The sequence below is a fragment of the Falco biarmicus genome, chromosome 5, assembly GCF_023638135.1.
Source record: "Falco biarmicus isolate bFalBia1 chromosome 5, bFalBia1.pri, whole genome shotgun sequence".
In the NCBI taxonomy this organism is placed as follows: Eukaryota; Metazoa; Chordata; class Aves; order Falconiformes; family Falconidae; genus Falco; species Falco biarmicus.
The window spans coordinates 51,519,753-51,769,236 of record NC_079292.1 but is presented as its reverse complement, the minus strand read 5'-3'; the positions used below and the strand labels follow the sequence as shown (position 1 = coordinate 51,769,236).

General features: G+C 36.3%; 3 protein-coding genes across 3 annotated transcripts; 2 read left to right on the top strand and 1 right to left on the bottom strand.

Moving 5' to 3' along the window:
- Positions 1–77,405: 77,405 nt before the first annotated feature.
- TSPAN19 (tetraspanin 19) lies at positions 77,406–88,968 on the bottom strand. The gene is given in 10 exon segments (XM_056339846.1): positions 77,406–77,462; positions 78,575–78,709; positions 80,032–80,177; positions 81,212–81,316; positions 83,121–83,199; positions 84,024–84,073; positions 84,076–84,153; positions 85,210–85,283; positions 85,392–85,483; positions 86,527–88,968. Coding segments are annotated over 10 exon segments (870 nt in total). The 5' UTR covers positions 86,581–88,968.
- Positions 88,969–89,778: 810 nt separating this feature from the next.
- Positions 89,779–203,528, top strand: LRRIQ1 (leucine rich repeats and IQ motif containing 1). Its single transcript, XM_056340918.1, has 26 exons — positions 89,779–89,935; positions 91,158–91,269; positions 92,264–92,358; positions 93,528–93,630; positions 94,335–94,564; positions 96,501–96,575; positions 96,746–97,951; positions 98,879–99,031; positions 102,941–103,091; positions 109,012–109,205; positions 110,017–110,144; positions 116,295–116,368; positions 116,665–116,758; positions 120,872–121,048; positions 129,510–129,986; positions 131,824–131,962; positions 134,218–134,337; positions 149,793–149,882; positions 150,595–150,719; positions 151,315–151,410; positions 151,758–151,843; positions 160,010–160,111; positions 181,713–181,845; positions 183,391–183,451; positions 188,313–188,433; positions 203,209–203,528. Exons 1-26 carry the CDS (start codon positions 89,807–89,809, stop codon positions 203,346–203,348), a joined length of 4,611 nt encoding a protein of 1,536 aa, XP_056196893.1. The 5' UTR covers positions 89,779–89,806; the 3' UTR covers positions 203,349–203,528.
- A 13,609-nt stretch (positions 203,529–217,137) lies between these two features.
- On the top strand, positions 217,138–235,732 carry ALX1 (ALX homeobox 1). Its single transcript, XM_056341612.1, has 4 exons — positions 217,138–217,369; positions 219,580–219,884; positions 223,314–223,442; positions 235,412–235,732. The coding sequence occupies exons 1-4, from the start codon at positions 217,138–217,140 to the stop codon at positions 235,730–235,732; spliced, it is 987 nt and encodes a 328-aa protein (XP_056197587.1).
- Positions 235,733–249,484: the final 13,752 nt, after the last annotated feature.

The following is a 249,484-nucleotide window of genomic DNA, read 5'->3' as shown; positions in this document are numbered from 1 at the left end:
AGAGCGCGGAGGCTTCCCGGAAAAGGGGTTGCGTGGAGCGGGGGGTGCGGCCTGAGGAGGGCGGCGGGGCGGCCGCAGCGGGCACACCTGTGTGCGGGAGGCCGGGGGGCGCCGCGGGGCGGGGGATGGCGGCTGAGGGGATGGAGGGTGGAAGGCACCAGGCAGGACCCGTGAGTGGTGGTGGTGCGCAGCTCTTGTAGCCCAAGCGGCTGCTGGGGCTGCCACAACTGCCTGAAGATGATTTTTCACTTTTAACTAACACACACACACACCTGTCATTAATTTTGTCCATTGCCCTGCAACCAGGTTTTCTCTTTGCTTGATTTTTCCTTAAAAAAAAAAAAAGAATCGTTCCTGGCTGGAGAGGAAGGCTTGTAGTGCAGGTGAGAAGGCACACTGTTCCAAGGCCTGCCGGTCAGCAGAGGCACGCTGGCTTTGCTGAGGACAGGCACGATGGAATGGAGAGTGGACTGTTTCACTCTTCGCTCAGTGAATAATTATTGCAAGAGCTTCAATCTCAACACACGCTGAATAAAAATACGTGACTAATTTACACCACATGAACCAAGATCTTTTTCTTCAAAGAGTTATAAAGTCGCTATGACTAGCTGCTTTGTGTTTCCTTCATATTTTACTTAGAAAGCTGTAAGGCAATCTTATTTTTGTATTTCTGCTTCATTATCGAAAGCAATTTGTCATAGTACTATGCATTTCTCATTATTTTTGCTAGTACACGTAAATAACAATTTCCACAATGTATTTCAGTTATATGTAAAAACGGTCCTGTAAACAGTAGATTTTGCACCTATGATTGAATATTTTTTGGTACTCAATAAAATTGAACATACCTTGAGTAAGTTTCTGGTTGTGAACTAAACTTCTTTTATACTAAGTACTAATGAGAGGAAGAATTTACACTTTCTATTGCCAGGTCATGAGTGATAATTTTATTTAGTAAATTAACATGATAATAATGTTATCATATGACTGCATAGTTTATTATCACAGGAAATGGTCATTCGTGGATCCCTTTGAATTCTATGTACAGTTAATGATGAACTTAGGTCTGTAATCATAGTCTCAATTATTTGATGTCTTTAATTTTACCATAGGAAAAGTATTATTCAGCTTTTAATGTTCACCAAACATATCATCAGATATTTACAGCTTATTGCAGTTCCTTGAGAAATATGCAATTCTTCAAATACCATGTAAAATACACATTTGTAGCCATTCAGTAGCAATCTTTTCCTCAGACTTTCCGCAGACTAGCAATCTACATTCAGAATAGATGGACTAGGGTATTTTTGCTGCAGCTCTTGTAAATGGGATATTTTTTACTCCAGTGCTTGTAAACATCTTTGTAATCTTTTTTATTAGGTTTATTGGAACTTAACTATTTTTAAATTTCACGTTGGTTTGGTCTTCAAAGTGCAGATATTTCCAGCCTCAAAACTTCAGTAGCAATTTCACTTCCAGTGTAGAAGGTTTTCCACTTTTGCATCTGGGTGCAAATGACAAAAATATCATACAAAAACAATTTACTAATTTTTGGCCTTTTTTTTTTTAAAACAGAGGAAGCCGCTGGTGGACACAGGGTTTGCAATTTAGCCATTACGAGATGGAGCTAGATCGGAGGGGAGTTTATCATTCTCTAAGCTGAGTTATGGGCTTACACACACAGAGAAAGTCTCATTCCCTGGTCAGATTCTCAGTGTATTGGTGCTTGTGACTCAGGAGGTTTGAGGGCAGAGAAAAACTTGGATTAAGTGGAAACATTGTCCTAAAGCAAGGCTGAGTTGCTGATGTACAAGACCTCTACCTTATCAAAGCTTTAGACAAAAAAAATGCATAAGCAGAGAAAATAAGTGTACGCTGTTTGAAAGAAAATGTTTTAGGTAGCAGTTATGCCAATTTATTTTTTTTTGCTAGTTTTTACTATCTTATCATTTGCATACAATTTTGTTGGAAGTAAACATGTATGAAAAAATCCACCTAAAATATTTTTACACCTCTTCTAACTATTGAATAACTACAATCTTAATTAATAATTTATTGAGTTGTTTAAAAATCTCTTCTGCCCTGAACTATTTGTGTTCCTTAGTTTGATGGTGTGCCATCAGTAACAGGTGAAAGTTAGGAATAACATCGTTGTAACTAGAATGAAATAGACAAGCAAATACCAAAGTAGGAATAAATATGAGTCAGTGACTTTGTTATAAATCATACCTTGGGTTCATAGTCTAGGGCTTGAACTTGCAGGACAGAATTGTTTCGTGTTTTGGGCTTCTCTATAAAATCTCTTGCAGAGTGCTTCAGTAAAAATCAACAGTTTCTTGTTAAATGGGCCTTTTGTGTACAAGTATCATTAATATTCTCAGTGCATATAAATGACACTTTTTCACATGCTGGCTAAATGTGAAATCAGATAATATTGCACCTTACACCTTTTGAATCTTTCACTATTGTTTAATACTCTTTCTTTGTCTCAGTATAAGCTCAGCACTGAATTTTACCTTAAGCCATTGCAATTGAGTGTTGTGGACTGTAAACTGGGTTGCATCAGTAATTATCAACTTACTATTTGACCAGTCTGCTACAGCTGCACCACAATGACCTAAGTCTCTGGAAGACTGCTTTACACCAATACTTTATTTTTACAGATTTTAAACTATGATTTGAAGCACAGTAAGCATGCAGATGCTACACGCAAACCCCCTCAAAATGTCACGTATGTTGTCAACAGCAAGTCCAGAGTTTTGTGCTTACACATCAAGATGGTTGTTCTAAGGATCATGTTTATCCTGAATTTTGATCCTGTGTTAGTTTCAAACTCCATTAGAAGTTGAACAAGAAAATATGCTTGACTTTGTTAATATAACTTGTTAATGCCTATTGTCAATGCCAAGCTCAGATTTAGACAGCATCACTTGATAGGGTGCTGTCAAAATAGAAAATTTTTGGATTTTCTACCTTAGGTTGCCATTTATATTTTTCATTTCAGCATTTAGCTTAGTGCAAATTAACCCCCACCCTAAGTTTTTAGCACTCCTCCACTCACTCTTCAAACCAGCTTATTATTTTGTCTGTCTCCATGTGCACTTAAGGTTTGCAATAATCATCAGACAGAAACTCCGAACTAGTTTTGAAACTCCAGTTCTGGACAAGGGAATAGTTTTTCAGCTTATTAAAATATGTCCAAACAATTGCAATCATATTTCTGATTGCATTAATGGGAACTGCTGCATAGAAGAGAGAGAATAGTCTTGGATTTTTATCTAACTTGCCCTTCAAAAATGAGAAAATTCAAGGCAGGATGACATTACAGTCTCACCCTACAATGCTTCTTACTGTAGAACAACCTGATGACACAAGCAGACTTCCTTGGACAACCAAACGAGCAAAGTAGTTTTATTCCTAAGTGTTCTTACCAAATCTACAAATAAATATTGTAGACTTTGATGTTTTTTCTTTCATGCATGATGATCTACACACAACATGTCAGCATATCTTGGATCAGGTGAGAAGCCACTGTAATTTAAGAAATACCAGGCAATGGTTGTACAGCAAGTGATCTGTTGAGATATTGCCAACTACTGTGAGCAGCTGTAAGCCAAACTAGTTGCTCCTATGTGTTGCCGTTATGATGGAATCCTTAAAGTCTGACTTTGCTTCTTCAGTTTTTTACATTTTTATCTCTAAGCATTTTCTAAACTATTAACAGGTGTAAGAGATTTGCTACTTTTTGCTGGCTTTTTGAAATTACACATCTGTTTCCATGTTGTGAAAAATGTGGATTGTCTGTTACTCTAACATCACATTTTTATTTTTTAAGTTTTTGCAATTGCACACAGAAATTCCTAACAACTGGGTGACATAAGATGAAAGATGAAAAATCAGTTGAAAAATCCTGAGTAAAGCAGTGGCACATTCAACTATAGTGGCAGAACAAGGAGGTATCTAGCATTAGCTACTAAACTTGTATTCTTCTTTGGATGGAAGGTGCACAGGATTTCTGTAACTCTGCAAGGGCAATGCAGGAAGAAGTGGTCACAGCAGCTGTCTGTTGCTTAGAATTACAGTATGTTAATAATCTGTCAGCTGTGGTCTTGTGCGGCCTTGCCACATGAGTATAAGAGAGCAAGACAGTGATTCCTGCCATCATTGCTGTGTGTATCGTGCTGAGAGAAGAATGTCCTAAAAGCTAAATCTTGCCTTCAGGCTTTGTCTCATAAATATATTTATTTAGGCAACCCTGGCAGCTAATTTATCACAGATAAATCACAGATGCTCAGAGCACCACATGGTTCATTACAGGTAAAACATATATTAAGTTAGCATCCAAACCAAGCAGAACAGAAGACTCATATATCGTCATATTTCAGCAGTTAATATCTAGCATAGATGATTACACTACTTGTGAAATGTGGAAATGAAGATATAATTTCGATAATGGAGCCATTCTCTGTATCTGTGACAATTTGGAAATCACCAGAATTAGGTTGATGACAGCAATGTAGAAAGCTAGCAGCCACCCAGCTACATCTTCTTTTCTTGAATATAAAAAAACCCAGATTTAATAACTGCAGGAATTTATGCCTATAGAAATCAAATTTAAAGACACAAAACTTTTAAAAATAATATGGCTGAGTGGGTTGAGAATGAAGCTAAGGCTAAGGAGCTATGAAATCCCCCAGCCAATGTGCAGCAACTAGAAAAATAAAGTAGGCTATGTAAACATTAGCCCCAACTGCAAAACACCGAAAGAGACCCTGGACAAAGCCAAAATGTGAACTCTGACATACTGTATATTGAAGTCTTAACTACACTTTTCAAGAAGGTTCCTTTTTTTGCCATATTTTTCAAACAGCGCCTCATGATCCAGTAATTCTAAATCACATATGACCATTTTCAACTTAATTTTTTTATTTTAAATGTAGCCTGTTTGGTTAAACACTTTAGTGATCTATTCATGGAATTAAAAATATGGTTTGTCTCCAACAGTAGCAGGATTACAGAAAAAAAAAAGTTAACATGTTTTGTGTATGTTGCCTAATTTCACTGATTTTGAATAATGAACATGTTGAGGAACTTTAGCTGAATGGCACAGAGCCATGGACAAGTCACCAGACTTATTGCAGCATCAGGCTGGCTGCTCTTAGTTCTATAGGAGATGGCACCTGGTTAGGATTCTGAAGGAGATTTTTCCTTATCTCTTGGGACATGAATTATCTGTTTGGACATAGTGAGCATGTATTTGCTGACTGCACACCTGGTTTTGTGTTTTGGAGATATTAAGGCAGGCACCATATTCTCCCCAGTCTGCAGCAAATCAGAGTGCATTGCAAGACTTGAGCACATATAGAGATTGAAATATTCCATTCCAGGGACACTATGAGTTGAGGGTTTGGCTAGTTGCATTTTGAAATGTGTATTTAAAAATTAATTTTCACTAAATTGAAGTTTTAGGTATAATTAATGGAATGGTACATTGGTCGTCATTTTTTCAATGAAGTAAATAAGTACCTTATTTTATTCAGAGAAGAAAGAAACATAATTGAAATTATTGTTCAAATATATACCAAGTATTACATAAAGTGTATGTGTAGCCATAAACATATTAATTTTGTTTTAAAGAATAATACAAAATTTACTGCTTGCTAAAGGAATGATTCCATGTGTTACGTTCATCTATATAAGGCATGAGAATCTCAGAAATTATATTCTCCATTTAAATCCAGAAGACCAATATGCTTACCACAAAATCGTATCAATAAAATCATAGCCAGGGGAAATACTTTCTGAGTCCCAAAATTCACTGTGACTAGAAGTAAAAATACTAGCAGCACAAACTGTGCATGGGTTAAAAATTGATTCCTCTCATGATGTGTTGATGACACATTTTCCAGAAAGTTGTTGGGGATGTACTTTTTAAATAAATTAATAATTTTATGATAGAATGCAACATGTAGGGACTATCATTTCAGTAACTGCAATACAGAATACTGTGTAGATAACTGGATGTAATATCCAAATCTCAGACCACCACAGGCTTCTGGGCTGAAAAAATCCAAACACATTTCTTAATCTTAGGACTGCCAAGGGCAAATGTAAGGCTTCACACATGTCTGTAATCCTGCTGCTTGTCGCTGCCCTCAGAAGCTATCATTCTCTACTTCCAGTTTAATAACTGAGTTATTTCATAATAATATGAAATCCATGTTAGATTTTGCCCTTGTTCTACACATGCCGTTTCATAATTAGTTATTGATGAGCAAGGGTGGAAATAACTCCTGCATGGAATTTTCTTCAAAATCAGTGTTATAAAGGACTGGTGTGTTCCATATGCCTCAAGCTGAGTACCTTATGAATCAACCACCACTTGATATTCCAGTCAAAAGACACAAGCAATTAATCTGAAATAATTTCATTTTAATACATTACAATCATAAAGCAAATCTGAGGAAATGTAAGTTTATAGGATATCCATAGAATTAGAATTTAGTTGTTGGCTGTCAGTTAAGGTCAAGGAGTGAGGACCAAGATGTGTGTTTCATTCACAGGAGTAAGAGACTGGAGGAGACAACTTGCATTAGCAAATCCAGTTCTGTGATACAGATTTCACTACTGCATCTTGTTGAAAAGTTTCTCCAGAAGTTTTATCCTGTGATGGTTAGAGACCTTCTTCAAAATCCAGTCACGGCCTATTCATCATCACTTGTTCTTGTGCCAAAAAGTTCTTAAAACTTTTCTGTCTTTGTATTTTATGTATCATCATGTATTTATGGAGAGAAACACTATCCTTTTCTCACTCTGTTTTGACAGTGTATAAAACTGAGGTATTTTAGAGCAATGAAAGATAATATAAAACTATCCTCATGCATATTAATCATGCACATCATGAAGAGATATTAGCTTGAGCCTTAAAAGGAACAGGCATGTGATAGTTTACTACAATATTGTAATAGCGAGGTGTTATCTCTGAGGTAATTTATTGCATGTCTGTGAAAGACTAAGTAGCTCATGCACAATGCAACACTGATGTAGCATATATTGTGTGCAGTTATATACAGAAAAAGGTCCACCTGAACAGTGCCTGTCTCCAACAGTGGTGAGTGGTAACATTTACAGAGGAGCATTAAGAACAATGCATGTATGATTTCCCATATTATATCAAATGCTTAATAAATTTCAGACAAAATTTCCTATAGTTCAGAGAAAATACTAGGCTATCAAAGAAAAATGTGAAGCTGATATACATGAATCCTTAGTAAATCCATACAGAACTTACCGATTTTTATTTCTTTCTTTGACTACCTTTTCTTTGAAATTTGATTGAAAAAACTGTAATATGATTGAAATCAAATGAGTAATCTCACTGTTTATCCTTAAATATATTAATTTCCAGGCATATTTGCAGTCCTTGACTTTAATTTATTAGTTTTTTGTAAAATTGCAAAGAAATTTGTAAGATTGTAAAATTGCTAAGAAAATTTGTAAAAACATCTATTAAAACATATCATGCATAATACTTTTGGTATTCTGGGAAGTAAATAATGTGGCTTTTTCCTCCCTCAACTGTCTCCAGCTGCACAGAAATGGCAGTTCTATTGTTGAAGTTTGCTCCATTTCAATCATTCTCATCATCAAAGCTCCCTTTGCCACCAAGAGTTACACCACCACTTTTGCTGAAGACAAGCAAGTTCACATAATTTTTGTATATTTTACTTAAGGAGATTCTGTACTTCCTCATTGTGTAAGTCTGCAAACTTCCCTAGTAAGTTTCCTAACTTCTTACTATCAGCTCCTCTATCAGTCAACTCTGTTTTTTTCCCTGATGACTTCACTGTTCACAAAAAGAAGTAACCTATTTGTGCTTTGTTAAGTATTTGTAAAAAAAAATCTATCATATGTCCTGCTCAGGAATAGTTGCTCTTGATAGCAGTATTTCCTCTCCAAGCTGTCTATAGTTTCTGTCTCTATGACACAGGCCTCAGTAGTATTTATCTTGTCAGTAACATTATTTTCTCCATGTTAGTGTCCTATTCTGAAGGTTTATAGTTGACTTATGTCATTATTGCAAAACAAACAAAAAAACCCCAACAACGTCCACTACCACCACAAAAAATTATTTTAACTGAGATGGTTTTTATTCATGCTCAATTCTGATTTGATTAAAGCTTTCAGCAGCAGTTTCCAGAACAGTAGACATCATCTTTAACTTTGTCTCTCTTCCGTATCTTACACCAACAGTTCTAAGTCTTCCATTTTACTTTCAGAGGTCTTTGCATTAATGTAAAGATATACGAGTTATTTTCTCTTGAGTTCATCCAATTTCCTAGCCAAATCAGGCAATCTTCTGGTCTTGTATCCCTGACTTCTGCTCTTGTCACTTTCATCACTGTTTGTATTTTCTTTCTCCTAGAATACTATTCTTCATTTTCTGTCTCCTTTACACTCCATTTCTCAATTTTTCTCTTCTTTATTAAATGTAAGTAGACTGATAATCTGAGACTCTCAGATTTAAAAAAGAAAAAAAGGAAGCTGAGGACCATGCTTAGAATTGACTCCTTCTGTTGAGAAGAGTCTTTTCCCTGCAAAAACCTCCCAGAAGTTGGACATATCCCTTAAATCTTCTGTTCAGTCTCATTATCTAGATCTGGATTTCTAAAAAAATGCTGCCAGCAGGCTCCACTTCTGAAGGGTTTATAACCCCAAATACCAATTCAAATAATCAAAGTGAGCCTCTGCTGTCTCAATGAAAAATCCTTAAACTCCATTTGTAGTCAGGTTCCTGCTATGAGAACTGCTGGACTACAGCACTCTTGTGTTCCCTGACTTCCCACTTTTATGATTTTTTCCCATGTCTGCTAATTATTCATGCTTTTCACTGCAAATCAGGAAGTTGTTTGGCCAGACATGAGAGCAGTCAGTGATTTTTCTGTATTTCAATCCTTCTCAGCCCACAGTCGGTATCTTACATCTTTATTGTGCCTGAATGCTTAGTGGGTAGGCCACTTCATTCTTAATTTCTAACCACAAAGACCTGACTCTTGGATGTCATAGTGAATATTAAACTCTCTCCTATCTGTTCTATTCCTGTCTAAGGATCATTATGTCTTGTAGACATTCTTGTTTCCTATGTATCATCCTGTCTTTGCTTTTCATCTGGTTCCTGATCGTCTCTCCACTACCTTCCTCCTATATGTTCCACCCTCTCTTATTTTGGTAGAAATGAGGACACATTGCTGCTACTGATCTGTGAAGCTACTTTGCAATTTCCAGCAAATTCCTGGTCCTTTTAACTTCCTGAACGGTGCTACTTAAAAAAAAAAAATTTTTTTTTTTTTTTTACCCGTTCTGTATTACTATTGACATAATCACTTTTCTGTACATCTTTTGAATAAGCATTTTAACTTTTTTGTCTTTCAGTTTCCCTGTGTTTCACATCATGTTAATCAGACCGGCTGTTGTAAAACCACCACTAATAAAATAGTGACTCACATTATATTAATTAATCAAAGGTTTGGGGGTAAATAATACCAAAACCAGTTTATTTATCCAAAAGTTGGGTTTATTCTTTTTACTTCTATTTCATTATTTTGTTGGCCCACAAGAACAACACTGAAAATAAAATTTTGATTCAGACAACACTTTTTTTTTTCTTCTAAACTACTGGAAAACTTCAAGTAGAGTTAAATACATACATAAAGGACCAGAATTTTGCATTTTATCTGTTTAACTATTTTGTTAGCAAGAAGTTACTCTCTAAAGACTACTAAGTAGTAACACTGATTAATTTAGAAGTGGGTTTCAGTGGAGAAAGCCATAAAGCTACTCAATCACTCATTTTTCCATGAAGAAAAGTACACACACAAGCTAAGGTTGCCTACATGTAGTTTTAAAGGCCTGTTTTATGCTTTACTACTTTATTCCTTTATGGGATAGTTTTTTATTTCTTTAACAAAAAAGTTAACATTATGGCATCACAAGGGAAAACAGAATTGGTAACATATTGGAAAATTATTTTTCATAGTAAATAGATGCACTTGTTTTAACTACTAATATGCGAGTACAAGTTATAACATTGGAAAATTGGTTGCACTTTAAAAGAGTACAAGTTATAACATTGGAAAATAGGTTGTACTTTAAAAAACCTACTGATTTTGTAGTTATTTTTTCAGTTTTGTGAATTACAGTGAATCATATCCAGTATTTTTTTAAAATTATGTATCTTGCATTATGTTCATTATAGTTTGTGATTTTTAAACCAGATTCTAGTTTGCAATGGTGCCTTAAGATCTAGTTTAGACTAGAAAAAATCAGTAATTGTTTCAAACACCAAAGACTAGCTCACTCTTGAAAGTCAGATGCTTTCTTCAGGTCTTTTGGTTTTGTTTTCTTTAGTGTTTGTTTGGGTTTGTTTGGTTTTTTTTGTTATAAGAAATGAATCATATGTAGGTGTATCACCATTACTTCAAAGGTAGGATTTCTCTAACACAGTGACAGCCATCTCAACATTACTGTTACTTAAATTCCTCTGGTGGGATGGGATGAGTTGCTCTGTGGATACATGTTCTGTCCAGCAGCTGAAAAGAAGACAAGCTTAGCTTAATTAAATCCAGATACCTAACTTTGAGGTAGCTGAAGAAATTCCATCCCTCACCCACACACCTCACATAGGTATAGCCTTGAGATCCCAAAGCCTTAGATTAGTCTCATTATGACAGAAATATTTTGACATAAATCTGAGATTCAAACTAACTAGTTGGACACTAACTAAATCCATATTGTGAGAAGTTATGAAGAGCAAGGATTAAAAAAATGTAAGGTTAGAATGACACCATTTACTGCTAGTTTATGTAAAAAAACTGGTTTAAAAATAACAGGCTGTAGAAAAATTGGCTGTGAAGACTATTTTGGATTCTACCTATTATTTTGCATTCTATGACTATATTAATATGAATATTATATAAAGACTGCTATGATTCAATTTGGTCCTAAAACATCCTCAAATTACATTTTTCTGAATACATGTTTACAAATGTTAGAAATCATTAACTAGTATTTGCGTGAAAATACAATAAATACTACTTATACAGAAATCAAACTATGCAGTATTTACACTAGTATTCTTGTAGGAAGATTTCTTTATAGACACTCTAATCTGGTTCCCTTTTACTGCTAGGGAAATGATACATCAAGGAATTTTTATTACTTTGGTGAGACTTTTCTGTGAAATTAGACCTAGACTCTGAAGAGTCATTCTAACAATGCAGTTTAAATGAGAGACTTTCAGCTATACAGGGCTTGTGACTCAAAAGCAAATCTTAAATGCAATTTGCAGAAGTCCTAGTGCAATTTGTAGGTGCTGCTATGCAAGATTAGGTTTTGGAGTTTGGGGAGGTGTTGTTCCATTGGTTCTTTTTCCTAGAGCTGTTAGTTTAGCCTGGACGCTACTGCATACCTGAGAGCAGGATGGGGTGTTACACTATGGAACTGAAATCACTTACTACTGAGTAGACTGTGAGTTTAATTCTCTGCAAATGTGCTTTCCTTTTCATATGGCCTGTCTTACACAGTTCAGGGCTATGACAACAGGGATTGATCCTGTGTTTAGCAAAGTCAATGACAAAATTCCCATTGTATGTAACAATTAGAGTCTCCCTATCCTTGACAGTGTGTAAGTACCTGTGAATAAAAACTTTGCTCTGCTGCAGGTATGAACTAGCAAGAAATAACTACCCAGAGTAAGAGAAGTAGGCAGGAATGTGCACCGCAGAGATGTGTGCCTCCAGGCACACAGTCATGGTACCTGTGAGCGCTGCTGATTTGTGCATCAGGCTTGCTTTAAGCTAAAATCTCTAAGGATGTCAGTACACAGAGCCAACATTTCAAGCTGCAATTACAGGTTGGGAAATTTTGGCAAGCTCGATATCTTTGTTCAGGTGAAGTATGTGATTAAACACACAGAAAGCTTCTTTACAGATACATGTTTTGTTCACAAAAATAGTATGTCCGAAGTAATTAATCTATTGTGAATATGTACAAAGAGACAATTAATGCTGGATTCACATAAAAGCTCCAGTTAGAAAGCTGATTTTCCTGGTCTCTTATCTTTAAAATGCAATGGTCTTACATGGACATGACAAATGGGGACCACAAGACCCTGCAAAATAAGCGTTGTCTACTTTGCAGTGCTGATATCATTGTTTAATCAATGAAAAGGATGGATTTTGTGATAAAAAATTAAAATATATTATTGATTTCCTATCCCAGTAAAAAGCATGCAAATAATATTATTCTCTTTTACCTGTAAAAGTAAACAGATTATACACAATCAAACTTTAGTCTTTAATTATGGGAAATGCTTTTTCAGATCATGGACAGAGACTTACAGCCATGTTTATCCAATGGAAATGATAAATGCTACTAAATTAAACTGAGTATTCTTCCAGCTGTTTTATAGTGAATCATGTATTTCAAAAGCTTTTCATAAATTTGTCAAATGGTGGAAAAAAGTGAATAAAGAACAGAGCTTCTTGCTAAACAAATAAGCTCATTAATATGCCAGAGGGTGAGAGGGTGAGGCTTGCTACATAGTTCTTGATGGCAACTTCAGTGTGGTGTCATTTTGGCAGCTAGATTCATATATGCATAATATATGAGTATAGCACTCACTGGAGGATCAGGACAAATGATAGGTATGGAGAAGCAGTAGCACCCTGGGCTCAGTTCAGCATTTAGTGGAAGAGCCAAGAGCAGGCTATGCTGAAGAAGATGATTTAGTTTAGCAAGTCTAGTTCTTTAAATATACATGCATGCGTATTCAAACTCTCATGTAAGTGTAATGTGTCATGATCAGTTTTTATTCATCAATAGAAATTATGCGCTTATTTGGGACTTTCACTAACTGAGGGAATCTTCCAGTCATTGGAATTTCTCTGATTATTTTCCTTATCTCAAGCTATGTTGACAAGTACTTTAAGCAACAAGATTACAGACATTTTATACATAAAAAAGACAATTGTTGAAGACAAAATGTTAAAGACAAAGCTTTAAAAACCTTATATGATTTCAGCCTCTCTCATTGTTTTAGCTTAATTACTTTATGTACCAGTAGAATATTTATGTCTTTGAGAATTTAGCCTTGTATTTAAAAGAGCAAATTATCTGTTGTATAAATTCACTAGGCCAGCTCCTGAGTTCAAGCAGTTTGAATTTGGCTAAAGTTACATACAGTACATACCTGAGGGCTTGGACTTTTCAGTTAAAAACTAAAAGGGTTAGAGGACGGAAAGGTGGTTTCAGCCATTTTAGCCTTGCTTATTTAGAAATTTTATGAAAAAAACTCAAACCCAGATGTTCTTATTTTCTCTTTACAGTAGTTTAGCAGATTTTATGTTTGGTTTCTGCTTTAGAATTTTCTTTCTCATATCTAAGCTAAAGCTTTAATCTTTTCTATGTCATATCCTTTGATATGAGCAAAAGAAGGATTATAAATCACAGAATTCCTGCAAACAGAATCTGTTAAGTTCCTTGGAAAAACTGTGCAAGTAAATTTGGATGCACCACTGTGAAAGCCAAACTTAAACAGCTTGTATTCTAGGCAGAAAGAAAAAAAAAAAAAGAGATCTTACTACCTCACACCAGTCAAAAGATGATAGCTATTATGTGCAGAATGCCTGATGTGAAAGACTTAGCTATAGTTTTTACACAGATTAGCAGGTAAAGGGAAAAATAAAAGGAAACTTAATATATCTGAATTTGTAATGTGAGACACTGGTAAAAAAAATCTTGAGAGTACATATAAAATAAAGGTTATCATTCCAAAAGTACATTTAAAAATTTAATATCTTTGAAAAATATTAACTGTATGTGTTGAAATTTAATCTTTGAATAAATAAATATTTTTATGAAATCCTTCTGTATAAAATACACCACCTGTGGCTCTAAATGCAAGTTCATTGAAAACAAATGAGTTAGTAATCTAGCATATAGTGTTTTTATTTAGCAAACAGGCTTTTTTTGTTTTATGATGGGTAAAATAAATAGTATGACTGTAAATCTGGGATACTTAAATGGATAGTGATTATATTACTCATCATCTTACCACTTGCTTCTAATTGTTAATTGCAAGTCTGGCAGTGTTAAGATCAATCATCCTAGAAACGATGGGCTAACATGAAAACAGCTTCAAAAGTTAACTCTTGTTGGTTGGCAGGTGTTCTTATCAGATAATACTTATAAAATCATATCTATTTTTTCTGGAGCTGAAATTTTATCTTTATATAAAAATAAATACATAAAATGTTCTTACATATGTACACCTGTATATATATATATTTGCATATATATACATGGATAGCTCTCTGTGTGTGTGCACACCTATAGATAAATCATATATCGCAGACAGGGAGGGAGGGAGAGACAGATGCATATCCATCTGTCAGGTCGACCAACACTGACAACACTGAATCGCTTGTCTGTGAAGACTAGGACTGACAAGGTGCTGTCACTAAGCTCAGTACAGAACGGTGACATCTGATGGTCAGGAGATCAGTCAGGGCTAATACCGTGGTCAATGGGGAGAGTTAGTAGTCCAAGGATGGCACTGAATTTGGAACTCTGTGTCTTCCTCTGACTGAACAGCTTTCTATTCATAACTACAGGGATCCTGGAGAGACTGCGTATCCTAAAAAAGGGCATCAGAATAAAGTAGTGCCTCGCTCATGCTGCATGGCAGAAATGCTATATGCTTTCAGTGTCTGTGTGAGTGCATTCTTGTACAACTTGAGAACAGGTAGAGTGATGGTAAAGCAGAATGAGGAAAATCTTCTTAACTGATATGTTTGTTTCTTTTATTTGCCTGGCTTAATTGAGCAGCTAATGCCAGTTTCTAGGGCATATATTGACAACATTATGTCTGTTGTATATAATCAGGGGAATTATTTCCTGCCAGCTTTCCAGTTATAAGCCATAAATGTTGCCCTCAGGCTCCACAAAACTCAAATTTAAAATGTTGTCATAACTTGCAAATATGCAGAAATTGCTTACTTTCTGCAACTTGTTAGACTAAGTATAAACTGTACCATTTATTGTTTCATTATTAATTAATTTCTTTTCCTGTGAGGTAGAAGAAAGTCCTCCTGAAAGCTCTTGAGGATGAGGATCAGTGCCAAATTAAATCTGAAATAAAACTGTCTGAAACAGACAGCAAAGTTGTACATTCTTCTGGCATGTTTTGGTATATAGATATAATCATTCCCCTTAGGATATAATCCTATTCTCCTGACAATAGGTATTTGCTTTTGGCTACGATTTCTAAAAGCATGCAAGTTACTTCAAAGCATGATTTTTATCAGTTTGAAATGGAGCTGTGCCTCTGAATTATGGAGATACTTTAAAATTGCTTTCCTTTCACCTTAGTAAACTCAGATTCTCTAAGATATGAACACAGATTACTTTTTATCTTTGAACCATTTCTATATATGAGAAATTGTATCTTGTTTTTTGATACTATACATTCCTTGCTTTATTATCTGAAAAAAAATAATTGGCTGATATTTCATTTTAGGATGATGGCATAGCGAGTACTCCCACTCTTATCCCATAGGGGAAAATATACTTTTTGTGACATCTCAGAACAGTGATGACAGTAAAATGAAAATATTACTCAACCACTTGTTTAAAATACTGAATTGTCCAATTAGCTAAAAGTAGATGCATATATTATTTAAAACAAGGACATGTTTCTGACCACGGAAACATATGAAATTGCTTTTATTATGAAGATCAATGTCAATGAAAAATTCAGCATTCAGGGTGTGGGGAGTAGGACACATTTTATATGTCAACTTAAATATACAATATTTTCCTAATACATAATTCAGTCATTTTTTCTTCTCTTATTTGTAAGTCGACCATTGAGTTATGAAATGGAAAAGCTTACTGCCACTACTGTCTATGCTGAAGAAATGGACCATGAGACACTGTCTCAGGGATACAACTTTGTGGGATGGAGCAAGGCAGTCCACAACAGGATGGGCAGACCTTGGAAGCATGGACACTGGACAAAGGATATTGTCTCCTGATGATTCCGCATTTACTCTCCAATGAACCATGCACTATTCAGAGCCTACTCTTAGTCTCTTTTATGAGTGACAATATTGGAGGAGCACCAACAAACTGGGCCTCTTCCTGGTGCTAGGGAAGGTAGTAATCTTCCTCACCTAGGCTCATAACAGTAAGCAGTTTAGGATGGGCAAGTTCACAAGTGCTTTGGTCATAGACTAGATAAGTAAATAATTCCTGTGCTTCTATAAAGTTCACATCTTTGGCATGTCAAAATCATTAACAGGCTGACAGCTATTCAGGATCTTCCTTTCTTTTGCCTTCTTTTCCAAAAATAGTCTGGTACTTCTGCTCTGGATATGGCTATTAAGCCCACTTAAAAGCAAAAGAGGTAAAATGGTATCTAAAAAAAAATATTTATATTAGTCTTTAGTGAAAATCAACTTTCCATTTAACAAACTCTTGAATTCTGCAGTTCTTTTTATTGCTGTAAATCATAAGGCATATACAGATGTGTGCGAATGTTGTAATACATTTAAGTATTGAGTCTAAAAATCAATCACTCATCCCTCATTCAATTTTTCAGACTGCAAATCATTTGGGACAAGGGCACCTATTTGCTTATGGAATGTGGAACACAAAGGACCTTCTGTACTTCTGCTCCCAACTCATCTAAACAAGACACAATGACTTAAAATATAACACAACTTAAATATAACCTAGCTTTAGATTTATGCTCTTACTTTGTAAAAGACGGGAAATACATTTGAATGCTGGGACTTTTTTTCTTATTAAGAGTTCAGAAAATTTGAGTTGTGCTAATACAGAAAAAACACAAAGTTTAAAACCTCGAAAGTTACTGTGAAAAAGAATTTCTGTGCACTCCAGAAAAGAACGGATTCTTGGCTTAGGTGATTTCAAACATACAGCTGTACTTTCTCATGACAAGGACACCTAAGGTCAAAAGATACTCACTAAAACACAGGTTTGAAAATTCTAGCTACTCAGAAATTTTCACAAAGCAATGTTTCTTCAAAAAATATCAATCCACAAGCAGAAAAGTGAAATCCATCTATTTCAAAGTGCACTGTAGAATCAGAAAAGCTTACACTTTATTAGCAATTACAAATTATATTGTATAAGGCCTATTTAAGCCTGCAAACAGAATAAAAAACATTAATCAGAAAGAGTTTGTTGGACAAAAGGTAGTAAAAATTTATATCAGTGTGTGGGCTTTTTTCCCTCCAGAATCCACTGATACTCAAACACATGCAGAGGCAGAGAAAAGCCCCTATGTCATGCCTGTACATGCAAATGATAACAACAATGAGAAGTGGAGATAATTGAATCCATTACAAACAATCACTGTTATAATGGAGGTGGCAAAATAGAAGGCATTTTTAGATATTAATGAGCATGGAGAGAAAGGGTGTCTTCTAAAGAGGGAGGAGAAGAACCATCACCAAAGATAAAAGCAGTAATGTGGACTCAGTACTTACGCACTGAAATTTGTCAGCTAAAACATGTATTTCATTAAAGCTATAATTTATTTAAATACTTCATGTAAAGTCCAGCAATTTGATACTTTGATGGAAAATCTCAGAGTGCATCTAAATTAATATTTCATTTAGCTTTAGAATTTTTTTTTCAGCTGTAATATCTTGTAAGGAATATTGCACTATGTTCAAAGTTCAGGGCAACATCACATGTTGCTCTGCATGTCTTAGCCTGGTTGAAAGAGCTTTTTGTCTTTACATTTTTTTTCCTTCCCATCTAATTAATTGAGTTTAGCCATTTGCTCCTCCTTTCCATAACTGAAGGTTTGTTTGTGTTTGGCTGATGCTGTGCATATTGGTAGTAAGAGTAAACTAATACAGCTCTGTTAGTACCAGCAGAAAACCGGATGGATGCTTACTCCTCCTATCTGATCCTCCTCTCTTTCATTGTCTTTTCTCTGCTTATTACATAATTTGTTTTTCAAAGACTTATCCTGACATTCAACTTCTTTTCTAATTTGGTCTGTGAAATTTAGTAGAAGATTAAATCAAAATGATTACTTACAGCATTTTCTAACTGCAGGATACTAAATTGAGAAACAATGCCCAAAATGTTACTAGAATTAAATTCAGAGGTTTAAGGGGCTTAAAGAGAGGGATAGATCCGAGGTCTAGACAAAACAAACCATGTCATCCTGAAGTTTTGAAACAGTACAGAAATTCTGCTTTTTAGCTTTCCCTAACCAGCTATACAGTTACTACATACACATAGATATGGGGTACTACAAAATTTTCTGTTACAAACAGAACTTTGGAATCAAGAAATGTCTTCTTTAGATACCTACTTCAAACTATTTCAAGCACTGAAAAGCAATCAAAAGTGAATTATGAATACACTATCCTCATTACTGTTGCTGCTACTTAGTAGAATTTCATTAATTTTAAAGGTCTTCAGTGGAGGGAAAAGTACATATTGTGCAAAAATACAGGTAAAACTTATAACCTAACTGCTTACCTTTTACATATACAAAGCATGCATCCTTGGATTGGAAAAGCAGCATGCTTTTCTTCCTCATGACTTTATGCTGATTTGCATATTGCACCATGATTCATGGCAGTGCAGCAGTCTGTGTAAACATAAGCATGCCCGCAGTTACCCACGGCATGATACCTGCTGGCAGTCATACCAAGAACGAGTGGAGAAATTGTTGTGACTCATCTACCTCCAGCACTGAGTCTGATGTTGTGGTCTGTTCCTCTGTTTATACACGGGTTCATACACACACACATGCATGCACCCCTTTTCTTATTCGGGGAAGTTTCCCTACCAAGATGATGAGAGTAAATATGAAAACCAAACATCAATATACAACCTAATGTGTGCCACTTCTAGCCCATTTACAGCATGCCAGTACTCACTCGAGTAGTTTTGCTTAGCAGTAAAGGGAAACAATTGACAAGAAGCCTCAAAGGATAAGTAAGAAGTCACAGGTTTTTTCTTTAGTTTTCCTTGACATATTTTCTTTACAAGTCTCCATTCAACTTTAATTAACTTTTGCTTTGAGCTCCTGAACGTGGAACAGTGGATTTTTTTTCCTCATAATATAAACTTTACCTTGCAGATAAAAAAACAAAGAAGTCACAGAACTATAATCAGCAGATCATAGAATGAAAGGATTATGAGTTTTATACTGGCTGGAAAAAATCTTTGAGTTCATTATCTTTTTATGAGTTTCATGTACATGTGAAATATCAAATTAATAGGGCCTTGTTCCACCCATATTTGGTGTTAGACGAGTCTTAAGTGAGCAAATGTAACTCATGCTCAATTTAAGAGCTCTTCAAAATAGCAAGATGTTGCAAAGTGATTGAGGACTAGGCCCAGCAACCTCCACCAGCTTTAACAGTTTAAATTAATATAAGCCATAGGTTTGGGGGGTTTAACATACACCTGAATAAGATGAATAAAATTCCACATCACATAAAATACCCTTTTGCACTGAAATATATTGTCTTAAAAATCATTTTATATATCTCTGATATGAACACTGTCATTCCCAATCTTTCCTTTCAGTGTAGGAATACAAAGTCTATACTATTGCTTATTATACACCTCTGTGTGACAGATGCAGCAGAAACAAGTGAAGTAATCAGTCAAAGGCAGAAGCAGTTACAGCTCTGAAAGATCAAAGAAAAGATTAAGTAATAAGGGACACAATTTCTCGTATATTAAACAGGAAAATCATTCTCATCTATGCTATATAAATGCTTGTCAAGCATTGTAAAGAAAATTTAGATAATCATTAAACATGTCGTTAAGCATTTCTACAGAGTTTTATGTTGTTAAGTCACAAAAATATTCAGAACTTCTTATTTCATCGTTCCCACAAAGCAAGTGTGAGTTGCCAACAATCACAGAGCAATTCAGTCTAGGTATGAGAGGTTTCATTGTCCAAAGCATAACCTATTCTACATACCTCTGCTGAAAATGTAAATAAGGGAATATTTCACTGTACATGGTCAGAAACTTGAACTGATTTTATAGTTTCTGTATTCCAGGTATTCCAGATGGCTTTGCCATGTAATTTCTAAACACTTAATGTCCCAATAGCATCCTATTACTAAAACAAAGAAACACAAACAGGTACTCAGCATGCCAGAAAATACAAAACCAAACTACTAAATAGTTACTTGAAGGGGTGCAGAGATGTGTAAGTCAACACTGATTTCAGAGAACAGCCTGGCACATTCCAAAGAATCTATTTTTCATTTCTGCAGCTGAGACTTATACCATGTGCCCTAATAACTACAGTAAGAAAACCTGAGGAAAATACTAATTTGAGATCAACTCATTTTTGGAACTGTGCTCTGAAAGGTAAAAATCAGTAAGAGAAAGGAATGAAGGCAACCCAAACTTGTGTTTATAGACAGTATTAACACTTCAATATAATTTTGAGTTCAGGCTAGAAAACCTGCATCTGAGACACCAATTTTGTCAGAAGCAATGACACTAAATAAATTTCATGCCCTTGTAGACTGTTGTTCATGAGCTTAGCTTCGTCCTCTACCATGAAGATTTTTTTTCATTGCAGTGGCTTGCTACAGCTTCGTGTTTAAGAGGAAGGTATTGACGCACTGTCTTAAAATAACTTCTTAATTTAGACCAGGGCTTGTGGAAAAACGTAAGTGGTTGGGGAAAAATGGCAAGTTCACAGGAGCTGAGGAATCCTTTAATACAGCGGTGTTTTATCTGATCAGCTAGATAGAGATTTCAGAATCTTGCTGGCAGGTTAAAGAGCCCTATTTTAATATGCATATATAACTACAGGCTATTTTTTGAACTGTTAAAACTATTTTGTAGTTGAATTCAGCTGACTATTCAGCTATCACTATTTAATATTTTTTTTCCTCTGTGAAGTTCAATAATTATGCTGTTGCTATCGCTAACAGTTAAAGTCATCCTTCTCTTCATTCACTCCTCCCGTCTCCTTCAGCTTCCTCATGTGACTGTCAAAACTTGCTCTGACCTGAACTTTAGAATAAGCTTAGAGTAGCCCACATGTTGAGTCAGGAAAGACTATTGTTTTGGCCAGTACAAGACAATTACACCTTTATTTACTTTTCCTCAGTTTGTGTTTTGTTATTTGAGTATTTTCTTTTTTAAAGAAAATTTAGAATCCACAGTTTTCAGACTTTGTTAAAAGATATTTGCCTTCTAATGACAATCTGTGGACACATTAGACTGAAGGAAAAATAATCCACTCTCCATTGATAGGACTAACCCCCTGGTTAGCACAACTCTTTTTACAAGGTAATTTCCATTCCAAATAACAAAAGCCAGAAACAAGTCTTGCCACATTATGTCAACATGTACATCCCAAGCGAACATCAGGATGTGATAAATCAGTACTTTTTAATGTAGTTTTCTTCATTGTAGTCCATACCCCTTGACTTTCCTCATTACTAAAGCATGTGCGATATGCTGTTTTGCTTGGTAAGGGGACCATGTGCAGTTGGGAAGCCATCAACATACCTCCAAATACCAGTTTTAAAACTGGTGGAGTCTTATTCCATAAAGTAGCAACACAGCCATGTATTTGAAAATTGCCTGATATAAAACAGATTCCTTTTTGGCTCCTTTGTAAGTGCAAATGCTAGAAGAAAATACAGGTATGTAAGAACGGAACCTCATTTCGCTCTGGCTCAAAGCAGTTTATTTAAGTAATCTGTAAGTAATCTTACAGATACCTAATTTTTAAAAGGCTCTAGAAAAATTATCACTTGCTTATTATCGCAAATCAATATTCCAGAATTATGTGTTGATTAGCAATGGGGGGCTGGGGGATATGAGAAAGACTGGAAAGTAAAACAACTGAGCTCATGGTGTTCATATACCTGATCAATAGCAGGATGTAAGACCCTAGACTTGAACAGAAAGAAACTTTCTTTTAAATAGTTCACAATATACTGAGAGGGAGTCTCAGTCACTGTAAGAAGGCACTAGGTTTGAAGAGATCTGGTTTTGCTCTTAGCTCACACACTGTCCTACCACATGGGCTTCATCAAAATATCCATTTTTCACTGACTCCCTTCCCATCATTTGCAAGTTCTGATTGCTTAAATTGAAAGACCTCGGGGAAAAAAACAAAACCAAATAAACAGTTTCTTATTCTTGTATTCACTATATTCCAAACTAAATTTATAGTAGCTAAAATAATGCAGATAATAATAATGTTATATTTAAATTTCTATTGATCATGTGACTGAAGTGTTGTGTATAATGCATTCATACAGAGGAACTGAGCTATGATTGTCTGAGAAAAAAACCTTTTTATAGAGAGCTAGAGCAAAAAGAGACATGTGAGAGGTATAGTGACTCTGAAAGCTTCTGTGTTGAACTTTTCTTTCATGTTTTCCATTTATCAGACATACCAGAACTGCAGGGGTTAGGTTTGTTTTGGGGCTACACTGCCACAGAGGTTTTCCAGGTTGCACAGACATAGGTGGTCTTGGCTTCTCATTAAGAGCAAAAAGAAATAGATGTGCTGCACTTCTTATGCATGAGTATCACCTTCTGACCCTCCAAAGTTAGATTTTAGTTCACAGAAATCCACTAGGAGTTCACTAGCTACATAATCTTCAATTCCTAATTCAGGGTTTCCTGATTTACAGAATGCCCCTCTGTTTTTAACAGTAATTTGCAAATACAATTAACAGCATCACACAGACAGCATGGGGAAGTACTTTTTCAGCCCACTTAGCTCTTCTCCTTCCCATCCACAGGAAAACCATGCCTGGTACCTATGTCAGATAACTATATCAAATTAATTCTGAAATTCTGAAAACACCTTGCTTTCTCACCTTTTATATCTGAGAAAGAAAAGCCATAGACTGAAATTTGCTAAAGCTGTGTTGTAAGAAAAGAGAATGGCTATATTTATTTCATGTGCATAATCTATTTACCCATCCTTACCACTTAGCTCAGTCTATTTTTCCAGCTCCTCCCTCTCTGCCTGGCTCTGTTTTCACCTGAAGAGCTCCTTGGTCAAAAGCACTGATTCTTGCAAATTCCAGGCCCATATCCATATTGGCATCTGAGGAAGGCCAAGCTCTATTTGCCCTTCTTCATTCATAGCCATTGCTTCAAAGGGCAAACGACACAATCCACCCATTTGCTCAGTAACCCTGCTATCCTCTTACTAAAATGCTTTTCAGTTCACAGCTTCCTCTCAAACATGCTGCAGAGGTGGTGTGCATGTAAAGTGGGAATGGAAATTCGGAGACGTGTGGTGATGAAAGGACTGTGGTAAAGCAGCGTGCTCTTCCACAAAACAGCACAATCACAAACCATAGGACATTTTATAAAATGGCAGTGGCTGTTTATCTTGGCTAGAAAGACATAAGGGTTTGGGTTTTTTTCCCTAGCTATACAAAATTAATACTAATCATCAGAAGGTGACATCAAACAGTCAAATTAATAGGACTTTCTACACAGATATGAAGAACAGACACTGTCTTTTAAAATGTATGTTCAAGCAAAGAGAAGATGGGTTATTTTACTAACATTCTCATGCAGGTTCTTGTCCTTTTAAAATATTTTTATTATTACTAATTACTTATGTTCTAAGTAAAGGGGAAAACAATGGTTTCTCTGTTCATTCTTAGACCATTTCACACTGCCAGAGTATACATGAGCAAGCTTGTATTTCTTCAGCCAAGCAAGTACAAGCCAGAGTCCTGACGATATTTAAGGTGCAAGAGTGCAGATTTGACCAGTTCTACACAGTTTTGAAGGTTCTGAGTAAGAAATTTGTCCTACAACATTTGACCTCTCATTATTTATACATTTCACATAGTCCTAGTAACAGATTCATATTCTTCAATATATTTTCCAGTAGACTAATAAAGCTTGATTTAAAGGTGCTTAGATTTCTCCCAGGAGATCTACAAACTTTTTAGATCAAAATTTCATTTGGCTAAAGTGAGAGTGGAAATTCCATTCTGAAACTAGACAGGCATCTTTGAAATAGAGAAAATTGAAATTAGGGAAGAAAAAGCTACAAGGTTTGTACATCCCTCTCCTTGTGCCAGCTGTGTTCTTGAAGGCTGGTCCTTGCTCTCAGTCCCTCAGTGACTTTCTGTGGAATGCAAGCTCTGCTTTGGTCCCTGCAAAGCACTTTCTGGTAAGGCTGATGTCTGTCTGTTCCTTGCTGCTCACTGCAGTCTTTTTAGTCTCTGTGTGAGACTAAGCTGCTCTTGCTGTTGCCTTTTCCTCACGTAGCTCCCACAGTAGACACCACCTTCCTCCAGACAGCCCACCTGTTCAGATCTTGTTAAGTTCAAGTAAACCCTCTCAAACCCAAGACAGAGCAGCAAATACTCTGCCTTAAAGCAGGTCAAGAGTTTCCATCACTTCTTTTGGAGGCAGGTGACAGTGATCTCTGTCCAAACAGGCAGTTTGTGAGCCAGATCCCCAGCTATGTGGCTTCCATGTCAGTGCAGGCTTGCACCTGGCTCACTTGGAGTCAGGCAATGCTCATTCATGTCGGTCTGCAAAAGATCATGGAGATACACTCAAAAATAAACACTAGGCATGTCAGCAGAGAGCTTTCTCAAGTTTCACTTGTATGCATGCGTGCATGTTAGGACAGCCTTTAGTCACTACTGCTAAATTATTACCTGTATTTACCACTTTTTTTTATGATTTTGTTACCACTTAGAAATAAGTCTAGGTCTCATTGTGCCAGACACTGCATGAACATAATTGATGAGAAAGTCTGTGTCCCTAAAAGCTTTTAGTCTGAAGGATAAGACATAAATGCTAAATGAAAAACATAAAATCAACTGGATGAACTTGGGGGAAAACACGTTCAAAAAACCAAATCCACAGTTTAATATATTCTGCATCGCAGTCACATTTTTTTCCATCTGTTTCTGACTTATAACAGCCCAAGAGGTACCGCTTCCCTGATACTGCATTATTTAGTAAAATGTTATGTTAAAAAAAAATAATGTTGCCTCTCTATGGGGCACTAGTGGAATGAGTATGAGTGAATACAGTTCTTTAGAGGTTTTGGTCTTCTAATTACTTCCAAAGGGAGATAAATGCAGTAAGCATCAAAGTGATTGTTCACTGTCCCGTATTGTCAATAAAATTGGTCGTTCTAACAGGCAAGTCAAAGAAACCAAGTACATCTCAGTGCCACACCCTTTCTGTGTGTAATTCCACCAAAGTCAAGAGTTGTGCAGGACTGGATTTAGCCATAAGAGGTTGCAAATGAAAATTTCACTCAGGAAAAAGATGTAAATAAACAAAAGCAAAATATAGAAGAGAGAGGTTTCTTTTTCATTTGACTTTTCAGAGGGAGTAGCTTCCCTAGTGACCATTACCCATGATGGAGCCCGGCTTCCCTGGGAATGGCTGAACACCTGCCTGCCAATCGGAAGCAGTGAATTAATTCCTTGTTTTGCTTTGCTTGCATGTGTGGCTTTTGCTTTACCTATTCAGCTGTCTTTATCTCAACACACGAGTGTTTTCACTTTTAGTCTTCTGATCCTCTCCCCATCCCACTGTGGGGAGAGCGAGCGAGTGGCTGTGTGGGGCTTAGTTGCCGTCTGGGGTTAAAGCACAACATCAAGATAATTTTCTATCTGAGATAAATCTTAGATTTTAGGCTTATATCCTTAGGGTGTAATATAGGGACTTTATTTGCATCTTGTTTAGCTTCATAAGCAATATTTAAAGAGTCATCTGTATTTATCAAACTGATTCTTCATTGATTTTTGCTTCTGCCATGTAGTTTACTGATTTATTTCTTCTACTGAAAATTGTTTGTCAGCTGTTCAATTTGACCAGCTGACTTTTCAAAAACACAATTAGGAAGCAAGCACTTCATTGTGGGTTATGGATGTGAGAACTTCTGGCAGAGGCAGAGTCACACACATCTGGGGCAACTGCTGTTTGCTAGGTAAGCCTGTGTCCATGGCCAGTTGCGCTGTGCCCCAGGTTGCTGCAGCTGAACTTCTCCCCTTGCCTCAGCCGGGCCATGTAAAGGCAGTCTGAGCTCCTCCATCTTACGTTGCAATCCATTACATAATAGTTATAGTGTATTGCACTGTGTTTAGGCACACTAATTTATCTACATCTATGAGGACTAGGTTACTTTGTTGTCCTTTCATAGGTAACAGGAAAAATGTAATTCCCTCTAGTAATTAATTTGAAAGCTAACATAAGCTTTCTGGCTGCATTTTGAAGTGCCTTCACTTTTACTTGTCTTTTTCTCTGATATGATCAATAGTTTTCTATTCGCCAGTCAGGCCATCTCCTACTTGGCTGTTAATTTAAAAATTTCCTGAAATAGACTTTTTCACCTTCTGTTTTCTATTTAACACATTCCAAGCCTGACTTCTCAGGTAATACGAAAGACAGTTTCTTTCTCATCACAAGAAAAAGAAAAAATTCTAGCTAGTTTCAAAATTATTTTCAAAGGATGGAAGTGGGTTGCAGTATTTTGAGTGGCTTGCTTTCTTTTTGTCAGTTGATTTGTGGGGTTTTTTTTGTTTGGTTGGGTTATTGGTTTTGGGTTTGTTTGTTTGTTTTTTTCTCTTCTGGAAGCCCCCAAACTGATTAAGACTCAAGCTGCTTCGACAAATTAATTTTGAAAGATTACTTTGAAGTCTTACATTTCCTTAGTACTCTTTAACCGAGAACATATCGAATAGCATAAGCTACACTGACAGGAGAGATATGAAGAAATAATGCTCTTTGCTTCATCTAGTTTATTTTTGCTTTTCAATATAGGCATACAGAAGACACTAAATTTGTAATATTACATGTAGTTCATAAATAATCAGAGTCTTTGGGACTAAGATTTTGCTTTTGCTACCAGAAAAACTGGACACAAATTATAGGGTAAATAACTATCAGAAAATCTTATACTTATATTATCACAGTATAACTTTATAATTCATAAATACATTCTTTCAATATTCATACTATACTTGATATTTTAAACTACTACTTCCTTTTTCAGTCATACTCAACTGTCACAAGACTATTCTTAGACTCAAAATCTATACAAAATCAAAGATAAAAACTTTGGTTTTTTTGCTAAAGAACAGCTATAACAAGAAATGTTTGTTAGTATTTTATGAGAAAAGACATAATGGATGTAAAAGGAATAGAAGGAAAGGAAAAGTACAAACTATAAAAGGGAGCTAAAGCACTAAGAGAAGAAAATAATGATACAAGAATAAACTTGCCTGTAATTTCTTCTCACTTGGCTTACATTTTTGAGGCAGACAGACTGATTTTATGTTCATTGTTCAAAATACAATGATTTATACATCTCAGATAATGGTCTCAATAGAAAATAACATTATCATGTACCATTTTGCACATTGAATACTTATTTACAATTCAATATAGACCTTAAAGTTTTGAGTGGTTCACTAATCTTAAAAGATCTTAAGTAGAGGTTCACATTTAAGCATACAATTAAATTCCAGTTCCTGCTTTGTTTGACATATGCTACTATTGTGTCTTTATTTTTTAGTAGATTTTGTTGTGTTACTAAATATCTTTTATTTCATTGGTAAAATATGTAAGTACCCATCCATTAGTTTTCCATATGTCCATTTTAATGAGGAATAAAGGAAACTACATTATTAATAGACAATTCATTGAGAAATGGTCAACATTTGCATTTATACTTCTGCTGTATATTTTTGTGCTATATGCTTGTATGGAACTTGTTTACTGTTATAGTTCAGAAGTCATTTATGTCTATAAAATATGTTATACTTTAAAGACCAAAAAAAGGAGAAAAGGAAGTTACACTGTTTACCCAAACTGTAAGTAAAGGGAAGTCTGATGAGTTGTTTTAAATATTTTACATTTCCATTCAAGGCAAAGAAAAGTGGAATTTTTTTTTTATATTAAATTGTTTTATAGAACCTTAATGGACTCTTTATTTCTGCTATCATAATTCTTTTTAAATTATATGGCACTTGCATACAGTAAATAATGTCCCTTTCACTGCAATATATACTAAAGCAAATTACAACAATACCTTATTGTGAAGCAAAGTTAACAGCTGTAACTGGTAGCAATATATTAGCCTTTTGCCATCTTATAGCTGATAAAATATTAATTATTATGTCTGTAACAGAGAATTGAAGTTGCTGAGCTACCACACTTACTAGGCATTATCAACTACTAAATGTTTCATCAAAAATGATGTAGCAAATCAGTGCTATTATATGTGGGTGTTTTGGTTTTTTTTTTAGTCATCACAAATCTACATGTCAATACTGCCCTTGGCTAGGAGCATCCTTGCTTGTCCCAAGGAAGCCAAGAAGTTCCACACTTGGATATGCAACCAACCCACAGCACATTGCCAGTTAACCCTAAACCATGGGTATAGGTGCATTGCAGGGGTCAGTAGGGCAGAGTAATTTAAACTGCTCAGCTGCTTTCGAATTACCACAAAATGCAATCTAACATATTACAGAAAACTGAAATTGATGGTGGTTTACCCCAATACAACAGGCTGTAAACTGCTGTGGTGAGCAGTCCCAGCAGCTGGCTGGAAACCGACAGGAGCAGGGAGAGGCAGGTCAGGCTCGAAGTCTTTGATGCAGGAGATGAAAACCAGAAGCTGGAAGGATGGCTGTGACTGCCAGGCTCCTCTGGGGAGCTATGTTTCCTGGGTTCTTTCACCCTTCACCAGGTACCCACTTTTGGCTGCTGTTGGAGGGCAGGTACTGAAATAAGTGACCTATTGGTCCATATGGCTTTTCTTAAGCTTCTGTTACCTTCTCTTTCAAATATGACTAGCAATAACAATTCAGGAATGTCCAAAGTACTTTGAAAAAATGAGGAGCACAGTGTAATTACCCATACTGAAAGGCCAGGTTTGTTAGCAGCATGAGGCCAACACAACGAAAGAACCTGCAGATTCTCAGGTCTCTCTGCTAGCCTGGGCTGCTTTGCACTCTTATTGTGCGGTATAGAGATACCTTTTTTATTATTTAAAAAAAAAAAAAAAAACACAAACCACTTTTCAACCTAATTATAGTTTGTGTGTATTTATTTTGCTTCTTTTTCTTCATTTGTTTGGTTTTATTATCATTATTTTGGGAGTGTCTTTATGTCGGGTTTTGGGATTGTCCTCCTCTGCTATTGACTTGAAATGCAGCCACAAGGCTTGGGCACTGCAATAATGCATCTATTCCCACTAAGTACTGCAAACATAGAGTTAATGTTAAGCTTGATTCTTATGAACTGAAAAATGTAGGGAGTGTTTCTGTGACCTGAAGACCTTGATGTTTTAATTACAGTCCTTCTAATTATTATTCTCATTCTGACCATAACATGGGTCACATGCCTCCCTGATCAGTCGCTGTTTCTTTAAGATTTGATATTCAGCCTCTGCTAGCTCCACTCTGCTTCTCTGCATGCTGTCATTTCTGCATACTAACTTATGTAGTGCCAGTGATTTTCATACACTGATTAAATGAATTAGTTATTGAGTGGAGACATCATTTTATCCTGTTACAGTTCACTTTACTCAAGCCTGCAACCTGTCCAAGATGAAGAAAGGCTGCTGTGTTCAGTGAACCATGCAGATGGTGCACATGGTGGTCTCTGAAAATATATTCAAGTACAACTGAATCTTTAACCTCCTTTTCAATCATTAAATACCTTTCAGATTAAGGTAGTAAGCTGCTGGGTTTTTTGAATTATTCTTGTGACAGCCTCATTTTCTAAAAGTGACCAGGCTTCTGCAATCCTAGTATTTTAGTAGTTTATTTTAAAGGATTCTGATTATTAAAAAGTGATGAGCAATTATCCTGTAAAATCAGGTCCCTCTGAAAATTTGAATCCATCTGTATTATTTTATTTTAATAGCTTCACATCTTGAGAAGTCATGGGAAAAATCATCATTCCTTGGCAAGCAATGTGCAGTAACCATCCTTTTGCAAAGAGAAGCTTAGGCATGCATAATTTATCTCCTTCCTATCTGTTACATGTGCCTTTTTCCCACATTGAGTCCCACAATAACTGTAGAGATCACTATACTGCAGATAGCTGGATAGATCCTTTTAAGGGCTATAGTTGCTTATTTTATAATAAACAGTTTGACCCTATAGGGGTTTTTTTAGAGATGTACCTGATATTTGATTATTGTAAAATCACTAATTTTGGCACAGCTACCTTTCTTTTCTAGTTCATTTCTCTGATTAATCCTAAAGTATTCAGAAGAAGATATGTCCCTTGACAACCTACATATAATGCATGTGCATATGACTTTGTTCTTAACTTGAACTTCCTAAAAAGAAAATTGTCCATACCTATAGATTTATATTAGTTGGTATTGATATATCGTCCTTCGCAGAAAGCCAGCATTTCAGCCGTACTGAATGGCTAGTACACATATGATTTTGTTTTGCAATACATTACTCATTTTATAAAGAAAACTGAAACTGAGCTATTTTAAAGCCATCTTTTTTTTAAATAAAACAAAACAAAGCAAAACCCTTTTATTGAATTAAAAGTGGTTCCCACTTTTAGAAAAAGCAGCAATGCACAAATTCAAATCTCTATTTACTGTATCTATATTGACATTCTGAACAAATGTTCTAAGCATTCTATTTCTCTCTTCTCAGTTCATAATCTTCCAGTCCTTTAAAAAACAAGTCCCTTCTCTGTAAAATCCAGAATAATCACATGCATATTAAATATGATTTCAAAATGGTTTTTAATTGTGGTCATTCATGATACTAAAATATTGAAGTGAACATTAAGTTTTCTGTATTACATAGAAGACATCATTTGAAATTATACAGAGGAAAGGATTGGAGGCCCAGGTTCATCACAATGCCCCAACTACTTATTACTATAAGCAATGTAGTAATAAGATCTGATAGGAAAGAGATGGCATGTAGTAGTGAATACAGTCTTTGATCTCCCTTTCATTCTCTTCTCGTAGTTATTAGATGAAGGTAAAACATATAAAGCATTTCAGGTATGAACTACTTTGATATAACACATATTTTTTTAAAGAAATGTCAGAAAAAATATTGAAATATTATTTTTGTTCAAGAGCTGTGATGTGTGCACACATGAAATTGAGTAATCCAGCAAATATTTTGTTTCATATTTTTCAATAATTTAGGTTATATTTTAAATTTTCAAAATACTCTATTTTCATGTTTGCATTATAAACGTTCCTAATGATTGCAGCTGAAATCCAAACTCTCTTTAGTTAGGCTCTGTCAATATGTATGCCATAGCAAGAGACAGTCCCAGGCATAAGCAGCATATATTATAACTAGATAAATGACAAACAAATAATTTTTGTCCCATTTTTGCATATAAAAGACTAAGACTTACAGAAAATTTAAGTCTTGCCCAAAATCACATATAATTTTTCCAGCTTTTCTGCTACAGTGTGTGCTGAAAGGACAAAAAAAGCCAAAACACATACATTAAAGTACAAAATTAATTGCATTTTTTTTGGCTGGGTTTTTAGTTTTCAAACATTTGTTGTTTTTATTAGTTTTGTAATTAAAATAATTCTGTATATGGGACTATAAACAGTCCTGGTTCATAACTGTTTGGATTGATATGCAGAAAAATTACACATATATATACAAAGTATATTATGCTTGAATATGTTTTTAACATCTTTAATATTGACATAAATATGTCAATGTGTTGTATTTAATTTCAAATTTGTTTTCAGTTTTCACACAAGCACGTTTCAGGACGTGACTTGTAACTACCCCCTTCCTGTTGTAAAAAACTTGACTCTAACAGAACTTCCACAAGTATTTTCCTCCATTGTAAAGCTAAGCAGATCCTTTTGTGCACCTTCTGCTGAAATAATATATGATCTCAAAATAGAGCTTTTATGCCTGAAAATGGATAATGATGGAGCCTGGTGACAGCTATGGACCCAAAAGGCAAACAACACTGATGGAATGCTTCACATCTGAATTTAGTTGGCTGCAGCACAGACATTTATAGCTGATTTGTTCCTTTGCAACCAAATGAGAGAAACAGTAAATTTTGCAGTCAAGGGACTTGACCTCAGGACAAGGTGAACTGTTTCTGAGATGCCCCAGTTTCTCTCCGTTGATTACAAGGAGGGTATGAATGACTAGATGTGATGTGTCGGATACATCAAGTGAGGTGATTCCTGCTCTTGGTGTCTATTCATGTCACTATTTATCAATCAGAATTATTAAAATACACTATTTTTCAGTCACTGCTCAGTGAGTAATGGTCACTGCATGGGTCACTTAACCACCAATACAAGTGGTGTACATTAGCAGGTGTCTTTAACTCATCCTGATTCCTCAAAGACCACAAGGTCACCTTAGGATTGCTGTGCAACAGCTTTACTACAGCAGTGGCAATAGCCCACCAGGATCAGTGTATTAACTGAAGACTTCAGTCATCTGCCTTAGGCACCATCACTCTATACTAAACTAACATATAAGTGAGGAAAAATTGCATATATCAGTTATATTTCAACTCCAGTTTCCTTAATTTTGCTTCCAACATCCAAACTTCTACTTCCTGCACAAGGTGATTTTAGGGCACCTTCTATCACCAAAAAAGAACTAAGAAATGTTAGAATTTGCATAAGCTTTTTTGTATGGCTGCCATGCCAAAAAGAGGTGAAGACTGACATTCACTGAACGCCATATAAACATAAACTACAAAATAGTTTAAACAATGACATTGAAAATATTGACAAAAAAAACCCCAAAACCACAAAGAAGTACCTGAAGATATGAAATTGGTATCTTCAGGGAGAAAAAATGCTGCAATTTAATCTTTTAAAACTTGTATGACATAGTTCATTTTCAAGGGATGAAATAAACTTAATGATCACTGTGCTGAGGTTGAACAGGCACAAGATTAGGATCTTTTCCTGATTGTTTTAGCTGTCTCAGCATGATCATTTAGACTTTTAACTTCTTTGTCTGTTACAGAAATGACTTCTCTATTTCACACCCTACTCCGGTTCTCACAGACTTTGCCGGTACATAAGTTCATGCAAATGCTTTGCTTGTGGTCTGCATATCACATTTGCTGCATTTCTTCTGAAGCAGAGGTGCTTATGCACCAAGACATTTGTTTCTAATTTAAGAATGCCTTAGCCTGACTAGGACAGATGACATTATAATCCCAGTTTTACCCATAAGATTTTAATTACCTTACACTCTTATATACATATGCCAACTATTGTCAATATTCATATGTAGATGCCATTTTAATTTCATCTTACATAAAATAAAAGTGTGTCTGGGTATTTTGAATGAGAACAGAATAAAATTGTCATCATTCATCCGTGAAATGTTTATTCCTTTGTTATGTCTCCGTGACTCATGCTGAATTGTATATTACCCCTCAATGAGTTCTATGGCAGCCCTTTGGCAACTTGTAGAAAGATGCAATTTAAAGATCCATAAAATGTTTTGAAATATCTGCAGTTCTGATTTTCTTAAAGTTTGTACCAACATGGATGTTGGTTACAAGCTATGAAGTGGAGTGGCCTGGCAAAGAATAGACCAGACTTCACTCTTAGCTCTGTTAATGGGTCTTGTAGTGTTCCCAGGGCTTTGTTCATGCATGTATGTATGCAAGTAGGTACATATAATTTTAAAAACTTCCAGGCTGTTCTGTTTTCCCTCTACATGTTTAAGGCTCACTTGCGTTTTATCTACTTAGCAAGTTGGAATTCACATGCACTTGAGTTTGGTTTGCTTTGGAGAATCCAGAAAATCTAATTAGTTTTTCAAGAGATCCTTTGAACAGAGATTCATGAGACCTCATGCAGATATTTCTTGCAGAAGTTCTTAGAATCACAAAGGAACTTTTCTTGTAGGTGGACCAAGATTTGTAATGAATGCTTGACATACACGAGACTATGCAGTAAACCTGTCATTACAGAGCACACCACTGAGTCACTACAGGGATTTTATTCACTTTTAGTTAAAGTTTGGAAAAGGTATGCTGATGGCTGTTGTTTTAGTGTTTGGGGTTTTGTTTTAATTTTTCATTGCTGGTTTGTAGTCCTTTTCAATATTGCTAGGGGACAGTATTTATATTCTGAAGCAGTCCTGAAAGCAAGTTATTTTCATATCAACAATTCAATATACAGGCATAGCTGGCTGTTTTGCTTCAATATCTATTGTATTTCACTTTGCCATTTTTTCCCTCAGCACCACTTTTTCAAGGGTTTTCAGTTCTTACTCATTTGTCTCTTGGTGCAAGAGTATAATTAAGATAACAGGAATTAGGTTTTTCTAGCACACTCTGGTATGGAAACTAAAAAGTCCAGCCCAGGACAATGTTGTCCTGGCGTGGAGCAATACTGCACAAAGTCCACTTTCCAGAATACTGGGGAACAACAACATGCAGTATGGCAGGCTAGAGGCAGGTTGCAACAGGCAGTTCAGTGATTTCAGAATTTGGTTTAACTTAACCTGAGTTCTTCCTTGCGATCCTGAACTTGTTGAACTGTTTAATTACTGACTCTACAGTGAGATCAGTTGTTCAGTGCCAGCATTTGTCACTGTAGATGCATTTTCTCTGACTTTCTTGCTCTTTCCTTTTAGGAAATACCCTAAATACAGTGTAATATTCATGTGTCACTCATTTTCCATAGCAAATGTCTACTAAGTGACTTTTCCAAAACATTTACACAGATATGTGGTTAATGTGTAGATTAAAGGTACAAAAGATAATTGGGGTTAATTACAATACATTACTGGTGCATGAAGCTACATGTTCAGGAAAATTTGCTTGCCAAAAAATTAAATATTTCTACTGTTATGCATTTCTAAATGAATATAATTTTCAGCATCTTAACATGTCTCCAGCTCTAGACAAGTTGCAGCTATACTTATAACGTAGAAAAATGTAGTACTTTAAAACTAGCTCATCATTATGGCAGAAATTTTATTCCATTGTTTGATTCCTTGAGGTCAAGATGGGAAGAAATTGAGCTTTTTTCATTCCTAAATACTCTGAGTACCTAAAAAAAAAATCTTACAGATAAATTTCTTTTATCACACTTCCTCTTAAAAAAAATTATCTACCCAAATGCTAAAACAATTAAATGCAATCAATAACCTAAACTTCTCATTGTGAACTTAAAAAGTAATCTTCATTTTGTTGAGCTTCCCAACTTATAATATATACATATGCATATATGTATGTATATATATACATATATGTATGTATGTATATATATATGTATGTTTGTATATATATGTGTGTGTGTGTATGTGTGTATATATATATATATATATATATATATAACAATAATGAATATCCAGCTTTCAAGGACAGAAAAATTCTTAATTACACTGACAAGGCATCAGCAATGCCCATTCTGTCACACTCTTTCCTTCTTCCTCTGCTCAGAAACATGATACGAATGGCTTGTATTGTCTTAAGCTATGTTGATGACTCAAGCTGTGGCAGGAAAGAAGTGTGTAGTTATAACTTTTTTTCAGGGACGGCATGTCTTTTACAAAAATCTTAGAATAGGTCTATGAGCAGTCATGATTTAAACAGGTTTTCAGTCTCATAGTTTATTTAATTTGGGAAACTGTTAGAGCAATAGTAGAAAAAGCACGGAGTTTTTTGCTGTAGTGTATGCAGACCTTTGCTGTTACAGTATAGCTGCCATGTCCGTTCCATACATCACTGTATTCTGATGCATTATGCAGGTATAGAATGATAAATTTAAGAACATATGTAGAGTGCTGTCCCAAGGTTGCTTCAGTGAAGCACTATTTACTTCACAGTTTTGGTGGCTGGCCCACTATTGAAGTAGTAGCCTGAGCCACTCATATATACTAGATCAGGAAATATAAACTGTGGAGTTCACTGGAGGCAGAAGTCTTGCTAAGCTGGATGCTGTCTTTTTACCCTAAAGAAACCAATGCTAGTGGTAGGAACCTTTAGCCACTTGGGATCTCATCTGCCAGGAGAAAAGCATGATGGAAGGAATATGGTAACTATATTTACCTTGTAGCTCAAGAGTCAAGAAGTCTAAACCACTTTGTTGGGAAGTGAGAGACCTAGCTTGCAGACCCCATACAACCTAAAAGTGAGTCAAGGTACAGCTTCCACCTGGCAGATAACTCTTTTAATTAGTAGCCCATGAGGTATCTTCAGTATGGATGCTCCAGGGCACTCATCCTGAACTTGATGCAGTGTGCAGCTAGGGAGTCGAGGGTGATGCTCCCCAACTGAGCAACAAGAGCAAGCTTCTCATTCCCAGAGCTTTCAGTCACCATCTGTACAATAAAAAGAAATGGCAAGATGCTTCTGATTATTCTCTCTTGTCATTCCAAGTTGTTCAGTCACTACTGAATGGCTAGCTAACTAACCGGGGAAATAAAAATCTATCACATACTGAAAATCTCCTGAGAAGCAGAATGAATGTCCTGCCGACACTGTGCTCAGCTGCAGCATGGGTACACTGCCAGCAGTACCTCAGCCAGCTAGTTTCAACCCAAGACAAGCCACGCTTGGAGAGGCCTTCCATGGTGTTTTATTTAAGATCATATTGAAATACCTCAGATGATGTTGCAGTCATGTCAAACCTGGCCCATTTAGCACTTTGCAGTAGAAATTATAGAGCTTTATTTTAGAGATGGCTTCCCCAGATTTGGTGGTTCTGTCTATGGCTTTGGTTCAGTTAAGTACACTTAATGTAATTTAGAAGACTCCTATTTTTAAGTATTAATAGTGTAATTTAATGGCAAAGTTGTGTACATCCTTAAATAATATGATGAACTGAACATACATTTACAGGATATGCTGTGAATTATGCTACCAATAATGTTAACAGTATCTCTCTATTTATAGGACATCTGTAATTCAAAAGTGCTTATCACCTCTTTCCATCATTTGGGGTCATAAGACAAACAAAATCTTTGTTCCCTTCTGAGTATTTTGAGCTGAGTATTTATGTCGTACTGGTCCCTCCTCATATTTTTTTCCTTCCTTTTCCCTGCAACACGAGTTAATTGTTCTCAGACAGTATGTCCACAGAAAAATATGATTCCTTAGCAGATTTTTTCAAGTGTTCTCCTGAGGTCATCTTAATAATTCTTCATCTGCAGTGTGGACATTCACATGATGTTCAACATTCCTCTGAGAGACCACGATTTAAGCTCTCTCATTTGTTTCTCTGTGCCCTTTTGAAGTATCTGTCTTGTGCAGTCATACAGGAAGGTTGAACATAAGCGGTATTTTAGTAATCTCAGGAGAATGAATAACATAAAATTCATAGTCTGCAGAACTGCATTTGAAAGATAGAGAACTAAAACTTTTCAATCGGTATCTTACTGTTTAATCTATGGCAACACAACTATTTGTATTTTAAGTAAATGTGGAAACATTTTTTTATATTCATGCTAATCTTCGTAGCTGAACACCATTTTTCTATTTAAGTTCTGCTGATGCACTCATCATTCAGTGGCACAGCTCAGGGAGGGGGACCCAACAGCAGGACACAATTGCGCAGCCTAGGAAAAATCACTGGGGTTATATCCTGATCATAGGAGACGCTTCATACCATGGGAGACAGCCTGCTTCTGCAACTGGTGATTAGTTGCTGTATGAAAAAACATAATGAAGTCGTACCCTAAATAGTAAAATAGAACTCATTTTTTCACCTACTTCACATTGTTTTCACCTCTAATATGCAGACAGTCTTTTTTAATTAAAATTCACACCTTCTAGGATATTTTAAACTGCCTCTTGTAAGAAGAGATTTTCAGCTAGTGAAAATGAAATCCAATTGTATCACAAGATTTCTTCTTAATACCTAGCTAATATAAACTATTTCTGTCAGGTCTCCTTGTACAGCCTGAGAGGCTCAGACATAACCACAAAAATCCCTTTTGGAGACTAATTTATAATCTGGTCTGGTGTGTGCATATGCATCTGTCAAAGGATATTTGTCACCTGATTACAAGTTTTCAAGTACAGACTAAGAGTCAGGTTTTCAGTTCTGCCTTGAAAGATCCAGACATATTTATATGTCAACATTATTTTGCTATATACTTTGTAAATTATGAAGTTAAAAAATACAAGGAAGGCATAAATGTTGTTTTAACATTTGAAGGGAAGGTGATCAAAAATCAAGTGATTACTACTTTGGCAGCAGCAACAGATCTAACTAAACAATCCCACAGCAATTTATGAAACTGAGTTGTCTCAAGGCTTCTCAACAGTGTGGGCAAATTGAATTTCAGTATTTCAGAAATGGAACCAGGATGAGGATGCTTATGCCACGGTAAGGAGAAGTAAAGGAAACATGGAAGGGCAGGAATAGGAATAGGCATGGATATACTGCCCTTGGAAGTATGGGAAAGTTGGACTGGATGACTACAGGGAATCCCCCTTCTCAGCTCCAGCAGGTTTCCTCAGCAATTTCCCATCCCACTTCCTTCTTCCATTGCTGAATGGATCAGTAAAGTAAAAGTAAACAGGTTTGTGCCAATTACAGTAAATGTTGGTTGGGGGTGGGGGGTGGAGGGTGGGGGGTAAGCTCAAATCCCACAGGTTATAATAAGAAAATAAGTTAGGAAATCTACATACCGAAGTATTCCCAGGGAAACAGACTATCTTTTGGTCCTGTCCCACTCCCACTGAACTCAAATAAAATTCCTACTGGCTTCAAGGGAAACAGAACCAGAACCTATTTTATGAGGTGAGTGTGTTGTATTGAATTTTCTTGATTCATTTTCAAATGTAACTTCAAAACTTAGTTCTGCTATTTCAGACTTCAAGGTTCTATAAAGACCTATAAAGTTGATAATAAGGTATTATTGAAAAGATTTGTATACGGAGAACAAGGTAATTTAATGACCATGTAATTTTACTCATATGTTTAGGAGAAAAAAAATGCATTGGTTGTAATTATTAAAAAGACATAGGAAGTATCAGGTTGTTAGTATAGCTGGTGTACAATCAAAGGTTACTCTTTTTTCTCATAGTAACAGGATTAATTAATATCAAACAAAGAATGCCTTCAGAGAACTTTCTAGCCATAGTGCAAGGTTATTTGTATTTTATATGATATGGAGAGACCAGAGTCTCACTGATTTTTACTTTTTTTTCCAGAACCTGGAAAAACCTCAGAAAATCTCCTTCACATACACAGGGCTCTCTGTGAAATAATTTTCTGACAAAAGAGCTGCCTTTGCCTAGCCTTAGCCAAGCTACTGACCTTGGCCTTTCAATGCCAAAGGTTTCATACAACAAAGGAGAACACCAATGCTGAAGCTTATTTTATCTGACAGTTCCCTAACACAAACTGTATCTGAGTAATTATGTTCCAAAATATGAGTGTGGTTTAGTTTTCAGAACTTATTTTGAATTTTTGAAAATTCATGTCTTTTTAAAAGCAAACCGAGGAGCCCTAAGAACTGTGTTTACTGTGAGCAAAGATGAAGATTCTCTGACTCAGAGGAAAGGAAGAGCAGATTATGTACATATATATTCATCTTCTTTTTCTGAAGGCTTTTTTTACCCTCAAGAGAGAGGAATGCAGTGGGTAAGTACATGTGTATCCCTCTTTTTTATGGGGAGGGGAGAGGAGAGTGGAGACAGGAAAGAGATGAGGGAGGGGAGGTAGATGTCTCTTTTTCTCCCCCTTTCTGTTGAAGTAAGCAGTTCTTTTGTCTTCCTTGTCCCTAAAGAAATGTATGCTTTATTATAAAGTGCACAGGCTTACACAAAAATAGCTCATCAGATACCTATAGGTTGCTGCTAGTTTATGCTGAAAGCATCAGTTGATGGAAACACCTGTTTTTCTATCCCAAAACTCAGCTATCAAGTGAGTACACAAGGAGTTTTTTCACTGGGGCCACAGGACTTAAAGCAAACAAGCAAAATCTGATGGAATCTTAGGTTTGCAAAGGACCTAAGTTTAAACTCTCAGTGTTCAAATGAGTTAGAACTCAGGGAAAAAGTGTTCTTTCATGCCCTGGCTATAGGATTTTCTTGAGAATCTCTTTGTCTTTCTTGTTAAAACACTCATAGGCAAGCCTCATTTTTCTTCTATAACTAGAAATAGCAGAAGCAATAATGAATAATAATCTGATCAGGGTCTGCCAGCAAGCCTGGACTGCATGAGCCTTTCATACAGAGATTAGGAGTTATGACTCTTTCCTTTGATCTCTAGTCTTGTCTTTGGCAGTTGAAACATTGCCAAAATGGACCTTCTACACTTCATGTCCACTCTGTGCTCATAAGCTTAGGCTTCTGTGAAACTGTGCTGTAATGAAATCTGTCTCTATCAACAATCATAGGAGATTTTCTTAAGCTGTGAGGCAGGATGCAACATTTTTGAGTTCTGATCCATTTATATAATGACCACAGGTTGAAATTAGAAGTCTCAAGGATTTACCTTTCTCTTGCTTATACAGAATATTAGATTCACCATAAAATGAAACAGAACATAGCAGATACAAATCAAAATTAATACAACAGCAACAAATGAAATGAATGTAGAGAAAACTGGCTCAAAACTTAGTGCTGCTAGAGTTAAAAGCAAAGCATCTAGATATTTTACAATTGAGCTCATTTTGATTAAAATAGTATGAGTGAAAACATATTTTGTGAATCTGTACCTTTGTAGATTATCTTTTTTATTGCAGATGTTTGAAATACGTTTTCTTGGAATGAACAGCTGAACAAAAGAAAAAATCAATTAATTCCAATAGGTTACTATAACCTGAGCAATCAATTGCTATTTTCTGTTATAACTTTTGCTCTATAAATGACCATCTCAAGTATTAAGGTATGCCTTACATACCCATTCTCATCTTTACCAAAGACCACAGTTTTCTCAGCTTTTTTTCTCCTTTTTTTTTTTTTCTTTTACACAATTTTCTACAAGCTTACAAGAACAGAAAGTTGAAAAGAAACAAGTATTTGTACTACTGATAGGGTGGAGTATTAGTTTTAATTTAATTATCACTAATATTTTGCCTGTGTTAAGTCTCCCTGAGTGCTATCAGTCTGGCACTGTTAGTAGTTTATTTTCTTGAACCTGCTTTTGCAAAAAAAAGTACTTTGACACTTTTACTTTACCCTTGTACTGTAAGATGTTTTATATGTTTATTGCTTCAACTCTGAACATAAAAACTCTGATAGCTACAGTGAACTCATTACTCTGGAATAGAGCAAGTGTCCAACAGAGATCTCAAAATTAGGATTTCTTGTAATCTGAGTAGAAAATTCATTAACTGGCTTTTCCTATGGACTTTTATTAAGGAGATAACACATTCATTTGAAAATCTTCATCACTTCCATATGCTTGCCATCTCCAGGCTGCATTACTATAAACCTATATATCTCTGGCTCTAGATGAGAGCAGGGCAGTGTTCCAACTGCAGGGAATGGGACAGCCAGGTCCTCAGTTAGGTGAATCACTACAATCATTTCCCATTCCCTGTTCAAGAAGTTGCATTGCTCAGCTTCCTAAAAAAATCAAGAATGTATAAACACTTTGCCCCCAGCAATGGTATTTCCAGATGTTAAGCACATTTCAGGATTCCAGAATGGAATGAGACCTGGGGGTCTCATTATTTTTTTTTTTTTTTTGGGGGGGGGGGAGGGAGGGAGGGAGTTGTAATGAATAAGAAATTACTTTCTTTCCTCTCCATTTAATAAGCAATAGTTTTAAAGTTATCACTCTTGTCTTGACTATGGGGGACAGGGCTTAAAATTCTGTTCTTTCTGATTCAGATTATAAAGTTACTTCCCCAATTTCTCAGGCTACATAATTTGTTTTGAGAGGGATACCGATCGTAAGATCCTGAAATGTAACAAATACAGGTTCATGTCCTCATTTGAAAACATTAAACCAGCACTTTAACTTGGGACTTCTATTTTGTAATTAAATGCCTCCACTACAAGGCTATGAGCTGTAGGTTATGAGCATTTAATTAGTATTTCTCAGTTGGATCTAGACAGGACCTGGGTACATCAGTAGCTGTACCATCCCCTATGATCCATCAAGACAAGGGGGAAGTACAGTTAACTACAGTAAACACAAAATACTTGCAACTTGGACAAATTCTTCTTCTATAACTGCTCATAAGATGCAGAACTACCACAGCATATTCAAGTAACTAAATTCCTTAAGAAGTCTTTTCTATTATGCTTGAAAGAGTTATACCTTAACATGCGTATTCCAGCTTTTTGCAATCTTGAGGAGCCAAAATCCAGGTTCCTTCAGTAAGCCCAGCTCCTAACATTTGCTGTGCTAACTGGGTTTATCTATGACTATTTACATGCCATTGTGACAGGACCTACAGAAAACCCTACAAGGAGAAAAGAAGTAAATTCCCTAAGCAAAAATCCTAGAAATTTGATTCTGTGAAGGACATTCAACAGTGTCTGAGGGTAAGTCTCAGTTCCTATGGTATTTTAGGTCTTTCACCATACATTTTCCTCTCCCATTAATTTTACTGCTCATTTCCTGCAATTGATATTGGCAATATAAATAAAAAGATGTAGAATGAGGAGTATCTTAGTGAAATAAATACAATTTAGAAAACTGCCATCTCTCCTGCCTTACCTGGAGCCTAAGAAATTTCTTTAACTATTAAACTCACTTGGTTATCAACAGATCATCTTGATAAAGGACATGGAATAACTTCTATAAAATCAAACATGAAAGAACTAAAAAAAGCTGAACTTCTGATAATACAAAGTTCATTGTGGGTGGTTAATTATGGACAGTGGATTTTCTTTCCACATTGTGTTCTTTTTTATTGGAAGTTGAGTGAATTGTAAATACAATAAAGAGAAATAGCTTTCATATGCCCCAGCATGCAGCAGGAATGATTAAAAAGACAGAAATTTAACCCACAGAGTTTCTGTGTTTTGAAGAGAGTAATGATTTTAATCGGTGCTGTTTGTTTGTTTTCCAAATCTGGGGTTATGGCTTAATTCAGAGACTCTGCAACTATTTAACATTTTCCCACATTTGTCTTGAAGTGAAAGAAAGTCCTCTTTCTGCATTTCTTCCCCTTGGATACATATATATGTCCTGTGGAGCTCAGGTAGAGAAAGATTAGATGAGACATTTTAAAAATGTGTGAAATGAGATGACTGTAACAATTCAGTGTGGATGAGTCCTGTAGTCTCCCGGCTATGGGCACACCCATTCTCACCTGTAGTCACATACAGACGCTACCCCATGCTAACATTTCAACCCAGGCATTTTGAAAAGACAGGCGTTAATAATCTAGAGTGTAAAGGGCTATTTTATGATGATTACTAAGTGTGATAAATTGTGATGAGCAGTTCAGCTGATTTGATAAGCACCATTTCTTGAAAAGCAGGATTTTGTGTTCAGAAGATGCTTACATCTCTTGAAATTAGAGTAAATAAAAAATATCCAGTATTCACTCCCCAGAAAAGATTAAATACTTCTAGTTCCTGCATTGTTCTGAAGGTTTGCAGCATTCTGGAATCTATGTTTAGTCTCTTAATTGAAACCCCACAAACCCAGCTACCAGCAGCCCCTAACATCCCCAGTCTGGGGTAGACCCAGTTCTTTCTGCCCTGTGTAAAGAGGACCAGATCTCCTGGGACCCACATACCAGAAGTCACCTGCTGAGAACTCTCTGGGTAGCACTGGATTTGCTGAAAGTTGGTGAACCTGAAGATATTTGAAATAAAACTTTTCAAGTGAGCCAGTACTAATACTAACAAATGAAACATTATTTTTTTAGAAAACCTCTAACCAACTCAAACATCAAAATATGTATTTAGTGATATAATCAGGTTGTTGAGTTTTACTTATGTACTTATGCCTTAAGTGTGGCAAGTAAGAATGCAAATCTGAGAATAGATTTTTTTTGCAATAATACCCATCCTAATTTTCATGGTAGTGACAGAATTTTATTTTAGAACTGGGTCTTGTATTTCTGCCAATGCACAGCATGCTTGACCTGCAATGACCTTGCTATTCCAGTACTAAGCCTCCCCTGAGCAAACTCTGACAGTCATGCAAACTATGGTAATGTGGATGTGTAGCCAGTTAATAGGAAAGTAACATCAAGAAATTAATTTCCACTTGTGACCTGAAGCAATTCTCCAGATAAGATTGCTTAGAGATGTAATCCAGGGTTCCCCAGTTTATAAGACCATGGCCTAATAACTGGTTTTCAGCTGGCTGTAATTTTTAAGTGAAGAGTCCAAAAATATAATTTGCCGATAAAACCAAATCTGAGATACCTTCACAGCATGAATTAATGGGACCAAAGTAGGACAATAAATTTGCATTAGCTGGGTACCCCTTCTTTTAGTGGAAAGTCAGGCATGTGCTTTGATGCAGTTGCTATGCAAGTCTATTGAAGTAACAAAGAAAATACAATTTTATTTTTGAATGGCACTAGTATAGTTCTTGGAAGATCATGTGATCTTAACATCAGCTTAAGCAATTCAAGGAGAGGCTGGAGCTCACCATGTGATGTACAGGGACCAGCTCTCACCCACCGCACCGTTGCCTGTAGCAACAGGGAGGCATGTGATGGCTCTGGTGTGTTACAACCACACAGCAACAACAGTGAGAGCTCGTATTTAGATGAGAGGGGTGGAAGTATTGATTTGGACAGCTGGAGTTTCCCAGTGCATTGCAGTCATAATGCAGATTGATAATTCCGGTGGAAAAGGGGACAGGTATAATGAAAACCCTGTGGGCAGAAAAGCCAATCAGTTTTCTAAGATGAATTTTGAAGAATTATCCATTTAAAAAAAAAAATCAAGCAGGTATGCTTATCTCAGCGTTGAAAACACTAGCTTCGGGGTGTTTTTTTCATCTTTGTCTACTATATCATAATGTAAGAAAAAAGAATGGCCAAGACATTAACAGAGGGTTATCATATATTCAGTAATGAAAATAAAGAATGAAGTAGAATGTATAAAGCTTTAAGAAGAAAAGGTAAGATTTATTCAATTTTCAGAGTCCTTTTACCCCCAGGAACTGAAATAATGATAAAACAAAGCAAGCTGAGAAATTGTGCTCATAGGCTTCAAGTCAATATACCCAGATATTAAATTTGCATTAGCCCACTATGTACCTGCAGCCAGACAGAATGGCATGCTCCTGCCATATCCCAGAAACTCAAAACCATTAATTTTATTTTTCATTCATCTTAATTCCAGTAGATATCTAGAAGCATTATCTGTACAGCAAGTTAAAAGTCTCCAAGTGGAATTGTGTTATATCAGAAAATACTACACAACATATTTTGTCGAGATACGATTTGCACCATAACTACTCAGGGTAGTCCCACAAGCTGGAAATTTTTCCCATGTTGCATATTTCAGTGTTTCAACTTTTTTTTTCTCATAATCAAATTTTTTTAAATTTATTTTTTAAGAATATATTCTGGATAATATATTGACTTCAGTGCTGGTTCAAAATGCTTTTTAGATGTTTGAGTAACTAAAAAGTAATTTTGAAATGTCATTTCATGTAAATCAATTTTTCTTTTTCTAAACAAAAAAATTGTCAAAAAGTCTGCAGAAGTTTAAATCCTTTTCTGCTCATAAACCTGTATTTGCAGCAAAAATTTACTCATTAAGTTACAAAACAGGATAATGTTGTCTTTTTGTCATATCCTTTCTGAAAATGTTTCACAAACATTTTTCACAAAAATACCTAAACCCTACACCTTTGCAGTTGTTATGAGTACATGCTGCAATAATTAGTTATAGGCTGTGTTTGAACAACAACAGCAGCAAAAATGACTCAGATGTCTGGTAAATAAGGAGCTTTAAGTAAAATTCTCCAAAGCATTTGATTGAAGCAGTTTGGGGGTTTGCATTCATCTGAGCCATATTTCTAATAGTAACAGTTTATTTGTTATACTTTAATTATTTAATATTTTCTGAGGAAATGCTTTTTTCAGCAGAAATTTATTTTTGCAAGAATAAAATTACACACAAGTTGTAGAAACCTATGCTGTCAGACCATCACATTGTGCAAGTGTTCAACACCCTAATTCAGTCTGCAACAGGATCTTTCTATTGGATGTAGCAGAGAACATAATGGGACTTAGGCAGATCTGAGATGTCTAAAACAAAAAAATCTCCTCATACTCCCACACAGTGGTGTCTAAACCTGCTAAGATCAGTTGGTTCCTCCCTGTTTGATTTTAAAGTTCTCTAAACTCTTAAAATTTTGTTTCAGTGCATGCCCAGGGCTTCCCCAGCCCCAGGAGGTGCTTATCTCCTGCCTAAGCCTGGTGAAGATCCAGAAACAAGGCATTTCTCTGCCAGGCTCCTCCAGGGTCTGACAAAGGCTGACAGGACCTCACAAAAATGTTGTGGCTGCTTTCTTTCCAGTTGCAGCTGGGGCGGGGAGGTAGTAGCCACAGAGATTCAAGCATTCAACCAGGAAACAGGCAATCTGGACTGAGTTCTCTCCTTCGCCTGAGGGATTCAAACCCACAACACCTACCTCCCAGGAAAGTCATGTAAGAACGAACCTGTAGGTTATTTGAGGGAACAGATGCAAAGCAAGTATTTGAAGGGATGCTCTCTGAATATTTATCTCTGTGGGTTAAAAACAGAAGTCAGATGGATTTAGGGGTTCTTAGTTGGGCATCCGTCTGAGCACAGGGAGTCTGTGTCATGGCTGATGTAAAGTTACAGTCTTTGGAGAAAGGACCCAGAAATCCTCCAGCACTGTTCAAGTCCTGGCCATTAGCCTACAGCACTAAGACCCTCCTGCACTTGCATCATGAATTTCAGTGCCAATAGTGGAGAGGGACAGCAAAACAGGATCTAACCAGGCATAATAATCATTGTTCAGTGAATGTGTGGCCTTGCTACCATATAATGAAGCTTTAGGGCGTTGAACCTCTCTTACTAAGAATTTTGAATCCAAGTGGGGACAACTTCTAACAGAGGTGTAAAAGACAAGCAACTACACCTCTCTTTCTCTCCCTGTCTCCCTGCCTCCACACCTTAAATTTAAAGAAGAGTAAGTCCCACAGCCATTTAAAAGAATGGACAGAAGTGTCTGCCATAGTTTGCATGCACTCATCTGGACCTTTTAAAAATACAGTGTTCTTCTGCAGCCCTTGCTCTTCCTTTGCAACCCACTATTTCAAATGTGCTGTTCCTCAGTGTGCTGTGCAGACTGGCCACTTCCCAGCATCTCCTTTCTGGATCCCATTCTGAAACAGCTAATTCTCCACTTCCTTTTTGTTGGAAGCCTATGTGCTTCATTCAAAACTTAGTTTCTGCCAGGAAAAAATGCCTAAAACATAATTAAACATACACATTTTTATGTATTAAACATTATACTTCTTTAAATGCAGAGATTCAAGAAATGGAAAGAACCTGGCTTAATACTCAAAGCGTGTAAAGTAATTAGAAAAAAACCCAAAATATTATTTTATATCAAAGCTAAACATTTGTGATGTGAAAAGCCTTGTATTACTTTCTAAATTAGATAACTTTCTCATTAGGCTTGCTTTCTTGGTGCCACCATTACTGGAAATCACTTGTAAAAGTAATTTGGATGCCGCACATTCAGCCAGTTACACTCAAAAGGCTGGTTAAAGTGAAAGTGAGATGACAGTTTGAAATGGAATTATTATTGCTTTTTCCCTTCACATCCAGTCAATCACAGTAATATAATGCAGTTTAATTCTGTGAATCTTTGTATATCTTATATCAAGATTACTCTTTTGATTGTTTGCAGATCAGAGATTTCAGAACAGAAAGAGGGAGTCTGAAGGACCGCTTTGATTTAAATACACCATTACCACTTTTGTTAACATTTTCCCTGCTTCATGGTATCACATAATTGGGAAAGTCTTAAAAAGAGAAAAAAGCATATGATTACAATAAGCACCATAGTTATAAAAGTTCTACATAGTTTAGCACTGGGAGCCTGAATTTATTTCATTGCTACAATATCACAATGAACAACAACATGTGCATACACGTATATAGGTATAAGAATGAACATATAGACATATGAACATGTAAGTACCTATTCCATACAGAGAAATATAACAAAAGGATGGTGACAAATGCACTTGCATTTACATGGCAGTTTCCTTTTTTCCTTCATGCACTTCTTGTTTCTGCATCCTTAAATAAATTCTGAACAGTTAGTTTCACATAAACAACATTTTGGTCAACCCCCCAATTTATACTGAATCTAGACTTTTGGCTTACCTTGTGTAAGTGCCATCATGTACCTTTGGATAGTTGTTTCACTGAAAAATAACATAAAATGAATGAACAATAAACAAAGGTATTTGAAGAGTCTACTGCTAGGCAGAATGATGTTGTTAAATCATCTATTGTTTTGGAAAACCTACAGGTGAAATAATTTACAAGGAAAGAACCTGAACATTCCCTGACATGCATTCTGAATTTATTTCTCATAGGTTAGGAACTTTAAACTGTAGGGGGAACCTGGCCAAACAATATAACATAATTGTAATTTTTATTTATATAGGCAAAGTGCAAGCTAGTAGATTTGAAGACTATAATTATAATAGTTGCTGTTTAGGAGCAACCCATGCCAAATGTTCGGAGGGACTTAAGTAGATTTACAGTAAAGTATGGGTTAATAAGAAAATTAAAATACGAGAAAAGAACATGACACCCAGAATCCAGATTTTAGTTTAATGTTTCTACATCTTCTCTAGATACACAACGTTAAGTATCAAAAATCTTGGTTTTGTTCCCAGTTCTACAAATTATTCCCAGATGGGAGTAATGTTAGAAATTGCCAAAATGCAAAAACCCCCATATTATTTTCCTTAACTTGTTCTGTTAAAATCAATGACCTCTTAAATTCTCTAAGGATTCTTGGAGATGCAGCAGAGTTCACAGGCTGAGAAGAGACAGCTAAAGCAGTTTCAAAAACTTGGACTCCAGCAAAGCGTTTGACACTGTTAACCGCAGCCGCCTCCTCCTAGACAAACTGGCAACATACAGACTAGATGTGTGGTCAGAGAGATGCGTAGGAAATTGGCTCACAGGCTGCACTCAGAGGGTGGCAATCAATGGTTTTTACTCAGGTTGGCAGCCTGTCATACATGGGGTCCCCCAGGGATCAGTCCTGGCCCCCATGCTGTTCAACACCTTCATAAATGTTCTGGACAATGGGACTGAAAGCACCCTCACCAAATTTGCTGATGATACTAGCATGGGTGGTGTCTTTATTACTAAAGGAAACAATCCAAAGTGTTCTATAGAGTACTTTTTATGCTGTTTTTATGTCCAGCCACTTCTTTTGATACCATTAGTCCATTACGCCTAAGCAGAAAAGGTGCTACCCACATTTATTCTGCCTAACTTCGTGCTTTTGATGGTATATGCACTCTGCTCAGCAGTGGCGGAGAAAGGGAGGAACAAACAGAGCACCCCTGTTGTATTTTCTCACAAGTACTGTCTGATGGCCTTGTACTAATATTTTATCTGAATTTGAAATTATGAAGCCAGTTTTCTTATGTATTTGTGTATGAAGATTGGATTCTTTGGTGTCTATTTAGGAGTGAGAGTGAGTTTGGGTGAATTTTCTTCTGTGCAAGTTGTTTATTTTCAGAAAACTTGGATTTCTATGAACATAACAGTTTTGAGGCTTCTTTTTACAGTTTTGAGGCTTCTTTTTTCTCTTTCATGGTTAATATCTACAAATGGATTCAAAAGAATGGAATGTGCCTCCACCAGCACTCACACATGAAGTATGACTGTATAGAATTTTTTTTTCTTGACAAAGTTGTAATCCCATTCTCTCACTCTTTGGAGCGACAACAGAACTCCTTTTATTTTAAAAAAATCACTTTCATTGTTAAATAAATATTCTATTATAAAGCAGATTTTTTTTTAAAGTGTAGTTTATCCCTAAATGTTGCCAGAAGTCAAACTCATGTCTTCAGGAAAGTACGTGTGATTAGAAATGTGTACTACATAAGAAGCTAATTTATTTAACTTTATGGATAACCTGAGAGTTCACCTAGTGAGAATCATTTCTCACCATGCAAGAAGTGCAAATTGTATTTGAAATCAATATTTCTGATTAAAATCAGCACTTCTGAGCCTCATTTTGACTAACCCCAGTTTGCTTAAGCAGTAACCTCATTTCAGCTGAGAACATTTTCAGCACATGCACTTTCAGTTCAGTACTCCGCTCCACTCTACTTTTGCAGGATGATTCTCAAACACTTGTCCAAGCCATAGCCACCAGGCTATGGATATGCCTTGAGTATTTTCCCTGCCATTTTTGCAGCTGCTGTGCTGAAATAGTTGGCAGAGTAGTAGCTGAAAATTTCTGCTTTCCTCTCAGTTGGTGTCTCTTACGATTCTTCTGATCACCTGCTGTTCTACTACTGCCTTGTGATCACTGGCCATCTGGACTTCCCAGTGACAGCCCTACTATTTTATCTTGTGACATCATTCTGATGCATTCCTACATTTTTCTAGATGTGTTTTAAGATGCAGCAGCAGCCAGGCAGAGAGCTCAGTGCCATATTTCTCATTCTGTGAATATAAACACATTTCTATCCCAAACCCAGAGAAATACTCTGGGGAAAAAAAAGGGGAGGGGGCAAAAAAAAAATCAGTTTTTAATCAGTTTTTTAATCTGTTTTGATTTTGTTTGTACTACATCCACCTTCAGCTTTTAAATTGTGATCTTTTTGACTTGCAAAATTCACATTTTTACTTTTGAAAATGTTGAAATATTCCTTTGTGAGGTGCTTTGTATACCTCCAGAAAATAAAACAAGTCAATATTTCTTCTTTTTCTGAGTAGAAGTAATCATTTCTCCAAAGTGAAGAAAGTAAAAGAAACCTGGTAAAACATGTTTTTGAAGTTTCCCTGTTTCAGTGTTTGTGTTTTTTTAATCTTTAATATGTTTTGGTTTACCTCGAGAAATGTAGCTGACCTTATGCCATTGCATCTTCATAACGTCCTCTCAGAAATGTTTCTAGCATTATCATTGGGTGACCTGACAGTGCGAAAATTTTCATTGTGATTCTAAAGCAACACTTTCTTTTAATCCAATATACTTGGGATCATCTGGAAAAGGAGAGAAATAATACTGCTAGAAGCTTACTAATGGTTTTAGTTATAGATAACTTTATTTGCTCTCCAAGAGAACCAAGCTTGACTACAAAATGGTTCCTCAATAGGCCAAAAAGGTACTGGCTATCCAGCAGCTGCTTCTACTGCTTTAGTACAGACATGTAATTAAGTGGCTTCATGAAACTCATTTCCAAAAGCCTAATAGTAGTAAGGTACAGCTAACTGCAGTAACTCAGATGATAATTAGTTGGCTTAAACAACAGAACTATGCCAAGCCCCAACGATGTGAACTAGAGATTTATTCATGTAGCTTCCTCTCAAGAGCGACATCACAACATTTGGATTGCCTGGCACCACAAACAATAAATAGTAAGTAAAATTAGTGATGCAGCCAGACAACAGTGCAAAACTGCACCCCAAAAAGCACCTACTCCTTTACAACAGAAGTCATATTTTGTTGGGCCAGTGCTCTAATTGCTCTGATATCATGCAAAGGTGGTCACCTCCCCTGGCAGCTATTTTTCAAATGAATAAGCATAACTGATCAGATTAATAATTTTCTGACAATCTGAAACCAACTGTTCAGGTTCTCCCCCTGAAGAAAGCCAAATACCAGCAGCTGTGTGCTTAAACACGTATCACAGGGATTATTAGCTGGGAGATAGGTCCCTCACCCCTACAGTAGGATACTTTTATTTGCTGTGTAGTTGTCTAGAATTAGACACCTAAAGAACTAGCAAGTATACTTAAAGATTTTTAATACTCAGAGTGATAATTTTTTTTTTGAAAGATATGGAATGTTGGTCTAGATCTCGCCCTTTGCCTTATACTTTGTCCTGGGCAGCATAGCAGACCTGCTGGCACAGAACCAGCTACTGAGATTGTCCTCAGTGGTTGTGACAGAGATGATACCCATTGCTCCCAAGCAGGCACTGGGAAAGGGCTAGGATGAGCTATACCTCTGACAAAACATAGGCCCCTTCTGCTCCTGATGGTCCCCTCAGACCAAGTCCACACTGAAGAATTCAGTAGGCACAGGAGAATCGGATGGAAGGAGTTGAGTGAGCAAAAGTTCACTTAGGAACAATACAATTATAAGAGCAAACCTGGGCATTTATGGTTCAGTTTTGTTGTTCACAAGAATGATTTTAAGATCATTCATTACAAAGAGGAAGGCACTGCATATTACTAATGTTGAACTGTTCTACCGCATTCAACACTACTGATTTCCAGGAGTGTGAATAGTACTATGCAAATGGGATAAATAGAAAGTAGTTCTCATTGTTGCTGGAAAATATATTTAAGTTGTGTATGAAGCTTCTGTTGTTCTTGAGAAGCAGAGGCTCAAAATTTATTTGCCAAATGAAATACATAAAATGCCTTTCATTCTCGCCTGTATCTTTGAGAGAATACTAAGGAGACAGCAAGGGAAAACATAGTCTGTGTTGATTGAGATAGAGCTTTAGAAACGTATCGCAAGGCTAAGAGTATAAATAAACTGTAAAATTATCCGTATTGCTTGAAATGTTGTCACCCTTAAGAAAAAACATCCATTGTAATTTCATTGCCAACTAACTTACACTGAAGTGAGATAACTGATTTTTAGAAAATTAAGAAACATTTGAGCAGCTGTCAGACTGTTCTTAATTCAAGCACCACCTTTGACACAGCCCTTCAACAGTCACAGCTGGATTCCACTGGGGTTTATGGAATACTGGTAGCTATTTATTCTAATATCGGTTCTTTCAGGTCAGTGCCTATTTGGCACTTAACTGTCAGAGGTCAATTCAATATGGAAGAAATACAGGTTTTTCACAGTACTTGGGTTTTCCATAAGTCACATCACTCTGCATCAATAAGAGGTTTGGAGGTTAACTTTATTACCTTGACTGTAGTTCAGGAGATAGAAATAGCTAAAAGTAATTTTTCAGAGATAAAGTAGCTCCATGTTGTCCCATGAAGTCTTGGAGGGATTGATACTGGGAGATTTATTAGAATATATACAAATGGTTGTCAGGAGGACCAAGCATTGGGCTTTTTTCCCCTGAAAGTCACACAAGGAGAGCAGGAGTGGGGGAGTTGCTGTAGCTGTGAATTCCCTGACCAAGGTGATGTCTCCAAAAGAGACATAGCTGGTTACCAACATTCTCCTTTCAGTCTCCAGTGCACAAGGGAAATGTAGACAAAAAATACTGCAAAAGTGACATGCAAAGGTGCTGACTTTGCTGGTCAACTGGACTTCACAGCTGTGTTACCCTATGATTGTAACTCTAGCATGGCTGGGGCTGGGCAGGGAATCACAATACTGGTATTTTGTAGATGGCTGGCAAGCTGAGTTCCTGAAGAATAGTTTTTTAATGAAGGACTGTTTATTGGATTACTGTTTGCACCTTGGATATTTTTTCTTCTACGTACAGTGAAATTTTAAACTGTAAATAAACTGGTTTTGATACAGTAGAGAGCAGAAAGACTGGAAGAAGAATTTCTCTGACCATTTTGTGCAAGGAATTGAATTGTAAGTCTCCAAAAGAGGTAGTCATGTTTTTCTTTATGAAATGGATCTCATTTGAAATGTCAACCTTTATTTAGACCGTTAAAAATATACAGAGAATTCTCAGAATAAATGGCTGTGTTATTACTAGGGCTTTCTTCTAGTGGTGGAGGTTGGGAGTTCATCCATTCTGTTTTCAGCCACATGGGTATTTGGATTTAACATAAAATTTGATTTTTAGGAATAATTTTCAATAAGGTTCAAATAAAAGGTGTATGTTTAAAAGGTCAAACATACTAGAAAATTCCCTGATCACTCTTTTAATTTAGAGAAACAAACTGATTTTTTATTTATATTTTCAAGTTTGTTCTGCATATGAAATATCTTTCATTACATTATTGATGTCCATGAAAGAAAAGCATGATTAAGATACAAGATACACAATTACCATTTTTCCATGTAAAACTCTGAAGACTTCAGATTTCCTGAAAAATTTCTTATACAAGAAATGTCTAGTTGTTTGTTTACTTGGTCATACAGATTTATGCACTCAATTAAATGGATCTTTAAAAACATATCATAGCTGTTATACCCCTTAGAAACATTGGAAATTTTTTAAGACATCTCTGCATAATAATGGTGTTATGTAAACATAATCCTGTTTCTAACTGTTTCATACATTTCATAGAATCAAGGACAACTTTGTCTGCAAGGGACCATGGGACATTCACGGTGCCTCCCAAAGCAAGGTTAGTTTAAGTGTTGGTACAGGTTGTTCAGGATCTAGTCCAGCTGAGTTCTAAAAATATCCAAGGCTGAAGACCTCACACCTTCTTGGAAAGCATGTTCCCATGTTCGACGAAAAAGGCTTTGTTTCATCATAGATGGCTTTGATTTTCTAAACACTCTTAGTAAATCAGTTTAAGTACCTCTGGTCAGTAAATGTGATTAAAGCACCAATTCAACCTAGTTCTGCAGTGTTTAATTTTAAAGACATAAGTAGTTGTTCTGAATTGTCTGACTTCAAAGGTAAAAGTAGTTTGACTGGCAGTCCTAAATCCTATTTTAGTTGGTTTCATTGGAAAATTCTAGCTCTGTGCTAGGTGAAAAGAAAAAAAATATATAGGAAGGTATGTTTCCTCATACAGTACCTGGCATTCCTTAGTTCAGTTGGCTTTTCAGGGAAATATTTTTATTTGGGGGTAAAAAAAAAGCAGTTTAGAAAAGAAAAGGAAAAAAAAAAGGAAAAAAAAAAAATCCTGGGTCCATTATACCTACCTGTTTAATATTTTTCCAGTACAGTGAGATTCTACTGGTCTTTTTGGTTATTTATATTGGCATAAGACCAACAGCCAGGAATAAATTTTGGATGTAGATTAGACAGAAGTTTCTGCATCAATTTTCCAAATACAGCAGTAGAAAAAAAAATTATCTATTTTTAATATGGACCAAAAGAAGATCTATGGCTTCCTTTAATGGCAGCGGATATGCTGACACAGAAGATGTCTAATTAGGGTTTGCTTTGTCGTAGAAATATGCTATAGCTGATTCATGAGTGACACAATAGACATAACATGGCTAATCCAGGAAGTAAAAACAGTTTATGTATATATACACATGTGTATGTGTATTTATTGCCTTAAAGATGTATAGGTCAAGATCTTATAGAAATGTATCCAAAGGATTACTCCTTTAACCCAGAGGTTAAGAAGGATTTACTCTTTTGACCAGGAAAAAATTCTGCATTGTAACACACTGTAAAAATCCTTATGTATATATATTTTTTTTAAAAAAAAATAGACTTCCTAAAAATATTTTACAACCTTTTAAAATTCTTGTCTAAAATTCTTTTTAAATCTTCTTTGTTTTCTGTTACCAATGAAGAGAAGAGGTATTGAAATTTGTCCTAATCTAAAATATTTAAAATTAATAAACTTCCAGTAAACCTAAATATGGGAGAAAGACTTTTGTGGCAATACAGTGAATGACAACATGAAATCAAATGGTGCAGCTGGGGTAACTGACTAGTACCTACACAGTTAATTTCTTTTATAATGCTTTTGTAGGTAAGGTGTATATGGTTGCAACTTTATTTGTTATCCATGTGAAGAGTCTTACATTTAAGAATGACTTATCCATGTGAATAAGGAGATGAAGTTTTAACAAAGTATGTGAAGATCCTTGTAAATGTAAATGACTGTGTAAATTTAAATCATTGTATTAGATTAATGAACCTAAGAAACTGGTAATTTAGAAACTAGAAGTTATGACCCTGAAGTATAGCAAGCTACTTCTACAAGACATTTCTGCACTCTCAATTATCACTACGTACAGCAATGACTGAAGATACTTAGTAACCTTAATAATCCAGTTCAAAAACCATATCGTATTCTTGTAATCCACAGGCACCTGCATTTACACCATGTTTGAATGTTTATTTTAGTGATGACATAACTAACTAGTCAAGCCCCCTCATCCTACTCAGTAATTGGTACAAAGTAGATGTGACAATGTCGATGAACACAGACATTTTCAAGGGTCATAGCAGTTAAAATTTCAGATAATGTGTTGTAAATTATAATCCTATTAGAGGAATAAGAACAACACTTGGGGAAAAAAAAAACAGGACTGGCAAAGAGATTGCTTTGTAGAAAGTGACTATTAAGTTTCATGCAGGTTTAAGACTTGAGAAGTCTTAATTGGTCAGTCACAGTCTGAGCTACATTGGCTCACAGCATAAATGCAAACCGTAAAATGCTAAAGGACCTTCTTAGTGAAAGTATTAAGGGCTGAAGTCCTCACACAATGACCAGGATTACCAAAAATATAATTCTCTACTGAGGATCCATAGCTAAAAATGACTCAAATTCCATTAATCACACTGAAGATTAATAGCATGTGTAGAAAAAACACTGCAGATACACAGAACACAATGAGATCACAGTGTGTGTGACAGAAACCTGGGGACACTGCCCAGTCCATTTTGTGATTTGTGTATTTGATGAAGACAACTGGTGAGTGATATCTGAGAAACTACTGTTATATTTTATTTCCCTGCCCCACTGCTCCACTCCACTACTTCAGTTCTCCAGAGGTACTTCTTGTCTTAGTAATACTGAGCTAAGACATTCCAATGGAAGAACATATCATGGGACAAAAGATAACGGCTTATGAAGTGCTCTAATGGAATCACATGGAGAGAGAAGATCATGATCTATCCAGGGAATATTCTTGGGACAGCAGAAAAATTTAGGCTTGAGGAGGTTTCCATCCACAACGTTAGCACAAATTAGTAGTGGCTGAAAAGGGGTAAAAATCACAAAAACTATTTGGAACTGTGGGAAGTATGAATCATCCTGGGAAATAGTAGATGAAGGCACTAATTTAGTCCAGAGCAGTACCTAACCCATCTGCCTGCACTAGAGATACAACAAAGTCATGGCCCCACCACCACTTGCGTGTTGGGAAGCTCATGTTTGCCGAATCTTTTAAGAAGCTACAGGTTTAAGACTTTATTCTTTCTTCCTCAGTGAGACGGTGTGGTTTTGTAACACAATTCCTTTGTGATTCATGTTATTATGACACAAAATGGAGAAAATATCTATTAAGTCTGATCTTTCTTCTTTTAATTTTAAGCTTCTCTCTAAGACAATAGACTGTATTTTTCCAGTCATTATTACAGCCATTATTACATTAAATTAAGAAGAAAACTGTAATATAGTTGTAGTATTATTTTAGAACAGCCTATTTGCCTTCTCCAAAATTTTAAGTGTTTGTGGAATCATGGTTTTATATTCCTAACACAAATTTGATCAATCTCTAAATCAGTTGCAAATTGTAAGTCTAAACCCCTCCTAAGCCAGAATTTCAAGTTAACAATTAGTTTGAGATAATCTTCAGTTTGAGATAAATATTTCCTATTTTCTTTTTATACAAGGGTTTCAGAAGTGCCTTGGGCAAAGCCACTTATAACATATGAGTGGCTTACTGCAGAAACCTAGCACGAAGCTTTTTGGTGAAAAGTACTTCTAGCTTTGAATGTTGGTGCTTCTTCACAATTGATTTTATTTCTCACGTCTGCTGCACTTTCCATCTTTGAGGCACTCATTTGTGATTACATACGATATAGTCCTGGAATTGACTATTTGGGCCACTGATGTCATCCCCTGGGTATAACTACATTTATTTTTTTTTAACAGAAGGAAATCCCTAATTTTATTTTTCAGCCCTAATGAGTCCTTCCGCTGTTATGACCACATGAAGATTACCCACCATCTCACACAAAAGACATCAGCTTCCATGTAGGTAGGTGTAAAGGTAGGATGTAAGAGAAATGTGATTCTTCTCCAATCTAATGCACCTGCCACTACAGCTCAGTCAAAAACTAAAAGGGGTAAATAAGTGTCACCAAACATAAATACTTGTGTGATATACTTCCTCCTGAAGGAAAGAGAGACAAGAATATGAATTACAATTTAATCTAAGCATTAATCTTTCAGAGCCAATAATTACGCTCTCTCTCATTAAGGGGTTGAGCTAATTATTCAACCTACCATCATATTATGCATCTTTGGACTAAGGAGTATGTCATCCTGTGTTTTAATAACACAAACTCACAGCACGGTCAGTTCCAAAATTCTTCTAGGGATGGCAAGGCACTTGATAATATGTGTTGGTGGATACACTTCCAGTCCTTGAAGAAGAATATCTGCATTTATATAAGATTTTTCTGTGTTTGTGTATGCAAAGTAATTTTGTAGATAGCCATTTTATTTTATTTTCAACACACTCAAAGAAATCTTTGCCTCATTGAGTAAAAAGGTTTTTTATGAGAGAGATGAAGGTATAATGGGTTAATTTAAAATAAACTGCTAGCCATTCTGATAGTGCTGGTTTAAGAATGCTTTTATTCATAAAAGGAGATTTTGCCACTACATTTTTTCTAGTAATTGAATAAAGAAGAGTTTTCAAATTAGGTTAATGAATAATGCTTTCTCATACATTTTTCCTGTAAATAGGGGGAAGAATACATCACAAAAAAATCATGCAAATTCTACCCCGAATTGAATTCACTAATTTAAAATGTAATCTGTTCTGTTGGGCTGCTGAAAGTAATTACTCCAATAATTAGGGCAGCAGAGAATAAGGCATACATCTTCATCTTCTCTGTGTTAGAGATGCAGATGTGATTCTCTGCTCACTGCTCCAGCTGAAGTGTATGGGACAGCCTCTCAAGGGGAGCAGAAAGTGTGCTGGTCCCAGATTCCACATCCCATTCTCTGCTGAGTCTGCTACAAGGACAGGCAGGTGCAGCAGACTGTGGGGCAGCTGCCAGCACTTCAGCAACTCCAGCACGGAGGTGATGATGTCTGACTTGTTTTCTGCAGCTGCAGGCAAGGGGGAAACAGTTCATTGCAGAGGACAGGGGTGAGCATCTGGGAGCTAGCTTGTAAGAGCAAACTGTTACAAAAGCAAAGATTTTTCTTCTGATCTTGCAGAATTTCCTCTAAGAGTGACAAGCATAGTTTTTCACTTTTCCCTTGTTCTGAGATAGTAATGTACTGTAGTGGTGACAAATTGTCCTCTTTTCTCGACATTTTAGCTTGGCTGGCAGCCTGTTGCTCCATCCTCTCTGTGTTGCCAGTTCCCACTGCCTTATTGAAAACTTCATAATATTTGCTATTTTTTAAGTTTTTGCTCCAAAATGGTACAATTAGGTAGGAATTTAAGGTTTTCTTTATAACAGTATGCTGCTCTAATCCTACCATACATGGAAAAAAGCTTGAACATGAAACCTGTATGTAGTCTGGAGACTCAGAAATCATAAAGTAGAAAGAAAATTTTTCTTTTTCTTTTTCTCTTTTTTTTTTTATTTATTTAATCTTGTGAGCATCAGGTCAGACAAATGGAATTTCCAGGCCCTACTCATGAGTCTCACATGTTTGGAGACAGTAAAATTAACCTCCTTCCCCACCCACCCACTTCCTGACCAGCTGCATCAGCAGAATGAGGAGGCACAGATATGCTGCCACCATCACCTCCAGGGCCCAGCATTATACACATCACCATGCAGGCCCAACATGAGGTTGAACTTCTTTTCCTGATCCCAAATGGCTTCAGATTTCCTAAAAAGGAACCAACTGGTAACACCTGAGCACAGACAGGGAAAACTGTTTAGTACGAGATTCTGCTTCAAACTATTGAACATTACTGCCTTCTTATCTTGACAGGAACAGCTTCTGCCTCAGAAACTGTGCAAGTCTGTTCTGTACTTTCTTAGTGAATAATAGCTCTTCCTCAGACACGCTGTACAGATAAAAATTGGAGACAAAGCTAAAATTTGTTCCTGTAACTCAAAAGTGATATATGAAAGTGAACTACAGAAATCCAATCAATGTCAGGGGGGACTGAATGGTTAAATCATTTCATTTATTTCTGAAACAGAGAGACAGCCCCTTGAAAAACACTGCATGAGGAGATGTGAATATCTCTGGCTTAGGTTATTTGTCAGAAAAAATATTGCATGCATACATATGGTAGCTGACCAATAAGGACTACATGGGCATCATTCTATTGCTTGCTCCGCTGTCAGGCTCTGCGGCCCAGGACAAATAACTTCCTCGCTAATTCTGCTGTACGGTTTTCCTTGGGAATAGAAGTCGTCATAAGCTTTATATCGTCTTCACAGGAAATTTATAGCATGGCAACAGCATCACTTCTGTAAAGAGAACCACTGCGTTGTAAACATCCACTGACTGGAGAGGATAGAAATCCAAGAGATTACCCCTAATGGAATTATTTAATATGACACATTTCTGAATACAGAAAAAATGAAAATGTTGTAATGCTAGGTAGTTTTTGACCTGAATAACTTTGTAAATCTTCAATCCTGTATATTTTATTTAAAAAAATATATATAAAACAAGTTCTTGGGCATGAAAACATGCTTCATTCTCACACATGCAGGGAGAGATGACGTGATTAAGGCAAAGTATTGAGCATTAAAAAATGTGTGGTGAAAGCCGAAGCATGCTGAAGTCAAAGAACACTCTACTAGTTTCTCGGGCTCAAGTTTTCACTCCAGATTGTGTGTGCTTTGCCAGAACCTCCTGTTATCATCATGGGCAAATTGCATATTTTCTTACTCAGAAAGCATTTACCTATTTGCTTGACTTTAAATGTATGAGATTTCTACTTGGGCTTTCTGAATCTCATTTTTCCTTATCTCTGTGATAAGCGTGAAAAACATTTCATTGTCAAGCACACAAAGACAACTCAAAGCAAAATTAAAACTGCAGTCTGCATGTAGAAAGCAGTCTGAAACATTCATTATCATTGCAATGTCTATAAGGAATCAATCTTGGTGTCTTACAATACTGGTCCTTCCACGGTAGAGACACCATGTCTGAGGCTAGCTTTTATAACATGTGTTACTATCAAGCTTGTCTAACATGAGTGAAGAATGAGTCAGCCCAGATCCAGACACGGGTGCAGGCTTTTGGCCCAGCACCAGGATACGTTTCAGAACCCCTCACAATTAAATCTGAAAACACCACGTGGGAAAATGAAATGGCCAAAGTCATGAGGGTGAGTGGCTACATTTTCACCTTTTTTAAAGCTACCTGACTGCATTTTGTTCCTCTTGGAAGGCAGAGCTCCTGAATCCTTTCTTAAAGGTAGCTACCGCTGTCCTTCTAGCCAAGGTGGAACAGAGATTGTTCCTTCCTCCTAAAACCCAGCTGTAGATGGTGATAACTCAGTGGTTAGAGCACTTCTGCTCACTTGCCCGGGGGCTGTCTTACAACCTAGCAATCCTCCAGCTGCATCTGGGGCCCTGCCCACCCCTCATTAAGTTTCCAAAAGAGTGCATGAGAGGGTAAATTTCACCTCTGCCTTTGGAATAGCAATGCTCTGAAGGAAAATAACACTAGATTTAGTAGAGCACAAACCGGCAACAAGTGAAAGCTTGACTGTTTCATCCAGTGACTGGGACACTCCCCCAGGAGTGAGCTAGTTCTTAAATGGGCTATTAAACCTGCTTAATTACCTCTACCTGCTGCTGTGTCTTATTCCAGAAGGGTGTATCTACCTACTGCTGTGTCTTATTCCAGAAGGGTGTACCACCCTTGTGTACTCAGTAACATCACAGGAAATTTCTGCTGCTCTTCTCCTCTCTCAATAGAGAGGAAATACAAAGTTAGCCATTGAAGATGTTCAAACTTCTTCAGCTGAAAATCAGTTTGCCTTTTATGCCTCCCTTCCCCTATTTGAACTTTGTTGCTTTCAGCCTGCATATCCCTACCTCTGAGTTCAGTCTGGGATTATTCCTTCCCTTTCAGAAGCCACTCTGTCATGGTAGGAGCAGAGGCAAAGTGGAGAAAGAAGAAGGTTGTTTAACTTGGCACAAAACAAACCCATAACTCCTTTTCTCTGTTGCATTCTGCAGAGCTCCACTCCCTGGTCCTATCTCCACCAAACCCAATTTGCAAGCACTCACAAGTCCTCCACGTGTTGGGTGAGTGTGCAATTGCACACACAAGTTTGCTTGTCTGCAATCCCACGTGGTCAGTGAGCTCTAAGGACACTGGCTGGGCTAAGCACCTCAATGGACAAGACCCAGCTGGTGGATTCTGCTTGGGTTTAGAGACAAGAAATGATCTGAGCGTTGGTCGTGGAGATGGATGAACCTCATAAAATACAGTTAAACAAAAGAGAGCAAGAAAAATCTAATGATTTTTCAGACCCACAGCTTTGGTTTTCTGTAGTGTCTGTCTATACTTCATTTTTTCTGATGTTAACTTTAGTTAAATATAGATTCTTTTATTTCTTTACATTTCAGATTATTTATTAACCTCAGGGCACTCAGCTGATCCTGTAAGCCTGGTTATTGCTTGATCTGTTCAAAAACTAAGACTTTTCCTGCACAAAGAGTTATTATTGTCAAATCCTAAATGATATGCTGAACCATTGTGAAACAATGTGTCTCATGACACATCTGTCAGTGGTCATATTTAACTGGTTTGGGGTTTATATTTTTTACACATAAATTGCATTTCCAATTCCTAGTTCTTTATAACTGAAACTATATGAATGATAATTAAGCCTCATCAAGCTACTACAAGTATAGATATGAAGAGGCTCACATAACACCATTTACAAAAGGATAAAAAATGTACCAAGAATCCAAGAATGTCATTCATTCTTTGAAGAATATTAATAAAATCAACTACTAAAGCTATGAGCTCCCTCTTTGACATTCAGAAATCAATCTGATATTTCTTTTGAACTCATAAATCAATTGGAAATAAATTTGTGGAGGAATTTAGAAAGCAGTTTAGGAAAGACAAGTTGATGGTAGATGTTTTCATGGTTTTGGTTGTAGTTGTACTTCTCAAAAATTTTCTCCATGAGACTGCATAATTTCTGGATTTTGACTTCTTTCAACCCCATTTAAAATAAGTAGTTTTACTCAAATCAAAAGCAGACCTCTCCCCCAATTAAATTGGGGCTGTGACACTCCCCTCAGCTATTTATGGCCTTACCTACGGTTTTAGGTAAACATGATTTTTCAGCTTTCACTCCTAAAAGACAAGGAAGTTTGCTGTTGTGCCCTGATGGTGAACAGAGTCCAGGACTGCGGCAGAAAGATCCAGAGAATAATGTCCATGCATACCTCATTTCAAGTGTCTTTTACAAACACCTGAGGGTTTACTAGAACTTCCTGGACTCACTGGGAGAAAAGCAGCTTATTATTCCATATTTCAGGGATCCTGAGTATTTAAAATTTTTCCATAGATCTCAGATGTAACTGAAACTTCTTGGTTTAATGGCTAAGCAGTTTCTGGGAGAAAAATCTTGTTTACTGTCAACAGATCTTTCCATCAGTCATTCAAAAATAGATCCAAGGGCCTCACTGCACCACAGGATAAGTCAGTCATATACTCAGGTTCAACAAAAGATAGTACAGACCCAGTCTTGTGTTAATGCACAGGACAGGTATGTATAGTGCAAATTCATTTCAAAGAAATTTCTAGCAAACCTGAAAATTATGAATGGTGACTTTAATGGCAAAGAATCCAACAGCAGTGTGGTTATGAATAGAAATCACACAGGAATTCTATACCTCTGCATTACTGAGAGTGGAAGAAAGGCTGTGTCCTGTTTAGGAAAATTACTTGAAGCTAAAGGGGAAACACATAGATGCTTCTCTGTTAAGCATGAAGCCTGGGCTGAATGTGGCCTCACCTATTTCAGTGGAGCTGACCTTCTCATTCTAGGATTTGAATTTGTTTCTGTAGCTGCTGATGCAAGAAAATTGTTGGGAGCTGCTGTTAGTCAGCTGCCCTTAAGGCTAGTTTATAATTATTGAAGACAATTACAAGATATGTTAAACTATTATGTGATGCTATTTGAACAGGTTAAAACTTATTAGAAACCACATAAAAACTTCTTTCATTAATGCCATGAAACAGTCCAGTACCTCATTTTTGTGTCATAGGTAAACTGCTTTTACAAACACACCCTCTCATGTACAGTACTGGCCTACAATCACAGCCAAGCAGATTAAGTATAAATTCAGAATCATTAGATTTGGGTTATAATTTTCTTTCGCTACCATTAAGGTGTAGGTTAGGGAACAACCTCTTAGTAGGGATGGTTTGAATCTCTTTTGCTCATCATTCCCTGTTCAGACCTGCTTGCTCTTGCTGCCACATTGTTCACTGCGCTCTGCCAGCTGCACAGATTCTTGCATAATGTGTACCCATGGCCTGAGTCCCTGCGTATGACCTTACAGAAATCATTTACATTCTCTGAACAACAGTTCATAGTCATCACAGAGTGCAGAGAAACTTTTGTTATTATGTGTATTTACAATTTGTCTGCAAGGCTGGTCTTCAAGGATGACTACTGAGTGCTTAGCTGGGCTGACCTGCCACCACAGCTCAATAAACTATCCTGTTGAGTTAGTTGCTGACTGATGCCTTTTCTCACATTTAGAAGCTCTGTTTCATACAAATTTCACATATGTTTTCTTCCATTTTGCATGAAGTAAAAGTCTGGGGATTAAATAATTGTACTTATTCCATGAAACAGCATGCTTAAATGCATTTCAATGTCAAAAGACCAAAATAAAGTTTTCAGGTGTGAAAATTAAAAACTGAGGTCTCCATTTCTTAAGTACTAGAATTTAAAAAGAAAATTAAAAACCTAGTCATGCCATGAATTACAGTAAAAAACTTGAAACTACAGAGCTAGGAAATAGAATACTAACACACCTTTTGATTTGGGAAATATTTGTCCTGACGTGCCACTTGGCACACTCAAGTAAGGGGCGCAAAAGGTATGTAAGTAAGTTTATAGCACTCCATTAGCTATACATATCTTGGACCTGAGATTATAGTAATAAGCAGGTTTCTACCATTAAAATTTCAACAGCATTACACTTCCTGTGTCTCTTGGTTACATCTTGAGTGCTTGATTTACCTTCGCCTTGGATCATATAAGTAGGAAGCAAAAAAGAACTGTTGATGACTGCTGCCTCTAAAGAGGCAGAGCTAAGCTGCAGGTTTCCACTTCCTTCGTGAAACATGAGGATAACAGGAGGAAAATCAAAAACTAACTGTTGGTGTGAGGGTCCTTCTGAGATCATGTATTCTTTTGGCTATGGAGAAAACAATCTTTTTAAGAACTAAGAAAAAAAGTACAGCTAACTTGAAAGATGGGGTCAAAGCTTTTCTGATTTGAACCAAATCTGGCCTCTATCAATGGAATCATCCTAACAGGGTTATCTGACATATAAAAGAAAGTATTTCCCAGTGTGTTAGAGTTCACACTTCCAGAGGAGTTCTCGTGACTCAGGAGTTGTCTAGAAGAATTCTGTAAACCTAATTAGTTATGATGATCTTGAAAGTTTGTATTTTGGACAGCTTAGCTGACCCAGTTCTCCAGCCTTTGAGGTGAACTTGTCAAGAACATTCAAAAATTCTATGAAACATGTCAGAAGTCTGACTTAAGATATGAAAAAGATTCAGATTTAACCTTGAAACTCCCTCTGCCTTGTCATTATTGGATGTCAGAATTCATAAGACAAAGAGATTACGTATCATTTGATATTTTGTAGAGTAACTCTTTTTTTGATTCACAGACTGTAAAAATGTGTCTTGTGTCAGGCTTTCCTCCTGGTCATTGAGGGCTAAATTTAATAATAAACTAGTCTGGATTTTACCCACCACAAGTAAGTTAGTTTAACATTCAAATGATCTTGTCCACCAGAATCCTCTGTCAGCATGGGGATATTGCAATCAATAATCTCTTTATTAAAGAAGTTCTTTAAAGGCAATTTTGCATAACAAAGCAAAAGCAAACAGCTAAAAATACTAGAGATTCCAACCAGAAACCCCCCAAAAATTTCAAAACTTACTCCATTATACTATCATCTGGCAGTACATACTCAGAAGAATTTTATTTTCTGTACTTTCATAAACTTCTCGCTTTTCTTTGCCAGATACGTATGAAAATGTCTACAGAAAACCTAACAACACAGTACTAAAATGCATTTAGTAAAAATACCTTTGTAATATAAACAGAAATGCTATCCAAACTTGTGTCTTCTTAGACTGGATTTACTATTGATGGTATAAGCTTTGTGCAAATCTGTGGATGAAGCTGTCTGGCCCTTGTCTGGACTTAACTGGCTTCAACAAAAGCACTGAACACCTTCTCACTGATAAAGAGCAGAAGCACTGATTGTTGCTAATAGGACTAATATGTCTAATATGCAGACATAGCTTGCTGATGGCTGGATTTGAAGCAGCTTCACTTGAATTTTATAAATGAGTTTATTGTGATCCTAGCATGTGAATTTTGACTTTTACCATTGGAGAACCCGACTCAACTAACCCTACCAATAACAGTGGAACTACTATTTATTACAGCAGTGCCCAGTGACTCCCAACAAAGACCACTAAACAAATATACAGAGTTAAAAAGCAAGCCCTATATCCAAAAGGCATAACATTTAAAACAAATACGTCAGACAAACACAAAAATGAAGTGTCCTTGTTCCACTTTACAGAGAGAGATTTGGAACAATAAGAGATTAAAAGATTTGCCTACAATGACCCAACATATCAATGGCAGAGAAGGAAAATGAATCAAGAATTTCTGAGTCTTTGCCTATTGTCCTAAGTGCAGTGCTTTAAAGCTGATTTCAACACTTTATTTCTACATCAAGATCCAGCCAATGATGGTCTTGAATAATTTTTTTAAGCTTAAACCTCTCCTTTCTATTTACATTTCTAAAAATACTCACAATAGTTTATCCTACCTGTAAATAACACATTCAGTACATTACACAATATATTTTATAGAAAATACAATCTAAAGGAGTAAATCTAAATTTTGACACATGAACAAATACTCATCTATTGTTATGAAGGCAGGAGAGGGAATATATACATTCAATTCTTTGGACATTCCTCTTTTCTCCAAAAAAGCTGGAGAAAGCACCGTGATCCAAGTTCTGTTCTTGCTTGCACTGTTATTCATCTTGAGGAACACCACTAAATGTGGTGGAGTTATACCCACGTGAACTGGTGTGAGGTAAAGAAGAACCTGGCCTTCCTCTTCCTGAAGAATTCCTCTTTGGCTTTTACAGTTACACAGGACACAATGAAACGAGTGCAATGCAAAGAAGCCAATTACAGCATTATTTGAAAGATATATTTTTTTCATGATGCACTTAAAATCAATATGTCTTTGAGTGGGAGGAAATTGAAAAGGCTATAAATAAATATAGAGAAATATTCCAGTGGCCTTTTTCCCCTTCGTGTTTGCAGAGCCATGCCAACATTTTAAATATGTTTGCTCTCAGATCTTTCATATGTATTTATTATTTCAGCAAAACATAATAAGTCTGTGCAGGAAAAAAAAATAATCGCGACCTGGAGGTTTTGAGCTAGTGTATATAAGCAAGAATCACTTAGAAATCTATGATCTTTAGCACTGACATGATCTTTAGCACTTTGGAAAAAGCATACCAGTGACTCTGCTATTTGCTTTTAAAATATCAGACTACCTCTGTTACTTTTAGTCTAGTTTCTCTAAAACATCACTACTTCTAATATATGGATAAGAACACAATTAGCTAGTGTAAATTACCACAGACGACTGAACTTACTGGGGTTATGTTCAGGATTTGAAAAACATAAGGGCACAAAGCTATCTGTCAGAAGGAATGAAAAAGAATTCTTTCTAGTAAATTAGTATTTCAAGCTATTTACATACAGTCATAACCCAGTGTAATAATGAGTGTGGAGATCACATCACACGGAGCTATAGGATAGCAGATTTAGGAAGTATGCTAACAGTCTAACACTTCAGCAGCATTTCTTAGGAAAAGAAGACCTGATGGCATAGCCATGCTGTAATACCTTTGTGAGCACACAAGGCTACAAGTGTGCATGCAGGGACATGCAGACGCATCCTTGCCTGAGGGTCCATCTGTCATTCCTTCCTCATATCTTTTGCATCTCTTTGCCACTCTCATCCAGATTTGCCAGAGGAAGGTTTGAAAGGTTTGAAAATCTGAAGGTTCCTTCCTATTATAGTAGTGAAAGCAGATGACTGAGGATAGGAGAAAGCCTCTTAGAGGAAGGGCTGCTACATAAACATACCGTTGATTAGTAAAGTAAGATATTATACAGAAAAGAAATGGTCAGAATACCTAAGCACAAGAATCCAACAAGGGCTTGCTTAGGAGTAGCAAAATGAATGCTAGATTGAGACTAGGGACATTTAAACCGTACTTATTGCCTTTACTTTCTGTGGTGAATGTAGGGATGTTACCAGAAGTTTTTATTCCATTCCTTTGAGCTGCTCAATGAATGATACATAACTGTGTCTGAATTGGCAAAGGAAGTAAGATGGTTTCACAGAAACATTAAGAGTGTATCTAATCCACCTAACCATATAAAACATCACTCTGATAATTACTGATGAATGGTGTTACTTAGAAATAAGAGCATGATCAATGTGATATGAGAACATATCCCAGTCCCAGCCTGAGCATACTGGAGATGAAGGTAACAAAGGTTGTAACAGTCGTGTTTATCAAATAATCCAGCACTGAACCCTGGTTCAGACTGAAAAGCCATTGGGAAAGGCTTTATTTACATTCTGCAACATTTTTTTTTCCTGTAACTACACCTATTAAATGAAACAGTGCTTTGCCAAGCTGTGCTGCAGACTGAAGAACCACAACCAGTTTCAACGTAGTCATTCAAAAACATGGATGTCGCCTTCCTCAGTCAAAGTAGAATGATGATGTTCATGATCAAACACTCACTGTCAATTCATGGTGTTTACAAGCAATGTAGCATCTAAGAATCATGTGCTGTACTAGACTTCAATACTTCAGGTTGATATCTGCAACCATATTAAAATAAGACCAACAGCCAAATAGTAAACCCGTGGCTTCCAAAGCACAGGGAAAGTGTGGAACTACAGGCAGAGATCTAGGTAGGACTAAGGCTCAGGAAACATTAAACCATTTGCATCTGTTTCATACAATGGAGATAATAAGGGTTGCACCACCCAGCCATTTCGGACACCATTAAATTCTTTATCCTACATTCAACAAAAAGAGGAGAGGTGGAAATTCTCTTATAGTCCCTGCACTTCCCATGGTCACCATAAATGTCTAATACTAGCAGTCTGTTCATCCGAAGCTGCCAAGTCCTTTGCCTACTCTGGAAGGCCCTTTGAAGTTCCCCTTGCACTTCATGATGTCTCAGCACACTGCAATGGAATTGAATTTGAGTTGAATTATACATTCTGTCTGATAATCCAAATAATGCGTTTACAGGCAAAGAGGCAATCATCTCTCTCGCAGCTTTCATTTTCATTCACTGGATTTGAACTTACAGTTCATTGACAATAGGTGCCCTGTTGAGTGTTGGCAATAATGAGTTGGGCTGGGCCTGCAAAACATACAGACCCAGTTGGGAACCCACACAGTAATGCAAATTTAATCCAGCTGCAGCTACACCAAAACCCCAAGGCATGCAGTATTACTAACTACAGCCAAGCCAAGCACCCACAAAATAGAAGATTTGATCATTTTCTACAAGCTTTTTAATAAATCCAATCTGTGGCTCCCCTCCACCCCCAGTCTTTTTTTAAGCCTCTATGTTTTATTGTAAGCTTTTCTTTTCAGCCAGGAAGGCTACACATGAACTTTTATAATGAAAGCCACTGTTCTCACATGAGAATCTACTTTAAGAAACAAATCAAGTATTATCTCACATTTAACAAACCCTAGGAATGAGCACACTCTAAGACTATTAAAAGCTTTAATTAAAATAAACCCAGTGTAAAATGTGTTTACATAAAAGACAACACTCACTGTAAGCTAATTTTACAGTTACTTTCCAGTAGTTCAAGATTTTGAAACTGCTAATGCATGAGAACACTGATTTTTATTTGCAGACAGAAGTATTTTAAACGATCATTTAAAGAGGCCCAAATTCCAGTAATTTGCAGAGGAAAAAAGTCTTTTCAGGGTATTTAAATGCTTTATCCAGTTTATCTGGAATTAAACATTGATCCTTTGTCTTTGGAAACTCCTTATTTAAGTCAATATAAAACAAATTTGATTTACTTAAAAATAGTTCAGGCTGCGAAAAATTGAAATATAAACACGTATTATTTCAAGGGACAATAAATGATGGAAATCTAGATGGGAGATTTTATTTTACAAAATATGAAATATACAGATCATTCTAATCACCTTATTGTCATAAGGGATAAATTCCATGAGTTCTGTGATCAAAGCATTGTGCAGAACTGCCTGCATGTGTATTTAGCATAATTGAGGCTTAAAAATGTTTTTTAAAGAAAGAAAGGTCACCTTCCATTTTGAAATATTATTAGATCGCTGGGATCATATGTTAATGTCACTACATGTGTTAAAGCAAGAAGGATAATATTTACTGTAGTCTTTTTGGAATTCTGAATATTTTTGTAAGAATGGAGAACAGGAGCTTGGCTAGTGATTATTCAAAGAGCTAGCAGCTCTGACTCAGTCTAAAAAAACAACTGTTCACACCTTACTTTTTTCTTTTACATTTTCATTCTAGGTGTTTTTGTTGATGGATGATAGTGTTGTAACTGCTACTATCCTTCTATTAAAAAGTGGTTTCCATTTTTCATTACAAAGAGCTTTTCATCCTAGACAAATTACCTCCTTGATCTGTCCTGTTCTTTTAAGTTTGTATCCTCAAATTCTTGGAGACCATACCTGAAATTACCCCATCTGTTCTAGCCCAAACTAATATTTAAAATATCTGAACCTGTTCCCCATGACTTTTGTAGCAGAGTAGCTTTATCTATAGTATTATGGGAGCTCCCCTTTTAGAACATACACATGACATTGACAGAAAAACTCACATCGATTAAATTAGCTTTGTAAAAAGTACCAAACAACTTAGAAATGCCCTCTGGGAAATGCAGATTCTGTTCCCCCAAAAGCTGAGCAGTATGGTGAATATAAGTGCAAAGCAAATACATATAAAGCAAATACATATAATTTTTATTTCTTTCAGAATATGAGAACAAAATAACCAGGAGACATTCACACCACTGTTTTTCTAGGACTGCCTAGCCATGTAGGCAGGCATATAGTTCATTTGTGCCTCCCTACCTTGTTCAAAAATTTGCTGGGAGCTTCAGTCACTATGCAATTTCAAAGTGCCTGCTCTGTTGGTATGTGGCATCTAGCTTGCAACTGTAGCTCTATCAAAATTCAAGCCTAAACTGAGCAGTGTGGGATTTATTTAGAGTCACTTGAATTCTCCTTAAGTCCCCTGGAGAATTCCCCAAGCATTATTCACAGTGAACACCATGACTATTTGTTTGATGTAATACTGACAGTGATTCCATCCCCTTATACTATCTAGTGTTATAATACTTGGAGTACCAAATACAGAGCTAGGAAACCTGAGTTTTCAGTCTCATTCTCCTCAAAGAGTTGAAGCCACATTGATATTTTAAGTCATGAGACACTGCGAGTCAGAGCATTCAGAGTACTTTTACTGAAATTTAACCATTGTGTAGCCAGGCACGTAACACCGTCAGGCAGATACTAAGGAAGAAAGAAGGAGCCTTATTTTAATATAGGGGTTAGGACACTCTATGTACTGAGAGGCAGAACAAAAATTCCAACCCCTGAAATGTATAAATATTTTACACTGGAGAAGTATTTGCCAAAAACACCCAACAAACAAACAAAAAAACCCACCAAATACAGAAACCAAACCAACCAAACAAACAAACACAAAAATAAAACCAACAACAAAAAAAAAACATAAATGCATCATGTTTTTTATTGTAGTATTATGTTTTAGACCAGCCAGGGCTTTGGACCAGTTCCCCAGAAAGCTGCATGTGTATCAGTGCCAGTGCCCAGCCAGGGCTGGGAGCAGGGCTAAAGGCAGCAGGATGATCCCTTTATCAGCAGAGTGCTCTTAGGCCACACGAAAGCAACTGTGCAACTACAGTCTCTAATACCAATTTGTGGAGGGGATTTATGCAGTTATAATTTCCCCCTGCACTCCCACACCAATAATCCCTTTAGGGACAATCTCCTAATTTTGGTGATACAACTTTTGAATTAGCTGAACTGGATCCACTCACTATCTTATTGAGTTTTAACACAGTTTCCCATGCCAGTCATGGGACAACACACTGTCTCTGAACATAATTTCTCTGACAGTGTAGTGCCACATGGCTATCACCTTCAGACTTATTCAATATATCTTAAAGTGTGAACTATGTATAAGATATGTATGTTATGGCATTCTGTAAATCTTGTTTTTCTATGTCCTGTATTACTCTTAAGCTCCCTGTGTCCTCTAGTGTCTGCCTATCAGAATTGCACTAATTGGCAAATATTTGTTTCCATTTTCTTTTCTCAAAACATTAAAAAAATTAACTTTCCACCCTACAAAATTTCTCCTCTGTTCTTTCTTATTCCTTTTTTTCTACATATTATAGTAAAAGTGATATTTTTATAGCACTATTTTATCTTGTTAAGCACCAGCAGCATATGTGGCAGTATTGCCAATTACATATATGATCTTATTGCACACACACACATGTCTATTATCTCAATATCTGTGTGCTTGCTGGACATTTTAGCAGCCAGTATGTACATTTTATTGTGAATGTTGGTGCAGGTCTGGGTAGTAGTGTAGTATTGGTAGTATGGTATAGCTTTTTCTTATGTACTGAAGCACATTCTCCTCTCACTTGGGCATGCCAAACTGTCACTGAGGACAACAGGCGCTGCTTCTAGTCATCCTAAAATAATATTAGGGTACAGATCACAGTACATTTTTACAGAATTTGGATTTTAGCCTATTGTGGAAAGCCAGTATGTGAGCATATAATTGACAACCGTTTTACAATACAGATGCATTAGGAAAAAAATCAGATTCCACATGTGTCTTTATTTGGGGCCTCCTAAATTCTTGACTATGTAATATTGAAGTGTGATCCAATTAATCTAGTGTTAGCCATTTCAAGTTGTAGAAACTATAAGGTAGTGCAGCTAGGCTCCCACTCAAACCAGAAAATTTAAGGTGCTTCTAGAGGATGTCATTCTGTAATATCTACCCAGGAAAAGTAGGATGAATCACTCTACAGGAGTACCTTACTCTCCATATGTACTAGAATACTTGTCCAGCTTTTACATGGCTGCATTTACCCAGATAATCACATCCTTAAGTAAGTGATTGCTCAGGTATCTGCCTAGCAGGATCACGTTGAGACTACCATGAAGAACAATGGGGTCCCAAAGAGCTGACTGATTTGCTAGGACAACCTCCTCAGAGTGCAAGAACTATCCATGCTGATGTGCAGGAATTTGTGCAAGTGTGGCAGGCTAGTATGAATAATGGTCAGCTGGTCTCAAACACAAAACTGGGGTAGCTGGGTACTGGTCTCAAATACAAAAAGGCTGTATACAGGAGGTGGAAATAGCAATAGGCTCCCCAGGAGGAAAAGACAGACACCATCCAAGCATGCAGGGATGGATGCAGGAAAGCCAATGTTCATCTGGAGCTGAAACTCTTGAGGTGTAGAGGAATTGTAGAGGAACGAAGGCAGGTTAATTAACATTGATAATATACAGCGGTGGGCTTGTTTCAGGGGCCGTGGGTTGGCTGATATGGATAATGTGCAGCTGTGGCTGGTTCCTGCTAAGTAGTTAAATAGCTCTAAGGGGTATGGAAGAGGAGGACTGAAGGAAGAGGAGTGCTAGATGAAGGGAGACCTGGAAGAAGCAGAGGGAAGCCCCTGATGTAGGAGAGACAAGGAGAGGTCCTAGGAGAAGAAGAGGGCCTGGATGAGGAGAGGCTGGCTGGAAGAGAAGCCTAGAAAAGAAAGATTCTAGATGCAGCAGAAGCAAGAAGCAGGGTGGACTAGCCTGAAGAGGATGAAGAAATGGCATGGACAGTAGGTGAACTTTTGAAACCTTGTGGGGGATTGGTGGCTGTGCTGGGAACTACTTATTGAAGTTAACCTGATGTGTGATGGTAACAGCCTTGTTGCAGCTGGCTAGTTTTGATAGTGCTGCAACAACTGGTGCCCTGTGTGAGGCTGAGTTGGACTACAACATTGAGGGATGTGAATGGTGACAAGAAAGTCTTCTGTAAAGTAGACTGGCAGCAAAAGTCTAAGGAAAATGTGGACCACTGCTCAATGGGGTGGGGAATCTAGCGATAAAAGACATGGAAAGGCTAAGATACTCCGTATTTACAGGCAATATTTGTCCTCCAGCACCTCAGATCCTTGAGCCTAGTAGGAGGGTCTTGAAGGAGGGGAGAATAACCTATGGTACAGGAAGCTAGAGTGCTTCAACAAGTTGGACATTCACAAGCCCATGGATCCATGTGGACCTGGCTGATACCACTGAGCAGCCACCTTCTATCATCTTCAAAAAGTTATGGGGTGTGTGGGAGATTTGATAGCTGCAGAGAAAGAAATGTCATACCTATCTTCAAAAAGTACAAGGATTGTATGGGGAACCACATGGCGGTCAGCCTTACCTTACACTCTTGGAATATGATGGGACAAATCCTCCCAGAAGCTCTTTCTAAGCACATGAAGAAGTCCAGTCATTGGAAACAGCCACCTTGACTTTTCCAAGGGTGACCATTCTTGATTACCTTCTATGATGAGATGATTGGCTTAGTAGGAATTAAAAAAGTAATGACCACTAAGTACCTTAAGGCGGCCTTTGTCATAGTCTCCCATAATATCTTTATATTCAAAGTGATGATAAAAGGACAGTATAAGAGGACTATGGGGAGGAAAATTGGCTCAAAGGATTGTGATCAGCAGTATAAAGCTGAGGTGGTGGCTTCTTAATTATGTTACCCCTCAAGGATCAAAACCAGGATTAACCACCTGTTAATGACAGGAATGATGGGATAAGCCATACCTTCAGCAGTTCTGCAAATATGTAGGAAGAACAGTCAATAATCTGGAGGGCAGAGCTGCTATTCAGAGGGACCTTAACAAGCTGGATAAGTGGGCTGAAAGTACAGGTTGGGGGGGGGGGGGGGGGCAACTGGGAAGAACACACTTGCAGAAGGTACCTGGGGCTTCTGCTAGAAAACAAATTGAACATGAGTCAGGAGTGTGCACTCACAGCAGAGGCCAGCTGCATCCTGGGATATATCAGCAGGTGTGCAGTCAGCAGGCTCAGGGAAATAATTCTTCTCTTGTGAGAGAGTACAGCATCCAGTCTTGTGGTCCCCAGTACTAGAAAAACATTGGCATACTGGAGCAGTTCTAGCAGAGAACTCCAGAATAGTGGTCGATAGGACGTGACACAGGGAGGAGAGGCTGAGAATTGGGTTTGCTTAGCTGGGAAGAGAGGGGCCTAAAGGGAATTCTTAATGCTGGCTTCAACTACATATTGAGAAGTGGCAGAGAATATGGAGTCAACTCTTCTCAGAGGTGCACAGTGACAGATCAAGAGGCAAAGGGCACAAGCTGTGACATGGGAAGTTCCAGTCAGATGTAAAGAAAAAGTTTCTCACTGGAAGGGTGGTCAAACACAGGAACAGGTTGCCCAGATAGACTGTGGAACCTCTATCCCTGGAGATACTCAACACTTACCTGGATATGGCCTTGAACAACCTGATCTAAGTGGACCTGCTTTCAGCAGGGGACTGGACCACATAGTCTCCAAATGTCCATTTGGATCTATGTTATTTTGTATGGTTCTATGATTCTGTATTTAGTTTCCATGTTGAATATTACATGCATGGAAAAGAACTATTTTTCACTTGCTTATATCCTGCTCTGTATCACACACCTATTCAATGAAATGGATCTAATTTCTAATGAAAAAGTATCTTCTATTATTTTACCAGATTGTTGGGATTTTTAAACATAATGTTTGTTATAGTGAATTTAAGTTATTTTGATATTTTGGAATTATATTTATGAACTAAAATTCAGATTCTTCATATTTTCTGAAGTATTCTGTAAATTGCAAAATGAAGATTACTGAAAAGAAGTGTTGTTTGCTTAATTATTATTTAATATCCTCCTGAAATTGTATTTTCAGACTGAATTACATCAACAATGAGATCAAAACCTCTTCTACCATTACAAACATAAAGTTAACAGGTATCTGTTATTCTTAATGCAAATAAACACTTAAGTGTGAGAGACTTCATCACTGTGTTCCTTAGATTTTTTTGCTGGTGGCAGAACAAAAAATACAAGCTTAGAATTCAGATTCTGTTCCAAGCATGCCATTTACCTGTGGACTGACATGTTTCTTTTATATTAAGTTCTCCAAATAAGAAATTCAGCCTGTGGCAGGCAATTGAAATTGAAATCTTTTAGGCTAAATAAAAAGAAGTTACCAAACTTATAAACATCAGAAAATGGTTAATGAAAAGGAAAGTTTTAGACAAAAAATAATTCACAATGCTATCATTGTAAAACCATGTCTTCCCCAGTTCTCCTCAAGATATTTCAGGTCACCTCGCTGCTCAGAGGACAAACAGTGTTTTAGGGTTTCAAGCTTACTCCACCTGAACCACTGAAGCAATTTCATTAAAAGAATAGTAAGAGCCATTCAGCAAGAAGGAAAGATGTCTACTACAACACTTCCTGGAAAAGCTGATAAAAGTCCAATATTTATAAAGATTCAGTGACATTTTTTGAGATTAAATTGTACAACAGACAAGGATAAAACAGAGAAAGACTAGAAGGAAAGGTAAAGGCCTAAAGAAGTATCAGCTATGTTTAGTAAATATTTTTTCTTGACTGAACTGGATAGAAGGTTTCTTCTGTTTCAAAGTGCAGTATACTATACAGTACTATTTACAACACCTTGAACAAGTTGTTCTGGAGACTCAGGAACTAATGTTCAGCTTATCTGGAAGTTTTATTAACCAGCTAGTAAACAGCATAGTACCTTGGACTTTAACACACACAATTTTGTAGCATACTACCATAGCCATGAACAATAAACAAAGATATTAAAGCCCAAATGTTAATATATTAATGATTACAATGTGTAAAGCCTGATGAAAATTTCAGTGGAAGTCACTTCATTGACTGTCATAGGCACAGATCAGATAATTCTTGCATCACAGCAATGCTCAGAAGAGTTCATGATTCATTTGGCTAAATCTTATTCTTTCTGATGTTTCTGAATAGCTGACCAGTTAATTAGTGAGATCAAAAATATCTGAGAAAGTAAAAAGGGTGAGTTAAAAACAGGAAAAAAAAGTGTTGCTACTCACTCTTGATGGAGTCAATCTGACTGCTAAACTGGCTCCTATGAATAATAATGCAGAAGAATAAAAAGGAGAATTATCAGGACATGTGCCTGAAGACACACACAAACTGAAATCTCTGCTCTGGCACAGGCTTGCTGTGTAATCTCCAGCAAGTCACTTGGACCTACATTTACAGAAGTCTCTTGAATCTATTTCAAGTGTCACACAATTCAGTTAAGTGCTAAGTGTTCCAGTGCCCTGTGAATCTAAATACAGTTGGACTCAATGATCTTAAAGGTCTTTTCCAACCTAAATGATTCTCTGATTCTTGGTCTTAACTCCTTGAATGGGGATAACAGCTCTTTCCCATCTGACAAGAAGGTGTCAATGATGGTACATGGAAGATCACAAGACACATACTGCGCTAGCGAGGATTAGATGAGTATGAATAAGAAACATTTTCATTACTGAACTGACCCACTCCATAGCCAGAATATTTCTATTACGTACCTCTATGGGAAGGTACTACATATGGAAGAGGTAAAATAGGTCATACTTTTCCCTGAGTAAAAATGAACTACTCTCATGTTCAACCTCACAAATTGAGATATTAAAAATTATTCTGCCTGCTTGACAATACTCAACTTTCAGGGTGTCTGTGGAGTGAACAATCAATTCTTGTTGCCATTATTCATATGATTTTGTTTTGATATTGAAAGCTTTATTCCTTTTTACCCAATAAAATTTTCTCATAGATATGTGGGGAGCATGGCTTCATGATTTTGTATTGTTTGGTTTAGCATATTCATGGACTAGGTTCTGTACAAGTAGAGGACAAAAGAGGTCTTTTACTCTACAGATTTTACATTCTCTTTAACTACTTCCTGTCCTTGCAATACTGTTTGCTTTCACAAGTCAGGTCAAATATTTCACACAACAAACTTTGGACATCTGTGATGATCCTTGAATACATGGGAGTTTGTTGGCAGACAGTGCTTGATTTTCTAATTAAAACTGATGGAAAGCTTTACAAAATTTCAGAAAGCCTGCCAAAGCCAAATGGCACTGAACTGATTTTTACCCCCAGCAGAATATTAGTATTTTGTGGGGTTTTGCTTAAAACTATTCTTACCTGGCTAATCAGCAGGCTGATAGTAATCGCAGTTAAGATCAAAACATTGTTTTCAAAACACATATTTAAATATTCTTCACATCCCTAAGCAAGTACAGATGAACAGTTTTCAGGAAAAACAATTTCAACTTTTGAATTCATATTGCATCTTTATAAGAACATACTTTTAAAATATTCAGAACTTTCTGCATGTTATGATGGGTTCTGATATTTACTTGCCAGAAAGCAAATACATTAGTAATGTGTACTGCAGAGAGTTAGCTATAACATTTTTAAAATTATCCAAACTAAACAGATGGTTCTTAAGTAAATCTGATATTTTTGAATGGAAATGTTCCAGAGCTTGTGACTTAATCAAAAGGGAATTTGCTTTTATGTGAGCATAACTGAGAAATTACCTTACAAGTAAAAGCTTGAAAGAATATCTTCAAATTTTCACTATTTTCATGCATTATGCATCCCAAAATGGACATGGGTATTTTCCAGATTACAGTCTATGCTTATTATATTGCTTTTACAAACAAAGTATAAATTATTACATAGCTTAAAGTAGCTATAAATATGATAAAATATATAAATAAATGCTTTCTATACTTTGGAGTGATCTTTTAATAATGACAAGGGTCTGTAGAAACAGGGAACAATTCCAAACTGATGAGTGAGGGAAGACAAAACTAGATGCCATTTGACAACATCCTTTCTATTATTTACTGTCCTGCATTCTCAAGAAACAACCTTTGCCCATTTAATTTTTGTTCTCATTGGATAGTACTATTGACACTGGAGAGTTTATAGAAGACAATATTTATCACTTCGCTCCAGCTCAGGTGATGATATCTGATGGTCCTATGCAAACTAGTCCCTTGATATTAAGACATGTAAATGCTAACATGAACTGATCTCAGGAAACACATAGCCTATTTCAATGCCTTGCTCATTCCTTCTGTCTTGTAAAGTACTGGAGATGCTCTGGAAACAGATAATAAAAACAGGTGGAGACATTGCTGATGTTCTGTAAGTAATGAATAGTAATTACAAGTGGAAAATGTACTGTATGCTTTTTATATACTGTCACTTTCCGTTGTCATCATTGATTTGCCCAGCATGGATTTCAGAATGCCAAGACACCTACTACTTCTTAAACTACTACTAAATGTCCCTGTGATACCGACCAGGCACAACTCCTGTTTTCTTGAAGTATCCTTAATTTAGAACTGCCTACATGACTGACACCTAACAAGTAAAAGCCAAGGCTTCAGAGTGACCAAAGACAAAATAATGAATATTATTAATACTTTGGCATTTGTAAAACAAGTCTTGGTGGAAAACACATTGTACATATTGTTTTCCAAAGTCCATTTAGTAGCAAAAATTACAGTCTTCAAGACAAGTTTTTTATTTCTTACGATACTGTATGTTGAATCACTTGGGACATCACAAAACCATTTCTTCAGACTGGATTTTGTGCATGAACATGGGATCTGAGTACTATTTTCCTTGGTTTTGTTCCTTTCCCACTGTGTGACATTGTATCTTCCACAGCATTCCATATAGAATAGAAATCCTGTAATGTGATAATTCTAATATGTATAAAGACTGTTGCACAGAGGCATTTTCACCCCAACTACTGCTAGCTATTAGTTGATTAAATTAGCTACATAGTTTCCCTCTGTATTCAGTAGAGAGAGTTTTCTGCAGGGGATGATTCCCCTTTGTGTATTATTTCCCATCATATGCACTGGACAGTACAGACTTAAGAAAAATATGAATTTAAAATACACTTTTGAAAGGAACTTTCTTTCAGACTCGTAAGTTATCTTCAATGTTCGTCCAGAACTATGAAACTCACCTCTGCAAGAAGTTATATTAACAGACTCACAGCTGGTCTATAGAAGCATATTAAACCATATTAAACTGTTAAATTGTAGTGTAATTAAAAGCTCATGATGCAGAATTAAGTTGAAGCATAGATAGCAGGCCACTGGTCAAAAACATTGCTAACAACTTCTAGAATAACTGATCCTATACAAATGCTTTAAAGGACTTTTCTGAGAAAGGAAACAAATTAAACAAATTACATGCTGCCAGGCCACAAAAATTACTATGATTAATAATTAAGTATGTGTGCTGACAGTATTGATTTGCAAGCTCATTTGAGGCTTTCAGCATTATTTCTGAGTCTCAGTGCAATACCTATTTAAATGCTCTCACAGTAGGAGCTCTGTTTTGACCTCATAGTGTCTCTGCTTGTCCATGGTTCAGGTCAGTATTGTGACCTAAGCAGACCAAGTGTTTCATGATATCTAGCAGTCAAAGATATTAGGCAACTCATCTTTTTTTCAGCAGCAGTAAACTTCAGTGACCTGAACTTCTGCTCCTACATAGTCCTTCAAAAGCCTAATCTCATCCATAATATTCCATATAACAGCAAGGAATCTGCCCACTCACATCAGATATTAGCAGCAGATCTTGAAAAATTAATATTTTGCTAACGGAGGGTTTTTTTAAAAGTTCTGATTGCTATACACATTTTTGGTTGAGGCAATGTATTTGGTGGTGATATTTTGTGGGGTTTTTTCCTTACATTGTGCTGCACAGCATTCAGAATGTTCCGCAGAGGTACCTGCTCAGCCAGATTCTCATTCCCATATTCAGAAATAACTTAATCAATTCTTTTGTTCCATTGATTGTGGAGCTGTTCATAAATACGTATAGCATTTGATATATGCATATTGATAAGAGTGTGGACAGATCATACAATCTTTGATCCTTTGTTGATATTCAGGTTTCTTCAAGGGTTACTTGCAAGCAGCAGCATTCTAACCAATTTGCCAAAATGATCTAAGACATGTCATAGCCATTGCACTAATGGGAAAGTTGAAAGCAAAAGATCAATGAAATGACCCAAATCACATACATAGCACTAGCAGACACAAGGTGATTAGCCTGAATGGAGCCCAAAGAGCCAGGGAACATAGTTAGATGCATCTGTTCTGTCCTGAAGTAGTAATTCCTATCTCTCATTTTTAATAAGCACAGAGGCATATAATAATAAGCATAAAACCAAACTTGATTCTATATCTAATGTGATACAAACTTGTGTGAGCACAAATCTGGCCAGGGCGTGTTGCTTTGGGCTAGGGGAGTTAGTAATTCATATTGGCCCTTGATTAGACATCTTTGCAAAGCCCATTAAAATACACCTTCAGCAGTAATTGAAGTGGGCAAGCTGATCACAGTGTGATTTATAGACACTGTAGCAGGGAATACATACAGAGGATAACTCCTAGGCCACTGAAAGGTTTCATTGCAAAACAAGAAAAAAGTGAGGCTTCTCCAACTCATTCCCCTTGCTACAGCCAGCCTAAGAACAAAATTCAAAACCTTGCACAGTGAATGATGATGTTACCGTCATTTATTATACTTCAGCAACACTTAATTAAGGTTGAGATCAACTGCAATTACAGTTACTATAAAACAAATTTAACTGCAATCTTTCAACCAATTTTCCTAGCACAAATAGCTGACTCCAGAATGCATCATTCCTGACAGTTCAAATCTTTCAATATGCAAAACTATCACATAAAACAAGGAGGGCTCCACCATTATAAATTAACATTTAATGAAAAAAATTTTGATGATATAGATGCATTTTGATGGAGTAAAACTAATTTATTTGCGCTATACCCTGCCTGAATAGCAGCTGGATTGGGAGAACTGTATGAACCTTACGAAACCACTGTCAGGGGAGGTTTTCTCAAACCATATATTTTGGAATTATGGAACAGGGAAGCAGCAGGACCAGTATGGATTCAGTATAGATTACCTTTCATATAATATTGTGAGGAGTGCTCAAGCTATTGGAGTTGCTATATGTAAAAAAATTAAATGACTGAATAAAGCTTCAAAGCAGAAGTTACTAGTGACAACAGTTATGTTGGTATTTACTGTTGCTTCCTCTTGTTAAAAGCGAAAATACATATTCCTTATATTAGATCTCTACTTGGACCTAAAATACAGGCTCAAACAATAAAATTAGTAATTCATTAGTATATTTTGCATGCCATGATACCAATGACTCCTATTATCAATTGTATAGTAGAGTACTGTTGTCACCTGCTAACAGACACAGGTTAGCATCTAATGCCTTCTCCTTCCTCTGCTGATGTCCAGGAAAGAGGGACAGGCCATTCCTCAAAAAGGAATAAAGCTGTCCCTTACAGTCTTGATTCAACATTCCTGAACAGGAAGAGTATGTTTTGTTGCAGAGGAGAAACTGAAAATATATTATCATGCACTCCCCTTTAAAATCATTGAAGCATCTGAATTCCTCAAATTAAGTTTTCCACATCTTCTATGTCTGGTTGACGTGTAGAATGCGTACGTTCAAACCAACAGTAATACAGCATACAGTGAGAACTGACTAAAAGCATTTTTTTAATTAATTGCAAGAAACTATTTTGAAATTATCAGCAGTTTCACATAATTTATTTACATATCTCTTCTTTCTTCAGGAGTATCAACACCAGTATTGCCATCTGGGTAACAAACACCAGGATTTGAAAACTCATATACTGAAATAAAACCCCCAAATTATGTACAAACATAATACTGAAAGTGAGCAATGCAACAAAAAATTCCAGAAGCTCATGTATAATCCTTCATGACTATTATTTAGAGTCATTCCAACAAAAGTAAGAAATATTCTTTTCCTGGAAACCCTTAGAAAGTGACATCATAGTTTAAGAGGCATGCTTCCAGCAGAGCACAACTCACTGTTTTGGGCTTAAAGACAAAGCCGTAACTGTCTTGGACATGAAGAACAAAAGCCACCGTTAAGCAGCTACGCCCCACTAAAGAAAACTTTCATTTCATTATTTCCTGTTTGAATTATCAGGGTACTTACCCTAAGTACCTAAGCAGGAAGAAGGAACAAGATGTCTAGATATAGTACCTGGGCTCCTCTTACTGCTGTGGCAATTGGTATTTATAGTGCTTAACAAATGAATCAGTAGAACAGTTCTCTGCTTCAGCCTTCACATAGTCTAAAACAGATCACTGAAAAAGGGTGACAATAAACAAAAGGCAAAGGAAAAAATGTAATCAAAGTGATCATAAGAATGTATAGTTACAGTGTAATTTTTAAAAATTAAAGTCTTCTTCCCTTAAAAGGCAGGAATTGTATGTAACTGGAGTATCCAGGTAGGTCTGCATAGGTAACAACTTCATAACCATACTCTCAATTTCCATATTTTGGGGCAAACTTTTTATTTCTTCAGCACATACTAAGCACATGAGCACATACTGAGAGATAGTTACTCTGCATAATTTCAATACTAAATTAAAAACAAAACTCCCTTTCAGTTTATGAGAAAGTTGGAGTCTGATTTACACTTACTCTAACTAGTAGACATTTGATTTCCACAACACTTCCAAGGAATCTCAAGCTGATGTAAAAGTAATAACAGATCCAATTCCAACTAACAGACAAGAAATATATGCCACTAGCTGGTTCTCACCTGAAGAAACTGTAACACAATGTATTCATACTGTCACTTCTCTTTTTTTCTTTTTTGAGACTTCCATTTACAAACTTATTCTAGAAAAACAATTCAATCTTTGCAATGCAATTACTGAAAAGATGAAATAGTTGTATGATAAAAGGGTATTATTATTATTTATGCTCTCTACAGTCACAGAAATAAAAAGAGATATTTTAATAAATTCAGAGGATGGTAACAACGTATGAGATGTAAACAGAACATACTAAGTTGAACAATGTGAACCACTCCCAATGAAATCAGAGAACAATTACAAGTTTACAGATTTTTCCTGTTTGCCAAAAATTAGTAGCACATGTACAAATACTATGTGGACAAAGATATAGTTCTCATTAAATAGAACAGATTCAATGCTATCCTCCCTCTTTGTCACTGGCTGGTTTTCTATTTCTACTTTAACCATTTACGCACAGATATGGAAAGTAGCAGGGGTTTTCATTACTTCCATCTCAAATGCTTCGTCCCAGAATTACTGCATTGCATGGTTCCCATCCCATCAGCTGCGAACTGATGCTCCTTGGCATAGCCAATGCAGACAACTCTTTAAGGGCACAACTGTTGTTATGTGACCCAAAACTTTCTTCTCTGTGAAACGATTTGATAGACACCCTGGGAAAAAGGAATATGTATATGGAGAGGCCCAAGCTCCAACCTGTGTTTATTTCACCCACATATTCATCTAAGGGATCTAAACTCTTGTCAAATGCAGGCCAAATGCAGTGTGGAAAATTATATAAGGAAAAGATCAATAGAGTTGATTTATATAGTGATTCATCTATATGCCATACACCAACAGAAATAAATTGTATAAATTATAATGATATATAAATTGTAGATATAATGATATATATTTTCCCCTATTTTGATAATCATACTAACAATGAAAAATATACAGAACAAAAAAACCCCTATGCATTTCAATCCAATACTGCCACCTTGTGAAAAAAAAAAAAATCTATCACTGTTTCTGTTGATTTATCCTGCAGTCATTTGAAACAAAAGAAAAAATATATTTATACTCACATAACACACTCAATAAATTGCTTCTGTCAAATAAAAGCCACAGACCAAATGTCTAAAGCATAAGACACAGAGCCGGGGTGGGGCGGGGGGTGGGGAAAAGAGGATTACTCTTTTAATTCAAAACATTTTTAAATTATTAGTTTGAAGCTGCTAAATAAGAAATTGAAAACAGAATTTTTACCAAGAAAATTCCATTGAAGACATTTAAGTAGTACTTCTGTATTGGTATTTTCTATCTTATTTTCATTCTTCTGTTTTCAGTTTTGAATCACAGCTGAAAATATAATCATATATTCAGTTTAATATGAAACAGATATAACTAAGCCTATCAATTACAACAGGATTTATTTTCTTCAGGTAATGCTTTATAAATTTAAACAGTCACCTGATACATTGAACAAGATAATAGTAGCAACAGTAGAAGCATCAAGATGGTGTCTGGTCTCAGTTTCTTTTAATGTTACATTGTGCGTATGTATTTCTTTTTTTAGCATTTTTTTCTTAACTACTAAAGACATTTGGAGGCAGCATGTACATAGCAAGATTTATATCGCAAAGATGGCAAGAGTTACATAGCCTGGCATACACTTGTCCGTACATTCTTCATTACACTTAGTTTACTAATTACTAAGGATACCAGCTGAAATGAAGAGAAAGAACGACAGTAAAGATATAAGCCCTCCTTTGTCTACACAACCTGATTCAATAGCAGATACAGCCTAATGATTTCAGCACGATCCAGCACACAATTCTAGCAAAGCCATGACAGCTGTCAAACAGTGCTACCAACTGTCTTGGACTAAACTCTGAAGTAAAACTTTATGCTTGTGAAGTGAATCTCCCAGTCATCCCCACTTAATTTTTCCCCCAATTTCTGTTGCAGAATGTAACAGGGTGTGAAAAGTTGAATACCTTTTAAATTAAATCAAGAAATCATCTGTCATCAATAGCAAGTGGGTGCTTGGCCAATGGAAGGGCAAGCAGAAACCCTGCCCGTAGCAACTGCCCCTGAAATACATGTAAGGTGTGCTTTAGAACCTGAGTACCAACTCAAAGTGCAAACACTTGTAGCTGTCAAAAGGACTGCAGTGAAGTCATATGAGCATTCTCACCTTGAGCACAGTTTAGCATATTTTAACGGGAAAGATTGCTAGCACTGTAGACTCTCTGCTACAGTACTTTTATATGTATATATTATTATTATTATTATCATCATCATCATCATTATGGGATACCATGTCTTCTGGGCCTGTCAAGATTTTTGCACAGAGTGAAACTTGTATTATTTGTCCCCCACTTCCCTTTGTTCCCTTTCGCCTGTCTTGCCTCTTCTGTAAACATACCCTGGCATTTTGGTCTGCCTGGCTTCATGGTACAAGCTGAGAGGAGTCCAACAGCAGCAGTGTTAGAAAATGGTTTCTGCAATGGCTGCCAACGGCAGTGGTGCTACACTTCTCATATGTAAGGCAGGCAGGCACACAGATATGCACAGATGTGTGAACATAACCAGCATAGGCATACTCTTCAGAAAGTATTTTCTAATGCAAAGGGATTTGTTTGAAAGGAATTGTTCTCGTCTGCTGTCAGAATTACTACAGATTGATTACAATAAGAAGTTATGTCTTCTGTTACTTGTAAAACAGAAAAAAATGACAAAGATGAAGCTTCTGCGGTCACAAAATACCTTGCATTAACAACTTATTTTACATACAAAACATATGTAACATATGTATCAAATTTGTTGAATAGAAGAAAAGATTCAGCAAACACAAGTTTGCCTGGCCTGTGGAGATCCTCATTGCCTGGATTATAAAACTTCTGTTGCTGAACTGCACAATGAAAAAAGCTGTAAGTTTCTCAAACTAGCTCAGCAGTGGATTTGGGTCAATAATGCACCACGTAAACTTAATAGACAGTATTAGATAACTAGTTTTGCACTTTCCCTGAAGAAGATCCACTACTTTTAAGAGTAACTAAACTTCATCAGAATTTTCAAAACCAGAATGTATTAAAACACTAGTGCAATGCATCGTTCTAGTAAAAACCCCTGAATGGTTACATACTTCACTTGAAAACTGCCACCTGCAATAGGTCTGTTGTAATAACCATGCTTTATTTTGTTTCAATGCTTTATTTTGAGCCATTTTAATAACAAATCAGTTTATCTGAAAAATAGAAATATTATCTTTATAAAATTATATAATTTGACATTACATTGTTACAAGAAAATCCTTACCACCTCTGAAAACTTCTCTCCTACCTTAAAGAGCACAGTCTCATAACGATGTTTTTTACCTAAAGTCCAACTTAACCACATCCTTACATAGAGAAGTTTTCTTGTGTTGATTGGTCCTGACCTCCTGGTTACAGGTAACAGGCCAACAGAAACATCTTTTTCATTGGCAAAGTTGTTTGCTAAAGGCATGACACAGTGCCCATGGTCTTCGGTCACCATGATCACAGCATAACACACATTACAAAACAACTATCAAGTGCACATTCAACTCAGTGCTTGAAGACTTGACCACATTGAAAAGTTCGCTGCTGTAAAGTGAGAGAAATCGCAGGGTGGATTTCAAAAGCGTGAGTTTCCATTGTTTTAAGATTTAAATGTCTTACTCATCCATTAATACTAGTGACAAAATAGTAAATGATTGCTCATGAATCCTGTATTTTGCAGTTAACATCTGTAAGTCATTCAGAAAGGTACTCGGTTTATTTTAAAGACAGTAGATGGGAAAAATGCCTACCATCCTGGGCAGATCCTTCTCATTGCTCATAAAGGTGCTCATTTTGTATGTAAAACCTGTCTTTACCTTTCAGCTCATATTTTTCTGTTAACCTTCCTTTGCACCTTGGTATTCGTAATCAGACTTTAAGGACAGATGCATACCCTACAAGCACCGCTACATACCGAAATTATCACCATCTGCACCCTCCCTGCCCCGTATCATTTTTGCTAGACTGAATTGCACGGAGCCTTTAATTCTCCAACTACTGGCCATTTTCTCCAGCTCTCATGTCATTTGTATGAGCCATTCCCTGCACTCTTTGATATATATTTTTAACTCTCATTTGTCGCTGTCGGCCCACAGCGCAGGCCCCCGCCCCGGCCCCCGGCGCCAGCGGGCCGCCGGCCGTTCCAAGCCGCCGCGGCGCCCCGGCCCGCGAATGCCGAAGGGCTGCCTGGCGGGCTCTCATTTCTCACGCCTCTGCAGTTCTCCTGGCAGACAGGACGCCAAACCATTGTATTTTAATCCACCTTTGCTATACTTTGGTCTGGTTATTATTTTTTTTTTTCAATTAATTGCTGATTCCAAGTTATTCTAAACACTGAATTCCAGTCTACTGCTTAAAATACGTTAAAAAATAATAATAACCAAAACCAAATAAACACTACGAAAAGGGCTGCGCGCTGTTGTGCCCCGCGCTGACGCAGGGAGCTCCCGCCGGGGGCCGCCCGCCCCAGCGGCGCCACCCGCCAGCCGCTCGCCAGGTTTGGACCCTCCCGCTCGCCTTCGCGGCCGCTGTTTCCCGTTGCCGTGGAGACGCTCCCGGTTTAACAGCACGGCGGCGGAGCTCCGGGCTTCCCCGCGGAGGGTCTGACCAGGGGCGGTTGGGAACTGTGGCATTTCGGGGCGGGAGGGCGGGCGGTCTCCGCAGCCAGCTAGAAAGGCGGCGACTCCGGTGGGACCTCGGCTGAACAAGAGGTGAGTAGCCACACCGAGTAGGTCGCGGAGGGCTATAGGTGCCTTGAGGAACGGACTGCAACTCCCAGTATACAGAGAGCGGCTCAACGGTCCTTCCGGGAAACGGCGGTGGGCGGGCGGGCTCCCCGCCGCGGGGCCTGCTGGGAGCTGTAGTTGATCTGGGGGGGACTGCTTCCCGCCCCCACGGCTGAGGTGCAGTCAGCGCCGCCCTTCTGCTCCAGGGGCCGGCGAGGGGCGAGCAGTTGCTCGCCGCTTCTGAGGTAGCGGGTCTAGACTGCCCCCCTTATCCCCTAATCGGAGCTACGGCTGAGGAGAGGGGTCCGCATTGCGGAGGGACGGGGGACTGTGAGGGACCCCTTCCTCTCCTATCACCATCCGTCTATAAAGTCTTGTACTTAAGTGAGTTGGGCCATTTCTCATGGCTTTCTCTGTATCATTGCAACTTCATGGAGTGCTTCCTAGGTTCTTAGTCTTATTTCGTAATTGTTAATATGTATTTATTGTTTGAAGTTTTTTTTTTTCTTTGCAGCTACTAGGGCTGCAAAAAAAAAACAAACAGCCTTGTGAGGCTTAGGTATACCGCTGATCCTGTCCACAAGGAGCAGCAATCAAGCAGAGGTTTTTAACACTCAAATTTTGTAACACTTGCAAAATTTAGAGAGGTAGACTGAGGACGGATTCTCTTATCACAAACCACATTTTTCTTGTTTTTTTGCTTGTTGGTATGGAGTGAGCTGTTCAGAACAAACTGCTGTTCCTTTTTCACGTTCAATAAATACATCTCAATAAATTTATGCTAAATGAGCACCGTCTGGTTCATGCACTGCTGAAAGTTTGTATTTTCTTTGTGTAGCTTTGAAAACAGATAAGACACTGTGAAAAGCAGAATGTTTGAAGATACTGAAGGAATTGAAAAAGAAATAGAAACAGAATTAAGCAGAATTAGTGTTTCTTCCCTTGAAGCAGATAATTCTGACACAGAGGTATTAGAAGAAGCTTTGAGTGACAGTGAGACAGTAAGTATTTAGTGGGCTAAAACTTACTCTATTTCTGCTTGAAAGTAATATGGACGTAGGAAAGCCTATCTCGTGAATGAAATTTTTCCTGAAATACCTAGCCTGAAGATTTCTTCTAAAAGTAGTCTCAGTAATATTGCTTCATGAAAAATGTAACCTCCAGTGGTGACAAGCCAATAAATGAGATGGATATTGGCATTCTGCTTAAGTAAGAAAATCAGATGCTGAGATAATGATTTGTTTTAGAATCCTCTGAAGCTGGAAGCTTTTATTAAGCTGATGGGTTAGATTAAATACGGATGAATAAGCCAATGATTCTTTATTTAAATCTGTATTTAAATCTTAAAAAGAGACTGACTTATGTTTTAAGACTTCCAGATACTAATTTCATCTAAAGTAGTGCTTCAGGTCCTCTCTTTTTGGATGGCTTCTTATGTTGGGGAAAGATTTTCCTTTGAAATCCAACCAGTTATTTGGTTCCTTTTCAGTTATTTAAATCTTTCAGATTTGTAGCAAAAGGATCGGTCCGTAGGATATTGGGGCACATGATATTGGTCATATGTGACCATAAATCATGTGTTTAATATGACATAAAGATAGGCAAAGGCATCAGTGAGAATTATTTAAGCACTTACATGCTGAATGCTAGCAATGTTAGCTGAATTTACATATCTGAGAGAAGGCAGTCCATTTTCCCAAATCCGTGCAGTAAAAGGCGGTCTTTTGAATAGGAAGTGTGCAGTAAAGAAAGTTGAAGCATCTGATTTGCGTGCATACTTTAAACATTAGTAAATTTAAAATTAATTTATTTTCTAAAGAGTCTGAACATTTTTAAGAAAAAGATCCTGTGCATCATAGGTATTCATTAATTTTTGTCTTAACATTTTCCGTAATTTCTTGGTCCAAAACAATTATAAAGAAAATGTTAATTGAAACATGTTTTTGAAGATAGTAGAAAATAAGTTACTAAAATGTGTTCCAATCAAAACTTAATTAGAATGTAATTAAAAATGAGAATTATTAATTGGTCAGTGGGTGGTAAGACAATGCGAAGAGTACAGGAACTGGGAACAATTTTGTTAGCAGCAGGTACTAAATCTCCATCAGTGCTTTATAGGTGAAGCCAAAAGTGAGTCTTTGTTCTTGCATGTCAAGTATTTACCTCTGGTAATGGCTGTGATATGAAAATGTAGAATTTATGTCAAATGCCATGTTTTTCTAGATTTCAGATGACTTGCCAGAATCAGTTCTCTCCTATTTAAACTTTATAAAGAGCAGAAATCAAGATGCTGAAAAACTTATACTGCAAGACTTAGAAGATGAAGGAACGACAAGTAAGCAGGGGTCACAGTTAAATGAAATATTTATGCACCTTGTATTGCCAGTCAAAGTTTGACTAACAATCATCAGTAAAACGATGCAAATGTTTAAGTAAAGCAAGCAGTGAAACCTATTGCAACAGCTTCTGAATGCATGCTGGAAATCTCTAGGAATAAACCTATGCAATGCTGTCTAACATCAGAGTATGAATTGAATTTTTCTAAAAATTCATCTGATGCCAAACCATAGATCGAGGTAAGGTGCAGGATCATTCCCTGGACCAGGACCTAGGCCAGACTCTTAATCTGAAATGAAGTCATTAGGAGATGAAGCTAAGAGTTCAGATACAATTGAACCACATAGGGTATGTTTAAAGTCTGTCTTTAGAGATATCCAAGCTAGCATTAAATGAAATGACCTTGTCATTGGGGAACAATATTGCCATGTCAGCTGTGTGACTGAGGACAAGCTCATAGTCTTATGTGCCAGAGAGCTGGCTGCTCTGTTCTTTTTCACATCATCTTGGGTTTAACACTCATTTAGTGTAACAGTCTTTGTGAACAAATGTTCAATATTGTCAATATATTTTAATATTTGAGGAAGGTTTCTTTCTATCTGTTTTTTGTAATGGACACTTTTTTTTTTTTTATTACTTTTTCAGTTCTTTGTCAGTTTTTGACCTGCCCAATACAAGTTCTACTGTGTTTTTCTACACAGAAGATGTTGTTCTGTGTTCTGTGCTGTGAAATTCTCTTTCATACTTGCTGTCACTGGATTCTTACAATATCAGTGTGTGTTTTGGTTACATGTATTTGCTGCTTTTAATGTAGAGAAATGACTCCCATACATATTTGAGTAAAAATGGGGTGGGCGTGTAAGAATTTTAAAGGAAAAACAATCCTTTATTTTAGTTTATGGAAATATAGTAGCTAAGCAATATAGAGCAGAACTGAGTGCTGGTAAGGGATTGTCTCTTTATGTACTAAATTATATTTATTTCTTCTTTAGGTAACATTTATGGAGTAGTTTCTTGCCATGCTTCAGATTACTTGGCAGAATTGGCTTCTGAATATAATGAAAATCCGGATCAATTTAAAAAAGAGGTATACTCCATTTAAACAATATTTATATTGAAAAAAAAATCTATTAAGTAATTTAGATAATTTACACTTGCTTTGTTGGCCTCCTGAGGAGACCGGTAGATGTGTTCAGTTTTGTTGCTGTCAGACTATCCATAAAGTGTTAAGATGAGTTTGTATATGCTGTTCTTTAGAACTGGGATATCAGCTGTAATACACCACATCTATAAGTTTTAAAATTTGGAATAAATTCTCTGTGTCAGTAGTTGAGCTGCTGAGCACAAAAGCCAAAATTAAACAAAACAGAATAACTCTTTATTGTTAATTATTTGCAGAATATTGTCTCAATAGTATGAGAACACTTTTAAACTTCTCTAATCGTTACTTTTATGATGATCAGGAGGATGTGCTACTGTTAATCTTGCTACTAATATATTCCATTATTTTATAGAAAAGGTAAACATAATGTCTGTAACTTTCAAAGACAAATCAAGAGTTATGAACCTAGGTTCTCTTATATTTTCATACGATTCGATTAAATAACTTGCTAAAGTTCTAAGAAAAACATAAAACTGTATTTAATTCAATCACTTTTAATTTGTTGTCTGGCTTTTATTGGGAGCACGTTTGCAAACATGAGTCTCCGAAGACCATTGTTTAGAACAGCACAATTACTTTATGTGACTTCAGCAGCATTACAAATATTAACATATGCCCCACGCATGTGATGAACAGATGATAAATGAGAAGGAATAGATTACTTCTTGCCAGCAAAGAACAATGAAATAAATATAGCAATCTCTGTGCCTATAGCATTATTTTCACATAGACTTCTTAAAAATTTACTTTGTAACTATCTCCTCCCCTATGTGCATAACAGTATTAATGCATAAATAGTGCTTAGTTCCACAGAAAGTAAAACAAATCCCAAACGCAAACATTTATTTTTCAGGTAAAAATGTAAAATATATTAAAAAAACACAAAGAAATAATCCAATATTTATTACTCTAGCAAACAATATTTTGATGGGTACATTTGCGTTATTCAATGTCTAAGGATTCCAGTCAGTAGTAGGTTTTGTATTACTGTGCTTGTCATATCATGAAAAGCTCATTCTTATTCTGGAAGATTTTTATAATGTTATGCTTTTAATTTTTTCTTGTTCTTTAATGACAATATTAAATTATATTAGGTACGGTTTGAAACTGAAGATGAAGACTTGCAGATTGCTGCAACACCTAGTTATAATAGTCGGTCCACCAGTGAAGTGGTCACTGATGACCATTTTGTTACAGGTAAGCAAATGCATTAGTTGTTTGGGTGAGCTGATCTTTTTAGTGTCACATCACTGTTTCCTGCTTTTCTGTTTTCATAAATATTGTAACATTCTTTGTAAAGAATGACACAGCACAGTATGCAATAGATTTTTTTATTTCATGAGCTGGACATGAGCAAATACCTGTGCTTTTATCTCATTTCAGGATCACAAAAGTATCCTAGTCTTTAATGTTTTGATAGAAATTTGTTTCAAAAAATACTACCCAAAAATTATTTAAATAATTATGAATACAAATGGAAGCCAGATTAGAGACACTAAGTAGGCTGTGCTGTGGCCACAACTTGTTTTATTTTTTTATAGCCACACTGGCTGAGAGCATTTCACTTCACTGTACCCTTTACATGTTTTGAGGTAGAGTGCAACTGTTATAAAACCCCTGCTGATAGCTACAGATGACATTAATCCTGAAGCCAAAGTGTAATCCTGAAATATACATTGATAGAATAAGTACGATTGTAGCAGAGTCAGTAAGTGTGCATCATGATAATAAGACTTCTTTGATAGAAAAGACTCATGTTGTAGTTTTGATTTCCTTGGGGATATATATACCTGGCTGTATCAGCACAGAATCCTTTTCTTGTCATTAAGACTGTTTAATGTCCCCCAATATTTACTAGGAAGTTAAATAAAAGGTTTGCTTGGTTGATTACAAATTCATAGCTGATGCTGAAATGAGCATAAGCCTTACTCACTGTGAAGCAGAAGAAAGGTGTGGACAGGTGTTTGAGTACTGGGTGAAAAGACAAAAGGAGCTGGAAGATGAGAAGAGGAAAAAGTGGAAAGCTGAGGGGGAAGCACATGAAAAATGGAATGAAGAGGAACACACAAGAAGGGTGCTGCATCTGGAGGAATTTGAGGCTGAAAGAATAAAGTTAGAGCTTCTTCATAAGGTAATTAATGATACTGAAGCCAACCTGTTCCCATCTAGACTATGTGAATTCAACATATAATGTGAAAAAGAGAGTACTATCCCAAACTGTATAACTGTCCTAAACTCTGTCTACTTGTGATACCAAAGCGAGATGTAAGATTTATATATATAATCCATTGGGGTTTATGTGTTTACTGCTTTGTTCAGCAGTGAATGAATTTGCTATGCTAGATGTTAAATTATTCTTTAGGCTTTACCCTTACTCAGTTTTTATATTGTGACACCAGCCAAAGTACTGGAAATTAGAGTTGTGCTAAATTATTTGCAAATGAAAAATAGTCACTGTGCCTTAATAGAAAATACTTCATTACTTTGGATCTCCCAACCCAATTTCATATTTAGATGAAAAATCGTAGGTGAGGTAATCTGAACCAAAATTACTAATTTCAGAAATGCTGGTGCTGTACCTCATCTAGGTAAAAGTTACAATATGCCCTTTTCTTGTCTGTATCTGGGAAATTGAGTCAGACTTCATCTACGGAGTTCTGCCACAACAGAACATGTCTCCGTATGTTGACCGGTCACATTCTCAGAGTATTTAGTTGTGTTTTGCTGTAGTGCATGATGCATACTGAGGGATAAAATTTGATAGCTCTCCACAAGAGCATAAGAACATGAAGAAATGTAACCCTCAGACATTATACATGTGGGGCCACAATATTTTATTATTTAGCCTAAATATTTGTATTTTGAGAGATGCATTAACACTGCGTTTTCAGTTAACTAATTTGTAGCTTTCTGAAAGAAGTGGGCAATTTGGTCCCAGCAAGGTAATTCAGGTCACCAAAATTAAGGAAGAGCTCAGTAAGTGAAAAGACCTTTGATGTCTGAAGGCCAGCTCAGTGTCTGATATAGCTCCATTTTCAATAGGCCACAAAATTAATAAGGCTTCCTCTGTTCTTTGATGTCACAAACCATTTTTGGATGTAGAATGGCTTTCTTTCTCCAGACAAGTTAGGGCACATCCCTATTTAGACACTTTGATAGTACTGTCACTAGTGCACTCTTTTTGGAGGTGAGAGAAGTGACTAACTTCCTCCATTACAGAATTATCTAGAAGTCTAGTCTCCTGTTGTCTGAACGGCATGCTTCTGAATATGCATGAAAAGCAGTGCTTAGGCACCTGGGAGACTTCATGCTCCAAGTTGGAAATGGTAGTTTATTTGTACTTGTTCCTTCATGTCCTGCTGTGTATTTGATTTGGCTGGTACTGATTTATCTTGGCTCCACCAAGAACTATGTGATTCTGGATCAGCCTCTGGTTTTTAGGTGCTTACTGTTTGCTAATTTTCAGTCAGATGTAATTCCAAATCATTTGGAGATTTTTTTCTGATCGAGAATATGTTGGGAAAGGAGGGACATGCTATTTATTTGCAAGTAGCGAGAAAATAGACTTGAACTTTCATTTTCTGTTTAGAAACAATTTCAGTGAAAAAAAATTCTTTAGCTTTACTGGACAAAATTCCTGTTTGAAAGATTTTAAGATTACCAGCATCATACCAGTCTAATTAAAGGGAGACTGCTACTTTCAGAGTGTTTGTTTCCATAATGTTTCTGTTATCTACCTGTACTTTGAATGGTTGTTTCATAAAAGTAGGTTTCATCTTCAATAGTAGCATGGAATTTGGAGAGGAAGATGGCAGTTGTTTGGGTCAATACCAATACACTGAGTCTCTGAAGGTATGCATCTCTCAGAACATGACCCAATCTGCATTACTGATGCAAGTTTCTAGTTGTTTATTTTGATACTCACACAGCTGAATTTCTCATTTTAATTCAGGCGTTCACAAAAGTAGACTGTTAGAAAGTCAAAAAGATGGGGGAGATTGGAAAGAGGGTGTTTTGTGATGTTCCAGGTTTCATACAATATTCATTTAAGTTAAATTGTTGCGCAGAAACACCAAACTGCAGTAGAAGATGAGTTACAGAAAGAAAAGAAAGCTTGGAGAGACAAAATGATGCAACATGAGGTCTACAATAAGCTTTTGTCAAAGAACTGGGAGGTTACTATCATATATTTGGGAATAAATGTTATTCTGGAACAGTTAATACCCCAGATTCTGTTTATTAATGATAAATATGTACCAACACCTGTCCTATTTTAAGTGTGTTTGAAGTATATCCTAATTGTTTGGCCTAGGAATGGATCACGAAGCTACAGCTGCAAATGGAAGAGGAGAAAAAGGCCTTGGAAAAGCAGAAAGCAAAAGAAAGACAACACCTGGCAGAACAACAGAACAGAGCAGCTGTGAAAATCCAAGCTAGATTTAGATCATTTTTAGTCCATAAAAAATATGCTCCCATCTTAAAAGAATGGAAAGATGAAGTAAAAAAGAAGCAGAAGATACTAAAAGAAATAGAGATAGACATGAAAGAAAAAGAGGAAAAAATGAAGATGCAAATGGAAGAAAATAGGCAAAAAATAGAGGGGAAAAAAAGACAAGAAGTACCTGAAAGAGAGGAATATTTGGCATGGGTGAGGAGGTGTGAGGAATATGAGAAAAAGAAAGAAAGCCTGAGACTTGAAAGAGAAAACAAGCTGCAAATAAGAGAAGAACACAGAAAACTAGGAGAAAAAAGAGCAAAAGCTGTCATGAGTGACAGTGAAGAAAACAAAGAAAGCATAAAAAATGATAAGCAGACAGAAAATATGGAAATAATAAGAGAACAGAAGAAGGAACTAAATAAACAAGCAGAAGAACAAAAAGAAGACCAGGCTGAAATGATGGATGAAGCAAATAATTGGATGATTCCAGCAGAAAGAAATTTGACACCAACACCAAATATGCTAGGTTCAGAGAAGAGGGAATACTCTTCTCACGTAAATAATGAGAACATGTACCTGAATTCAATACTACATGTAGAAGAAAATTACTCACAAACTAGAGTTCTTAATAAAGCTTCGGATATTCATACTTCCAAGGATGAATCTGTTAATTTTGGAGCTAATGACATGATAGAAAATAAGACAAACAATATACACAACAGTCCACCAAATGTCAAGCCAGATGCTAGTACTAGAGAAGTCAAAGATCAGTTTTCTCAGTCTGACACAATGAAGAAAACTATGTTTCTAATGGGAGATGCTAATGAGGAAGTCAGAGAGACCTGGAACAGAATTCAAGATGTAGCTGAGTGTTCCAGCAGACTAATTCTTCCTGATGATATCGAAAAAAAGAGAATAAACTGGATGAACACATGTAAATCTTGGTCTAAAGTATATGAAGAAAACCAAAGAAAGCAAGCAACTATAAAAAAAAAACCAAGGAAAAGTTCATTTAGCAAGATGCCTTCACTAAGTACAGAAAAGATAATTCATAGTGGCCCCTGGAGTACTCTGCAGCAGGTAACTATATAGAAGATTTAGAATGAAATGATAAGCCATGCTATTTATTTTTTTTCCTTGTATATCAGCAGAATGCTGTTTTGAAAGAGCAGGTTACAGATCTCAGTGAGAGTGAGAGTTCCTCTGCACAAGTGCAAAATAAGAGCAATGAGAATCACTTTGCAACTCCTATGAGCACTGTAGAGCACTGTGGTATTAGTCTTCAGATGATTGATAGTATATTAAGCCTATAAAAGGCAGGAGCTCCTAGCTCCTGTTTTCTGCTAAATTAACATGGTTTTGCCTTTGTATGAGGGTCTGCATTTCAGCTCCTGCTCATCTAGCCCCTTCAGAGTTTTGAGAATACTAGTCTCTTCCAGAAGCAAGTCATTGCCGATCAGCTTACAAATGGTGTTTTTCCATAAAGAACATCTCTTGGTTCCCGGCACTTACTTTTCCTATCACTTAGTAACTTACCACTGTATGTTTGCTCTGTGCTCCTGTCTTGGTATCCACTCTTTGATGACATACTAGCCTACACAAACTTAATCTGAACTACTTTTGTCTGTTCTTGCACAGTCACTTATTATTTATGTTAGTATGATGGGAAACAGTTCACACTATTAATTGTTTTGCTCAGTGTTAATCTTCCATCCATTCAAAGCAATGTCATTACCAAAGTATAAGTTGTGTTTATTTTAAGGTGGATGTTGAAATCAAACAGATTGTTTTCATAATAACTTCTCCCATTTAACACATCAAACCCAACGTTGCCATCCTTTTCTATATGAAAGTATTAACATTAGTTACTTGCATTTTCTAAAGTGTTGGTAGAATGCAGTTTTGGTCTCTTTTTTTAAAAAAAAAGAAACTAACCATAATGTGACATTATATAATGAATTTTCAATATACAAATAATTAATTTTGTTTATCAATAAATGCATGTAGGTCACAACACTTACACTTGAAGATTTGCCAGCTTGCAGCCTCTCCACGTTATCCAAGTGTTCAAATCTTCAAGTTTTGACCCTGAGGCGCTGTGGACTAGTTGCACTGGAAGGACTAAGTAACTGCAAAGACCTAAAGTATATCAACATGGAGGTACCAAGTGTGTTTGATTCTTTATTGCAACCCAGGAGGACTACCTGTTTTGCTGCTTATTTGGCTGTGCAGTTGCATCTAACTGAATATGTAACTTGTAGTGCCTTAAGACTACAGGAATATCCCCAAAGTTATACCAGCAGATTTGCATTGCAGATAATAATGTGCATTGTACTAAAGCAACATCCTGCAAATGAATCAAGATATACTAAGAAAAGTGCATGATAGTATCAGTCTAGGATTAGCATTAGGTATGGCACAGTGATAGATCTTTATTACTTCATTCCCTCTGACTCATAAGTAGGCAGATGTGGTTACCATAGCAGATGCTCATCTTAAGCAGGAGGAGGCAGAACGAAGAGTCCTTTGCAATACACACCTTGAATATTAAAATACTCGCATATATGCTCAAGGAACAGTATATTGAGTTACACTAGAGACATAATGTCCAGATACTTGCTACTGCACAGTGTCTTACATGGCCTTATAAATTTAATGACTAAAGAGAACATTTTGCTCTGTGATGCATCTTAATTCCAGAACTTGACGATTTACATGAAGCAACTCTATTCACATTTTTTTATTTCATGTGCTTTAATAACACCAATTCACAAGAAAGTTAATATGCCTGGGACATAGAGAAGGCTGAGGTACTCAGTGACTTTTTTGTCAGAGTCTTTGCTGGCACATGCTCCAGCCACACTGCCCCAATCACAGAAAGTAAAGGCAGGGACTGGGAGGATGAAAAACTGCCCACTGTAGCAGAAGATCAGGTTCTAAAGAACCTGAAGGCATGCAAGTCCATGCAACCTGACCACATGCATCCATGGGTCCTGAGGGAACTGGCAGATGACATCTCTAAGCTACTATCCGTCATATTTGAGAAGTTGTGGCAGTCCGGTGAAGTTCCCACTGACTGGAAAAAGGGAAACATAAACCTCATTTTTAAAAAAGGAAGATAGGAAGACCCAGGGAGCTAAGGGCCAGTCAGTCTCACCTCTGTGCCAAGCAAGATCATGGAACAGATACTCCTGGAAACTATGCTACGACACATGGAAAATAAGGAGGTGACTGGTGACAGCCAACATGGCTTCACTAAGGGAAGATCATGCTTAGCAAATTTGGTGGTCTTCTGTGATGGCATTACAGTGTTGGTGGACGAGGGAAGAGCAACTGATGTCATTTACGTGGACTGGTGCAAAGCGTTTGACACTCTCCTGCATGACATCCTTGTCTCTAAACTGGAAAGACATGGATTTGATGGATGGACCACTCAGTGGATAAGGAATTGGCTGGATGGTTGCACTCAAGGAGTTGTGGTAAATGGCTTGGTGTCCAAGTGGAGACCAGTGACAAGTGATGTTCCTTGGGGTCAGTACTGGGACCAGCACTGTTTAAGATCTTTTTCAGTGACATGGACAGTGGGATTAAGTGCACTGTCAGCAAGTTTGTCAATTATACCAATCTGTGTGGTGTGGTCAACATGCTGGAGGGAAGGGATGCCACCCAGAGAAAGCTTGACAGGCTTGAGAGCTGGACCTGTGTGAACCTCATGAAGTTCAGCAAGGCCAAGTGCATGGTCCTGCACATGGGTTGAAGCAATCCCAAGCACAAATACAGGCTGAGCAGAGAATGGATTGAGAGCAGCCCTGAGGAGAAGGACATGGGGGAGTTCGTTGCTGAGCTCAACATGACCTAGCAGTATATGCCTGCAGCTCAGAAAGCCTGCTGAATCCTGGGCTGTATCAAAAGAAGCATAATCCCTCTACTCAGCTCTCATGAGACACCACCTGGAGTACTGTGTTCTGCTCTGGGGCCCCCAAAATAAGCAGGACATGGACCTGTTGGAGTGAGTCCAGAAGAGGGCCACGAAGATGATCAGAGGGCTGGAGCATCTCTCCTGTGAAGACAAGCTGAGAGTTGTAGTTGTTCAGCCTGGAGAAGAGAAGGCTCCAAGGAGGCCTTATAGCAGCCTTTCAGTACCTAAAGGGGGTCTACAAGCAAGCTGGAGAGGCACTTTTTGCAAGGGCATGTAGTGATAGGACAAGGGGTCATGGCTTTAAACTGAAAGAGGGAAGATTTAGACTGGATGTTGGGAAGAAATTCTTTACTGTGAGGGTGGTGAGGCACTGGCACAGGTTGCCCAGAGAAGCTGTGGATGCCCCATCCCTGGCAGTGTTCAAGGCCAGGCTGGATGGGGCTTTGAGCAACCTGGTCTAGTGGAAGGTGTCCCTGCCCATGGCAGAGGGGGTGTAACTAGATCATCTTTAAGGTCCCTTCCAACCCAAACTGTTGGAAGTTTTTTCTATGGCTGTTATTTGTAGAAATCTTGAATGTTTCTACATGCTCAGTAACTGGTGTTCTTTCCAAAGTATGGGGCTTTTATTCATTTGGGTTTTTTGTTTAATTAAATTAGAAGAGAGCTGATAATAATTACAATTAAAGGAATGTTGTCTGTGCAGTAACTAGAGTATTGCAATAGGACAGGTTGAAATACCTGTGTCATTTTCTCAGTTTTCTTATCTATCCAGAACGTAATTTCTGGGATTCAATAATTTTGGGTACCTCAAATTACAAGAGCAAAGTATTAGTACGAGAGTGTAAGCTGCCAGTCCTACTAAGATTGTTATGTGATATTTATTTTTTTTAGATCAGATATTGTCTCTTGCATAACAGTTTTGGTTGTGTGGTTTGTTTTGTTAGTTGTTTTGGGGTTTTGGGTTGGTTTTTTTTTAATTTTAAAATGGTATGCTTTAAACCATATACAGGATTGCCTCACTGGGATGCGCCAGGATAATTTAGTCAGGGAGAAGACCCTGAGAAATACTTTTAAGTATGCTTGATTAATACTTTAATAATTATATAAAGTATTATTATTAATAATATATACTTTTGCTGTGCCAGCTGATGTGGCAGTTGTCTTCCATTAATGAAGAAACAGCCTCTTTTGTGATATTTGAAACAGTCCAAGATTGTTCCATGGTTATTTCTCACATAGCTAAAGCAGCTGCCTCTGCTTCCCTTGGACATTCATTCCTACTTGATATTGCCTCTCCTTTCAATTGATAGAAAACCTAACATCTGAGCCATATCAGTTCTCTGCTTTAACTTACTGGGACAACTGAAGGGGCTGTCCAAGGGCAGGAATCAGTGTTATGGCTTCCAAAGGAAAACCTGTACACATGTCTGCCTGCAGCTCTAGCTAGCACCTAAATCTAGTTGGCATGTTAATTCTGGAATAGGAATTAGACTCTTTGGCTTAATCAGTTTGTCACAAAGGCAGGGAATTTTAAGTTTTGTGTGTTTGAGCATCTGCAGGTGAAAAACAGAAGAAAATAGCAAGGGCAGCAAATAGTGAAATAAAAATCTGAGGAAGCATTATTAAATGACCTGGGGAAAGGGATGTTAAGAGAGCAAGATCTCTTGGGGGAAGAACGTTAACTGACAGCAGTGTCAGTGTTTGTGACCAAAATACCTTTAAAAGCAGGTTTTCGCTGTTAGTAAATAGGATTCCAGCAAAGTCATAACTGTTTTCATGCATGTCTAGTAAATATGATGGTTTCTGTGCCATTTTTAGTTCAGTCTCCCAGGGTTTGGGAAGCTGGGACAGTGTATGGAAAAGACCACTCTGTGCTTAACTTCTCCTTACACTTTTTAACTTCTAGGCTTTTTCAGAGCCAGAATAAAGTTTGAGATACATTTTTATTCTATCCCAGCAGGACACAAAAGGCAGTTTCTATGACTCATTTATCAATTTATTTTCCTAATGGAAAAAATAGAGATGCCCTTGCTCCTAGCTAGAAGTTTAGGATAAAAGTAAGCAATGATTACAATCTACCATATTTTTGCACTTAATTCTGCTATTTCACTTAAGATGTTATTTAATAGTCTCATTTTCCTTTATTGCAGGAAAACAACATTCGGATGATCAGCTGTGAAAATCTAGAAAATCTCTGTATTCTGATTCTGAATAAGAACCATCTTTCATCAGTTTGTGGCTTAGATGGCTGCATAAGTCTCCAAAATCTTGAACTTTCCTACAATAAAATCACCCGAATTGGTAAGAAAATTAATGTAAAATTATTCCAGTTTGTATAACAATATTTGTGCTGTTTATATTCAAAATTCTATTTCCCTTGGTTTCAGGGCCAGCCAACTGCTAAGCCCAAGGAGAATGAGGAAACAGACTTAGAACAGACTAGCATTTTAAAGCATACTCAACTTCACATTTATTTGCAGCATGGTTTAGCTATTGCCGTGTATTCCATCTACCAGGTCATGTAACTGTTCTCAGGCAAAGAGAACTAAAAATCTTTCTAGAAGGACCCCTAGTATTACCTGCACTAACTCGGGATATGTGAGTAGCCTGAGTTCAGTTTAACTACAGAAACAATTAATATAAAGCTTAGCCTTGAAACTGCAGAGAATTCCGGTGTGTTCCTAACACAGTAAGTAATTATATAGAAATCATATTATTTGTCTGACTCTGTGTATCATGCTAAGACTGGACCATGGCCTCTCTTTCTACTAAAATGCTGCCCTTTCAGGCTCCAAACTGTTATTCTATAGTTTCCTTCCACTCTGGCTCTTCCTTGCTGCTCATTGCACCAAAGCTGGAAAAAAGAAAAAAAAGAGTCTAAGGTAAAATCATTTAGGCACAGCAGGTGTGGTAACCCCTATTATATTTACAAAGGCAGTTTTTTATATTTGTTTGTCCAACAACTGGCAGGCAATAGGTGTACCTTTAGCAAGCAGTCAACCTGTTAGAATTTACATGCACCCAGACGACTCAACAGCTGCATCAATACATGAAATCCTTCTGCTAGGAGACAGATGCTTTCTGTTGTCCAGCCAGGATTTTTTCATGCAGTGAACAAGTGTTTGCCACTTTATTTGTGCTGCTGCTTGGATTATAAACTGCCTAAGGTATAGATACTGTGTGTCAGCTTTTGGCAAGCCAAAAATACTGCATTGTGTGCCTTGTGTTATGTAGACATGGTATAGATGCAAGCAGGATCCAGAGCCTTTTCTACTGACAAAAGGTTAGAGAAATGTAGTGCAGTGAAAATAACGAAGAGCTTTGCTGCATGTAAGTGGAGAAGCCAGTTTTTTGTTTTTAGAATGATGTATGTCTGGAGGACCATGTTAGTAGTCCTCCAAAAGCAACATTAACAGTTGGGAAAAGGTAGTAGTAAATTGCCAAATCTTTACTTGAAAAGGAGCTCACAAGGCTTGAAAGTCACAAATTTCCTTCAGGAAGGCAACACATCAGATAGAATGGAACTAGATTTAACAGCCTCCCTGTATTCTAGGGACCTGGGTTTTGGTGCATGACATGCTGTGAAATTTGTAAAGGCCACCAGAATACAGATGACTATATAACATCAGTATTATAGTCTTAACAGAGATAAATCTTCAAAGATTTGTCTACTGAAATAAAATCTTATGGCCTAGGAAAAAAATTGCATATGATGAACTAATTAATTTTGTATAAATTGAAACACAGAATCTGAAAAAGGGATTTTCTAGTTGTACTCTTAGTTGTGCTAAATCTAAAGATGTTACTTGGAAAGAGTGCAGAGCTGGGAATGGAAAGGAGATAAGAAGATTTCAATTTTGATTTTGAGAAACATAACCCAGCAACATGCATTTGCAGCCCAGAAAGCCAACCAAATCATGGGCTGCATCAAAAGATGTGTGGCCCGCAGGTCAAAGGAGATGATTCTCCCCCTCCATTCCATTCTTGTGAGATCCAACCCAGAGTACTTTGTTCAGATCTGATGCCCCCAACACAAGAAGGACATGGACCTGTTGGAGTGAATCCAGAGGAGGGCTGTGAAGATGATCAGAGGGCTGGAGCATCTCTCCTGTGAAGACAAGCTGAGAGTTGTAGTTGTTCAGCTTGGAGAAGAGAAGGCTCCAGGGAGGCCTTATAGCAGCCTTTCAGTACCTAAAGGGGGTCTACAAGCAAGCTGGAGAGGCACTTTTTGCAAGGGTATGTAGTGATAGGACAAGGGGTCATGGCTTTAAACTGAAAGAGGGAAGATTTAGACTGGATGTTGGGAAGAAATTCTTTACTGTGAGGGTGGTGAGGCACTGGCACAGGTTGCCCAGAGCAGCTGTGGATGCCCCATCTCTGGCAGTGTTCAAGACCAGGCTGGAAGGGGCTTTGAGCAACCTGGTCTAGTGGAAGGTGTCCCTGCCCATGGTAGGGGGGTTGTAACTAGGTCATCTTTAAGGTCCTTTCCAACCCAAACCATTCTATGATGCTATGGTTTATTTGTCTTAATTTAAACATTTGAAGTTCTTTAAAGTTGTGGATATACATTCTTTTCCTGCTGGACAGCAGGAAAATAATGATAATGTAGAACAATTATTAAGATGATAGATGAAACATTCACATAAAAAATTTATACAAAGTTTTGCACTATTAAAAAAAAAACCACTGAAACAGTATGAACATGGATAATATGATTCCGTGATAAATAACAAGGCACAGCAAACAGGAAATGTGAAAGCTTAAAAAAAGATAATCTGTAGATTTAGAGGGTTTAATAGTGATATTTTTAATATTTTTTGCTAATATGTGCAAATTTGGAATGTTAGTACTTGTGAACAGAGTTTATAATACCTGAGAATAAAGGTACTGGAATATCCATGTTTACTGTAAAAGCATATCACTACCCTAATGAGAAACAATTAAATCAACTGGTTAAGCTTCTTCTGTATCCTTGTGGCAAATAATGCTGGATAAGATTCTTATTCAAATTTATCTCATTTGATAAGTGTCCACAACATGACTGTAAGAATGATGCAGTATTAGTCGGTGGCATTTAGGAATGTGGCATCTGTGTGGAATGTACTATCTTTGCACAGGCCAAGTCGAGTAAAATCATCTTGTATTTTCTGTTTTTTGCAGTGCGCTGCCATATTTACTGAATCTTTAATGAATTTAAGTGGGTAAATGTTCACAAAAATCAGCTTGGAATCTGTCTTTCTGCTCTCCAGAATTGCTTTGAGGGTCTCTGGTTAAAACAGGTGTATAATACAGGATTTATTTCATATAAAAACATATTGTTTATAAGTAGTCACATAGAATGCACAAAAATGGATTTATGGGGTTTAAGAAGTTAATGTATCCCTCCATCTGTATATCCTGCAGGATGTCCCTCAGCAGTTTTGGAAGCTGCAGTACTGTGAAATATTCTCCATTCATTCAGCCTTAATAAAGCTTTTCCTAAATATTTTTTTTCCTAAGAAGTAAGGCTTATTTATGATTGTAATACTCCTGTTTTAATAACTTATTGTAGGAAACTTGAAGCTTACTATGATTTATTTTTTCTTTTTCCTCCTCTCACTGAAATATAGCATCAGTAGGAAAAAAATCAGTGTTGCCAGAAAAGCCTTAAAAATAACAGTAAAATTATGAGAACTATGTCTCAGTTATGCCTTTCCAGTTAAGAACTGATCAAAAATCAAGTAATTGTGTCAGCAAACACTGAAGTTCAGTGCATATGTTTGTATTTTGAAGATGAATGCTTTACTTAACAATTTTCTTACACAATTTTGACATGAGTCATAGAATATGCTTTTTTGTAGGATGTCTATATTGCCAGAGTGTGTTGGCTAAAATCCTGGCAGTGCTAAGAATAGCAGTGCATAACTGTAGATAGTCATAAATGCTTCTTTGGACCTACTTTTTTTGAGAAAGCACATAGAGGGGTTTTTTTTAATCAGACATCTTTCAGTTTGGGGCTTTTTTTATGTGGTTTTTCATCTTCATGTTCACTGTCAGCTTTCACTCTTCTCTTGTCATTCATCTTTGTCCCACATAGAAGTTATTTCAGAACTTTATTGATAGCTAAGATAAAGTCCTTAGCTAACAGACTCCAGCTGCGCTTTGCAAATTGCTAAGAGCTACTTATATAAAGGTTCTCCGCAAATCTTGCTGAAACCATATGTTTTTCAACAGAATGTATTTTTCCATATACTGCTATAGCTGTTGTTAGTTCCATCATATGTAAAACAGACAATATCTTCTGGAAATGTGCAGAAGACTTTAATGCTTATTTTTAATTTTGCCTGTGTGCAGAAGAAACATTAAAATGCCATCTGTTTGTATTACATTATTCTCTCTTGTGTATACTTCTGTTGGACTGCATTTGATGGTTCCAGAATAGACTGTGATCCCAGTGTATATGGCCTTGGCATGTCTGTTCCAAATGACATCCAGTCTAATTATAAACAAGATAGATGAGGAGAAGGAGATGTAGAAAAGGTGCTTTGTGCAGCATGCAGAATAGGAGATTTCCAGATCCTGTATAAACTCCATGCCTTTTCTTACTGTGTGTGCAGTCTCTCCTCTTTGTTTTACTCCAGACTAATTCAGAGCTTTTAAAGTTTCCAGTACTGGTATGCTGATAAATTAAAAGTGGAGATTTAAGGACTGCTCTTGTGAGAAGTCTTGGGAGCTGTGAATGCTGCCTGTAAACGATATTCTTTTGAGACCACTAGATGGTGCTGGTTCCTTTTTTGTTTTTATCCCAACATAAAAGAATGCCGATGAGGCTCTTGCAGTCAGAATAGTATGTCATGGGCATGTTTGAAATTCTTTCAGAATAATTAAAGGTTTGATATTTATTTCCTAAAGTAGGGGGTTTTGAAGTTACAGCGTGGCATATTTTTTTTTAGATTTAGGATGCTGTCTCTTTAATATCAGGCAACTGTTATTTCCACTAGGGGAGTTCCATTTTTAAATTACTGTGATTTGAAGGCCTATATTTGATTGGGTTTTTTTAAAATGTATTGCTAGTTTTGGCATTTATTTTTTTTATTTCTTCTCCTTACAGATAATTTTCTTTTTTAATTCTTCTGTATTCTCAATAACGTATGGTACCAGCTGGTCTCTGGTCTCATAAACCAATTTATTCTCAGAGGACAATCACAAAGACATTCAGTTCTGTAAAGCTTTCTCAGCTTCATTTGGGAACTTGGGAAGTCTTGGGTGAGAGAAAGATGAGACCAAGTATGACCTCAAACAATCCTGTGAAGAATACATGAAAGACAAGTAAATTCAGAAACTCCTTATTTTAGATATGTTTTGTAAAGGGTGTCCCTTCACAGGCATTTTACTACAGAGATACAGAAAAACTGCTTGGACCTGTAGCAAGTCAGATGCATCAGTGCCATTGCAGAACATCTAGCATGTGTAAGACCATGGAAAGACAGTGTGATTTTTGCCATTGTAAGAGGATGATTTGGGAAAAGTTCTGTGAAAGAAACAGACACTGACAGGAACCTTTTCCTTTGCATCTTTTTGGGGTAGATATCACACACAATCTTGCTTTTTGCACTAGTTGGCAGGAGTTAATCTGTCAAGAGTGTAATGGCTCTAGAAATACAGCTTTATACTTAAAGGCACTGAGTTTTCTTTATAAATTTAGTCATTAAAAACATTTTATGCCATTGTTCCTTAAACAAGATGCACTTATATAATAGAGGTGATGTTGGTCTATATTTTAATGCAATTTGTTCTCACCTCACTGATAACTTAAAAAAATCTTCTAAAATGATAAAAAATAACTTTTAATCATAAATACTGTTTCCATTCTGAAGGGTGATTTCAGGAGGGCTGTTAGCATTTCACATAGCCCACAGGATTCTAAGTAGCAGTTATAAAATTCTTAAAGCATAATAAGTATAGTTTTTCACTAAAAGAATGTTCTATTCCAACAGAAGTGCTAAAGAGGTTATGAACTATTATTATTGCTTGGTTAACAGGATCAGAAATTTGAACTATATGCATTGTATATTTGATAGGGTCAAAGTACAGTAACTGTTTTTAAGCCTTATACAGGACTAATATTAATGGTTACTATAGATAATATAAATACATTGAAAGTTCAGTTTTCTTAGTATTTGAAAACCAACAGATTTTTTTTTCATTGTGGCTTGATTCAGCTAAAATCTTTAATTTTCAGGTGGTCTGGAGTCATTGAAAAATCTTCAGCAATTAATTGTGGACCATAATCAGTTAATCAGCACAAAAGGTCTTTGTGAGGCACCTACTCTTGTTCACCTAGACTGCTCTTTCAATCATCTCACAGAAGTTGAAGGCATTGAGAATTGTGGCCTACTTCAAGTTCTGAAGTTGCAAGGCAATAACCTCCAGGAGGTAAAAACTTCGAATTTAGTGGCTGTTGTGCATACATCTTTGTTAACAGTCATATTTTTCAGAATGCTGATCATGCACTCATTGTTTGCTGTGGGATATTTCATGCTCTTAGGCAGTAGGCTTTTTCTTCCCCTATTAGAGGGAGGTTTTTCAAAGGTAGAAATGCCTAACAGTTAAGTACTTTCTTGCTCCTAAGTCCTCGAAAAAGTGGCCCTCAGTAATATTTCCCTCCTTCGTTTACAGCATCTAGTCTTGTTTGTATTACATGATGCTGATTCTCTTTTAAAAATGTAACAAAATATTATTATCGTTATGTATAAATAATAGTTCAGGCTGTTTGAATGTATGCTGATCCTCCAGAAGTTGATAGAAGTCTGTGCTGCAGCATTTAAAATAGGAAGGTAGTTTCTAGCTGTACACTTAGTCATATTTACTGGCAATGATTCTCTTATGAATCCGAGAGACGAAAACCATTGTCAATAAGCAGCAAATAACAGCTTGGCTAAAAAAGAAAGACTGTGGCTCTTGGGCTCTTGACTTTTTTTTCCCTTCTTTTTTTTTTTTTTTTTTTTTTCCTGTACTGACTATTTAGACTAGGTAGAAGACTTAAAAAATACTCACCACCTGATACATAGAAACTATGTGTGACAACTGGTACGTACATAACAAGGAAATTATATATATATATATATATCCAAAATGTGTTTTTTGCTTGTATTTAGTAATGATTTATGAAAAGCATCTGGTAAGCATTCCATTATTGTTTCTCTAATTTATATTAATTTTAAATAACCATCTCTTTTCTGTTTAGCTTCCAAGACTGGAAAATCATGTTCTCCTAAGAGAACTGTATTTGGATGACAATAGCATTTCTGCTATGAGAATGCTTTCTTTGTATTGGTTGCCTTTATTGCAGATTCTTTTGCTGTCTCGAAACAGGTAAGCAAGAAACATTCTTCCACCTAAAAAACCGATACAGAGGAATTTACTAACAGGGAACACTTACCTGAAAAGTATAATTCTCAGTATGGTTAAAATATCACTATCTTTTCCAGATATTCTTTGAAAATATGAGGTTGACAAGTAATGATATTGGCTACCTTTAGCTAAGAAAATTTGAAACAGCATTAAATATGAAAAGTATTTTTTTCTATTAGATGTTATATGAAAATAATTTTTGAGCATTGTGGCATTATTAAAACCATGTTGTTTCTTTCTTTCCCTTTCTTTAGCAATTGTTTCTAGAGTATGTCTGTCAAACTTCATATTTCACAGCCAGCTTATTCAAAACAGACTCTGAAGGCATGGTTAAGTGCAACTACTAGAGTTAAAAAGGACAAATGAGAATGTTGAGTTTTATTTTAATACATATGTTAATGCCCTCCAAAATAAGCATAGTTGCTTTAATTTTTCACTCTTATGATTCAGTCGGAAAGGTATAAAAAGTAAGGATCAAGACAAGCAGCGTAAAACTGGATCATGCACTCAAGTACTCTGTAATAAGCTTTCTGTTCATTTTCTAAACTAGTCTGTACAATTGCAGAGTTAGAATGACCAGATATTCTGGAGTCATAATTCTGATTTACCCACCCCCACCTCCTTTTTATCAATTTAAATACTGCTACAAAAATAAGGAACAATTATAATTTATAATGTTAGCAGTAAAATGAATTTTAAGTTAGTATTTAAATTAATTCTTTTTCTATGCTGTGACCATTTTGCTCTGAAGAAGATTGATCTCTGCTAATAAATGGAATATACTCTATTACAATATACAGAATATACTCTCTGAACTAATCACTTTACTCTCCTGTTAGTGAACAGGAGATGCTTTTAAAGTGTGGTTCATCTGTCATTTTCAGCTGTTTTCTTTGAGGCTAATCATACCCCATAACTGTCTGTTCATCTTCATTGACTATTAACAGAGTTAAAATGATGAGCTTGTACATAGGTGTCCACATTTGAACAGATGAATCCCATCCTATGTGACATTCAGTTCAGCAGAGTCAACTGTAGCTGGGAGTCTGTGGGAGAAAAGATTTGTAAGACTGAGTCCTGTTATTATAAGGAATACCCTTCATGGAAAATTGGTATTATTTGAGTATATACAACCTGTATTTTTATCTAACTTTTCTGATTGGTTTTATATCATCTTTACTTAATTAGTATGCATGTACTCTCTTGGAAAGAATCTAATCTTCAAGTTGCTGGGCTTGTAGGGTTTTCTTTTTTAATTCTTCTGGAGTTTGGAGAAAGCGCTGTCTGCCTGCGATTAACAAGAACATTATTAGTTAAGTGTTAGATTCTGAATCACACATATTGATTTAATTCAGGTTCTTCACAATTTTTTTCCTTGTCCTGTTTAGTTTTTTGTGGAATGTACAGTAATGTGGCTCTATCTTCTTGTAGTTTCCTCCTCTTCCTCTGGTTTTGTTTTGGTTTTGGGTTTTTGTTAATATTAAGGTGTAGCTATGCTGTGTGTAGTAAAAAGTTTTCCAAACTGCTTGAAGGCCTCATATGCCTGCTAGGGAGAAGACAAACTCAGGAGCACAGTCACACAGTCTCAGGCATAGCTTGAATGCAGCCTCTGGAGCTAGGTTGTGCTGGACTGACCATGTACTTTATGTCTCTCACCTATCCCATAATCCTTCAGTCTTTAATGTCCATTGTAGTAGTGCTTATTCTGGTTTTCCAGTGGCCAAGCTGAGAGACAGTGTTTGGTCCACTGAATTTTTTTCAGCTGGACTGGGAGAAAGCACATTTTTGCATCAGCAAACCGGATGTGCTGAAAATAACCACACACCTCCTCCCCAAACAATTCCTTTTCTTTCCTTGATGTATCTATAGCTTATGTCAAATCTTTGTGACAGACAGGACAAGATAGCCTTAAATGCATATTGAAAGCCTCAAAATTCCTGGCATTTCAGTAGCCTGCTCTGTTACGCTCACTTTATGTACACTTATAAGCAACTCCATATGTGTGGGCTATAGCATAAGTAACTAGATGTTCTATAGAAACAGTGAATGTAATGGAGTAAGCTGTTGAAAGAAAAGCTGTTTCTTTACTTTTATCCTACAGCTAGTGCAATTTTGTGAATTTTTTTTGAGCATGCACTGAGTGCCATTTCCTTTTTACTGATTGCAGGAAGCCCATATAATGGTAATGCTGTGAATCTGTATTCTTTCTAAAATCGAGTACTGTGAAAAGAAAATTCTTACACTAATTTACAGGATTTTTTTATTCCTGAGATGCTTTGTCTGTATCATAAACCAGAAACTGCCAAAGATAAAACTCAAAAAATCAATTGTTTTAAACCTACACCCTAGCAACAATGAATTATAATATAATAGGTAGTGATTAACTCCTTCAAATATAAAAATGGCAGTTATTTCACCATTACTGTTTTTTTAAAGTATTTTATTGTGGCTTTTACATACAAAGCATATGCTTGGTCAGTGTGCAATTGACCAAAGCCAATAATGAGTATCCTCTTTGACTTGGTTACTGCAGAATTGGGACTATGAAGATTCATGCTCTTATATTACAGCAGCTGGAGAACACACTGTTAAGTTAGTTTTTAAAAGGCACATTTTCTTTGTTCTGCTGTGGGTAAAGATTTAAGTGTAGGAGAGAAAAACCGTGCCCCTAGGACTGAAATTAATATGTATTTAATGTGTTAAGAGTTCATGTGGTATTTATATTTACATGTACTCCCACGTAATTATGTAGCTTGTTAATGTCTTCTTCATTTAAAAGTTTCACAGTGAGACACTAAATCAATCTGCTGTTCAGGTAGATACTACTTATTTTTCCCTTTTCTTTTTTCTTTTTTTCTTTTTTCCAACTTTAAATAAACAAATCTATCCCTCTTAAAATTTTTTATTAATATGGCAAAGTTCTTTTTTTGCTGTCTCTTGTGTTTCATTAAGATAGCCCAAGTGTGATAGATAAAAAATTAACATTTAGAAAAATTCAGTCATCTGCAAAAATTCCTTTTTTGGGGAAACAGATCTAGCCAGAATCAAATTCTTTCTGAACATGTTGCTCCCATGGTTTTGCAACTAGGTGCATATTATTCCTAAAAGTCTTATAATAGAAATGCCAAAATGTCAGCTCAATTCTTTCTTAGTACATATTGTTCTCCGTGCTTAAATATATATGCTATCTATGTTTTTTGCCTAATTTCTCAGATGTAAGCGTTGAACTCACTGTCATTGCAAGCCATCATGTTTTGAGAATTTGACTACTTTTCAGAGTCATCATAATAAATCTAAATGTCATTGGATGTTGAAATAAGTCAGTCATTAAAAAGCTATACTTATGTGTAGTGGTTTTCCCTATCCCACCCTTATCAGTCTAGATATTTTTGATCAATTCCAGTAATTCTTCACTGGTGATAAGTTTATCTCTAAGTATGTGGCACCATGGGCAATACAGTTGAAGTACTGCCTGCTAGATTATTCAAGAAACAAGTGGCTGACTGATTTCCTACATTATATTTGATTGCTACTTATAAATATATTAACTATTGCAAATTAAAATATTTATTAAAATATTTTTATTTTTAAAGAATGAGAAAGTAATATGGGCTTTACTTAAAGGTCTGGATTAATATACACTTATTTTTAATTATTTTGCCCTCCTTCCTGCTAACCTTTCATTGACATCAGCGATAATTTTTCTGGGGAAAAGCAAGATGCACAGAAGGATTTGGACCATCCTGAGCAGTAAATGCTATTCATGTTCAGAATAGAAATCTGTTATTTTCTCTGATGCATACTTAGAACTCTTTTAGTGTCCTAAGTCGTGCTTTCTGACAGAATTTCTGTGTCTGTCTGTGTCCTGTCCTGCTACAGCCTTAAATGGGAGCAGAAAGAGGAAGCTATAGCTTGCTTTTTGGTGAATTTTACTTTTGTGTCTTCTTTGTAATTTATCTCTCTCTTATGCCCAGGGCTAATGTGACAAGGTCAAGTAGTATTAAGTTTTCAGTAATGTCCTTTGTCTTTCTGGTTTGAATTTTCTTAGGAAAAAAATTAACAAAGAATGTCAGTAAAGGGAAAGCTATAGAATGACGGGAAAATATTTTAACTCTTATAATGCCACCAGCAGACAAGGATAGTCCAGCAGACAATTTCTGATTCACCACAGCATATACTGATGAAGATCCAGAGAACTCACTCATTATAAATAAAAATATACTGCATTATCTTTCATCTCTTGTGCAAAGTACAATGTTTATTTTCTTGGATATTTCTGAATATGTGAATCTATAATCTGAGTCATGGATTTTTAATCTTTGCAGCCATACTGTTAGCCATTAATATCTATATATATTTGTGTACTATTGACTAGTCATGAGAATCTAAAATGGTGATATATGTAGTACTATGTACAGATCTGCATAGAAGGCAATGCCTTTTAGAGTTAATACTTGATATTTATTTGATTCCATGGAAAACTGGCAGGGAGGTAATAGAGCTAAACAGGACTAGAACCAGGACTTTACAATATGGTTTGAGAAGGAAATAGAAGTATAGTGACGTATACTCAATTAACTTTATGACTGTTTCTCTGAATTTACTATTAAAATGTTATGTTGTCATATAGAAATACTTGTCAACTGAACATGGAAATTATTTATTTCTGTTTTGCATATAGTAAAATTACCAGTAAGATTAAAAAATCTACAACCAATTTGGTCCAGAATTTGTGTACCAGAGTTAAATCTAGCTCTGCCTTTCAGTTGTAATGCCTGGCCACACATTCCAGCAACAAGTAAGCATTTTTGGCTCTGACCACTTGTAAGTTCGTGGAGTGAGTGGGTGTTGGTATTTTGCATGGTCATGTTTCTGACCATAAGAATTCTTGTTTATAGCTTTCAGTGGCACCATAACCCTCAAAAAGTACTGCTTTCCATGAAAATTAGCAGTCATAAAGTGACCATACACATTGCCATTGGTGTTGCCATTCTCTTCTTATGCTTAGGGCTTGTCCTTACAGAAGTGAAACAAGTTATCTAAACATGTATTTTATTTTATTTTTTTAAGATACAGTTGATTTAGTATGTGCTTATACATAAACATTCCAGTTTTAGTTGAAGACTGGGATTTTTTTGCATCTTGGTTTTAATTTTTCCTCCCTCTTTCATTTAACATAAAACAAAATAAACTTTTAAAACTGAAAAGTGATAGTTGGAAATAGCCTGGCAACTTACCGAGCCATTCAGCATTCATTCCTAGTTGCACCAGTGCAAGTTTTTTAAGTAAAGAAACTTGAATAACACTGGAAAATAATGTTTTAGTAGTAGAGGTAATACACATCTTACAGTCCAAAGTCCTTTGTACAGGTGAATTTCAGCTCATTTCAGCTCTTGCATTTACTCTTCAATACTACAAATAAGAATTTTGTCACCGTTTTACTACTGCTTTGCTGCTTTATTGCACAAGAAAAGCTCTGATATGCCAGAACAGCAATTCCATAACTGTCTGTATAACAGGCACCTGTTTGACACTGTGTTACAGAAAGTAGTAAGACAGAGGAAGCACTGAAAATATATTACAGGACAGTGCAGCCTTAACTTGTTAAGAAATACAACTCTGACAGCAATTATGTTAGTTTCAGGATCTAGAAAATAATGTGTTGAGTGGAGAAGAGAAAAAAAAAACTGACAAGAAGTTTGACCAATGAGAAACTAAGGGAAAGAGGAAAAGCAAATTTTATTTCTTCTCCAGAATCAGGGCCTTCTGATAGTTTCATTCTAGTTATGGTGCCTAATGAAAAGCCAATTGAGTTGTGTAAATTTTACAAGACTTCAGATCCCCAGCACTAAATGCAAGAAACAGAATTAAATATTTACCAGATAAAACATTAATGAGTAAATATTAAAACCTGAGCTACAGAGAAGGCTAATAAATGCTTTCAATTTAAAATTTCAGTAATTAATTTTAGCACCTTGGATAGCTAAATGAGTATTTTCATATGTAAATAAGCAAATTGTCATAACTGTAAAAGGTTCCAGTGCCTTTCTGTTCATGAACTGTTGCTTTATTTACTTGAAAAAAAAAAAATATCTTCTGTTTTGTTCTTAGATTAACTGAGCTTGTGCCTTTAAATTCATTTGTATCTTTGGAAAAGCTGGATATCAAAAATAACTGTTTGTTAGGTGAGTTGTATAAAGAACATAAAACCTCATCCAAACAAGAACTTCTTTATTAGATTATGAATTTATTTGAATGTGATTGCTCCAATTTATTTATGAGACATTTATACAGAAAACATATAAATATTTCCCAAACATGAACATTATAGATATTAATTGTAACTATATAGTATAAGTAACAGAATAGTTTGTTGTACTTCATGGGTTTGGTACATTTTACGTTCATGTAAGATTTTATGAGAAATATTATGGTTCTACATTCAAATTCATATTTAATTTTCTTTCCTACTACAATACAGACCTTAAAGATGTCATTACATGGCTAAGTGGCTGTCATAAACTAAGGGAGTTGTCACTCGGTGGAAATCCTCTTCTCCAAGACAGGAATTGGAGGTAAGAAAAATTTGTTAAATCAAAAAATCACTCAGGCAAAACCTAGGCGTATATACTTCTTGCTCATCAATAACAATCAGCCAAGAACTTGGTGTATGTATGTTAGTTAAACAGTAGAAATGAGGTAAGTATGAACATTACCACAAATTGGAAGACAATTACATGAAAATAAAACAAAATGCAATTCTGAGATCTTTATTTTCTAAGAATTCCAGTTTTTAGTTTTGTTCAAACAAAAATCTTGATGTTTGAACTAGTACTTCAACCTTAATAAGAAGCAGTTTGTGCTAAAACTGGCAGTGGTCTCTGTATGCTGTTTAATTATTATCCTACATGAGTATTTTTCTTTATGACAGTTTTTTTTAGGCAAATAAAGAAATTATAAAGATGGTATAGGCCTTCTCTGTGCTGTTTCTTTGTAACTGCTTCTTTGTCCATTGATCACAGTGTTGTCTTTTTCAACATGAATTCTAGTTATTCCTCTTTACTGACAAATTTACCACCTTTGTTAACTGACTTTTGTCTGACCCTTATTACCCTATTGCACATTCCGTTAAAACTTTTACACAAAGACATAACCATCCATTCAATCTTTTTCTCCTTCTCTTTCATCTGCACTGTTTCAAACCTTTATTTTTTCTCTGATTAATTATGTTCTTTCACTGCTCACTTGCCCTTCTCAGAACCATTACTTCCATGTCTATCATGTACCTTCTTGTAGTTTCTGCTTTGCTGTCTTGGTTTTTTTTTTTATTTACTCCCATCACTTCATCCATTCACTGCGTAACAGTCTTGCTGCTGTGACAAGTTCACACTGCACATAGAGAAAAGGTGGTGTCTGTAATAAACGTATCATTGAATCCTTGACTTACTATCTTTTAAGGAAAAAAAATTTAGAAGAAGAAAAAGTTGGAATGAATGGTTGATTTTTGCTTAGACTGTTTTCTTGTTCTGAGAATTCCTTATCTTTACACCAAAAATTAATAGCTCTTAGACACAGGTATAAAAGGAATGCTGTTCTTTGCTCTCCAGTGAGGTATAACACTCATAATCTGAAAAAAAAAAAAAAAATTAAAGAGCTGGTCCTAGAGGCTATTATAGATATATATATATAAACTGGATAAGGTAGAAAGGCAACTTGACATATGAAATGAGATGCAGTCACCAGAATCTCTGATATGAGTAGTTGTGATGGGATTGTATTTGCAAGCCATATGAATAAAATGGTGCATGAGTAGGGGTTTTTTTGTGGTTTTTTTGGGGGGGTTGGTTTTTGTTTGTGGTTGGCTTGGTTTTTTTGTATTTTGTAGAAGTCTCCTGTTTCTTTGAGAATTCTCTGGTCTGATATCCTGTATGTATGGGCCAATGCTATCAAAACTTAAAGCTGTTTGAGAGAATTGCTCAGCAAAAGGACAGTTTTTAAACTTTAATTTAAAACTTTAAAAAAATTAAAAATTTAATGTGAAGTGTTCTTTCATCTTCCTTAGAATTAATACTTTCTAGTCTACCAGCCTTCAAGAGCAGAACGACAAGTTGGAAATGCAAGTTTAGATTTTTAGGTGATGTTCAAGAATATGTGTTGAAATGGTAGTGTCTTTTAGTGAACTTTTACCATCATTTAATTAAACATACAAAGAAGAATTTAATTCTTAAGAATTTAAATCATTACCAAGTCTTTCAGCTAAGGAAATAAAGTATTTACCTAGGAAATTGTTGACATAATAAAATGTCTGAGGTAGTAAATAAGACACAGCAGTTGGACTTTTATTTTGGATGTAATTATATCAGGTGATTGAAGTTTTGTGTTTTTTAGAAAAATATGATTTTTTTAAGCTAAGCAATTTTGAAGAATGGCCAAAATTGTTCTTTGTATAATATCAAGTCAGTTAAATTTGAGACTTTACACTGCAATGTTATACAAGAATGTGGTTAGATAAATTGTGTTCACATTTGCTATATTAGATTACCTAGTATAACAACAGCAAATTTTGGGGTATATGTGTTTTGGAATATATGTTGTATTTTAAGACAAAAAGCAAAAAAAACCCCCACTCTTACATGTGCATCTTCCATTAGAAGATTTTTGTACAAATTTTTGATTAGTATTCCAATGGAAAAAAACATCTATTTGAAACTTTTGGTTGGAAATATTTGAGTAGTTTAAGAGATAGTTTTACAAATACATTCTTGGTTGGTTTGTTTGGTTTTTAATGAGCAGACTTATTTGCACTACTGTAGTTCCTGCAGGTAATTTTGTGAATAAAATTCAGTGACTGTGACAATATTTTAAATTCCCATTTACATTGTTTTAATTCCCACTATTTTACAGCACTAACTAGTGTTTCATTTCTAACCTGGAGGGGAAAAGCTTTCTGAATTCCAATTTAACTATAAGAACTGACACTTTAGATTGCTTGACCCAATAGAGCTTTTGTGATTAGACAAAAGATTCATTTGTCTAAAGGATTTAAAGTATGGGATACTATAAAATATGGATTTGCTGAATACAGCATTGACCGTAACTTCAGGCAATATGTTCCAGTGAACTTTACATAACCCCTTGATACCAACAAAGGAATTAGTTGTAAAATTTCCCAATTGGTTTTGTACTTTCATGTCCAGCCAGTGATAACACCAACAAAAGTGAAGTAGTAAGAAATTGCTTTTTAAAAATTAAACCCTGGGATCAGTATGAGGACTCCTAGGGGAATGTGTTTCAATGCTGTAATGATTAATAGAGCCTCTTAAGTGACAGAATATTCACCAGGAAGTTTTCACTAAATGAAATATTGACTCAGCCCTTCACCAGGAGAAACCCAGCTGGAAAAACTAGTGTTGAGATCCCATAGCTCTAAGACACACTACTTCCAGCATCAATCAACTTCGATATGGCACTTTTTTGATGCATCACTATTCAACATCAGCTTTGGTAATTTCTCCCTGTTTTTTCAGGGACTGTCTTATCTACACCCATTGTTTTATTCCAAATGTATTTCGGACAGTGTTATTCTTACATTAATGGGCAGCAGAGAATGTAAGTTTTATATTTGCAAAAAATTAATATTCTATTCTATTGAGCTACGTTTTGGAATATTCTATCTCAGTTATAGAAACATTCTCTGATTTTAAATTTAGTCTGTATTGTCTGAGCTGAGTAACAGTCCTTTACTTTCAGAGAATAGTCAGGGAGTTCTAAATTGTTGAAAACATTATTATCTTCTTTACTAAGGGGACTTACAGCCTACATTAAGTGTTCTTTCAAGAGTTCTGAAGTATTATTTAAAACTAACTTAATGAAAATATTGACTGTTGATGTATTGATTTAAACAATTTTGCAATCTTGGAACTTTCAAGAAACATGGTGTGGTATAAAAAATATGTGAAAAAAGGTTGCAGTACTAGATTATATTTCAAAATAACCTAAAAGAGAGAGCATTGATGGTATGGGGTTTTTTAATTGATATATATTGTTTTATTACATCAGTGGCCCCAGTTGTCTTTTTCATAACAAGGAAATGTCATATCTACTGTCATCCCTTTCACTGACCCAAATGCAATATTTCAAAAGTGAACTTTTTCCTGTCAGTCAGACAGAATATCATATTGCTTTGTCTGGTATATGCAAATGGTAAATGCAGCAAGACTGACAACGTTAGTACTCTGAGCAGTTTTTAAATCTAAACCTTTCAATGTGTCAACAAAATTTGAGCTGTATCTTAATCCCATGACTTAATTTGTTGTGTGCCCTACTAATCAAATGCATTACAGGTGCCTATGCACAGGTGTGTCAAGTTTTCTTGTTATTTAAGTAGGGAAAATGCTAGCTCTGGTGAATTGAGAATGTTGCCATTGACCCCCCTGGGGTCAGTGTTTCAGCAGTGGTCCTTGTGCCAATAAAGCATTAAGAAATCTTGCTAAGTTCTGTGGTTTATTAAGAATAAAGTTTTAGTTAATATATAAACATATGAAATAAGGACAGATATATACAAATACTTAGGGAAACTGTCATGTTCTGTCTTGTTAGATGATTATATCAATAAAGTGGGAGTTCTAGCATTAGATATATATTTTTATTTTTTTTTTGTAAAACTAATTCTGACTCTCTTTTCTAAGGCCTTCTGTGTCTAAGGTCCTTCCTAGTTTACAGGTTCTTGATGGTGAAGTCTTAAGGTGTCACAGTTTACCCACAACTGAAAGAATCAAAGGATCAGAATCAAGAACTTTTCTGGAACTTTGTCAAGTTCAAATTGAAGAAAATGTTCTACTAAAAAAAAAGGCTGCTGAACTCAGGTATGCATTTATGTGAATATAAATTGCATCCAGAAATATGTTTTCGTGTATTAAGTGCAGTTTGGCATCTCATAAACGTTACTTAGCTTTTTGCCTAGAAATGTATTATGTTAAGAAAGAGATTAGAATCATTGACTTCAGTGCAGAGAGTACTTCAATCAGATATTTTAATATGTGGACCCTGACTTTTGATTGTTTGTTTGAGAAAACAGTTTCAAAACCTTTGAAGTAGTTTCAAAACCTTCAGTTAGCAGTAGTTGAATGAATCCATACACACAAGATAGTACAGTGGCATGCAGGAATAGTAGCTTAAATCCTGGAAGTGGTATAACCATATTAACATGATTTTCATCTTTACCTTCATAAAACCTAGTTTGGCTATTGGTGCAATATGCATGTATTTTTTTTCCCTGCATTTGTTTTCCATGTCTGTATTATTCATGTTCTAAATGATTGCAAAAGATTTGACCTCTTTTCTCTTAAAGTAGTTGATCAGATGGCTCTGTTTACAGGTCTTTGATTTTGTCATACATGCTACCTTTATTATTATTACCATGGCTAGTTGTCCAGTGACTTCATCTTAGACATTTGTCCTGCTTTTGGTTGGGATAGAGTTAATTTTCATCCTAGTAGCTGGTGCAGTGCTGTGTTTTGGATTTAGTATGAGAATAATGTTGATAACACACTGATATTTTAGTTGTTGCTAAAAAGTGCTTACTCTAAGTCAAGGACTTCTCGGTTTCCCATGCTCTGCTAATGAGGGAGTACACAAGAAGCCAGGAGGGAGCACAGCCAGGACAGCTGACTCTAACTAGCCAAAGAGATATTCCATACCAATGACTGTCATGCTCAGTATATAAACAAGAGGGAGTTGGCTAGGAGGGGCCAACTGCTGCTTGGGGACTGGCTAGGTATTGGTCAGCAGGTGGTGAGCAACTGCATTGTGTGTGACTTGTTTTTCTTGGGTTTTATTTCTCTCTTGTTTGTAGTCTCCCTTTTCATTACAGATATTATTATTATTATATTTTATTTCAGTGATTAAACTGTTCTTACCTCAACCAATGTGTTCTGCCTTTTTCCTAATTCTCCTCTTCATCCCGTGGTGGGGGGAGGGGGGTGCAGGGGAGTGAGCAAGCAGCTCCATGGTACTTAGTTGCTGACTAGGGTTAAACTGTGACAACATTGCAAGTAGCATTTTATCGTTTATACCTGCTATCTTCATCATTTTGCAATATCTGACTTTCTCATGTTTTCACACTTGGTAATATTGCATGTCTTCTTTCTTGCTTCCTTTTAATTTCCTAGCCAGTAGTCCTTTCAATATACAACTTGTCTGCTGATGCTTGGAAAGATAGTTTCCTTGATCCTAGCAGGTACTGAACATTATCCCAGAGCAGGTGAAGCATGTGACATTTAACAATGCTTTAGTCTGGACTTCTTGTGTATTTTGTTGGTTCAGGAAAAGTAGCCACATTTTTTTCATAATCTAACTGCTTTGTATTTACCTGTAAGCCCGTATATCCATGGTACCTTGTTACTGCCTACAGGTTATTACATTGATGTATTATTAGCTGTTACTAAGCTGCAATAAAATCTTCATAGCTCACAAAACAAATTTATTTGAAAAGAGCTTCATATTAAGAATTAGATTTAAATTAGTTTGGGAGAAATTATATAGTGCAGTTTTCTGGATGTAAGGTCCAGGTGGCTCCTAGAACTCCTATGTGTTTCTCCATTAAACCCTTAAGATATGTCTTCTCTTTTGTGACTTTTGGCTTCTGATTTGCAGGTGGGAAGCTGATACTTCCTAATCTATTTACCATTTTGAAAAAGTGTTCTTTCACTTCTTTTATTTTTTCTTTTCTTTTTTTTTTTTCCCTCTCCTTTTTGCCTTTTAAGAAAAAGTACTCCTCCTATATGGTAGAGAAAATTTTCTTATGTCTAAGATTTAGGACTGATTTCATCAGTATCCTTTGCAGAAAAAAATGCCAATCTGTAATTAGGATATAACTTCTGAGAGAGCTGTAATAGAATCTAAGGACCTAGCTTTCACATAAATTTCTACAAGATGGTAAAAAATGGGAAGGAAAGATGATATTTATAAAATCTACTGGTTCATTTAACCATGGTCTGCATGAATGGGCAGCTAGGCAAGTAAGAATTCTGTTGGGTAGTCAGCCTCAGGTCATCCATTAACTATTAATAATTAATGCTCATGCTACCTTACGGAGGCTGACTTGTCTTCTAACATCTTTATCGAAGACCTGGAGCAGGAGGTGGAGTGCACACTTACCATGCTTGCAGACGACAACAATTTGGAGGAAACTGTTTACATGCTTGAGGGCAAGGCTACCATTCAGAAGGACCTAGGCAAGATGGGGAGACAGGCCAACAGGAGCTCTGTGAATTCAACAAGGACAAGTGCAAAGTTCATTACCTTGGAAGGAGTGACCCCTTGCAACAGTACAGTCCGGGACTGGCTGGCTGAGAAATGTCTCTGCTGAAAAGGACCTCTGAATCTACATAGATAAGGAACTGAATGTCAGCCAGTGGTGTGCCCTGGTACCAAAGAAAGTTAAGAACATCCTGGGCTGTATCTACAGGATCATAGCCAGTAGGTTGAGAGAAGTTATCATTTCCCTCTCTTCAGCCCTTGTTAGTTTGCATCTGGAACAATGTGCCCATATTTTGGGTCACCAATACATAGAAGATACTGAATGGTCAGGGGGTTCAAGCACATGCTTAGGAAGATACAGCCAGGCTGTTTGAAGTGGTGCATGACAGGAGGATGAGCAACAAGGATCTAAGCTGAAACAAGAGAGGTTCAGGCTGGTGTGGTTGATTGATTGCAGTCAGTAACTAAGCACCTACCAGCTGCTCACTCGCTACTCCCACCACCGCCAGCAGGATGGGAGGGAGAATCAGAAGACCAGAAGCAAGAGATAAAGACAGTTTGATAAATGAAGGAAAGAGGGGAAGAAGGGGAAGGAAAGAAACAGCAAGGAAGCGATGCAAAGCAGTTGCCTCCCACCAGCAAACTGATGCCCAACTGTTCTCTGAGCAATGGCTTCCTTGCAAAGACACTCCCTCCTCTGCCCCCCTCGAAGTTTTGTTGCTGAGCATAATGTTACATGGCATGGAATATAGCCTTTGTCAGTTCAGGTCAGCTGTCTTGGCTGTGTTCCTTCCCAGCCTACTTGCTGAGGGGGAGAGAGAGGGCCTTGACTCTGTCCAAGCACTGTTCAGCAAAACATTGATGTTTTATCAATACAGTTTCAGTCACAAATCTAAAACACAGCACTGTATGTGCAGCTATAATGAGAATTAACTGCATCCCAGCCAGTCCCAGTACAAGTGGACAGCAGGAAAAACCCTTTCCTGTTAGGACAGTGATGAATTGCAACAGGTTGCCCAGAGAGGTTGTACAGTCTCTGTTCTTGAAGGTTTGCAAGAGCTGACTGGATAAAGCTCTGAGCAACCTGGTCTGATCTCAGAGCTAACCCAGCTTTGAAGGAGAAGGTTAGACTACAGACCTCCTGAGGTCGCTTCAGTTGAGAATTTTTCTATGGTTATATATAAGTTTTGTTTGAAAAAGCTTGCAGGTGTTTGAGAAGAACAATACTAGGGAGCAGAATTTATGTAAATGTCTCTCCTTTCCTGAATGTATGTTTTGCGGGGAGGGGGGTGGGGTGGGGGGGTTGTGGGTTTTTTAAGGTTTTGCAAATCCATTCACAATCTTATAAATTGGTGACTTTGACATGGTTGAAGCATCTTTATCAAATTTAGTCTTAAAATTAATTTATTGCGTGTTAAAACCCTCTGGTTTATTTTGACTAAAAGTACAGTTTATGGGTGATTTGAAAACCATTGAAAACTGCAGTTCATAAAAGGAACTCTAAACAACTTGTTTGTATATAAGCCTTAAGAGCATAGCTATTATATGTACATACTGCAATACTTAGAATTAATGTGACATTGCTAAAGAACAGTCCAACAATAGAGCAAACTTCTGTCTGTTTCCCATCTTGCTAAGTTATGAGCCCCTGTAGGTGTGACCTCAAGTATGTAAGCTGCCAAAAGTAATCACTGCTTGCTTCCCTAATCCCTGTTTCATACGCCACTGCTGCCCAATTAAATTTTCTGTGCTTTCTGCCTGAAATTTCACTGTTCTTGCCATGCTTAAGAATGAAACACATTTTAAACTTAACTTTATTCTAATAAATGCTTTCTGTCACTTTAGATGTCTTGTAGTGAGTAATCATATAAAAAAAAAAAAAACACGACACCTTGGCTGCGGTAATTTGCTTTCGGTCATCAAATATGCAGATGTCTGGCTAGTGGAACTTGGACTTTATAAATACTGTATGTATAATACAGTGAAAATGATGGGGAATTTCATAAATGGCATTACAGGAGAAAATATGTAAACAGTTACTTCTTTCATGTGTTTGTAAGGGACTTTTGTAACCTGCAGTTGAACATCAATAATGATTATTATAGAAGTTTTCCCAAAGGCAAATTAGATTTTACCACACTATTACAAACAAAAGCTCAGTTAAAGTTGGAGTGTACTATTTGAGTAGTCCATGTATCAGAATTATGAAAATTGCAGTAGAGCTGCAAAGGGAAAAACATAATATTAAGCAAAATTCTGACTAGCACACAAAGGGGTAGAATATTATTTATGATTTAGCTGCAATGGCCAGGAGAAAGCTGCCATTGCTGATTAGAACCAGCTTGTTTGTCTACTGTCCTTTTTGCCTCCAAGAGCTTTGTTCTGCTGACTTCTCCATATAGTTTTTACTGTCTCATTTGGACAAAATGATGCTCTTTGAACAACTTGGCTGTCATTTCCTACTGCAATTGCATCTGCAATTCTATACAAAATGTGTCAGTTCTGTAAGCAAGCTTCCGCTGCCACCTTAAACTTTCTAAGTGCCAACATTTTGGCTGATTTAAACTCCACTGAAAGGCCTTTAAGAATGGATAACTTGTTCTTTTCCATATCGGTTAAGTCAGCCTGTGCATGGGTCTTTATACTTCCTAGGTGGTGTCAGTAAGGGTTTGCTGCTCCCCACCTCTACTCTTCCTTCCCCAAACACTGCACGTGAAAGTAGGGTTTGGTCTAAATTAACCAAGATGACAGTGATGGATATCCTTGGTGGATTGATGTTAGGACTGAAGCTGTAGCAGGCATTAATAAATGCCTGGCTTGAATTTCTAAATAGATTAAAATCTGTTTCTAATGCTTTTATCTTTCCTCAAAGTTCCTGGAAAATCCTGGCACAAGTTGAGAGGTATTTTTTGGTAAGAAAGCTACAGGTAATTTCTGCTCTTAGCACTTGTTTGTGAAAGTAATATCTTGGTCTTTGGGTACTATCAGGGACAGATCTAGCACATTGGTACATTGCTGTGAAAGACCCATCCCTTCCTCTTCTGGCTTATTATCCCATCCTCCCACTGAAAAAGCAGTATATCCTTTGTGGCTGTGCTAAAATTTACATATGTCATAAATTACTTCCACTTGTTAAAATCAAAATAAAGCTGTGGGTAGCCATTGAACATGAGAGAATGTGCTGGTCAAAGCTGGAAGCCATAAAAATTTTGCTGTAGCAAGACTGTCATATTCATCTACATTTCATTACATACTAAGCAGCCAGGCAGTATATGGATTACTGGTGCTTCCATCAGGATAATCCCATTTCTTGTTCTGGTCTAGATGCCAATTTATGCTTAAAACCTTGGCTGTATCTTAACCAAGAAGCAATTCCAGAAGAGTTAATGTGACCAGACCCCTTGACCTATAAAGCCAAGAGAGGTCTGAAAGGCAAGCAACTGATTTACTTTTCTGATACCACAATATTTCCTTTTCAGGTAGTCTTAATACTGTGATATTTCTTACCTGGTCTTCTCTCCTTCCTTGTATGTGTTTTGGGTTTTTTCCATTACGGAAGTAAATCAGGTCTGCATATTTTCCATTATAGCAGCTTCCTTTCTGTGGTTTGAACAAGTGGTCTTCAGGAACAAGTCTTCGGTGCCAAGAATGCAGTCCTTTTGAGACACTGAGAAAGCTGCAGTGCATTGATACAATAGCTCTACCCCAAGTCTATTGGATGGTTCTTTTTTTCTCCAGAGCTGCCTGAAATCCCCTTTCACCTAAGGGAACCACCAAGCTGACTGCCACCTAGCCCTCAGGCTCCATCTTAATATTTGTTATCTGTGCTTTGGAACCTCACCTTTACAGAAGAATCCCAAACACAGTTACCAAGCCACTTCATTGCTTGTAATTCTCTGAGATGTCAATACAGTTTCCGTTACAGCTTCTTGAAACTTAGGCTGATCTGACCGCCTAAAAGGAAAGCCACTGAAAGACAGAGGGGAGCCTAAAAAAATCATACAAAATCAGAGTATGATTGTGGATTGCCAGGGAATGTGTCAGCTGGGACATGGGGTGCATGCCCACAGCAACAAGTCTGTATTTTGCAACCACTGCTTGGAAAAACTGCCCAAAAGCAGCTTCTGTGAAAAAATCAACACATAATCCCTGGTGACCATATTACTCCCTGCCCGAATTTTCAGTTGCCTGCAGCCTCCCCTCCCATTTCTGCTTGCCCTATCATAGCCACTGGAAGGGTGAAAGAGCTGCTCAAGATGCCCCTACATCAGAGGAAAGGATGCAAAAGTATTCCACTCTGTACACTGTTACGGTGTGGTTTTTTTTTTTTTAATTTGTCTTTTTTTCAGAATGAAAAGTATACTTAAGATATGTTTTTCACACAGAAGTTTGTTTTGCCCAGTATATAAAACATTCTGGGTTTGTCCACGATATTTTAATCCTTGAATAAACAAACAAAGAAAACTAAAACAAACCAACTGGGGGGGGAGGGGGCGGGAACGGGGGACGAGACTGGGAAGGTGGGAATTTATTTTGGAGGTTTTTTATTTCTTTACTTTTTGGTCTTCTAACCATAGCATGTTTTGTAGAAATTTGGTAATGATCTTGTACCAAATTTGTCATCTTAAATTAGTTAAAGTATTTAAATAATATTTTAAGTATTTCATGTTGAAGAAATTTCTATTCTTATTGTGTGGTAGGAGACAGCAAGAATTTTTTAGATTCTTAAGCACTGGTTTAAATATTTTTAGGAATTGTCGTATTTGTGGAATTAACAGGAGTAGTAGTAATGTGTAATGGACAATCAAATGTACAGCTAATGCGCAGTGAGTTGTGTAATTAGGCTGTGTGGATTTGGCTTCTAATTTAGCCATTCAGATTTTGTCCAATAGCACCGAGGTTGCACTAGCAGAGTTAGTGAAGAGTTAGGACCTTTTTTACTTTTGTAAGACCTGATTCTGTATGTTCTTAAAAGTCTAAAAAGTCCTTAGTTGAAATTCATTAGAGGAAACAGTTCTGTAAGTAAAGAGTCTTTTCACAATAAAACCTTGTAAAAGCTTCCTCTTTCAAGAATTCTTTTCACAATAAAACCTTGCAAAAGCTTCATCTTTCAAGAATGATGAACAGGCAGGAAAGTTCTGTTGTTCAAACTACAATCTTAAGACCTGATTTTTCCAGACTCCCAAGAGAATTGATCTTATTTCTTCTTTTTCTCTTGGATTGGTGGCCTACAACTGACTTTGCGCTCCTCTGAAAATAGCGGCAATTTACAGATCTCTGCATCTGTCAGTGCTGTGAAAGGAAAAGTTTCATAATTCCAAAAGTACCTGCTGCCTAATACAATGTACACTGTCCAAATACAGGCAGCTTTCTGAATCTGTAACAACTAGTTCATATTCGCTCTTACTCATCTTTGTCAGTCAGATAGTATAACACAAAGAACTAATGAGCACCAGACTTTATAGATTAATGTTGCTTCAGTCTAGTACCTTCCCTTCTATTGATAAAAATATCTATACTAAAAAAAGGTTTCTGTTTTCTGAAATTCTCTCTAGGCATTATGGTTTGTTGGTTTGAATCTGTGTTTGGGTTTTGTTGCTGTAGTTCTAATCTATATTTTAAAATTACTGTTGCTTTTGTATTAGCTTTCACAGTTCCCAGATAAAATTGAATCATTAAGAATATTACAGGATTTATAACAAAATTGCCTCAAATCCTCTTATATTTTTGGCATCTTATGCCTCTAACCACACAGAAAATTAATAGTGAAATGCACAACTTAGTGCCTATTTCAAACTGACTGAAAACTTAAAAAAAAAAAAAAAAGTCAGAGTAAAATAAGCAATCTAGTATATGTGATTATATTTGATATACTACCAAAAAAAGAAAAATACAATTAAAATTTATAAATACTGAAACTGGTTTTCAATCAGGATCATTACTGTTCACTGTAAGAATATGGAAACATGTAAGGATACTTGAGGTAGTTTAGAAAATAACAGAGTATATTTTTTAAAAAGCATTTAAGTCTGAAACACATGTGAAAACATTTTTATCTTCTTTCAGGATTGCCTCTTGTATTGATTCTGCACAGGAACAATGCTGGTATTTTAATCAATTGATGAAACTTAGTATTAAACATCGTCATGCACATGAGTATGGTGAACTAAACGTTACTGATGGAGATGGACCAGAATCACTGCAAAGTCATTTAAAGCAAACATCCACTGGCTGCCTACAGGAAAATAACCTCTTTATCATGGCTGTGACAGAAAATAAACAGGTCTTGTGGGAGCCTTCTGAAAGACGGATTACTACTGGCCATATTCGGGCCACATTCATTAACTCCTCCATACCTGTGCACCAAAAGGAAAATAAAGAAGATCAGAGAGTGAAGCAGAAGAGCATTGAATCTTGGGTTAATTGCAGTGGGGAGAGGAAAGACAACAATAACACATTAGCTCAAGTCACACTGCAACAGTCAGTGACAGTAGCAAGTAATATGGGAAGAGATTTTCAGTATTTTGAGAACGATACAGAAAGGTAAGACATGTCAGATTGTTTTCAGATAGACTATATGGATAGGCAATAGGAGTAAGGATTTCTTGTTTAAAAGAGACAGAATTTGTAGTAAGAAAACAATATTTTTAAACTTACTAGACATTAAAGAGTTATATAAAGGTGATGCACCATAGACTTCCATATTAACAACAATCCTTTATGGTGTTCTATCAGTTGATATATTACAATATAGATGCATATGTACTTAAAATAATTTTTAAATACTGTATAATAAGAAAATTTGAAAACTTTCTCTCTTGGTTTCCTACCTTTTTCTTCTTTTTTTGCAATTTATGACATCAGTTCAATGACATACACAATGTTAGGGATGAAAATGCTCAATGGTTTGCAGGAATTTTGGGGCAGTTTAAACTACAAATTGGGGTAAAGCTTTTTTGATATGCTATTCATTAGGCATTCAAAATTCATCTGTGTAGTTTACAGTCAATATTGTTTAGAAGGCAAGAGGTAAAAGTTGCTTAAATCTACCATCCTGCTCCCTTGACCTTAGGCCAGTCTCCTGCTGTTGTGATGACTGAAGAGTTAAAAGCTTGCCCTGCCCTTGGTACTCCTCCAACATGCCTCGGCCTGCTGCTTAAAAGTAGAGGCTGGGGTGAGGGGCTAGTTCAACTTGTTCTCTGCCCCAAAATATTCTCCTACATGAAACAGACTGGTTTATTACCTCTTTGGAATGCATTTACTGCTGGTTTGTGTGGTTCTGGTTGTACAGTCAGGGAAAAGAGAAGCTGAAATTTTTGCCCTAAAGGTACAAAAAGTCAGATACAATTTTATAAGAATTCAGTTTCAAAAATATATCTTGAGAACGGTATGAAGAGCAAGCATGGAAGGGGTGATGCTTTATGCTGTTTAGACTTAGGGTAAATATGCAGTAGTGCTTAGTAGGTGCTTAAGACACTAATAATTTGTCATAAAATCTATTGTTCAGGAAGACAATAGAATTCATTGCCTTTCAGGAAGCTGAAAGTAAGAGTACAGTAGTCTATTATGAAAGATGAATTCTTTAGAAAAATATTTTTAAATATGTAAAGTTTGGGGAAGATTTAAATCTCTTCTTAGACCCGCTGTCCAATTGAAATGAGAATTTTGTGGAGAAAAGCATTCCAAGACAGTGAAGTCATAATGCAGAGCTACCATTAAAACTTTTCTCCTTCAGTATAAATTAATTGAACATATATTTAGGAATTTTAATCACTGAACAAATATAAATAGTCTGTAATCAGTGCTTATTAAACAATGAGCACATTAAAAAATGTAGAAATATAACCAGTGGTCAGTAGGGTTAAACTGAAGGGTAAATGTAGGCAAAAGGTGAAATTGCACTTTTTCCGTTTTTCCTGTCTGCTTCATTGGAGATACTTGTCTCATGAAGTTTTCAGCATTTAGCTCTCTTTAGTGGTTTGGTGGTGGGTTTTTTGGGTTTTGTTTTGTTTTTTTAATATAGACAGTGGAGATAAGCGAATCCCTCCAATAGTTTATTCAGTCATTGTTAAACCACTTCTGCTCCTAATCCTTCCTTTGAGGAGACTCTTCCTTTCCAGTAAATACACAGGGAACACAGCCTAGTAGAGATTAGTCCTCTTAACTCTGGAAATCCAATTAACTATGTGATGTGAATATCCTCCCATGATTCTGAACATATATGTCACATCTGGATTGTAATTTCTTTAATCATTTTACAGTCTTCCATTTGTCTCAACACATAGCACTGTGTTCTATGGTTATAATCTGGCAGCTATGATAATCCAGTTGTACTGGTGAGGTTATGTCAATCATAAAGGTATATTTTTTTCTCTACGAGGCTACATATGGCAGCATCAGTCATCCAGTCCCTTTGGCGGCAGTACCATGCCAGGAGGAAAACGGACTGCACCAAAACAGAGGATCATCAGTTTATAGAAGCTTTGAGAAAGAAACATGAAGCTGCCACACAAATCCAGGTTGGTTGATGTTATTCCCTTTACTTATTTTGAAAATTTAATAAGAAAAAACTTACTAGTTCTGCATATTTACAATCTCTCTATTTTTGTTTATGATTTTATTCATAGTTTCATAATTGAACATTTTTATTTAATCAGCATAAGCTTGATATTTCTAAAAGAGAGCCTTCCTTACAAAAACTTTTATAGAAGCATAAAAATATTTTCTGGTTTTTTTTCACCAAGTATTTCCCTGAATTAGTTTTGCTTGATTTAATGCTAATATTATGCTTAAGACCTATTGTGTCCATGTTCTTACTGGGGCATGTCTATGCTATTAAACTGACAGATGCTGCATAACTGGTACATCATGTCTGATATCTATACAACTAACTACTCTTCCCATCTCTTCTCTCCTACCTACCTGTCTTTCCTTCTCTCCCTGTCTCCCAAAAACGGGATTGCCTCATCCATACTGCCACTGGGAACAGACCATAGCCTAGGCTGTCCTATGGTAGATACTGAGCTAACAGTTAAACAGAATGGATTACTGTGTGCAAGAATTGAAGTTGATGCCTTGACTGTTTAGTTTGCCAACCAGATATAGTATTTACCTGTCAAGTTGCCAGGGTTCGGGGGGGGTCTGCATTTTTAAGCAAATGGAACTTTATGGATTTCAATTTTCAAGTTAACTTAAAAACATTTGATATTGTAAGTCTTCTATAAAAATGTCAAAGGTGCCAAAGTGATTTAGGAGCCTAAGTTCCATTTTCAGTCTGAAAATCCAAGTAATTCATTAGTATCTATTCCACAAATGGGCAGCAGCAACATGTTTAGTACATGTGCGTACTAAGAAACAGGACAAATAGAGAATCATATTACAGCAGTCAGTTATCTGGGAAGTTGAGCTAAAATTCGTTTCTGGAGTATAGTGTGTAGCTCGTATATTAACAATTGATCTCCATAAATTTATTTAATCCACTTTTTTTAACTTATGTATTTGACCTCTATTCTATATTAAAGTGATAAGTTTCACAAATTTATATAGGGATTAAAATGTGCTTCCTTTTATTTTTTTTCACACCTGATAATTTCCAAAGTTAGTATGAAAAGAGTCTTACACTATTTATCTTTGTGCATTTTATAGGGGTTCAGATGTCTCATATCCATTCTTATATTTTATTTTTTATAAATACTAATTTTAATTGCATTTGTAAAAATTAATTGTTTGTTGAATGAAATATATTTGTCATTTGATTACTCAGAAAATTTTATCGGAATGATTATGAAGATCTGTAGGAAAATAACAACAATGAAATTACAGGAAAGCAGTTCAAACACCTTTAGTAATTTTTATAATAATCAGGAATTCTGTGTGTAAAAATAGTAACATTTTCATTAATATATGCAGTTAGACAATCACTTCCTAAAAATTAATAATCTGAACGTTAAGCCAGAATGAGATTTACACTTCCTATTTTAGTGCCTTCATTGCAAAGCCATTAAATGTGGACAACACTACAGCTTTCAGCATAGTGGAAAATGTTTGCATGATGTTTTAAATGTTTAGGACATCTTGAACTCTAGTGATGCCAAACACTCATTTGGGGGGAAATTGCTGTCTTGAATTTAGTTTTCTTAATTCTATCTATGTCATTTTGATCTCTGAAGTGTTTTCATGGATCTCATTCTACGGCTTGACATGTGTTCCTTACACCCTTCCTCTTTTTCCAGCATTTAATTCCTAACGTGTTTCTTTTTCTTAGGTATGATTATGCCTACTGGTAATATTTTTTTTTTAAATAAAGATCTTCGACAGTTAGGAAAGAGTAACTGACCTAGGTCACTTGCATGAGATGTCTCCAAGAATTGCTACTTGTAAACTATAAGACATTTAGTACAAGTGTATTTTTATTCTCAGTAATTTGAAAGTTGACACTCAGCCTTTTCTTATGTAGCCTTTCCTTTCAGTTTGTAATAGTCCCTAAAGGAATTGTCAAATAATTAATTAGTTGACCCAGGTTTGTAGTTGAGGGAGTTGCAGGATTCCTTTCTGCTTACTTGGGGAGAGCCTCTTGAGTACTCTGAGCTTTAGACATATGCTGGCATTTAATTTGTCTTGAAGTTTTAAATGTCACATAAAGTTCAAAAAACAGATCATTGAGCTATTAAACCAAGGCCCAAGATGTTTTATCTTCCTAATGGGATAACATAGAGAATCTGGATTTGGGTTTGATCTATGGCTTTGTATAACATGCTTTAAATTTTTTGTTTAGGCATTTTGGAAGGGTTTTCTTTTGCGAAAGAAACTGGCCAGTGTTCTTGCAGCTGTTAAAAGTGATGAAGTGGAGGATGACTATGAAGAAATAAAAGCAGATGATTTCACATCTTCTGAAGTAAGTGCAGTCATTAGCATGAAAACTTCATTTAAAAAATAAATATTATTCTTCTTAAGCAATTGTGTAGGTATTGGAAATAAATGAAATTAAAATGACTACCAGGGCTAGAATGAACATGTTGGATGTCCAGAAATAAAGAAGCATTTAGTATATATAGCTCATTTAAATTTATTCATCATGGATTGTTTCCTGCTCTTTGTAATACCCTGGTAGTTACTGTGCTGTTAATGTCACATCCAGCACAGAACCCCATATATTTCTACAGTTAAAGGACAATCAAATGAAAATAAGGAAACACTACTTTTGTTCTAACATGTTCAGCTTTTTAGTGTTTTAGTAACAAGTTATAATGTCAGCAACATTTGAGTATTTTGTTCATTTTCATAATAGAATGAGAGCAATAATATAGCTGAAAATATAGAAAAAGTAGCTGAGATTGTGTTGCAGTATTCCAGTAAAAGAAACATGCTCCCAAAACCAGAGGTGAAGCAAGCTGCTGTTTTGTTTTATAGGTGAAGTGCTAAAAAAACCACAAGTCTGAATACAGTAGTAAATTATGAGGACAGTTAAATCAGAAAAAAACCCACACTTAGAAGGCCTGTAATGCACAAAATCTAGAAATTGTTACTAGTAATTTTTCCAAGTTATATAGAGTTAATAATGTACTTTTAGTTTTAAAGGATTGAAATTGGTTCAGAAGTTTCCATTCTAAGAAATAAAAGCGTGCTCCAAAGGAATCTGAGGAATAACATCACATTCAAAATTCAATCTAGTGATAATTAAGTACAAAATAAAAATGGCTACAGGATCAGTATTGTCATTCAGTACACAAGGAAAAGAATCTTTAAACCAATTTTATCTTTTATAGTCTCAAAATACACAGTCTACGTGGGAAGTTCTAGACTCCGTACACATAGTAAGGCGGCTGTTGATGACTTAACTATATGTTTGTCTGAAGCCCTGCTTTCTCTAATTGTTCACATTCATTGGCTGATTTTTTTTTTAATGGTTTCAGGTAAAGCAAAGAAAACTGATAGTAATGTGGCCATCTGAGATCTAAGAGGATATGACAGAGGGTTTTTTCCATTAACCCATGTCTCTAAATGTGCTTATTCAGCTGCTGCATCTTTGCCAGGGCCATTTGTCAATATTCCACTGTAATTTTGCAAATCAGAATGACGTGATAGCCCTGCTACTGGCAGGAATAGATCTCGGTTATGACCACATGTTTGTATGGCTCATAGAGAGTTATGAAACCAAGTATGCTGTTAACAGGAGCAGGGCAGTGTACAGTTGATCAGTCTTCAGTCATCTGAGTATCAGCCTTCTTTTACCACCCCTCTCCCTTAGAAAATAGTTGGCCTTTGTATGAAATTATTACCAATGACTTGATGTCTTGGAGTATTCTTTTTTTCCTTCTCCCTTTCAGCAGCTATTTTACCATTCATTTTAAGTATTGCTGTCTTATTGTAAGAACATGCAAAATGTTTAAGGCAGGAGTCCCAGGCATCGTTTGGTAGACAGGAAATGTGTGTGTGTAAACATAGAGATCTGGCTTAAATTTTGGGATTTTCTTCTTTTTAATTTGAAATATATATACAAAAAAGAACAGTCTCATTAGTTGATGTTTTCTGATCCCTGGCTTCTTTCTAAAATAATAAAAAGCAGAAAGTTGGAGGATTTATTTCTTCACACAGGAAGGAAGTATCTGTTCATGTATTAAAGAAGGAAAATATCCTGTTTTGAATTATTCAGCCAGTAGGCCGGAGTCTTATATACTGTAATTGAATTGAGCCGTTCTTGTTTCACTCTGTTCAGCTCAAATAATCCTGTGATTTTTTTTTTTTTTAATTGCTAAATTTAAAACTACATGGGCAGTTTTGTTCCATCTGTCTGTCAGCAAGGCAATTGCTTGTGGGCAGGTGCTCCTGAGGCCAGCAAGAAAAGAAAGGAGTGGGGAAGGCAGGAAAAAAAGGCCAGCTTATTTCAGAGGGGTTTTCACTGTGTCACCCTCTGGTGTTGCCACACATTTCTTCTTTTATTATTTTTTTTACTTGTTATTGAGTTTATTACAAAAGAAATGGGTTTAGGCAGCAATTCTCATAGAAAGTGTTTAGGTTCAGATGATGATAGGAGAACCATGAGCTGGCATTTTAATTTGCACTGCTGAACTGGGGACTGATGTCAAGTAAGTTACCTTAGCTTCTTATCATGAAAAATATAAGAACATCTGTTTTCTACAGAGCTGTGTATGTGATAAACTTACTGTGTGTGCGCCCATGAAGTATATACTGTGTTCAGTGAGTGAGCATTTCGGTGTTCAAGGTATGGCTCCAACTAGAATTATACTCTGCAATTTTATCACATTTTTTTCCTTCCTCTTTTTTTTTTTTTTATTTTTTTTATTTTCAAGCGTATATCTTGTCTGTGCTGGAGTTTGATTGTGAGAAATGTGTGGCTTAACTGTAATGGCCATACACTCTGTTCTGCCTAGCCCAGACTAGCCATCTTCAGTACTAGATTGCCTGATTCCATGTGTCTTTAGCTGTTTCCTTCTCTGCAGGTGGGTGATGCCAAGTCACATGGACTTTCTACTTTTGCAGAAACAAGCAGCAGAAGCTGGGAACAGTCTTTTACTTCCTATTCCCTCCTTTCTGGCCTCGGTGTTTCATAGGAAAGTGCTGAAGCAGAGCCAAATAATGGTACATGACATCAGTGGCTATCTGTTGGGTCTCAAACAAGCATGTAGGGAGGAATACATATTGCTGGGCTGAGAGATCCCATATGCTAGGGGTGAAGGAAGAGAAAAGTATCTGCACGCCATTTTGTACAGATTTTACTGTTTGATAGGGTGAGTGAAATGAGAGAGAAGGGCAGAAAAACATTTCCTTATGGCAAACCAATACAAATGTATTAAATCTTGTCCAAAAGTTTTTTTTGAGTAGTCCACTATTTTGTAGTGTAGTCATTATTTGGGGTTTGGTGGTTTGGGTTTTGGTTTTTGTTGTTGTTTGGTTTTTTTTTTTAATACCAGCATTAGGTAGATTTCAGTCATAATGATTTTATTCAGTGTTATCTGGAATTCTACAAAATCACTAGTGTGCCAGCACCTATTTAAACCATTTTTAAATACCACAATGCAATGAGTCATTAAGCACCAGTCTTCACAGAATTGCTGTTTAATATCTTCATTATAAACTCAGCGTACCCAGTGCTCTCTGGAAGGTGAAGCTGCAAAACAGCATGTGGAAAACTCTAGTCTTTGCAGAAGATCTTCTGTTTACTTCATTTAGGCATGTTGAGCAGTGGTATATTTTTAGTCCAAGTTTGGCACCATATCACATAAAGATGATGCCAAATCCATATCACATGGAAGATGGATGGCATGAGATTGAGGTGGAGGAAGAGCCTTTATCTTGCTCAGAATAGCATGACTAGTAATCATTTCACCTGAACAATTACTGATACTTTCTTGTATTCATGTCAGCTACCATATGTTGCCAAAGACATTCAGAGGCAATTGATGGCAGTAGTGTTTTTTGTCTGTTGTATTGTGCAATGTCAAACAGGCTATCCTAGATGAGATAAAAGATCTGGCCAACAGATGTCTTAGAAAGTATGAGCCTGGTATTTAGTGATATTTTCATGTCTTTCATGTGGACTCTGAAGAATTCCAGCCTCTATGGTCCAGAAGGCTGATCTTAAGGCAACCTTTCATCAGCAGTCCATCCATGTAGCAAATGATCTACAAGGCACAGCTCATTTTACCTCTGGTGGACAAAATCTGACAACACATTTGCTTGACACAGCTCTTACTTTCTGTACCATGTAACAGTCAGCATTGTTGTTTTCTTGATGAGAATATCCTATGAGCCAAGTGCAAAATGACTGAACTTGTCAGTGTGTCAGAAAGCCTGAAACAATTGAATATGATCAGTTTTATGACAATTTTGTCAGAACAGTAACCATTGAATAAATTATTGTTTTCCTACCGTGAGTCAGCAGATGGACATATCTTTTATTCTCATCAAGATAAATATCAATATTGAGGGTTACGTGGCACAAGAAAGCAAGTACTGTATTTTTCAAAACCTCATTATTTTTTTAATTTAGTTTACAGCTATGTAGTCATACTTTTTCAAAAAGGAAGTAGCTTTCTAAGTTGTGACCAAACTAAAAAGAAATCCGTCACTGCTTCCTTCATCAAAGAGAATAAATCTTTTGCCCTGAGACAGTGTTGCTCTGCTTCTGAACTTGATTATGTAGAACTTTAAAATCACAGTCTTTTTGACAGCTTTTGAAATTATTAAGCAGGAGTTTCCTTCACATTTTTTTAACATATCCACACTCAGACACATAGTCATTTCTGCTTTTTTTGCTTGCCTTCCATGGCAGCTATGTAGCAGGGGTTTTCTTCCTCCCCTTTTTCCTTCCTCCTTCCTCCCCTTTTTTTGTTTTTCCCCTTCCTCTTCTTTTTTTCAGAGGTGCAAAGTATGAACTACCTCATGTGCATACTTTACTCTTGAAAAGCAAACAGCAGTTAGAATAATGTCTTTACATCTCCCATCTTTAGTATGCTTATCACGTATCCAAACTAGACACATACAATGTGTTTTGTTTTCTTTTCAGATAATCCTTCATGGTGTGGTTTGTCTCAGGCTGTGAGCTTGTGATTGTGGGCTTGGGACAGTGATTGCTGTTTTCTTGCTAGTGCCAGGAAATAAATGTAGCCTATGGATTAGAAGGTCCCCATAACATTTCTTGTATCTTGACATTCTTACACATGTCTAGCTCTTGTAATTGCTTATAAATGTCAGATCAGAATCCACCCTTTCCATATTGTATACTGCAAAGAATATGATCCTTTTTTCGTCAAATTTCTTATAAGGTTAGTGTTGTAGAAAAGCAAAAAATTGTCATGAAAATTTGATTAGATCCATCCTCTTCTTTTAAAAAGGAGAAAAATTCTCCTAAGTAACACATTAGAAGATCAATGTTTTCAATGTGTGTGTATCAACAGTCTCTTGATGTGATCCTGCTTCTTCAGCTGCTATGTTAATGAATCGCATGCCATTCTCAGTCTGTGGCATCATCAGATACATAAAGCATCTCTTCTTCCTCTTTCATCAATGACACATATCTAAAATGCTGAAATCCTGTTTTCTAGTTATCTGATAGATATCCTGGTCTTGGAAGTAGATTGTTGCAGTCAGTATCTGATAAAATAAACACAAACACAGCTATTAGGAGTTGAGGCAGCTTCACAGCTCATTCAGAATGTGGCCTGATGGCTTTTGGGCTTCCACCATGACATCTCAGTTCTCGATGCCACCTGAAATGCTTTTAATTTTTAAACAAAAGCTATATTCATGGCTTGTCTCTGCCTAATTCTTGGTTAAATAGCTAGATTTAAACAAATACTTTCCAAAGGAAAGCCCACTAATAATGCATGACACTAAAGATACCATTTGGAGCCTTTATTTAGCCAAATGGTATAGTGTTTTTCTAAATTATATTTAGCTTGTGTGACATATCAAAGTATATCAATGACATTAATTATACTTCCTAGTCTTAGTTCTGTAAAGGCAAAGTCAAGCATCAGAATTGAATAAACAAGCTAAGCAATGGAAAAATGTATAAAAGTGAAAAAATGTCTTTGTGGAGTTTTAGACTCATTACTGTAGCCTCAAAGGAAAATCACTTGAAGCCAACTATATCCTTGTAAATGGAAGTAATAATAGAGCCATCAGCTCTTCTCCATGAGTAAGTACATTTGCATCTGGAGTCTGTTGAAAGCTGAGCTAAGAATCTCAGATCATTGAATATGACTTCCCTGAGTTCTTTAATTTTTATGTAATGTTAAAACTGACATTTTAGTGTAAATATAGATTGTGTTTAAAGGATCTCATAAAATGTCTGATATTTAGCACGTCCACGTACATTGATCTCCATTGAAAAAGATTTATCTTTTGTTTAGTAATGCCTATTTAGAAATTTCAGGAGCTCTGTGGACTGACTTGTCTGTACTCTGTGAGAACAGGCCATTGAAGCAGCCAGTATTGTAATTGAGTTAAACAGCAGTACTTCTGAAGAAAAAGAGGAAAGTGAGATGTCAGCTTCCTTTCTTCTCCACACTTAAATTCATACACATCGCATTGCCTGGAGCTTATCCTTTTTATTTTAGAGCATAGCAGATGTTACCCAAGCACAGTACAGCTTAGCTCACCTGAACATATAATAAGTCCTAGGGAACAGATGGGATGCATCCAAGGGGTGTGAACAAGCTGCCTGTTGTCATTTTGAAGGTCATTCTCTATCATCTTTGAAAATTCGTGACAACTGGGAGAGGTTACTGGTGACTGAAAGAGGACAGGCATCACACCCATCTTCAAGAAAGGCAAGAAGAAAGATCCAGGGAACTAGAGGCTAGGCAAACTTATCTCAGTTCCTGAGAAGGCTGTGGAGCAAATACTCTCAGAAGCCATTTCTAAACCCATGAAAGAAGGTGATTAGGAGCAGCCAGCATGGGTTTACCAAAGGCTGATCAACTCCATTGCTTTCTGTCACAAGGTGACTGGTACTATGAATAAGGGGAGGACAGTGCTTATTGCATGCCTTTATTTTAGCTAGGCCATTGACAGTCTGCTAGAGTCTTGTTCTCAAAATTTGTTGAGGTATGTGCTGAGCAAGTAGACCGTAAGGTAAATGGCAAATTGACTAGACTACCAGTCTCAAACAGTTGTGTTCTGTGATGCAAAATCCAACTTGTGGACTTTTTTATCCAGAATTAATTTTAATCCAATTAATGGAGCCCATCATAGATGGTAGGGGACCAAATTAGTTAATGTTTTAGTTAACAACCTGTATGATGGAACAGAGTCCAATCTCACTAAGTGTGCAGATGATACCAAATTGGGGGCAGCAGTCAGTATACTGAAGGATCAGGGTGTTCTTTAGAGCTTGCACAGGCTAGATAACAGGCTGACCAAAGCCTCATGATCTTCAACAAGAGTAAGTGCAGTCTGATATATGGGCTAGAGTCACCCCATGCAACACTGTTAGCTAGGGGCTGACTGTCTAGGAAGCAGCACCACAGAAAAGGATCTAGGGTTCTGATGGACTTGCTTCACCATGCAATTCTTGAATTTCTAATAGTGGAAGCACAGAAGAGGAAGAAAACCAAAAATATACCCTATAAAGCAATCTTAATTTAGCTAAAAAGCTTTTTAACTTTGTCTAGTTTGTCCTTGAATGGAGTAGGCTAAGGAATCCTAAATGCTAAATACTGTTAAAACCATCTTCCGGTATTCAATTTAACTTTTTTTTTTTTTTTATGGAAAATACTGGAAAATTTTATATTATATGGTAATAGCAATAGCTATTGATCATTTCACAAATTTGAGTTTACAACAGGAAACCAATCCAAAGAACCAGATCCTGAAGCTCTTGAATTTCCCCGAGTGTAGCAGTGCAGGTCCCAAAAGATTTGAAGTGCTAGGAATGTATAAGAAGAGTATGAGTAAAGCTGAGAGATGATTAAGACGTATCTTCTTTAGAATTATGCATTTTTAGTGTAATTAGAGATTCTTTATTATCAGTTTCAAAAAAATATATGCTTACAACTTAGTCTTCTTTTGCTCTTTATCTTCCAAATACTTTTTTGTTCTTATTTCGGAAATAGGGACTTTTAAACAAAAAGGAAAAGTTGTCTTGAATCAAATTTCTCATCTGACGTGAATTTTGAAATATATTAAAGGCTAGATGACTATAAACTTGTGACTAGTCTACTTTTCGTTACCCTGTGCTTCTGCCTGAGATTCCTTCTTTTGACAAAACTTCAAGCTAAAGTAAGGCTTTCTTTTCTATTGTGTTTTTAGTATTCAGTCCCCAAACTTGATAGAACATTTGGGGTTATCTTCCTTTGAAACTGCGTATTCTTTGAATGTGCAGTATTTAAGGTGTGGGGATGAGGGGTCCCTTAGCTCTTTTGTTTGTTGGTTGTTTTTTTTTTTTTTTTTAATTCATTGCCCCTTGAAAGTTTTATTTGTTTTTACAGAGGTAGAAGAACTTGGAAAAACGATTACAGGGACGTACCACCTAAAGTTTGTGTAATGTGGCAGTCAGAGTGGGGAAGACCTGAAGACTTGTGACATTTTAAAGGGGAAAGACTGCATCTGGGGTCTTAGAGCCATTTTGAGGGGTGGCCCGAAGGTGCCGGTATCCTGATGTTTATTGAGATGAGTGGGGGTATACATCTCAAAAGATTTTTGAAGCATACATTTCTGATGCTTACTTGAACTGTGTCTAACCTCTGAAGCTGAGGTTACCATTCACCCATCTGTATTTTTTATTCCTGTATTCAAAAAAAGATGTAGGACCCAGAGCTTCCTTTGAACACTGTCAGGCTTAAGACAAAAATGCATGTCTAGAAAAGTTTGGGTCATGTAGGTCACGAATGACTGGCATCAACTACAATAAGATTCAGGCTTTTGGAGACGTAATTACATACGTATACATTCAAACTTTTTTGTGAACGAAAACTTACAGGGTCACTGAAATTTTCATTATTCATTTAGTTTTTTATATTCTGAAATAAATTATTTTCATAATTTTAGTATTATGTATTTAGAAAAACACATACATATATTGAATTTATAGATATGCATTAGAATTTGAGAGAACGGTTAGCTTTCTGAGTTTATTAAACAGTTTGGAAAAAAGATATTTGGAGTAAAAGTTTCCTCCATAAAATTTTCTTGAATGTTTTTCTTAACAGAGTGTTGTGATTTTTCTAGTAACTGTTAATATATCTTTCTTATAAATGGACAACTACAAAACTATGTTTGTCCTCTGATTTTCTTACAAGAATGTACTCCAATAATTAACCAGCTTTTGTAAGTCTGTAAGATCTCTTGGGATCAATTAATCGTTGTGATGTTTCTCTGGAATACATATGATACTCACTACTATTTTTGGCTTAAAAATTTGTTTGGTTTTAGCAGTCATAAGAATGTAGCCGTGCCCAGCTTTCTTTCCTAATTCTGTTGTCTTATATAAAGAAAGGGTTGAAAAAGAAGCATTGCCAAAGGTTAAAATAACCTTTATTAGGGTGCTAACCTATTTATCTTCACCACATAAAATATGTGAAAAAGCATGAAAGACAAACCCAGACAAAAAGACTATTTTTTCCTACTGCTTGGAGTTCAGAGATCCATTTTCTATGAAATGTATATTCACTAAACTGTCTAATTAAAAAGACGTCTGTATACAGTTTTTTATAAAATAGTTCAAATCAATACATTTACATATAGTTTTAAAATGGTGGAAATTAAGACTGAATTTTTGTGGCATTAGAAATGGAATAATAATGCAACTAATAGATGATTTAGTTAAGGTTGATCATATTTGATATTGGCTTAGCTTTGGAAGTTTTTTAGAAAGTCTGGGCCTGCACTGACATTCAACTTCCTGACACTGAACTAAGCTTTACACGTGAACTTTATTTTCTCAGAAAAGCTAGCCCATAGAGTAATCTGATTCCTGAAAAGACTGGATGAAAGAAAAGGCTAAATACACAAAAATATCTAGATCTTTAATTTCTAAAGAAGTTTTCGGTCGCAGTCTATCAATATGTAAGTGAGCATAGAAAAGTGATCTGGTCCTTTTGTATCAGCTATAAGAGCTAAAAATTTGTGATTTCTTAAGAAGTTTGTTAAAATTTCATTATGCCCTTAGAGAAGACATTTCTAGCAAAGAATACTTGGGCCTTGGCAGAAATGAAGTTTAGTTTAAAAAGAAATTAAAGATGTTGTCCTGCAGTAGCACAGGATTTGAACAAAATATGCCACAGAGTTAAATATGTTTGCCATAAACCAAGAGAGAAAGTTACAGCTTTCTGCCAGATGAAAGACAGTACAGCATGGCTGGCTGTGGTATGCCCTGTTCTGTTGTGAATATCCACAGGGTTAACCTTTGGCTTATGATCCTTCTGCCTGGCCACTCCTTCTCCCAGTCTGAGCAATTATTTAACCTGCAAGGTGTCTAACGCTAGAAAAAATAGTTCTTCATGTGGCATGTTGCCCAAGAAGAAATTTTGTCAGTTTATTTGAAATACTCATAGAAAGCTGTTGAACATTCTGCCTTGGATTAAAATACTAGCTTTCACTTGTCTTTTCATTTTAACTTTTTTTTTATTTTCTTGGAGCGAACTAGATTTTAACTGTGCTGTTCAAATATACTCACCAAAAACTAGGAAAGTAGAAATCAAGGACATCACCCTGAAGAACTTTATTTAAACTTGTATTCTGTAGAGAAAACTAGTGGAAAGTTTAATTCTGATTTATTTATTTATTTATTCATGTTACATATTATTCTTATTAAAAAATAATTTGAATCTAGAAAGGGAAGATACTTAGTGAAATCTTGTTGAAAAAGGGCCATTCTGACTGAAAATGCCACTAATGGGCTGCCTCACTGTGGGGAACAGAAGTCCAGAAAAACAGGTTAGACAAAACCAGGCAGGGGAACTGGGAGGTGAATGTTTTTTTTAAAAGCAAAGAATTCCACACATTGTTTCTGTGAAATTCTAATGTGGAAATATTTTTTTTCTTAATAAAAGATGCTCCCCAACCCCCATCCACCATTCCTCCTATTCTATTGTAATGCACAGGAGCCAGTCATGACTCTGAGTTCAGAGTGATTTTTGGATATTAATTTTGTTCTGCTTGTTTGACTTCTGTAGGGCAATTTTCCTATTTTTATCTTAAGATACTATATAAATAAAGCACTACATAAATATCAATAAAAAAATTTCTGGCTAATCCATTGCTATCCTGCAAACAGTGAATGAGTCAATGAAGAAGTGAAGGAAGAAAGGAAAGAGGTATAAAGAGTTAGTTCTCCCAAATTTTCAAAAATACTTCCACAGTTTTATCAGATGATGATTCATCTCGTGGTTCTGAGGTCCACTGTGTTTGGAAACCTGGGGTAGCTTCAGCTCCCATGGCAGCCAACATGTTGGCCTTTTGCAGTTCACCATCCTCTGAGAAATGTAAATGATTTGCATTCTTTCTGGATTGACGCAGAAATGACCTTGCAAGCACACTAACTGCGTGGCTATATTTGTCATAAGAAGTTAGACTACTGTTTTGAGTTAAAGAATCTTTTCCTAGATGTTAGCAGAAAGTCCTTAAACCACAGTTTCCAAGGTCTGAAAGAATATACTGAGGGAAGGATTGTCCTGAACATGTCCAGGTCCTTTCATTCTTTCCATAAGCACTTGCTGCTTAACTCTTCTCATAGCAGAGTACTGATGTAGATAGATACATGGTCTGACCCAGAACTGAGTTGTTACATACCAAATGCTGGCCTTTCTTTTCAACCTTTATTGTTAATGCCTTCTTGCATCCTCTGCTTCAACCATAGTACAGGTTTGGGAATTGGCTAGGGTTTTATTATACTCTTGTGATCCTCCTTGACCTGAGAGATGACAGGCAATATGTGACAGGATTATTCCCAGTTTGGACAGTTACTTGCAGGAGTGCTTCAAAGCTGAGTGTAGTTTAAGACTGTGTCCTGTGACCTGTTCTTTGTTCATGATTTAAGTATGACTCAGAACAGCCCAAATTACATGTATAATCATCAGAAATTATTATGTAGCTCCAGAATATAATCCAGAGCATATAAAACATGCCTAGATTTAGATTGTTTAAATAATGCTTGCACTAAAACTCTGCTTTTCAGTAGCTCATTCAGTCTCCATTTTAGTAGAACTATTCTCACTGACTGCGGTGGTTGTAGGATTGGATTCTGTTTCTGAGATCACAGAAGTTTAATATTTGATGGTAAACAGTCATTATATTTTGCAAAGAAAGGGATAAATTAAATATTTGAAAAATGAAGGAATAACAAAACAAAAAAGTTTAAATACAACATGCCATGAAAAACAATCCCTAAGCCTCCAGAGTTCATTGGTGAGCTACAAAATCAAAGGGGAGAGAAGAACCCTGGCAGGCTTAGATTCTTAAAGGGTGAAAAAAGCCTTTTGATTCAGAAGAAAAAGTTCTTAATCCTAATGGATAAATGGAAATGGCAAATGCTAGGTTTTATTATTAAAATCCAGAAAGAAAACCCTAAAACCAAGTATATTCACACCTTCTTGCTGAAGAATATCAGGGATAATTGTGTTGTGTTTAACAGTGAATTTGGTTTTCTGTATTCTTTCTAGTCTTGGAAGTATGTTGTTTGTGTCCTGAGCAAGAGCTAAATGAAAACTAACATAAAGTCATAAAAAAAGGCCCAAATAAAAAAAAAAATCAAAAACTTTGCCAGGTATTAAAAATGTGTTTCAAACAGTAATTTGAAGTGAATTTATTTCTATGAAGTTTAAAAAAAAAATCAGAAAGGTCTATATATGTTTTGTGTGCTCGTGAAAATTGAAACTTAGTCTTTGATTTGAAACAAACAATGGAACTGAATTATGGATGACATAAAAGCTTCAGATAAAATGATGTGTGTTAAATCAATTGTATGTGATTTACATGTGTAAAGATATGTTATATACCTCAGTATTTATGAAATTAAGGAATTAATTTGGCTTTAGAAATAAACATAAATATAGTATGCCTATAATTGTTTATGTAGTTCATACAATTAAACATTATAGTTTTATTTGCTTTGTAATTTATCTGGGATGATTGTGGGTGTGTGTTTTTCTTTTAGTGGACAATATCAGAAGAAATTGATCTAGTTTTTAGCCTTAGGTATTGGTAAATCTGTCATAAACTTTGCATTAATTATAATTTAGGACTGTGCTTATGAGAAAGGTATGGACAGTTTCTTGAACTTGGTGCTGTCAAAATCTCTAGGGATAAAAGTAGTTGAAGAGCATATATTTGAAAATCAATTATGTGTTTATTTTTGTTAGCCAAAGCAAACAACAGTGTGATATACTTCCATAATACGCTACAAATTCATAGGAGTGCCTAATGTGCTTAATAATAAATCATTATTTTTTTTTACTTGTGTATTTATACTTTTGAATCATGCTTTTATATTTTCATTGATACTTCTTTTCAACAGTTAGAACACTGAAAGACATTTTATAGGCTATGAAAGAAATAAAAACACTGTGGGGAATATTAAATTAGCAAATGGCAGACACTAGGCTAAGAAAATATTTGTGAGAAAAGTTTCAACCTAAATATTAAGAACAAAGAACTTTAATTGGATTATGGTACAACTATAAAGCAAAAGGATTCGATCAGTGCACTGCTTAAGTGATTCTTGTACATCATGGTACACACCAGTTAAGTTGATTGACATTTAAATTGTACATGTAACTCTCTCCCAGCTGTATTGATTCTTTTGCAAGTAGAGGAGGAAAAAAATACTTAAGAAATTTGCCATTTTTGTATAGCTTTATATACCAGCAAGATAGAAGACACATCTTTTACAGACATTGAATTTACCTGTGACTAGATTGCATGCCCACACTTAGAAAACAAGTGAAAAATTCTTATCTGAAAAACTACAAATATGATTTTCATAGTGCAGTTGAAGAGTAAATTCAAGGAAGAATAACATCTAATTATCTAATTTCAAGGCAAGTTTTTGGTCAGATTGTCTCCCTTTCTCATAGTTACTCATTTTGACCGTTCTGCCCATAAACCCCAGGTAAATGCAAAACTTGAATGTGTCATAGCTGTGTCTCAGCTGAGATATGAAGTTGTCAGTCTTCTGTGTCTGAATTGTACCAATTTCACATCTTTGAATGATCACCTTTTGGGATTTGATTTACTACAACCTGTTTCTGGAATAGATTTTAACTGTGAGTTGGTTTTTTTTAATCAACCATTCAATGGTTGTCAGTGTAAGAGTAGTAACTGAGGAGAGGTAAGTTAGTGGGTTGTAGGTAAATGTAACAGTTACAGAATGTGGTAGATTTTATTTGTTGCCTGGCTCTACGGTTTATTTACATAGATTTCTTAATACATATGACCACCTGAGAGGGGAGGTGTGGTAAAAAGTTAACATTTTATATTTATCCTGAATTGAAATGGTACGAAGGAGAAGAGTGGTAAAGAGGTATTATCTGTTAATAATAAGTGCGTAGAATTTGTCCAGATTTATTAAATAAAAGAATAAAACCCAAATCATACTGTAATCAAAGAATACAGAATTCCAGAAACAAGGAGTCAAAGTGTAAGAATGCATCCCTTTTAAGACATGCAAATAAAGTCAGAGTTTATTGAAAATTTATTTTAAAAAGCTATGTCAGAATGGAAGAATAGTGGCTCACAGTTGCCTTATAAATAAAACAAGTGGTCTTAGAGTCACCAAACTATGTGACTAGTACCTGAAGCAACCTTCTCAAAATAGTTGGAATATAGTTTGTCTGTCAGAATTTCAGAGAGCTCGGAAGATCTTGTTCACCAATCTAAGGCCATGCAAAGTCCTACACAAAATACATATTAAAGTATCCAAAGTCAGGATAATTTCTTAGGGTCAGAAATCAGTGCAATCTGAAATATTCTATGAATAGGAGAAAGGTAGTCCAGTTTTATAAATTAGACATTTTAAAAGGAATGAACCCCAAACTCTTTGTTGCTGAAGTGAGAACAGCCTGAATGACTGAGCCCTGTTTAAGTGGAGCCAAATTCTTCCGTGGTGTTTACTTGCTGTGTGGAAGTAATTTGCTTCTCTCGCTTATCAAAAAAACCACGTGGTTGAAAAACTCAAGGATGTATAAAAAAAAATGTCATATACAGGTTGAGTTTGAAACAAAATCTAAATTCTCTTTTTATGAAAGAAAACTGAATTCTGCCATGAAGTGCTTGACACTACAGATAGCACCTATTCAGTCACCTCTCTTCTTTGCAAGCTATTATTTTAGTTTGCCAATTATTCTGTTACATCAAAAATAAATTAGTTGAAAAAATAAGTACATATAACATTCAGGCTTTTAATCCAAATTTCAGTGAAAACTCTTCACTAATTCAGTTCAACTCAGCAAAAGCAAGTTTGACCGTCAGGCACCTACATCTGATATAAAATGCTCAGTCAAAAACAGCAAACAAAGCTGTTCATGGTCTTTAGGCCTTTTTTCAGAGTTCAGCAGTCTTTCTTAATAACTTGAATTTACTAACAATGTTGGGATAAAATTAGAAGAATTTGAGAAGGAAGGGATGCATCTTACTTAAAAAACAAAACAAATGCAAAAACCCCAAAACCCCCACAACCCACAAATACTGTTAATGTGATTTGTTTAAAATAGAACAATACAACACAGCATCTCCAAAGGTGTTTGAAGATTGCTCTGCAGGTGGCAGTTCTGATATACAACTTGAAAACACTTGAAACAGTATGCATCACAATTTAAAAGAGACTTTGCAAAAGTGATCAAACTAAACTGATTTTGTCAGTCCATTTTTTGACTTTACTCATTCATGCAGGCTGCAATAGAGAAGGAATGGCTAATTCTAGATTCCACCCATTTCCCTTCAAAAACACTCCTGCTCTCAAACAAGCTGGACTGGCCAAAGGTAACATGTCACAGAAACTTCTTACTCTTCAGTCTTTATTCATTCCTTAAGGATATGCTAGTCTGGGGTGATTAATAAGACAATCTATTGACTTGAAAAACACAATTACTTTTAGAAGTCTCAGACTTCCTCCTCATCTCCAGATGCAATTTTTCTTTTAGATTTTCTTTCATTTGCTTAGTTTTTTCTTTATTTTGGATTTATTTCAACACTTTACTTCACAGTAGCAGAAAAAAAAGATGATGTGCTTCATCTGTACATTTGGCAATGGATTAAAAATTGCTAGTTGACACACTACTTTAAAAATACTAAAATCTGCATTATATGACAACAGCTGAATGTTTTCAGAACAGCTAAAGGTCATTGAACTGTAATGTCTGCTAGTTATTTCTTAAACTTTGAAGTTTTAGCTTTTTGTTTTGGTAGGGTTTTCTCTTCTTGTTACAAGTGTAATATTACTGATGTTTTATTTCCTACAATTAAAATAAAGGAATCTTATAAATTCATTATATTTGGGGACATTACTCATAACTAAAATAATCTTTTAGCTCAATTTAGTTAGTTGAAAGTAAGGTCTATAATGGGCATGTCACCATTAAGAATCCTTTCTGTTACAGTAACAGACTGAAACCCTGGTGCAGGTTTACTTGCGCATTTTAAATTCAAATTTGCAGGAATCATCAACTGCATTTTTCTTCTTTCTTTTACTTAGAAGTATTCTAGGCCTTCAAATTCCAGTGAACATTCAAATAGCTTGTCATTGTCCCCACCGGACACTTGGCAGTGTGTTAAAAGATCACATTCATATGCAGCAGAAAATAGCCAGTTTCATGGCAGGTAAGTCAAATAATATATTTTTTTCATTTTATTTGGTTCGTTTGAATTTTACAAAAATCAATTAGGAGAACTTGAGGCTTTTCTGATGCTTTTGCTACTTTTGGTTAATATATTATGGGAGATAAAAGCCATTTACTTGTTAAAACCAAATATCAGTTGTCATTTTTCATTGGCTACCAGAATTAAGAATATAATATATATGTGTATTTTGATTTATCTAGGTTTGACTATAAATCATAAAAATTATATTTTTTCACATATATCATAACATAGATGTTGAAATAGAGATTTGTAAGACTAGATAAAGATTAAAAGGGATTTCTTACACAGCTGCATTCTTTTGGAGAGAAAGGACTGAAATATGCATCAAGTAATTGAAATGTAAACATTTCAAATTGATGGCAGACTTTTATTACTCTCCAAGATAAAGCCTTCCTGGAGTATTAAAATAGATTTTTTTGTATTATTTCCAAGCTTCAAAAGTGCCTTTAAAAGGCACAAACAACTTGCAGAATAACAAAGGCTGCAAAATAATCATCCGAGACCCTTTCTTTTTTACCTGCCTTTCAGTACCACTCTTGTACTTTGTTTTCAGGTCAAGGAAGGGAAAAACGTCACAGCTCTCTGACTGGAAGGGAAGAAAGAAATTTTCATTCATGTCTGAAAAAGAAGAGAAAATTTCAGAAGAATGGTATGTTAAGCTATTTTGCTTACTTAGTGATTTCCAGGACTAGATACAGTATAGCTGGCTGTTGCTTGCTGTTACTTAAGTTCCACCTTTCAAGAATCTCTGTTTTCTACCAAAGTAAAAATTACTCTAATCACATCTACAAGTGTCTGGGAGACAGTTGCAATAATGTAATGTTAAGATAAGCATTGCAGCTATCTGTGTAATTCAGAAAGTTTCATAAGTTTCATGCTATGCATAAGAAATACTATACACGTTGTATTCTTTCTGAAAAGTGCATTATACAATAATATGCAGCTGGTGTAACATAATACATGTGAAATGTTTAGTAAGTTATTCTCTTCCCCTAGGGGTTTTAAAGATATTTCTACTGCACAGCTAATGCTGAAGAGGTCCCATAAAATGAAGCCCCAGAAATACAGTAATAAAAATTTAGGTAAGTCAACAGTTTAAAAATGGTTATATTGATGAAACTTTTCTACTCTTAAATCTCAAAATAGTGTCTTTCTCTTAAGAAGTTTGCCTGCACAACATTAAACATTAATTTGAATAAAGGTGGAGTGTGATTCAGTAAAAGCAACTCAATTTAAATCAACTTGTTCCAGTGATAAAATATTCAGATTTTTAAAATTTTTCTACTGCATTTTGAAGATGAGTATGTGACAACTATGCTAAACAGAAATTTTGTTTCTTTTTGTTCATGTATCTCTTTTTCTAGATATGGAATTTATATGTCTGCATTTTGTGCTTCTTGTATTTTCCTCTTGGGAGAATATCAGGTTAAAATTATTGACTTAGGCTGGAACTATTATGAAAATGACATTTAGAGACATATGAAATGAAGTCATTTATTATATTAAATATGCATTGTGGAAATAGATTGTGTTTATCCAGCTTCTCTGTAATTGTCTTCTGGTTCTTCTCAGATACTTCTTATGTCAATGAACCTTTCTTAGAATCATTAACTGTTAGTACGATATGCTAATGGACGTTAATAAAAATATTAAGAACATACTGCTAGTATAAGAAACATTCACATATGTAAGAGCCTGATTGGCAACAGGACCTAACTCTAAATAGTCTTTGGAAAGTGTATCTTTATTTACTTTTTTTAAAAAAAAAATTCTATCATAAGCTACAGTTAATTTTCATCTTTTGTATAACTTTGCAAATCTCTTCTGCATTAAGTGTTGAAAATATTGAAAGACATTTTGCTCTTCAAAGGGAAAAAATTCAGCCTACAGATAAAGTTAAGAAAAATGTTTCTTTGTATATTTTGTTCTACTTTAAAAATCATTCCTAAAAGTAAATATGACAAAAAAAAATCTCTAGTTTAAATTATATTTTTTAAAAAAGGGGGGGAGGGTGGAGACAGGCGTGTAATCAGCAAACTATGTTTTTTTGTTAAAGGAGAAAAAATGGATAGGAGTTTAGTTATTATATTTAAATCTTGTTAGCTTCCCATGATGCCCTACCATGTTACATTAGAAAAAAAAAGAAGTAAATATCTGCTGTGTAGCTGAGTTGTTTACATATATTCCATGTGGTAGCCTCTGTATCATTTTTAAATGAATAGAGCTTATTAGGTTATATCATCTTTTTTTTTCTATATGCTCTCTGGTTTACATTAGTAGTAATTAATCCAGTCATAAATGTCTGATTGAGCGTATCAAATTTGCTATCCTATTTTTGTTGTAGTTCTAATAGATTTTTTAGATATGTTTATATTCACTTTGTTCAGATTATTCAATATGGTATATGGGTGTTGAGATTTTTAATGTACCACTTGGAATATTCTCAAAGTATATTACTATTTTTTAAAAAAAATTTAAAAACTTTTGCATAATGTTTTTATAGGTTCAAATTTTCTCTTCTCGACACTGCCTCATATAGACATATTTTGTATTTCTGACTATTATCACATGCACAAAGATAACCCATATATATAATTTTTCTCTATAGAGTTATCTGACAGTCATTGAAATTGCAGTCTTTTTTCACATTGGAAGAAAGCATAATTTCCAGAACCAAGAAATATGACTGAAAATATTGCATACTCAATCATTTTTCAGTACAAAGATTATCAAGCCAACTATTCTTTCTTATATACCACACTGGCAAAGTCAGGCCTTCCTTGGTCAATAAGGACCAAGTAGACCTTATCAACTAAACAAGTATTTTTATCTTAAACTGATGCTAAATCTCAGCTGTTGCACTAAAAAATTATCCTGATGGGATATTCTTCATGTAAGAATCTCTGTGTATATAACTATATTTTACATCAGCTAGCTCCTCTGAAGTGGTGAGAGCAAGCCAGGGTCTTTTTGAGGGTCTGGTTGAACAGAGGGACTTTACAGCATTTAAATTAGAGTATATATACCTCCTGAGGCTAGCCAGCTCCAGATCAGGAAACTGTAACCAGAGCCATTAGGCTGTCAGTATCTTTCTTGGATCTCTGTGTGGTACAGCTCATGCTAGAATACTTACTGCAATTCCAGTATACCTAGAGAGAAAGAGTTCACAATCTTAGGCCATTGCTGTGAGTTTAATCCTACTGAAGCAGGAATTTCATAAGAGACTTTATTCCTTCTAGTATTTAAAAGCAGATTGAAATGCATCTGAATAAGTAAATGTCAACGCTGTCTTGTAGCGTTTCTATAGAAATTAGCATCCCATCACCTTCATCTCCTCTGAAATGAGCTTTGCCCATCTTGTACTTACTGAAGCTATGTATGAAATGTCATAGAATATATTTTAAGTATTATTATTTCTGTTAGAATTTCCAGGTCCTCAGTGTTACAAATGCAACTGTTTCCATTTTAGCTTCCTGAATTAACATAGTAGAAGGTGTGCTAATACCTTCTAAATAATTTTGTTAGTGATAAAGATTCCTACCCACTAGAAAATAAGAAGCCAGCATCCACTTAAAGTGTGAATTGTAAGGTGTAAAAAATCTATTTTCTATGTTATATCCATTTATTACTACATATCTGACTTAAGAGCAAAACACTAAGTTCTGACAAAAAGAAAAGCATCTAAAAGTTCTAGATACATAAATCATAAGCTATTAACAAATAAACTTTTAGCTTTTATTCTAAGATTTTGGCATCATCCCAAACATCTTTTATGTGCTGTTGAACAGTCTATGGTAATGGTCTTATTATTGCAAGTACTGCTAAGTTACTGATGGGTTTTGTAGAAACAAATGTCCTGTCAGAGTATGCTGTCTGCTTCCATATGCTATCAAAGTTTTGCCTTATGCCTTAGATTCACAAATGCAAAGTGTTAAATCAGCTTCCATTCAGAGAGTTTTACAATTAATATAGTCAAGGCATCTGCTGAATTGGAGCTTGGATTGAACACTCATGAACAGGTTCAGTTCTTAACATCCTCAGGTGTAGGAATTTATTTCTTTCCATTTTCCATCTAAAACATTTTTCTTCTCTTAGCACAACAGTGATGGGATTAATTTGATAAATTATAGAAGTCTACATCTGAGCTAGTCATCTGCATTCTTTTATGCAAAGAAATAGATACCTTAAATGCTATTAATTTCCTCCTAAAACAATTAAAAAACAGGCTACTTGAATCCCACTGTAAAAGCACTTATAGTTCTCCATTGCCTAGACACAAAACTGAGAGTGACTGGCTGAAATACAGAGTTAAACTGTAGATATGTAGAAGTAACTGAGAAATATCTTACCTCATATGTCTGGCCATGTACCTTCTCAGTAGTGGAAAAAATATGGAAAATACTGGCAAGTGCACTGAATCCTGTGGTTTGTATTACAAGGAAGAGCTTAAAGTAGTATAACCTTATAACACAGAGTGATTCAGGCAATGCTTATATTGCAGTAGACCAGTCCCACCAACTAATGGCCTTAAGGCCTGTTATGCCCTAATCCACTACAGTTATGTATGCTTGTTTATGTAGTTAAATAAAATTGTGGCCTGTATTTTAACAATACCAAATGTAGGCTGTGTCTGCTTCAACTATTTTTACTCCACAGTAAGATAATACAAAAAGTGTGGGAAGAAAACAGAAATTTTGCAGCCAAGTAAAACTGGCATAATGTCAGAAATATTCCTGTTTTATCAGGGGTGCCTAAACTTCTATGGAAATTCTAATTAAAAATTGAAATACAGCAGACATTAATTCACCTCACTATGCTTAAAAAAATTAAGCATCTATGACTCATAACAATCTTATCTTCCTAAAGATGTCTTGGCACAGCAGTACAGAATTTCTTGCTTAACTTTGAATTTCCTTGATTCAGTGGATTTTGTAGTAGCCTCTGAAAGTTAACTTCTTTTTCTTTTAAGGTAGCTGGAAGCCATGTCTTGCTTTCAGCTTCTCTCTCCTAGAGCTGTATTACTTTCTGTTTAACAATTTATTTTCCAATGGAAAGCTCTCTTGTCAGTGACTGACCGCATCAGATGGTAATTGTTGCTGCCACATAGGTAGGGAAAAAAAAAAAAAAAAGGTAAAAAGCAGCTGGAGTGGGCCTTGACTCCTAGAACCAGAGCACAATGATAAAGATATTTCACAGAGATCAGCAACTATTTTTAGCAGCAGTTTAGAATTTAAGACAGCAATGCAATACTAATTAAACAAACAAAAAACCAACCCATAACAAAATCCCAACCCACCCCCCTCAAAAGCCACAACTCCAGAACAGATGACCTGACTGCACAACATGGATTTGTGGAATTAACAACAGTCAGAATAAAAACCTGGGGGAAATTATTATTCCTTGTTACACATTACATAAATGACTATTTGTCTATATTTTCTTAGTAGCAGAAAGAAAGCTACTTCTGTTGTTGCAGTGTATTCCATGTAGTGGTATAGTCTAGGAACTTCAGCCATGGATGAGTTGGAGTTCTCATTGCTGTTTAACGATGGAACAAAATGTGGTCTTTCTTCAAAATGAATTTACAGATTTAATTATCTTATAGATAAGTATCTGTCACTGTGTGCTACTTTCATTTATCAGCTCTTTAAAGTTGGCACAGATATGTTTATGTTTTTCTAATTACAGATAGTGCACAACAAAAATGAATGACAAATATTAATTCTTCCAGTTTCACATATTATCAAGAAGTTGTTTAACAAATGTGATGCCAGATCAGGCAGTAACTATTCCTTCCATATTGTTTCTATAACATTTCTTGTGTTTGTCCGACTTATCTTCTATATTTGGAGTCAGCCAAGCAATGTGCATTAAATTACCTCCCTGGTTCCTAGATTGCCAGCACAGATCATTGTCTAATAAGCCACATTTAAATGAGTATGCCAGAGTCCAGGAAGATATTTGTATGATTTTGAATTATTGGACTCTTTCACAGTTCTCTGTGTGAAATCTAAAACATTTGATTGCTTGTCATCAAAGCGTACATGCAGTTCATTTCCCTAGCTCGCTCAGAGACTGAAAAGCACTAGTATTATAAAATAATCTATGTAATATTGCCTACGTTTGGGACTAGGTAAAGAAAAGGACTCATTTTTAATAACAAAAGAGCTGTAGGCAATGGTTGAGGTGATCCAGGTAGGTACAAATTCAAGTAGTCTGGCACTGTGTTAAATCCCTGTAGGTTATTTAAATTATTTTGCAAAGACTCAAAGATAAGTCTTCTGATAGAAATCTCTTAGAAGAACAATTTCCATCATTTCCCTCTCTTCCCAGTTCATGGACCTTCTTTACTACTGATATCCTTGTGCACAAATAAATCTTTGAAAAATCTAGGTTGGAACTAGTAACTTCATGTGACTTCACCCAAATATCCTTGGTATAGTTTCACTTTGGACTGGATGGAGTTTTCATGGAATTGGGAGGGAGACTGGATTAAGGAAAGATGAAGTTTTTAAGCCATTTTGAAACAATTTCAATAGACCCACATAGGCAAAAAGTATGTTATTTAAGGAATTATAGAAATCCTCCATCACATTTTGTCATAAGAGTTTTTAATCAATTTTGTCACTTTGTCTTTGGTCTTCTGTTGATGAGAAACACTGGCTTTGTAACTAGCATAAAGCTAGAAGAAGCTAGAAGTCTTTTTACTAACACTATTAGTTTCCAACAGTGGGTGCTGGAAAAATTGTAATTTTAAAAAATATTATTCTGTAAATTTTTTATCCATGTATAGCACTTGTATGGCTATTTATCTTACAAGTACAGAAAACACAATAATAATTCATACTTAAAATATTTTTATAATTTCTGTTACTTAACATTTCAGCGAGAACTGTTAAAATATAATGTATTACTATCACAAGATATTTTTATCACAAATCTTACTGTGATCTACTCACCCAAATATTTGCTACCATGAAGAACACTAGGTTGCTACAAATTTATTTTTGACTTGGGAGACATGCCAAAATAGGCATACTTTATGCATCTCTGCAAAGTGAAAATACCTACAAATCTGGTAATCCAGTTTGTGAATAAAGTGATCAGAGTAAGTCTAATAATTACCTTTAAAACTAGTGGAGTTAATCATTATTTATTGTACTTCTTGTGTTGTTTCATTGAATTTATACTTTAGTTAGTAAAAGTGGGTTAAAATTCTTTAAATTTGACGTCTGGCTTAATTTGGAAGCTATAATCATCATACAAGATGAGAGAGCTTCTTCTAGATAATTTGAGATAACAAAGTGTAAAGTATTGCCAATTCTGCCTGGGGAAGAAGGCATGGCCTAACTTCCATTTGATTCCTTTGTTAGTCAAGTTTGCTGCTTTATGAGAAATCAACACCATTAAGAACATTCTGTCATCCAAATGCTGCTGCAGTGTGGGCTGACAAATACCATAACATTCTGATGTGTTTTCTCAACCTGCTCTCTCTTAAAGTATCCACACCCAGTTAGACATCTCTGGGCTTACAAGGCAAAGTTCCAATATGCCTGCATGTCTTGCTAATGTCAAGAGAGCATTCTCTGAGAAAAAGTGGAGCTCTTCAGATCCTGTTATGTTCCATTAATTTGTAACTGAAGAGTCTACTGCAATTATAGATCTAGTCAAAACCAACTTTATAAATTGCTGTTAAACTTGGTAAAAAATGTTTGATTTTTCGAATTAAAAATAAAATAAATAAAAAAATGATTTAACAGGGCATTCTGATCCTTTATTTCCATAAATAAGGACACACACAAAAACCTGCTTACTTTGATGCAGTATTATAGATGCTCATATAAACTCTCAATAAATACCAATAAGGTCATGTAACAAACTCTAAATGAAGCATCAGATGTGAATAGTCATGTAAATGTATTCTGTCTGAATGCTCTTTTGAGTCTTTCCATCTCATCTGTTTTACTGCTCTGTCTGTTCTGGCAGTGTCTTACATATTCATTTTTGCTACACTTGCATTCTTTGTGAAAATTTAGATCCTTTCCTTGCTATATCTACTTTCTTGCTAAGTTCTATTGCTGTTCCTCTTGACTTTTATTAGTTTCTACTCTTTTCTGATAGTTTGTAGTCACCTTTGCAGACAAACCACTTCTGGCTTATTGTTTCTCAGATATTCAGAAATTTCTCTGCTTGTGTTATTTTCTTCTTCTTCTAACCATATGAAATATATTCCTTTGATTTTTTCCTTTGGCTTTCTCTTACTCATCTTATGTTCAGTGTCATACCTACAAAACCCTATATACTTTTGCTCATTATTATGTATCTGCTTTTGTTTCTACATTCTTCTCAAGGGTTTTTTTTTTGTTTGGTTGGGTTTTTTGGGGGTTTGGGTTTTGGTGTGGGTTTTTGGGTTTTTTTAATAACTGGCTGGTTTGTTCTGCACTGTGCTTAGAATTTTCACGTTCTTCCTAACCCAGTTTCCCTTAAACTCCTACTTTCCTCCTGTGTCAAGCAAACAATTCTTCCTTCGCATAAAAAAAAAAAATGCATCAGAATCACCTTTCCTGACTTCTGTGGTTTGGCAATAGTTTAGTCTTGTTTAATTAAACTTCTTTTTTTTTTCCAGTCTAGGAACATGTTTGTCTAGGTTTATATACAATTCTGTGTTCATTTGCTTCTTTGCAAAGTTTTCAAAATAACAGGAAACTACTCAAGATTTCATAATGTGGTATAAAAAGACTTTTGGAGTATTTTTTATTTCAGTAAAGATGGGACGTGAAAGAAGGTTAGCTTATTATCTCTAAGTTTAGCCTTTAAAAAATAAACTTCCTCCTGTTAATATTTTATAGGTATAAATGACTTGATTTAGCCTGCTGAATAGTTCTGAACCAAAGCTTTTAGAAACAGTGCTTGGTATATATTCTGCTAATATTTCTGCTTTAATTTCAAGCTTTAAAAGCAGGATTTTTTTAATATTTTCTGGAAATATATGCTTTAGAATTTATTTTTAATTTGGAGATGAGCTAGCTAAAAGATTACTAGTGTTAAAATCCTGCAAAATAGTGACTTTGGTTCTCGGTTGCACGTGTATTTATGTTGCTTTATTTTACAAAGTATAATCCTTTGTGAATATAAAACCTAATTTTAAAGGTATTTTCATTTATTAAGTGGCTAAAAGGTGAAAAACTGCTTGAAGGAATGAATGAGCCAGGTCTGACCTTTGATTTTAACTTGTTCTTGTCATCTAGACCCAGCTGTGTGCCTGGCGTTGTTCAAAAACAATGAAAATAAACATCTCCATGTGAAACCACCAAGGAAGACACAGCCTATATATGCTGGTTACTTTGAAGGTATGAACAAGTATTTTACTTAGCTTTATGCATATAAGCATATATAACTTTTAATGTCTTTTAAGCAAGCCTACTTGAAATGTGAAACAATATGCACAAATAGAAAGCAGGAGTTTAAGGTTTTTATCTGTTCCTGGATATCTCAAGTTACATCAGTGAAACATTTCAATTCATTGGGGAGGGCAGGGGGGGTGCTCCTAGACATTAATTTGTAATGAACTAGTGACTAATTTATTTATTTATTATTATTATTAAATCTTCATCATAAAAACCATCAAAGCATGTCACAGAGGTATAAAATACAAAGCACTAGAATAAAATTTTATAAATGAAATATCACTTCAAATTCTTCATCTTATTTTCACTTTTCCTCAAGCTAGCCATTGATTCCTGACAACCGTAATGTTTTTAAGAAGCTACTTTCACATATATTCCCTAAAACTCCACCATTTGACATTCTTCTCTTCTTGAAGACAAGAAAAGAACCTTCAGCATGTAAATATAAAATTGGCTTTCCAAAAACATTTAAACACTGATGTTGCTGTTTTACTGTTGAAATTCATGTTAAAACTCTCCTTGGTTCAGTAAGGCCAGGTCAATTTAAAATACCCATGATGTTAGAAGCTGAGCATCTCCAGAGGCATTGTTTTTAGACTGTTTTGATTCCTTTTGCAACTCAATAGTGTGCTCAGTAAGTTGTCAGTTGTTGCCTCTGTCTTTTTATCTTTCTCAAAGACACAGCTATACTCTATCTGATTTATTCCCAATCCCACAAAGTAAAATTAAAAATAATAAAACTGTATTAACATTCACTGAATAAGGATAGAAATTAGAACCTGTCTGAGACAGGTGTGCAATCAGAGTATACCCAAACTGCAATTCAGTCAATTAACCTAGCTATATGAAAGTCTGGATTTGCCTCACATTCATAAACCCTGCTCAAATTTGGTTGGAAACAACTCTTGGTGAATTCTGAAGAGGAAAAATGTTTGCATGATTACTTGCCTTGGATCCAAGCATGAATTTACCTAGAATATAGAGTCTGTATATACTGTGCCTGATTTAGCATTCCCAGTGTCTCACATCTGTTCCTGTGGCATATGCTTATATGCTCAAATGTGACATATGCTGGAGAAGTAGGACATGCAGACTGTCTGCAAAACACTGGGTGCTCAAAGCCTACAAGTAGTAGTGTGAATGTTCAAAACCATGTTGAAGAGAGGAGTTTGATCCCAGGTTCAGTACCCTAAAGTCAATGTACATTTAGCCTAGCTTTTCTGCCACCAGTTTGTCTGTTCCTGCCTGGAGACATTTCCCTTTGTTTAGGAAAGCCAATGTATGCATTCTAAAGATTACCAAAATTACTTTTTGAATACATGGAGAGAAGGCACCACAGCAGGTTAGACATCAAAAGGCAAGCACTGTAGTGGCACTCTTGTTTATCTTTCATTTCAAGGACCATTGTACTCCTTTGGCCAGCTAATAATCTGAGATTCTGTTTTCAGCAATCTTTTATTGGGTGCTTACATACAATCTGTTGCCTTCAAGAGGACGAGCAATACCCTTTTTCTTAACCAAAATATAAAATTGTCCTTCTACCTGAGGCATTGCTACTTCAGATGGTATGGCCAGAAAACACTAGTTGTGAACTAGAGCCCAGAGTGCAGCACAAAGTATTTATTTATGCGTATATGAGATACCGTCAGACAGAACTAAAAGGTTCTAAATTTAGAATTTGGTAACACTTTGCATGTTATCTACTGCAAAGCAAAGCACCTGCAGGATAATTTCAGAGAATTGTGTTATTAGTCATTTTTTCCCTCACTCACAGAAAAGTGTGTTTCCCATTTCCCCTCTCTCACCTTTTGACCATTTCTTCCTCTTTTGCCTGGAATAGATTTCTTTGGGTCTGTTCTGTGACAGGAGTTCTTTCTGTAACAAGAAGGTGGACTGTTTTCACTCTGTACCTATAAATCTTGTGGACACCATATTTTAGGTCAGGAGAGAATGCAGGCCAGTCCATTGCATGGTGAAAATAAGCTTCCTCCATTCAAGGAGGAATTCTGTTGAATAACAGAGTCACTACTTTTTAAACAGGATGTCCTCAGAAGTGAAACAATTAGAGTGGTTTTAGATTTTCAAACTGAACACATCATGGTAGTGAATATTTAAGAGGTAATCCAGTTAAAATGTGTAACAAATGTCTTCTGTCTTTATTGCGTCTTTAGTTTGTGTTCAAAAATACAAATAAGAAAAAAGAATAACAAAATAAGAGGTATAAAAGACTGAAAAGGAATGAGCTTAATATCTGACGGTTGTGTGTTTATGAGATAAGGGTTATGCTGTGTCATAATTTGCCTTCTCATCTAAGCTACTGCATCATAGTGATAGTGTAGTATCATGCAGCATCTGTAAAGGGATATCTAAACAGAGTGAGGTCATAGTGTTGATGCAGTATTCAACTATTTTCATGTGACAGAAGTTGTGATGAGCTGGCATGCAAAATGCTAATATCTGACTTTGAAAACTTTTGCATAAATTTAATCCCCTGAGAAAATTCACATATCTCTAATTTGACATAAACGTTGTAGGAAAATACATTTTCAAAACTTGAGTGACATCATAAATTATTTTAGAAGAATCATGCTTTACTCACTGATGTTATAAAAATCCCCACAGGGGACCATTATTTCACATTTGTACCGCAATAGCACACAGAAGTTAGGCAGACAAACCCCTTTGTATGACATGCTTCAACAGCACGAGGAAGCATTGTTCTGACAGACAAAAACCAAGCATTTAAAAATACAAGGAACATTTGAAGGTGTGAACTATGGGAATGTAATTAATTGTTTGTTAGTGCATGTGTTTGTTATATATATGTGTATGTGTCAATACATATCTGTACAATATACGTGTATATACGCACACAAATATGTATGCATATACCATGAGTATAAGTAGGTATATGAATTCAATAAGCATAGCAGTTATGCTTTCATAGTTGTATGTTTTGAAAGGAAAGTAAATTATGAACAATTAATCTCTGGCGTAATTTCTAGTATCAAAGTGCATATTGTACTACTAATGCTTTCTCTCTAGATTCTGTTTCAGTTTCTTTAAAATTCATTTAATGCATGTGGTCATTGTATAATACAGTTTCATTAAAACTATTATTTAAATCATATATTGTGACATTAACTTCAGTAGGTTGTGAAGCCACAGAATATGGAACTATAAATATGTGTTTACTGCTTCTTTTAAGAAGCTATAGCCTGATCAAAAACCTGAAGACAGAGGAAAGCCTGACTTTTGATGTACTTTCACTTCTGATGATTTGTTGGACATTTCCTGGGATTATGTCTATTACACCGCTTTTTTTGATGTGATAGGGTTATGCTTCCACCATAATTGTTGATTTTCAGTTAGTGCTAGTTCATTGACAAAAGAAATATGCCTGTTTACTCTTTTAATGAATATTCTTGGACATTTTTGTGTTTTGTAGCTGGTGACATTTCAAAGATCTCAAAATTTTGGAAACATTGTAAGAAACACAGATAATTTTTATTATTTCCTATTTTGCAGCAAAGCGTATTTTTAGAAAGCTTTTTAACTGTGTTTCCTCTTGCTGTCTGGAGGCTATTTCAGTTATTGATTTAACGTAAAATAGTCTGACTATTTTGGATAAAGTAGATCAGGAATTGAAGGAAGAATCTACCTTTGACTCCTTCTCTTGGGAAATTCCAGTTAGTCCTGGCTGAATTGTGTAACAGAGCATCTCTGCCGGCTGTGGGTCTGTAATTACAGGGTCTGTAATTTCATTTACACAGAGGAAGGATACCTACTTTTCCAACCAACAGTGTGAGTGCTTTGTCCTGGCACAGCAGCTGAAAACTAAAGAATGAGCCCCGAGGCCTAGCACATTGTTTTGCTACAAGCTTTGGGAACAATGTATATCTTTTGGAGTCCTCTTTAATCCATCTACCTCAACAATTTGGGTGGGTTATCCAAATAATTTCTGTTCAGTGGAATGGGAAACTGGATTCCAATCTGCAGAGCAAGTTGGAAGGATACAGTAGATCAGCTGAAAGTCCAATCAAACTAGCCAAGTACTATTTGGGTATAATTCACTTACTTTCTCAGAATTTCATAGACTGTGCTCTAATTAATTATGTAGATTAAGTGATTTATTGGCACATATAGTACATTTATTTTTAGTCATATCCATATCCAGCAGTGGCACGTCTATACCATACACTTCAAAGGAGTGGAAACAATACAACTTGACTTTACCCAGGAGTGTGCTCAATGACCACTGCCAGGAAGTTTAACTATATTAAAAATGCATTGGACTATGCTGTCAAGATATGTTTACTGTAGTTTGGGAACCTGTAGTTCTAATTGGCAGTACTGTATTTCCTGTCATTTTATGCTAATCGGTGACTAAAGAAAACGTAATGGGTATAATGTTAAGACAGATTTCACCAATACAAATTTAATAATGAACAGATTATGCTTTCTCGGGTTGCTTTTAATTATGGAAATATTTATTCATTTCTCTTTAAATTGTCAGTAGAAATAACATTTATTTTTCATACTGGAACAAGAGTAAGAGGTAAAATGATCTTGTGATTATGTCATATGACTGGAATATAAATATCAAGGATCCATTTAAAGTCATCTGTTTTCCAGCTTTCTGATAGTTCACAATTATGAAACTTCTTGTAATCTCAAGTGAAAAATACGGCGAAACATTTTTATAGATTATTATTACTAGTGCTAATTAAAAATGTGAACTAGAGACTTTAGAGAGTGGAATTTTAAGGTTACCTTTGAGTTAAATGTGTAATCTTATTAAAATATGGTTACATAATAATCAACATAGTTTCTTAGATTTTCTGTTACGCAGTATGAATACATTGAAGAAAAGGTATATGCAGTAATTAAATAGAATTTATATTGATTCAAATTGCTGATACTTTTAAATATCTGCAAGAGAGTTAATAGAAGGTGTTGAGAGTGGAATGCTAATGTTCATTATTTCTGTGCCTTAAATCATTTGTTGTTTGTTATTTAAGAGCGTTTAAAAAGACATTGAACTATAGCTAATAATTTGTGTTAGCTAATTTCTAAAATACAAAACCAGCTATTTTCAATGGAAAAATATAAATGGCTTCAATTCCCAGGAAGTACATTGTTTGTAAACATCCATTTCTAAATTAAGTCATCTTTTACTGAGCTGTGGTCTGAAAAAATTAATAACCACATTCTAAATCTGGCCTTGCTGCAATTCTACTAGCTGAATTGCCATGTTTACAATACCAATGCAATTATTACATATCTCCCACGCTTTAAATTTGTATGCCACATTAGGGAAGCAGTTTCTGAACCATACAGCACTGAGAAAAATGACAGAATAGTGCATTTCCAGAGAATGTATGATCTGTCCTGAGATGTGATGAAAATGTGTTACAGAAACCTGTAGTGTGGAAGGGGATCTATCTTTTAAACTCAAAATTCTATAGCTTTGTTTCTTATTATATAGTTTGAGCTCACACAACAGAACTCTCGCACTGAAATATTTTCTCATTTTAAGGAATTAATGGCTCTCCACCAGCCCTTTAACATGTAAAATGAGTAGGTTACTTGTGTCCAGTACATCCAAAAAGAGCCAGGATAAAATAAACATAAGGAGTTGGATATCTTGGAAAAAATCTGTCATGGGTTTGGGTTAATCATCTCCAGAAGAAATTCAACTTGATGCCTGAAATGTAAGACTTCTTGGAGAAAGCAGTAAAGCCTGAGGCAGTGTTGATCTGAAGGAGTGCTCTCCATGGGTCAGAGCTGCTCTGCTGGCAGAGTGCAAACCCAGTTCACAACAGCGGTACGCTGAAAAGTTGTAAAAGACTTCAGGGGCCTTACAGTGCACACACTCAAGCTTCGGTTACATAGTTCTAGTGGCCCAGTTTCTTATTATAAAATAAAACTAAAAAATGAAATCTGTGCCTAATTTTCTAGCCTCCTGTCCATCAATGACACTGTAGGATTTTTTCAGCCTTCATGGAATGAAGTAATCCAGAAATTATGGTATATGTTTAAAAATAAATATGTAAACCATCATTTATGTGCATTTATACCATGTACTTCAGTGCCTGAATATTTATAAATGACCTAGACATACAACATTTATTATTAATATTTTTGCTTTTCACAGTCAATTAAAAATGTTTTTTTTTCTATTTGCCTGAAGCTCCTGAACAGAGGTATTTGCCCTAAGTACTATACAGTAGCTTAATTTTATGAATTCTCACCATGGTTCTAGTCTTCAGGGTTCCTGTATTCATATGTTAAAGGTTTCTGACCGCATTTCACCTGCCTATGTATTATCTCTTTGTTCCTGTCTCTATTTTGCAGACTGTGGTAATTTGTGGTGGTCTAAGGACTTTATTAGTGCATCAGACGTAAATGAGGTCTCTAAGCTAAGAGCGTATGTGTGTGTTCCAAAAAACTTCCAAAACCTGAATTTTGTACAATGTGTAGGCTGTCAGCTGTGCTTTCATGGCATAGTAATTTACCAATCTTTAACCTAAAAGGAATTACATGTTTAAAAAAAAAAAAAAGTCTTACTGCTTTTTTGCTAGTAACTATCCAATGATGACTTCAGTGGGAATGACATTTCACCCAAACTGTCATCAGAGGTTAAGTACTATTTTTTCTCATTGTTGAATAAGGTAACACAATAGTTCAGATAATTTTATTTGCACTTACTGAGATTCTACCTCTTTTCTTTCCTTGACATTTTATGGCCAAAAGCTCAGTAGTGTAGACATCTGCATCTCAGCCACTGTATATGTAAAGAAGTTGACTCCACGTTCAGAACCACAGGTTTTAATACTGCATAAGGCAGTCATTTTGGATGAATAGATCCCTGAGTACCGAAGCATTTCAAATCCTTTTTCATTTGACCATTCAGTGACCTGATAACTATTTCCTGTCCCTAAGTAAGGTTGTGACCCAGGTCTTAGAGTGCAAAAGAGATAATTTTAGCAACAAGTTAAATCCAAATGGTTTCGTTGGAGGGGGTAAGGGAGAATAGGTTTGGCTAAATTCCTCTAAAATAATGTTAACAGCACTTGGATTTAGTACGTCTAGTTAAAGGTAATTGTTGAATTTGTTGCCATCTGTTTGGATGCCTGGGGACTGTAGTCAATAAGGGTTGGTTTGTTTATTTGTTTTGCTTTTTCTGAACAGTATCCAATAGTCTTTTTACACTTCAAAAAACTAATTGCTAATGAAGAGGTCATTAAAAGTGCATTTTGAGATATACCCCAAGCATTTTCCAAAGTGAGTGTTTCAAGCATTAAAATCATATTGCTATACAAATGTTAGTTTCATATAGGCCACAGAAATTGTATAGTCTGCGTCATGAATGTTGCATTGCACAAATGCTTAGCTGTGGACAAGGGATAGAATGTATTCTTAGAAATATTTTATAGGTACAAATCTTATTTCAGTTGGACAACATGACATGTTTTAAATGTACAGTGAAAGAAATGTTTCCTGTAGCTATAAATTTTAGTAGTACTACCTATGCATATTTTAAGTACTTTCAGAGGTGAATTAAAGGAAGGCCTTCACCCCAGAGCTTTTCATTGATTGATTTAAGTTTTTTATACAGGAATTCATTTTCTCCTATTCTGTAATGAGAAATGTGGTGTTATGGAGAATTAATAGTGTTAATGAGGCTAGAGATCTACAGTATTACAAAAAAGCCATTTTCATGTATTTAATATGAAACACACATTTAAGTCTCTTTCTTTTTTATAAATAATATTGTAATTCATATACATTATATATTTGCATAGTGTGCAACATTTTTCAAGCAAAACATTAAAACAACTTCAAAATTGAAATCTAGGTATTAAAAATTCTATGCTGTTCAATACTAACCCTTATAGCAAAGTTCTATAACTTTTAGAAATTTCATAGAATCTATAAAATGGTATGTGTGGTAGACAATGATATTACAATGAACTGCAAGTAAATCAAATATTTTAGTGAAGATGTTCAATCATGCAGTGATATCTATGTAACTTTTATACTGTTATTTCTATAATGTACATCTTCCAACTTCATAACTTCACAGTTCAATTCTTATCACCTGCAATATGAAAACATGTTAGCAGTTGTTTGAAATTTGTAGGTTTGTGCTGTTTTGATGTATGCACTGCAGATATTTTATGTGGCTTACACATATTAAAAAGGCAGAAATACTGATTTTTCCACTTTTATATATATATATATGTATTTACATATGTATTTTTTCTTGTATTCCTAAGAAAGACTGCATACAGATATAATATTTTTGAATAAAATTTTATTTACACGACATTCTAGAATAGTTCATCCTTTGCAGGTTTCTTGTCCGGTTAGCTAATCCAACACGGTTATAATTTCAGTAATTACTGTATTTTTAGAATCTTGTAGATAACTCAGTCCAGGTAATGAGATAACAAAATCCATGTAGCTACACAAAATAACTTAATTTCTCTTTCACAATCATCATTAAACAAGCAAATTATGAATAATTTTAATTTTTTGAATGGTTTCTAAATGCAGATTGAGTATCAGGCTGACTAAAAAATTGAATGTGGAAAGTCATTTTGCTAAAGCACTTGTATGCTTTTTGTTTTCTAATAAGAAGCAAGCTCAGTAGTTTTCAGTTTATGAAGAGATCAGGATAGAATTTAACTTTTAAGAAGAATGAATTTAAACACTACTGTGTACTTCAAAGTTAAATTTACTGACAATATGCTTTAGTAGCTGAAGTATATTTGGTAATTGAGAAATTAGTAGTGAATGTAAAAAGAAAAGAAGCTATGTGCTGCTGAGGCAGAAAGTTCTGATTTAACCTACCAATGACCTGGCTTTGTTTGTTCAGATGACAGTTCTAAAAGTGTGCATAGAATATTCCCTTTTAATACAGTTATTTGCCGCAAGCCGTGACCTCACTGCCTGTCAGGGAGCAGGTCTGAATTGGCCCTTTCTCTGATATCGTGACATTGCTTCTGTTGCCTCGATTGTGACCCCTGATTGCATGATACCCCTGAGAGTTCAATTTAATAAGCGTGACTCCTGACTCTTAGCCAGGTCTGCCTTCTTAGTTTTTGTCGGACTCTACTTGTAGTCTGGTCTGCATATGCTAAAAACACTGCATAGGCTGTCATCATTCTATGTGAGTTGTGTGCACTGTATTCAAAATTCTCTTTCAAACATCTTTCATTTATTGCAAATGGAAATATTTATGAAAGCTTACTTGGAATAAATTTTAAAATTTGCTTCTTCCACAGTTATAGCTGCTTGGGATTTTTGTTTTTTATACCTTTGTACAAATAGTTAGTATTATTTCAGTATATTACTAAGCATGCTGTTATCCATGCATCATACTAATTCCTTACTTTGAAATTTATTTCCCCTGTGCAAGTGTTACATATTTCTATGACTTCCCATCAACAATATGTTCATTATGGAAATACTAGGGGCAAATCCCCTTTTTTCATTGCATAATTAATATAGTTGCACAAGGAAATAGTACTGATGAGCACCCAGAGCACTGTGAGATGTAATTATTCAGGATCAGTCAGGTGAAAGCTGAAGAATCTGGAAACCAGGAGAAGGTGAGTAGAATTAAGACTTTTAAATATAATTGAAAATTAGATATCTTGGTTTTCGTTATTATTTTGCTACTTCATTGCATTCTTTTCTCCTGTTTTCTTCCTCTTCTAGCCAGAATCCTGAAGGAAAGGCTATTCAGAGACCTGGCTGCCTTGAGGGTGATGGTGCTATTCAGGCATTTCTCCAGTTTTAGTGTCCATTGATGCATTCACTGAACCAAAATATGGAGAAGTTCAAAGATCTGAGAGTTTCAAGAACTGTGGTACAAGTTACAGACAAGTTTCTGTATTGATTACATACATATTTTGTATTCTCATTGCAGATGTACACTTTTTTCTATCCTCTGTTATCAGTACCTCTAACATACTGCTTCTATTCAATGTATTTAGATTTACAGAAAAAGTAGAAAGTTCTTGCCGAACAAAATAATGCTTTGTGCTTACTTTTGTAGTTACATTAAAAATTTTTCTGTAAATATTTCCATTGAATATTTCAATATTTCTCTTAACTGTTTTAAAGAATTCTGTTCACCTTTTCACTTAGATTACTTTGTGTTAAAATTGTTATACCTTCTATGAAAGGGAAACTATATTAGAATCTTGCTTGTAAAACAAGTTTGATGCAAGGCAGAAAGCACGTATTTTCTTGTTACATTAAAACTTGACCATGAAATGCTCTTCATTCTTCTTCATGACAGTGACTGTTACAGTGGAGGTAAAATCTTTAGCCAGTTATATATTTTTCTTTCTTTTTTTTTAGCAAATTCCCATGTGAGATAATACAATTTTAATAGCCTAATTTAGTCTATAATGTTGTAAAACACATAATATAATCTTCTGTTCCCTTCTTCTGGAGTAAATAGTATAAGACTAACTACTGAAGTTCCTTAATCTCAAGTGGGAGTTTGCTTACCTAATTGGAGTTTATGGGATTTCACTCCTTTCTGGATCAGACCTTAATGCTCTGTAAGTTCCTGTGCTATTTGCTGGATCTTAGATAATTGGCTGCAAAGGTAGGGATGGACAACTGTTTTACCTGTTGTTAGGCAACAGATAAAATAGATTATACTTTTAAGTTAGTTATGGCTGTCTTGAAAGCTATTGCAAATGTAAACAGAATACACATGAAGAAAACTCACCTATTCAGAGTCATCATGGTATTTAGCTTATTCCCTCCTTTCCAAAAAAAATGTATATATATGTACATAGAAATATATATGTCAGTGAGTTGCAGAGTTTGATACCAAGTTTAGCTAGTAAGTTTAGTGAAAAAGAAACTAATTTAAACACACCTACTTTAAGAATAAAATATTTACTGTCAAGCTTAAGGAAGATTAAATTATTCAGTAATAGAACTAGGTTTTTTGTTTTGTTCATTTTCTCATTAGAAAAAAAATTAAATAAAGGTCTAAAAAAAATTCTATAAAAGAACAGGATGAATCAGGGCTAATTTATTCCTTTTTCAACTCTGATTTCTTCATTCAGTGAGGTAAATCATTCAAAACTTCTCTGCATGGATAGAAAATAAAACCCACAAGACCTGTGCCATTGTAACTATAACTGATCCAAAATCAAAATAATTAAAGCAATTCAATTCCCATGGGGCTGAATACTCTTGAATAAGTGTTGGTTTCTCTAAAATTATATACTGTGTTTCAATTATTGCATTTTTCATGTGTTTACAAGCTGAAAATTTCTATCCAATTAATCAAGAAATATATAAAAATACTAAGTTCTTTGAGCCATATGAATTAAGAATTAACCTGGGGCAACATAGCAAATTGTGGTTTTGTTTTGCTTTTTTTAAATGTCCTTCTTTAAAATGGAATTTCCTTTTTTTTTTTTTTAATAGATCCATAAGACACTGGAATTTCATATTGTTTATTTTCTTCCATGATGTATCAGCCAATTAAGTATAACTTAATAAGAAGAATTAGTACTTTTATGTCTATATTTATTTATAGTCACTTATAAGTTTAGTATTTATGGTTATTTTTAAGCTATATGTAAGAATTGTACACACTTGGGGATTAACTCACTTTAGATGTAGAGTCTTAAGAAAAAAAGAACCATTTCTATCTGAGACTTTTTTTCCATTTAATTCAATGAGCATTAAATCAAGCCTTGTTTATACAATGTTTGGCATAATGACAGGCCTGATCTTCAGTGGTACCTCTGGGTTTTACTATAAAGTAAATTCAACAGCAGCCTTGCACTTAGTCTGTGTAGACTTTGTGTGTATATTTGACAATGTAGGGTAGTTCTGCTGTTATGCATTACAGCACTGACAAAGCTGTGAATTATTGTCGCAGTACATTCATCAAGTACCAACAGGTATTTCAGGTCAACATCAGAAAGTAAGTCAGAAATAGTTTCACCCACACAAAATAAAACTTTTAAATTTAAAATGTTATATATACATAATAGATACAATATATAACCTCATAGGTATTCATAACTGAACTACAAATTGACATCGATACAATAATTTCATTATTTCACTCTCATTAATAAGTACCAATCACATATGGTACTTGTGTACATCACGTGTTGACGAACATGAGTTCATTAAAAAAAAGTCATATATTATTTAGATAACTATCTAGGAAAAATGTTTATTTTCAAGGGTAAACATAATAAAGACTTTTTAAAATGTACATTCCCAAGGTATGAGATAGAATTACCTATTTTAATTACTTGTTCATAAAAATTATGAGACAATTATTAATGTGGTGTAAGTCAGCTTCATTGACTAACTTCATGCTGCTCCTGAGTAATGACTTTTTTATTATATTTTTATATTTGGCACATGTATCTTCTTGTCATATAGAAACCTAAAATTTTTATTTTGAACAAATTTTTGTTGGGTTTGGATTTTTTTGTTCCTTTCTTGTACTTTTAAGTCCTTCAATACAAACAAAACCTACCTTAATGGTTGTCACACTCAATAAAATTTGCTACATTTTGTATTTTTTACCCTCTTGATAGGGGACAACATAGTAGTTAGACTTTCTTCATTCTTACAAAATGTTCCTTTGTATTTTTTTTTTGAGAATTCCTTTGGAAGATCTGACGACTTAAATAATTTTGGTTGCTTTATTGAATTTAGAGAAAAGTATTCCTCTGTCCTCCATATGAAGTGATAATTTTTTCTTGTTTGGGAATGCTGTTTCATTACTGAGCAACTAAACACTTTTGTTCAAGCTTCTTGTCAGTTAATCTCAAGAACAGGGAATGTATAGAAATAAAATCTATCAAAATATTCTGTAATTTTTTTTTTTGTTATGCACCCATTAATTTTCTCCTGAGCAATATAAAATCCATTCCTCTTTTCAGTAGAGAACGTCCATCATTAAGGAGTTTATTATTTCCCAAAGATTATGAGAAAAACTACAGTAAGGGTCTGTACTAAGCAGGTTTGGGGGATGAGAAAGAAATCATGTGAGAGTGTAGGTGGTAAGAAAAAACTAAATGGGCTCAGTGTACATCCATCTTATTTATTCCTTACATTTACTAATGGATAACTAAGCATAGAAATGCTGAACATACCATTTCAAAATATTTTTTTACTCTTCCTTGGTTTCTTTAGTTCTTCAAGGGCCTTGACTAGCCAAAGATCTCTGGGTAACTCTTGGCTGTACTCCAAAATTTACTTCTCAGCAGCACTGTTGAAATTTGTCTGTGCCAAGTGGCTGAAGCAGGTAGTATATAGACTACAAAACACCCTGTTCATAGAAAACTATACAAAAGAATACTCTCAAAGTACAGCATGGTGCTGTAAGGTTTTTTTATGTGCCTTTTGAACTTGTAAATGCCTGAGTGGATCTTGAGGAGTGTTGATTGCAGGAAGGAGTAGTTTACATCAGGAACTCTCTGTGTGCTTTTGGGTAGAATATCATCCCTGTAGTTTCTCCTTTGTAGAGTGGGGTTTGGGTTTGTGGTAATTTTGTTTGTTTTTTAAGAAAGAACCAACCTAGTTTTTCAAACATGAAGCTGTTTAGCGTTGTTTCCCAGCCTATACATAAAACAAGTCTGCCCTTGGGTGGCTGGACTGAGAAATGTTAGTTGTAATGCAACTTTCATCTTTTCAAGTTTTGGGAACCTGAGGAAACTCAATTTTCAATTTGTGTGATACTCAATTCTTCTGTATATATACTCTTAATCATATCTGTTGTCTCTTGTTTTACATTTATTCCTGAGTAATATACAATCTATCTTCACTTTCACAGCAGCATTAATCCAATATGAAAATTTCTTACTATCCTAATAGCAATGCTGTTTCTTATACTATTACCACCATGTAAAAGTCCTATGTACTGGGGCTGAAGAGTCTGATGCTTGGATAAAAATACCCAGAGCAGCTGATATATTTCAGCTGAATGGAGTCTGTGACTATGTAGCATTTAATCAAAATTTTAGTAAATGCAAAATCATAGACTCAGTCACCAGAGCTTGGTATTTGCATTTCCAAACTTGGGAGGTTTCAGAGAAATTAGAATCTCAAGATCTCCAAATGTTTGTGCAGTTCATTCTCTTGCTTTTTCTTCTACTTTTCTTCTGATTTTATATGGTGAAAAATCGACATGGGCTTTGTCATTTACTGAGGTAAATAGCCATAACTCTGTTTAATCCCAGTGCTAAATGACTGCTGTAGCATTCTGAAGAAATAAATCAATTTTTCTGATTATTTCCTTGATATGAATGTGTTTGAACAGTAGTCTACTTAAGTCTAAGTTTAATGGTTTAAATATTACAAAATTAACCAGTGTAATCAAATGGCAGAATATTGTTCTGTTTTCTGGATATTTTTTTTTAAGATACAAATCTTTATTTGGTGGACAAGGGAATCTCATATAATTTAATAGAGACTGTGGATCTGTGTTAAACCAGTGCGCAATTGTTCCTTTATTTTTTCTTCCCACCTCTGTGACTTATTTTTAATTGACCCAAGCAACCCATTCTTGCATTATTATTATTAGCCCTCCACTATTTAATCCCTATGTCTTCCTTCAAATAGATCTTCAAGTTCTTATTCCAAAATTCACTGCCTGAATCAGATCAGAACAGTCATAAATTAGCAAAAAAATGAAATCAGCAATTGCCTATGTTCACACCTCAGGTGAAATATTTCTTTAGGTTTATAGATAACTCAGGTGTTATATGTCTTAGGAAATATCATGATATGAAACTGATATTGTTATGAAGGAGGTTATAGAAGATAATTGAGGAATTGTGTTTAACATAATTGGAGGAGTACAGAAAATGGTGACAGCCCAAAAAAGTTGTGGAAGTTGGATAAGTTGGAAGAAACAATGTTTAATGCTGCCTTGAAGTCAGTGCCAGGAAAGTGAAGCTTATGAAGCCATTCAAAGGGAAACATACCATGTTCACAAGAGTAAAAGACACAAGAAATTTAGTATGGAGTAATAGTTTGCAATATGTTTGTGTGATCAGAGGGCTGCAATGAAAGAAAATAAATAATCAGGACATACTGGGAGAACTTCATCATCACTAATGTGATATGAATAGAGAGAAATAACTTTAAATGAGGTTTCTTGAAAGTACACCATTGAAGATTAAGTAAGACATGGCTTTGCCTCAATGTGGGGAAAGGGACAAACTGAGCATGAACAATAAGCTAGGGATAAATACTAAGTACTACTGATAACTAGTAGTAGTGGTGTATTCTGCAGAGGCAAGATGGAATAAGTGGCAAAATAGAAAATAATGTTTGGGAAGACCCAAGTATGAAATCCTGTTTTCCTTGAATTCAGAAACTGAAATTTGTACAGTTTCAGTGGTTTAGGAGCATCAATGAAAGGTTTCAGCTTCTGCATAACTTAATAGTAAGATACCAAAGAGAGAACTCAGAAGGCACAGGCTGAAATATGATAACCACTGAAGCAGAATTAACTAAGTAGGTGAAGCTTTGTTACTGGTTGTTAATCACCCAGAAATAGAGCCCAGTGTGAAAGACAGCAAAAAACAGGAATGAAAACAGGGAAGAAAAGGACAGCCAAAATAAAGACTATGGTCTTAACTGACGGTGTGATCAATACCTAGATTCAGTGAAGGAAGAATGATGTCAGGATGAAGCCAAGAATAGCCATGTGGTAAAAAAGAGGTGATTACAATAGCAGATGAAGAGATTAGAGGAGGTTTACAGATGGAATAGTAACATAGTAGACCTCATTTATAGTCTGAAATAAAAAGAATCTGAAATATCTGGTTAAAAAAAAAGTACAAGCTTTAGAAAAAATACTCAGAAATGTTTTATTTCTCCTTTCACTATTTTCACTTTTATAATTTTGGAGATGTGCTCTTGTGGGTTGATCAGCACTCCCGTGTTCAAAACTCCTTGTGATGTAATTGATAAAGCATTTTTAAGCATCAAGAAATTTTGTACATAGTAACCTGATGTGGTATTCTTGTGAAAAAATTCTATTTCATCTTTTATTCAGTTGTGGGCTCACTCAGACACCGCTGTATTTTTATTTCATTCATTCTGATCCTAGAGATGGAAGTTGATTTAGTCAAAAGTTACTCAGATGAAAAAGTAACACCTAGAATTAACTAACTTGTACAGTATAGCTCTCACAAACAAGTTTCTGTGTTTGTAAGGTAGAAATATGTTTTGTTATCTGAAAATTCCAGACCCAAGTTGTAGGTAAACAATCTGGAGATACTATAATTTTAGGTGAAAAGAACTCTGTATCAAATAATGCCACAAGATACTACCAACTGTCTGAAAGTCTTATATATATTGCTAATATAAATGTGTTCGCTGAGTACCTGTGAGCTAAAGACCACTATTCTTTTTCCAAACCCAGTATTTGGGGCATGTAGTGATTGCTATGTAATGCTTAGCTGTATTTAGTGACTTCTGACAAGTAAGCTTCTGACAAATGTGTCAAGCTTTTTGTGGAAGAGAAGAAATTCTTCTGATTTCTTTTACATTCTACTGGAAGTTTCTGGGTTGAGGTGGGGGTGGAGGTGGGGGAGCTGTGGTTTTTCTATCGTTATTTTCCTGTCTGTTTCCAAATTCTTCAGTTTTCTTGCCTTGATACCAGTATTATTACTAATATTGTTGTTCTTTCTGTTCTGCAAGTATTATACAGATTGTGACAGAAATGATGTGGTTTTGTTTTTGACTAATGTATGGAGAAAAGCTAAAATGTTGGATTTTAGTTTTAGGATTTCAAGATTATTTATTAATGTGTATTTATAACATTACTATAGAAGACATAAAGGCAATTAAAAAATCGTCGCAGGATATCTATACTTTTAATTTTCATTAAGTATAATATTTCTATAGCATTTGTACACTCATACACACTCACATGCACATGCCCTCCTAATATATATTGCTGACCACTAATGTATACCAGAATACTGACAGATAAGAAAAATTTCAATGTATTAATAGCACAGACATTAATTTTGTATCCAAGCTCAGCTACTTAATTCCTGTATTAAGAGCACCATTTCCACAATACATATTGAGAAAATTAACTCTGGTCACAGATTTTTTATATTAAGGGTGGAAAACTTAGAATGCTGAAGAAATTCCAAGCCTTTCTTTCACATTGTAGGTCTTAGTTTTCTTAGTCTCTTTCTTTATTTGTATTCTACTCTGTATGAAGCAAGTTTTGAAGTGAATTAAATCACCCTCTAAACACAGAATTTAACTTTGAAAGGTTGGATACAACGCAGACTTCTCTACGCATTTCTCTGTTTCAAGAAACATGATATATTAGTTAGACCTTTTATCTTCCCATCAACAAATAGATTTGGAAAAAAAAAAATCGCTGTGTTGAATCAGGTTGAATCAGCATCCTCTTGCATATAAATTGACAGAGCTGAGTAGCTAACTGGGATTTACAACAATTAGGATCGATGTTTCCAGGGCATAGAATCTGAAAGCTAGAATGCAGAATCTGAAAGATCCCCCTGAATGTACACATTGTGTAACCATGTTCCTTCTTTTTGTATACTTGCTTGCTATTAAGAACACCTGCCCTAGGATTGGGGAACATGGGTATGACGTGCTCCTTAGGCAGTGGGAAAAATAGGTTTCAAATACTCCTTGGCCTGGTGAGATTTGAATCTCAGGCTTCCACATGCCAAGCTATTCCCTTTGGGTGTGTTTCAGTCCTCTTTTTAAAGCTGACTGGTACAACTGAGGTCCCAAGCTGCATCAATCTTGAAGAAAAGTCCATGAGAAGAAAACTGACTCTATCTAGAACGTAGGGCACTTCACCAGAAGTAGTTCACAGATTCTTAGCCCTTTTCCTTTAACTCACTTAATGGAATATCCAGAGATAGTAGAGTACATAAGTAGCATCCATATTTTAAATTGAACATGAGTCAATGCTGTCTCAGAGCATGCCCAGCAAATAAATTTGACAGAGGATAACATTTTTCTGGATCCCAAAATTCAGGTTCTTATGGGTTTGCATGTTGATTTGGGGACCTAGAAAAGAATATCTTATTTTCCTGTAAAGTTCAGTTCCAAGGACATTTCAGGTGCCCAGGCTCTTCTGAATAAGTTCTCTTTATTTAGATGCCCGAATTCTGTAGGAAAATGGCAGTAGGTGCCCCTGAAAGCTGCATTGGATCTGGCCTACAGTGCACAGTATGGGTACAGATGATTAATTGGCAACACCTAAAAATCATTATGATATTAATGCCAAATGTACAGCTATTCCAATCTTAAATTATTAACGTGTGTGTCATAAAAAAAAAAAAAGAAGTCAAAAAGATTGAAAGCTTAGAAGTGATAATCTAATGAGGGTACGATACTTTAAATACCTCTGAGATTAATTTGGGTTTTGACAGAGTTGTGCCTTCTTTGATGTATTCCTTTTTCTTTGATATTCTAAGAGTTGTCTGGGTTTAACAATTAAAGATTATAGGTCTGATCCATTTCAAAGATGCATAATGCTTACAGCTCTTTGGAACTTCTGTGGAATTTGTGAGTGTTAGTACTTCAACAAAATCAGGTCCAGGTTTTTAAAAAACCCAGAGCTCTAATTTAAGAAAGCTATCAAGCAAATGCATGTTAATGATACTGTTACACCAGATCCTCAAACACATGATGTTCATAAGTGGAATAGAAAAGTGATAATGCTGTGTTTTAATTCATAACATAGTATTTTTATAAGAATTAAAAAGAGAGATGTTACTATTAAAAAGTAATAATACGAGTATGTTCCAAATAAGAAAACAGAATACAGTTTTCTGCAGTATTAGTAAACAAATTTTTGAACAGTGTCTGCCCATTTGAGAAAAAAAGCTGCTATTAACACTAACATGGAACAAGAATACTTTGTTTTATAGCATATATAATTTTAAGGGAAAAAACCCACTATTGTTGTCGTTTTATCTTGGGCACTCTTGTTTCAATAATGTTTCAATAATTAACATGCAAAACTATATTAAAACAAATTTTAAATAAAATTTTACTAAATAAAGCCAGTTGTGTTTCAAACAATTCAGTCAAAAATTCAAACTGCACCTGAGGCAAATTATTAATCATTTTGGAAAAACAACTTGTCAAGTTAAAAATATTCATTTTTTAATAAGTTTTATCATAGCTTACTGTATGTGCACCTTCTTTTGACCATCACAGATTCAGACATGAACTTCTAATGCTGATTTTAAATCCCTACATTGATTTTAATGGAGGAAAAGGAAACAAACATTTTAGTAAATACATAAATAATACTGATCCTTTTAATAGGAAGAAGTAATTATTCTGAGAAAGATGATAAAACTGGGCCAACTTTTCTGTAAATATGGATAAGAAAAAACCTAAAGATAATTTCTTGGGGAGTTATTCCTCTTTGGAGAACATACACAGAAGGCTCCATCTCCAAGACTGCTCTTATGAAGTCATGCAGAAAATTTCTTACTCCTGTTATAAATTAGCATCTTCTTCATCTGAAGAGCTATAAGGGTGCCAGTGTAGTTGCAGACTTGGTACCTATACATTTTCAAAACTTAAAGGTCAGAAAACTGTACTTCTGAACCAAGAACGGGAGAAAGCAATATCATACGCTTAGAAAGGGAGAAATAACTCCCACTTTAATCCAGGAAGGTATGAACTCTTTAATTAGAATTCTCTATATTTTAATATTTGGTAGTAATGGAGCAGTTCATTGCTTGGCCTTTTTAGTCAGGCCTCACAACCTCATTTGAGTAGATACAGTGACTGTCCATCCAAGTCTTCCATTTTCTGTCTTCCTAAGGAGGTAAATGAGAGTTCTTTACATCAACTGAGAATAAATTCTTCTGCCTAAGCTCTAGTCTGTGAGGAACTGGCAAGACACAAATGATTTCATGTTCTGGACCAGGACCTTGCCTATTTTTACTAGGCCAAGTATGGGTTTGGCAATTGAACATGTTCAGCCTAAGAAACAGATTTGGTATGAATAGAGATTCTCTATACCAACATAAATGGAAAGGACAACTAAAAGACATCTGTGTTTCAGACTATGAAATAAGAAGCTATGATACTTTAACAATATTCCCTTAGAGCTAAAAGATGAAAGCAATGAGCTCACTGCAAATCCAGGTAAAACGCAAGTGAGAAACTACATTTCACAGCTTGTGCAAAGTAAATTATAAGTTTAAAAATTAGTGCAGAGAATGCAGCAGACTTCTTTAAAAGTGAGTTGGTGAATAGTCTGTTACTTCAGTTTGTTGTGAAAACATGAATGAAAACTAAGGTTTAAAATATGGAGTGTGGGGAAACCATTCACCTCAAAGACAGTCTGACATCTCCTCCCACCTCCTTTACAGTTATTGATACTTAAATCTTTCATAGTGGACAAATGAACTTGGTACAAAGTGAGGTGACCTACATTCTTTGCTGGTTCAAGTCAAAAGGACAGGTATGCTCCTACGGTTTACTAAGCAACTTCTAGTAGCTACTGAATTGACCTATCACTGAGAGAAAGAAAAGTCTTTGAAAGCAGAAAACAAATAATCAGCAAGAGGGGGGATAACTCAGTGTCATCTGAAATAACATTAAAAAGAAAATCAAAAAACTTTTATACAAAAAAAAAAAAAAAGGTTTTCTGATGTCCCATAAAAGCCTTCAGTCAAAGGTACCACAAAGACATAACCTGTAAGGCTGATGTACAAGGGTAGAAAAAGAAAAGTTATTCTAATCCATGAATGTCCCCATGCAACAACAATGCTTCCTCTGCAGGCTCTTCCAATTCTGGAATCCTCTTCCTTGCGCTACAAAACATATCTGGGATTCAGCGGAATAGTCCCAAAAACTGAAGGGCCTCCAGAATCGTACAGCTTTTATCCATAATGTCACTATTTTATTCTCTATCTTTGGGTATCTTCAGTGATACAAAAGTAGGTATTCATTTGTGAAAAATAATATCGGGTATGCGATTGCTTTGAAATCTAATATCAGAAATTGCCATTAAAATTTCTTAATAAGTCATTTCAGTAAAAGACAGAGCAGAGGAATAAGATTGCCATGTGTCCACTCTTGCATATAATGATGACTTTTTTTACCTTACAGATTGGTAAACAGAATTGTATTTTTAATGATGGAGATAGTACAACAAGAAACATTCACAGATGCTATGACAAGCTTTATGTATAATATTATATTTCTGTATGTATTTCAGAATAAAGAAAATTTTACTTTCCAATAAAAATAAATGCATCCAGAAGGCCAGTTTCAATATCAAAAGGGAAAATAAACCATACAATTCAAAATTTATTTAAAAATATTTCTTAAATATATCTGAAGAAATTTGAGTTAGTTGGACTCTGCAAGAAAATTAAGTAAATGCCCTTTTTCTTTTGTAAAAGGCAATATGCTCAAAGTTTATGTGGGGAATCTTAAAAAAAATAATAAAAAAAAGTAATGAGACAGGAGTATCTTTTTTCTTCCCCAGGTAAAAAAGAAGAATTTTCTCAGCTGGATACTACTTTAGATGAGAAATTACAAAGGAGACAAGACTTTACGTATCAATGGCTTCATACACAGCTTTTGGATTATGAAGCAGCCAGTTCCAAAAATATGAACTGGTGAGGTCATTACCTTTAAATTAGACTTTTTTTTTTTTATTTATTTTAAATTTATCTTGCAAAGTGAAAGCTAGGTTAACAGTTCTAAAACAAATATGACTTTGTAGCTAGCAGGCAGTACACCATATTTCTGGGTCCCAAACATGGAAGCCTTTAGAGGTTTTTTTGGTAGTCATTGCACAGATACTTCTTCCACAGTGATAATTAAATGAAAAATACTGCAGAATCTTATGATAAATATCTTCATAGCTTTATGCTAGCAATGCAGTGATTTTTACATTGTAAGGAGTGTAGAAAAAAGTGCTTGTCATATATTTTATAAATTTATTGATATATATTATGATTTTATGTAATTAGATCAACTGTAACATTACCTATATTGTTAGATTTGATTAAGGAAGTAAAAGACCCACTTTTTAACTTCAAAACATAAACCCAACTTTTACATGTCCATAGTATACTTTAGTAAAATGTTGTAAACATGCTACTTCTATATTTAATTTTGGTTATTAAACAGGTAAAATATCAGTACAATTAAAGAAAAAGTTAATCTCATTCCCTAAACTAACATGAAGACATAGTAAGTATATTTTGGTCATAAATTCAATATAAACCATTGATATCTTAGTGAAGTCATTAGTAGACACAATGCCAAGCACCTCTAATAAAACCAAACAAGATGTCAGTAGGCAAACTATGGATTTAGTGTAAGCATTTTAACTTTATTTTCATTAAAAGTGTATTTAATTTGTGATGAAATGGACTGCATATTGTTATGCTTTGTATGGAAAAATATTCCACATTTCTAAATTGTATCAATGACTGTAGGTAGTATATGCAGCACATATTCTTTAGGAAATATTTATCTGTCAGTCATGTTCCATAATAGTGAAACACTCTAACTGTTTGTTTAAAAAAATTGCCATGACTTTTATTTTGAATGAAAACACTGGAACAGAACATGTAATGATGTTTGAAAGTAGGGAGACGTGGAAATTTATAGAACAGTTTTTTAAAATGTTATTGTGTTACCTCTGCAGGTGTGTGCTATGCGCTAATATTTGTATTGTCATTTTTTTAAGATTTTGATACCATTTTTGAATGTGGCAAAATTCCCACTGATCTCCTTTGGAACATCACTGGTAGACTGTTTAGAGCAGCTCATACATTTATGTAACTGAAAACAATTTTATTCCTATGTAATGTGACAAATTACGTGGCTATAATTTATGTCAATACATACAAAAATTCATACGTGGTTGTTTATTGACATTTATATTTTTAATTCATATTCTTTCATTGGAATAAAAATATTAATTGTTAATGATTTATTGATTTTAAACTTAAATTAAAAAATAATTACTCTGATACTTTAACATTATCAATTAATATTAATTACTCTGATACATCTTAACCATGGAATTATTTTAAATAGTATCATTTCTACTTAAGCAAGAGTGTTTCCAGGAAAAGATTCTGTGCAGGTATTTTAGTGAACCCAGTACAGTGGGTTTTACTGAAATTTCTGTTCTACATTTTTCCCAGCTGTCATTTTTTGCCTGAGTTAGATCCTACAATACAGGACAGTAGACAAGTACAACTTGCGGTAAGAACTTGTTTCCTTGTGGGATTTTTCAGAATTTAGCTATGCCTTAATGGTGTTTCCAAATGCATACTTGATTTAAAAAAAGAGGACATTTTTTTGATTTAATATAATTCTTTAATGATATCTCTATTTGGCCATCAAGTCAGCCATTGATGGAGATCAGAAGAAAATGAGCAGAAGAACCTATGTGTATATAGGGTTCTAGTTCATAATCTGATACTGATTTTGTTTTTAAGACAGCAAATGTTACTGTTTTTTAAAGTGTCTAAATTGACCTTTTAAGTAATGTTTTAAAAAATTAAATACAGTTCAGCGCCAATTATATTTGCTGAAAATGTGTATTCTTGTCAATGAAACAAGTTTAAATGTTCTTAAATTCTGTAAGTCACATACCTAAATCATTCTAATATCCCCACAGTGTCACTTATTGAAAGACAGTAAGTTGGATGTGCATATTAATACAGTGACATTATTAAAAACAGTGTATAAAATCAGACTTACTCCTAAAATTTCTTTTCTCTATTTTTTTAAATCATAAAATGCCCTCTACTCTTTTCATGATGCATTCTTTCCTTTGCAGCATTTAAAAAACTTGTATTTTTGGAAAAGGCTAGTCCTGTAGATTGGGAGGAAAGGGAATATGAACAATTTAATGATCTGAAGATTGACAAAATGAAAAGACTTAATGTCAGAGATACTCAAAATTTCCTTTGATAGTGAGCACTGTTATGAGGCCTACAGGCCAATTTATACTTTTTTATTTATGTATATATATACACACACATACTGACTTCACATTTTATTGCCAAGTTAGCAATATTCTTCTAAATGTGATTGTGGATGTTAAAAAAAATGAGGCAAAACCTTGCAGACTACACAGAATTAGTGTCTTACATTCATATACATAAAGTAAAATGTTGCATAAAATGTATTTCCCAGTTAGATGATGTGTCATATGCCTCATTCTGTAGTCAGAAATCTTGGCCCTTTCTAATCTTTGTCTTCCTTAGCTTCACCGCCTATGTAATATGCATGTTTTGGAAATGCTTTCATAAACTCTTCTAAAATTCACTGTTGGAAAAATGCTTTTAAGACTTAAATGTTGCTATTACTATTTTTTTTAAATTTTGTCCAAGATTTTTCTCTGTGTTGTGTCCAATTCTTAGGTTCCTGTTAAAGTTTAGTGGCTGAAATCGTGAACCAAGTGACCATTACAATGGGTTTTGCAGCAGCACTAATAGTTATTTGTTACATAATCTGAAATAGTAATTGCTGTAATTTGAGCAAATCATAATCCAATAAGGTTATCTAAATTACATATTATGTAATTATTGGTAAGCATATGTGCAGATAGATAGGTTGTATCTTATTTACAGTAAGCAATTCTGTCCACAAAATACTGCTGCAATCCCACAACAGTATTATGTGGTGTGTCCACATAACTGGCAATGTTATGGGATTGTCGCAGCCTGTGCCACATAATTACATAGCTGTTCCACATGAATGAAATCCAGAGAAAAATACAACATTAGGTCAAAAAATAGAAAAAATGAATAAAATATCTCTAATGCAGAAAGAAGTACTGTATAGGCAATGAAATAATGATGTGGTTTGTACATATATACGGCTGGAGAATTATAGTTTTAAAATTTATATGGGTTCTTTTAACTTTTAAACGTTGAAACGTGAACATACTTCTAATGCTTTTGCACAGTAACTCAGATAAAAGCTATGAAATTATAACAAAACCAAAGTTAACAGCTACAATCCTTATCAAAAAGTAGGAAAAGCTCTGGTAAACTGAAAGAAATAGGAAAATATACATAAAAAAAAAAAAAAAGATACTTCAATGAGGAAAGCATTCCTGAGTATTTCCAGTAGTTTATTCATATCTCATGTGCTCAATCATAAAGTTTCCTGGTGTATAATAGTATCCCTAATTTGAATGTGTTCCATAAGCCTGCATTCTGAAAATACTAAATTAATATAATTTTCTAAATTATATTTGTGCACATTCCAAGAATTTAAGACATTCTTTTTCATGGATACAAAATGGTATTTCAGTGGTTGAGTATTAATAATAAAGTCTTAGCCCTTCTCATTGAGGAATAAACCCTATGTAGTAACCTGCAGTAAATCTAAGAATTTATTATGTTAATCTTGATAATTTTGATAATTTTGCTTACTACTACCACTGCATAATTTTTTAGGAGGGCATGCTGACTAACAGTTTAAACTGGGCTCTTGAAATTAATATGATTTTGCTGAATGACAAGTAGGATAGGCTTCCTGATTCATCTTTGTATATAGTTCAAGTTACCTGCATGGTTAACCACTTGAATATTAGTCAGTGTCTCCAAATCATTAAGATATAACTTGAATTTAAAAGCGCTTTTTACCTCATAAGGTTACAGAATTTCTTGGTAATTTAACATAGGAAAAGAAAAATATTCAGGTGCAGAGTTTTATTCAAGGCAAAGATTCCTCCTGATTGAAATTATTTCCAATTGAAAAAAGGATTTGTAGCAATAAAACATAAGGGCAAAAAGTCTAAAGGGTTAAATATGGTGATCACTACAGATGAAAGTCCAGTACTGCACTCTGTGAAAAAGTGTACCAGTACCTTAAATTTCTTCCAAATTTTTGGCTTTAAGCTATAGATGTAAAAGAGAAGGCTCTAATTAGCTTCAGAGGGCTTTCAGTCAGGTTCTTTACAAACTTGAAATTAAGTTTGCTCCAGTGATTAATACAACCTTAAATATTACTCTGACTGTAATTGGGTGAAAATATTTATCTTTATTTGAAAGAAAATAACAAATACTTTACATCAGAGCGCCAGGCAGCCCTATTAAAATCTAGCATATAACACTGAATATTGTTGTCTGCAAGATGATGAACATCGGATTCTATGATGATAGTTGTTGGATAATAATTCCATGGAAAGGTTAGCTGTTTAAAATACTGTGGCCTCTTGAGTGGTTGGGATTGGGACATTAGAAGACTTCTGCTTTGTGTTGAAATAGGTTAGATGGAAATAAGAATTATCAGTTCCATTGATTTAAATCTCTCAATGATTGTATTATTTTTACTAATGAAATATTAAAAGCTTTCAGTTTAAAGATTTTGAGCATATGGAGCTCTCACAAGCTTATAACAACTGTATTAAGGTGAAAAATATAAAGAGTTGGCAGGGTAAAACTGTTACTCTTTTACTTACTCTTTTCAAAGTTTGTTGACACTGCTATGGAAGAGAAAATAAAATATTGATGTTAACTGCAATAATACAGCCTGCTACTTGTGCAAAGCAAAACTTTAAAATCATGGTCATTAAACATATAAAAGGCAAGCATCAGAAAACAAGGGATAAACTTTCTGTGCTGACACAAAGGGTACACAGTCACTAAGGAAGAGGGTAAAATCTCTGTATCTTTGGAGTTGTTGGTTTGAAAATGCATGAACTTGTTAATGAATTTTACATTAAACAGTGACTGGGTAAAGACAAAGAAATGAACCAGGTCTACATTTCATCCGAGTTCTCTAAGTTACACTGGACTACAAAGCCTGTCTGCATTGGTGCAGTGCTGCTCTTGGTACAGTGAGCTGGTTTGAACAGGAAGTCTGGAGATCGTCTCCTCCAGAGTAGCCTACAACTTTATAGTAACGACATTTTCCTGAGAAGAAGGGAGCTGCAGGCTTCAGCCCCCCGAGGGAGGAGTTGAGACCCAGTCTTTCAATTCCTGATCGAGCATTCTAGCTACTACAATATTCTGCAAAAGTTTGGTGGCATTACCACTAGCATAGTCTTTCCTTTATTTAGCCTACTCAGTTAGACACCTAGCTTCTCAAAGGATTTGAGGCTTTTCAGCCCAGATAGAGGAAGGACTTAATCTATCTTCTGGACTCTGCTTCTGAAGGTCCAGAGACTAGAAAAGTGTATCCTTATGTTCAGTACTTCCAGCTGACTGACTTTACACTGGAGATTTTGTTGATCGCTCTTCCACAGTGTCTGATTTTTCCCCGTCATGGTTACCAACCCTCAATATCTAGTTAACAGTATTGTTAGATGGATGCTTTTGGTGTTGAATAGCTTTTCATTTCAAGGAAAGGGAGTTCTTGTTCAGTAAATGCAAAGTCATTTCCGCAAAACTAACAATCTACTGTTCACAGTGTATGTTATCTTCCAGGTCAGTATTTTTAACATTTGTCCTACCTGTTCCCAAAACAAGGACCCATTGCTAAAATTAAATGTGATTTTCATTTATGTTTTGCCATATTTATGTGCAGATACTGTGCCTCAAGCCAAAACGTACCACCACTGGATGTTAGAAGTTTATAATTAATATAATACTCTTACCTAAAGTGTAATTAAAATGCTGTCTGATGGTTATGGTTAATTAGCAAAAACCTAAAAGATTAAATTACTTACTGGGGCCCTTGACTGATTGAACCGATACGTGTCCTGGATAAAACATAAATATTGCAGAAAATAATCCAGTATGACATCTCTGACATTCAACTATAACTTAAATTATAGACTGGTCAGTAAATGATCTTAAGCTGTTTAAGGTTTCATCAGCCATCTGCAAGATTGATTTTCTTCAAAATTACTGTACTAAAATGTTTTCTTTTGTTGTTGCACTGACTCAGATCACAAACCACAATTTTAAGATCGGCTCTTATTTACAAAAATGCTTTGACATAGTGCATTTGTTCAGCCTAGGCAACAATAAAGGATTGTGGTATCATTTTGAAGAAGGTTGTTTGACAGACCCTGTTTGTTTATTTGGGGTAATGTGAGCTGCATTCAGAAAATGTTATATTTTGTTTCATGATTGTGTACATTCTCTCCCACTGCTTCCAGGCAAGCCCTGTAAGCAGAGAAGACACGGATTTAGACCTTGTTTCCATGGCCAGTGGAAGTACTTTGACTGAGAACAGAGAAAAAAATAAGCAGCCACACAGACACTCAGAAAGAACTTCAAGTAAGTTACATTTTTTTTTCAATATCACTTCTAAAGATCACTTTAAAGTGCTAGGTGGTACTGAGCATGCTTGGAATCCCTGGTAACACATGCTACTTATCTTTCCGTTTCTTTCTTACATAAAAGTACTTTTTCTACAATTCTGTTTAAAAACCATGTCACCAGTATCAATAGATTTTCCTCTTGTGATTTTCCAGGAAGTTCCCTGTGATGTATGCTAGGTCTTCTGATGATTGTATTCTTAAAATACTTTCTTTTCTCTAAATTATAAAACATAGTGGGTTTTTTAATGTTCTCCTTCATTTTTTTCCAAAAAAGGTTTGAAAAATGCATGTTTTGTTAACTGAATACCAGAACATGTATCCTAATCAAGCCACAGATTTCTGTCATGTTGATTACCAATTATGCTGTAGTATAGGCATCCCACTGAACTTACTATAGCTCACTGGCAGAGGATCCTTTTAAAGCCTTATATTTTTACCACTTTAATATCCCACAAATTAACAAAAAACTGTATATATAGAAAAAATGAAAAAAATAATACTGAAAATCATAGAATGGTAGCATCATGAATTTCATGGTTTATTTTCTGTAATATAACTGTAGAAAATGTTAGTATATTTCTAATAATATGACATACTATATTTTGTCATTTCTGTACAATGTCTTTTCCAGATAAAACAAATTTCCAAACTCCAAAAATGTACATTACAGAAAATATAAGCAGTATTAAATAACTTTGGCAAAATTATTGAAATTCTTAAAACCGTTTAAGTAGTGAAGTTTCTTGAAATGTTTTATGTCAAAATAGAAATCAGATTGTTTTGTAAATTATATGTAATTGCTGGATTTGCTTTTTTGATTGTTTTCATATATGCTGACTTTTCACTTTCAAAACAAATTAAAAATCAAGGAAAACATGCAAAAAATACTTGATATCTCTATTTTTATGACATACTTTGTAAAGACTTTGGAATAAATATGTATTTACATTATATTAGTCCACACAGGCAAAAAATAGCAGTAAGTACAATTTATCTGTGCTTATTCACTTACATTCCTAAAATTAGATTAGATAAAATTTATCATCCTAGTATAAATTAGTTACATCCACTGAGAAAGAATATGATTCTTTCTTTCTGCCTGCCATCTTAGAATAGAACAAATTGTGTCCTGAGTTTTCTCATTTCTCTCTATTGGCTAGTGATGAAGCCCCACCACTTAAATTAGATGAGCTTCCTAACTGCTAAGTTAGGTGAGACATGTCTAAGTTACTGATGTAAATGGCAAAATTATTGTTATATTCATATATTCAGAATAAAACATATGCATATCTTGAATAATTGAGTTAAATAATATACACTGCATTCATATTAATGTATAACTGCTGTCTAGATTGTAACCTACACTATACCTCCATCTAGAAAAATAAATGAGAATAAGCTTTTCCGACAAAAATAGGCATGTCGAATTTTCCTGTGTTTGGAGCTTGGGAACAGTAAAAAAAAAAAAAAGCCATTGTATTATGCCTTCAAAAAGAGGAGACTAGGAAAGAAGCAGAAAGAACAGTCAACTGGCAGAGTTTTAAGTGTGACAGACAGAGAGACAGTTTACAGTGTCCTTTATATATATGATTTTCATAAAGTACACATCTACTACAGCACAATTACATATTCATTCTCCTTTCAGTAGTCTAGGAACTAAGGAAAAAAAGGCCCGGGTCTTACATCTTTCTATATACGTTTCTGCATGTATATCTATATAAAATTAAAGTGATGAAACATTAAATTGTAATGCATATTATATATAAACTCAGACATTACTATTATCTTTGTACAATTTATATGCCATGTATAAACATATTCATTATATAGTTCTGTTTGCCGAAGACTGCTTCTTTTCAATGATCGAAATAAATTATAAGCCCTATAGTATCCTTAATCTGAAAACATTAGAAATTTGCCTTTATTTATAATCTATTCATTATAATATACTTTCCTGTTGTACTTGATTTTTGCTTTCTGAAATATTCAGTGAAGAAGCCTAGAAACCAAGCTTCAATCACTAAATTACTGATTTAGTTGTGTATTCCTTTTGAGTTAGCCTGCACTTGTATTACAGAAGAGCTTAGAAAAGATGCTGTGACCTTAGAGGTGCTTCCATTTGAGTAAATTGTTAAATCAAGTTCTTGTACTGTTTTTTCAGGAGTATTCAATGTCAATGGTTTAGTAAGCTTTAATTAATAAAATGTTACTGAATTTACTTTGCAACATCCATAATCCTGGTTGTTGCTCAAAATTCTTTTTAATTATTGGTAAGAAGTCTTTGGCAAACTGTGTTATACAACCAAGAGAGATTTTAGTATATATCAGAGATATTAGTTGAGGGTAACATCTATGTTTCTTATATATTCTTATATTTCTGTATATTTATATATATTGTGTGTATATATTGTATATTTATAATTCACTATTTATATCAGTAAATAGTTGACATCTTAAGGCCTGAAAAGTGAGGTCTAAAAATGCAGGATAAATTATATTTTAGGTATATTTACTCAAAAAAAACCCAGAAATATATATGATACTGAAATAAAATGCATTTTATATACTACAGGGACATGACTATGTGAACGATCATGTTTTCATAAAGACAAAACATATAGTGCTTCCAAATTATTATCCTTTAATTCAGAGGGGTTTTTAGAAAGTCTAAGTCAAGATTTTCAGAAATATTTTGGGGCATTGCTCAACTTTGTTGTACTTTTTATAGATCTTATCTTCCAAAGGTAGGTTCTTAGAATTCCTGTTTAGAGAATTCTAAGGTTTTTATCACTGAAATTTACAGATCTTTTCTTCAAAGTCTGGACGGGGTAGTTTAATCCTAAAATAACTGAATTCTGTTCCTTGACAAAATAAAATGAATTACAGAATAAAAGAAATGCTGTGGACATAGTATATCTCAGTTTAAGGAAAGCATTTATGTACTTAAAAGTATTTGATGTGGTTCCATGTTATATGTTCAAAGGGAAAATTGACGGTGCATTAAATTCACCCAGTATTAAAAAAAAAAAAAGTAAAAAAATATATATAACCTAAAGAGAGCGTAGCAATTGTTCAGTTAGACTAATTAGTATGTTATGTTCTCATACTACTTTATATTCCTTCCAGAAATCATAGTTATTTCTTTATGCTCCATGGTAACTATTTCTTTTTTTTATTTCTTGAGGTGGTATTTTGCGTGTAGTTTTTTGTTTGTTTGGATTTGGGTTTGTTTTGTCATCCTTGTTTTACCACTGCTAAGATTTTAATCTCTGTTACCTAGTGCCAGCAAGTTGCAAAAGTAGGTGTGTTAGAACGACCTTTTGTTTATTATATTTTCTGCCTTTCAGTTTCCCATAAATTTACCTTCCTTTTGTAAAAAAGGACAGAAAAAAAGTTCTTTTTACATGATGTATAATTTCTCTTTAATACACATACATCAGCCATGATGGTTAGTGGCTTACAGTCAGAGTTATGCAAGATTCAAATATCAGTCCTACACTCACTGGTATTTTTATTAATTTCATAAATATTGATGTGAATTGCTAGTTATATTTTTTTGGTTTAATACTTTTCTAAATAGTGTAGTGTAGTCAGCACCAAGTGGCAAGATGGGCATTGAAATATTCTGCAAGAATTAGGCGTTAAATAATTTTTTTTTTTTTTTTTACACCTGGGTAGACAGGATGATTTTTTTTATACTAATGTCCAGTTTGTGAGAAGACTATGACAATTGTCAACTCCATTCTGTCATCCTAATCTGGTTCTGGTCAACCAATATTGGACCTCCTACATGTTTACATTGTTTACCTGTCATCACATTTTTGTCATTTTATTTCTCTGCAAATTTTAAACTTTATTTTCATTTTGCTTCCTGTCTTGTGAACTGCAATCTTTTGACAGCGATTTCCAGAAGAATCAGAATTTAAAAGTGGAATGCAATGGGAACTGTGCCTCTGTTATTTGAAATACTGCCCAGAATTCTTAATTTTTCTCTTCCCCGAATTCTAGTCTTTCAGGGAGCCTCTGATACCAGTAAAACACTGCTTTCCAGAAAAAAAATTAAAGATTTGGATGTGATTCTTGTAATTCTTTAATCATCCCTCATTCAAAAAATGTCCCATAAATACTGTCTCCACTACAAAACATTTATCAGTTTCATTTCTCAGATAAATTCAAACTTAACCATTCTGTTAATCAGTGAAAGTAAAGTTTAGTAATGCCTTTATTATAGTGGAAAGGCTTCAAACTCAATGGAGAAAAAGAAACAAACACACACCAATAATTTTTATTTCACTTTCCTTTTTATACCTTTCTCTCCATTCTTCTTTTTCCTCTTGACAGAACCGCTGCCTTGATTATTTTTTTTCCCTTCGTTTTATTGATAGAGTCCTTAGAAAGTCTTCAGCTTTGTTTTAAACAGTGTATGGTACAGCTACACGTCTTTAAAAAAATCCTGGTTTCCTGCATCTTTCTCCTTAGCATTAGTATTGTCTATATATTCTAGTTCCATAACTGCTGTCTTTCATTTAGGATTTATAAACTCCCTGTGTGCAGTAAACATCTCATTTTTGAGCTCTCTCTCTTCATGCTTTTACTCATATTTTACCAAGGGCTTTCTGGTGGTCTGGTGGTCTTTTTTATTTTTCTCTTTTCTTTTTTTTTTTTCCCCCTCTTATGCAGTCTGAATTAGTTTGCCATGTTATAGAAAGTGAGTAAAAAACATCTTAGAAGCATGAGATCAAATATGGAAGTACTTATTTAGTAGTCCTCTCATTTCTCAGCATTACCTTGCTTAGTAGAATCCCTAGAAAATAATAGTAAAATTTATGATTTCTTCTTAGAAATTTGTAGAAATACTGTAAATTTATAGAGCGTATTTACAGTACAAACTACATATTATCATCAGCAAAATGCTGAACTCAGTTTACCAACTGTTGTCACAATTTTAGGAATAAAGCTGTCTCTTCTGTAAGCTACATCAGCTTATGTGACGACATGAATATTAAAGGACAAGAATTTTGTCCAATGAAAGATGTTTAAAATTTTTGTGCTCAGAAAATGAAGACATATAGTGGGTGACAACATGTTCTACTGTTCTGAAGTAATTAATATTTACTAGGCTTTGATACCTAGTAGGAAAGCATGAATATTGTTTTGAACATCCTTTCAACACTTTTTTTTTTTTACATACTAATATCTCTGTACATCTTACCAGAACACAAAATATGCCTCAGAATAAAAGCTGTCAATCCACCATACATTAATTCATAGCATATATTTACATAGTCAGAGTAAACCAGTAGAAACTAATTAAATCTATGTTATAGGCTGAAAGAATGCAAAATACCTGCAGTCTTGAAACCCTTAAACGTGTTGGCATAGCCTGGTACCTAGGCAAAAAGCTATACAGAGATAGGGTAATTTAGCAGTGGCACAACTCTAGATATATATTTGAAATTCTATAATGACTTCCAAACAAGAGCTCAGTCATATCCTGCAGACTTACAGTGCAGACAGGTAAATAATTCTTTTAAATAATTAGTAAGAAAAGGCACTTTATTAGAAATTAATTAATCTGTACAATACTCTTCATTATATTTTAAACATTCTTCAGTGTGCTGAACTTTACTTGGTGTCCTGTATGTAAAAATACACAGCACAATGGAACTTTTTAATGTGCAGACTTACATACTAAAACCTACTTTTCTGTGTGTGGTGCTGATGGGATACATTTTATCCACATGAGAGAAGGTATTTGACCACAGATCCAAAAGTTTTGCCTTTTTGCAGTTGTGTCGCTAGCCTGTTAGTTGATATTAAGAATATAATTTTGAATCTATATGCATCAATTTTCCTATCTGCAGAAGTAATAGTCATTATATATACCATCCTTGTATAATGTTTATGTATCTGCTGGTGAAAGATGATAGCATCAGAATGTTTAACTGTTAGGAGGGGAAGGGGCCTTCTCCTCATTTGTGAACTGGATAAACTATTTGGAAGCTGCCATGTCAACAAAGGGGTAATGTTACAGATGGATATACACAGGTACAGCCATGCCAATGACAAACTGGTTACTGTATGCTGACAAAATCAATGGATGTGTCAAATGGTGGAATGATTAATTCACAAAATAAAAATAATTGGTGACAGCATAGGTCTAACTCAGTCTTTCAGAGTTTCTTACATTCACTGATTCTTTTTTCTTAACTGGGGAGATGATATATTGATTAACAATAGAAGTGCAATAGTCCTTGAAAAAACTTTATTAAAAATTCAATGAGCAGTTTATAAAGATGAAACTGGGAACCAGTATAGATATAAATCTTGTGTTTAGAAATGAAGTACATCAGCATAGGTGTCATCATTTATGTCTGCAGAGAGCTATTTTTCGTAATATTATCTGCTTGAGAAGAAGGCTTCTCTCTCAAAAATTAACATAAAATCATGAAGGTAGAAGTGAATTTCTGAGGTGAGATCCTGGCTTAATCAAAGCCAGTAAGCTGGATTTCAGTGTGATACATGCATCTAGTACATACTGCAAAAATTCAATTTTTTACTGTTTTTTTTTCTATTCACGGATATAACATCTGAGTATTCCCCTAGTTTCATAGTGTGCAATCTTAATACCTTTTTTTTTTTTTTTCCGCAATTTAAGGGAACACACATGTTGGCCTGGCTCATCAGTGTAGTTCCACTGGTTTCCATGCCCAAGTGTTTAAAAAATTTGATTAGTTGTGAGTGTGATTAAGAAGAAGAAAATCTGGTTCAGGAAAGTACTTGTGTATAATTTTGCATAATAAGAATACTCAAGCATGCAATTTGACATATTCTGCAGGGTCAGAGCTTTTTCCTATTTGTTAAACACAGCTGAAGGATGCTGCTTTCCTCACCATTTGAAATTATTATGGAGATGCATATATATTTTTCTATGTATTAGTTAACTATGGATAGCGCATACATAATGTTTTTGAACATCTACAGAATGATAATTTACAAAATGCTGCTTAATTCACTTTGAGGTTGCATATTTAAAATATTATTTAAATGCAGATTTTAAAAGTCACTTAGAACTTGCTTTCAATAAATTTAGCAGGCTAGAGAGAGAAATGATATGTTATCTCATGTAATTTCATCAACTGTATTTTGAATTATTAAAATAATTCAAGAGCTATGTATAACAGGTACACAGAGGCATTTCCTAATTTTTAAGTGTGTAATTTTACTGCCTGGTAGTCTTTTAGTAGGATATGGGAGTTCCTGGGAGATGTGGGCTTTTTTGAAAGAGAAACCAGGTTAAAAACTAAAAATCTATTCTGGAATGTTGACTTGCATGTAACTTAAATACCCACTTGGAACCCTGGAACCATTAGGCCTACCACAAGGATTTCTGTCATATGATATAATGAGGTAATAACAATTTTAGCTTTCCTTTGCTGTGGGATATTTGTCAAGTAGCTTCAAAAATATTTCTCAAGTCAGTGCACAGAAAAACCCAGTAATGAGTGTTGGACTATTGCAGAGTTGTTGCATTGGCTGACAAATATGTGTCTAGATATCTTTTTCACCAAGACTTTCTTTCCTTGTTTTTTTACTTCTAATTTGTCTCTTTTTATTGCTGACTTTTCCACACTTGTGTTCCGTAATCTTTTCTTTTATTATGAACAATTCTTGTTTCTGCTCCTCCAACTTATTTCAGTATAAGCTTCATCTCACAGCCATTCTTAGGCTTCCTTTCCACAGTCACCATCAAGTCTTGTGTTTATTTCCACAGATCTTTGTTTGATTACCTTTTTCCCCTCTCTCTCTCTCTCTCTACTCCCTTTTGTATCCATCTATTTCTTGTCAGTATTCATCAGATTCATTGTGTCCTAGTTTAACACTCCCGCTAATTTGGCCTGGTTTAGTGTACTATTTAGGCAGATCTTGAGTCCAGACTCTTAATGTCCTTATTCTCTGTATCCTTTATTATCATATCCTGTATTTTCACTTCTTGTAATTATGTAAATTCTGAGAGTTAGGATCCATTCTAGTGCCCCTTAATCCATCTTTATTCTTACTCAGTCCCCCTTTGCCAATTCACAACTTTCTTCCCCACATTTTCTCTCTGCTCTCAGTGTCAGCTCTCGTGCCAGCTATGCCAGGGTATAGTTTGCCAAGATAGCCTTTGTTTCTCTCACCTAACTCCCAAGTCAGTCTCATTTCTCTGCCAGGTTTTAATTCCAGCCCTGTGCCTTTTCTCTCACTCTCCTTCCCGTAGGAGCTTTGGCTGTTATCCTCTCCATGGTTCCTGTAGCTAGATTCCATCTGCCACAGAGAGCATGAAACATACAGGCTCTTAAGTTCCCTGACCTACCGTGATCTTCAACATTCTTTTTAGGAATAGTTTTGCTTAGCTCTGTGTAACATCATGGTAAAGCACGTTTCCATGCTGACTGATATTTTAGGGAATGTAGCCCAAAAAATCAAGAACCCTTCCAATCATGTGGAAACTTCAGTTTGTATATACTTGATCCAAATTTGGACAGATCCTAAAGCCAAGGCTCTGTTACTTGGCATACTTCAAGCCTCCTCTGCAAAGGGCAGCATAAGTACTTCACATATATTATTGGAAGTGACTAGCATTTCAGAATACTTCACCAAAGGCACATACTCAGTATGTGAAATTTCATCTTAAATGGTCAAAATTTGGGAAATAGATAATGAGCTGAAAAGACAAAATAAATATCGGGCTTTCATAACTGATGGTGCTAAAAGTCCTGTTTGTAGTTAGGAAAATGTTATATTTTACAGGAATGTATTTGGAACATTAGGTTTATTATGTTGTTTATGTTAAGTGTGTAGAATGGCAATTAATAAATGTTTATAAATTATTCTTGTAAATGCTTATCTACCTGAATTCCTGCATGTGACTGTGTCATATCTTAGAGTTCAGGTTATTCAAGCATGATCTGGTTAGAACAGCATCAATGTTTGGTAAACAAATATGTCCAAGTTAATTGTTTCTATAAATTTTTAAGATTAGTCTCTAGTCCTACCAACTTGAAGTCAAGGAGATTTACAGACAAAATTAATTATTTGCTTTTAAAAAAAAAATATCATGAGTATGTTTTATCTTTCCATATGGAAAGGAGATATATCTTTACATGTTATGTGGGATTTTGTTTAAGATGCTCCTGAGGCTTCTTAATGCTATTCAAATATAAGTATGGAATACAAAAAATTAATGTAAAATTGCAATACAATAAATATATTTTTGATCCAACTTCAGTATAGCCATAAGTAACATTATTAAAAAGTAACCTTTCTGAGATTGTAGCATTTACCTTTTTCACAGACCTGCTGAACCTAGCTTCTTTCCAGAGCTTAAATTGATGTAAACGCTTTGCTGCTAAGGATTTGTTCTGGTCACTTTTATTAAAATGTTGAAGTTTTTTCTCCATGCTTTCTTATGCTGTATTTGCTCTTAAGTAATACAATATGGTAAGGACTTTGAAATAAATTATATCTCCAGACACACAATGTTAGGTGGATCGATAAATGCCCTATGACGTCTACTATACATCATAAAATTTCTATCATAACCTGTTTAACAAAGCTTTTCTTCTTGGACACCAAGAATTTCATTCAAAGCATTTTACATATTGCATTACTTATCAAAACAGAGGATATGTAAACCTTGACATTTGTTAAAAGACCCAGGCTTTAACCAAAAAAGACCAGAACAAATCAATAGCAGAAAACAGATTAAGCAACAGAAAAGTGACTGCTTAGAAATAGAAGCTTGTGAACTTAACCCAAGACAAGCTTTCAGCACATACTCAAAAGAAATGGTTATTTGATATATACAGGCACCTGAAAATCTCTCAGACTCTACTTGAACTTCATATAGTCAAATATTACAATTAAGTGAAAGTACAGTAAATAACCATTACAGCCTGTCTTCCAAAGCTTAGTTTGGGATAGGAGAAATTAAATTGCTTTTCTTGGCTAAGATTTTGTTCCCATATAAGTGGGTATTAGAATAACTGTGTTATTATTATGTTATTATTCTACATCTTAAGTTATACTTAATACACTCACCAGGTTCTATTTAATTCTAGTACCAGTAATATTAAAAATAATTATCATCATCATTATTACTGTTGTTATTCAAAAATTTTAGTACTCTATAAAGAGAGTAAAGCCAATGTAATAGTCCTAACTTATATCTACTAAAGATATGTGTATCTTTCTGTTGTTGCCTTTGGGTAAGGCCCGCTACAAATACATTCATGAAAGATAACATGAAAAGAAAGTATTATGATCATGTTTACAATTATTCATAAATCACAAATGCACTTGCGCATACCTATGTGTATGTATGCATATTAATGAAATATATGCCTTACAAATCTCTTTATATTTATAGCAAAATATAACTGTGAATGTCACCTTTTCTTTTACTGGTCAAAATGTCTGATAATAGTATTTTTATTCAGTTATATATGCTAATACATGAACCATTCATTTGCAGGATACATAGCAGTTTAGGAAAAAACGGAGGTATTGCAAATCCAAGCTTGCTGTAAAAACTGTTCACATCATTAGTAATGCTGCAAGAGAAAGATATAAGCTCTCTTAAAAAAAAATTGAGGCATGAGATAACACATTCAAATAAAGTGCACCCTGAAGAACAGTTAAAAGGTCTCACAGAGATTTTAATATTTTAATAATACCTGAATATCTGACCTTGCAGCACATAGCAGGTGTGTGCTTGGTAGAATATTTTAAAATATGAAAAATATTTTCATTTGCTATCAATCATTGGGGCTTTGGTAATATTTGCTTTATTTTTCTGTATGTTGAACTAAGTGCGCTCCCCACTTTTTTTTATTTTCTCCCCTATTCTTGAAATCAAAAAATCTTATAAAGCAGTAAATCCTCCCCTGAGCAGGCATAAATGTATTTATGTCCAAGGAGAAGTAAAGCACAATAAATATAAGAAAAGACAACAAATATAAGTGAGAAAAATATAATGATTCAGTTACCTTTTCTTTTTAATGTTTTGTTTGGTTTGGGGATTGTTGGTTTTTTTTGTTGTTGTTGGGTTTTTTTTATTATTATTTAGAAAAAGAAGACTATTTTTAAGGAAAATTTCTGTGTTCAATCTCTTAATTCAAAGTGGCATTGTCATCCTTTACTAGACTCTTTGTCTTCCCTCATCCCATTGATCTAGATAAAATTCTAACCATTTGCTAATGAAGCTGTCTTTATTAAACATCTCTGAAAGAAAAAATTGCCTGTTTGAGTACTGTAGAACCAGAAAACCTGTTGTAAACACAGGTATTGACAAAAAAAAAACCACCTAAGATTAGTTTTAATTTATATGTAATATTGTTCCTTCTTGCAAGACTCTACCTAGATGCTTACTTTACCCTTAAGTACAAAACTGCTCTTACTTCACTACAAGTGCAACAAAAACCTTTCTCATATTTGACTAATACTTGAATGGTAAATTAGGTGTTTCTTTGGTTTATGACACAATTTTTCAATCATAACTAACATTTAAGCCACTAAGCAATCTATGAAGTATAATGTCTGAGAGTTAGGTATAATATGAATAGGAGTAAGGAAACTTTATCACCAAGTTTATGTGTTTTTCTGACTCATTTTGAGAATTCTTCAGGGAATAGGCTGTTGGATCTCCATGCCAGTTTTGTCTTTCGTCACCCCATTTAGAGTGATAACTGGAACAGCAGTGTTGATAACAATACCCATCTCTTAGTGCTATTTAGTAGATATCAATAGTGCTTTATCAGAAGAGCAAGCATACATATTTATGCCCATTTCAAAGATGGGAAGATGGGACATACAAAGGGAGCAATTTACAACAAACCTGTCTTGTCAATATTTAATTCTAAATTATTTGATCATTCCCTACAATGGTTTGATTTTATTTGGCTGAAAGTGCTGAGAACTGTGTAAGGGATGGAAAGAAAGAATACAGAGTAGTCTATGCTTTAATTCAGTTTGTGTAGGTCACTACTGTACAGTGAAGTTTAAAGTAGAACCTAGGAAATGTAACCAGCACTTCAGGATAAAGAAAAAGGGAGTTCTCACTGTCAGACTTTGGGATAGCCTCTGATTTCTTAAACCTGCATTCAAGGGAGCAGAGAGTCTACACCTTTAGAGCCTCTGGGATTATGCAAAAATACACTCAGGCTGAGGAAGTTATCCTGCTCAATTACTGAAGGTCTACAAATCCTGAACTATGATTCTCACAGACATGTAAAACATTGTTTTGTCAGACAGCTTATATGCACTCAAGACTAATAAGTTATTACATTTTACTCACAGAATATTTGACCATGCTACCCTCTAAACAATGCATAAATCAGTTACAATTAAAAATTAAAAAAAAATAAAAATTGTGAACTTTTGACTCTGAAGTTTAGAAAAGCAGAATTCATGCTATGACAGATGTGGCTGTTATTCTGCCAAAATAAAAGGATATATTAGTAACTTAGGAAGACTTTTAACAAGTTTCTTGGAGCAAATTACAGCGAGCCTCTGGGGATTTTTTTGTGGAATAATAATAAACATTTCATAGTAATGGAAGGACAACATATCCATTCCAATGAACTGCATATAGTTATAAGTGGAAAGGCAGGAAAACCTATATTTACAGATTTCTGAAGTCCATCATGAAAATAATATTTAGCAGCACAGACAGGTTCATAAACAAGTAAATTTGTTAGTCCAGAAACAATCCAGATTAGGCAATTAGGATGAGGTTGGCATCCTGATTTGCTAAATTGACTCTACCAATTCTAAACTAATTTTAAAATTTATTATCAAATTTTTTATTCTGGCATTTGTATTTATTCTGTTTTTAAAATAATATAATAAAAAATATTTGATTTTTCAAAACATAGAAATTAATAACTGGTATGTCTACTTTACCTATCATTGATACAGCTTTGAAGATGAATGCATAGGGAAGTCAGTCTCAAGCATGATTTAGCCCCAAACTTCTTTTCCAGTCTAAACATGCAATAGCTATTCCCATGGTTTGTTTTTTTTTTTAACAAAGAACATATTCCAGTATTAATTTTTTTTTGTTGTTTAACAATTTTTGCAACTTCAGAAAACATCCCTTTAAATTAAAGGGATGCAGTGTTTTGTAATATTATTGCCATGTCAGATTTACTTTCAAGTCTCACTAACTAACCACTTAATTTACTAATTTGAGGGTTTCAGCCTTCAGTGAATACGTTGTGGTTCTCAGTCAAAGGAATTAATGGCAATTTTACTGCTTGATTAAACAACTTTATTCTTTGCTCTTTAACAAAAGCCTTTCTGCACCAAGAGATATCTGCTACCATTTGAGATGTTAAATAAAAGGATCCAAACACAAGGAAACTGGAAATGCTGTAAAGGCAAGACATGAATATTTTAAGTATTTATGAGGTACACCTAGAGTAAGTTAAATATTTTAAGAAAAAAAATAATTTACTACATCTGTGGAGCAATAAGAAAATGAACAGAGATCATGTTAAAAATGCTTGAAAGCTCTTGATTGCAAAAATAACTATTTAGTAAGATACATTTGCAATAATTTAAAACTTCATTAAAAAGGGGAACTGTAGGCTGGGAAAAGCTCCTGACATTTAGATCTAGCAGACTAAAAAAAAGCATCCATGTGAAAATGAAGAAATTCTTACTGTTTTATATGTATAACTATGTTGTAGAAATTAGTAGATAGAATTATATTTAGTCATATGGTTTAAGCTTCGTTTTGTTTTGGGGGACTATTCATTGTAAGAAATTTAATTTTGCTATTGAAAATACTTAAAAGTTAAAATATCAAAAATAATTACTAAAAATGAGTGGTTAGTAACCTTTTACTTTGATAGGTCACAAAAGGTGTTTGTAAAAATGTTATTTGATAAGCTAAGATAGTGTACTAAGTTTATATACATATATATATATATAAAAAACTGCTCTACTGTGAACATCATCTCGTTCTCTTACAAAGTTTGAGTTGTCTTCTACAGATGCTTTCTTCCTTACAGACGTCTAAGATATTTCCATCTGTAAAGTGTTGGTTTGTGTAGAAGAAATACTATACCTTTGGTCAGGTCTAATGGTTCTTTTATTTAAGTAATTGTCTTAAGTATTTTGTAAAAACTAATGTCTAAATTACTCAAGTGTCTATATGCATGACAAAGTGATTATTTCACTAGTTCTATATGTTCCTAAACTTGCTGTGTCACCATTCAGCATAAAAGTTTAAGTATTCCTGGGCTTTGAAAAAAAAAGAAGTCACTCTTTTATTTGATCTAATGTACTAAACCAATAACTTGCTATGTAGATATATCTTCTGAACTAGTTCTCCATCCACTTGAAGGATGAATGATGTTAGTTTCTCTGTCAAAAGCATTACAGAACTCTACATGTGTTTAAAGTATGTTCAAAATGGACAGATAGTGGCAATTCTAAAAATATGATAATTTGTGAGTAATGTTACTGTATTTTGATAAGGAGTTTGGTTTTTTAAAAAAGCACTACCTTGTGAAAATAATTGTATTACTTTTAAAACAGTGAGCAATACATAATTATGAAAGTTGTGTGCTATAAAATTAGACGTATTGATGTATAGTTTTATCTTTAAAAGAATGTAATGCAGTGAAATTTAGGGAGTTTTGTTTGTTTGGGTTTTAATTTCACATATCTGTTTCTTGTTTAGAAAAGAATTTACCTACTCCAGAAAAATCATGTTTAAGTCTATCTCACAAGGAACGGATATCATTTCGAGACCATCCAGTGCAGCTCAGCAGAGGATGGGGAGCTGGAAAGAAAAGGCAAAAGCTTAAAAATTCTAGCTGAATATTGGAGATAATGTAACTAGTTGATTTCATCAAATATGGAGAGCATATGGAGAGCTGTTTCTTTTTAAGCCTGTGAATATCAATTTTTGGATTCTTGTTTATTACCAATATAAACAGTTTCAGTTAACTACATTTGACTTATTTTATTATACATGGTTACAGTGGTTTGGATTTTTTTTTTTTTGGTCAAAGTATCTTATACCTGTCAGTAAGTTATCATAATTTGTGTTTTCAATTGCTTGTATGTTCATGTGGTGTAGAATGCAGAACTGATTAACCCTACAAGGATTGTTGTACAGTAAGTAAGTTCAGGCTTGCTTATAAGAACTGATTGAGATGTGCAAATGTAATAATGGTTCATGCTCATGTGATATATGTCACATATCAAAATACTGAATTCTCATTTTCCCACAAATAAAATACATGCTTGAAACTATGTTGTGAGCTATAACAGCCAGCAATGCCATTCTTAGAGAAGTCTGTTTAGAATATTTTACTGAAGCAGCAAAAGTTCACAGCAACCTACAAGGTTGGGATGCACTTACCTTTTTTTAGTAATACAAGTCCTCTAGAGCTTTCATCCTAAATTATAGTCATAATATAAAGCAACCTGTTATAATTTTGTACTTTCAAAGACTTCTAACATTTTCGTAAAGGGTTAAAGAAAAAAATAAATTTACCAAGTTCTTTTTTTTTTTTTCTGGGGTAATGTAACATTGCATCTACATGACACTGTTAACCCAACTTTATTTGTTCATGTAGCTGGAGTCCTCCAGACCCATGTGTAAATGTTTTGTGGTGCAAGGGGATCTAGAGAAAGAGAAGAAATATTATTTCAACTATTCATGGGTACCTAACTCATTACTTCTAGTGAATGCTTTGTCCATCAACTTACAGGACAGAAAATGTTCCTTGATTTCAAAGCTTAACATAATTTTAATGTTTTCCACTTTAAGGGTAGGAGTTGATAGCTGGATCTAGAGAAGTCTGTCTTTAGTATTTCCTCATCTGTTTTCATCCAATATTGTGCAGCCTCAACCCCCTACAAACTGAGAGAGAGGTGGGGAGGGTAATGGGGCTTGAAACTTCAGTCAGTAAAGAACATAAATTCTTATGCTGTGGCTGTTTTAAAAATGTACTTCCATTACATATGACATTATTTTGTGAGGTGCTTTTTATGCTAACATACCCATATAACTATGGATTGAAAGCAGTTATCTCCATTTTTGTGAATACTTGCATTCATTTTCAGATTAAAAGATGGCTGATCTCATGGAAAACCTCCAGTAAGTAACCTTGCTTGTTTGAATCAGCATGCTGGTTTTATCATTTTACTGTTGAAAAGTCAATGCAGCCTACTTCAGAAGAGATTCCTCTACCTTTCTGAGGAGTGATGGTCAGTGAAGGTTGCTTGGCCTGACTCTAAGAATGCTGTGGTTGACAGCAGGGTATAAAATACCACTAGATGCTTATGTTATCCAGTTAGTTTCCCAATGTATGTAGTAAGTGTTAAACAGGATTTCCGGATCTGCTATATAATGACTTTTAAATGTCACCCCCGAAGACTGAAGCTTTTGTGATTTCACTTGTAGCATCAAGGATATAAGTTTTGTAGGAAAAACTTTGTTACTTCAAAAATGTCTGCCACTATACCTGGCAGTGTGGTCAGTAAATAGATACACCACTGTTATGGGTGTTAACTGGAGACCAAAAAGCAAAAACAAGCAGTTCACAATTTAACACTTCTTGCAGAGTATTCCCTCTATTTGTCTAGAGTGTCCATAATATACAGCACATTGCCACAGCCATAAATAAGAGATACTTGTATTTCAGATTTCACAAATCTTTCTACATCTATATCTACCTCTATGTCTAAAAAAGATCTGCTGTACAAAAGTCATCATACCTGATCTCTTTTGCTTTCCAGGTGTTTCTGAGTGAGAAATAAAAAAAAAAATAAATATGTTTTAGCAACATTTTTAAAGGCATTTTATTTTGAAAAGGGAAAAAATAGTAGCTTTTTAACATACAATTTACTAAATTACAAATTGGATTGACAATATTCACTGACAGGCCTTTTCAGATTATAAAATGCTCAGTCTGCTATTCTGTAAGTTGATATTGTCAAGTTAAGTAGTACACCCAACAGGAATTAAATATGCCAAAACTTGTTGCTGTTTTCATTACATAACGTTGCGATGTGTAATAGGATGATGTCATCTTATTTTATCCAACACATTTTTTTAAGAATTGCAATGTTGAAAGCATAGTCTGTCTGGTCAAATACGAATAAACATGCAAGCTGCAAACTTCTGTTCAATCTAGCAGAAAAATCTGTATTGCTTTCAAGAATAAGCTGAAGCAACCCTAGATCTGGACAAATGCCTACTATTCATAGTCAACTCTTACAGTATGTAAGGTCAGAGGTAACACGAATGCTACACATGGTGACATATTTGACATGAAGCCCTATTTTGCACAGCAGAAAGCTGTTCCATGCTTTCTTGGGTTTTCTTTCCCTTCTCTCTCTCTCTCTCTCTTTCTTTTTTTTTTTTTTTTCTTTCTCCCCACCCAATACAGCGATTCCCATTTAGGACAATAACATGCTCTTAAAAGTTAAGTTTCTCTGGCAATCTATTCTGATGTTGGAGCGCCCGAGCCACAGTGACAGCCCAGCAAAACCTGCACCAGAAATCCCTGAAACTGCAGTTTTCTAAATGCACTACTACTGCCTTTGTGGTGTTCCAGACCTCTTCACAGCTCACTAGCATCATCTCCTCAGAATTTTTTTCTGATCCCTGTAGATTGTCTAACATGAAAGAGGAGTGAATCTTCATGTGAATAAGCTCTTGAAGAAACCTTCCTTGGATCTTTGAAGCTCAGGTCTCAGAAATGTGGAAGGGTGTTCATTCAAAATTAAGAATGAAGCAACCGACTTCATAAATGCAACCGAAGTGCATTTATGCATTGATCCTTTGATGGGTGTCATGTGCCAAACCGAATTAAAAAGCTTTCTGGGACTCTCCTAAATAGATCCGTGGAGTGCCTTTCTCTGTGCAACTTACCTGAAGGTCTGCACATTAATTCTTTAAACCCCCAGTCGTTTGAAGCGTGGCATTAGGAGCATCATTACCTGCTGCAACAGAAAAAATGCACCCCAAAATGCATATTCTGAATGAAAATGAGGTGTTAATGGTAGTCAGATAACCCGTACCTGAATGACAAAACACTGTGAGGAAACGTTTCTTACTGAATAGTGGGTAGATTTTCCTACTCTAAGACACTGAAACAGTAACCATGCTGCCTCAAAAGATTATTGCTCAAAGAGATTTCTTGTTTTAACAGATCTGTAAATAGCAGGGAGACAACGTATCTGTAGCCTAGGCATTGCTTTGGTGCAAGTGAGTTGGTGTCACGTTTCAACTTAGGATTATGAATAATTAATTATAATTATTTACTATTATTCAAACACACATTCATTAAAGAAGTCTCCAGCATACTTTATGTTTAACATTTTTCAAAAACATGCCACAAGAGATGTCTAAATCTGGCCTCAGACACATGGGTGCAAAACTGCCACTTAGCCTCCCACTACAAGTGTTGTACACACTATGAAGAATATACTGGATTAATATCCTTTTGATTTTATTGTCATATCATTATGATAATACAATGTATATTCATGAAGGTACAATCTTTGATACACACTGAAATTACTTGTATTAGCATTAATGAAAGCTAGGATAATATTCTGGGACACTGTGCTTTCTTAGTATGCTTTTCTTTAATCAGAAAAACACGTATGAAAAATAGCTATTACCACATGGCCCAAAAAAGGCAGGAAAGGAACTCAACCATATTATAAAAGATTGGGTAGCCTGATATCACATCTGAGATCCAAGCTGTTTGTATTTAGCTGTACTAGCGGGGGGGGGGGGGGGGGGGGGGGGGGGAGGGGGGGGGGGCGGGAAGACACCAGCATACTTTCAGCATACTTTGTTGTTTTGTTTATTTCTTTTTACAGTCATAAGTGAAAAACAAATTAACTAATTTTATTTTTATAGGAGTTGCAAAAAGCTTGGGAGCTTTCACCAGTAGTCTGTGGAAAGCAGATGAATCACAGTCACTACTGATTTCATTATTGCATAAGGGCTTAGAGAATGGAAATCGTGCCCCACAGTGAGCTACTACAGCACTTGTTAGAGCCTGTATATATCACCTGTCTGGTAAATATATATGAAAGCGGGATGCCAGCTGGTCATGGATGTAGCTGTAGTTAAGTAGGAATGGGATGCTTCTCACAGAGGGGCAGAAAAGTGTTCCTAGAGTAGGGAAAGAGATATAGGTATGGCCTGCCAGTATTGATATAGCTGAGTCTAAAGCAGCTTTGGGTCTTCTGGAGCACTGCTTCCCTGGTTTTCAAGGTAGATGGTGTACAGGGGAGTGCTGACCACATGTCCTTGGATCCATCCTCAAGGCACTTTCTGGGTACCAAGTTGTGCTGAGGGTTTGTTAGCACTAAAATCCCTACTGGAGAGATGTTCTTTAAGTTCCATGGTGGCCAATGGACAGGGACTGAGTTTGCAAAGAGATTTTTGGTAGAAATATTGTGTAACTGCCCCAGACTGGACATCCTTACAAGGACTGGAAGTTGAAATGAATGACGTTATGAACTACACTGTTATTTGCAAGGCAGTTGGACAAATGGATTGTTCTTCACGAGCACAGATGGACTTCCTCCATTATTTTTGAGCCATAGATGCTGACACAAGAGGTTAGCACAGACCTAGTTGCCAAGGACTAGCATTTGTTCCTCTCATGGTCTTCACTTGAATGATAGATTTGTTTGGGGTTAGCAACATTTTCTTACTTTCTTAGTTGATTGATTGCTATTTATATAGCTAGGTTTTGGGGGGATTTTTTTGCATCAAACACTAAAGAAGCTCAAATGCCCGGCTAGATGCAAAATTTCTTCTGGATGAAAAGCAATTGATATCTCTTTGACAATAAGCAGGTAAGAGCATTTTGTATTGATAACAACCAATGCCGATTTCACAAAGTTAAGACATGATAAAAAAAAAATGTTTGTTAAAAGCTGAGGGGTGGGTTTTCTTTATTCCTAGTGCATTCATTTATTAAATTTCTCTTAGACAAAGAAACCAGAGGTTAGCATATATTTTTTTTTCGTGAGGCACTACTTCAAGCCTGAACGCAAATAAGCAGCAGCAATTAACGGAGCCACAGCCGGTGTGCGCCACAGACATTCCGAGGTACAAGACAGACAGCTTTCTAGTCAAGATCGCTATAGCTATTTAGTTAAAATTCTAATAAAGGATAAATGCCTCTGTTCCAAGACAGTTTAATTTTCTGTGTGTGAGAGCCATGCTTAGAAAAGGAGAACGTAAGAAAAAAAGAAGAAAAAAAATTATATTTCCCTGCTATGCTCCGTTAATTAGGTGAGAGCTGTCCCTTCAAAATTGCGTGTTTTCTGCCACCATCGCCATGCGTGGGAAGTTCGAGAGGTTATTCATTGCAAGAACACAAGTCAGCCGTAAGCTTGTCTCTAATTTGCCTAATACGTTGCCGTTCGCGCGATTTAATAAAATGCTCCAGCAATTTGCCTTTAAAACAACAGTTCCCTTAATGTGAGAAAAAGAGGCGTGCCGCGGGGCGGACAGCACGGCTAGGCGAGCGACGGCAGGGAAAAGGAGAACATATCGACCACGCAGTCCCAAGAAATGGTAATTTCTGGTGGCGTTTTCTCTTCTGTTGCAGTTTATTCTTAATTTGCGGCTCCTGTGAAAACTACCGAGGGCTGAGCGCGGGCGCGGGGTGCCGCTGTGTGTGTGGGGACGGCGACGGGGACCCCGCGGGGGGATCTGCGTTTGGGGCGTCCTCAAGTACGTTCGTTCCCCAGTTTACGAGCCACGGCTTCATTCTTCATTGCGGGTGCAACCCCATTGATTTCTGTGCGACTTTTGCCTGCCGGGGAAAAAAAAAAAAAGAGGGTAAAAAGGTAAAAAAAAAAACCAACAAAAAAACAATAGCAGAGAGCTGCCCCTTTGGGCAGCCGCCTCACGTTAGTGCCATTTTCACTGGTTTTTTTATTGCAGGTGATGTCTCGGGAGGCTGCTGCGCTCTGGTAACGTGCAGCTTGGCCGTGCGCCGGGTGAAGCTGGGAGCCTCGCCCGGAGGGCGCGGGGAGGGCTTGTCCCGGCTCTGGAGGGATGTGCTGGCCGTGGTGTCAAGTGGTCCAGAGGGCGACGTCCTCTCTCTTGGCGGGTACCTCTTGGCCTGACAGCAGGAGGCGAGGTAAGGCTTCAGCTCGCACCACCCCCGCTGTCCCTAATAACACCCCGCGGCCCCAGCGCGAATGCGGACGCAAGTGCGAGACGTGCCCGCTGGGGCACGGCCCCTCCTGGCGCTGCCCGAACCCCTCCAGGAAGAGCCACCGCACAAACGGGCTGGGGAAAAGGTCTCTGGCTGTGACATATGCCAAGTACGGGTTTTGTCAGGAAAAGTGAAATATTCCGAGGCAATTTGTAATACACTGGATTAATTTTGATTGCCCAGGGTAGCAACAAAAAGAAGACTGTTTCTAACCATAGGCTGGGGGCTGGCTTTATTTGCCAATATCAATATTTACGTGGAAAACTTAAAATATGTTGTTTTTCCAAGAGCTGAAGTTTTAAAAGGGGAGGAGAAGGAGGAGGCCCGTGGATGAAATATTAGCAGCATATCGGTTAACCACTAAATCCTTTTTTGTATTCATCTAGCTGTTTCTGGTAAGAAGGGCAGAGAGTCTGAAGACTCGAGGATAGATGCTCCTTAATGCAGGCTAGCGTTTCAAAAGATACAGGCAGCTCTCAGCAAAGGACAAAATAAGGCTGAGACTGTACAGAGCCGGGCGCTGAAAGACCGGAATAAAATTGCTCTGTGGCTTTCAGCATCGCTGAATTACACATTTTTAATCAGATCTAGCACACATCGCATTGGGGGGGGGGGGGGGGGGGGGCGGGAAAAGCAACGGTTCTTTCAAACGAGCTAGCCTTGAAAACCAGCAGTCCCTGTCAAAGCAGCTCAATGCATCCGTTTGTTAGTGCCTCCAACCTGAACAGGGATCTATTTCTTAGCCCCTGTCCCTCTGTCTCACACCTTCCTTTAGCTTCGTGCTTAGAAACCAGAATGTCGACCTATATTTCATGCCTTAGAAGAAATCAATTCATCTGAGATGACAAGGCAGCCCCCCACACACTCTCCAGGCCCCTCGATACATTCAGAGCCGCGGGGTCGCTCCGGTAATGTAGCCCGTATATTTTCGGAATCGTCCCAATATTAATCAAACTGCCAGCAGGCGGGCAGACGGAGTACCTGGCAAAGGAGGGTTTTTCTGCTGCTCTGCTCGTTTGCAGAGGTGCGCTAATGCTCGGTGCTCTGCAGTCAGCGCTCTGCAGCGGTTCGCGATGGGAGAGCGGGATGAGCTCGTCGGCCAAAAAACAAAACCAAAACTAAACAAAACAAACCAGCTTTATTTAATTAGACTTCTACATTTAAAACTCTTAATCAGCTCCGTTGGGGGAGCGCCTCTTCCTTGGAAATAAATTCCGGGGAGCGGGGGGAGAAGCAAATGTTCACCCATAACATACTGCGTAACCTACTAGTAAGCTTTTTAACGTTTGGATTTTTCTCCTAAGGCGTCTGTTTCTTGGTATGAAGAATGGTGTTTGTATTTTGCCTTGCGTGTATCTCTATAATCTGCTGTAAAGCAGGGCGGAGCGGGCGGGGGGAGGACTCAGCTTCCCTAGAGCAGATGCAGCCGCTGGGGCACAAACCCGGCTGGGCTAATCCAGGCAGCAGGTTTGCCCCCCTCCCTCCCCCGAAGGCGGGTGGGACAGGCGCCTCCGGCTGAGGGAGAGAAAGGCTGTGCCTGTCTTCCCTATGATCCGGAGTGGAAAGCGCGATCCTACTCTGATTTGAAGTGCAGAGGGAAGAGAGAGGAAAAAAAAAAAAAAAAATGCGGATGCGAGAAGCGTCTTTAGGAACAGATCTCTTCTTCCTGGTAATGTTAAACTGCACGGGGCTTTGAGTCCCACGGCCCGACTTTCAAATCCTTTCTAAACTTGATAAAGGGCTACAATAGCAGCCCGATAACACAGAGATTAAATTCTTGTAGGATTTGTTTTTATAGCACATATGTAAGTAGGATTCATTATAATTTGGACTAGATCAAAATAAGAGATTAATACTTTTATAGAGCATCTTTGCTGAGATTTCCTATGGGGCTAAGATTAAATCCACACACTAAATATTATCTCATTCCGTTTTGTGTTGAAAGAAACGTTAGACGGTTTGAGAAGAGTCATTACGTGCTGCAAGAAGGAAAGTGTCGAGGTTTGTCTAGCTCTGACAGCCATCCCGCTTTCCCAACGGGAAAAGAGGGACGGGGCAACTTTCCCGTTCACCGCAGTTTCTTCATTTTATCTGCGCAGGTGCCACGCAGGAAACTTCCCGAACAGCTGAGGTGCTGTCAAAGCGCCAAACTGCAGGCACCGTGAAATGACTGCTGTCGTTACGTGTTGGCTGGTGTGTGGGCAAAACCTGTGAGCGTCTGAACCTCGAGTGTGGCTGGGATATGCCCCGGCCTCGGGCCCAGCGTAACGAGGAACGACACATCGTCTTCCCTGTGCGAGATGAGCAGGACTCTCCGGTTCCGTCCCCTGCCCCCGCAGAACTAACTGAAGTACCGAGGGGAAGCGTAGTCGGTTGGCTCCTGCTATTCCACTTACATCCGAAAATACAGATCCCAAGGTTTTTGGTAAAGTCACTCCAATCATTCCAATGTCAGTTAGACACTTCCCTTCCAAGCGGAAGGGTACCCACCCACACCCCAGCCGATGTTTGTTTGATTTCTGGGGTGAACACAAACTGCCTTTTAAGAAGAAAGTTCGTTAAACTGGGCTTGGTTCGGGACCTTTTCGCAGCCTGGCTGCGCAGATCCGAAACGCAATCGTTACTTTTAGGCTTTAGGATAGTGATGCTTAACATACTTGGGGGGGGGGGGGGGGGACGGACGACGGACGGACACCCAAAAAAAGTCTAACAGCCCCCAAATCTCGGCTTCTTTCAGTGTTCATTGAGATGTATTGCACGAGGATTTTTTTGCTGGCAGTAAGAATACTTCACATGATTCTTCTCACAAACAGGATGTCTGGAAAATCCTAACTCAGCCGAGCTACATTTTGAATCTGTAATTTGCAATTCGCCACATTCCGCTGGGAGGGAGATGTGGAGCAAGTCGCGCAATGTCTTTCTACACCTTCTTTCGCCTCCGCAGGTCAGGGCGGTCGTTCCCAGGGCCAGCCGATGGAAACGGGGGTGATGGTCTCTCGGAGGGTCTCTCTGTAGCCGAACTGCTGAACCGACCTAGCGCCATGAAAGCTCTGGGTCCGAACGTGGAATGAGCAACTAGGTAAAGCCTCACCAAAGAAAACAAGGCTTGTGGAAATACTGAACCATTTGAGCACCTGTTTTTCGAGATAGTTCTCTTCGCATTTCATGGACCCTCCTTTCTCCCGCGGATGTTGGGGTATTCGATCCCATTCAAGGAAGCGCATCTCTCCCCTTCCGCCCCTGCCGCCAGCCCCCGGCCGCCCCTCGCTGCTGGAGCTGTTCCCCCCGCCGGAACACCCAGCTCTCACCTGCGTAGCTTCCCCTTCCATTTTCCCGGGTAACTGGAGTGTGTGTAAGTGGAAGGAAGCGAACAGTACCCCCAAAATTCGTTAAGCCCAGTCCCAGGTACTGCTGATTTCTTCCCATTCAGTCCCTAAATAAATTTCCTGTTACAACTTTTCTGGAGGAACGAGAAGTGTTGGTGAAAAATAAATTAAATAATAGAAGTATCTTCTCTGTGTCCTGACATCCACAGTTAAAACCCGGTATTAGAAATGGGGAGGATGGGACGGGGGGGGTGGGGATTCCTGGGCATGTGGAAGGGAGACCCTCGCCCGCAGTGATGCCGTTCTCACTATACACAAACGCAAGAATGCGAGGAGGGCTGTTGAGGAGACCCCTCAAACATGCAGCAGCAATGTTTCGGCTGGGAACTGCGGCCCAGAGCAGCCGCGGCAGCATCAGCTGGGAACCCGCTCTGTCCCGCACCGCGCGTCCCGCACCGGGCTCGCCCATCTCTGCTCCTAAACCCGTTCACTCTCCGGCAGCGAGACGCTTGCGATTTATGCGGGATCCTCATTCCTGCGCTCGGGTCTCTCTAAGTTCTGGTTCTGGAAGGGAAGGAATGCGAAAGCGGAGGGGGAAGGCAGCCCTCCTTCCCCTCAGGAGCCCCGCCGTGCCGAGGCGGGGAAGACTCCCGCGGTGTGCGCGCCCGCCGTGTCTCCGGGGGCAGGCTTCCCCCGAGGAGCTCCTAGGCACGGCAAGGGCGAGCTCCCTCACACCACCTCTGGCCACGAAACGTCTCTCCATCACACGTAACACCCTTTCACAGAAGGTTTAGGAGATAGTCCATCTCTGGAAACACAGCGGCACATCTGCACACAGCTCTTAATAACCGGGGCTGCCTGGCGGAGGGAGCCAGTCCCTGAAGAAAGATGCTTTTCAAAGCTGTCTCACCTCAGCACAGGATTTTTATTTTATTTTATTTTATTTTATTTTATTTTATTTTATTTTTTGCTTTGCCGCCTTCTCTCCCGGGATCTGTCCAACCCCTTTTAAATGGTTTTAGCCCGCTGAAGTCAGCTTTCTGTTTTCAGGCTTTTAAAGAGAACGAACGCCATACGTGGCGCCAATTCTCCCCTAGGTTACATCTCCCCTTCCCTTTGAAGTCAGCTGGGTTGCGCAGAGGTAAATGAGAGCAGAATTTGGCCCCTGGAGCTAACAATGATGTGGAACTACTCTGATTTTTATTTTTTTTTTCCTCCGGGGTGGAGGAGGAACGGGTTTTGAAATCCGGTTATAATTCGTGTCGCTCTCTACCTTCAATACTCCGGCGCTGCGAGCGCGTGCATAACTCATGGCGCTGCCCTCGCCGGGGAGCGCTGCGCAGAGACGGGGCGCAACGCGCGCGCAGCCCCGCGGGGTGAAGATGCTGAGGGAGGGGCCCTGTTCTCCGCAGCGGAGCGGGGGGGCGGGGGGCACAGAGGACGCGCAACCCGCCCCGAGCCCGGTGCCCAGCCGGGCCGGCGCTGCCCCCGCCCTGCGGGTGAGCCACGGCCGCCGGGGTGGCCGGGGCGGCCGCGGGGGTGGGCGAGGAGCGGCGGCGCTGCCGGGGCGCGGGGCTGTTCGCCGCCGCCCGGCAGGGAGCGAGCGCCGTCGCCGGCTCGTCCCCGCCAGCGGGACACGCGTGTCCCCACGGGCGGGCACCCGCGCTTCCTCAGCCGCTCTCGAAAAAGCCCTGCTGCTGCTGGGAGCTCTTGGCTTTTTTACGGGCACATGAGATGCTCCTCGTCCCCGGCTCCCCTGGAGTTTAATAGCTGCCTTTAAAGAGGGACATTTATTGGGGCAAAAGTGGATCGCAGGCTGCAACGACGTTGCATGTGTCTTTCATTTAAAAGACACCGAGACCTCCTTTTTTTCTTCTCATTTTTGTCCGTCCCCCAAGGCATTTAGAGCTTTTAAGGCACCGCTATACACAAGCTGCCGAAACGCCAGCACACGGAGATGCGGGCGGCAGGGGCGGGGGGCAGGGACGGGACCTATTTCCCCGAGGCTGGAGCAGGCGTTGCTCCAAAAGGTGCAAGGAGGAACCGTACCGCTTCTTCAAATAAATCCAGGGACGGAAATTACCCCTGGCTCGGCTCCGGGGCCCAGCGCTGCCCCTCGCCCGGGGGAGGCAGCGGGCTGGCCCCCGTCGCACCTGGCCGCGCACCGCGGGCACCGCTCGCCCTGCGCGCGCCTTCCCCCGGGAGCTTTCGGGAACGGCTGCCCCTTCTCCCTCTCCCCAGGCGGGCAAAGCAGCACCCGCGCCCGCAAAAACACCCCGACCAGCGCCGAGCCCCCGAGCGCCACCTCTGCGCTCTCCCCCGGCGGGGCTGAGCACCCCTGCGGCGGCAGCGGGGGCGGGGGCGGCCTTCCCGCAGCCGCAGGCAGGTAGCGCTGGGCAGCGGGCGGGGTGCGGGGGCGGCGGGCCGGCTCTGCGGGGCGGCGGGGAAGGGCAGGCTCGGCTGTGCTTGTCTCGGGTGATGCTCGCAGGTACTCGACTGTACCTGAAACAATCATCCCTCACTTGGCTACCCGTTTCTTCGGGGAAACATCGAATCGGAGACCAGCTGGGGAAGGAGAGGAGCTGCTCGCCGGGAGATAACGCGGGACTCGAGCTGGCCTTCTCGTTCCCTTTGGCTGGGCTCACAGGTCTGTCGAATGCTCAGTGGTCCCGGCCGGTCACTCCCGCACCTATACTTCAACCGCTCGTTAAAACTTATCTCCCCCCGCCCCCGCCCCGGGGGACATGGGGGAAGGGGCCACTGAAACTATTTCTAAAACAGCCTTAATGGAACAGACAAGCTCGGGCCCACGATGCCGAAATACTCATCCGAAGTGATTGCAGACGCGGTTTTCCTTTACTCCAAAGGCGCTCCTTTTACCGGGAAGCAGGGAGCAGCTCTTTTCCATAAAGTGGGCCTTTTCTAAATAGTTCCCTATCTCTCTCTTGCCTGTGTTGTAAATCCTGTCTGTGTGCTAAAGGACCAAGGAATTCAACACTTCAAAGCTCACACTTTGGGTGAAAACCACGCGCCTTTTCAATATCCATAGGAATGCATGTATACATGGCTCATTTCTTTTTCTTTTATTACCTAAGACTCTGTTTTAATACTTTCATTTAGAAGTTGTATTTTTTTTTCCAAGTCGGTAGTGATAATATTTCAGGAGATTTAAAATAAAAGCCGTTTTAACCACTTTGCACAAACACAGAGAGAGGCACGCACACAGGGGCAGATTGGAGGTCTGTCTGACAGTGGCCAAATTCTCTTCTAGGCCAGTTTCTGATGGGATAGATTTCTAGTTTGAAGTTCCTCTATTCTTTGTTCCCTCTGCACAAACAACGGCCTATAATATTTCTTTCTCTCTTTAGGACCGAACTTCCTCTCTAGGACCAAACTTCTGAGCTTTTTCATAAAGAAGGAACACCGGTTCTTAATTTTACAGCTTCAGAGAACAGGACTGCAGCTACCGAGGTATCAGTCAAATTGATTAAAGAAGATCCTTTACTTGAGGGTATGTGCCCCTGAAATTACCTTGCTCTAAGCCTCTCGGGGAGCTGGGGAAGAGGGAGGGAAGTGAGGGATTACTCTTTTTCCAGGATCCCTGGAGAAATGTGAATAGGTTGCAGAGGGGAAATGTCCTTTTCATGTGTCCTTCCTCCCTCCCTCCCTCCCTCCCTCCCTCCCTCCGTCTCCTCACCCTCTTCGCAGGATTGTGTGTGTCTGTTTGTCTGAAACAGATCTGTCTGTTGAAAATGGGCCTGGAACTCCCTCCTGTGTTGGGATTAGGTCTTGGGGGACCTGGGGTGGAGTTACATGGCTTGCCTATTTTCATATTCATTAGAAATGGGAGGTTGCATAAGGAGCCCCGCTGAGCTTCAAGATATAAGAGCAACTTCGGGTTCCCCCTTTCAAGACGAGACAAATCAAAGGCTCAGAGGCAAAACAGCTCCCTGAGCGCCGAAAGTCTTTCCCTCCCTCCTTCCTTCCCTCCCATCCACTCACCCACTCTCCCTCCCTCTCCTGCTCACAGTCCAGCCTCTGTCTAGGGAAGAGGCTCTCAAGCAGCCTTAGATGATTATGGATTTTCTGAGCGAGAAGTTTGCCCTGAAGAGCCAGCCGAGCAAGAACAGTGACTTTTACATGGGAGCAGGAGGCACTTTGGAGCACGTTATGGAAACTTTGGACAACGAGTCCTTTTATAGCAAAACGTCAAGCAGCAAATGTGTGCAGGCCTTCAACCCTCTGCAAAGGGCTGAGCATCATGTGAGGCTGGAGAGGACATCACCCTGCCAGGACAACAACGGTGAGTTGCCATCCCGAGGTTATTCTGGCTGCCACGCTTTGCCCCTCCTGCAGATGAACGGGGAGGTCAGGGCTTCTCCTGCCCGCCGAGACCCAGGGCTGCACCGTGCCGGCGTGCCGGGGGCTGTCAGGTAGCAGTAAATCATTACAACAATAATGATAATGACTACGGTAATAACAGTAGCAATAGCAACAACAGTAACAATCGTACCACCCGGAACTGGGAGCAGGCGATCTCCCGCTTCGAAGCGCTCTGCTCCTTCCAGCGCTGCCCTCCGGCTGCCGCCCTCCCTGCCGGCCCGGCCCGGCTCCCGCGGCCTGTCCCCGCCGGCGCGGGGCGCGGGCAGCGCAGCGCGGAGCACGCAGCCACGGACCGCCCGGCCCCGCAGCCGCCCGCCCGGGGCACCCCCAGGCCGGCGGCGGGGAACCGGGCGGGGTGGGCCGCGGCGGCCCCGCGCTGCCGGAGCGGCGGCGGCCGGCGGGGCCCGGCGGCTGCGGGAGGGCTCGGCCCCGGCAGCCCGGTGCGGCTCCGCGCGGCGCCGGGGCCGCCGTGCGACGTCCCCCGCGGCCGCCCCGCCAAGGGCACGGGGAAGCAGCGGCGGGCGCCGGCGGCTGCGGCGCCCCGGGCACGGCCAGGCACCGGCACCGGGGGGAGCCTGCTGCTTCCCAGCGGCGCCCTGTGAGGCCGGCGGGGCCGCTTTCGGCTCGTTACCCGATAACGCGCAGCGGCGGCTCTTCACGCCGACCGAAACGACTTCGGTAACTCGGCCACCAGCGTCCGGGAGTGTTTTTTCCCAGATGATCGGCACGGAGAAAGTGGAACGTTTCACTTTTGAAACGTTCAAGGTAGCCCCCGTTTTTCCAGCAGGATATAAACCATGTATAGAAAAAATAATTAAAAAATATTTTCCTGGCAGAATCGGAAAATGTGGTTAACACCAGCTACGGTAAGGAGACTAACAACATCTCACAGGTTTTGACTTCACAGAGGCATTGAAATATTAGTTTTTCAGAACGTACGAAACGGTTTGCGAGAAATAATGACAGATTTCTGCAAGTGCAACTTAAAAAAATAAACCAACCAAACAAAAACCAACCAACCAAACAACCCTACAGAAAATTGGTTTATACATTGAAGTTTTCCTTTAATGTGTACCTTGGGGGCTTTGGGGCATTTCCTATCTACATGTGTGCTGGTAGCAAGTGTCTAAAAATTGTGTTTGGTTAAAATGAGCTCGGACTGAAAGGAAAGAAATTACTCGGAATGTAAGAAAATCCCAAAGCAAGCTTCTTATCATGTGTTACATGCCATCTTTGTCGATTTTAAATTCAACAGAGTTCTAAACTTTTTTCGCCTGTGTCAGAGAAAAAAAGAAAACCAAAATCTTTTCGAATCTTGTAACATATCGCATGACATTTTCAGTGATGTGAGACGTGTAGAAATCGAAAAGAGTAGGAAATATTTCCATTTCTGATTAAGAAGCTACGGAGGAATATTTCTTCTCTCTCCTACTCAGATTTTACCTAAAGACAAATAGTTCCTGCAATCCTTATACAAAGTATATGAAACGATCTCTTTTAATAAGTTAACATTTTGCAGAAAGTCTCTGTATTTTCTAAGCATAACAAACTTAATTGGAAACAATTCCACTTTACAAATCCAAAAGAAGGTATATGGAATCTATTGAGTTTGTAAAGCAAAGTTAATTTTCGGTTTCAATCGCTTCTTGATTTGTCAGTTTACAGCTATTTAGTTTACTTCACAGTTATTTTTTACTCTCATAGAAATAGTTTTTCTACATCTGCTTCCAAGTTTAAAGGCACATTTGTCAATAGCTTTATGCCACTTATCTTCTATGAAAATCTGTTTGGGCTAAGGTTCCTTATCTGTGCAACAATACTTGAAGCTGATTTCACGGGCTATTAACCAGTTTAGTGGCAGAGTAAAAGTATTCAAGTACTTTCACGCAGTCTCCTTATACTGAAAGATTTTAGATGATATTTTCAGATACAATTCTCAGTTAAAATTCTGTGTGATTTAGTACTTTTACCCTGTCTGTTGTTAATGCTACAGATTCCTCTTCCACCATCTCTTATAGAAACATGCAGCCGCATAGGACCTGGTTCCCTGTGAAACTGTTTGATATGAACTTTTGAATCTAAAGCCCCCCCTCTCTAACTAGTTATTTCCCTCCCCCACCTTGTGTACAGTGAACTATGGGATTACTAAAGTGGAAGGACAGCCTCTTCACACAGAGCTGAGCAGGCCCATGGACAATTGCAACAACCTCAGGATGTCTCCGGTGAAAGGGATACAGGAGAAAGGGGAACTGGATGAGCTCGGTGATAAGTGTGACAGCAATGTCTCCAGCAGTAAGAAGAGGAGACACAGAACAACTTTCACCAGTTTGCAGCTGGAGGAACTGGAGAAAGTATTCCAGAAAACTCACTACCCCGATGTCTATGTCAGAGAACAGCTAGCTCTCAGAACAGAGCTCACTGAGGCCAGAGTCCAGGTAGGAACCAAACTTCAGCATTTCCATGACAAGTTGTGCATTGTAGGAACTAGTAAACGACACTCTTGGGGTTTGTACAAAAGCCTGTAAAGCTGAAGTAAATAGCTCATTTTGCTTTATTTCTTTATGGATATGAGCTGTTATGCTGCAGTACTGAAATAACTTCTTATTTTAAAAAATAGCTTGTGTTGCTGTTCTAGAAACTTGTTTAAATGATGAGAAAATAACATCAGTAGTAAAGCAGTCTTGATCTCTGGTAGTCCTTTTTACTGTCAGCATTCCAGGCGGTGAATAAATTGTGTGTTACATGTAAAGATCCCGCTAAAGAGATGAGTTGCATGTAGTTCAGACAGATGATGATGCAGAATTAGGACGCAGAGGATTCTGTGTGTGTTATGGCATGAACAGTACAATCTAAAAAGTAATCAAATTCCTTATTTCTATCTAAGGAGCATGCAGTGAAACTGCACATACATAAAAGTGGATAAATATGTATGTGTCTGTGTGAAACAAGGATGTAATCCTTTCATCACTGTTGAATGGAATAACTTAAAAAATCAAAAAATTGGGAAGTACATTTGTTGTCTTTTAAACTTGCACAGCGGATGGATAATGTTATGCTAATTTTTGGAACAAAGCATGCTGTTCACCACTTTGTGCAGTATTTGGGTATCTTAACTGCCTATGAAGCCGATTCATGCGGTATGTGCTTGTACAGTAACCTCAACAACATTTATGGCTTTGGATGTGTAATGGTGAGAAAAGAAGCTGAATATCCAGGAAGTGCAGCCCTTAACCCGTTTAGAGATCTTCTCTTAGAAAAGGCTGTGAGCTGCATTTTGGAGTCTATCCTGTTTTTAGAAATATTCCCCATTCTGGTAATAATCATAATTTCAATTTAGAGGATAGGAAGTCCTGTCGATTCTTATAGACTGCGATTAATTTTTTTAATTTAGTCACTTGAATATGATAACAACTTCACAACTTGTAATTAAACACATACTCACACATGCATATAGAGAAATAGACATCAGTGCACATGCACACAACTGAAATTAATCCAGGATCACTTTCAGAAATGAACTTAGCTGATTAATTTTGTAAAGAACTGTTCTTTTCATGTCTATTCAACTGTAATGTTGAAATGCATAATGTTGAAATACTATTCTTACAATTGCATAAATCTGGAATAATGAGACCTAGTCCAAGAATAAATTAATTGTCAGAAGAGGGAGGGGAGAATTTGTCTAAAATGGGTCAACTGAATTTTTGTCACCTTTTTTCCCCAAGTTTTAGAAGCTTCATATTGTAAAAGTATTAAAAATTAGAGTAAACTATGACTCTGTATGACTGCACCAAACTTCCATAGAACATCTATTTCTATTTTATTTAAACCTGTTCTCCCCTTTCTTAAAAGATTATTGATCTTTGCATTTCTCGTATGCTAAATATGAAAGGAAACGGTGATCATTTCTATAGAGTAGCAACAGTATTCCATCACAAGATTAAGCAATTTAAAAGGCCTTACATCATTAGAGGCAAGCATCTGGCAATTCAAGGATAACAAGCAGCAGATTTTTATATTGCTTTGTGGAGGCAAATGGTTACTTTATCTCTGCCAAGAGTCAGTTTCTAGAAAAGTGATGTAAACAGAAACATTTTGGGGGATTGTCAAAGGAAAAAAATGTGCACTTTTTCCCTTTAGTTTCTATAAATTCAAGCAAATTGTTTGATTTAGTTTAGCAGAGTGATCAGCTGGATACCTTACCCACATTTCCCTTCACCGCCATTTCATCAACATCCAATTTAATATTTGTCCTGCATACACGCAGAGAGCGCCAACCTGAATCTAATTTATCTAAGTTGTTCTCTTTCCTGCTGCATGTCAGTGAAGTAATTGGCACCCTTTTTAAGGAGATTGTCAAGGTCTTTTTTCAATGAAAAAGCCTCAAGATTAAACTCCCTTAGTGTGTTCTTAATGCCTCCTGTGGAGACAGAATTTTTTTTTCTTTTCTTTTTGCTGAGCCTCAGGCATCATAAATAACACAAATTTACCAACAAGGTCCCTAACAATATATACTCAGCATATATTGCATAGGCCTTGCTTTGATTGCTGAGTACACTTTAAAAGATTGCACATACTAAACTTGCAACAAGTCCTTCAGAATTAAACAGCATATGCTTAAGCAGCATCAAAGGACAGTTGAGCTCTCCAAAGATCAAGGCAAAAACAGAATTATAAACCAGTGTTATTTTAAGTATCCTACCATCAGGGATAAGAATATACCCCTCAAAATGGGATTCGCAGGCAGTGTCTATATATATATATATAAAAAAAATTGTTTATTGTCTGTATCTATCCGAATAGATTCACCGTCTATTTAGCAGGAAGACTAGCCAATGGTATTGTTTCCATAAAAAAAAAAGTAATGGTTCTGTTAGTAGTGTGACTTATTTAAAAAAAGTTGGAATGAGTTTGCTCATAGTTGAACAATAAAGGCTTAGTTGGATAATATTACTTTTATAAAGGAACAATTACTTTTTTAGCAATCCATTTAATGCATAAGGATAAGCCTTAGCCAGTCCAAACTTAACTGTTTGAAAGAAAAAAATAAATCTGAAAACCACAGGAGAGTGACAGGTATCAGGCACAGCAAGAAATGTGCATATAATAGGTTTTGAGATAATGTCTGATACTCAAGACATTACAGAACAGTGCAAAGGTTATTTAAGCATAAAGAAAATAGCTTTTAGTTGTCAAGGACACATTGTTTCAGGTCTAAATTATTTCATAGTCTAAATGTAAAGTGTCATTCTTTAGTTTTAGATTTTCAAAAAGAGTTATCACCTAACAGATGTGAAAAAAATGTCACAATAGTTTAAAAGTGATCTCATAATTCTTTTTTATCTTCCTGCCCTGTTAGCCTTCCTTATAGAAACCTTTTCTGCATTGTAGACTACTGTCCTGGTGCCAGCTCTCCCTGCCTTTTCATTACTGAATTTGGTAAAGATTATATATACCTCTGGGAGGCAGATCATAGATAGTCATATCAAATCAGTGGGCATGTGAAATTAAGAGAAAGTTTCTTTACAATTTGACTTGCTGCTTCTTATTGATTTTCCTCTACAGAACTGAACTCTGTCAGAATTAGCACTTCCTGACAGACTGATCTTTCCTCTGCGTTTTTTTTTTTAGATGCTAGAAAGAAAATAATATAAACTTTTAAAATATCCAGAAAAAACTTAAGCAAGTCTGACACTGAGAAGATTGAAACTGCTAGAAGTTCATCCTCAGACAGAAAATTTCCCTTTCTTAGATAAACAGAAATTTCCAAAGCTACTGTCCAAAACCTCTTGGCTTTTTCCTAAAACTCTTTGCACAGTATGTAATTGAGTTTACCTTGGTGATTGTTTCCACATATACTATAGGTTTGGTTCCAAAATCGAAGAGCAAAATGGAGGAAAAGAGAACGCTATGGTCAGATCCAGCAAGCTAAGAGCCATTTTGCTGCCACCTATGACATATCTGTTCTTCCAAGGACTGACAGCTACCCTCAGGTATGGTAAAGACCAGTAGTACTTTGGTTCTACATTTACCTTCTCTTCCATCCTTGGGCACATATGTGCACAGAAGATGCATGAAGATGTCCCTGTGTTAGGTTTCAGTGTTCTTTAGCCATGTCAACAGAACCTACCACCATGAACAACAGTTTTGACATCTAATATGAATAATTAACTCTTAAAATACAAGTTTTTTTAAAACAATTATAGGAGCTGCAGAGTTTTGCATAAGTTATGTACTGAGAATGGCTGGCAATGTGGTTGTGCAGCTAAATCTTCTCTGCACGTAAAATTTTGCAGGGATTTGAATCACTTAACAACTCTGGTCTTGTATGCTTTAGTAAGATGAGGCATAAACTCTCTGATCTCTAGACAACTTCCTTTTAAACAGGCACCATTTCTTTACGGACCTCAACAGACCATTGAACACAAGTAGTCTCCTCCTAGCATGAAACCTTACTACGGCAACGTACAATCAGAATTTAATGGATATATCTGGGAGAGGGAGGCAGAGAGACAGAAAAGCTCTCTCAGACAGTAGTTGATTGTTTTCATGTGGTTGTTCCCCCCCCCCCCCCCCGTAAGGTATACTGTGTAATAAGATCATAATCTTCTGTCCCTGTTCTCCAGTCCCTTGGTTTACTGCCTTGTTTCATTCTCTGCTATTGTTTTTCTTCTTGCTTGTTTTAGTACATTGAATACTTTTATTCTGAAACCATTGTTTTTCATGTCTTTAGCTTCCCAGCCCTTTTACCACATAATTAAAAAAAAAAAAAAAGTACTATACAAAGCACAAATCTTGTATGGGTCCCTGTGGCAGAATCCTTCCACTGCTGTTGTCCTGGTGCTCTTCTAGTTCATTAGGTAGCAGAGTTTCTGCTAACCTTAAGAATATGCTCATTCTATGAGAGCTTGCTTTGGTCATGTTCTACATTGACTGAATGTGATTAGTTTTGAACCAGAGGCCTTGGGCCCGTGTGTTATCTACCCAGCTTAAAGTGCTTTACCTCTGAAAAAGTTGCATGTTACTAGATTTGATGCCTGGGACAGAGCTGGTTTGTGTTCCAGCAGCACAGAATATGGGTACAACAATTTCAGATTTGGTGGCACTTCTGCCTGTTTTTATTTTATAATGTAATTGTGCATTAGCTCAAATTACATCAGAAACCACTGCATGACACGCTCTGTATTTAAGTTTAAGTAGGAGGAGACCTATGTAGGTGGAGCTGTGCAAAAAGACCTTAAGCACTCCTAGGCAGATTCACAAAGACAGATGCACAATCACTCACAGATCTTACTCAAGGTATTCAAGTATCTTTTGATACCTGACTTATCTATAGCATCACAACAGATGACAAAAGGAATAGTACTTAAGCTTTGGGCCTGACTCAGTTCTTTAGAATAAATTTTGTGTCTCCAAGTTAATTTTGTAATTTTAGTAGGACTTCATCTAGAAATTTACCCAACTGACAGAAGTTTCATGAGCATAAGATAATGGAATAATATAAACAATTGGTAAACACTTGAAATGGTTGTCCTAAAATTCAAGTTCTAAAAAAGAAACATTTTTTAATTATATGAGAGTATCATCATAAAAACCTAAACCAAATGAAATATCTCTTCTGTACTTTCAGATTGTTAAAAAGATGAGTGAATTAATTGGATTTCTATTTATAAATTTGTTACAAAACATGTTTTGTAGGCTGATGACAGAACTAAATTTCAGGCTGGCAAAACTTTCTACCATTAATTTATAAGTTCTTAAAAACGAGACATTGAAACAGAAATGTTGGTACGATAATCTTAAATAAAGCATCACTAATGTTTATAGAAATATAAAATATATACTCATTCATAAACATAAATGTGTAGTACTCACCTACAATCACTGACTAACACACTGCAGGTAAACAGGCACAAACATGTAATTGAGTCTGGTCACTTGCATGTGAGAGTTGTGTTGTACTGCACTGTACTGTACTTCATGAACAGGAACAAGGAGCTAAATGAAGGCGTGAGTCCACTTCACATTGGCTGTTTCAGCTGAGTGCTTGCATGCATAGTTTGGCTACATGATAAAAACAAGGCATCTTACTCCTCAGTGAAGAAGGTGGCTCCTTTGCTGTATACTGGGCTATGAACAGGTATCCAGGCGATTATCACAGAAGAGTCAATGCAAGTTCACATTCTTGCTAACCTGGTGGTAATTCTTCGTAGTTTCACATTCTTAAATCCTCACCTTCAGTAAAACCATGTCTGTATCACATAAATAACATTTCCAATGAGAATGTTTGAGAGAATGAAAATCTATATTAAACAACCACTAACATCACTACATTCAAATCTTTTGAACTAGCCTCACTTAAAGAAAATAAATCTACAGTACTTGACTTGCTATAAACCTATTAATGTATCCCACATTTCAGGTAGAAAGTTATTTAAAATTGTTATCTGCATATTTGGTTTTAGTGTTATAGATTGATTTCCCAAACAATTCCATTATTTCAGTGTAGTTAATGCAAGAAAAGAAATAAAATATTTTCCCTTCCTTTCCCCTTCTCTTCCCCTTCCCTGCCCCCATGTACAAGCACTCTTATTGAGACCCTGAAATCAGTAAATATTGGACAAGCTTTGCCATACTTTTGAGTAAATAATTTTTCTTGAGGATTGTGGAACACAGATCACTAGAGCTTATTTATGAAGCCTTTATAAACATAGGGGAAAACAGACTCTGTTGCTGGCAAAAAATATAGGATGAATGTTGAAAAAGGATCAAATCAAGCTGAGGTATTTACTGTTGTGTGGCAGAAGGAACGGGAACAAATGTGAATTTCTGGTGTGCATTATATGATTTTGCATTCTAAAGATTTCTGTTTTGAATCCTACCATGGATATGTTATGTTCACAAAATGGACATCCCACTTGCATTCCAGCAGAAACATCAGTCCCTTTTGCAGTCAACAGAGGGTGTGGAGACCTGTGCTTACTCTCTTTACCAATTATCTTCATCAAGTACAAATTAAGAACATGCTGCTGCTATGTACCGTACAACTATGCAACCTGAAATGTTTTCTTGTGAGGAAACGATCTTTTAATCTTATTTCAGATAGAAGATTGGCTCTGAATCAGAGAATGTTTGAGGTTGGAAGACGCCTCTGCAGGTGGCCTGGTCCAACCCACATTTCTATAATCAAGTCTAATTTTGCTATTAAATTACACATCTTTATCTTCAAAATAGTAATACACAATTTAGTTTTTTTCCTAGATCATAATTGTTTGCTTTGCTAATTCAGTATTACTTCAATTATTTTTACAGTATGTTGGCTTCAGGTGCTACTTAATGTGCAAAGTAGTGGCTCAGCTGGCTGCCAAGAAGTTCAGTGTGTCCTAAACTGTCCAAATTCTGCACACATACATCTTCTATTAATTACACTGGCAACACCTAGATTGCAGAGAAGGATAATCATCTGTTATTCATGTGTTGTTTTTTTTTTTTTATTTGGCTTCAGCATTAAACATACCACAGCATTGTTAAGTTTTCACTCAGATGAAATATCTAACTTTTGAAAACACTATGCTAAAAATCAGTTTTTTTCTAGGAAAGTGTTATATATGGTACTTCTCATTCATTTTAGTAAAAGGTTTAAATTGCATTAGTTTCAGTATTTAAGCTTCAAGTTTCTCTTGCAGATGCAACACATTGTAGTCTGAGTCATCTTAAGTGCACTCAGAAAACAATTCACTGGGTAAAACTTTTATCCCAGACACTTTGAGCCTCATTAACTAGCAATATTGTGCTGATGGTATGAAAGCTGAGAGGGGCATCTTAACATCAGTGGGGAAATGAATGCACATTCACTTCATGGAGATGTTTATTTCAACTCATTCTAGTAAATGCCACTAAACAAGCAGTAGTTGATTTGATCACCTAAATATAGTGCCTAGTGTTAATAAAGATGTCATGGGATATCTGAGACATTGTTACAGTGCTGATGAACAGGACTTATGAGAAGGATACATCCTTCAGGGGGAGGCAGCTGGTGATTGGATAAACATTAGACATTTGTGCTCAGTCAAATGACAAATACTTAGTCAAAGGGACGGTTCCCTTCAAAGTTGGTGAAAATCTAGTAGATTATTTTTTTCTTCCTAAAGTATAAGGTGTAAAATAGGTAAGATGATCTTTAAAAATGTAATTTTTCTCCAATGCCTGGTTCAGCTGCAGACATTTACAGTCATCTTACATAAATCTATACATTGTGTGGTAGGAAAGGAACAATAAACTGATTAGTTAGCCTTGCTCTTCTCTTACTTTATTGGTCTTTACCTGACTATTGCTGTCCCATGCCTAGTGAGAAGGCTAATGTTATAAAGGGTACTTGACCTTCTCAGGTTTAATGTTTAAGTATGAGAAGTAGCAAGGGAACAAAATACCTGAGACAAAATTTCATTTGCATCCCCTCCTTATTCAGACACACGAGAGTGAAATTTGATCAAAAGCCTACACTGTTATCACACAGACCTAGCTTTCCCTGAATGAGTTAAATTTATAAAGATGTTATGTTTATAAATGTAAGTGCATCAGTATGTAAATAAACATGAAATTGTATCCTTGAAAAGCAGGTATAAGGGGCAACACTCTTCCCCTGGGTAGACTCTTTCCACACTTTGCATCTTTTCTTCTTGTTTCCTCTTTGAGTCTGGTTCATTTGTTGCCATTGTTCTTCTAAGTTCTTTTGGAAGGGTTTATATTGTCACACCATTATGCTTTCCCTCTGGCTATCACATGTAAAAGGTATTGTTTGCTTCTTTTATTTACTTGAAAATGCAGGCAATAGTTGGATAGGACTGAATTTAATCTTTTTTATTTTTGGTGGAAAAAAACCAGCCTAGTGCAGGTGGGAATCCCAAGAAGAAAAAAGCATTTCAATGGTACGGGAACTGGAGTGATACAGAAGGTATAGAAAGAAGGGAGAGTGTTGAAATGTCAAAAATAGAAGGAAGAGGCTGAAGTTTACATTCCATCCACCAGACTGATAAAACAAATAAGTTGAACAGCATGGCATCACATGATATGTTTTGGCAATCAAAGAGTGTAGAAATGGTATCAGTATACATGTGTTATGTACTAAGTCCTTGGATCATCATTACAGTTCTGCTCTAGCCTTAGTACATATGGGTAATTCTCATTAGCAATAATCAAAGTTACATGCTCCAATTAAATCTTTCATATGGCATATATTAGACACCACATGTTATATGACTTAAAAATTCTTTTAACTGTAATAGACATATAAATGACAGTTAATCACAATAGTTCATTAAGGCCATGGGTACACTGATTAAGTAGGAGTAGATGTGGTAGACATATCTGAGCTAGCTTCAAAGAAGTTTTATTATATACTCATGCTGTCTAGCTGTGACAGCATGGATCTCAGGCTGGGCCACCACCTGGATGGTACATTGCTCGCTGCATATGTGCTGACTGCTGCACTGCTGTGGCTGATCTTCCAACAAGAGTAACACTTCTAATCTTTTTGGGTGGTGTCTGTTCCACACAAAATAGTTTGTGCACTGTGCTTTAATTTTTTTCTTAGTTCTAAATCATCACTGTATGTGGTCCTTCTTGCAGTCTCAAAATTCGGTTTCTCGCTTTGTTATATTTTTTTTGTGAAACATGTATTTCTTTAAGTGTGTAAGTAGCTTTAACTGGGGTTTAATTGTAAGGTAAATCTGTTTTTTTCTGAGATAGAAACACTTTTTAAATAATATTTTTCAAAGTATGGCATTCTGTCTTTAACTGTATCATAAATGTGAAATATAATTAATTTGTATTGTAACTGGCCTTGAGATTGCAGTATGGAGAAGTTACAGTTTATCTAGAAAACATCCCATACAAGAATGAAAGCTTGATGACTTTTTGAATCCTGCATTATTTTGCACTTTAGCAAACTTGTTAAGCATGGAATCAAATGAACAGGTTGTCATTTTGTTCACCATGTGTAAGGCCCAAATGTGGACTAAATGCATCTATCATTATTTTAGAACTGTAGCATTAAGCCTCTCACTACCAAGGGCCAACCTGCATTTTATGGACATATCTGAAAATGGCGTGCTGCATCTCTCTCATATGTGCCTGAATCCAATACAGTACAGATGATCTTCTCATGTTCATTAGGTACAATGGCTCCAATAAAATGATCACAAATAATACCAAGAAATATTCTGTCTAAAGGAAAAAATACAATGAGAGTGGTAAAGCCTTGGAACAAGTTGCCCACAGAAGTTATTGAATCTCTGTAACTGGAGCTACTCAAAACTTGTCTGGATAGGGCTTCAGTATCCTGATCTAAATTCTAAGCTGTCAGCAAGGGTTTGGAATAATAATCCTAGAGGTCCTTGTCAGTTTAAATTATTCTGAGAATCTACAAATCTGCAAACTCAGGAAGTACAGGCAAATCTCTGCCCATAGTTTGGATGTCCTGAAGCGGTCCCCAGAAAAAAAATACTGTAGCAAGTGACAGACCAAATTAATTGTGCTGATGGACTAGAAGTAGCCTGCAGGTCATAAGTTGTAAACTAGCAGTTCTGAGCAGTTAAACAGCGATTTCATTTAATCTGCCTAAAGTAGCTCCTTGTTCAAGCACAGGTTTCATGTTTTCTGGCAGTGCAAGGATTGTTGCTTCACATAAAGAGAGGAGCGACAAAAATTTAACAAATCAGTCCCTGACTTTTCTACAATTAGGTAAATTCTTAACTCTTCATTTAGTGCCACTGTTTTCTCCCTTGCAATGCCCAGGAACAGCCTGAAAACAGTCAATGTGTAGTTCCGTATTACTTACTAGAGTAATTATAATAATGTACAATATAACATAACATACATTATGCAATATAATAACAATAATAATTTATTACTTCATATCTAGACATCTTAAAAGAGATTAACATTTCCTATGTGAAGCACTAAACCGCATGTCCACTCAAACAAAAGCTGTGTGTGCTCATATGTGTGTCTGTTGGGAACAGACACCAGTCTGGATAGGTAGGTGGCTCAAATAGCGTGAGTCAAGACATTTGGTGATGGGAGAACCAAAGATGGGTAAGTGATAGTAAAACTCTCAGAAAATTTGGAGATTTGACTTTATGTTATTTCTCCACGTGCTGTGTAAGAAGACTGAAGCTCCAGGAGCTTGAAATTTTAGCAGAAAAAAAGCAGTAACATCAGATGGGATGACCAATTACCTCAGCTAATTTTCCTCTGCCGTGTCAAGCAGAAGGTCATATACTTAGGAAATGATATCATAACCATGTTAACAACCATAACTTTCCAGTTATGTTCTTGTCACAGCTATGAAATTCTATTTCTTTTTTTTCCACTGGGAAGGGTGTGTATGTGTGTGTATAAAACATACAGTAGGTAAATATATTGAAGGGCTCTGGTAATTTCATGGTAACCACAAGAGCAAAGCTCAAGTTGTTTGTGATGTTAACAGAAACCAGAGATGTGCTGTATGTATAGCCTCATTCACAGTCTCTGAATTGCCTTTTATATAGTTCATGGATCACACAAGAGTTTAAGAGGAAAAATATTTTTTTAAAATTCATGTACATAATGTCCCTTTTCCTTCCAACATACCAGAAGAGGGTCTGATAATTTTGACTTATTGTAAAACATTACTGTATTTATTTTTAATACAGGAATACCTTCTGCACCTAAATTTCACTACAAGATATTTATGTTGTAAATCCTTGCTAAAACCTGAAAATGTAATGTCAAAAGTGAAGTGACCTGACCAACTAAAATGAATAGAAAGTTGATATGACTGAAACATTCTTTCAAAACACATAACTGTCTCATGAGAAAAGATGTAAAGTTTTCCTAGCAACTTGTGACACTTTTCAAGTTAAGTTTTCTAATTTGGATTCCTTTCTCTAAGGAAGAAACCTAGGGCATCCCTTTGAAAGTTTTAGGAATTAATAACTTGTTCATATATTTCTTTAACAAGACATTAGTATGTTTTAGGATTTGCAGCTGTAGTCTGTTCTCATTTACACCTGTGCAATCTCACTGAAATTAAATTGAAAGAGATTTGTCTAGGATAAAAATATCAGGAAAATTGGTCATACGAAACTTAGTTTGCTGCAAACCAAACTACTAGAAATATGGGGGAAAAAGGTGATTTTGTGATGCCTCCAGACCACATAGGTTATTGGGCACTTCCAAATTGAGCTTCCGAACCTCTTGAAGTCTTCCCATCATGATTATATTAAAGGTAAATTCATACACGTTCCTATTTAAACAGATTTTTTGGGAAAATTCTTCTCATAATTATACCTGTGCAGCCTGGTCAACTGCAGCATTTGGCATAGTGTTTCTTAGAAAGAAATCTTATTAAGTCAGGTAGATGAGACTGTCACATGTGTGTTAGCTTTGCAGATGATGAGCTCCTTCAGAATTAGCTTCTGTATTAGATGCTTCACAGATGAACTAGTGTCTCCCTGGGTAAATTCATCCTGTTGTGAAGGTTTTAAGGCTGACTATTTGGCCTGGAAATAACATAAAAAAAGAATGAGGTTCTCTGTGCATGTGTTTGAAATGTCTCCAACTCCCCCCCAGATTCTTTTTTAGCTGTATCAGCTCACTGTTTCAATTCAGTAAAGAGTTGTACCAGCAAAACAAACTGAAATGGAACAGCCCAGAAATAGGAATGGGTGACTTGCTTTGTAGGAAGAAAGAAAAACCACTCCCAACAGTTGCTTAGTCTTGACAATGCTGCTGCAAGAAGCATATATGTAGCCACAAAATGATACATTTCATGTGCAAGTTAAAAAGTACAATTAAAAGTTTCTAATGTTCCTGAACAAAAAACCCAAAAGACAACAATTTTTCTACAGATAACTGGGTTTCTGATTTTCACAGTTCATGACTAAGAATGTGTGCAGCTTGGGCTTTCAGGCAAAGTGGAGATATTCTCTGGATTTTATAGGCTTTCAGTGACTACATTCTTTACTACTTTCCTCTGTACTCTAATTATTCTATGTGGCTCCAAACACATTAAGTCTGAGGAGGCAGTAAGCTTTTTGAGTCTTAGCAGATGACCTCCCAGTTGCTGCACACTTAACTACCACACTTTGCAGCTCTTTCAGGGTCCCTTGCTTCCTTCTTGTCGTAATCTGTAAATCTGTACTAGGATTGGAGAAACCTTCCAGGCAACAGGACACAAAAGAATCCCTGAATTTTGAGCCATTAGAGATGTACTGCTCTCTTTGGGAATATTCTGTGTGGTTGAATGCAACAAACTTTTGTAAGCAAGACAGTGGTTCATACATGTCCAGATAAGACATGTCTTTTAATCTCCAGGTAAACCACCTGTTCTCTGAAGAGCAAAAAAGTTTGATTATAAGTCAAAACTGGCTCAGGTGGGTTAATTAAGGAGTAATAAGGCAGCTGAGGGTCATGACAAGCTGTAGAGCAGGGGTCCTCAAACTATGGCCCGCAGGCTGGATACGGCCCCCCAGGGTCCTCAATCCAGCCCCCCGTATTTACAGACACCCCCCCCCCCGGGGTTGGGGGGGGAAACCAAGCAGCCGCAGATGACTGCCTGCCACTGCATCTGCGTGTCGGCCCCCTGTTTAAAAAGTTTGAGGACCCCTGCTGTAGAGGGTCTCCTGTGGGCTGTTGTTTGAAAGTCTTCTAAAAACTGTTGAACGGAGGAGGGAAGGATGGGAACTAGAAAGTTCTGAAACTCTCAGTTGAGCCTCTTTCCTCCTGTAGATCTCAGGAGGCCCACACAAAGGAGGAAAAATTCTCAATATCCTTCCCAAGCACCTTATTCACTCCATTACCTCTCAGCAGATCACCTGCAGGAGCAGATGACTGAGGTGTGGCCAACCAGCTGTGTGCGTGTGCGCGTGTGGAAAGGCAAGCTGCATTTATGTGAGTGGGTGTGGAAGTGTACGTGTGCCTGTATGTATGCACGTCTGTGCGAACTAGGAGTTGGGCAGACTAAGAGTTTGGGGAGATGTGTTGTTACCATGGCTTTTCCCCAGCCTTCTGCAGGAAATGAAAACGGAGTATTTTCTCGTTCTTTTTTGTTGCTGCAGTTGCCAAGGAGCCCATATTAGTTTGCAAGCTCCTGATGACCCCTGCTAATACAACTGTTCAAAATACTAACTTTTAAAATAAGACACTATCTCATCCTTGCTATCTGCACTAGATCTCAGCTAGATAAGTTCAGTGAACCATAATTTATCTCTAGCTTGCTGGTGGTTTGGTGGGTATGTGTTGTTGGAAAGTAATAGGGCAATGGGAAAAAAACAGCTCAGCAGTAGAAATATGTTTTCATTCTCTGTGTATGTGTGTGTCTTTCATAATTCATTACTTCCCCTGACCTTACTTTGGCAGAAAAAAATCACTCAGCTAAAGTGATAACCTACATATCTGAAAGCCAAAATTCCTTTGTCTATGGGTTTGGAACGTGAAGACAAAATTAAGTTTGAAGTGGAAATTCACTTTACAGTGCTAACTGAAGAGTAATTGCAATTACTTCAATGTACAGCAGAGAACAAAGACATGTGGGCTCAATCCCAGTGCATCAGAGAAACGATACACTGAACAGACAACAGATTTTTAGGATGAAGACAATTTTAGTGAGGTAAAACATAAAAGTATATAGTTACTGGCTGAGAAGTTGTGTACTATGAATGAGGGCTAAAAATGTCTTGTGTCATGATATTTGTACATTTAAAAAAATCAGTACTCAGGAAAGAGATATAAGTAAAAGTGGAGAAGAAATACAGAGCTGTACATTTTATAATGGTGACTACAAGTGAGAAATGACTGTTAGAGTATGTCAGAAATTACATCCATGTAGTACCGACAGAGACATATGGAGTGGAGAGTTTAAAAAGACAGGACAGCTGCTGAGTGTGAAGTTTGATTCAAGCACAGTGAATAGAGGAGGAATGAAAGAATGCACAGTTTGAGACAATGACGGAAGCTGACTTGTGCTAGGCCTTGCTAATTCTTACTATCTGTTCATCTAGCAACAGATAAGTGAAAAATACCTATCCATAAGTAGCATCTATGCATAGAAAATAGTAGAAGGCCCGAGGCTCAGAATGAAGCTTTAAGTGATTGCTAAGTAAAGAAGGCATTATACATCAAAGCTTGAATACGTGGTTCCTCCAGATCTTCAGCAGACATTGCTGGTAACCACAAAGTTTGTGTCCTAGTCTGTCATGCAGCGTTTTCCAGGGATGCACAGCGTAGCCAGTTAAGGCTGAAAGAGCTGAAACAGAAATGCCCTCAAGTATAATTTTGTATAAAACCATCATGAAAATGATTTTTATCTTTAAACCATCTTTGAAACAACTTTAGGAAAAACTCTTGAATTTTTATCAACCGTGCCTGTATTTTATGGATTAGTTTGTTTTAAAGTAATTACGCAAGGATTCTCAGTATTTAATTTTGCAAATCTTTGTTGGGCTTTGTTGCTTGAGAAATCCTGGTTTGTTTTGTTCACCCTTTTATACTGTTTCCTACCGCTGCACTAAGGAAGAATTCTGATGAGGAGAAGCTTTGATGGTGAAATCAACTATGATATTGTCCTCTTTTGACATGTTTTCTTTGAAGTCAGTTGTTTGCTTCCACTAATTTTACTGACTAGCTGGGCTGATGGCATCCTGAGGTTCAATAGTTAAACGCTAAGGATAGAGCCACAGAACAAATGGATGACAGAGCAAGGAATATGATTCGGTAGCCCTTGCTCTTACGTGAATGATCCAATATTTTGACTCATGTAATGTCTTCATGGTATTTTCTAATATGATTGCGGAGAACTAGTTAAGTACTTGTTGCTTGTTTTAGAGGAGAACTAATGATGGATGTGTTAAGCAAACCAAGCATTGCAGAAAACAAAAGAAGAACTTTCTAAATTTGATCTTATTCATTTTATATGTTCCAGATTCAGAACAATCTGTGGGCAGGGAACGCGGCTAGTGGTTCTGTGGTTACCTCCTGCATGCTGCCACGAGATACGTCCTCCTGTATGACACCTTATTCCCATTCACCCCGGACAGATTCTGGCTACACAGGCTTTTCAAACCACCAGAATCAGTTCAGCCACGTGCCCCTCAATAATTTTTTCACTGACTCTTTACTTTCTGGGGCAACCAATGGACATGCTTTTGAAACCAAGCCGGAGTTTGAAAGGAGGTCCTCCAGCATTGCAGTTCTACGGATGAAAGCCAAAGAGCATGCTGCCAATATTTCCTGGGCCATGTAATACAGCCATACCCTTTCTTAATTTCCTTGTTTGTTTTTTTTTTTTTAAATAGCAAACTGAAAACATTTTTATTTCTCATATTTAAAGGACACAACAATAAGCTGCTGTGCGTGGAATGCTAGAAATCACAATATACACAATATCTGCTTAAACAAATGCAATATAATATTTAACAATAAAACAAGAATAAACCAAATAGATTTACCATGCATCAAGCTCAACAAGCCCTCTTTGTCTTGGATTTTATATATAAATGTGTTTTGTTGTACCAGTTGATGAAATATGATTATAGAATCTGCAAGAAAGAATAAAACTATTAAGCAAGTATGTCTACTTCATTGGTTTTTAGCAGTCCTTTAATTAATGTTTTACAATTGAATACTTCATAAGGGAACAACTCTGTGAAGGAAAATAAATTTATTATACTAAAACCATGAAGTAAATCTCTAAGCACACCATGCAGAGAAGCAAATATATGATCGCTTATGTTGTAGGTGGAACTTGTAGACCTAACTCTCTCAGCACTGTGCTGCTGTTCTGAGCCAGTTCTGCTGTTTTGCTAAATGCATGTTGACCTTGTTGGAGTTATATCAATGCACAACTAATGTAATGAGAATAGAAGGTACTCCTTTATTTTATGCGCCTGAGTGTATTCCTATTTAAAGATGAGATTTTTTTCCAAACATACCACTAAAAGGAGGGTCACAGTGTATAACAGAGTTTTCGAAGAAGATGTGCACAGATTATGGAAGTCAACTAGTGTTTAAATAAAATCTTCAAGGTTGCAGATAGAGTATCTTGAAACTGAGGTGACTAGAAGAGAGCATGGAATAGTACTGAGACACTTTCTACAGAACCCAGATTTAGAAAAAACCCACAACAGCAGTGTTACTTCTAAACTAGTCAGTTTTAGTTTTTTTTCAAATTGAAAAGAGGAAACTTCTACAAGGCTTGCCAGTTTCAGTCTGTAACTGATCTCAAGATGTTCTAAGAGCACATTTAGTTTAGTTTTAGTTACAGTTTGTTGATACTTTGCTTATTTGTTTTGGGTTAGGGGTTTTTTTTTTTTTTTCAGTCTAAGACTGGTTTGCTCCCTTTAAAGTCAATAGGAAAAATCTTCGACTGCAGTGGCAGCAGGATTTGGCTCTCAGCTCCCAGTCTATCACAAAGGAATTAAAATGTCAGCAGACTTTCTGACATTTCTGGTGGAAAAAAAAATAGAGGAGAAGAAAAATACTTTACATCTGGAGAATTGCTATCTGCTTTGATTTACTTCTCCTCCCTTTCCCCTGTCACATTCCAAGCTCCTTCAGATGAGTGAAATGTCAGCCTCTTTGAAAGCAACAGTCTCTCAGGTTCATAAAGGCAAAGTAAATTAATTGAAATAAAGAAGGACTTGCATGGCTGTGATTAGAACAGGATACGACTCTCTGGGCACCTCCTGCTCTTTCTTGCTTTTCTCTTTGGCCATTAGTTAGGAATGGAGGGCGGGTGGGGGGAGAAGGGAAGATCAGGGAAGCACATTTCATCACAGCAACTGCAGAACTATCAGTACTTGCAGAAACTCACAGGAACCCCCACATTGTCTCTGCTCCCACTCATGAGGCTAAACTTGAAAACAAGGGTAGGAGATGGGTCCATTCTGTAATCTTCCAGTGGAATAAGCAAACTTAACTTTGAAACCATTAAGATCATCTGAAAATGGGAATTTTACAGCAGATTCTTACACAAATGATTGAAAGGAAGGTTGTGCTACCTGCCACTAGTAATAAACTCAGAGTTTAACACATACGTATACTCCAATTTGTGGTTTCCTAGTTTTATTCTCCTTCCAAAAATTAACTTCGACTTTGGCCTGAGGAACTGGGAAACAGTATTCTGGCTAGAATTTATCTTTTCCTTTTTTATGATCTGTTTAGACAGTAGCAAAATGAACTTTATGATTCAAAGCAAAAGAATAATTCTATTAGTACAGGTAAAGATACTAATTTTATATAGACACTTGTGCCCCATGCAGAAAGAAGGATGGAATTGGTGGAAATACAAGGGTTTTTTTAAGCAGGTCAGTGATCTCCAGTTCCAAAATGTGTTTCTCTTTTTTCTTTTAGTTTTTTTTGACATAATTATTTTTACAATTTTTTTTTTCCATAGTTTTGACATAATTATTTTTAAGGTATAGAATTTAGAACATGTCAAAGTGAAAACGAGATCATTTTTATTAGAGTATCATTAGTGGATAAAGAAGCAAGATCTTAGCTGGTAAACTTCAAGCCAATTTTATTGTTACCTCTCTTACAATTTACTTATTTATTTTGATAGCAGAATTCTCTATTATTGTCTTGTGAAATCCAGAAAAAGTTCATTTTTATAAGGCTTTTTATGTCAAGAGTAAAATTAAAGAATTCCTAGGAATTTATTGCAGTGACAGAGTACTTGGGGAGAATAAATATCTATTTTCAAAACATTACAATATTTTTAGATGCCTGAAGCCTCCAAAATCAAAGGGGAAAATAAAATACTATGTCATCTTCCTGCTGATTTTAATTAAGTGAAAGGGACACAATTATAATTAATTCTTCATCCTCAATTTTAGCAATGGAAATTATTTGTTACATGTTGCTAGCATAACTTTATGCATTAGACAAACAGGTATTCAAGCCTTCATTAAACCTGAGGTGTGATGAGTTGCAGGCCTGCATTAAGCTTGTCGTGCTCTTGCATCAGCCTCGTTTCAAAGAATGAATGATAGTCTGTTGGTTGCAGTGTTTCATTTAGCTAATGAAAAAGTATCTTCATGTTAGATGTCAAGTACTACAACAGGGTCACATTCTGCCACTTTTATTTAGTAGTGCTTTACGCCATGAGTAGACGCATTGATGTGAGGGGGACTACTCACATAGGCCAAATTGTGAATCACTTGTAAATGTTTATTCACAATGGCCCCATTCATGCATAGAGCCGCTCAGCACAACATGAGTAATTGGTTCATAATCAGGCCCAGCTTAAGGTAGGTACTATTCAGCTCTGGTAAGGATGGCAGAATCTGGCCCATGCTGGCTTAAGGCCAGGCTCAGGTTTTTTAACCAAGATGAGTAGCTCCTTATTCCACAAAAAGTGAAATAGAGCCAGCAGGGCTATTTGTAGGGTTATTTTTTAATAAGAAAATTCTAGAAAAAACGTATTTCAGTATATGTAAATAGTTTGAGTAAGTTTCTATTAAAAGTATATTATTTTATTTTCCACTGGACTATGCTCCCACATTTGACAGGACTTGTGTTCTTGTGCTTTGATTTTATCCACTCAATGATTTCTTAGCATGAGCAACTAATCTTTTTGCTGCTTCTTCAACATGTGGCAAATGCACTAAAAACAAAAAGAGGTGATTTACATAGCCTTCCTGCCAAGTACCTTAACTAATGTTTGAGATATGTGATCACCATGCAATGCTGAGAAGTAAATTTATAGAACTTCTGGGCAAAGAATCCCTATCCTGTTAAAAGAGAAAGTGAAATATTGTTGTAATTATTGCTGTAAAGAATTTGTGATGACATAGCACTGCGTTGTTTTTTTTCCAGTGATTGATTCATCAACAATTTGAAAATGTTAAGCCTGTATTTGAACAAATTCTTGAACAGATATAAATTTATCTATGAAAATTATAAGTACTTTTTAAGATTTAAGACTCGTGTGAGTGATGGGCAACACTGCATTTAGCAGCTAAAGACTCAGTCTCCTTACCATAAAGATGGTCAGAAAAGTTTGACAAAACTGATTTCTACCTACAGTTTAATCAGTAGTGTTACATACCACAGGAACATACCAATGAAGGCATCTTTTGTTGCTGAGAATAAGCTGAAATGAACTTTATTTCTCACTTCACTTCTTTACTGTCATAATATTTTACACTTTCAGGTGTTGAAAAAATCCAGTTCAATATGTTAAAGGCATTTTTTTTGACTGTGAACTTCATGGTAAGGTCCTGAAGTATATAATTTAACAAATATGACCAATATTGTCGTTTAATACTGAGATACTTTAGCATGATAGAAGTAAATTATTTTGTTTGCAAAGAATAAAATATAGTGTTTTCAAAATGACACAAAGAAATTAATATTTTATTAATAAATTTCTAAATATCAGAGATATTTAGAAATCAGGCTAATCAGAGTTAGAACTCATTTAAAACACTTATACTGCTAAAGTTCTAAAAACCAGGGGAAGTTTTTCCTGTGACAAGGCACCGATTTTTCCCCCAGCACTTTCATACCCAATTAACAAGTGGCCCACTCATCTACAGAATACACCCTTCTTATCCCTCTACAGTGATCTTTTTACATTTGGCCCGCATCAGAATGATAGTGAGACATAGTGAGTTATCCAAAGATTGGGACCCATTTATTTTATACCACTTTTGAGTAGCCCAAAGAAGCTGAAGTATATATCTAGTTTAACTAGGCTTACAACTGATTTGTATTTCCAGTGCAACACAAAACAGCTGTGGTACATGGGTGAATTATATGAAATATTGGTGGTATAAGCCAACTTATTAAGTAAACATCCAGAATGTAAAGTTGTGGTAGTTGAAAGAACATATTTTAGATATAAGTTGTGTAAAATATGCAGCAGGCTGGGCAAACACTGACTGTGAGGTGTGGGTATGAGAGAAGGAGTGTGCAGTGAGTGTGGTGGTATGATGACTGAGAATGGAAGAATAATCTGGGAGGAGAGTCAGGGTGCAGTGCCTTAGTAAGAAAGAAAACTAAACCCAGTGCAGCCCTCCCTTCCCTCTCTTTTCTAAATTCCCCCTTCTAAGTCTCATGAGGACCTGTGAACATAAGATTTATTTTATTGCTACCTCTCCTATCTCCATCTGCAAGAACAATATGGGTTTAAAGAAGGGTATAAAACCCCACAAAAATAAGTCTTGAAGAGGCAGGGCTGGTAGGTGTATGACTATCACTGCCAAAAAAAACTTATTGGGAAATATAAGAGTACTTTTGGGCAGAAGCATCTCTAATCATGAATTCCAGGTTTTCTTTCCCTGCATTTTTAAGGCAGCACGAGGGCTGAACATTAAAGCATGCTGATGGTTGGGCCAGTGACTCTACCATATTCCTGTAGTTCTCTTTTGCACCACAAACTCACTAAACCTCGTACAGCTTTGGCATGCGAAAGAGAACATAACACAACACTCTCACATAGGATGTATTTGAGATATTGGTTTGTTTCTTCTAGTTATTTTTTACTCTATTTAAATAACAATATAAAAAAATACATAACACCTCACCAAATCTGCTTGTTCAAATGCAGTTCACACATGAGATATCATTGATTTTTCAATATATTAAAAAACCCGACAACACCCAAATAGGTGACTCTTCCAAATCCATTATCTTCTCAAAGAATAAGAGATGTTTGAGGCCTCACACTCAATAGCTCAAAACTTCAACTTAGCTCATGCTGTCCACCTTCATTACAGTGATTATTCTCATAGGAATAAGCAGTAGACTAGACTAATAAATAGATCAATGTATAGGCAATAGTACTGGTTAAAGTAAATGATGCTTTTACAATGAAAAGCATCATTTGGAAAACTGTAGGTTATAACATCAGGACTAAAATTGTGCTTTCTGATTGGCTTATACGGTAGAACTTAATGGCTCACAAGAGCCTGTTAAATGAGTGCTTTTCCATGCTCTGGCTCTAACTACAGCAACCCTCTGTAACTAACAGCTGGCCACTGCATCTTTCAGAAGCTGACGCAATGATGGTTTCTGCATCCTTTAATTATGAAAAATAATTGTAATAGGCTTGATCCTCCCTGCCTTGTACTCCTGTGAGAATATCCATATGTGTACTAAACACAGTTTAGTATAATCCCACTGTCGTTACAGCTGGGCAAAGTCTTCTGCTATAATCCAGTAGTTGTAAAAGTTTAGGTTCTTGTCCCCAAAATTCCTCTGTGAATATATGAATAGCAGTTTATTCATATGGAGAGGAATGACTAAAAAGACTTAAAGACTTCTTTTGTTAAAATCAGGAAAATCTTTTTTTTTCTTCTTTTAATGTTAAATCCAGTCTCATTAACAAACTGCTTGTAGGTGGAATAAGGTCCTAGTTAACACTTTCATAATATTTTTGTCTTTCTGAGAAAGACAAGGGTATAGTTAAAATGAAAACTTCATAAAACAATATCTTTAAAGAGGGCCAGAAGTATCTGAATCCTTATAAGACTGTATTTAACTAGTTGTATTTACTCAAATGGTTTTGTTTTAATCACTAAAAATGGAAAACAACGGAGATCTTTAATTGTGAAAATGACAATATAAAACATGTTCATTGCATTTTTTTTCCTAAGTGATAAGAAGGGAACAACTCAGCTTCTAGAGTGCTAAGTATGATTTTAAGTATGATATAATGAAATGCACATTTACGTATGGAAAAATCTGTCAGATATCACTCAAACACATAGGGTAAATAAAACACTGAATGATTTTGGAAGCCTTTTAGAAAAAAATCTGGAACAGAGATCTGAATTAATGAGTATTATTTAGCAAAAGCTTTAGTATATATAAAGAGAAAAGAGTAAAATACACTCATTGGCTGGGAGTTTATTGAATATTTAGAGCCAGAAAACTCAGTGTTGGCAAAGAGGGATGAAATTTCCTTAACTCTACTCAAAAATCTCCTTATGATCAAATTCCAATTGAAGTTAATGGGAATCTTGCCAATGACTTCATTTGCGAGCAGAATATGATCCCTAATAAATATAGAATAGATTTACAATGCTAAATCAAATTGTCCTAGAACAAAATTGCTTGGTTTATATGAATGCTTTTTTTTTAGGTAGTCCATTCTGTTAGTTTTAAAACACTGCATTTTATTAAATCAGTGTTTTACACCTAATTTACTACAATAGTTTCCATATTTGTGTCTGATTTTTTTTTTAAAGAATCAGAGAGACAAAGATGGACTGAGCAATGTTTTTTCTTTTTAGGGAAACCTGTTCTAAGGAGGAGTGTTAGTTTTAGTCTGAAAACAGTTCTATGCATATGCTAAATTGCTAGTCCAGAGGCAGAGCATTAACCCTTGTATCAACTAATTGGGCTAATTCTCTTCTGAAATTTAGGCAAATAGCGTAACTGAGATAAACAGAAAGTCACTTATATGTCTACATTTATCTACACTTCCTATTTATACTGCTAAATGCTTAAAACAACACTGGCCCATAAATTTGCCTTTTCATTCTCATTCTTTTGGCAGTGTTTCCTACATGCTGCACTTTTAAGAGTGCAGTTTGGTCTCCTCTCAAATAAATAAGAGCCATGGAAGGAAAAAACTGCAGCTACAAAGTAGTTCTAACCCATTAAATGCAGATGGCCCACAGGGGGTTTAATCATAAGAGAGAGAACACACATCATGCTGAAATATAGAGCTGTTTTCTATCACTTGTTACCATTTGAATGTCTGTCCCAGGAAAGTGAATTCAATATATCTTCCTGGCCATCAGTTGCCCTCTGAATACTCCTTCTCTCTCTGATGTAGCTAGATTTCCCTTTAGAACATACAGAGATGAATGAGCTCTTACCACACGTAGAAGTGAAAGAAAACATTTCTTTCTGCACCAGAACAGATGAGATTCATCATTAAGAGAATGGATTTGACCTTGTCAAGTGGACCAAAGCAATTTATAAACAAACTCCTACAGGGGAGGCTACTTTTGGCCAAGTACTATATTAGCAGTGTTTTACTTATGCCCGCTGCTACCTTACAATAACTTCACAAACAGGCTGACTTCCTGAAATATAGGGTGCTGAGAGATATCACAGATGTATCTAGAAAGAGTGGGATAGCATAGGGTTACTTCCCTCCCTAGAGGCTGCATAGAAATATGTCCACCCACCTTGCTATCTTGTTCTTGGCAAAAGTTGCTGATCACTACCCAAATTAGAACTCCATTTGATATTTAGCATATTTATCAGAGCACAAATTTATACTTTAATTTGCCATTATTATAATGTTGTTTGTATAAGCAACACCTATATGGAAGATAGTGTCCAGTATGAAATTGGATGGCATCTACCTGTCAGAACACTAACAGGATAACAAAATCAATTCATTGTGTTTCTATTTTATTTCCAGTATTGGAAAAAGAATATGAAGAGTCAATGACTTGCTATGAAGTTGTTTAGACCAGCCAGTGCTCCCATTTCTGCTGGTAGCTTTTCTTCTTTTAATAGGATAGTTAAACTGCAGGTAGGAATTTTAACTCTTCCTCTCCCAAGCCTGTACCACATGTGCTTTTTAAGTGGGAGCAGTGTTTCAGTGTTACAAAAGCACAATGACCTGTATCTTTTTGTCCTGTCCAATAATAGTAAGAAAGGCAAAATAAAAAAGGATTTTCAGTGGCTCAAAGGCAATCCTGTTGTGTGGTAAAGGAAGACTATATGCCAACCCATGGCAATACCATGGCAATCAGCTTCATGGCAAAGTGGAGGAAAGGCTCACTAGATGTATAAGCTACATACTGACAAAAAAGCTTTTACTGTAACTTCTAGAACATACATCCCCCTCTGGATCAACCTTAGTTGTGCCAGCAGAGCCAGTAGTGTTATAATCTCCTCTCTGTCTCCAGAAAGGGAATCGTGGAGCATTTGTAGAAGGCAAATGACCAAAATATTCACTGGTCTCTTAGACTCGCTTTTCCTATGGCATCTATCCAAACACAAGAGGTGAAGTTACTACATACCTCAAAGTCTAGAGTAGTAAGCCTGTGCACAGTGATAATGTTTTACTGCAGGTTTTGTTGATACTGTTTTAGAAGTCGTAGTTAGGGTTGATGACTGTGAGAAGGAACTCCTTCTTCTAATATTTAGAAGCTTTAATAGACCGTATGTGGAGTCTTTCAAGCCATTAAATTTCCCAAAGCTTTCAGAAGACATGGAGCCTCTATCTTTTATGAGTCTTATGTGAATAGCCAAGATCTCAATACATATTTTAGGTCAGGAGAAATCTATGCTGTCCAAGTCTTGCCTGCTTCGTCACAGAAGGTCTTTAATGTTCAAAAAACAAAACAACAGTCTCAACTATGTTTCATTGCCAGGAGATAACAATGCTGACCCTCTTGAGGTCAGAACAATGAAAAGAATTTCCCAAGTCCTTAGAAGGCACTATATTGCATACATTCATAGCTGCTTAGCAGATTTACGCCTTATTCTTCAGTAGGTCAGGTTCTAAAGGTCTTCTGCTATTTGGCTGAGAAAAGAGGAAAGGCCACTTGCCTGCTTCTTACAGCTATTATTCATTATTCATGCACCTCTCTCTCAGTGTTTGCTGGGTGTTTCTGAGTCAAATACAGAGATGAGGGACCCAGTTCTGATGTTATTTTCCCTCATTTTGTAGTCACATCTCCACTCTGATTTCCAGGTGTGTAAGGAAGAACGGACTCAGGACCTTGGGCCCTGGACCCAGTATACTTACAATTAAAATATACAAGTTACTGAAAAAGGAGAAAACTGTAGCAAAGAACAATTCACTGAGTCCTGATGTGTAACTTATTTATCTTGACTCACATGTTTTTGTAAGTACGCATCTGTTTACACTCTTTAAGAGGAAGATCAGAGTTCACAGAAAATTTTTATTACCCTGGGAAGAAATTAATCTTTTTTTTTTTTTTTTTTTAAAGAAGAAAACATGGTTTATTATCTGTCTTAAATGAAACAAAAACAAATCTGTCCCTCTCTCCTCTTTTGCACCAGGCAGGAAACATTCAAGATGGGTGATACTTAGTGAAAGATGTTCTACTATGTCTCAAAATTTCTTTAAAAGCACTAATTCATCCTGAAATCAACTGTCACAGTTTTGTTTTGCCTGAAAATTCATTAGGATGTTTGTAGAGATGATTGCTGTGCTAAATTTGGCAGTGGATTAATGGGGCAATCACATTTCTGTTGTCCTTCAGCTTTATTGATTCTGCTGGAAACTATAGCCTAGGATAAAAAGGTGCTATTTCCATTTTTTTGGTGTGTCAGTATTCAGCTGAGGGACCCTGGGAAGCTGTCAGAGGCAAGAATTCTATAAACTGCAATAGCTTGCTACAGAAGACATTTTATTTATTTTTAACTTCTCTACCTCCATTCCCCTTTGGCATCTAATATGCATATATAAAGTGTAGCTGGTACTTTCCAGTTTAAGTTTAGAGCTCTTTGTTTTTATATAAAGTAGTTCTGTTACATTTCCGTAGTATGTCAAAACAAAATCAAGTTTATTGTAACTCTTCAGGGCTTCACACATCTGCGCTTTTATTTTGTTAATACGCAAGCTGGCTGTTACCTATTGTCTCTGTTTCACTGATGCTTGCAAAGTTATTGTGGGGAAACTTACATACTCCTTTTATTTAGCCCTGATAGAGTATTGGAGTCTTCCCGTGCAATATTTGGCTGACTCAAAAATGAGTTCTTTTAAATTGTCTTCCTTGGTTTTGTAGGATGCTATGGATTTATACAAAAATGATCTAATGCCATTAGTTTTCCTGAATGTTCAGCTTGTGACACCTCAAAGCAGAAAATAATTTTATGCAGAATGATTGGCACAAACAACTATGTAAAATAATTTTTGTAGGTCACCAGATTTATGCATCCTCTCAGTTTCTTCACTTTTAATTCTCATTCTGAATAAAGATTCTATATTTGCTTCCTAGTGGATACCTTCCATCTATTCAGGAACCTAACTGTTATAAACTAGTACACTTCATCACCATACAGAGTCCATTTTCTTTTTCAGCCACATCACTCCTCATTAGCCTAGTCCCTTTTTCTGCTTGCAGGCTCAATACAGTTTCCATGTACCGGCCAACATATTTTTCCACACAAGTGTGTGCATTATTTGGTTTTGCTGATGCTCTTTCATATGTGATTCATACTCAAAGACTTCTTCCATTCAGTGTTTACTACAAAAGTGCTGTCAGCTTCTAGCTTTTACTAGCACCATACTCATGTTGCAAATATATTGGTAGTAGGAAAATCATGGTAGAAACAAATTAACCATAAGTTATAAATTTTTGCTCACTCAAGGAGTAACAAGCAATGGGCACCTGCCTAGATCTGGTTAGTTCTTTACCAGCTGTCTTTCTGCAAAGTTCCAGCTGCATGAGAAAAATTCCAGCGGCATGAGAAAAAAATACTTGATTTCTTCATCACTGCATAAGTATCTCCTGAGGAGATCCTTTACATGCAACTTTCTCTTTGGCTAACAAACACGTGGAACAAGTTCATATACTGAATATGGAGAGATTAGTTGAAAGGGAAGAACTATATGGACTATATGCTGCTGGGTGATTTATTTGTTTTTTAATATCGTATTCATATAGAACCGATTGATTTTGCATATGTCACAGAACATAACAGATTTCCTGTTTTAATAGCCACGATGTATCATTTTCCTTTTTTGGGCATTTTTAAGTAAAGATGCTGGCCATCACATTTCTGCTGCCTTATGCTACAGATACATAAAACTGTATTGTCCTCCCACCTGTCTAATTAATAATACAAATAAGGGTTTTAAAGGTAGAATTAGAAATCATAATCTGTATACTTGACTTATAGTTGTTCTTCCCTAAGAATTTACCCGATGAGTTTTACTTTGCCTGGATCATAGGAGCTGAGAAGTGGCTTTCCAGCTCCTGGTAGAAAACTTAAACTAACATCTGAAGCAGATGAATCATTCTTTAAGACTGAAAAATTCATTAGGAGATATGATGGAGCTATTATTCAGCTCAAGACCGTCAAAGGGAATTCTGCTACATGAAATTTTTCAAGACAGGAGTCCAGTTTTACTCCCATAAATACTTAATTGATGAACCTGGCAAATATTGCTGGAAGAGAATGGAAAACTTTTCAAATGAGAGCCTACTAGATGATAAAAAAAAGTCAGTTTTATTAATATTTTCCTTCATTTCCCCGCTTGCATGGTGATTTTTTAAGCTTATGATTTCAACAGAGGGTAATAGAAGGACACCTTTCCCTAAAATACCCAATTGCTTGTTCCAAGGATAGTGTTTGGGTAAAAATTATTATAGTTTTTCAAATAGAAGAAGGAGCGGAGCCTTATCTCATAAAAACCAGAGCCCAGTAATAAACCCACCTATGTGAGGTTTTCACATACTCTGAAAATTCAGATCCACCTTTTGCAAAGAATTTTGCAGATCCTGAAAGTTTTAGCTGTGAGCTATGCTTTGTGTTCCTGAAACCTAGGGAGAAGGTGGCCTTTAAGGACATGCCCAGAACAGGCTTCCCCACACCTAGAATACTTGAAAGTCAAAGACACAGGTACCCCTTGGGTTAGGTTTCATCTTAGATGGGGTGCTGGAGTTGTAACCTTTAGATTTAGGCATATAAATTGGCAGCTAGACACCTAAATCTTCCACAGCTCCTATGTGGGTCTATCATAAAATGTTGACCCTGCTCCCAAATTCTTCTCCCTTTTGTCTCTTTTAAGTGGTGTGTCTCTTAAGGTTCATGATTTGCAGAGCAGAAATGACCCTGTGTCTCTCAAAAACTCTACATCTTCCATATGTGCATTACATAGGTTTTAATATTTATTACCATATGTATAAAACAGTGTTACCATGATTAAGGATATCCAGGCTGCTTTTTCATATTTCAATATTCAAAGACAGCATAACACAATATGTTGTTGATATATTCCAAATATACAGGCAAATATTTTATCTGTCATAAAATATTTATGTTTGAATTTCTCTACATATATTTTAAACAGTATGTCAAATTCTTTGCAGAAAGTTTTGCGAATGACATTAAAATGCAGAAATTGAAACTATGTGGCTTTTCTGAGATAGGTGATATTTATATTAAAGTGTTGATCAGTCAAAACCACATGATCTGCAATATTTACAAGCCTTAAAGTGGGATTTGTATCCAGTTTCAGAAACTAATCTTAATTTCTGACTTTGTCTTCCATAAAAATATGGTTTTTATTTTTCACATTTCAGAGAAGCTACAGATAAATGGTGTAAGCAATTACAAGCACTGGGTGCAAACCGTGGCTGATCAGTAGTTGGCACTTGCTTAGATGAGAACGCTTGGTGTGTATGATTAACTTAGAATTTTAATGTCATAGTGCTCATGCTCCAGCTCTAGTACCAGTTGCTGGATATTACCCCCTTCCCTTGTGGACAACCATGTTGTGTGTAGACACCAAGGTGCTGGCAGTGGGGGGCTACAGGCGAGGCCTCTGTGGGAGGAGACAGGGCTGCCCTGTGCCAGGTGCATTGCAGGACATGGCTGGGCCCATCAGTGAAGCTGGCGGCACCTCTGAGAAAGCACTGAAGAAAAGGCAATGCTGCTGGACAGGGAGAAGAGGAGGTAACAAAAAGAATGAGAAACAGTGGAGGGAACAAGATCAGAGGAAGAGGAGGAAGAGGTGGAGGTGGAACCAGGCAGCAGAGCAGGCATCCATTGCAGCCTGTGCAGGACTTGTGGCAGAATGGTTATTTCCTGAAGGAACTAAAGCTCGTGGGGAGAGTCCATGCTGGAGCAGGGTAGAAGTGTGGTAGGGAAGGAGTGGCAGAGAGGAACTATTACATATTGACCATCACTTCCCCATCCCCCTGTGCCGCTGTCAGGGTGAGTAGAGGAGCTGGGGGTGAAGGGGCAAAGCTGTGCCTGGGGAAGGGGGGAAGAAAGTTGTTTTAATGTTTGTCTTTGTTTCTCACTGCACTGCTCTATTTTAACT

Excerpts from the sequence above, each read along its gene's own strand:
- LRRIQ1 (XM_056340918.1), top strand. The coding sequence starts at position 89,807 with ATGTTTGAAGATACTGAAGGAATTGAAAAAGAAATAGAAACAGAATTA. Across the intron at positions 94,565-96,500 it reads AGTTAGAGCTTCTTCATAAG|AAACACCAAACTGCAGTAGA; the intron begins GTAATTAATGAT and ends ATTGTTGCGCAG. Across the intron at positions 110,145-116,294 it reads CTTTTGCTGTCTCGAAACAG|ATTAACTGAGCTTGTGCCTT; the intron begins GTAAGCAAGAAA and ends TTTTGTTCTTAG.
- ALX1 (XM_056341612.1), top strand. The coding sequence starts at position 217,138 with ATGATTATGGATTTTCTGAGCGAGAAGTTTGCCCTGAAGAGCCAGCCG. Across the intron at positions 217,370-219,579 it reads ACCCTGCCAGGACAACAACG|TGAACTATGGGATTACTAAA; the intron begins GTGAGTTGCCAT and ends CCTTGTGTACAG. Across the intron at positions 219,885-223,313 it reads TCACTGAGGCCAGAGTCCAG|GTTTGGTTCCAAAATCGAAG; the intron begins GTAGGAACCAAA and ends CATATACTATAG.